At 42.0% G+C, this 288,358-nt stretch overlaps 6 protein-coding genes across 8 annotated transcripts; all 6 read right to left on the reverse strand.

Moving 5' to 3' along the window:
• Positions 1–6,368: 6,368 nt before the first annotated feature.
• uacab (uveal autoantigen with coiled-coil domains and ankyrin repeats b) lies at positions 6,369–55,142 on the reverse strand. 2 transcript variants are annotated; one of them, XM_083759907.1, is made up of 18 exons: positions 54,970–55,142; positions 27,744–27,874; positions 23,658–23,746; positions 23,173–23,237; positions 21,737–21,794; positions 20,990–21,060; positions 20,596–20,702; positions 17,705–17,886; positions 16,723–16,760; positions 15,855–15,962; positions 15,252–15,284; positions 14,896–14,988; positions 13,676–13,706; positions 13,506–13,555; positions 10,148–12,823; positions 9,785–9,937; positions 9,380–9,445; positions 6,369–8,416 (listed from the first exon to the last, which is right to left on the reverse strand). In XM_083759907.1, the coding sequence occupies exons 1-18, from the start codon at positions 55,015–55,017 to the stop codon at positions 8,345–8,347; spliced, it is 4,071 nt and encodes a 1,356-aa protein (XP_083616033.1). In that variant the 5' UTR covers positions 55,018–55,142; the 3' UTR covers positions 6,369–8,344. The 2 variants fall into 2 exon arrangements, with proteins under 2 accessions (XP_083616033.1, XP_083616034.1); XM_083759908.1 differs by lacking the exon at positions 54,970–55,142 and adding an exon at positions 28,689–29,445.
• Positions 55,143–57,095: 1,953 nt separating this feature from the next.
• Positions 57,096–65,728, reverse strand: LOC310853181 (mortality factor 4-like protein 1). Its single transcript, XM_083757419.1, has 12 exons — positions 65,568–65,728; positions 64,441–64,487; positions 63,845–63,912; positions 63,569–63,655; positions 62,997–63,077; positions 62,888–62,913; positions 62,466–62,557; positions 61,026–61,127; positions 59,993–60,081; positions 59,088–59,260; positions 58,297–58,381; positions 57,096–57,671 (listed from the first exon to the last, which is right to left on the reverse strand). Exons 1-12 carry the CDS (start codon positions 65,605–65,607, stop codon positions 57,587–57,589), a joined length of 975 nt encoding a protein of 324 aa, XP_083613545.1. The 5' UTR covers positions 65,608–65,728; the 3' UTR covers positions 57,096–57,586.
• A 5,232-nt stretch (positions 65,729–70,960) lies between these two features.
• Positions 70,961–116,191, reverse strand: LOC310855065 (E3 SUMO-protein ligase PIAS1-like). 2 transcript variants are annotated; one of them, XM_083759925.1, is made up of 14 exons: positions 116,171–116,176; positions 102,114–102,209; positions 95,089–95,602; positions 85,002–85,086; positions 84,738–84,876; positions 83,381–83,515; positions 83,139–83,244; positions 82,466–82,539; positions 81,350–81,510; positions 79,764–79,900; positions 77,658–77,889; positions 74,978–75,117; positions 74,303–74,343; positions 70,961–72,556 (listed from the first exon to the last, which is right to left on the reverse strand). In XM_083759925.1, the coding sequence occupies exons 3-14, from the start codon at positions 95,597–95,599 to the stop codon at positions 72,188–72,190; spliced, it is 2,130 nt and encodes a 709-aa protein (XP_083616051.1). In that variant the 5' UTR covers positions 95,600–95,602; positions 102,114–102,209; positions 116,171–116,176; the 3' UTR covers positions 70,961–72,187. The 2 variants fall into 2 exon arrangements, with proteins under 2 accessions (XP_083616051.1, XP_083616052.1); XM_083759926.1 differs by lacking the exon at positions 102,114–102,209 and having other exon boundaries at positions 116,171–116,191.
• A 10,536-nt stretch (positions 116,192–126,727) lies between these two features.
• Positions 126,728–133,250, reverse strand: LOC310854600 (SKI family transcriptional corepressor 1 homolog-B-like). The gene is made up of 9 exons (XM_083759275.1): positions 133,135–133,250; positions 130,367–132,101; positions 129,908–129,986; positions 129,732–129,818; positions 129,373–129,435; positions 128,537–128,611; positions 127,907–127,981; positions 127,123–127,188; positions 126,728–126,847 (listed from the first exon to the last, which is right to left on the reverse strand). The coding sequence occupies exons 2-9, from the start codon at positions 132,089–132,091 to the stop codon at positions 126,753–126,755; spliced, it is 2,265 nt and encodes a 754-aa protein (XP_083615401.1). The 5' UTR covers positions 132,092–132,101; positions 133,135–133,250; the 3' UTR covers positions 126,728–126,752.
• Positions 133,251–147,194: 13,944 nt separating this feature from the next.
• map2k5 (mitogen-activated protein kinase kinase 5) lies at positions 147,195–211,028 on the reverse strand. Its single transcript, XM_083760148.1, has 22 exons — positions 210,580–211,028; positions 210,210–210,258; positions 209,858–209,925; positions 198,970–199,039; positions 197,582–197,622; positions 196,075–196,142; positions 195,937–195,985; positions 192,854–192,918; positions 185,056–185,092; positions 180,407–180,475; positions 178,614–178,695; positions 177,756–177,817; positions 175,572–175,620; positions 175,373–175,446; positions 173,215–173,265; positions 173,056–173,127; positions 170,432–170,461; positions 162,395–162,421; positions 161,808–161,840; positions 158,094–158,155; positions 156,330–156,375; positions 147,195–147,553 (listed from the first exon to the last, which is right to left on the reverse strand). Exons 1-22 carry the CDS (start codon positions 210,709–210,711, stop codon positions 147,446–147,448), a joined length of 1,344 nt encoding a protein of 447 aa, XP_083616274.1. The 5' UTR covers positions 210,712–211,028; the 3' UTR covers positions 147,195–147,445.
• Positions 211,029–255,239: 44,211 nt separating this feature from the next.
• On the reverse strand, positions 255,240–287,488 carry smad3a (SMAD family member 3a). Its single transcript, XM_083760076.1, has 8 exons — positions 286,717–287,488; positions 263,868–264,061; positions 263,343–263,477; positions 262,713–262,838; positions 261,046–261,258; positions 260,409–260,546; positions 260,003–260,147; positions 255,240–258,207 (listed from the first exon to the last, which is right to left on the reverse strand). The coding sequence occupies exons 1-8, from the start codon at positions 286,917–286,919 to the stop codon at positions 258,084–258,086; spliced, it is 1,278 nt and encodes a 425-aa protein (XP_083616202.1). The 5' UTR covers positions 286,920–287,488; the 3' UTR covers positions 255,240–258,083.
• Positions 287,489–288,358: the final 870 nt, after the last annotated feature.

Here is a 288,358-nt window from a genome sequence, read left to right on the forward strand (position 1 = left end):
TTCTGATATTTTGTTGAGCTTTACGTTGGGTCCCTGCTCACTACTGTATTTTTGTATGGAAATTCCTATTTGCGGATGTGGAGATTCTCTCTAAAATAGGACCCGCGGCATGTGACGCCATTATTTTCCTTGAGTTATTCTGAATTCGGTAACTTTAAGTAGCTATACATCCAGCTGCGAATATCTCCTGTGGCGCGGAAGCCGTTACGTATTTTTAATCTTTGTTTGACCGATTTGGTCGCTTTATTTCTTCTTGTTTGTTTACCGTTTATTGTACCGCCTCCCGGTGTGCGGTTGGCTTGTGAGGCTACGTCCCTGCCTCTGATCTGCTCTGTCATAGCTATAGCGCCACTAGCTAGCCAGATAGGCGGTACAATGAGGTGTCAATAAACAAGGAAGGAAAAGAAGAATCCAAGCTTCCAAATCGGGCAAACATATATTAAAAATACTTAACGGCTTCCGCGCCACAGGAGATATTCGCAAAGGTATGTATGTGTACTTATACTTTACATATTCAGAAAGCCTCATACTGAAGAATATCGTCAAAGAGCGCGGGGAGGCGTTTTAACATGTAAACATGAGCCAGTAAATGTTTTAATCAGGTGGCATGGACGACGTGGAACAGGACCCAATGCACTGGGTCGAACAAATGTCAGAAACTTCAGTAGCATTTGGGTTCTGCTTGGAGGGCTAGAGTATATTATGAATAGAGAAGGCACCCAGAGGAAACCCTGAGGCGAAATGGACATAGTGGCCGAATGAAGGTATTGCAGCCTGGCCCCAAACACATGAACGCGCTGGTCCGTTGACTATCATTGTGCACGTTCACGACGGCAGCACGCTAGCTAGCTAACGAACTAGCGTGCATCCCAGAATGCTTTGTTCCTACTGTGTTGTGTTCATATATGTTACTACTACTACTTTATAAAACCATGATCCAGTAGCCGAATGGTTAAGCCGATGGTATGTGAACATCCGGGCCCGGGTTCACTTCCCAGTCGATGACAGAGTTTATTTTCTTCTTAACAAACACAACACTGTTTGTTTGCATCAAGTCGAGGTCCTTTATTCATTCCGTATCTGAGCCACGGGACCACCATTTTTAGGCTCAAATACTGAATGAATAATGGACCTCGACGAGAAAAGCTAAAACAATTGTGCTAGTTTGGTAAGAATGAAGCTAACTCTCAGTCCTCGATGGGGACTCGAACCCGGGCCCTGTTGTCTACTAGGCGCCGAGAGTAACCACTCGGCTACTGGAACACGGTTTTACAGAGTGGCACGAACATAATATATAAACATCACAACAAGTTAACATATAAAGTGATCACAGATGTTTGAACAACAACAACGTTAAGTATTAAATAACATTGAACGTACCTGCTTGCTGCGGACACGACGACGACCGACATGGTGACGTGGCAAAACAACACTGAGCAAAACCCCCTCCACGCGTCTCTTCCGTATTTGAGGGGGGGCGGCACTTCCTTCCGGGTATGACGTGAGGCCACGCCCGCGAGGACGTGGAGCTTTCTTGATTTGAGGGGGGGCGGCACTTCCTTCCGGGTATGACGTGAGGCCACGCCCGCGAGGACGTGGAGCTTTCTTGATTTGAGGGGGGGCGGCACTTTCTTCCGGGTATGACGTGAGGCCACGCCCGCGAGGACGTGGAGCTTTCTTGAGTAAGACCCGGAAGCGGGTTACGTCACGGCTTATAAATAGTCAATACAGACATGAGTCCCCTTCCTGGCAGCGTCCTCAGTGGTCTAGCGGTTTAGACACCCGACTTTTGAATTAAACTTTATATAACTTCACGGGTTCAAACCCCTCTGATGTTTTTCTCAATCATTGATTCACAATACCAGAATGCACGTTTAATCATAGTACATAAAGCAGACAGCCCTGTGATTAAACCTTCAGCATTACATTACACTGCAACCCCACTGTGGCTATACCTTTTTATTCACAATGCAAAGTTATTGTACTCCTAATAATATATCATGGTGTAGTCTAGCTCTGGTTTGATTGATTGATTTAAATATTTTATTAATAGTTTGTAGAATTACAGTACATTTCAAGCACAAACTCAATACAAAGACTGTTAACTGTGAGTGGACGACCCAATTAAGCATTACACTTGTTTTAGAGGGTCCACATTGTTCAATTCATCAAAAGTCCACATTGTTCAATTCATCAAAAAACAACATTATTACAAACCTACATTATGTGGGATCCTTTAGCTTACAAACGGAGTGACATTTCTGGCCACAACGTGGGTGTCGCTGGGCTGTGGCGCTGCCAACTGACTTTTGTGTTTCCCTCTGCTTCATGATCACCTTTTAGTTCCTTTATTACAGCGAATCAAAGGTGTGTGAAATACTTCTGTAATTAATGACTTGCTGACTATCTCGCGATTTTAGCCTGGATTTAGTGTTCACGCCACATAGGCTATACATTGAAGACCACATAGGCTATAGCCTACATGAAGACCCGACTCCAGCAGCAGAACTGACAGGTAGGCTACAGTACCAAAAAAAAGCCCTATCTTGACCACAGAAACGCCCCTAAAAGACACGGTATCCTACCGTCGGTATACGTGTAACATAGTGTGTATAAATTGGCAGATTTTATTTTTTATTTTGCACGTCACTTTCTGACTTTCCAAAGGAAACGTTTTAATGCCTTATTGCTGTGTTGTTGGTGATTTGTGGATTCGTTTTAGATCAATCAGGGATCTGTTAATAACGTAATACTGTACTGCAGTCTGCAGTTGTTCCCAAATCCACATTTGTTGAGCCCCCATTAGACCCCCATTAGACACTACTTGATATGTATCAGACAAATTTGGCTAATAATAAATTAATTAACATAATTTCAAACATTAAACCATTTAAACTTCTTCACCTGAACTGACCAGCTCGGTGAAATAACTCAGTACTCAAAACATGTTAATTTATATCAATTTTATTTATAACTGCCAATGTCATGTAAATGTACAACGCACAAAATGTATGTCACCATAACCAAACATGTATTTCTACTTGATAAACCTTATTTATTGGAAGACGGAGCACTTGCAGCATGTATAGATTTTGAGTCTATAATTTTGTTCTAAATACCTGCAAATTGACAAATTGTACATAACTCCTGTACTGGACGCTTTATCGTATAAAGTAAAGAAAATAAAGAACCAGACCACGTGATTAGACAAAAAGTCTCTGCAAAAAAAAAAACAGTTTCTTACCCAAACTTACAAGTGAAACTTCAGTAGTATTTAACCCATTCTGACCTGAGATCAGATTCATACGAGGTTTCCACATGGACACACACTGGTCTGATTAACCCATTCTGACCTGAGATCAGATTCATACGAGGTTTCCACATGGACACACACTGGTCTGATTAACACGGTTCTGAATGTGAAAATCTGACATAACATTTCTATGTTCCGCATCTAGAGCCATACTGTAAAATAGATTCCAGCCTCACAAGAACTATGCATACATTTCACCTGGGCTGGTGGTGATTCACATTAAATGCCAGCAAAGCCATCCATCCTTTAATCACTTGAAACATGTGAAATTATCCTTTACAAATGTTCAAAAACAGCCTCACAATGCTGTGTTGTGAGTTTGTAGATCAGCCATTTTTACAATTGAACATTGTTGTGCGACTAAGTGTATATATTATGTAGGACTTAAGAGGTTAATTACAAAATGATGTAACAATAACTGAACGACTTCTACAAACATCTGTCAAAGGCATCACAAATTTAAAAAAATTGCAGAGTGTGGTTGCCGCAGTGGCTTACATATGCCCCTCCCACTAGTATTGCCAGCCAATTACAATTTCAAGTCACGCCTTAGATCATGCGTAAGTAATTCGGAGGGGATTTAACCCCCGAAATTCATGTTTTTGCGACAAACGGTTACATTTCTCGCATTTGCGGCGCCCCCTATGGATGAAAATGGAATTGCTTTGACATGTGATTGAAATGTGGGATGGATTGGACATTCCGTTCGTGATTTATGGCATTTTTTGTGATATAGGCCCCTCCTACTAACTTCGGAAGACGATTACGGCCGAACGATACGCACTTTCAAAATTCTGCAGTTCAGTTTTAATTGGATGGGTCCAGAGATCACGTGTGCCGATTTCTGTGAGATTTGGACAAAATCTGTAGGAGGAAAAGCAAAAAGTGTGTTTTGGACAAAATTCAAAATGGCGGAAAATCTATCATGGCGGAAATGGGCGTGGCCTATATGGGGAGATGCGTCATGACCCAAGGAATCCAGGGAAAAAATATTTTTTATTTTACGACCTATGGTTCAAGAGTTATAAGCCAAAAGGTAAAGTGGGCTGTTATAGCGCCACCATGAGGCCGACCGATAAAAATTTAAGGTTAAATAATTTTAGGGATAATGTGGAATTATCCCTAAAAGTTTTGTAACTATAGTGATTACAGTCTCCGAGGAACAAATACTTGAATGTGAATTTTTGCCTTTTCCCATTCATGTCAATGGGGAAATTTAATTCACTAATAAATTCATATCAATTAAACTATACAACATTTCTCTTAACAAAATACAAGCACACGATTCCCGATTTTTCCGGTCAATTTGACATATGGCTCAAGTGCGTACAGCGTACAGTGTGGGAGGTATAAAGCGTCAAAATAAAGACTACTCCAGTGAAATAAAGTGTCACAGTTACAAGAGTCTGGTTGCCCATTCGGGCAACCACACTAATAACGCTGGAGACCACTGACTGGTAAAACATCTGCAGGAGCTTCCTGCAGATGTTAAAATACATCCTACTCTGACCCTTCTCATAGAGACTCTTTGTGTTGACTGACCAGTCCAGCTTATGGTGAAGCTCCACACCCAGGAATTTGTATGACTTGACCGCTTCGACCTCCACCCCCCCGATGGAAACAGGCTGAGCTGAAACAGGCATTGAGCTGGAGCCTGTTCATGTGACTCCAGTCCACAAAGTCCTCAATCACTTTCCTGTACTCCCCCTCCTCCCCCCCTCTTGATGAACCCAACGATGGCGGTGTTGTCTGAGAATTTCTGCAGATGGCACATCTCCTAAACTCTGCCGTGTAGAGGGTGAAGAGAAGGGGGGCGAGCACAGTCCCCTGGGGGACTCCTGTGCTGCAGGTCACGGTGTCAGATGTACAGTCCCTCAACCTGACGTATTGTGGTCGGTCAGTGAGATAATCCATGATCCAGGCCACAAGGTTTGGATACTGGTCAGTTTGTCTTTCAGAAGGGGGGTATTGTGTTAAAGGCGTTTGAGAAATCAAAGAAAAGTATCCTCCCTCACAGCGCCACTTTCCTTGTCCAGTTACAGTATGTGGAGGCCCGGTGGACAAGGTAGAGGATAGCATCCTCCACCCCTACCCTCTCCCGGTATGCGAATTGCAGAGGATCCTGGGCATGTTTTCACCTGAGGTCTGATGAAGTGTAGAATCAGCCTCTCCAGTGTCTTCATGAGGTGAGAGGTCAGCGCTACAGGTCTGAAGTCATTTAGTTCACCGTGTCGCCCCTCCTTAGGTATCGGGACGATACATGAGGTTTTCCACAGTGTGGGAACCTTCATGGGTTCGGAAGACATAGGCTACCATAGTATGTCGTTTCTCATGATTTTGGAGGATTTAAAAAATAAATAAATAAGGCAAACTCCAACTGAAACTCCAACTCACAGGCAAAGGAAGACTGTTGTGACAGGTAGCAAGTAAGTCACCTGAGTTATGGTGCTGTCACTATTACCTGGAGACTGTGTGTACAAACTTTAGAGTACCGGTATATATATAGGAACCTATATATCATATATACTCTAAGGTACAAACCCCACTCAACTCTTTACTGTGAAGTTTTCCTTTCCACACTGACATCAAGTAGCCCGGAAATTCCAGTTGAACTGTGTGCCGCTAAGTGGCCCAGCAGATAAATCTGATGAAATCTGTAGAATTCCTAGTAGAATTGTGCTGGTTAAAACCCAACACACTCTGTAGGAGGGTGCTGGTTCAAATCATCATTTTTTGACGTGCCAAAATCTGCCATTGACCCCCATTCATAATTTCTCAAATTTGAAAGCACTATATTTCTAAAACTATGAAACATTTCAAAGATTCATTGTCAGGCAAACATGTCCATCGTAAGATGAACCTATTAAAGTTTGAATGGGGTTTCTAGGTCTAAGTACACTGTACTTAGACCTAGAAACCATTGAGAATGCATTGGGCGTTGAAGTTAAATAACTCTACTAGAAACTACAAATTATTTCAAAGTAAAAAGTTACAGCTAGATAGATTCATAGATAGATTCATTACTGAACAGAAAAGCCAACAAAAACAGTTTCTATGTTAGGCACTTTTATTAATTTTGCTCCACTAATTCACAAACACAAATACCATCGCTAGAGAAAACAACCAATTTAAAATAGATTTCTATCATTAGATTTTATACTGGAATTTGTTAAATGGGAGCGACAGGGAGATATTAATGTTATTCCAAAACGTCTACATTATAGAAAATGCAGGTGTACTTTTTCAATGTTATCTGAGGTTTATTGTGGCCAACAGTGTATTTGGCTAGCATTTCAAAGCATTTAGTAATACATTTCACATGGTAAGGTAAAGACATTTTGGGAGTGCTTCAAATAGGTAAACCTTAAGAGTGGCCTATCCACATAGATAAAGGGATGTCGTCAATTATTATTAAATGGCATCCTAAATGTTAACCTGAACAAGTGTTTTGTGCCCTCCTACTCCAGACCTGCTGAATATAATAGTCATCATCACATAGTGTATATTTATTTAAAGTAGTACAAAGCTATGAAAAAATATATCAGTGTAAAGGCACAAGAGACTTGCTCAACAATCACAACACCACTAGAATAAACCATGAATAGTCACGACGTGCTGGCTCAGGGGTATGTAACTCTTGCTCTAAGAGTGAGCGGTAACGTCACATTACCTCTCGTATTAAAAAGAGGAAAACAATTGCAGATAGTAGAGGATTCCCTGTAAGTTCACACCAAACAATGTACAACTAGTCAACTACTATATATAATCGGCCTTAACTGCATTCCTGATGCCTTCTAACCAATCCGGGTATAGCAACACTTTAATGTACATTGTGTTCCAAGAGAAACTTATGTTCAACACCAAGTTAGTTTTGGGGCAAAAACAGAGACATACACATTGGGCTTCCCAGAGCAAGAGTTGCTCACCCCTGAGCAAGACATGTCAACATCCACATTATGAACTTGGCCTGCCAAGTCTCACCACAAGAGGACACTGGTTTGGACAAAAAGGACAAATGCGCCACTGCAAACTGTAGGACACAGCAAAGGGTTTCTATTTGTCCCTCAAGAAAATAAAATAAACATACCACGTGACTCAAATCCAACATAACCCCCTCTACAGTCTCTATTTCACCATACTATGTGAGTAGTTAAGTATAAAGGATACCTGTATGTCTAAATCAAGTAGTCATTTGCTTGAGCTCCCAAAATGACTATCAGATGACTTCCACTTGCATTACAGAAAAAGCGACCGGAAGTTAGTTTTTGACAAAAAGAGGATAACTGTGCCCACAACGGGTTGAGACAATCGCTGAAATGAAATAAGTTGGTACAGAGTTGGATCATTTAGCTGGGTTTGATCAATTAAGTATAACAAACGTGTAGAGTGACCATTGGGTGGGGACTTTGCTTATACAGTATTTCTATCCATTTCACCTCTTTGAGCTCAGTTCAACAAAAGTAAGGAAAGGGGGGAGGGGGGTACATGTACAAAATGTCAGATAAATCCCGTTCAGTTTATTAATACAGTCAAATGACGATGTGAATTAATAGTTTTGGTGAGAATTGAGGGCAAAGATATTAAATGGTAATTAATAGAACTTTGCACATATTTAACACTGAAGAAAGATCTTGCATGTAGGTAGTTGAACAAATCAAAATTATTTTGAAATGAGCAATCATACATTCCTCTGGTCAATTAAATAAAACGTAACATGTTATAGATGCAATGATCATTTCCCCACAAACTGACTTTTCCTTTATAGTATAAAATAGTTTGACATCTAGCAACAACACACACTCCGTTCCCTATTAAGATGGACCCATGTCTGGATGCGACACACACACACACACACACACACACACACACACACACGCACGCACACACGCATGCACGCACGCACGCACGCATGCACGCACGCACACTGTACGTGTGGCACCCACAGGGGCCACAGCGAGGATGCTCTGTAGTAAGGGGATGTGTGGTGGATTTGAGTCAGCAGGCAGCACTGTGTTTTTTCTGGGATAAACTTTAGCACACAAACTCCTGTCTCATGCGGATGATCTGTAGTAAGGCTGCTTGGACATCCTCATCCATGTGGCCCTAGAGGAGATACACAACAATAGACACTGGTTAATGCATTTATACAGTATTCCACAGGAGAAGAGCACTTGCAAACTGTCCATTGTGAGAAAGGCTTTTCTCTCTACGACAAATGCTTATGGCCTCAAATGAGAATGTGGTGGTATCAGTTATATCACCATACCACTGAGTTCAGCTTCATTGTAGTATGTGCATTGTGCAATGGATTGGAAAGCTTCCCATTCTCGCCAATTTAGTCATTATGCCAATTAATTCCTCTCCACACACATTTGTGTGTGTTGTCACTGCTGTTGTATCCTACTGGCTCACCTGCAATTAGGGAGGACAGAGACTTGGTCCTACTCCTCCCAACCAACACTCACTGCTGTTTTAATGCAGCAAGCAGCTTATAAAGCCTTCCGTATGAAAAGCTTTATATTTATGTCGGCTCCTTGTGCCAGATTCAAAATGGCAGTAGGCTACTTAACTAATGTCCTTTTATTCTACAATCAGTCATTTTGTGAGCAATGTTTAGGGGACTTAAAAATAAAAAGTGCACATTCAAGTCAAAAGAAAACATAAGAGCAACATTGACTGATTCTTTTGAATAATGTTTAGTTTTCACTGTTGCTACACTTAAAATAGAAAATAGTGTGAACCCATAGTCACACAGGCTACTGTATCGTTCTTGGGATATATGGCATAAATACAAAAGTAAGACATCATTTCCATGAATATCGTACACTCTTCTCCGGTAGTTACCATTTAGAGTCTAGATGCTTAGTCTAGATTCTAGACTAAGCATTTTCTGGAGGAAACCCTGAACAGTCTGGTTAAAAGCATTGTCATATAGTGACACAAGCCACATTTCAAAATATATGTTCAATAGAGAGAGACAGACCAGAAAGTGATTACTTATAATAATAATAATTCAGTATTTCACACAAGCCAAAACCTTAATTGTCATGACTCAGGGTAACATACCTGTGCTGCACTGAGAAGATGAGTTCGATAAATTGAAACCACGTCCCTGTGTTGCCTCTCAGCATCCTTACAGCAGAGAACAGAAGAAAGGAAATGGAGAAATACATTTATTCTTCTGGAACTTTGGTCATTGTGCTGATATGACAGAAGCTTCAGATACAGTCATATCGTTGCCGTCAGGTGGAAACCTTGTATGTCCAAAACTGTTAATTTCCAGGAAATGGTTGTGAGCTTGTAGACAAGTTTTGTACCTTTTGTGTGACACTGTAGTATGGACAAAGTAGGGCATTAATATATGAAGAATTGTTTTTTAGATGCAAGGTTTCTGCCAGACAACAACGAAATAATATCTTCCACCAGAGTTCTTCCAGACATTATATCAATGTGTATTATGTGCCTACTTACAGCCAGCTGTTGCTGGAGGGTTTTGATTTGGGCTTGGAGTGTATCCACATGCAGCGTCTGTCTCTTGTTGGGGGCATTGCCTGCATATGCCAGCTGGGACAAACCGTTCAGAGCCTGCTTTAAACGCTCGATGTCTGTCAGCAACTCTGTGATCTGAGAAAAACACACAACCGTTAACACTGCTATTAATACACTACTACTGCTTAAAATGTTCAGTTATTGCCAAAACTGGATATAAATAGCAAAGAAGGATTTGGACGCGCCATCCCAGAATGAAACCCTTCCCATTTCTGGCCAAAATCAACTGGTTTTAATGTTGGCGAGTGGTACCACACACCCTTGGATGTTGAGTTTACTACCCACCTTCTTGTCCTTGACTTCAGTCTGCTCAGCTGACATCTGGATCCTCTGTTGCAGATTTCCGATGGTGCTCAGTGAATGGTCACACCTCTCCTTCAGATCCCTGGTTTCTCTCTCGATGGCCTGGCCTTTCTGCTGCACAGTGTCCCTTTCTGCTCTGGCCCTGGACTCCGCCTCCCTCGCCTGGTCACACTGTCCAGACAGCCCCAACAGTTTGTTGCCGAGGTCAGCGACTTCCTCTTCTAGTCGCTGCTTCTCTGACTTCAGCTGGTTCATTTGGTCTTCCTTGCCACGGAGCTCTTCAAGAGCCTGTGTAGCTCGGAGCAGCTCCGACTGCAGGGCTGTGATGTCGTCGGCCCTCTGAGCGTTGGTCTCCTCCTCTTCGCGGAGGGCCAGGTGGAGTTTGGCCACTTCAGCCTCTAGGGCTCCCTTGGTCTGGGCGTGCTGCTGGAGGAGGGTAGCCTGACCTCCCAAACGCTCCTGGAGCTCCTTTTGCAAGGTGGAAGCCCTTTGGGTCTCTTCCTTTGATTTTTTACATTCAGTCTGAGTTTGGTGCACAGTGTCTCTGAGGGTTCTGAGCTCACTCTCATAGTTTTCTAGCTGGGCAACCTTTGATTCAAGGCGTTGTTGGAGGTTTTGCCTCTCTGCAATGTAGCTGGCATTCTGCTCTACAAGCTCATTTCTGTGGACAGTCACCTGCTTGTGCTGTTGCTCTAGGTCACTCAACTTAATGGTCAGGTCCTCCATTTTGCCCTTGTAGTTCACTTCCACTTCCTTGTGTTGTTCACTAGTAACAGATGCAGCTTCTAATCTCATTCGAAGAGACTCCATCTCAATCTCGAGTTTTTCCTTGTCCTGTTTGTGGTGCTCTCCAACAGACTTCTCCCTGTTGCATTTCTCTTCCATGTCTAACACCTTTCCTGTCAAGTCCTTTAATTTGGCATTGTAAGAACGTTCTCTCTCCTCGATGGCTGCCAGTGGGATGAACTTGGCCTGGATGGCCTCGTGTATAGTGTCCAGTTCTCCTTTCTGAGCCTCCAGCTCATGGTTCAGCTTCACCATTTCCTCTTGAGCTGACAGATACATCGCGGACACCTCCTTCACACGGCCTTCTGCATCCGCCGCGGCAGCACTCAGCTCCTCCCTGAGAGCCTCGTGGACTTTTAAGCTCACGTAGTCCTTTTCCACCTCCGACATAACTTTCTTCAACTTTTCCTTCAACTTGTCACTTCCGTCTTTCACATTTCTCATCTCTTCCCCGCCTTCTTTCTCCTTGGTTTCCAACTTCAACATCTCGGCCTCTGCCTTCTCCAAAGCAGCGCTCAGCTCCATCTTCATGTGTTCGTGCAGGTTTCTGGGTACGTAGTCTCCCTCAAGGCTCTGTTTCATAGACTCACTCTGCACCGAGACACATACCAATTCATTTTCTCTTTCTTCACATTTCTTCTGCAGCACTTCCAGTTCCTGTAGCAGCTCAGCGTTTTGAGACATCAGATCATCCATTTCAGACTTCTGCGTCATGTTGGCACTCTGGAGACCGGTCATTTTCTCACTCAGTGAGCTGTTCTCAGTGTGAAGCTGCTGGATCTCTGCTTCTGCTTTGCCATACCGTTCACTGGCTTCTACGAGTTTGTCCTCCAGTTCCTCCATGGCTTTCACCATAGTCCTCCCAGCGTCCTCATGGTCCCTGATGGGTATAAACTCTGCCTCGATCCTACTGTTGAGTTCATCCAGCTGCTCCCGGAGAATTTCCCTCTCTTCCTCGCTCTCCTCGACCTCCTGGATCAGCGCCTGACTCTTGGCGGTCACGTCAGCGAGTCTCCTTTTCAGCGAGGCGTTGTGCTCCTCCAGAGTGGCCCTGATCTTCTGGTGCTCCTCGGCAGATACGGACCCTTGGGATGACGGGTTGTCGACCTCACGGTGAAGCTCGGCTATCTCCTCTAGCACACGATCATAGTCTTCCCTCAGCTCGGCTAGCTGGCGCTCCTTCTCGTCCACTGCGTTGGACAGCAGGTTCTTCATGTTGTCAAACTTCTCAGCTGGCACTGTGGCGACCTGTTTAGTAGTCCCCGTCTCCTTCAGCTGGGCTTCCATCTCTAACAAGGCCTCTGCCAGCTCATCCCTTTCGGCTGTTACAGCGCTCATATCCTGGCTGAGCCTTTCGACATCAGCCGCCAGCTGACCTTCACTGCTCTTGTACTCCTCCAAGGCTTTCTCGCTCTGTTTGAGGCGGTTGCGTACACGACCCACTTCAGCTGAAGCTCCTTCATATTTACCCTTCACATCTCGCAGCTGGCTACGGAGTTCTTCAGCTGCTATGCCTCCCAAGTGCTCCTTGACTGTCACCACATGTGCCTGCAGCTGCTTGACTTTACACTCAGAATCCAGCATTCTCTTCTGGACATCGCCCAAGGCATCCTCTAGTTCTTGCACCTGCTGATCAGCCTGCTTCTGGATGGTGTCTCGGCTCTGGAACAACTCTTGGCACTCCTTATTCTTGCAGGAGAGAAGTGCTTGAAGCCGTGCAGTCTCATCCTCAGCTGCCTGCTGCCTTCTCCTCACTGCGTCAAGCTCTCGTCGGAGGGCATCCATCTCAGGCAGGTCCCAGCCCACACTGTGTGCTTGGCCCAACTCTAAGGGTCTAGACATGGAACGTGATGTGCTGGGATTCTGGAGCAGCTACAAGAAGTAAAAACACTTCATTAAATATTCATCTTACAATAAATCTACAAAATCTCGAGGCGGGTACAACGGGTATTGCATAACTGGGTGGGGAATGCATTTACAACTTATATCGTTCCGTGGCCATAGCAGTCGGATCAGTGGTTCTGTATGGGTGTATTGGCCAGATAGGTGGTTCTGGACACCCGCCTATCCGACCGACTTGACACAGAACTCCCTGGGTAGATGGCAACGCCCGTGCCGAGTTCGAAGTCGGTTGGTTCTCAAGATACTTGAATTTTGTTTAATGTTTGTCTTTAGTTCAATGTTTGTTTTGTAAACGCCATTGACAATGAAGGGAAAATGTATGTCATAATGTGTCATTTACGTCATATTGTCTCTTTATTGTTAATGGCCTTTAATGTTTGTGTTTGCACCGTTTGTTTTACATCACCATTACATCACCTAATCAACATGAGTTAGACTGTAATATATTAGCGCCCCTCACTTCACACGGGTGTGATTTTTATTTTGCTGAAGGGCTGAGATTAACCTTTTGTTTCAGATAGTGATTTCATCAGAATTATTATAAAAGCTCTTGCTATAAGCACACTGAAGCTGACAGAATCACTAACACACATTTACAGTGTATTTTTTTTAATTTGTAAACCACATGAAACTGAGCCACCAAGATGCTTACTTTATCAGAATCCAAGCTGTGAGACTGCTTGACCAGAATGTTCTCTTTGCCTGCAAAAGAGACAAGTGCAAAGCATCATTATTGTCAAATTAACTTTTTCTAATGGTGTTGCCGTTGAGACATGATAATCTGTAATCTTGCAACTGAATTCGTAATTAAACAAAGCTCACCTTTGATTACAGATTGTCCAGCATAATCCCCCTGTGAACACAAAAATATATTGAGTTGACTAAACTACTGTAAGTAACATGCATATTATTCAACTAGTTTTCTTGTATGTTTGGCCCATTTACTATGATGTCTGACTGCATTCTTGACATAACTTTGCAAAGCATACCATACTTTGTTTGATTTTCAAGGAAACCATTGGATTCCATTTATTTCAGTAGGTTATGAAAATCTACTTTCAGACTCAAACATTGTTTGATAAAGGTAAGCCAGTCTGCTAAATATGATTGTGTGATTATTTTTTGTCAAAGCTATATACATTTTAAAGAGTACATTGATTTGAAGTAGCTGAGAGTAGATCAATTTACGAACAAAATTCAAAAGTCAATGACTTCTTAAGTGCACAATGTTGTTTCAGTAATGTTTCAGTTATTCTGGTACGTTTCGTCGTTTAGTGATGTTTTATTGACTTGAAAATTTAGAAAACACCAAACCAAAAGAAAATAGCCATTGATGGGAAAATGGTGTTTATTTACGATATAAAGTATTGCCAAAGCTGCAAATAGACAGTGACATACATATAGACATAACAAGCAGTGACATTTGTAGCAATTGTGGTGTCCTATATGGGTGGAAGTGAAATAGCTTTTGGCTCTATGCTGATTAAATTCTCCTCAATGAGTGATTCAAATATGGGGAAGATCGATTATTTTATTTGTTGTGGTATTTTTACAAAATGTGAATGGGAATGGAATTCCCATTCCCATTTTTTACTGCTACATCTTGATACACATAATGTGAGTCCATAGAAGTAGTAGCAAAAAGTGTGTTTTGATGAAAACAAGATCATGATTCAAGGACACTAGGGGAACAAAATATTGATTGTACAAACTACGGTCCAAGATGTATAGGCCAAAACATTAAGTGGCCTGTTTGATACAGTACATTTGGGGTAGATGTTCTTCCTTGGCCTATTGGGAGTGTGTGTAAGTTTCACGTCGATAGGCATCTTATCATCATACATCACATTCCGTGCTCAGCCAATCAAATCATCGCTATGGGGTATATATATATTGCTCAGCCAATAAAATCATCGATATGGGGCACACACAGACACACAAAGCTGGGCATAGGAGGGGCTAGCGCCCCTCAAATAAACATATGAGGTCTGAACACCAAATCCCCACAGACCTCATCTCAGAATGTTAATGTTTATACTGACCAAGGTGCTCCGGAGCTGGACCTTGACCGTTTCCAGGCCTCGCGTCCCCTCCTCTCTCTCTTTGGCACCAAGTAAGACTTTGAGCTGTTCCCTCTGATTCGGTAAAACAAAACACACAAAGTAGTATTGTTTTTTTGTAGTTTTATAGTTGTAAACAGTAGAAACACTAGGTTTCCATGCTACATTAAGGGGTTGAAATGACTATATTCAACTTGGTATACTGTAAAGTTATTGTATATGTTTTGACCATGGTTTGTGGAATCATATTCCTTTCCGCAAACAAGTAACAGAAACGGAATAATGTCCTGACATGTAATCTATTAATGTAAGGGCTTCATGCTTTGCTAGTACTGTACCTCCTTGTGAATGTCTTCCACTGTTATTTTTTCCTGCAGGGGAACAAGAACATCAGAGCCGTGTTATCAGATGTTATTCACATATATCTACTGTATTCTGTTGCCAAAAGTACATCTTCCTGTTTTCAATGACCTTAGACAGTGCTCCATAGGGATGCCAATGTAATACCATTTTGGGAATGCCTACTTGGCTAAAAGGTTGCTTTTCAAATCAAATAACCCCATGCCTGCCGCCTCCCAAATTGTTCCTCTATTATTTACCAATCGTTGATACGTTTATTTGATTATATGGGACTATGTTTATGACAATTGTATTTCATTTTTCACATTTTGAAAATGTGTAAGGCATGGTAAACTGGCTGAGGTCTCCATACAAGGTAAGTCCGACTGGTTGAGTGAAAGGTAGGTGTTGTGTGTTCTGTACTGTATTTCTTTGATTGATTAGTTTATTGAAAATGAATTAAAAGGGATAAGAACACAAGAAAGCCTGCAGGCTTGTTTCCATTGTGGTCCTTTTGTGGAAGGGGGGGCAGGGGGCAACAATACATTACAAAAACAAAACAAAGAAACATTAATAAATCCCATTGTATTTTGTGTATATACCTGTGAGAGCTGGTGCTGCAGTATGGTGACCTTGTCCAGCAGAAGCCTCTGCTCCTGGTGGAATTTCCTCAGACTCTCCTGCTGACTCTCATTCTGCCTCTCTAGGTCCTGAATCACACACACAACACATACATCATCATTACATGTACTTTGATTGATTGAAATATTTATTAACAGTTTGCAGAATTACAGTACATTTCAAGCACAAACTCAATACAAAGACTGTTAACTGTGAGTGGACGACCCAATTAAGCATTACACTTGTTTACAACAGGGTCCACTTTGTTCAATTCATCAAAACATTTAGAGACGTACAAATAGACACTTCTATATAGTTATATATAGTCACATATACAGTGAGGGGAAAAGGGGGGGAAACAAACACATAACGTTCATCAATGTCTAATGATGATTTATCACAGAATCAAGGGATGTTTGATGGATCAGGTCAGCTTTAGAGTTTGTCACATAATATTATTGGTGGCTATGCATTTGGACTTGCATATCAAACACAGAGCTTTCTTAATTCTGGTTTGAGGCTTACTGGAAGAAATCCTACATGGTAATGGAACTCACATTAATGATCTGATCCTTTAGCCTTCACTGCCTCCAACAGCTCACTTGAGTGCTGTGATCAATCCATTATTGCCAACCATTTAGAAACACATCCAATTGCTATACAAGGCTCTCAACAGTTACTGACTATAATCACTAGAGGGCAGTAATGCACAATAGACTGACAGTCAAAGATTTTCTTGAGGTGTGTCCAACCATGATAAGCAAACTGCATGGGGTCCATGCTCCTTACTCACTAGTACACGCACTATGGAATATAGAAGGATTAGACATGTGGAAGCTGTTGGGTTACCTGACGCCTTCTCTGTTCCAGCTTTGCAGAATCTTTCTCTGTAAAGATAAAAAAAGAATGAAAGCTTAGATTCAACATTCGTGAGAACAACAATGGTTAGAAACACTCGCAGGACACGATAAAACACACTGTACACAGTGAATGCATCAACGCTGGAGATGAAGACACCGTTTTAACCACAAGAACACAAACATCCGTATTCTGAGCATGTCATAATAGCTGTGAACGTCATCCTAAAATCTATTACTTAGCCGATTGTGTCCTTGCAAATCAACTATTTTCAGCAAAGACATTTCGTGTAGTGGGATTTTTTTTTTAGGGGCAATGTATAGACGCTTGGGGGACCTCGTTCAACATAATATAAAGGGTTTAAGGCCTCTTTTAGACGGCAACCATCTCCAGATAAAACGGCAAAGTCCCGTTGCATTCTCAGTTTTTATGAAAACGCTATAATGTCGCTAGGTGGCGGTAACAGGCTGCCAAATAGCACTGCCTTCACGCAACCCTATCAGGGTTTTGAATGACGCTTCCAGAACACAACAGGGTTGTGGCCATCGCATCGCTTTCTATAACGCATCGAGGTGACACACAGGCCCCAGAGCATGCAGGCAGAGCGTGCCATGGGATGGTTATATATTTTATAACACATTAGGCTACATAAATGCTGCTTATTTACATCATGGTTTTACATTCACCATCGCTGATGAGCGGCGCTTTGTAGGCGAGGAGGGAGCTGGCTTGTTCATTGTAGGAACTCCATTATATCATATATGGCTCTACATCAATGTAATAAACATATGCGTTGTGAGCCAACGTGAGCCATGATGTCACAGGTTTTGCGGATTCGCCGTTTTGCCTGTTTACACGGCAAAACTGGTAAAAACGGGAGGTGGTTTCACTTTGTTGCGTTTTCTATGAACACCGTTCTCGTGTAAAGACAACCTAAGTGGTTAACAAAAGTTAGTGAGTGTTGACATCTGACCTTTGGTGGCATTGTCGAGGTGGGTTTTTATCATGGCTACCAAATCCTGGTTCTTGTTGAGGCGAGCATAGTGGTAAGAGTCGTGTCCCAAGCTATCCACCGCAGACACATCAGCACCGTTCTTCAACAGCACTTCAACTGCATCTTTACAGCCATACTCGCAGCCCAGGATCAGAGCTGTTCTGAGGGCGACACACAGACGGATATATTAGACAACTCTTCCTTAACCCATTTAGACCTGAGGCTGATTTTTAAAAGGCCTTTTAAAACCTACGGCAGTTTTATGAAAGACACCCTCAAATCTGAGGTCTTTCTGAGAAACTTCACAGAATAATGTGAATGCAGGATCTGTAGTTGGGTGCTCAAACATAATATACACAAATGGGCAATACGAAAATTCAGACAAAAGTATGAGTGATTTTACTCGAGTAAGGAGCCAAAATTTACATGACCTGTCAATGCAATGGAAATCCAGTATGGCTCATTGAACAACATAGATTTTAATTTTTATACCTGCCCACAGCTACAACTAGGAAACAGATGTTGCACGTCACATGGAGGTCTGTTGATTGATTAGGTCAGATAAGAGCCGAGAACAGTACTAGGCATAGCTAAGCAAACAAACAAAGGAAGTAAAATAGATTACATATTACACGACAATCATGTGAATCCTCACTAAAGATGAGCAGTCCCAAAGTCCTTTAGGCAGAATCATAGAATGGAGAAGGGACATTATTAAATGTTGACTTCTCAGAAATCCTCGACAATAGAATTGAAAAAGACTACAAAACTAGAAAAAGTGCCCTTCTGGGCACAGGTCTCCACCAGGATTCTTCCTCAGCCTAGTGGGAATATGCGTGCACAGTTTCATCGCAATGGGACGCTGCGTTGAGGAGTTGTGGCGATTTGTACAAAGCGGGCTACTCCTGAAAACTGTAGGAGCCAATCGTGGCCAATCAGGATGGAATATGAGAAATCAAACAAACCTGTCTTGATCACATGACTATGGAGATCATGTGTACCGATTTGCGTAAGATTTGGATAAAATCTGAAGGAGTAATAATAGAAAATGTGTTTTACATATGTCGGCCTCCTGGTGGCGCTATAAAGAGCAGATGTGAAAAATTCCAGACAAAGGTTTTTCCTTGGCCTCTAGGGAGTTGGCATACAAAGTTATCCACAGATCCGTGCAGTTAGAGGTAAAAACACTTTTCGGCCAGTTATAGCGCCACCTTGAGGCTGAGTTGAAATTGTTCATGTGGCATTTCGTCCTCGGCCTAGTGGGAATGTGGGTGCACAATTTTAGGGAAATCACGCGATGTGTTCATGATTTGCAGCATTTTGTTTGAAACTGAGCACTCCTGTGAACTTTGGAAGCCAATGTTAACCAATGAGGATGGAGTGTGAGAAATCTGAAAGACCCGTTTCGTTGAATGGCTCTAGAGAGACTGTGTACCAATTTGCGTGATGTTTGGACAAAATCTGTAGGTGTACTGTGCAAAAACGTGTTTTGCACAAAGCGGCCTCCTGGTGGCGCTATAACAGGCCGTTCTGGAAAGTTTGGGGCAGAGGTTCATCGTTGGCATCCAGAGAGTGTGTGTGCAAAATGTGGCATCGACCGGGTTAACAGTGGCCGAGATTAGCTGCTCACGGACACACGGACGGACGGACACACGGACGGACACACGGACGGACGGAGTGCAAAACATACTCTCCCCCCATGCCTTCGGCCTGGTGGAGACAACTACAAGGAGACGTGCATGCATTCCCGGCTTCAGAGATAAAGTAATGCTGCCATTGGCAGCCGGTTTTAAGGGGAAAGTAACATGGCAGCTGGTCTAAAATGAACGGTAAAATTAACTATAGCATCCTTTTCTGGGCATAAGCAAACATTTGGTGAAAATAGCAGATCTGTGAGTGTTGTGAACTTTGTGTGTGGCACATCGGTGGAAACGTCTTGGACAGTGGTGCACACATAACACTTTCTTTCTCACTCTGTGTTCAATTTACCGATTGCGAGGACGTGATATTCCCTGCTGCACCATATTCCCTGCTGTTCGCGTAAGTTCGTTGCCGTTCACTTCCCTGTATACGGCTCAGAAAGAATGCCTCGTATCCTAATCTAGGAAGCTCTCTGGTTTTGACCAAATGGATATACTAAGCTCTTTATTTCTCACTTCAACATGTCTCTCGTTCAAAATATGAACGCGAGGGAGGGATTATTCAGCTACTTTATCGTACGGCTTTCAGAGTAAAAGCTGCCATATCTGAGTGGCACCCCGGGCTGCTATTTTGAAAGAAATCCTGGGGCTGATTGTGTTTAAACCCTCTGACCCTGTGCAGGCAGTTTTGACATTAAGCTCTAAAATTACTTGGAATGTTACACATTATGTAATAGTTAGTAATATTATGGTTGATATTTTTATAACTCAAGAAGACAAGAACACATCACAACACTATTTTCAGCATGTGACAGTAAGTAAGTAGCCTTGCCGAGCCATGAGGCCCATAGGGCAGGAGCCTATCTCCTGTTTCTGTAGCGTGAGGCAGCTTGATGTACAAGTACACCCCCTGGACATGACGCTAGTATGTCGCAGGGTCTTACCCCCAATCCAACCCTTGATGCTGAGTGTCAAGCAGGGAGGCATTGGGTCCCATTTTTACAGTCTTTGGTATGACCCGGCTGGGGATTGAACCCCAACCTCCCAGTCTCAGGGCGGACACTCTAACCACAAGGCCACTGAGCTGGTGAGCATGTGACACCATAGTATACATTTTGTGCTTACAAACATTTGGTCTCATCGCCAAAACTTTGATCTGAACACACAAGGCATAATCACTTTCACCGAGTTCACTGAAACATCTAGGTGCCATAATGTGATTTTCTTTACTTGTTTTGTTTGTCACAGGAGGTGATGTCTGCCCCTCGCTCCAGCAGCAGCTGGCAGATGCGTGGATGGCACATCTGGGTGGCCAGCACCAGAGGGGTCCTCCCATCCTGGAAAACAAGTACACATAAACACCATCAGCAGCCTCACAATCTTCACCACTCAAAATACCAAAAACAGTAAAGCAGTCATGCATTTAGCCTCCACAGTCAATATTTACTTTGAATTAATCAATCTCTTTTCACAACGTGTGAAGAAAAACACTTGTGTCAACAGTGTCAACCGTAACTACAACTACAACAGTTACAATAACTACAACTGCTATTACAATAAAAGTAACACGGAATACACAATAATTTGCAAATTCACACAAACGCGAGACAATGACAGTACTCACAAAATCAGTGGCGTTCACAGAAGCTCCACTGTCGCAGAGCAGCTTCACACTGGAGGAGCATCCGGCCATGACTGTAGAAAACAAGAGCACAACAACTTTGATCATTTCACCCCATTTAGCAACATCACATCCATGACATGAGAATGTGCACGGCCTCAATATCTGCAACAAATTATAGGGCAAGCATCGACTTTGTTGGGAGATTACATTTAATTCCAAGAGTTAAAGGAGAATTCCATGCTAGAAGGCTTTCTTACCTTTATTTGTAGTTGTTACGTCCCCACCAAAGAGGTCCAGGTGTTATTTTGTGCAAAAGTGCATTATTGGCTATATCCCCCAATATAAGCCCTCAATGGGGGTTGGGTTTTTGTGCTAATTCACTTATTTGCATCGAAATAAGTAGTAAAGTGTGCTGCTTGGGATACCATTTACATTATGAATTATTGGTGGGGGACTACAAAAAAGGTAAGAAAGCCTTGGTCAATGTATGCTTTGTGCGTGTGAACCGGTGTGTCGCAAGACAAACGTGGCGTAAATGTGACTTCAAAACAAACGGTTTCCCTTTGCGTACCTTGCAGAAATCAATGGTCGAATTGGTTTGGAAGATGAAGTAAGACCCTTTACCACGGAGATGCACAAGAACATTCACTTCCTTGTTTACCTTTTCTGGCAATGTGCTGTTGGCACCCTCTTAAATTGGCGGGTATTAAGAGGGTAATTGTGGAGAAGAGACATGAGTTTTCTTACCAGCATCATGCAGAGCTGTCCTCCCCTGTAGATCAACATTTCCAACGGGACAATTGTGCTGTGGAAAGACATGAGAAAGAGAGTTTCTGAAAAAGCTTGCAAAGTTTGCAAAGTTGTTCATGCATACCAAATAACGACTAAAATAAACAATCATGAACAAGGCTTGTAACTTAGATTTGACTCAAGCACTGAACAGAATAACATTTCTGGTTGACATCTTTCACAGCTGTGGAGAAAACTGTTAAAGTGGTACAACTGCGGTGGCGGCTGTGAATGTGAGGCCCAACAACAGACAGGTCAAGTCAGGCTAGAGGGTCCATTATAACGCCACGATATCTCCCCATACACCTGTCACTCACCAAATGACACTTTACTACCACGGCGATGAGGGCTCGCAATGAACGCTTTGAGGACTCAATGCCTTATGTATATGTAGCCTGAGCTAGCTTCTGGGCAAGCTACTGTAGCTCGGGGCCCCCACTATAAAAAACCTTTCTCTCTCCAGCAACAAGGTCCAAAAGCGAGCAGCACGGTCAAATGACAAGGGGGGTAGGGGGCAGTAGCGTAAAGGGAAGAAATCCTATACCTCAAGGGTTCAGGTTGTCAGAAGGAGTTGGGGGTTGTTTTGGGAGGGGGGGGGGGGGGTTAGGTGGCCGGCTGCTATCTGCAGCGTGATGACGGCACCTAGAATGGACGACAGGTTTGCAGGAGGGCGAGCTTGTCAACACCACCAACAGCCCCCCCAACCTCACCCCCACCTCTATTAGGTGGTTGCCATACCAGGGTTGGGGGGAGGGGAAGGGGGAAGCCACGCTGTGAGGGCACAATGTTGTCGAGATAGCCTATCACTGTAAACACATAAATCCGCTCTGTGACTCAACAGGACCTGGTGTTGAATGATCATATGTTGGCTCGGCTGTCTGAGCCGTGAGGCAAGGAACTGCCCCAGCAACAGCTAATTCCCCTAGCAGACTACAGTAGCTGTCGTTTTGGCTGCGAGGCAGAACTTTCAAGCATGCAATCTGTACAGTACATGTTCTGTACATGGAATTCTGCGAGTAGTCACATAAATCTATCTCCATTACGATCGATCCCCCCAATAGTTGATGAACACAGAGGTTTTCTCTGTGCTTCAGTGAGAGAAAAATAAAGTCAGTTCCCTAGTTAGGGTCAGTTCAAAATAGCATGCTGGCCAAAAATGGGAGAGGAACGACATGGAAGTGGATGGTGGCAGTTTTTTTAGATCGTGAGTTACTGCTAGACTGTTTCACCGAGAGTCAAACGGTGACTCATAGGTTGGCAAAGAGCGCCATCTAGTGTAAACACTGAAAACACTGTTTTGACAGGTTACAAGTCATTGGCGGTGTTGGCCAAGACATGTATGTAATTTGCAGTGAAGGACTTTTAACTGTTCCACAGGGAGTGAGTCACTTTACCTGCAAGAGTTTCTGCACGCAAAGAGAATGACCATTTCTTGAAGCCAGGTGAAGAGCATTTTTACCTAGACAATGGGAAATGTAGATGCACAGAACATTATATTAGCACACACTATGTAGGCCTACTACTAGCAAAATGACAATACATTTGTCGTAGCACCTTTAGGCTAATAATAACCTATGTTCAAATGAAAGAAGAGTCAACACTTCAGTATTTTTTCTCATACCACACAGTCATGTACCAAAGTATAATATATGTATTTGGTTAAGTGTTGTTACACCCATGAGTATCCATGGTTACACCCATGAGTATTCATGGTGATTACGACTTAGGCAAAGCAAATCACAGGGTAGAATCAGGTATCCCTGAAGTCAGTGCGCCATAGCATTCACTCAACCATGATCGGACTGTGATTACGGTCTCATCGTTCATTACCATTTACACAACTGTCACAGCTATGATGCGATCATGTTTAATGTCTCACCGGTGGCATCAGTGGCTGTGATGTCCACATTGTGTCCCAGGAAGAGGTTCAGACAGTCTATGTGTCCTCTAGTTGAAGCCAAATGGAAGCTGTCAAATAGAACAAGAAAATGTTAAGACGTTTTGGAGGAGAAAGCGGAAAGAATGGGCACAGCCATAAGTCATGACTCAGTACTGTACATAAGTGCACCTCAGAAGATGTGAGAGATGGAAATATAAGAGAGTGAAATATAAAGACTAAGAGTAAGATTGTAAATGGATGCCTGGATCCTTGCTGTCAGAAGTTCACAATTCCGAAGTTCGTCTTCTTCTAACATGTCTTCAGAAGCTTCTTTGCTATGCCTGATTTATACCGAGTTGCCTGCTGGTGCTGCACACAGACAATAGAAGATCTACAAGCTTACAACACATTGCACTGTGCCATGTTGTGAGCTTGTAGATTGCCTATTTTCAGCGTGTGACATAATGCGCAAACACGGATAACCCAGACTCTACTGTGAAGCATGTTGGCTTGGGCGACATCATGCTAATTCCCCTTAATCATCATTCCGTTAATTGCCGGCGGCTGTTTTTCACTTGCTCTGTTGACCCATATCCAAAGCTGCCGCCTCTCTCCCCTATGGTCTGCAAAACACTTGTCTGTAAACCAATCTTAGTGTGTCGACTGCCAAGCCACAGTGCCCTGTTTACTCTCTAACCCCTAAGTATCTGCCGGGGAGACAGGGAGGCTGACACCTCAACACTGGCGCCGGTATTTAAAACCATGTGATGGTATTAAAAAACACTGCTGATGGCCGGGAGATGCTGCTACTCAAAGGGCCTTGACCTCCAAGGGCAGACACGGGGTAGGAAGCACACTATATATGACCGATAAGTGATATGACTCGCATAACACAATTTCTAATGGGGAAGAAAAGGGAATTTCCAGCTGAGGGCGGGGGTTGTATATACTGGAGGAATGCTTCAAAACAATGTCCAATGATAAGTAGAAAGATTAATGAGGGCGGCCAATTTCCTGGTGACTTTACTTGACAAATATGGACCAAATCCAAAGAAAATGAGTTGACTGACACCACAAAGAAACCAACTAGCTACTGTACAAACTAAGCTTTTGGTCTGGAAAGCAGAGTAAAACCTGTACCCTATTTTAATATCCCAAATAGAAAGGGACTACACACTTTAACAACCTCTAAACCTTCTATAATATAGTAGTGTATACATAGTACAGTAAACTAATACGTAGTTGACTCTGTACTTGGTCTGCTTTTTCACCTCTACAAAAAATGTCTTTGCAGAAAATAGCCAATCTACAAGCTCACTATGAAATGTGTTCCTGGGTTCAAGTGGTTAATAGCAGCTGAGCTGTGGCCAGCATCATCAGAGCACAGTGAATTGTGTCGTAGTGAAGCAACATACACAAGCATGGCGTTTAGTAAACTTACTTCTCCGTTTGCACCATTGCTAAGACATTCTAGGATTCAGATAATGTGACCATCCTCAATGTGACCAAAATTAAATATTTTGCTACTGAAATCCTTGATGACTAAGGTCTCGTAACAACTCTCAGTTGATTTGCAAAGCAACTTCAACAGTACACGTGAAGTATGTCGTAAAATGTGTAGAATATGACGTGTGGCATAAAAGCCTTCAAACTTATATATCTTAAACATTACTTTTTCACCCACTTCTGTCATTGTTGTGAGAGAGCAAAAGAATGCAACCCTACAACTACAAATGTAGAATGCACAAATTGGCAGAAGGTGTTCCGAAGCACAGATACGTTACGTTAAAATAGATTTACAAATGGCACTCCAGCACTGCCTCTCCTTCTCTCTCTCTCTCTCTCTCTCTCTCTCTCTCTCTTAGAGTGGGATGAGTCCACGTAGATATGTCATTTCATCTGACCACCTGCTCCTTCAGGGCGCTTTCAGGTTGACACTTCACAGGATATGGGCGCTATTATTAGACTGGATAGAGAGAGTAATGGATGGCAGTGGAGCCATGTACTGTACCATTATGGTCTGCATCATCTGCTGTCATGTGTGTGTACAATCAATAGTGTACTGTCAAAGCATTTCAATGGTTATATATATATATGCTTCAGATGAGTGTCAAAATCAATTTGTCACAATTGACCCCCCTGACCCTGTCAATATCAGCTTTGCAAACTGATATTAATCCTGAACATCAAGCTCAACCACATATAGACTAAAGAGCCAGCTCACAGTTTTGTTATTCTAATAAAAGTATCAACAATTACCGCTAATCCTACAAAACAATGGTCGAGCAGTGTTATCTTTAGACAGTATTGTAGCTTTGTGATGGAGGGGCACATGTTGGCTTTCTTGTACTGCTAAACGTACCCCTGTCAGAGATCACAACTGCAAGGTGTGGTGGATGGGATTAACTCCCACAAACCATCTAGCTAACGATGTGCTCTGGAGAACCAAACTGTATACCTTAATAGAGATAAGAGTGATTCACGCTTAACCCAAGGCATTCCAAGTTATATGCCAGGGATTACAGTTTGTGATTAGTTTTCCCACAGATGTAGATGACTAGACTAAAAAAGATTGGATCCTTTGTTCTGTGTGTGGCCCCAGATCTAAGGACTTGCTTAGTCAACAAAGTAGCCGATTTTGTTTTTACTACTAGGCTTTTCAAAAATCTCCTTCCTCGATATGATGAGGAGAGTTTATGTGTTGATAAACAACATATATGGTTCTGGGTGGGCTGTCCCGAGTCAGGAGCCGTGAACGTGACAAGTGAATACTGAATGCCAAGGATGATCAAGACTGTATACAGTGGGTTCTACTGTATGCCTGGTGCCAAGATGCTGAATTTAGCCACGGCAAATTCTAGCACCTTATTATAATGCAAGCCACATCTCTGGGGAATGTACGTAGTATGTGTAATTGTTTATTTGTTTTCAACATGCATGTGCACAAACGTTGTCTATTCAATGGTCATTGCCGTGAAAGCATCTCACACACTGCTGGAAATACTGTTGACTTATGGAATTTGGTGCTTTATAGCTGGAGGCTGCAACAAAGCCAGAGTGAAAATACACCTGAAACAGAGATCACAGCACAGTGACTTCTTCAAATATCTGGGATCAAGGTCAGGAGGACTGGATACCCTAAAATGCTGGTGTTGGAATCTGGTTAAATTTACCTCCTGGGAAGGAAATATGTCTGGCTTAGCAACGTCTTTCATAGGGCTTGAGCCTCGAGGTAATTAAATAGTTTTAGACAGAAGACATTTCATCCAAGGATGTGCCTATAATTTTCAATGGTAGAATTGAAAAAAGACAGTGTCCATCATAAATGTAAACAGAATTGGCCTTGGATTGTCCAACAGCCACTGCTTCTTCTGCTAGCAACCGTGTACAATAAATGCATCTAATAATATCCAACTGTTTTTCTTTTCTAAAGCTCACTAAATACTCCCAGAACAGTGGGCCAGACCAAATGCCTCACATATCTGTATTTGCAGCTAGTCATTTCCTGTGTGGTCACAATATAAACAGCTTCGGGCCGAAGCAGTCTCAGGCCAAGGCGAGCGAGTGACCACAAATGTTCCTCATACCATCTGTGAACTCCTCCGCTGACCTTGAGAGACAGAGGGAGGCTAAAACAGGAATTCCTGAAAATAAACGTGGCTGCATATTATGATATTTAATTCCAAGGGAATCCATGTGCAGGGCAGGTGGAGGAGGGAGAACGTGCCCTCAGAGTATATGGGTCTCCAAAATTATGTTCATCAGACATCAGACATCAGACACAGACGGGTTTTGCTGGCAGGAGGACTTCATAAAATGAGGCGAGAGGCTAATCCGTGTTGCAATGACCTCACTCTGGATGAACGCCTCATGTGTAGAGGTAGAATGAAGGAGGAGACCATTTCAGTGCTCGGAATTAGACCCACTAAGCACTTTTGGAGGTGCTGCTATTCAACACGACAGAATGGAGGGAGGAAGGGTGGGAGGCAGCCGGCAGGGAGTGAGGGGCAGATAAATAGACAGAGAGAGAGATAGTGTGTGTGTGTGTGTGTGTGTGTGTGTGTGTGTGTGTGTGTGTGCACTCACGCAGAGCGTCCCTCTACGTCCAGCTTGGTTGAGATGACGCCCTTTTTGCTGAGCACAGCGGCCACCTTGTCCACTTCCCCGCGCTCCACCGCCTTCATCAGCCGGTCGTCATACTTGTTCCAATCAGTGTTCTGCAGAGGGGCGAGGAGGCAGTGTCAAAAACATAATCAGTGTTCTGCAGAGGAGGCAGTGTCAGAAACATGTGCATGCAGCGAGAGAAGGCACCGGGCGTGCTCTTTCAAATGTTTCACAATGTCTGAGCAAAATCTTGAGAAAAGGAGAAAAGGGTTGCTGTGATACACAGTTTAACAAATACATCACTGCTGAGAGAAGGGGTGTTTTCAGGAGACTGATACTCTTAACCCTCCTTTCAGAACTTCATCTCCTTTTACTGGATCAATAATGACCCCCCCCCCCCTCCCACCATATAATGTTCTCAATGACCTTGAGAACCTCAACCTGTCCTACAGTGCATAATATACCAACAGATTCTCTCTCAAATGTATCTCTAGCAGTCATGAAAGAAATAACAGCGGTACTACTAAGTTTCCTTGACTTCCGTCCCGAGTCAGTTCGCCTAATGAAGATATCCTTGAGAGCTTGTACAAAAAGCGTGGGAACACGGAGCTCTTAGTGCAAGAATGCACGTCTGTGTAGCGCACCGACTCTTGAGTGGGGTCCACTTTGGCCCAAAATGAAAGGAGTGGAATGAAATGTGTGTGGGATAGTCTACCTCAGTGTTGTCAACATGCTTTCTGAGTCTGAGCAGTGGAACCCAACACAATTTAATTCCATAAAACTACAACAAGTACTGGCTTACAGTTAGACAGTGTTTACATTTTTCAGTTTTAAAAGAAAAAAGAAAGCATCCAAATACAATAACTGTTTTTAGAGATGTCTCGTTAGTTTCAACAAAAATGTCCTATGTCAACAGAGGATACCTACAAAGTGCATGGAGGTGCATTTCAGCCAGCGACTCATCTTGGGTGAATGAAGCTGGTCCTTGCACAGCGTTACTGCAAAGCCTGCCAGGGCTCCGGTTCTCAAAAAACTAAAGTTTATAAAGAAAAAACAACCCCAAAAAGGGTGTATATAAATATGTGTGTACAAAAGGAGCCACACAATTCACTCAGCCAGTGAGTGCAAAAACAACTGCCAGGAAGGGAGGACAAACTGGTGACAGTTTAGACTGCAGTGGGGGTCCTCTGCTGGAAGAGCTCAACCCGGGTCAATTCCTCACAGGAGGACAAGAGGTTGATTTGCCAAGGATTTTCTGTGCATTCCCCAGTTGCTCGCGGGCTCTGCCTGTGAGTTCATTACCGCACAGCGGTGTGGTCTTTCAGTTAACCAGAGGGGAAGGAGGTCTTTAGAGGAGGTGGAGAAGCAGTATAGGACCAGCCCTGCCAGCCCCGGGTCCAGCCCTGGACGGCGACTGCAGCTCCTCCTCTGGAGGAAGAAAACAATCAGCTCAGCCTGGCTCTCCTCTCTGCGCTCAAGTATTCCTTCCCTGTATCCTCCCCTATTAGTCAGCCGTCTATAAGCCTGCTCACTCTTCTGCTGTGCTTTCCTCGCTGCAATGTAGTTTTGATTTGTCTTCTACCCCGCCTCCTCCTCTCGTCTTGAATCGCAGGTAAGTTATGTGTCCCTCCTCTCTCCACAAGCTGCCAGCTACGTGCTCAGCAGAGCTAAACTGAAGAGCTCCTGTCTATCAGTAGTCTTTCAGGCGTCTTTGCCCAACCAAATGGCAAGGTCAGTCAAGCTCTCTGGGGTAAATATGTGAGCTCTCCCCGGTTTAAAATATCCCCCCCTCCCCGGTAAACATCAGCGGTGCAGACAGCCCTGCAGACTGGTTACCTCTTTATTTTTTGACCCTCCAACCTTTCTCCAGTGTCTGATAGGAAGACAGGGGCTAAGAATACATTCTGTGCATGCCTTAACCATGAGTAATTGCGTTGGTGTCTATCACCACCGCAAGCACGAAACAAGGCCTGCCAAAAGACCTCGCTTACGCTCGGCACCCCCACAACACACTACGGCGCGTTCGCCTCCATCTGAAAATATTAACGTCGGTGGGGGGGGGGGGATTATGGTTTGCACATTTGAAGTGGTCCTGGCACTGACCCCTGCTGGATGCTGCCGGGCCAGAGGCTGCCGTTAACCCGTCCGTCTAAACTGGGTGGTGTGGCAGCAGAGCTCCCTGATCCCAGCCGCACGGTAGCAGGATTAGGTGTCAGCCTTTTACAATCAGCTGTCTGAGACGTCAGCCCCCCATACATACACCCCCCGCAATTTATACTTTTCCGTACGATTGCATCGCTCGCCAAAAATAACACGATTCGCCGTTACGCTCTCACCTACGTAATAAACGTAGCAAAAGCCTCATTCTATTTCCAGCGGAAAGACATCACCACACGTCACTTTTTTATTAGGTTATAATATCACAGGATAAGCGACCGAGAGGCCGAGAGTTGGAGGGAAAGGAGGAGGTGTAAGGTGGACACGTTTAATTTACACACCCTGCGTCAGCTCCTTGTGGTGCTCGGATTACTGTCCGCTGCCAGGCTGGCGTTAACAGAGCAGTGGTGATATTCACAAACATGCAAAAAGGCCTCATCCACATGACATGTCATATGAAGAACTGGGTGTCACATTACTAAAACTGCTCACCCTTGCATGGAGACAAAGGCACCAAAATGGGACCTGGCCACAGGACAGGGCGCGCACATTTACGTGACTGTACCGTGATCAGTCACGTAAATATCCCATACGGGCGTGTTTGTTTGGATTCATTCGGCTCATGCACCAGTTTAGAATTGGACTTGCATGGGAGTCTTGCCAAAAAGTAAGTAACTAAGTATTTTCTAGTAGTAGTGTCCACCATATCCAGTCGGAACAAAGTTGCTCACTTTGAAAGTGTTTTAAATATTTCATTTTCAAATAACTGAATTGCAACATTTTGAAATGGTCACCAACACATGGTGACAAATTACAACATGCTACACAATTCTACAATTAATTTTAAGAAAATGAGAACAGAATTCTGCCTCACATGTTTTAGAAACCATAGAAGTCCATTCTGAGCACAGCTGAACAAAAGTCCAAGGCTTAAGTTCCAAGGCTTCTAAGTCCTTGTTTTTACATGGCTCATCAGCTTGATGTTTTTGATCAGCCAACATCAAGCTACATGGCTCATCAAATCATCATTATATAGGCTACTGCATCTAAATGAGTCATTTAAATTAGAGACCGACTGCTATTATCATCATGTAACTGGCAATCACTTTCTACAGACTAGCTACTTGTGACGCATCTCAGCCTGTCTAGCCAGGCGAATGGTTCTCTAATGTCACCAACAGGACACGGCAGCTTGCCATCCGAGAGCAGGAGATAGGAGGCAATAACATAAAGATGTTCGCTGAATGTGAAATGATGAAACCACATCTACAGTATTTGGTTTGCTGATCTGGCCAATAAGATGACAGTGATCGTATAGCTGACATCTGTAAAGTCACTTGGATGATGTCATGAGACCTTGGCCGTTGCTATTTTTATGTTAATATAACTACTTAAAAAGCACAGACATGTCTACGTGCTTATATTAAATAAAATATAAAGTCGGCAAGAGAATAAAAATACATGACTTCTAAAGTGCAGTGCAAAAATAAAACATTAAGAGAGAATCAAACAATATCATTTAAAACGTTTAAGTATGTTTCAGTGATTAAAATCACACATGTGTGAAGTGAGTGGACTGTATGTGTGGGTGTCCCAGGAACGCGCCCAGAGGGCCAGCCCGGTTCCGGCGAGTCGCCAAGCGTCCAAAACAGTTGAGAAATGACAGTTACCCTGTGGGGGTCCCCACAACTTCCAGACCCCCAGGAATGCGCCCAGGGGGGCAGCCCGGTTCCCAGGGAAGCCCTCCCGCATCCGAAATGGCCGAGAAGTGCAGCTTTCCGTGCTCGGACACGTACGTACACATAGACGTACGCATACGGACACACATAGCTGTGTAATGGAGTGGAGGCACCGCTCAACAAGAAGACACTTGATTTAGCAAGCCTGAGCTCCCTAGGTAGGTCATTCCAGAGACAAGGAGCCCTAACAACAAAGGCACGGTCAGCCTTTGTCTTCAGCCTTGACACATGAACAACCAGCTGGTTCATGGTCGACTCCAGGACCTCAGTGTTTGCTCAGACTTGTAAGGCGTGTCTGTGGTTAGATAGTTGGAACTCTAAAGGACAGACCCTGATGAAATATGAATAGTAATGTTGTCTCAAGACAAACCTTGACAAAAGGGGGTTTCATGTGTGTGTGTGTGTGATTAAGTGCGTATATGTGTGAGTGCGTGTGATATGAGAGCACCTTGTGTTACAGCATGTACTAATTCTGCAAGAGGTGAGGCTGCTCCCAGGTGAACCCTGGAGTGGTTCATTTAAGAACACAATGGGTTCAAAAGCAACCACAACAGAAATAAATCACACCCGTGTGACTGTGAACAGAGTGGTGCAACTCCGTGTGGGGGTCCCCGGAACTTCCAGACCCACAGGAACGCACCCAGGGTGGCGGCCCGGTTCCGGTGAGCCGCACCGCTCCGAAACGGGGTCCCTCTGCACTGTACTTTACTGTCACTGTACTGTCTGTCACACCCGAAATCATCATATATACAGTTAATATGTGTGTGTGTGTGTGTGTGTGTGTGTGTGTGTGTGTGTGTGTGTGTGTGTGTGTGTGTGTGTGTGTGTGTGTGTGTGTGTGTGTGTGTGTGTGTGTGCGCGTGTGTGTGTTAGGCTGCGCAACAGTGACACTTGGTGGTGAAAACCAACCAAAAGCTATTTTCGTGCTCGGACAGACCCAGGGACACACATAGCTCCGCAATGGAGTGGTTGCACCACTTAAAAACAGACCAAAACAACAACAGACAGAAAATGGAAGTACCGGTAACTGATTTCTGATGAATTATCCTTATACTACCAAAGAAATTATATAACCTCCATGAGTGACTGTCAATGTTGACATGGACTACCAAAGAAATTATAATATAGACTTAAGAGTCTTATTTTGTAGCCTCTATAATTTATTTGGGTGCCCATTGACAGCCATGCACTTATGAAGGACATTAGTGACTGTAAATATGCAAATGTTGACTTTAAATGTTGACATGGACTACATATTTATATAATGCAATGTTTTTTCACTCCTGCATATGGAAATCAAAATGTTCATAAATGTTTGTCATGTTTTATTCTAAAATAATATTTTGTAAACAGCCCACATAATACATAAATAAAAAACATTTCACCAATTGAGGTCTTTTACTCTTTGACTGGAAACAGACCTGTAAGTAATTCTAGCCTATGAAAAGGCCCAAGCAGTGATGGCGATGCCAAAGAATATTTGTAATCACAGACTTATCTGCAAAGGCTCTGGAGTGATGCCAATAGTGCCACATGTCTGTCTGAATGATTTATCGGAGCAATCCCATCAGAAAACAGTAAAACACCAACGACCACCATTATGGTATGAGCTGAAATAGCAGCAACAGAGCCATGGAGAGTTATAGACTCTGCCTAGTAACAGTAACAGTTTATCTTCTGGGCCATTAAGTAAAAACAATTGAACTCCAAGCAAGCAGGGGGGGGGGTATCCTGTCAATGATTGTCCAGCAAAAGAACATTTCATTTTGGCCACATTGACGAAAGAGCTCAAACTCCCTTAGGTCAGTGGTATCAAAAAGTATATATTATATAAAAAGTATTCCATAAATGACATTAGAGGGAGTAGAAGAGGAACCCTCAAGAAGAAATGTAAAGCAAGAACTGGAGATGTGAGAACGTAGGTCGATGTGAGGGCAAGTCTACCGAGTTAGCAGTAATCTCTGACAGGAGCACAAAGTGTCTGTTGCTATGGGACAGACGGACTGGACTGATGCTTTCATTGGCAGTACCGCCAGTACCCCTCCCTCCCCTTAGTTTTAGAGCATGCCTAGTTGATGGTTTAGGCCAAGTGTTCAGGGCAAGGAGGAGACGTGCTGGTGTTGGTATGCAGTGCAGACTAGACAGTAGAGTCTACTGTGTGGTCTATTGAGTAGACCACACATGGGCAACATACGGCCCAAGGGCCTGTGGACCATCTCAGTCCTGCATGGCTGCGACATCTTCAAAAAGTTAAACAAAACGACCAGCCAAATAAATAAAATAAATCCAATTGATAAAAGGCAGCATATATGTTCCAATCTATGGTAATTGAATGTCAACACTTTGAGTAGATAAATAAAAACTTCAATCAATCCACAAACAAAAAATACAACAGCTGTTAAAAAGTAATCATTTTGTAACAAAACAATATTGTTGTGCTAGCAGATTCATCATCAGCACTTTGGGTTTCAAGTTTCAATTCAATTGTCTAATATCCCTTTGCTCACTTTATTTCAGATAGTATGGCTCTCTGGGAAACAATCACTGCTGCCCACCCCTAGCAGAAACTAGCAGACGCCTCATATCTCCATATTTGACATCATGAATTTTCGTAAATGTATGCCCTACTAATCTACTTCTTACAAGAGTATAGTGTCACACAAAAATAGTGAAAATTGCAGATCTACAAGCCCACACAACAATTTAAATCTTCTTAAAATAATAAGAAGGGAACTGTTTTGGACATTCAAGGTTTACAGCCAACAGCAATGATGTCTGGATGGCTGCTACACTACAGGAAGGAACATTCCCAAACAATCCCCCTCAGATGTGCAGCCATGCCCCCTGGTGGAGAGAGACTGAAAAGTACCAAGCCATCCAACCTAGTTGTATCCTGGGAGATGGGGTCAAAGCAGGAAGAATGGGTCTCTACACAGTAACATTCCGAAGATAGGGCTGGGTAATATACTATACAGTCAAATATTATATTCATATATTGATATAACATTCCGAAGATAGGGCTGGGTAATATACTATACAGTAAAAAAAAAAAATCATACATTGATAAGAGACTAAGTCCAAGTGTTTTCCTGTTTGTAAAGGTTACAGTAATGTGAACTTTATAAACTTAACCAACTGCTCCAACTATTATGACCCGCTTAGTTATTATATAATTACTACTGATGAATATTTACCAAAAATGTCATTGTGTATACATTTTGTTTAAGTACCAGTAGTCATCCCCACAATATTGTCACAATATCAATAGAGGTATTGGGTTATAGATAGTGATATGTAATGTTGTCCTTAATCTCCTTATGGCTCTGCCCTGCTGTAAGGGTTTGCAATAACAGACCGATGGAAAATCTATGGGGAAAATGCAAGTCACACTGGGGTGACTCAAATGTATGCGTCTAGTCAAATACCCCAACAGATGTCTGATTATCATTGATCTGATTTTTGATACATGAGAAGAGTCTGGGCTCAGCCTTTGGAGTAGAGTCTTACCAATGAGGCCAGTGAAGACAAATGGACATCGGGTTGGTCCCTGATGGTCACTCCCAAGATATCCTCACTCTTGGAGCCTAAAGATCCGAAATGGAGACTTGTCTAGCCAGCTGCTGACTGAGCCCCACTCTTTTAGGTGACCTATGACCCAGAGGGCAAAACTTTTCCTTGCTATTTCCTTCTACTTCCGACAGTCACCATTAGGGCAGGGGATCAGCTTTCTAAATTGGCCCCATGCAGCTGACCTTTGGCCCTTCCAAGTTCCAACCACCCTATGGCAAATAAGTGGCATTATTGAGTGGCATTTTCTAGTCTTTTCTGGTGGAGGGTGCTTTCCTAAAACAAGACAAGTGAGTCCCATCTCTGGTGATTCATGTGGCCAATCTGTGTATATATGTGTGTGTGTGTGTGTGTGTGTGTGTGTGTGTGTGTGTGTGTGTGTGTGTGTGTGTGTGTGTGTGTATTAGGGCTGTCCCCGACTAAGGATTTGTATAGTCGACTGATAGATGAATAAATTAGCCGTTAGTCGACTAATAGCCCCAAAAGAATTCTATATAAAAATACAATATTTACAAAAATATACAAAAATATTGTATTATTCCACTAGGTCTGTGGGGGACATAAACACATTTGAACATTCTGACTGTTCAAATCTTTCTTTTTAACAACTGAGAGGCTTGTCATTAGCCAGATTGAGCACAGCAGGTGAGATTGAGATTCTGGAGTCTATCAGGCCAGCACACTGTGCGATTCAAGTCACAGGCAGTGGCACATTGCCACACAGGCAGACACACTCCAGATGCACATTGGAGATTTGAACAGTCAGAATGTTCAAATGTGTTTATGTCCCCCACAGACCTAGTGGAATAATACAATATTTTTGTATATTTTTGTAAATATTGTATTATTTTTTTTTAGTCGACTATGAGGTGGTCAGTCGACTGAGACCCGTTCCGATCGATTAGTCGACTATTCGACTAATCGAGGTCAGCCCTAGTGTGTATACGATCCGCAAACGTAATACCTACAGCAAATTTGGGCAAGGCCATCCATTATAAAATTACACATTTAAAAAAAAGTATAAAACGTATGTGAAAACATACTGGCAGCATGCATACAAAGTTTGGCACTAATCAGTCCAGAGCTTTGCGAGATTACCCACCGACAGACTGACATACAGTACACACTGACAGAACCTATTATACACACAGACCCTAGACGGCTAGACTCTCGCATGGCATAAAAATGTCTCGAAAGGGGATAAGATGGATAAGAGAGAAACTATTGTTAAATGCAATGTTTGTACAATGACAATCTGTCTTATATAGCCAGTGTAGGGACAGTGTAGAGTAGTAAACGATAAGGTTCAGTTATGTTGGCCACACAACCACTTTTCCGAACACAAATATGAAGAGGATTATGGTACATGCAGTCACATTTAGATCAAATTAAAAACTAAGAAAATGTCACTGTACCCAGAAATCTGTATGAGTGAGCAATCATTCCTTTTAATCCAGCACTCCCTAAAACAGACTTGCATCCAGGTCAAAGACTGCAGTGCCCACTGCCCAGACAGAGAAAAAAACAATTATTGAGCTAAAGGTTCTGGGATATTTGTGAAGGCATAGTGATGACCTAAATCCACTCTCTGACCCATTAATGAGGTTAGACAAATACCCTTCGCCCGCAATGACAGCAGCCTCACTCACACATTTTAATAGCTTTGATTGAAATAACACCGTTCCTTGACTGGAGTATTAAAAACAAGCCAAGGTTATTGACTTTGGCTGTAGATGGCCACCGGTATGACTGGTATTATTTCAGCTGGCTGATAATAAAGTGATAGAGGGTCATAGAAACGAGGGCAGAGAGAGAGAGAACAGTGGCCCCCCACAGGCTGTTTTCCAACCAGCCAGTGGGGGGCCTGAGAAAGTCACCATGCAGGAAAGCTAAAGTAACATCTAGATACCGCCTTTCTAAATATATGGATTTAAAATGCTAATATTTGGGGGTTTCATTTCATTCCATTGACTCATGAAAATATACCAACAGTATGTGGTTGGTATGTATACCAACATAGTTGTGTCCCATATCAGTTAGAAAAGAGAAAACCTATAAGAAAAAGACCAGGCAGACATTTGGAGATTCAGTGCCTCTGCTTGATCCTTATGACAACCCTATGTTACCTACCTTTGAGGGCAAGAGTGCACAAACAGCATTAAGAAGCTTAAACAGATGACACAGACTGATATTTAAATCCCAAACCACATAATGAAGTTATTATAGAAAACAAAGTAACGCCCAGGCCTCCCATTTTCCATGCCCATATTTAGTGAAACAAGAAACTGTCAGGGCATGCTGGCACTTGGACACTAAATGCAGGGGATGATGCATGTTTTGGCCAATGTCAGCAAAGTCATCATGTAAAAACACATACTGCAAAAGGGCAAGGAATGTGAGCAGAGGTGTGGCTTGAGACAATTTAAAACCTGTGTACTTACTGTCCACTCCACACTACCTTTGATGTAAAATATGATGATTTATGATTATGAACCGAAGCCTAGGTTTTCTTAACGGTGCGATATCTCAGTCAATGATTACACCAAGGTTATGCAATAGCCATTAGCTACATTGTAATCTATGAGAAACATCCAGTGGCGATAAGACATTCATATATGTAGCTACAGTAGATATATTATAAACCTAGATATGTACAGTATATCTAGGTTTTGTCAGACAGTGTACCATAATAATTCCCTGCACAGTCAACATGCACACGTATAGGCTATACGCTCGCGCGTGGTCAATAGATTAAATGAAATAAACGGTATACCATTTTCTTTTTCTTTCAAACATTCCGTCACGGCATACTACGTATATAGCGTATAAACTAAGGTAGAACACACTATTCTCACAATTAGACTGCACTTGTTAAATTTACATTTACAATTTGTAATTGCAAAAGATTGCTGCACAGGTTCGTGTATGTTTTTATTTGGATTATATCCCCATAGGGGATCTTAGATGGACTAATATAAGAACTGCGTTTGAAAATGAAACAAATCATCATATCCTCATACGGATATGAAGAATCAACTGACTGTGAGAAAACGCTAATGTTATACTGCTGCCGAAGTCGTCACATTTTCGCAGACTATCAAAAATGACTGACTGACTGTAAACAATGAGACACCTCCCAGACAATATTGCAGACACGTTTTTTTTGTTTTTGGACCACAATTATTATATGAGACGATTTTAAGATAACCTCATGTTATTCTCCATAGAGAAAGAATTCTGCAAACCCCTTGGAACCAGGGGATGAGCGAGTGACGTCAGGACTACGGCGCTCAATGTGACATTATGCAATGCTGTACCCACTCCAACTATTATACTTTCCCCATTTTCTTAAACTGTTTTTACCAGACGCGTGCACTGGCCAGTGGCCATATATGGAGCGTGTCTTGAGTGTACAGGGTTTGATGAGGTCAGAATATACAGCTATATACTGTATATGGAGATGATGGAGATCTAAGGGTGGCAGCGGTGGCAGTGAATGTACAGGGTTTGATGAGGGCACAGGTAGGGCCGGGCCTTAATTTTCAGGCCTGTTGAGAACTCTAGTTTTCGCCAGCTGCCAGGCGCGGCTGCACAAATAACTTTGGGGCAGGCCCGTCTAGAGTTTAAATGGACAGGTATCAGTCAAAAGGGAGACATCAAAGAGGAAGGATGGATGCGGAAGGATCAACATATGGAATGTCACAACAGGTACTGACATATATGATCCATACTAATATTGATGACATCAGGGATCTCCATATATGGGCTTAATTGCGACAGCAAGTCGCATTTACTATGATATGATCCCTGATTTACTATCATCCCTGATGATGTCATAGTGATGTCACGGGACTTGGGAACAATATATGACGTGACAAATTGAGTGAAAAATGTTAGTTTGACATGACGTGACAAAAACGCAAGGTTTCATAGTTAACTGCGACCTTCGGTCGCAATTAGTTTTTGATACTTTAGCAATGTAAATGTATGTTTTCTCATGCCAATAAAGCTCCTTTGAATTTAATTTAAATAAATAAGCTACTTCAGTAATATCATGGAAGCCAACAGATTCCAGGAATCGACGCTACAACATTCCAATGAAGCCAGATTAAATACAAGTAGTAACTTGTCCTCTGAACTAGACAAACTAAACACTCTGGACTAAGGCAGCACAATATACGTTGGTCCTATCAGCCTGCAGTTTACATGGAAAATGTAAGATGCTTTCTTAGCTTACATTTACACCTGTATGAGCCAAAAGCATCCATGAGTTGTTGCAAATGGTACAGTTTAATGTTTCTTTCACAAATTTCACAAGCTTAATGAAAGCTCGGTCAATAAATGACTCCACGACACGTCTCTCTATTTTTCTCCTCCCATCAGAGGGCAACATGAACATATAGCACTCTCCCATCAAATGATGCCGTTAAAACGGATTAAACACTATAAAAAGGTCATTCAGACACCCCCACTCATTCCGTTATGGCGATATCGCGATAACGACAGAATTGTTGCATTCCTACAAATAATCACCACATACCAATCCCTCCCTGCTAGTCTTCCATAGAGCTCTCACAGGCTCACATCTCTGCATGGGAGGATGACCTGCTGTATCGCTGCCCAGCATGGGGCCCTGATGGCCACCTCATTGTTGTGTTCTGGTCGTGAACGGCTGAACAGTGTTCATTTTTTCAGCAGATTGTGGTTTAGTCTAGTCTTTTTTAAATAACACACCATATCTTAAGTCCTATTTAGTCTTCAGAAATGGTCTTAGTCATAATGCAATGTTAATTTTGCCAGAAAAGATTTATAGTCTGGTTGAATAACACACCATTTAGTCGTAGTCCAAATTATTAGTCTTCTGAAATTGTTTAGTCTTAGACTAAATATGAAAAACCTTAGTCTTGTAGTCTGAGTCGAAGTTAACACTGCAGCTGAACGCATACGCGGAATTAGTAGAACTTTTTCTGACTACAGACACATGGAATTAGTAGACTGATGCCGAAAATTGTTTTTTTTTTGGTATCCCCTTTCCCCTGCTCTTCTGTTTTCTTTTTCCCCATCTCTTTTCCTATCTCCCACTCCGCTCTCTTCCCCGACAACCCTGCTATTCCAATCCGTCACTCACCCCCCCCCCCCCCCCCCCCCACCCACCACACACACACACAGTGACGCAATGACACTCGTATAGTGTAATGTGGGATGGTGAAAGCGGCCACTATGTGTATACATACACTACATGCATGTCCGAGATAATTTTGTGCCGTTGGATTTATTATCAAATTTAACCAGTATGTATTTTGAATGAGGAACCCATCTCCAAATGAAATTCTGAAATAAATAAATAAAAACTGGCGAACCAATGCTAAGGGATGATAACATGCTGTCCAATGGAGCCAGACTTTAATCCTAAAAACACAGTCCGTCACGCTAGCGCCAGCTACCACTGCCAGCACTGCCTCTGGGCTAAAACAAACCTCTATGTCATAGTTGATACAAGTAATGCTGCTATAGTAGAAATGCATTTAGGCACATCTAGAAGTACACGAAGAGGCAGACATGAGGGGGAAAAGAGGAAATGACTCGTATCTGATAATCTCAAACATTCTGCTGTTCAATGCTACAGTGTTTATTTCTATGTTGTGTTGATTTCTATGTACCGTTCTGTTTGTATCCATTTCTATGTACTGTATTTGTTGCTCCGTTTCTCATTTTATTGATGCTTTATTTTTTAATGTGATGTTCTTGTTTTATTCAATTGTTGTATTGTACAGCACCTGGCTTGTAACACATGTTTTGAAAGGTGCTTTATAAATACCTTACCTTGCTTACAAAAGTACTTAAAGTACCATATACACACTTAGATAAACTGCCTGGATCCTTTAAATAAGACATACAGAGGGACACACATAGCTGCGTATAGTGGCTATCACCACTCAAAAGTTAGACAAAAGTTTAACAAAAGTTAAACAGGACTTTGCCGTTTTGTCTACAGAGACAGACCGTTGCCGTGTAAAGGTGGCCTCTATAGAGTGTGCCCCCCCCCTTTCAGAACGACGAGGGCACCGGAGGAGAATTTCCCATTCATTTTTCCATAGACATTTCAGAAAGTATTTATTTAAAGACCTTTAAGCCTCGGACAAAGCCAACTCGACTCCTGACAAATCATGGCATAAACACATTTTTGGGACCAAACAAATAATTAGAAAGAAGAAAAAAAGTGTACACAGGGTGATACCACAGTTGTTGTTAGCCTGTGTCATAATTAGCGTATAAACTTCTGAAATTTAAATGAAATTTCATCTAGTCAGACATTCCACTCATAAGATATAGTAAAGCACGACAGGTCACAGTGACCTTGAGCTTCTTTTTAACCAAATCTCATCGATTCGTGCAAGATTAAGAAATTCTTGAGATATCGCACTCATCAGAATGGAATGGATGTCTGTACATTACAACTCGAAATAAGGAATCTAATCAGATATCATGTCTTCATGTGTTAAATTACCTTGTCAGATAGTTCAAAAATAAATAAATCACCAAAAGCTGACCTTTCAGTCTCCAACTCTCCAAAATCTCACTCCAAACTAAATAGAAAACTTGGCAGCCCTGTAATAGGCCCATCTATGCAAGGCCCAGAATCTTTTTACGGCAAACTCGTGGTATTAATTACAGATCTGTGAAAATGTCATTAAACAATCATTCCATTCTTTACCTCTCGTGGAACATGACCATGTGCTGTAACATTTACAAATAAGATAGCATAAAATGGCTAGGGACATCATGAGGCTTTCTATCTCACTCTCCATAACCCCATCCCCCAAAAGTATTGTGAAATCAGTTTTCATCTGTTGGCAGCTGAAATAAATTAACTGTGCCTTTACACAACTTGTAGTGTACTCTTTAATTGCCAACAGCAAAACATTTTGGGGTATTTGAACAATAGTTTCAGCTGTGCCTGCTTACTTTGTTGAAATCTTCATAATAACATTCCCTGAAATCACCAGTTTATACTGAAGCCAAAGCCTTGTTTCTTTGCTCAGGAACATTCAACTCCCATTAAGCATCTGAGAGACATTAATTTACAATCAATGAGGGAAGTTTTGCCAGTCCATTAAAAGGGATATTTCACTGCTGGAAGAAACTGCAGTTACTCAATGTTAATAGTATAGTAGATAACAGTAGCACAATTTGAAATTTGCACCCTATGGCCAGAAAAATTATGAAGTCTGTGTGTTTGTTTGACTAGGGTTTGACTGCATTGCATCCGACATTGACCATAATGCTTTGGTGCACTCTGCACAGCCCCTCCTTGTGGAGATGGGGAGGCTGCGTGACACATTTTGGTCATGAACATGGCGCCATGACAAAACTATCAAAACAAAAACCCCACATACCTCACACATAAAAACCCCAGGAAAGTGTTTCTTGTGTCCCAATTCCTAAACATCATTAAAATAAGATCTGGTTTCAAAAGGGATGAAGTGGTCCTTTAAGGAGTCAGAACAGGTGGGATGTTGCCAATGGGACAGAGACAATTCTTCAGTTACCTTAATACAGTATAGTTCTGTTGTCATTGCATGTGGTTGTAGGGAGTAGGAGTAGGGCTTTCTCCTGAGTGGTCACAGGGGCAGAGAGCCAGGGGCACGGTGGCTTCTGATGAATAGAAACAAGAGTGCTTCGTCTTGCCTCAAGGGTAAAGCCCTTCTGTGTGAAATGAAGCACACGGTATACTGCACACTCGTGACTATTAATTTAAACACTGCACATAGCATAGAAATAAATGTATGCAATACTTGGTGCAGCCATCAGTACACTGCATGGCACAGTCCTACAGTAAGTACAGTTTGATGTTGATGCTTTGATTTCCCCCATGATTTCTTTGTGGTTTTAAAAAGCTTTCTCCTTCCTTGTACCCTATTTTGTATTTTATCTCTCATATAAGTGGAAACAGAGTTATATGCAGGCCTGTTATTACTCCCCTTTCAGACTGTAACAGAATGCCCTTACAGGTGCCGTTAGTCCTCATCCTCAATTTATATAATATCCATAGACGGTCAATTTGGCCTTTTTCGTTACATACCTGTGCAAAGGTGTAAAATAACACTACTTCAAGAGGTGTGATCAGAAATGAATAAAAGCCAGAAAGAGGACACACAAGCAAACTGTTAATATCATGGCTCTGAAAGAGTAAAGGCAGCTCTGATGTCACTACAAGCAACGTACGTCCGCTATGTCGGCACCTCAACAAACAAGGCATCCCATAGAATGAAACGCTTGTAGAACTAATTAATGTTAAACCTTTTTTTAAGTGTCATGATCGGCTGTCTTCTACTTACAAAACGGTCTGGGTTGGGTCTGCTCTGTAGAGCAGATCTACAAGCTAACAACCCATGCAATGCATGGCTCCATATATTTGGAGCACAAAGTCTGGTACTTTCTGTAGAGACTAAAGTTTACAACTTGACCGTCACCTAACCTGGGAGGGGTTTATTACTTGTCCATGTTCATTTACCAGCGCCTGCATTCTTCTCTTTATAAAATAATAACAGGCTAGAGAGTATACACTTAGTACATTTAATAGCTTTATTCGTATAGTTGAATGAACTATGTTGATTGTATGTTTCTTAAGACGGCAGTAAGCGGTCATTCTCAGAAGTTTACGGAATGCATTGGAGTCTATAGGCTTTACAGTGACAAACGAGTTACATGAACCACGTGACTGACCAGTCCGTTTTCTGCCCCCTCAATGTCATAACTCTGTCTTACTCCATGGCTCTGTGGTAGGTTAGAGACTCCGCCTCCCCCAACCCCCGGGGTGCGCAACAAGCTACATCTCCAGGTGCTCCTTTGAGAATCAGCCCCAAAGAGTTATGTGTGTTTATAGATAACAGAGTAGACATGAACAAGACTCTTTGGGGATAGTATACTAAATATTAGGCTGGTTTCAAAACTTGGCCATAACATACCGGCGCCTGGAGGAAGACATTCGATAGGGAACAGCGTGGGTGTCTGAGGGTAGGGAGGTGCCAACATCACAATGTGTGAAACAATATCCTCTAATGGGATTGCTGTTACATAAACAACTAATTGGGCCATACAACACAGAGTACCTCATTCCTGGATGAACTCCGTAGAAGGTTTGTGCCAGTGGAGCACATAGGGGCAGGGGGACTGTATGGGACGATGTGGCATGTCACCACTACACTGCCCCGTCACAGAAGCTCATCCATGGATTGTGTCACTTTTCCTCTTACTTTATGATTCCTCAACCGTATAGATAGAGGAACTATCTTTCTCATGGGAGGTGCCGGTGGACAGTTTATGACCTCAATGATCACAATCAGATGTTGTTCCTGGATGCTTACTGACTCGGGAATGTATCCATCATGAAAAGATATTTCCCTGATGCATTACAAGAGAGAACAATAACTGTTACATGTATGAGACCATGATGTACTCAAATGTAGGAGATACAGTAGCAGCATGTAGCATAATTACAAATTGCAGCCAAAACAAATTCTAAATAAATTAAACTCAATTTCCTGCAACAATTCTATAGGATTTGTCCTGTGCATTAAATGAAGAGGTGCCATTCTATTAGTTGGTTTTAAGAAATAAACATTTTTAATTAGAGACATTAATGAACTGTTGTAACAAGCTGCTTGCTGCTATAGTGAGCTGTGTTAGGACTGAGGACTCTGGAGTATATTATACTATACACAAACATGCTTGTACACCAGTTGGCTAAATTGTATTTACACTGTAACGTATAAAATTGCTAAACATGACAGTCAATTATTCATTATATTTAATTTATTTGCCCTGAGCAAGTTCTGTGTACAAAGCCTAAAAGGCAAACATAAATGTAATTATCATTATTAATCATTTGTATGATGATTAATCTTCCAAGTACAATTTCATGATTGTGACAGCCCTAAATTCTATGTGTGTATCAATGTGATTAAGTCACTATACCGTTTTTTTGTAGTTATTGTAGATAATTGTGAATTGTGAAGTCAAGCCAGCTTTCACACCTACATACAGTGGGCTGTATTTTGCGTGTCTTAAGTACCAGGTCTTATTCCCTAACTTGAGTAAACTAAAGACCTGGAGGCGTGATCAATGCCATTTGGCTATTCTGAGTGGCCAAAGAGCATTGACCACGCCTCCAGGTCTTTAGTTTACTCAAGTTAGGGAATAAGACCTGGTACTTAAGACACGCAAAATACAGCCCAGTATGTCAGCAATTTAGATCGGTCACCAATATCGATGTATTGATTTATTGCCCAGCCCTTCCCCAAGCTAGACTCGGTCCCAGGATGGTATAAGTCCATGATACAGATCATAATCCCCTCTGCTACAGATGCTGTGGAATGTCAGAGTGCTTCCGTTATCTTACAAAAACAAATCTGACACATTCAAATGCTAATTCTGACTACTGTTTGAGTGTGTTGCTCTGCTAATGCTATGGAAAGCCAAATAGGGGTGACATATATTTTACATCACGGTTACACTTGACTTGGTTTAACACTCTCTAACTTAAATGAACACTTAAAAGGTTTTTACTGTGTACTCAGAGGTTTGTGAAGTGCCCTTAAAAAATAAATGTATGTGTATACAGTCAGAAAAGTTATCAAATTGAAATGCACTCGTGCAGAAGGAATTATGTTTTGTTTTTGAGGAGGACAGAACATATTAACAAGGTTATGGTATGGCCCTACCATATCAAACGTTTAACCACTTGTATTATTTGTACCCCAGTATTTATTTGTATTCTGAGGAAAACCGTTGCAGAAAATAGCAGATCTACAAGCTCACTACTTGAATGTAGAAAAAAACAGAAAGGACACTAGTATAGAGGCCTGAGGGATACCGGTCAACCAACTTAGGGGTTTAAGTGGTTAAAATATGGTATTGCAGTAAAGGCCTACAGAGAGCAGAAACAAAGACTCAGGACCAGCCTTCATCCTTTGTTCACATCGGATGAGAAATTACCCCTAGAGTCTAGACTCAACCACAGACCAGCTGATAGTCACCATTTCCTTGTGAGCTCACATGAGAAAGCCCATTTCAGTCAGTGAATGAAAACAAAAAACTAAACAAAAACCTAAATCTCAAACAGAGATGGACAAAGTATAGATTCTTCTGGTCAATTATTCCTGTACAAGTTAAAGTTTTACATGAGTTGACTGCTTTTAAAATAAATAATACATATTGAGAAGTACAGTTTATTTTTAATATCAACGTATTGTTTTAATTTGACAGTGCATTTACAGAGCCTTCTAACTCTCTGAAATGAATACAGTGACTTGCTTTTATATTACAATTGCTATACAGAGTTACATTTGTTTCTCAAATGGTACAATGCAAAGAAATTAACAAGCATATATATTGTATTACCAGTAAGACGCCTGAGGGCGAGAAGCGACCTTGCCCTTGAGGTCGCGTGCACGCATCCACCTCGTTGACGGCAGACTGCTGGGCGAGCACTGGCGCTTTGGCATGGGGGGTCAGATCAACATGGAATGAATTCTGTACTTCCCATATGTTTGATGAGGTCAGATCAACATTTGGAATGTCAGAACAGACCAGCTCCATACAGTATATGGAAATCTAAGGGTGGTAGCGGGGACATTCTCTTGAGTGTACAGGGTTTGATGAGGTCTGTTGAGAACTCTAGTTTTCGCCGGCTGCACTAATAACTTTGGGGGAGGGCTGTCTAGAGTTGGAATAGACAGGTATTAGTCAAAAGGGAGACATCGAAGAGGAATGATGGATGGGGAAGGATCAACATAATTATGGAATGTCAGAACAGGTTCATATATCCATATATGGAGATCTAAGGCTTTGAGGTCAGATGAGTTGCTGGCCAATATTGATGACATCTGGCCATATATGGTATTAAATGCGACAGCAGGTCGCATTTACTAGATATCCATCTCTGTTGTCACGTGATGTCACAATGACCTGGACACCATATATGGGGGCTGATGTCACGATGACCTGGGGGCTTGGGTGAGTGAGGGATTTGAGCTAGGTGTCGTGACAGAGTGACGGGAATGTGGGTTAGGTGTCAAAAGCGCAAGGTTTCATACCGGTAGTTAATAAGCAGGGGGCACTGGTCACTTCACACAACACCACCGTGTGGTGTAATTATGTTTTTCACGTGCAGGTACGGTACGGATTGGGCGTGCACACTAGAACGCGCGCCCCTCCATTCATGAGCAACAGCCAAGTACCCAAATGGCTACTTTGCATAACAGGTTCACAAGTGAGAGTACAAATGCATCCTCACTCACTCCCTTTGGCTTCAGGAACCGCTGCTGGCAGTATCTGCAAGCATGCAACAATGCCTCAGCCACCCCGTTGAAGAAGAGAAAGATACTCGTTTAAAGCACACTTTTAGTTTCAGCTCATATAATTCAAGGCATTCCGCAAATTATTTTTACTAGTCCATACCTGTCCGGGAATATGCACACTGAAAAGTATTTGCAGACTTTGGGTGATGCCCTGTCCCTGTGTATGCATTGCATTTGTATTACTTGTTTTTGACCCACTCAGTTATTACACACACAGTTACACATGTACAGTTGTACACAGTGACACACACACACACACACACAGCGTCAGCTGAGCAGACCCGTCACACACACATCGTGAACCCACAGCAAATTAGTGTGTCGATCATGAACAACCGGATCAAATAAACTAGTAGTTATTTTTGGAGAACGAAATGCACCCGTTCATCCGAGACCGCTCAGTTGCAAATGCAAGGCACCACTATTATGGTGATATTGTAACACTTAGATATCAATGGAAATAAGCATAGGCAAAAAAAACATAGGCAAAAAAATATATATATATATAATATATTTAGAAAATATAATTTTATTAGGCTACTACTAGTCATTTCATTTTGTGATATATGTGTAGGATTTAGGAGTACGAAATGAACAGATCTTTTTACTGAACGACTATGATCCGGTTCACTGAAATGAATGAAAGTTCCCATCACTACAAACACACAAACACATGGACCCGTCGCTGCCAGAATCATGGGAAGTGGTGTGCTGTGCTATTAACACAACCTGAATCTCCGTGCTTGTGCCATGGAGTGTAAATGAAATCCTTTTATAAGTTTGCAGCTTTGTTGTCTGTCTGCCTGTGCGCAGGGAGTCTCTGTAACAGTTGGCCCTGCACAGTTTGGTTAATTTGTTGCATAGCTTGGGGGGCTAGCCTGTAACCATGGGGTTACAAAACGGATATTAAAGCGCTAGTAAACAGCTTACATTTTGGGAAAGTGAAAAACGGGACTCATTATTGGTGCATATGCTAATGCACGTGTGCAAATTCAGATCAATTGCTTCAGCCACTGAGGAGAAGAGGGCAGTATCCTGCCCTCTTTTAACAGGTTTTGAACTAGGTACAAAAACAAATTTCGCCCACTTTTTTGAGTGGTGCAACCACTCCCTTACGGAGCTATGTGTGTGTGGGTGGCTGCCTGGGTCTGAGCACGAAAACAGCATGGTTGTTTTTCACCACCTCTGTCATTTCTCAACCGCTTCGGACGTGGGGAGGCTCGCCGGAAGCGGCCCGGCCCCCTGGGCGCATTCCTGGGGGTCTGGATGTTCCAGGGATCCCCCGGGGATCCCCACATGGTAACTCAACTCCCTCATTTGTCTACCATTTCGGACGTGGGGTGGCTCGCGAGAACCTGCCCGGCACCCTCGCCGTGGTCCTGTGGGTCTGGAATTTCCAGGGATCCCCACACGGAGTTGCGCCACTCACTTCATACGGGTGTGATTTTTACTCGTAAAATAAAGATGGGGTTTTGTACCATTGAACATAAGCTGGAAGACGAAAGAGAGATTAACTAGGTGCTCAAAGAAGATAAAAGTGTAGTTAAAAAAAGGTAAGGCTGGTGCTTATAGGATCTACACAGTAATCAATCTTGAAAAGAGAGGAGCAATCCGAGCACTCTAAAAATTATGGACGGGGTGTAAAATCAAGGTACTAATCAAGGTATGAAGACTACAAATAAACACATGTCTATATATAGTTATATACGTGAGAGATGCGGAAGCAGCCGCCATTAAGACATCAGCATTAGTGTAGCAAACACACCCAGAACTACACACGTGTGTACGCCACTTAAGCACCACACTGATGGGCACATGAGTAATAGCACAGGAACAACCAGCAGGATCAATCAATTAACATATTAAGGAGGCTATATTAGAGAAAGAAGAAAAATAAGATGGCCAGGCAGTGATAACTTACACAATGATTAGTATGTTTATAGTAAGCCTACATTTCATATCACCCAACATATGCACTCCTGAAACTTTCACCAGCCAAAGAAATTGCTGTAATGAGCTCAAACCTGCAGCATGCATCAAACAACCTTAGTATTGTTGTAATGGGGCTATATATATATCACAGTCCTAGAGAGTAGTCCTAGATAAAAATGTCCACATCGTAGTGAGATTGCTCAATCTGACAGGCCATATACTGTACAATGTGTACATGCCAAGGCAGTGGCACCCCATACACTAGGATAGCCAGTAGCCACGCCATAATAGTGTGTTCTGGCAGTGTCAGAATGTGCGTGCACGTAGCTGTTGCCAAGACGATTGTCAACCTGACACTGTTATATAACAACAACTACAAATAAAAGTAAAGAGACGGTCACATGTTAAATCACAGGGAACAAATCACTCTCTGTTAGTCTATGTATACTGTAGACAGAGAGATATCAGCACCCTTTGGAGAATTGCCAAACCATGTTGTCCTCTTCTGAGTCAAGACCATTCCCACATTTCCCACCATTCCATTATTATTATTTGAACTAGAATTTCGCGGGCCTGTGGCCCGCTCATCCTAGCGCATCCTCGATGCATGGCAAATGGGAAGAAGGCAATAGCGGGAGGGCGATGCGAGTGCTGTACTGTACCCCTTTGTACTGCACTGCACTCCTTAGTATTGTACTGTACTGCACTCCTTAGTATTGCACTGTACTGTAATGTTGTCCTCTGTACTGTACTGTACTGTACTGTACTGTACTGTACTGTACTGTACTGTTATTAGTGTTGTTGTTATTATTATTGTTATTATTACATGGATTATTGTTCTGATCATCTGATGTGAGCTTGTTTGTAAATGAGTGAGTTTACAAAGAAGCGTATTGTTATTGTCTCCACCAGGCCGAAGGCATGGGGGGAGAGTATGTTTTGCACTCCGTCCGTCCGTGTGTCCGTGAGCAGCTAATCTCGGCCACCATTAACCCGGTCGATGCCAAGTTTTGCACACACACTCCCTGGATGCCAACGATGAACCTCTGCCCCAACCTTTCCAGAACGGCCTGTTATAGCGCCACCAGGAGGCCGCTTTGTGCAAAACAAGTTTTTGCACAGTAAACCTACAGATTTTGTCCAAACATCGCGCAAATTGGTACACAGTCTCTCTAGAGCCATTCAACGAAACCGGTCTTTCAGATTTCTCAGACTCCATCCTGATTGGTTAAGATTGGCTTCCAAAGTTCACAGGAGTGCTCAGTTTCAAACAAAATGCTGCAAATCACACATCGCGTGATTTCCGTGAAATTGTGCACGCACATTCCCACTAGGCCGAGGACGAAATGCCACATGAACAATTTCAACTCAGCCTCAAGGTGGCGCTATAACTGGCCGAAAAGTGTTTTTACCTCTAACTGCACGGATCTGTGGATAATTTACTTTTGTTGCCCTTTTATCCAACCACCAGATGAAGGCAAGCTGCAATGTCCTACATTCCTATCCTGGTGGAGACCTGTGCCCAGAAGGGCACTTTTTCTAGTTATTATTATGATTATGATTATTAGTATTGTTATTGTGATTATTACATGGATTATTGTTGTGATGTGAGCTTGTTTGTAAATTAGTGAGTTTACAGGTGACCATGTATGATACGACATGGGTACACCTTTTAGCTTACATGTTGTACTGTACCCCTTTGTACTGTACTGCACTCCTTAGTATTGCACGGTACTGTAATGTTGTCCTCTGCACTGTACTGTACTGTTATTAGTGTTGTTATTGTTGTTCTTCTTATTATTGTTATTATTATTATTATTATTACGCATAGCCAGGGGGTACCCGAAATAATTCCCAGATTAGTGTTTTTTATTTCTCATAAATGCGCAAACATGGTGAAACAACTACAGTCACAGAGAGCAGTGCCAAGCTAGCTGCTGCCTGCTAACGATGCAAACAACAGCCTTGCCTGTCATGTATGTGTGTGTGTGTGTGTGTGTGTGTGTGTGTGTGTGTGTGTGTGTGTGTGTGTGTGTGTGTGTGTGTGTGTGTGTGGAATAGCACTAATTTTCAACATTTTACTGTGTCATAAATATATTTACATCTGTAGCCTATATTGTGATTACATTTGACTGTACATTTGACTCTTGTGTTATATTCTTGTGAAATATTCAGTAAAGTATTCTGGTGAAATATTCACCCCAAGTTGATAAGATATGCAGACAATATAATACCAATAACCCCCAGTTTGAAATGCATTAGGCTACAGACCCCCATTTGATACCATTTGCTCTCTGGGAGTACACTATCATCAGTGTTAATTTAACTCTGAAAATCAGGGTCCATTTGGTTCCATTTGTATGCTGTTGGAGTATGATGACTGTGCTAACAGTATTATCATAAAATATATCTGAGTTTGAAGATTCAAATTATGGATAATAAATAACAATACAACAATATATTTCATATGTGTGAGCTTGTAAAGTAGAACGTTCAACCTAGAGACAGTGTTGCCAAGTCTGATCATTATAAGCTACTTTGGACTTGTTTATCTGTAAAGTCGCTTTAAAATATTGGTAGTCCTTGACATGGAAATGTTTGAGTTCCACTGCTCTAAAACAACATTAGACAACGAAGTTTGACAGTCAGCACTATAATTGATTATTTTAAGACTAATTTTCGGACCATTTCTGATTCACCTACTTTCAACTGGCCTATTAACATTTTTATAGACCTGGTTGCTTGTTTAACTCTCACATCCACGATATGTGGCAACCCTGTTTTGTTTTTTTTTGCGCATGGATGTTTTTTTGTTTGTTGCTTTAGCATCTTTAGCACAGTAGCTATCAGAGGCTGCAGCAGCTGCTGCTGTGATGAATAACAGTATTTAGTGCAAGTTTCTGTCCCAAAAGGATATGCGTGGCTGCTCCTCTTCCTCACACACACACATGAACCCACGTGGCGCAGCATTAGAAGGGCGCAGCGAATTTACGACATTGAGGGGTAGAAACCATCCCGGTCGCGTGGTTCATGTAACGTGTGTGTCACTGTGAAGGACTGGCCCCATTAAGTGAACGTAGTTGGCGTAGTAGATGCCAACATGACGATTTTGACGTAGGCTGTTGAGCTTGCGCAACAACAGCGTGGGATCGTGTGGTGATGTAAAAACAATATTTGTACAGTAAATATGACAGTTCCTTCGGGAAAAAAGTAGCCTAGCCGGATTGTGGGAGTGAGCAGATTTTTTCTGGCATGGAGAGATGTGTGCTAATAGTGTGGCTCGGTCGGAGATAGACCACAGACGGATAAACGGACAGCAACGGCTGTGCTGTCTATTAGGGTAGCAGGATGGGGTCAAACATTGCCTGGTCAAACGATGGGCATAGTTTCGGTGGACAGTGAGTGTGGCAGGTAGACCATATTCTAAATTAATAATTATTCTGATTTATCTTTCATGTTATATCTTCTTGACCCTCCTTTAAGCTTTCCCCCAACCCTCACAATTTAAAATAACTAGACACAAATGTTCCTGTATAGTGTAGTGTAGTAGGAGGAAAAGGAATGTGAAGGAAAATATATTGCACAGTGAAAGAAGATAGCCTCAAGTGACTGGCTTTGGATAAAACTCAGCTATTGTTCACATTCCAAAAGGAAGTTTCACTTATTTCTCTGCCTCCTCCCTATCTCTTTATTAGTCATTGGCCTGGAGGCTACAGCAACGGGCGGTTGTTTCATGAGACAAGGCTAATGCATGTTTTTACCTTATTTCTAAAGTAAGTACAGTCATTAATATTTGCTTGCACCTTCAACAAGATTGAACAACATTGTGGGGTCATTGTGATTGAGAGTGCTGTAGCAAAACAGTGAGCATTGTTCCGAAGGAGAGTCCTCATGATGCGAGTATGGCTCTCATAAACAACATGCAAATATATCGAGCTCTGATGTAAAGTTCTACAGACCAAATTGAAATGACATTGGTGTGAGTTTCATATTGAAGGGGTGATGTTTTAGTCAACAATAAAATGTTCTTTATAACCAGGCTTTCACAAAATTAAAAACCAACGTCATCCACCCTCATCACAACGCGTTGACCTTTTGAGGAAAGTTTAAAGTGTCTCTGCTGATGATAACACACACAGTTATTTTCTAAATAGTTTGCCTCTGGCATTTACATAAGTGAGTTCATTTAATTGTTGGCCGGTTTTCATAACCAGCTGCAAAATAAATATTATTGTTATTGCGCAAGAAGCCAACCCTCAAATATGTGTTCATCATTTGTATGCCATAATTATTTATTTGGTAACCCAGTGGGCACTTTCTTTTATATATATATATATAATTGCCAACTATCTACAAAATAAATAGTTATTGTCCAACTAGCCTAGAAATGTGATGTTCTGATTTAATGGGCGAGAGTTGGTTATGCCACCTGCTGCCTGGAGCATTAATAGTGTTCTGAAAGTGAAAGGCTTCTCTCTCCACACACACAACAGCTCATTTGACTTAATTTCTAGATATTTAACTGAATTGTAATGCAAGCCGCCTAGAAATACCACAAAGAACAGACCAGAACAATTGTACAATATGTTAACAGTTATAAGTTCATATGGCACAGCTGGTTCAGTGGTTTGTAATGCTTGCCGTGTAGTATGTTCAAGCAGGTTCAACGCAAGCAAGGGAACAACAGTCTAGATATGCTACAATTTAAGGAATAGGTTAACACACATAACATGCGGTTAAAAATACGAGTCTGTCCTATAAAAGTCTGCCTTTTTTCTCTTTTTTAAATTATTCACACCTCGACAAGTCAAAACATGACGCCAGGCGTGTCTAGGGTGTTTCTACTCTTAAACCCTCTTTCAAAAGAAGATCACGAGAATGCATGGCTGTTTACTGCGTCCAATGGGGTCATGGCTACCTCACTAACATGCCGCATTTATACGGTGTCGCATGCCGAACAGAACCATACTGCTTTTTGTCGGCAAGCTACACAGAAAGACACTACGGAGTAGAGATTAAGTTGAAGAATGTAGTTGCAACTTGCACTGATTTATCAAGCACGTTTTTTTCCGAGGCGCTGGCTGTTGAGTACTTAATTTATTGTCGTTACATTGTTTTTCCAGATTTTATACATTCAAAAAAGTAATAACAATAAGAGGGTGTTTCTTCTTCCTCTGCAAAACATAGCTCACTGGTCAAGTGCAGGTGCTTCAGTTCAGATTGAAGATAATTTAAAATAAACTCCAGCGGAGGAGGGAGACGTGTCGGATAACGTGGTCGTTAACAATGGGTTGAACACTAGTGTCAGTATACACAACTCCAGTGTAAAGTTACCAGATCAATGTGTTTGGATCGGTACAAACATTCATGATGTTCAATAAACCCACCGCACAACTTATCACTGATCAGTGGCATAACAATTCCACCATACAAAACCATAATTCAACTTACTGTGATGTTGATTTCATGTTTTTTCAGTCGGTTTTTCAGGCTCTTCATTGTGAGTTATTCCGTGACCTTAAATAAGCCGTAAAGCTAAAGCACAACCATGAACAGAAATCACTCATTTATAAACTTAAAGACGGAATAACTTTTATTTCTCCCACCGTACTGGGCGAGTTTCACCTGATGCCCCAACATAAACTACTAGGCTTACTTTTAGATGGACATCCTTCTAAACCAATTAAACGGCGATCATCGCGATCGTCTCTGGAATTGGACCAATGGGCTGTGACAGAGGGAGGGACTTCCTAGTCAGAGTTTCTACAGACAGACATCCTGGGACAACACCATGGGGACAACACAGGAGGACAACCTGAATGCTATGACGTCAGGGTTACCTGAAGGGGGAAGAAGCTATGGCAAGGTATACATTTGAATAAACCACTGTCCTGCGATCTGAATCAAATACAGTTTTGTAGAATGCTGCGCAGTAGCCTACTACACCATACAACATAATTAGAATAGAATTCCACAACACAATAGAATATAACAGGACTATTCATTGCACGAAGGATCCTTTTACACCCCTTTATCATGCTTATGTGATTAGTGGTTCTCAGCTTCCACCAACCGCCCAAACACGCGCGCGCGCACGCACGCACACACACACACACACTGCTTGTAAATTGTGTGGCCATGCAGAAACATGAACTGTGACAGTAAATGACTATTATAGTATTATTTAATCCCCAGGCTAGTTCACTTTGTCAATTATTTGAATCAAAGGCTCATTGTGTTTTTTACTCTTCATTTGACAGAGAATGGGGAGATAGGTACACCTGTTAGAACTGAATGTCACAATTAAAACTAGCCTGTTGTTACATTGTACACTACACTGTCACTCACTGCCAGTTACTGTAAACTTTACAGTGTAAAGTGTAAATGAACACTACTGTGATATTTTGTCATACAACTAAAATAAAACCTGCTCTATTGATAATAATGCATAGAATGCCATACTCCTTTCATATGTAAAAGTAGACAAAACTATTACAAAAAAAGTTGTAGTCCTCATGTACACAAAAGGATGGGCTAGCATGAGAACAAAACCAATAAGTTAAGAGCAAAACCTTGCCTAGTATCGACTGGTTTCTTGTACAGTTCTAGGATTTAACTGTATGTACTGTAAGTAAAATGCCACGAACCGCCAGGACTGGATTGTTCTGGGGTGTATTGTTCTAAGAATCCCATAGTGTTTCAATCAACATCATTCAAAGAATACTTCACCACATGTTGTCTGCCCTCACATACACCCGTCTACAACACCATAGCAACAGTTGCCATGGATTCGGCACAGCCAGTGAAACCAAGCATCTCTTTGAATGGAGACACATGGAATAAGGGAACTAGGCTATTCAAAGTCTTAGTTCATACTATATCAGATTGAACCAAATCTCTATTATCTTCTTAACATATAGCGGTGGATTATACTTGATATATTCCAGTTGAGCTCATAGCCCCCGTCCACTCTGAGTGGAATGAAGCTAGTATACTGTACCGGCGTAGTTAACAAATATAGAATCAATCTTTCAAACCTTGGAACATCATGGACAATTTTCTGACAAAGATCGAAAGCATCTTCTCCAGGAGAAGGGCGAGCAGCGTTTTGCAATGAAGCGTTGAATGGAATCTTTAAATCTTTTGTTCTTATGTACCTGTTATTTATCCACTGCACAGGTGTACAGGTGTATGAGACAGGTGTAGGCCTATATAATAAAATAAAGATGTTATCTGCAAAAAAAAAATAATTTTGCAGTGGCACTGTTTTGAGAGCATGGACCTGAGTTTTAAGAAATGTGTCAAATTAAGTGAGGAAAAACAAATATGTAACCATTTGCAATTGAGTGTTTAGTACAGAGCAGAGCTGGCGTATCACCTTGACCAACGGAAACAAACCAGGAGACCTACCTGGGGAAAACTAAGCCACTCAAATGGCATTTAGAAGTCAGCCTTTGCATCAGTTATGTTGTGGAAGCTATTCAATACAAACCTTTAAGAAGGACTATGCTGAAACAGTAGAAATGTCTTTATTAAAAAAGAAAAAATAGCTACCAGTAACTAACAAATACATATCACATGGGTCCATTGAGTTTTGATTAGTAAAAACACATTATGATTTGGCAAGAAAATTGCACCTTATGTTCCAGGAAGGAACACTCATACTGTAAATACACACATGCAACATTGCCAGTAATCAATTCGGTGGAATGCACAAAAAGCCACCAAAGAACTACTGTACTTTGTTAAAACAGTAACTAGTTAGGAGAGAAAAATATTTTTCTTTTCGCTTTTCAATGGCAGGAAGAGTGTGTGTGTGTGTGTGTGTGTGTGTGTGTGTGTGTGCACGTGTGTGTGTGCACGTGCATTGACAAAACTAATTTGACTTCCTTAAGTGTAAGGAACGGCTTTTAGACTGTGACAAACTCCTGAGTGAATGGAAAAGGCGACAGATGAGTTCAGAAGAAACAATTTGCCTGGCTTGCCATTCAGACCAGTACCGTAGTTGTGATTATTGTACATGTGATATGGGAGTGGGGGCGCCGTGTGTCAGGGTTTTCACGTGCTCTCACACAGCCTTGCGGTGGTACTCTGGGGGAGCAACCTCATAGTCAGTGGCATTGAAGAGGGTGGACAGATTCTTCACCAGATACCTGAGAAGGTTTAAAGAACAACTGTCACTGCAGAGTAGGTCAAAAAACGGCAAACAAAGCCCAAGAATTCTGAAGGCTGCTGCCACTGCCACTTGCTTGTGGGAGCTGTTAACAGGTTGCCAACGCAGGTTAAAGATCAAGGCTTTACAGCTGAAATCTTCATAGTGCAATTAACCTCTTCAAATGCATCCAAATGTGACTCAAAACTCAGCATTAGCAATGCTAAATGACTTAACACAATATATTTAACCCATTTAGACCTGATGCCGATTAAAAAAAGGCTTCTAAATCCTAAATGGTTTCTGAAAAAAACAATGTTTCTATGTCAGTGGTGCTCAACCATTTTCATGTCAAGGACCCCCAGAATAGTCTGTATTTGGCTGCGGACCCCCATCTGAAAATATGCTGTTCCAAGGACCCCAGAAGCAAAGATTTTAGTTAAAAAATAGCAGATGTACAAGCTCGTAGATCTGCCATTTTTCAATAGCTAAAGTATAACATAATGCTTAAAACACCAAAAGGGATTCCCATTCTGAATGGTTTAATAATAATACGTTTAATATGTTATGTTATGTGGCACATGAGTCATGTCTGGCTCAATCTCCTGTATCGTGTGGAGTCTTACTTGAGGAAGTCGTGGAGGTAATTTAGCAGCAGAGTCAGGCTCTTCTCATCAAGAGGAGTGTAGGCCAGCATCGCTCCTATGCGAACTGTGAGGGGCACACCAAATGTAAAGAACATGGCATTTGAACCATGTATGCCACTGAGATCAATCAAATACAAAATGACACTGTTTGGCTTTTGTCAGGTGATAGAGCAATTATCTAAAAACGTACCAATTGTACAATTTTGAACCTACAGTATATGCATTTCTTGACCATGGAGTTTTTCAGACATTGTGGCTTTTTCCCATGGAAATTATTTGATATCAGCAAAATGCGATTTCCGCAACTGAGGTCGTTCACCAGGCTATATTCTTGGAGTTGATTGTCCTAAACGGAGCACTACAATGACTACATCCTTCATGGTGCAGTAACTTTCACTATTTATTACCCAGGTCATTGGCTCAGTCTGTGTGTGTGTATTAATATTGATACTATCAACAGATTCTCACACTCACATCCAGGTCATCATAATATGGTGTGACAGGCTCTCCTGTTGCGTCGCATGTTGACAAGGATGACATAATTTATGAAGCCTATCAACTCAAACAGCGCAGTCGGGAGATGTAGACATTGCACCACTCGGCACAGGCCCTTGGGGGTGCATACGTTAGTCCGACGTATCAATAGTCTGACATATGTGGCCAGTTAAGACTCACCTGTGGATTCCGGTTAGCTTAAGAGCTGAGTTGTAACAGTGATACAATGCTAATAATAGTGGACTGTGTGTGCGCATGCGTGTTAATTAGCCTACCAAAAAGGCGCAGTAAGTGTGGTGCCCCATAGACCTGGGACATTGGTGTGTCTGGGTGGTCTGCCAGGATCTCAGCATACTGGGGCCTCTCAAACTTGTAGAGCAGCTGAGTGCCAAGCATGACATTGAAATACTCTCTGATCCCTGCCACCACTTCATTCACAGCATACTCCCTTAATTGAGGGCAGACATAAAACCACACTATTCAGTCGGGCGAGATTGCAGCATTCAAGGATATAGCACATTGAAAAGATAACTTTGAAAATTCAAAGGTCTATACAATTTGTTAAGGTATTAAAGGACCATTCTGGCACATTCAGCTCTTTGACAACTAGTCATGGTACACTTGACATTACTGCTGAATATTTTCATTCTGAGGAATTCATTGGATTCTGTTCATCTCAGTACGGTATGAAAATCATTTTGCGGAGACTTTAAATTTTCTCGATTTTATCTACAAAATGCTAATGTCGTAGCGTGGTTATTTAGGTTAGTTGTGTTTGTCGTTTGAATAGAAAAGTCTAACCCAAAATAGTCCATGGAGAAAAGTATTTAAAAACTAAATTTAAACATCCATGACTGATGTTTAGCCAAAATGAACTCCATTTTAACTTTTGAGAACATTGTAGTATGAAATCTAAAAATAAAGTAATTAACAGAAATGTTTTATTTTTATGTACGATGTATGGACAAAGATGTGAATACACACAATGTCACATAATGATGCCAATATGGTCCTTTAATGTGCATGGTCCATTTTATAAGGTTTTGTCTTCCACTGGAATGACAAGATAGCTAGCCATAATCAACATGGCTATACTTTAGTTTGGCAGCATATGTAAGGGTTTCTTACATTTACTTTACTTACTTCCTTTGAAGGCAGATAGGGTGCTATTTTTGCTTACTTGTTGTCTGAGTTTCCTTTCGATTTCTTATAATTTGCATAGTCCTCCAAGACTGTCTCAACATTCTTCTTAGCCGGCAGGTGAAATAGCTGCAAACAGCATATGTTGCTCTTTATAACTAAAACACTAACACCATCATTCAGACAATATACAATATGAAGCCAGATCAAAATGCTGTAAGTCATTGTCTAGAACAGGTGGTGATGTGAACTAAAATGTAACTTTATTACCTCTAATATGTGAACTCAACTTGGCCTTTATTATAAAAATTATAAGTAAATGCAATTGGCACAGAAACATCATTAAAACAGTTTTACTGCTAAACACGCGTTACACACTATTTAATCAAATATTCTACGCTGCCTAGATTGTTTTATTACCGTTGCAGCATACGCCGAAGTATTTGCGCTTTTGATCCGTGAAAAACCGCTAGTAAACACTCCCAGCATTTGTTATTGAGCCAAGAAAAAAGCCACTTCCTTGATCCGGGTCACAGACAAAGAGCAAAGCGAGCCAAGATTGTCTCTATCCCCTCGTTCACTTGCATTGGGCTCAATTTCCCAGAAGCCCTAGCAGCCCAGAGCATGGGTTGATTTCCGGTTTCGTCATCATAACGTGAGTGACGGCCTCGTCACCAGGTCCGTGACAAAGCTGCAGTTTATTTTTAATTATTAAAATACGGCAAATTAAACACATAAAACAAATAGCGGGTTTAGCGTATTAAGCAGAGTCGATCGTTTGATTAAACAATTTAAAGCCCCCAAAATGTTAAAAATGGGGAAAGCATCATTATAGATTTTTAGCGTTGGCCATTTAAAAATAGCAGATATACTGTACAGGGTACATCTCACAGTGCTTCACTAAACATTTGTGGAAATTCTTTAAAGTGTGAGAACTACTGAACTGGGTACTGGGTTAAACCCACCTAAACATGTAAACAAAAACAAAACATAGCCCATGCCATGACCCAAAACCATCGTGCATTGTGAGCAGACCTTTTTTATGTGTGTGTGTGTGTGTGTGTAGTAGTCACCTGTTTCTGTCGGGTGATGAGATCCCAGTCGTCTACTAACCACGGTTTTAGCTCCTCAGGGATCTTCACCTTCACCTCCACACGGTTAGTGAACATATCCTCCTGGGCACGCAGACACAAACATTTACAGTTTAGTTTGGCTGATGCTTTCATCAGGAAAGAAAAAGCCAGTTATAGTGTGTGAAGACCGTTGGCCTCTCTAACTACCAGGAAAACCTGCCTACTGACTGAGTCAGACACAGAACAAGAGCAAAACCAAGAACACACAAGAACAAAACCAAATATTGATTAGTGTCTGTCTTCTTACAATACACAATGGAAAGAAAGATGCCTTATCGGCTGGTTTTGCTATGATATAAATAAAAATCAGTTCAGCTTGTTGACCTTGCCAGACAGGACAAATAGGTTTTGATGCTGTGCACAGGGCTAACGCCAAATTCACATCAGCAACGTTGTTTCACTGCCTCGTTCTGAGAATGTGTTGAGTTTCAATGTGAAGTCATTCACGAACGAACACCGTTTTTCCCACTGCGTCAGGACGCAGAGACAACAAAGAAATCGCTTTACCACAGAGCGGCAAGCTAATCAGGGTGCACTGTGCTCTGAAAATAGGCGTGGAGTAGGCATATACACTTATACAAAAATGGTCTACTGTACAGAAGTAGTGAATATTAATAACGTTTTAAACTAGCCGTTGTAGATGTGAAAATAATCAAAATTGAGCAACATGGCCTATTTAAAATGTATAAATAAGAATAGCAATTCTGTCGGAGACGAGCATCGAACGCCTGTCCTTCTCTCCCCTGTCTGTGAGGTCGCCACCTGTGTGCACATGCTGGCTTTGATTCCTCGGACAACCAGGGCTCTGGCCGGGCATGGCCTTGGCACAAACTTGAGATGGACATAAGCAGACTGCTGCATACTAGAAGCATGATTGAATATTAATAACATTTTAAACTAGATACATAGATAGACAACTAAACATTCAACATACAGTAAACAATTTATCCCCAGTATTGTTGGTAGAGAGCAGGGACAGCTCCGGTGCTGCAGGTGCTCCGAGCAGCTCAGGCCAGCTGCTGTGCTCAGCCAGGAGAGCTGTTGGCACAGAGAAGTAGAGACAATCGTTGCTCGTCTCTGGCAGCTTATTTGTAAACAACCTCATCATTTTTGGATATAAATAGGTCATGTAGTTGCTCAATCTTGATTAATTTCACATCTACAGCTGATAGTTTCAAACTGTGTTTTCAATATTCACTACTTTCATGCACTCCGTTTCTTCACCTCTGGAGCAGACACTGTACACACGATGACACACTGTCAGGCTGTCACTTATAACCTCGGACACACCCAATTTATTGCATTTTTTGGAATGTTCGCACTGTAAACATTCACTCAACGCTGCAGCTATAAAAATGGCTGCTAAGAGATAATACGTACGCTTTCCACGGTGGGATCAACCCGAGCCCGCTTCTTCCTTGGTGCCTGTGGCATCTCTCCTCCTGTGCTGGTGCCTTCACCAGCAGATGGGGCTACGCAAGATCACAAATACACTAACAGTTAATGCAAACAGTAAGTCTCTACTGCATGCTTTATCTGAAGCATGAAATATAGGATCACCATCCAAATACATCAAAAAAAACTAAGACGAATAGAGATGTCGTCTATAGATATTTACTTTAGCATGATATAAGGTGGTATCATGGAAACACCCTCATGCATTGATTGATAATGAATAATTACTCAGAAATCATGTAAACAGCATGTGGTACAGTCAGACATTAAGGCTAAAAGGATAACACAAAAATGTCCTGGGGACATTTAAATCTTACATCTCATTAGTTCATAAAGATTCCACTTACTCTTCTGTTTATTCTTTTTAGTTTTCCTGCAATGCAACAATAAAATGAGTTACTCCAATATTATGCCAACTGAGCAAAAGAGAGAGGTAACAAAGGGAGTTGTACTTACAGATCAACATTTTTCTGCTGCACAGCAGCAATCTTCTTACTTGGTGCTATACCTCTCATCTTTCCCTCAACATAATGATCCCTGTAGAAACAATGACATGCCACAGCACCAAATAGTCAATGTTGTAGTACATTTTAAGTTAAATATGAACGATAAACACTTACACAGCTATGGAATATTTATAATATAATAATAATGTACTATACCGTACTGTACTATACAAACAACTCAACAATGCAGATGACAGCGATGTGAAGATGCATACTGTATGTCCAACAGGGTGTTTATTATAGTTTTGTTTATGTTCTTCTAGTCATATTTGCTTTCAATGCTATTTTTACAAAAAAGAAAAATAAACTATTGTTGAGTGACATGTTTCTGTGATTTGAACAGCAATATGAACGTGAATTCAATATAGGAAATAATAAAATCATATGTACTATCTACATTGTAGATAATGTGTTTTATTATGTTTTAACCTCATTCCTTTTAGCCTGGATGTATATTGTTGCTTAGTTGATAGGCAATATTAGGCATGCAGTACGTCCTATCCCTCAAACATGCAGACTTACTGATTGGCCTTTTGAAGCTCTTTTTGTTTTGCAAGGTTGCTGTCCACATATTTGAGAACTCTGCTTTCAGGAACCCATTCATCCCAGCTAAAAAGAAAATGATAAAGTATGTTAAATCTGGACACCCAGTCCCATTGAAAATTACATACCTTTACCGATTTACCAATATTTTACCAATTATATATATATACTGTCATTAGTCGGTATGTATTATCTTTTTTTAAGAAAAGAAAAACAGACAAGCCCCCAGAAATTACTGTATCAAAGCCAGCTTACTTTTTGTTCCATCCGCTGTAATGAATGAAGTACTTTATCAGCTTGTCCTTTATACTGATCTTTACACACTGAAAAATAGGAAATCACTCATCATTCATAACCTAAAATTTGTGTTTAATGTATTACCGTATGAGACTCCCCACTCCACACACACACAAAACTCTGAGATGCCCCTAGCCACCCACCCTCCAAAGCTTCAGTGGCCTCAAAATACACCTCTTCAATATTGCTTTCCCCAGCTAACTCATTCCACTGTTTTTATTGATTGTATTCTTAGTGTTTCTCCCCCTTATTATAGTTGTTTTTATGTGTTGTTTTCTCATGCCCCCAATGTAAAGCATCTTAGTGTACTCATAAATTTGATATATTATTTAATTGGTGTGTTGCCCACATAATGCCACATTGCACCTAAACTATGCCTGCCTAACCCTAACCCTCACAGAAACTATGCCAAAACTCTGTCCACCTGGGCGAAACGCCGGGAAAAGAATCTCTCCCAGCAGAGACACACACACACACACACAGAGAGTAATACACGTTCTGTAACACTTAGTAATAGGCCTACACATGCTGTTCATGCACATGCTGTAACAAACCTTCGCTTCATAGAGCAATGGCCCATGAAAACACAGGACTCTTTCACCTGAAACGAGAGACAGACAAGGCTGGAATCAAACCTGACCAATACAGAGTTGTTACCCTACAAACTCAACTTGTGATTTAATAACCAACTAAGGTATCCCGCTCTCGTTAGTTATTAAACCACAGCGACTTTCGGTTGATACCGAAAGTCTCTAGACTTAGATAGCATTTGATACAGACTTATAGCATGTTATGTAGACAGCACTATAATTGCATTGTAAGTAGTCATAGCACGTCATAGTACATACATATGTATAGCATAGTATATATGTATAGTTTCATTATATAGATATTCCACTGTTACGTTCTTAGCTTACGCATGTTTCATGATAAATGCTTTTTATGTGATGTATTCCCATGCTTTTTGTTCTTGCTTAATGTAAGTCGCTCTTAAATACCTAAATGCCTAAATTGTAAATTGATACCAAAACCAAAGACTGATCTATTGGTACCCAAACCAACGTTAAAATGTAAAAGAAATACAATAAAATAATAAATTAAGCTTTGGGAAATAATGTAAAGTTAAGTATACCGGATTTGAAACATGTATGGTATGTTAATGTCAGCCAAAATGTACCCTTCAACTTCTGGTTTATTAAATTACTACTGGACATCAGGTTTTGAACAAAAAATGTGGAGGATGTTGTAGAAATATTGGGCCTTAATTGCAATCACATTTGTTTTAGCCAATATGTATTTGGCCCTCGTTTGTAAAATAAATAATTCTTAAATGGTGCCCCCCAGTGTTCTACAGGAGTCCAGGCAGGGCCCAAGTCGTAGAGGCTAGCTAACGGTGTCGAATGTTTATCTTCTTCACTATGACTGCATTCTATATAACTAATGTGCACGTTGAAAAATCGCCTCTACACTTATTTGATGGCCAACAACAATAACACCACGTGCAGCTGAGTGGAGCTCAAATAATGGTAAGTAAATAGCAGCAGTTGTTGTGAACAGTGTGAGCAACACAACGAGCCTAGGCTGCAGAAACAATAACAACCCTGAGCCCGCCCCCTCCCGTCCAGACAACACGGAGCTGTGTGTGAGGCGACCGCCTTCTTCAAGTAGAACGATACTGCACCTTCTTGAAATTTAGGTTTAGGGTCCTGTTTCGGCGCCATTCACAGACTCAACTGAACGGATCTCTGAATGATCAGATTCATGCATCGCCAGATTTCATTTCTTCCAGACAGACTGAACAGTGAGGGCGCAGCACCAGTCCACCTTCCTTCCTTCCTTCGTCATCAGAGCGACGATCTGTTCTGCGTCAAGTCTGTTGCGTGCGTGCGTGCGTGCGTGGTGCATTCAGGGAGTCCTCGAAAAGCTCGTTGATTGGTACATCTTCCATTCCCTCTGAGTCTGAGACAATACAAGATTTGAAATTAGATCCACGTGTATGTAAAATAAAATACAATTATCCGAGTCCTGGCTGGTATCAGCAGTCAGCACCACACTAATGAAAAAAATAAAGACTTTGATTTTGAGACAGTAAGTACAGATTCAGAACAGACAATAAAAACAGTATAAATAAAATAAAAAGCACATGAATATGCAATATGGAATGGTTTAATTGTGATAAATATAGCTGCCTTAAAGGACCACTTCACCACTATCTTCATAGGTCCTCACTAATAGTGATAAAATGGCATACTTTATTTTCTACTGTCTGTGTCTGTGTCTCATAGGAGGGCTGTGGGCAGTTCAGAAACCCGTACACCAGTGACATCATTGTTAGGCAGATTTTTTTTTTAAATTATCGTGAGACCGATGGCTTCCATTTTCGGATTGCAACTTTTCAGTACTAGAAAGCCTGCAGTTTTGACATCATCATCAAACCCGGAAGTTATGCAGGAATGCCTACTGAGTGGCAAACAACTACTTTCTGGCCCTGACAGCCCATCCATCCACACAGAAAGGTTGAATTAAACAACATTAAACAATGTTAAACTCACTTTGCCTGTTGCTTTGCCACTCGATGTACCATCCACTTTAAGCATGCGCAAACCCAGCTTGGATTCCCCATCGATGATGTCACTGGTGGACGGGTTTCTGAACTGCCCACAGCCCTCCTATGAGACCCAGACATAGTAAAATGGTGCCATTTTATCATGATTATTAGTGAGGACCTAGTATATGAAGATAGGTTGAAAAGTGATGAAGTGGTCCTTTAAAAGTGAAAGATAAAAATCAAAAATAACTTTTAATAACACTAATAACACACACATATATATATATATGTGTGTGTATATATTATATATATATATAGGCTATAGAGAGAGAGAGAGACATAGCGGTCGGATTGGCGGTTCTGCATAGTAAATGTGTGATTGTACCTTGATTAATGATCAAGTTTCAATGCATGATCTGCTAAAAGGAGCAGGAAAAGCAAGACAATGACAGAAATAACAGAATGCATTTTATTACATCTAAACTTTTCTACATAAACAGGTAACATTTAATAAGTAAACAATTTCTTTCAATGCAGGTAATAAATATTTTTTTTTACTTAGTATATTTATACAAACCGACAATGGTCTACTGTACACCGTCTTATCTTTGCCCTCTTTGAAGCCTTTTGAATTTGTTCAGTTGGAGCTATGAAAACAGAACCTGTGACTTTAAGGCAGTGAGTGCAGATGTAGACTAGAGTCTGACGTTGAGATTATTTACCTAAAATGGGACTCTATAATGGCCAAGTATATATTTTTTTACAGTACAGTTTTCATTTTCTAAAAATATATAAGTTAATTTCTTCTCTTGTTCTGAATGAACACATACAAACATACAGACAGACATCAAACTCCCACGTTTGGACAATTTCAGTTTCCCACAGATACAATATACACATTAACAGTTCCCTTTATCCAAGGTGAGACATCATGACATTGGCATCTAATTGAGCTGCATTGTGTTCATTAACTTTGCTTGTGTGGATTTAGAACAAATTATCATGGTAAGCATAGAATAAGTGTGTAATTGAATTAACTTTGTATTGTACAGACTTGACCAATCAGGCACCTCCAATGTGAAATACATTGCACATTACTCAGAATACACCTGTGGTTATGTCTGTGTGGAGTAAGGTTGGATAGTGGTTAAGATGACAACGGACAGTCCTGTGGTCCTCTACTCATCTATTATCTGACAACAGTTATCACTGACAAAAAACACGCTTGAACGCAAATACTTAAGACAATTCTCCTGGCTCCAACCTGAAATGTTCTCACAAAAAAACAGTATTAAAGGTTTGAAGTGAAAGAGAGGGGAGATTTTTTCTTCTTCTGGTAAGCACTAAGCAGACAATAATAAACCAAGGGGTGTGGTGGCCGGGTGCTACCATGAACATCCAGGTTGGGATAGATAGAAACAAACAATAAGGCCATTCCATGTAGACCCTAATATATATGTAGAGTTCAAAGGAATCACATTCAACATGGTCTGCACTCTCACTTCATCTGTGACCAAGACGACCACATGCAGGTACACAACTATACCTGTTGCACTGTATCAAGGCGTGCACAAGATAAAACAAATTCAAATAAATAGTTGTGATCAAATGCATTCATAAACCAGGGTTATCTAGTCACATACCCAAATATTGGTCATACATTTTTGAATTGTGGCTTTTAGGGTTAGGACTGTTATCATACAGTAGCACATCTCCCAAGACAATACATATAAATATTCCTGTGACAAATATGAATGACAAAACACTACTTTGTGAAAACAGTGGGCAAAAAACAATAGAGAACATTAAATAAAATCATAAAAAATTATGACATTGTTTTAACATATCCTAAGTGACGTTGTCTAGCGCTCTAGTGCGCCGTGCACACATACATACACACACACACACACACACACACACACACACACACACACACACACACACACACACGCACGCACACAGCCAGTCAGCCACACACACACACACACACACACACAGATATCAAACGTGTAAAAAGAAATTATATACTGTATGAGAATAAATAAAATACTGCACTACAGGAAGAGGAAATATACAACCATAATGACCTGTTTTAAAGGTTTAAAACCAATTAGACACTTGGATTGGTGCCCATAAAAAGCAGATCAGATGATAAATTATGAACGAGGAGGAAGAGAGAAAAAGAGGGGGTGAGGGAAAGATACATGAGCATTTTGTTTAAACAAGGGAGGCTACAAAGCTCCCAACTTATTAATTGAGCCGCAAAGTGATAGTGGTTCTACATACATTACATCTCTAACTCAACATCTACTGTAACATATGGTGCAATTTGTGTCAAGGTCAAGAAGGTCAATTATCGATTTACACATTATCGTACATAACCTCTCAACAATTCACAATGATTGCAAGTTTGTCTCAAGCCATATACCTTCCTGCATTACGTTTTAGATAATGTAAGACATTGATGTAAATTGACATTGAAGTTTGACATTTTGAGGCTCAACTATGCAAACCTTTGTCACTTTGCATTGGGCTGACAGATAAGAGTGGCAAGGAGGATGAACAGGTTTTATAGACTATTTCATTGAAGTGCTCTAAGGATGCTAGGTAAGAAGCCAAGACCCTTTCCTTGGACACATCCATTCAGTTTTTGGTTGGCCAATGAGTGCTACAGTTTGCAGTCCTAAAACCCAGAAGCGTGGTTCACAAGAGGATCTCTCACCAGGTTTCCAATGTTTTTAGGTAATTATCACAAATATGTACTAACTACAGTAAAGATGGCAGTGCGTATAGTGTTCAATCTGGTGCGCTGTCTGCTTAATAAATAACTTAATTGATTATCAATCAGTAGGTATCCTACAAGAAACCAGAGCAGCGGTCCAGGCACCTAGGCCGGTAATCCAGCCTGATGGCGTGTCGCGGGTTCGAGTCTAGAGCCCGTCGGCCTTTCTTACTGTACCCTATCAATAAAGGCGAAAACGCCAAAAAAATATTTACAAAAAAAGTAGGGAGTCTGGGACCAGACTGGCCACAAGAGGCTAGGGAGACCACCTCTAACCACTGCAGATAATGTTCCAATTATATAGTATTAACATACTTAACCATACAGATCGGTTAAAATAATGGGTTATTCGTTAATGAGTACCAGATTGTAGCTACAGAGCTTTCTTAATTTATCCAAAAACCCAATGCAAAAACCTCCATTGGAGATGTGCAGGTAGATCTCATGGCCGAGGTAAATTCTGGGTTAGCCTACAAAATAAATAACATCCCTGTAACACACATTACAATCTTTTCTATAGCATATGTTTACTACATTTTCTATCATCAACCAGTTTAGTGAAATTTAGCGATTTAAGGGAGAGAGAAGAATTAAGGGGGAGAGAAGCCAAGGGCAAAAGGTTATCCTGTCAACATCAACAGCACAATTAGTCAGTACTGAATCTATTTGGGTTAGACTTAATATTTGAGATGACTTTCTACACCACAGTCATTAGTCTTGATCCCTGTATACACATTCAGTTCAAGCAAACCCTGTATTTTCCAACCTGTAGGTGATTAAAACAATAAGTTACCGAAAATATCAATCTCACTTTAGCAGTTTCAAGTCGTTGAGCTACACTCCAGACAAAAGTCTTGTATTTTTAACCAGCTGGCTTTTTGTTCAGGACAAGACCTCCCACATCACCTTTCATGTTGATCAAATGAGAGATGGTGGTATTACTTCTTCTCATTGTTCAAAAGAGAATGTATCGGCCCAGGCCGTAGCGTAACGGTCTGGGCACCGGACTGGTGATCCAGTCGCGGTGTGCCGCGGGTTCGACTCCCGGACCCGACACGGCCTTTACCGCATGTCATCCCCCCATCTCTCTCCCGTTTCCTGTCAGCCTACTTTCTATCCCTTAAAAAAATCAATAAAGGCGTAAGCCGCAAAAAATATCTTAAAAAAAAAAAAAAAAAAAAAAAGAGAATGTATCCCAAAAGGTAAAAGCAATTTAAGTCAATCGAAGTCTTCTGTATATCAAAGCCTACTCTGATGATGTAACCTGCAACAGATGTACCGGAGTGTGAAGGTGGTTGTGCACTGAATGTTATTTTAGACTTAAAAAATATTTACTGCCTATCTGTTTAAAAGCATGCTGTTCAGCATGCATACTGGCACTAGTTGAATTTGGTCATCAGTCCCGGGATAGCTGGAACAAATCTCCCTTAAAGTCTACCCATGCCTGAACAGATCGACTGCCTGAAGATTTCTTTCCAGCTCCAGGCAAAAAATTAATGTACCGGTACAGACACCGAAATGGAAACAGTGTGGCATTCCGACGCACCGCCATTCCGACTACCGGTACATGGCTTCCGCGTGCGGTTAGGTTTAGAGACAGGTTTAGTAATGAGCACATTGGAATGCCGGTGTGTCGGAACAGCGGGCTTCGGAGTGCCAGTGTGTAACCCACGGAAATTACCAACTGTGAAACAACAGAAGTGGGCTGAAAACAGTCGCACACAGACTCAACTGCACTCAGAAAATAGTTATGGTTTTTGTATGTACCATGTGTCATTTTTGGCATTGTGCAAAAAAGATAAATATTATTCATCCAACTAAAAGCTCTGAATTGGCATGTACAATTGAACATTGAACCTTAAAAAGAATAAAAACAACAAAAATGTGATCTGCAAAACCAGTGACAGCAAAAGAGATGTTGTAAGGGTTTGGGAGTCAAAAGAGTGAAAAAATTAAAAATTAAAATCCAAACCAGAAATGGCTGATATTGAACTACACACTCCACATACCATCAACCTGAAGGTGTAAAGGGAATGCATATAATAACAGTTTAAATATCATACATAACTTAAAAGCATGAATAGAATTAGTAGTACATGAATAAACAGTACAGTCGAGCTTTGAAAAGGTTTTCTCATTGGAAAACACAAACAGAAATACTACACCTTAAATATGAAACAGAACAAAGAAAGAGTGGAAGAGAGCAAGCGAGTGAGCAAGCAACAGAGAGGTGAAGAATTAAAATACATGTCATATTGAGAGGTAATGCAATGTTAAACTGGAATAAGATATAGCCAAAGGAGAACTAAAGTTGTTGTACGTGGCATTGTAGGCATATGTAGGCTATAAGCTGGGGGGGGGGACCTTATTCTCCACTCTAAAATAGCAATAGAAGCATATCACTTGACTGAAAATGTCTCAAATTAATATAAAAAAGTAAAAGAGGAAAATATATTTTGTTCTCTGTACACGGCGTCACTCCTCATTTTCATTTAAAAAACAAAGAAAAAAGTGCGTTCCTCCTCCATATTTTAGCATCCTTGCAGTTTGTGCAAGGTGCCAGCATAGCGCTGATCTAGGTACAGCCTTTAGAGAAGCAACTTCATAGATACTGTAAAGCCTTGTACTTTGGACAGGTTGCTGATGTTTAAGTCAGCATATATAAACAATGTCCAAAACGCTACCCTTTTAAACCCAAGTCAGTGTAGTTGAGGGTGCATCCACAGCAACCATTTAGACTACAATGCTCCTCTTGAGGCAGTCTCGGCACACAGTTTCAAGAACTCGCCCTACATTTCAGTTTGATAACTTGGACCGGTCTAGTCTCTGGAACACAACTTTACCGTGCGCCCTGTCACTGGTCAGGGTCAGTCGAGTTTGCCCACGACCGCGTCCTGTTCCAATTGTTCGACAGGAACTGTCTATAGTTTCACAGCTCGATCCAGTGGAGCGTCTGTGACCTCTCTGCGGGTCAGTCCAACGATATGACATCAGGTATCCCGCCATAAATAGCCGCCGCTGCTGCTTCAGTGCTGCCGCGGCTCGCTACGACACCGGGGTGTGCGTGTGACGTGACAGAGTGAGAGGTGACGGAGTGAGAGGATGAATGTGTGGAGTGAGTGTCCCGGAGGCTGCTGGACGACACCAGACTGCTGCTGCTGCCCGAGCTGCTGCTGCCGCCGCCGCCGTTTGTCGGCGCGGCCGAGGAGGCTCCCGACTGGTCCAGGAACAGCTGGGAGGCGGACGAAGATGTGCCGTAGGGCAGAAAGCGGTTGAGAAGCAGCTCATGGTCCTCGGAGGCCGAGGCAGCCGCTGCGGCTGCCATCACCATGTTGTAATGCTGGAAAGAGTAGTAAACACCAGTGAGCTGAGAGCTCAACGCTGGTCAGTGGCGTGGCTTCGGAAAAGATTCAAAGAGTAATGTATCGATATTCGACAAAACATTAATGATGAATGATAGACTATAATTAGTCGCACGCACGCACGCACGCACGCACGCACGCACGCACGCACGCACGCACGCACGCGCGCGCGTGCGCACGCACGCACGCACGCATGAGAGAGAGAGAGAGAGAGAGAGAGAGAAAGAGGGGAAGAGATGTTCTCTGTCCCTTCCTTGTTAATATTGATGACATCAGGGATCTCCATACCTGATGATGTCACGAGTCATGCCTGGGGGTGACGGACGGACTAACTGACGGGAAATGCACCTGCGGTTACAAATCTGCCTTCTATATCAAGCATTAATGAAACATAGCCTGACAATTTACATCCCATAGCCTGGAGGGACGAGAGCTCTGTGATTGGCTAGTCTGTTGCTAGTCAAACCAGTTGACTGACCAATCATGTAACAATATTGTCTCAACCGAAAATCCTGTAAATACAGCCGTCTGTAGGGGGCTACATGCCCATGCTTATTAGTGGGCAACACATTATAGTGTTTGTTCACCTATATTTATTTATATTTACAACCCCAAAACTTTGGCATGCTTAGATCATGACGCAACTCGCCAATACAGTCCACAACCATTTGTGTCTAACGTGATTTTGAATTTAGTTTAAAATCCACTTTTTGCTACTCCTCCTACAGATGTTGTCCAAATCTCACAAAAATGGTACACATGAGCTTTTTGACAGACATTTGATTGCCCATACCATTCGGCCGTAATTGGCTTTCAAAGTTGTTATTATCAAAGTCAAATAATAATTATCAAAGTCAAATAATAATGTGAGAGGACAGCTATGTTTTTAGGTCAGTTTTAAATGTGGATGCGGAATCGAGAAGTCCTTGTACAGTAAATAAAGATCCATTAAGGAGGCGCACCAGTAGATAGAGTGTCAACCACAATCACCAGTAGGAGTCCAACTGGAGACCTGTTGTCTGTCATTTCCCATCTTTGCCTTCAGTTTCCTATCTCTACTGTCCTATCTACAGAAAGCCATCAAAACCAAAAAAGGCACCAAAGGAAAATAAACCTTTGTATAAGTGTTAGCTAGTGGGAAAATGCACTAGCTCATTTGAATCCAGCATTTACTGATGCAAATATTTTAGCTTTCATTCTAAGGAACTCTCAGTGTATTCTTAATGTACCGGTACTGTAACAGTAAGCCGGAACTTGCTGCAGACACGAATGTTGCTAGGCATTAAGGTCTATGTAATGACACTGAATAAGCCATGGCCACTGGGATAAGAGTAGTGAAACAAATAAAAAATGAAAATTCTAATTAGCATCTAAATCGAATCACTTCTTCCTTATGACCTGTAGCTTAACTCTTGTCTAGTAAAGTTGGGTGAGAATGCTCACATTACATCTGGAGATGTTTCATTCACAACCGATTAAGGGAAATTGAGTCCCAATGCATTACAATGGCGGCGGTGGTGCGGTGCAGGTGGGTTCTTCCTCCGCTCTGTTGTTGTGATCAGCACTTTGGAATCATTTTTAACACTATGACAAGCGATTACACCGTTTTAAAGTGAATTTTCATGACAAGCAACTATCAAGTCGGCGCTGTGGCTCTTCAAAGGTTAGTGAGTTCTGGAACACGATTGTTTAATCACGGCATTGTGTTAAAGAGACAGACATACCTGCTGGTTGTCACCTTGAAGAAAAGAGAAGAAGTTCAAATCTGTGAATCAAAAAGGCAAAGTTTGCATTGAGGATCAACATAAATCATTGAGTATAAATATTCGTACATCTTATGCTTTTGGACTGGTGTGCTGGTGGTCAGTGGCCATGGGACCAGGAGTGACAGGGTGTCCATCATCAGCTCCAGTGGTGACTGGTGACAAATGATATGCTGGCCTTTTGTTTTTCTCTCCAGCTGAGGTTGATGTTGTGTGTGGAGTGAGTTGAGGGTGAAAACATGGATGCATGTTAAACATTCACGGTCACCAGCACATGGCTGTGAAAGTAAATGACAAGAACTCTAGCGTCCCTATTCTGTGGTGAACATTCGGCAAAGATACAGGATTGATCAAGTGAAATGGATGGAAACGAAAAAATTAGCAGACAAACGCTGTATTGGAACAATATAATATAAGATTGAAGTCGATGAATGTGTTCTCTTTGGCAACCTATCTGAAAATGTATTTTCTCGTTACTAAAGAGAAAAAAGATATGCGTTTAAGGAAGTGAAGTGTGGAACATAGAGTGGACTGGATCGGACCAACTTTTTATTTATTCATATTACACTGGCCATGTGATCACTACTGGTTCTGTGTGCGTGCGTGTGTGTGTGTGTGTGTGTGTGTGTGCATTACCTGACAGATCATTGGGGGTATGGTAGTAGGATCTGTAGTCCTGGATAAGAGAGGGGACAGGGGGGATGTAGTTTGTGTCTACAGACGGCATGCTGGGAGTCCGGCTGACGGGGGACGCCTGGTGATGCAGGTTTAACACTCTGAAGACGTGTGGAGAAAGAAACAATTAGAGAAAGGGTCGCCATGCAACTCCTTGCAACATGCAACTACTTGCAACAACTTGCAACCAATATTCCCAATGGCAGTTGCAAGGAGTTGCATTGGTGTGGTTTGTTTTGTTGCAAGGAGTTGCGAGTAGTTGCGAGTAGTTGCGGCCTTGAGTTATAAAAAACACGAGAAGGAGCCTATGAGAAATAGAGTGCAGACTTGGCTACAGTGAACTACGGTTGTTGTTAAAGACCAACTGTAATGAGAAATTGTGCCAACGTCTGCAGGAATAGATACCATAGCCTAAGGGGACAGTTGACTGAACGTGTTCCGCTGACTGACCCAGACTAAGCAATGCAGGTAGAGCTCCAGCCAAGCACTGTACGAACTGAACGAATCGTTTGACCCGAAACGTAACTACTACTACGTTAACTACTGAATGATTCAGTACACTGAAAACCATATTAATCTCATAACTAGTTCAAATGCACACTGTGTGGAGGATTGAAAACTCTTGTTGGTTCAATCCTGCCCATCGCTGTGATTGGCTCGGAAACACCACCATACAGAGCGAAGAGTTTCCCAGTGTAAACCCACCATGGGCAAGACCTAAGCTGAACAGACTATCAGCGGAAGTTGCGGGATTTTAGCGGAATTATTGCCCAAGGAAATGACGTTGATGCTTTACAAATCAGTTTACATTCTCCGCGAATGAAAGTGTTGTTATTGGTCGGGAAAATATCGTATCCGGGGGAAATACATTTGACGGATGTTCCAGAGGATACATCCGCCGATAGCTTCTCTGCCTTACGTTGTGACCAGGCTTTTCTTTTCGCAGATAAGTAAGCCTGGGACCGAGGCTAGTGTAAACCATATATATCTATATTAACAAGAGAGAAGTTGTCACGTGGCAAAGCGAACTAGCCAATGAAAAGATGTGCGCATGAAAACTGTTCGCAACTCCCCACCCCCCCCTCCTCTTTGGCTGCTGTAATATGATCTCCCCTATGGATCTCCCTCCGTCTCCGCAGAGAAACCTTACCTATAGTCGCCTCACCATTTCGCTTATTCCTTCTAAATCTCTGCATTTAAAATAGAGGTCGCTCAGCGAATGTCTTAGTTACATTAACATTGTGCTTATAAACTACTTGGTTTGTTCCTAACTACTACGATTAGACAGATCGCGTTTGTTATTTCGCTACTGCCAGTACTTCTGATTGCACGCACACACACACACACACACACACACTACCCCGTGTCCCACATACACACAACACTGCCGCGTGGATTTAAGCTGTCAAACCATACAGCATTGTCATATTTAAAAGGCGCTTTATAGCTTCTCTCAGCTCAAAGCGTGTATGAGTAAGGAGATAAATGAACAGCTGACGTCGGTGGGAGAAGACGTCAGCTGTGTGTGTGTGTGGGCGCGCGCGCGTGTGAGAGGGACGATAAACAGTCAGCAACACGTTAAATTTCTACTTCTACTAAAGAAAGAGGCAGCGATGGAGCCATAAGTCCATATCCATAAATTCGGGGACATAGATTGCGCAAAATACTGTTAAACATGACGGCATCAGCCTGCTGCATCCTCCTAGCTGTTGTGTGCTAAGCTAAATCACATCATACAGGACCACAACAGTCAACACGGCTCTGACCAGGGTTGCCACATTGACTGAGAGGGAAACAAGCAACCAGGTCTATGAAAATGTTAACAGGCCAGATCAAGTCAGAAACTGTCAAACATCATTGTCCAATGTTGTTTTAGAGCAGTGGTTCTCAAACATTTTCATGTCATGGACCACTAATATTCTATATATATATATATATTTATATATATATATATATATATATATATATATATATATATATATATATATATATATATATATATATAATATATAATATATATATGTACTATATATATTTACTATATACACACACTGGTATATATACAGTGTACACAAACCGTATATCTAGGTGTGCCCCCAGATTTTTAGGCTATGAAAAGTGTGCCCTGGGACAAAAAAGGTTGAGTTAAGCGGTGCCCAAAAGGTAGATCACGATCTCGGCCAGCGCCAAAAATGCTCCCAGACAGCATAATCGGAGCAAATACCGGGCAGTGTGTATGAGCCATAACGTGTTGACTACACTACACTACACTAATAAGGACACATAATAATAACTAATAACCCATCCGTTACTACATGTGGAGTCAACTCCTGCAATTTCCTTCTTCCCATAGTGCGTGGCAAAGTAACTCTGGGATGAGCGGCCGCGGAGCGGCCGCGAAGTTCTAATATATATATATATATATATATATATATATATAATTAGATAGAACAGTGTATAGATAGAACAGTGTATAAAGACAAGAAGCTGAAGGCAGAGAGGGTGAAAGACCTGCAATACATGTCTCTGTCCGTGTGTCGGCAACAATATGGTCAGTGCACTGTCACTTGTTGGTACAAGAACCTCGTGTTAATTCAACTCTGAGATTTGACCAGGTATACAGTGTCGGGGCACGGCTCACCCTTTGTTCATTACGGGCGAAGGCGCGGGTGACAAGGAGGGGCAGCTCCTTTTGGGCGGAGGAGGCAGCGCTGCATGCCCGGGTGGCGGTGGAGACGACGAGTCCTGGCCTTCGTCCTCTGAGGAGCTGTCTAACGTCAGGTCAATCACCTGCACCTTCTGTCTGCTGCCGCCGTTGTGACTGGATGAAGACGAGTTACGCTGCTCCAGGTCTGACGATGTCCGACATGAACCTGGAGCGTGGGAACGGGGGAGGGGGAGGGCACGTTGAGGTAATGACAGTGGTGGAAAGTAGCTAAGTACATGTCCTCAAGTACTGTACATCATCATACTATTTATGTTTAAATTCAAAAAATGCATACAAGACATTCCGTCTTCTTTTCACAATTTCTTCCGTGTTACTTCTGACATTCACTCCTACCCCACAAGGCAAAGAGATCATTTTGAATTACCCTATTCTATTGTCGCACTTCCAAACATCAATCTTTCATCAAATGTAGAGGCCCTCATCTATGGAACTCCCTAGATGCTTCACTTAAATCCTCATTATCCTTGCCAATATTAAAAAAACATCTAAAAAAATATCTTATTTCTTCCTCTCTGTAGATTACATGTTTTTACTTTGATGCGTTATATTTTGTTGTTGTATTGTTTATTTCTTATTATTTTTTGTGCAGTCTGTTTTTATTTCTTTATTGCACAGCTGCCCCCCTTTGCCAACTTGTAGACTTTTGTACTGTTCTTTATGAACTTTTAATCTGTTTAAACCAAAGACCTCTTCCTACAGGAAAGGATTCCAAATAAGCCAGCTAGCTTCTTCCCTTCCTTGCATTGTATTATTGTTCTTTGTTCTTCTTATTCTAAACTATAATTCAGTCAATGTCTGAATGTCTGAATGTGTGTCTGTGTGTCAGAAACACCGCCGTAGCTCCTCACTGCCTGCACCAATCACTCCTTCACACAGACATTGACCATAATAATATGGAGGTCTTAACCAAGCCCTTTTTTTCAATTTAACAAATGATAGATTAATAATGAATTTATTAGTGAATAAAAAATGCGAAAACGCATGCACGGCCACAAGGGGTAGGGGGCTAGTAAGTACAATTTTGAGGTATTTGTACTTTAGACTATTTGTAATTTTTGTATAGTACTTAGTATCTTCAATTTCCAATATTTTTACATCTCAGATCATAATATTGTACTCCACTACATTTATTTGAACACTTTAGTTTCTAGTTACTTTATAGATTTTGATTACATACATTAACCTTTTGGCATTTTGAAAATGGCCGAAAAAAATAAATGTAAATGCTATTGTAATGTTGACTATAGATTATACAGCACACGCGCGGACGCATGTAGACGTTGTGGCGACTGTCAGAGATATGATTGTTACTATGGAGACAGACAGTGCAGCACGCCGTACAGTTGTCATGCATTAATCCATTTTGGGCGGGAACCCCTTTTGGTGTTAGCACTATGTTATGCTTTAGCTATTGAAAAATAGCAGATCTACAAGCTCATAGCTACGAGCTAGTAGGTCTGCTATTTTTCTTTTATCGAAGAGCGACTAACATAGAAGACATTTTTTGAATCTGAACTCAGGTCAGGATGGAAAACTGTCAGGATGTAGAAGACATTTTTAGAATCTGATCTCAGGTCAGAATGGGTTAATAGAGAGAAAGGGGGAGGGGGATGAACATTTCTTTCCCTTTTGCTTGTGTCCTCATTCTGCCCTGCTGAGATTGAATAATCAATTCCATATACATGTGATCCTAGCAACTTGACGCTATATTATACCCATGATACAATTTATCTGTCTTTATTTAGCAAGTCTTTATCTGCGTTTTTTTCATAGATCCATCCATTTACAGTATACACCCATTTACACACTGCCTAAATTGATACTGTTTTTAATAAATAGGATGATATAATTAACGCAGTTGGATGACAGATGGATAATGAACATGTAGACACGGATTTGGGTGTCGAAAAAGTCCCATCCGTGCCATCTCTAAAACATTAATAACACACGGTAAGATACCAAAAAAGCAATTTATAATTGTTGTCTACTAAAAGAAATCTACCCAGCTGGTTGTCTCACCATCCAGTCCGTTACTGTAGGAGGCAGAGGACACCTCCTGCACTTCCCTCTTGGACCTCATGGGGGCCCAGTTGCCATCCTCCTTGAACTGGATCTCGTCACAGTCCATGCAGCTGTTCAGGATCTCCATGAAAAGCCTGTGGACGGAAATACAGTAGTCACACAGTGGTACTGTACATGCACCGCAGATCCACCCACACAAGCATACAGGGTACAGACAAAAAAGCTACGTTTCTATGTCAGTCGTTCTTCGATTTAAAAAAAATAGCAGACCTACAAGCTCGTAGCGCGCCACTCGGTGGCGCACTATGAGCTTGTAGATCTGCTATTTTTCAATAGCTAAAGCATAACATAGTGCTAACACCAAAAGGGGTTCCCGCCCAAAATGGGTTAAGTACAATCTTTAGGAAAATACTGGAGTTATTTGCCATTTTCAATACTTTTACTTCTACTCCACTACATCTCAGAGACAAATGTTGCACTTTTACTACACTACAATTATTTGAAAACGTTGATTTTGATTATTATTATTACAAACAATACTAACCACTTCTGTCCTTCCGGTATATATATTTCAGCCATGTTAAAAACATTTCAAAGGATGTTTTTAAATAGATTTTGAACTTGCGAACTCTGCACAATACTACTTTCACTTTTGGTACTTTTGATGCTGACACTACTTTTACTAAAGTACATTTTTAAAGTGCATGTAACAACATTATTATACAATATACACATTCCAGTATTAATACTTTTAGTAAAGTAAAACATGTGAGTACTTCTTCCATCACAGGCGATGACCACTGCCAGGCTCCTAACTGTGCTGTGCCATTTTGGTGATAATGCCCAGCACATAAAAACTAAAACAAACAAAAAATATAGGCCGTCTTTAAGCACAAGCACGTTCAATCAATATTGAATTGAACGTACACCTGCTTAACCCATTTTGGGCGGGAACCCCTTTTGGTGTTAGCATTATGTTATGCTTTAGCTATTGAAAAATAGCAGATCTACAAGCTCATAGCGCGCCACCGAGTGGCGCGCTACGAGCTTGTAGGTCTGCTATTTTTTTAAACATCGATCTCAGGTCAAAATGGGTTAAAGGGATTGGGACATTAAAAAAAAGGTTTTGGAATTGTTCTTGTTTTTTTTAGGTTTTCTAATCTCAATAGCACCCAAAAAACATGAACGTTTAACATTCAGCAGATTTTCTGTGATCTGGGGTTTTCTGGCTCAAACAGGTGCTCTGATTTGCCGGCAGTAAGTGACATCACTTACTGCAAATCCCATATATGTCAATGGGATTTGCAAGCAGATGTCACTGTTTCACTGTGTTGCCTGTTTTCATTGTAGCTCAAAAGGCCCAAAAAACCCCAAAGAAAACTTCAGACCACAGAAAATCCACTGAATGTTCAAAGTTCAGGTGTTTTGGGTGTAATTGAGGTCATAAAACCTAAAATAAAAATAAAAATAAATGAAAATGAATGTCATAAAACTTTTAAGGACTCGAGTGGCTGAAGATAAAAATCTTCAAAAACTGAATTATCTATGCCTAGCTACTGTAAATGTTGGTAGAGCCGACGTACCCGTCGATGATGAGGTGCTCATAGGGAGCCTTCTTGTCGCAGACGGGACACACCCAGGTGGGCTTCTTCTCATTCATCTGGATGTACAGTGTGGCGTCAAAGCACTGGAGGTGGGAGCATGTCAGAGCCCTGCACGGGATCATCAGACGCATCTTCCCAAGCTACGCGCATGCACGCACGCGCGCACGCGCACACGCACACGCACACGCACACACACACACACACACACACACACACACACACACACACACACACACACACACACACACACAGGGAATGGAAGATAAGGGTATAGAGCACAGTACAGGCAGAAGAACACAGCATGAGTAAGTACAGGCTGGAGGAACACAGTCAAATGAAAGAAAGACAGATATTTGCTAAAAGGACAAATAGGGCTTCATTCTTGACTTTTACACAACATTCCTTCAAACCTTTGAACCCTATGCTATTTTTCCCCACTGTCTTCACTGGCTTTGTAGGCTGATCACATAGTCACTATACCACTGTCAGCCAGAAATGCCACATATTATTTTTGACTTTTCAGGACAAGCCAGGCTACTCCACAATGTCATCATTTGGTGGGTGAAATGCTACTAGAAATTAGCTAGGGCCCATTTTATGAACCTAAACGGTTTCATGCTATCTTTAGCATTTTGTTATCTTGTAGCATATCCAAAAGGTCCAAACACTCTGATATGATTAGAATAATGGACAGAGGAGAAGGCCTTTGGGATAATAGAACCATGTTGGTCGGACATTGGATACCTTAATACGGTAAAAGAGTATATGTTAATGTGTACTGTGTAGTGTAAAACAGAAAATCGTAAAATTTGTAAATGTTCACCACCAGTAGGCTAAGGCATGCTATATTTCATATTGTTCAAGGGCAGAGAGAAGTTCTAATGTTTTCTCCTTTACATTTGATTAATTCTGTGATGTGACTCTCGGAAAGCATTTCCATTGTCAGTCGAGAGGCTGTCGAGTCAGTCGAGAGGCGAACTCAGCCTGCGCTGTTTCAGACTGTTTTCACTGAGACCACATTATGTACATAACATATCATATCTGATATTTTCGGGGCGTGTCAGAACACCTTTAAGTAGCAGAGTGCTTCTTTACCGGACAAAGGAGTGACACTCGCAGGCTGGTGGTGGCTATTTCACTGTCTGGATCTGCTGTTAACTTCTCTTTGACTGTAATAGACAGAAGACACCCACACACGTGCGCACGCGCACACACCCACACCCACACCCCCCCACACACACACACACACACACACACACACACACACACACGTTAGTGAACAGAATCGAATAGCCAGACCACCTCCTGTGAATCTGTTCTGCTTACTTTTACTCAGACTTCACTCTCAAAACAAAAACAAAAACTCCTCTTTGAAAGCAACAATGGTCATTAGGAGAGAATTTGGAATTCTGCAAATGCTTTCAAGATATCCACTTTCTGAGACACAATGAGCAAATGTGTTCTATCTTCTATTATGAAGAAAAAGAAAAACCTGCACACTCATCTGCTCCAATGTAAATTATGTAATTTAACGTTTCTCTTCATCAAGTGTGCATGTTATTATTTTTCTTCATATTATTTTCAATCCCGCAACCTCAACCAAATGATGTGCATATTCTATTAGCTTTTGTTCTATCTTCTATTCAGTGTTTTGAGAGAGACATGGATACATAGCAATGTTCCATACAGTGAAACCTTGCATGCTGTGATACCCAACTAACAAGCCGTACATTTCATACATTTTGAGAGGATTTATTACGGTGCGTACTGAGTGCTCTGGAGTGGTCTGGGTTCCTGATGCCTTTGGACCGTAGCCTCTGTAACAGCACTGTGGACGCCAGCTGTTTCACCAAGTACACCGCCATGGAGTAGCTCTGTGGACACATATATTACGTATGTACACACACAATTTGATCCTCCATTAGCAAGACAGGTCGCTGTGAATACGATGTATTGATGAATAGAGATGAATAAAGTGTGAAAGTGTCAAATAAATGTGGGTTCTCTTACTCTTCCGATCTCAGCCGTCCATGACACCACGATGGTGTTGGGGACCGTGGTCGACAATCTGACCAATGAGGTAATGTTGATGGGCCGGCTGGGCCGTTTGGGCTCGACGCCATTTTTGGTTGGAGGAAGATAACCCTAGATACGATAGAGACACAGTAGATTTAAGCAGAAGTCAGAACTGCATAAGAGCATCATCATCACACATTTGTGTATTTTAACCCATTCTGACCTGAGATCAGATACTAAAAATGTCTTCTACATCCTGACAGTTTTCTGAAAAAGCTATGTTTCTATGTCAGTCGTTCTTTGATTTTTCAAAAATAGCAGACCTACAAGCTCGTAGCGCGCCACTCGGTGGCGCGCTATGAGCTTGTAGATCTGCTATTTTTCAATAGCTAAAGCATAACATAATGCTAACACCAAAATGGGTTCCCGCCCCAAAATGGATTAAGCAGAAGTCAGAACTGCATAAGAGCATCGTCATCACACATTTGTGTATTTTAATGTCTGTGTGAAGAATTTATCAACCAGAAAAATTTATCTTCTGTAAATGAATGATTGAGCTTTGCACAGCCAGCCTAAATTTCTCAAGCTCGGTTTTCACTACACTTAAATAGAATAGGTTGAGCCCAGCAATCGGACCAATTGACCAAGGAGTGGTTTACGCTGGCAAAAAACGGCTCCATATTTTGGCAATTTGCGACAGCAATGGCTGCAGTTGAAGAAGTAAATATTGTGCCATTATTGAATTACTTTTTTATCAGAACTGGACTTCGTTACTCTCTCCACTGGGATTGATTTAGAAATGGTTCGTCTGGTTGTACATCATGATGGTATGACTAGTTAAATGTTGATCCAATTGCCTTAAGTCATTTTGTTCTTGCCCATTGACAACACCCACAAAGCAAGGAAATACCTACAGAGTGCTATAATTGGTAGTTCTAAAACCCAGAACTGAGTTTGCAATGCATTCACCAGCCAGGGTTTACGATGTATGCAGAAAACATGGTCGTGCTGTGGTTAACAAAAGTCTAAGATAGTTTCATGTTGAGTTCTATGATATAAATTAGATCCCTTCATTTGGAAGCCATTACATGTATGTGCCATTTAAAACTTGTATGACGTGTGTGGTTATAATCAAATCATAAACGTGTGTTTTGATTCATGGATATTATCTTGCTGGCAAAAAAAACACAAACGCAATTCAAAAATGTAATTGGAAAGCTGCGGTTGGAGTCCATGGCAGAGGTAACTTCCTGGTTTGACCTACAGAAAGACGTCATCCAAGTAGCACTCAATTAAGCCTTGCCAGACCACAATGAGAAAAGCAACATCTGTGGGCCTGGCTTTCTCTTACCGGAAGGTTGCATGGCTTCCCATTGACTTTCACACACAGGTTGGGTGGAAAATGGTCTTCCTGAGGACAACTCGTCTCCGACAGGCAAAACCGCAACTGAACTTGAACTGAGAAGTCACATTTGGTCCCCGAGATGTCCCTATGATGACAGAAATAGATGCATATTAATGAAGCAATTCAAAAACAATTAATATATATGCTATGAATAATTAATTGATCAGTCAGTCAATCAATCATTGAATCATTGTGTTTGGTTGGACTCACATTGAGCTGCTGATCTGCTGGACTTGCTGTGGTGTTAATGCAAAGGCAAAACATGTCTCCTGAAAGCGTTGGCTATTATCTACCGCTGTCAGGAGACAAAGACGAAGACAAAGACAGACAGACATTAATTACCTTGACTCAACAGTGATCACACAGCCACGAATAAGGATCACTGTCACATTTAGCTAAACATCCATCTTTTACCCCACTCCAGTGAAAACATGAAAATGTCCAAATGTACACCAGAAAAGCCAACAACACACCAGGAACATTTCATCTTCTCTATTTAACACAACTCAAAGTGTCATCTTATCAAAGTAACACGCACGCACGCACGCACGCACGCACGCACGCACGCACGCGCACACACACACACACACACACACACACGCACACTAAGCATACCGTACATCTCCCCTCGCTAATTATCACACTGACTACAGCAACCACTAACTTGTTCTATCATATGAAACTGTAAGACCTATCTTACCTACTATGAGCTAAGTCTACAATTTGTGCGTGTGTGTGTGTGTGTGTGTGTGTGTGTGTGTGTGTGTGTGTGTGTGTGTGTGTGTGTGTGTGTGTGTGTGTGTGTGTGACTGTGTTGCAGAACAAAATTGTGCAAACCTGGAGCATGCTTCAGTCTTCCTCCTCACAGGCCACATGGTCTAAAAATAGAAAGAGCCTCTCTCTCTCTCCATGCCTGCCCCCCCCGTCCCGTCCCCGTCCCGCCCCCCCCCCCATTCTGCTTCCTATCCCTCCTCCTCGATAATGCTTCGTTTATACTCCGGCTTGCGGCGGTGTTGTCGCTCTCTGAAAATAGCAAATCTACAAGCTCACACAACATGTCCCGTAGCATTGTTTTATGTGAGTGACAGCGTCGTGACGAGTTATAAATCAGGCCTAACTCCATGTCTCCAATCTGGCAACTGATTTTCACATGAGGGATGCTGACAGAGCCCTGCTGTTTCACTCACTGTCTTCTCACTCCATCTCACAATTAACATTAACCCATTTTGTCCCGAGATCAGATTCTAAAAATGTCTTCTACATCCTGACAGTTTTCTGAAAAAGCTATGTTTCTATGTCAGTCGTTCTTGGATTTGTCAAAAATAGCAGACCTACAAGCTCATAGCGCGCCACTCGGTGGCGCGCTATGAGCTTGTAGATCTGCTATTTTTCAATAGCTAAAGCATAATATAATGCTAACACCAAAAGGGGTTAACAAATTACATCGCTACCATATTGAGGCTGAAAATGACAAAACAATAACCAATCATTCACATTTATGACATAAAGTTCAGCCACTCGAGTCCTTAACCCACTAATGGCCAAGTTGCCAACCTAAAATAACATCTTATTGTGCCTTAGGCCAGCTTTGGCTGACTTTTTGAATGACAATAGAATAATGTGCGATATGACCACAATGTCACGAAATATCTCATTTTAAAGCTGCACATCTCTAGTTTACACCGAAAAACTAAATATGTTCCTAGCATGTTCCTTCGTTTACTTATAAGCACTTTAGTACACCTTGGTTTGACTTATCACTGAAACCAAGGTCTACTAAAAAGCTTATAAGTAAACGATGGAACAAGCTATAATCATAATTATTTTTTCATTGTAAAGTAGTGACTTGGAGCTATAAAATGAGACATTTCGTGACATTGTGGTCATATCTCACATTTTTCGATTGCCATTCAAAAAGTCGCCAAATCTGGCCAATGCTGGCCAATGCCCCATTTCTTAATTCGTCATTTTAATGCAATAAGAGGGATCAGCGATCTAAATACAATACATTAAGTTTTACTTTCGATTTCAAAGTAATACCCAAAAGTTCCACTTGATGGCAGGAACGTTCCATTATTCTGATTTTGACAAAAGTGTTAAATCTGGCTAAATCACTTCCTGTCAAACGAGGTAAACAAAGGAAGCTAATTTGACCCCTAGCTTATAGCTTGTCCGTCCGGATTGCTAAACTAACATTAGCTTTGTCATAACTTAGTCAGATTAAGCTTAAAAACGGCCAGGAACATCCCAAAATATCACATTTTTTGCCGCGGATCACATAGAGACGGCGCGCGTGCACGATAGTGCACGATCGCGCGGGTTTCGGCCGGTTTTTGGTAGATTACATAAAAATAATTACAAAAATGTCAAACAATTGCAATATTTTGTTATAAAAAGACGTACTGACAGGGCAGTACGTCTACTACGCAGATAACGTCATTGGCTTGGAGGGATTTGTTGATTTACTACGTCAATTAACATGGCAGTCTATGGGCTTGACGTAGCCTTGGCCATCAAGGAGTTAAGCAGGTGTAGGTTCAATTCAATATTGATTGAACGTACTTGTGCTTAAAGACGGCCTAACTATTTCGTTAGTACATACTGGGGGTGTGGTGATAATTAATAACAATGTGGCAACTGGCAACAATTGTATTACATTTCAAAACAGTATTGTATTACATTTCTTGAACAGATTATACTGTCCCAAGGTATTCATCCCTTTGAGGGCAAGAACATTCCCACGCTATGTCCTTCAGCAACCCTAAAAACAATTTGTCAGTATTGTTAGTATTCCTTAGAGAAGCCAGCGGAGTACGTGGGTGCATATCTTTGGTCGGACGTCCTACCCCAAACCCTAACCTAACCCTAACCGTAACCGCACGCAGAAGCCACGGGTGAGTCTACTCTTAACCGGCCACGCATGTGTCGTAACCGGCCACGCATGTGTCTTAACCGGCCACGCATGTGTCTTAACCGGCCACGCATGTGTCTTAACCGGCCACGCATGTGTCGTAACTGGCCATGCATGTGTCTTAACCGGCTACGCATGTGTCGTGACTCGTAACCGGCCGCGCATGTGTCTTAACCGGCCGCGCATGTGTCTTAACCGGCCACGCATGTGTCTTAACCGGCCACGCATGTGTGTCGTAACCGGCCACGCATGTCGGAGCCACAGGTGAGTCTTAACCGGCCACGTGCAGTATGTCAGACTGTCTGACTAACGTCTCCCCCCCGGACTAAGTTAGGTGCAACCTTAGTTTGTGTGGCTAGCAATGCTGATTTGAATGATGAATGCTAACAATGTAAAGTCACAATATCAACACAACAGCATGTGTAGGACACAGGTACCAATCCATATAGGCATATACCATAGAACGTGGACGGGACATTGATGTCTGGAATCAGTTATAGTTCCAGAAGGAAATATATGAGCTAAGCTAGAGAGAATGAGCTCAGCTCCAGTATTTAGTGGAGCAAGACACAGCTGGAGTGTATTAGCTTGTTAGTGGCTTGCTACTATTGCTACGTTTGGTACACCGCAGGCAGGCACTCTCTCTCTCTCTCTCTCTCTCCATCCATAAAACACTAACACACATAACTGAGAGACAGAATGACAAACACTATCAGTAGTACACAAAAAAGTATTTCCCCGACAGAACCCACTCACAAATAGGTAAACACAATGCCATGTTTCCTCCACTTGAGCCACATATAGCCTTTATTTATTATGTGCATAAAGATGCTGTACGGCTCTGTTTTACTAATGGGGCTCATTAAAACATTCCTGTGCTTGCTAAAGTTGGCATTGCTATTTCCCAGTCTCACACTAGTCTGTTATCTTCAACAATGTACAGTATGTACTGCAGCAGCAGAGTGCCTTAGTAGTGGAGTGAGTAGTCTGTTATCTCCAACAACGTACTGTCTGTACTGCAGCAGCAGAGTGCCTTAGTAGTGGAGTGAGTAGTCTGTTATCTCCAACAACGTACTGTCTGTACTGCAGCAGCAGAGTGCCTTAGTAGTGGAGTGAGTAGTCTGTTATCTCCAACAACGTACTGTCTGTACTGCAGCAGCAGAGTGCCTTAGTAGTGGAGTGAGTAGTCTCAGTAGTCAGTTCACTCTTACAACAAGCTTTAAAGGTTCATAAGTCTTGGCAAGCAAATATGCACAAGTGTGGGAGAATATTTACATAATAGTATGTTGGTGCGAATTGTGGGGAATAATGGCTAGGAGTGGCTTCTATTTTATTAAATACCAGCCACACAAGTGAGTGGCTTAGCGCCGGTGGTATTAATTAATAATTTAGTCCCCACTCCTTTGGGGTATTTTTTCCTCGCATACACTTGGACATTAATGGGTGAGGTGGGGGTGAGCTGCAGTTGTTTTTTTCAGCCTAGTGAGGCATTGTGATGTTTTATGTTTAATCTGAAGGTATTGCATTTAGTAATCTGCATTCTGCAGTCTGTTTTTACTGTTTCCGGTTTAAACTCTTTCAGAATGTAGTTTGTTGGACATGGGTTCTGAATGGGGAAGTGGTATTTGATGTCTCTTATATGCTGATCTATATTTATAGACACCAGTTCTGTTGGGAGCATCATGTGCATGGGTCATCTTGACACTGATCGTTGATCTGACATACTGTATCTTTGACTAATTGTTTATGCTGAAGTGAGCCCTGCCCACTTTGTTCTATAGACGAACCCATGGAAGGGTGCCCTGGGCAATGAGATATAAATCAATCACAAAACAGGAGGCATCACTTTGATGCAGACATTGTTATAACTCATTAAACAGTGAAGCCTGATGAGGGTAGTGAGTGAGTAGTCATTTCTTCTCTCTGCACCACATCACAGCATTGTCTAAAAGCCATGTAGGGACAGAGAAACAGGCTAAAGTATTGTGAAAGCTTTTTCTAAACATTTAAAATGTAAAGGTATCAAATAAAATGCACTCAAAAACATGAATAAAAGAAAGAATAGCAAGACATGGCTTCAGTTTATCTTTTTAAAACACACTTATTATCAGATTTGTTTAAAAAATAAAATAAAAAAAGAAGCAGTCAGAGCACCATAACATCTTGCTTTCAATTGTAAAATGTAAGCTCCATCATTCCCAGGTGTGTACTAGGGAGGTACGTCTTTATAAGGCACAATAATGTCCAAAGGGCACATTCACTCAACAATGTTAATACAGCATCACCATAATGCATTCAAACTCAAGATAGATTTGACAATGCATAATGAAAACACACCTTAAAATGAAAACTCCTGTTTTGACATAGGCCGCAAACCCTGAGATTATCAGGCCATCAGCTTGTCTGAAAAGCTCTTCATAAATCTCATGGAAAACCTTCACCCATTATGCACAAAATATGAAGCAGCTCTCTCCTGAAGACATGTTGATTAACTCATTTATAACTCATTGAAATGTATAATGAATACAGGCACATCGTTCTGGAAGGCTAGATAATGATGGAGTCACGAGTGGTATATGTGACAAGTATGACTGTCGCCATGGTAATGGAGCTTCTGTAACAGCAGTTTAATCAGAGGTTGTTGTTTTCTCGGGGGGGGGGGGGGGGGGGGGTAGCCACAGGTTAACTTACTTTCCTCTAACAGTCTGACACAGGGGGGAGAGAGAGAGAGAGAGAGAGAGAGAGAGAGAGGGGTGGAGATGGGGTGAGAGGTGGAGAGATGGGGTGAGAGAGTGGAGACAGAGTAGGGGGGAGATGAAATACTTATAGAGAGGGAGATTTGATTGATTTGACTACAATTGTTTTTTTAAATTATTATAAACCAAAACTCCTCTCTCACACGCTTATGCCAGTGTGCCAGTGATCACCCTCCTTTGTGCCAATGTTTGCACTGGTGCCAAAGGTTGCCTATCCCTGGCATAGAGTATGATAGTGAGTGAGTGAGTGAGTGAGTGAGAGATGTAACTGTAATGAGGTAGAGATGGAGAGAAAGAGAGTGGGGAATACCAAGCTGCTAATCAAGCTGCTAATCAGAACAAAGACGAGCATGTTGATTATTGACTCTGTGTGTGTGTGTGTGTGTGTGTGTGTGTGTGTGTGTGTGTGTGTGTGTGTGTGTGTGTGTGTGTGTGTGTGTGTGTGTGTGTGTGTGTGTGTGTGTGTGTGTGTGTGTGTGTGTGCCCGTGCGTGCGTGCGCTGTGTGGCTGCGCACGCATGCATGTTTGAGTCTGACGGCCGGGCTATAGACTCGTCTGTTTACACCACAGATATGTCGTCTCCGCCTACAGGAAATGCGTTCACTGCGACCAGGGGACGCGTCTCTGCACGACGTGCACGTGTCTATACCAGGCTTTTCAAAGCGTGCGTGTGCGAATACGCACACACACACTTTTAGATCCAGTCCTATTTTAAAGTCTGCATATGCAGGGCTCGCGTATCCGTGTATTACACGCACACGCGCTCCGTGTAGCTCAGCCGTGAGTAGGGATGGAGCTCGTTAATTGTTATTGATAACGATCACCTTATCGAGCAGGCTTATCGAGCCGGGTCCTTATCGAGCCCACTATCGAGCATTTGCTATTCTTTTGTGGAAAGCTGGGAGACAATACATTCTGAACAGAACCTTATTTTTATTGGCCAGTTGTGAGTTTGTGTGCCATGACACGTGTGCGCACACACGCACGCACGCGATAAGACCTTTTGGCTCGATAAGCCAAAAGTGTATTGATACTCGGGTCTCAATAAATGCCGAACCGGGTTTGTAATGGACCCGATGTTTGGGCTCCATCCCTAGCCGTGAGGGAGTGGGGGTGAGCGAACCTGTGAACAAATATATTATTACATCGTAATGTAATGAATACAGTAATCAGAAGGTGGGAGAAGAAAATTCACACAGTGGATCCACACAGCAAGAAGAGGTGAAGAGACGAGAGAAGAGAAGAGGTGAGCGAAAATAGATGAAAGAATGTGATCAGACAGGAGGTCGCTGATGAAGCCTCTGATTAACCCTGCTGTATACTTTGTTGGCTGCCGTCTATACTTATTACTTACAGTCAGACAGACAGACAGACAGACAGACAGACAGACAGACAGACAGACAGACAGACAGACAGACAGACAGACAGACAGACAGACAGACAGACAGACAGACAGACATTTCCTTGCAGTCTGCCTGTGAGGGTGAATTAAAATTAATCAAACCACTTCATTACACCCCCCTTCTCATTATTATTAGTATAAAGAGGGTAATCTCAAAGCTACGCCTGAGCATTATTCATTTTCAGTCCAATTTAAATTCCCCAGCCTACTGAAATGAGCCTCTCTTCCATTCTCTCCTGTCTAACACACTCGCTCATGTCCCTTCCAGTATTTTCTGAGAATAATAATGCTGATTATCAATGTCATGCATTGTTTATTTATTTCAAAAGTACATGTTTGTGTATCTTGTTTGTGTCTGGGTTTTGTTGAGCATGCGCAGGCATGATTGTTTGTGCGTGTGTGCAACAAAAATGACAGATTAGTGTGTGATTTACATTCAAATTACGTTGTGTGTGTGTGTGTGTGTGTGTGTGTGTGTGTGTGTGTGTGTGTGTGTGTGTGTGTGTGTGTGTGTGTGTGTGTTTGCAAGGCACAGGTGTGTATGCATGCACGCCTGCATCACTTTGCATGCAAATGCCTATTGAGGACGACAGGAGAGCGCAAGCGAGCCAGAGAGGACAGACAGGAGGAAGCGACTGACTGGGAGGATGTGCAGAAGGACTGAAGGGGGGGTTTGGGGCTCTGGGTGACAGAGCTGCAGGCAACGTGTTTGTACATGTGTCTGGAGGCAAATTAATCACACGATGGTCTCGACTAACTCCATTAAAATGCTAATAGGGGAGGAAAAATGCAGATATTTCCATATATTTTCAATGACGTTCCCATGCAGCCGTAGGATTTTTAATGTACAACGTGCAAATGGGCAATCCGACGAATCCCCCTAATACAGACTAACTACATATCTGATCGATTTAAGGACGGAGATGAAATGAGCTATAGGCCAAAACGTGAATTGTTATAGCACCACCAGGAAGCCAAATTGGAGCAGAGGTTCCTTGGCTTATTGGGAGTATGCGTGCATACTCATGCTGATCAATGACTCACTGAGAATAGCTGTTCACAGACGGATGGACAAACCAACGGACAGACTGACAGACGCAAATACATAACCTCTGGCCTTCTACCATCCAGCCTGGCGAAGATGAAAAATAGAAACACTCACTAATACTATACCCACAACCTTAACTTTGCTGTTTCCTCACGTGTTTTGGGAATGCCCAGTTCTATATTCATATTGGAAGGAAATTCATGAACATTTAGAAGCAGTGTTTGGGATCACGTCAGGTCCGTTGTGTTGTATTAACAAACACATTTAAAGTATATCAAGAAGCCTAAAAACGATCACGTCCATGCAGAGTGGGAAGAAGATTATTTTTTTCACAATGCCGCATTCCAACTGCGTTTGCCTTATATTTAATGTCAGCGCCTTTGCAAAGAAAGTAAACGTGGCGAGACATTTTACTTTCGCTTCATAAAAAGTACAACAGTAAACAGTGAAACCATTCCGGGTCAGCTCATTTGAGATAAGAAATCCTTCCAAGATGGACAGATGGTAAAAGACGCCTTCCTTGAGGCAGAGGACTCGTTATTTCATGATTTAAAAAACCTACCTGAAATAGTATCAGCTGTCAAATCCCAAATCCCCCAGAAACACTGTTATGAAGTGATGGCTGGTGATTTTTTTTTTTATTATATTTTTTATCCCACGATTTTGTAACCCATTTTTCACCCCTGTGTCAAGCATCTAATGTGATCCTGGGCTCTACACACCCTCCACCAACCTAGTCCCCATATATGGGGGACAAGGGGAGAGCAACGGACTTGAACTCATGCTTCCTTCTTGCCTGAGTGTCCAAGTTGCTCCTTTACACCTGACAGGGGGGAGTTTCCCTGGTTGGACATAGCGCGTGGAAGGAACACGTTATTCCAACCAGTTCCTTTCCCCTCCATCAGGCGCCCCGGCTGGCCAGGGGGAGGCAGTTTAGTGACCAGGATTACTGCATGTTTTTTGTGAGGGTACCTGGCTGGTGATTTGATGCAGCAACTGCACACAGTCTAATGATTAGTGTGCAGTGCAGGTTGTGTGCAGTAGAGTTCTGTAGCACTGCTCTACCATAGCCTGCATGGAATGAAACGACTCACTACTACTACTGCAATTGAGGTCTGAAGAAGCGTCAAAAGAGCTTCAAATCAAATGGCCATGCCTTTTCGGCCTGGCGGAGACGGAGATATCCCTATAGCAGGGGTCCTCAACTAGAAATTATGAAGGTCCACAAATATTTTTGAATAAGACCGAGGTCCGGTCCCATGCGCGGCGTCCATCGGAGAGCGGGGCTCTATGCCCGTTTAGTATGGTCAAGCCAAGCTTATACAAATCAGATCCCCTTCCACCCAACCAATAATGGGGTGCAGAGTGCAGGCCCGGAGTGGAACTCCAAATCCAAATCACACTGCGCGCGCACATAGCGCGCACCAGAATTTTGGGGGCCCTTGGGGGACATTTTGGGGGCCTTTGCAGCAATTTCACATGAGAAATGTACCATCTGATGTTATTTATATTATTAACTTCTTCCCTCCATTAACATAAGACACACAATGTAGTTGTGCTGCAGCAACACTGCCTGAATTGAATTGAAATTGACTGTGGCTGGCCTGGCCTGGCCTGTTTTTTTTTTTTTTTTTTTTTTTGCCTAGGGTCCGCAGAGAGGTGGTCCGCGGCCCGGTCATGGACCGCGATCCGCCAGTTGAGTACCCCTGCCCTATAGCCTCTCTCTGTCCTTTTCTCATTCCCCTCACAAAGGCTGGCTTTGTGATTAATCCATTTTGGGCGTTAGCATTATGTTATGCCTTAGCTATTGAAAAATAGCAGATCTACAAGCTCATAGCGCGCCACCGACTCACCGAGTGGCGCGCTACGAGCTTGTAGGTCTGCTATTTTTGAAAAATCGACTATCAACGACTGACACAGAAACATAGCTTTTTCAGAAAACTGTCGGGATGTAGAAGACATTTTTAGAATCTGATCTCAGGTCAGAATGGAAAACTGTCAGGATGTAGAAGACATTTTTAGAATCTGATCTCAGGTCAGAATGGAAAAATGTCAGGATGTAGAAGACATTTTTAGAATCTGATCTCAGGTCAGAATGGAAAACTGTCAGGATGTATAAGACATTTTTAGAATCTGATCTCAGGTCAGAATGGGCTAATCACACACACAGCATTGCTCACCTAGACTGGTGGGCTTGATGAGCTCGTCCAGCATGTCGTAGAAGGGCAGCCGTTGGAGCTTGACGTCCGGGTGGACGGGGTGCAGCGCCGCCGAGGCGGCGGTCATGTGATGCGTCAGACCGCTCAGCTCGTGTTTCCCGGGTCCGAGCAGCGACAGGGGCAGCAGCGCGGCTGGTGACGGCGCCCCCCCGCCGTGTCCCGCGTGACTCTCGTACACCAGCTGGGTCAGGCCGGCGGTGGTCAGTGCAGCGGACCCCCCGCCCCCGGCCCCGCCCCCTCCCGAGGCCGGGTGATGGGGCCCGCCGGCCAGCGTCAGTTCCGAGGGAGAGACCATCTTGGCGGGGAAGCGTCGTCGGTACAGCTCTTTGATCTTCATGTGCACGGCGGGGCTGCAGCCTCCCTTCAGGAGGTGCAGAGCCTTGGTGAGGAGTTCGTGCTTGCGTCCGTGCTTGTTGCGTCCGGCGTATCCCAGCAACACCTGCAGCTCCGACACCCGCAGGCTCATCACCATTTGCTGTTTGAGTTGATAGGAGGAAGAATTTTAAATTTTTTTAAAGGAGAGAAAGAAAGAGAGAGATCATTAGTTGTCGAGCTCAACAGGGAAAGCAGTGGACAGCAGGATCACAGTAGTATAGGAGTAATGTTATTAAATGCCACAGATTCAAATCCCCAGACATGCTGAGACTGGGAGAGTTAGTCGAGTGACTAGCTTAATAGTTTCCCATTCTTTGACAACTGGTGTCGAGGGTCTATGCTATAAATCTACCGTGGCCTTTGAGCAGCCAAACACATCCATTAGACCATTGATGACAAAGCACAAATAGAGGGCTGGACAATATAGAATCCCATTAGGGTAATCCTGTTATCCATCACTAGCGTGTGTCTGTCTGTGTGTGTGTGTGTGTGTGTGTGTGTGTGTGTGTGTGTGTGTGTGTGTGTGTGTGTGTGTGTGTGTGTGTGTGTGTGTGTGTGTGTGTGTGGCTGTGTGTGTGTGTGTGTGTGTGTGTGTGTGTGTGTGTGTGTGTGTGTGTGTGTGTGTGTGTGTGTGTGTGTGTGTGTGTGTGTGTGTGTGTGTGTGTGTGTGTGTGTGTGTGTGTGTGTGTGTGTGTGTGTGTGTGTGTGTGTGTGTGTGTGTCTGGCGTGTGCGTGCGTGCGTGCGTTAATGATGATGATATTAATGAACTTTATTATGTGTTTGGAATCCGTCCAGTATTTCACCACCAAAACGACATCTTACATTCCAAATAATAGAGCACTTATGTTCTTTCTGCATTATTTCTTGCCACCCTTGTCTTAGACTATTTTACACTAAACTATTTATTAATTCAAGAATAAAATAATGTTTTTACAGCATGTCCGTGGTCAACACACAAAACACAGACTTGAAGGTGATGCCATGGAATTAAACTGTTGCCATAGTTTAACTATGATGTAATGAAGGCATGGATGAGAATGTCAGACCTACATTTACAACAGTATACTGTAGGCTACATGTTACATTTACCATTACTAGTATGCTTTTTGTTCATTGAATTGTACATAGATGATGATAATGCCGTTTTCAAATTTGGCAAACTTTCCATTTTATTTTTTGATTTTCAGATCAGTTCAGTTAAACATACATGAATGAAACAATAAATATAACTGTAATGATAAACCTTAATTTCGTCTCATCTTTCTAAATACACTATTTGGGGATTTAGCAGTGGGGAAGGGTTGTTCCCCCACTAAAGTTGGTATTTTGGTTACCTGTCTAAATCCCTAAAACACCTCCGTTACCCGTTATATTATGCATAGGTGTGGTTTGGGCGTTACAATAATTGACCAATCACCAGCCCAACATGCCATTGCCTTTAAGAGATCCCATAACCGTTGACCGTTATGCCCAGTTCTATATTGATTCATAGCCTTACGGTCTATACAGCCCATGGAAGAGCGATGTGTCGCTGCCTTGAAGTCTTGATGCACCATTTGCTGCTATGGGTGAACGAGCAAATGGAATCGTGCACGCTGCACAAATTTGCCTGGCACAAATAACGTCTTTGACTATACAATTATATAAACACAATGGACACAAGGAACGTGGCAGGCTATGTTTGGCTATGTGCATAACTAACTGCAAGTCAATGAACCAATCAGTAGTACATGGTCAGTATTTGACTAACATTTCTAATTCATTCATTTATTTAGTTGCTAATAATTTAACTGTAATCAATTGTTTTTAGACCTATTGTTTTTTTATTGCTATAACATTAATGCTAAAAACAAAACTATAAACTACTAAAAAGGAGAAAAACAAAACAAAAAAATAGCTTCTGACAAATCCCAGTGGTTATAATGGTGGGGCCAGTGATCTTGAAAATCCACTGTCCCTTAATGTCTACCCCTGTTAAGGTTATAAGGTTTCCATTAAGGTTATAATTTAGTTAAAACCCATTTTGGGCGGGAACCCGTTTTGGTGTTAGCATTTACGTTATGCTTTAGCTATTGAAAAATATCAGATCTACAAGCTCATAGCGCGCCACCGAGTGGCGCGCTATGAGCTTGTAGGTCTGCTATTTTTGAAAAATCGAAGAACGACTGACATAGAAACATAGCTTTTTCAGAAAACTGTCAGGATGTAGAAGACGTTTTTAGAATCTGATCTCAGGTCAAAATGGGTTTAAGGTTATAATTTAGTTAACTAAATGTTTTCTCACCCTTTACTTTTAGTCTTAGTTTAATTATAATAACCCTGGCAGGCTGCTGCTGACCAACAGAGCTCCAGTATATATTATGCACAATGACAACAGTATCAGTGGAAGCAGCCTGCAGGCCAACTACTGTTTACAGACCAAACACAGAGCACCTTGTTTATGCTGCTTCATATTCATACACAAACCTGTGTGCACTGCATGCATACATACACACACAGTGACACATGCACACGCACACATACACAGTGACACACGCACACGCACACACACACAGTGACACACGCACACGCACGCACACGCACGCACACACACACACTAGGGATGCCAGGGATTTCAACGTCTTCAACATTTTTCAGGCGAAGGACCTCTTAGCTGAGAGAAATGAAGCACCCGCCAACACTACATTTCATAGATGGCCTCATGCTATAGACCTGTTTGACAGCACTATCATGTGTGTGGGGTTGGGTTCATGTTAATATGTATTGTATTCTTAGACATTTAACCACTTAACCCATTCTGACCTGAGATCAGATTCATACGAAGTTTCCGCCGGACACGCACTGGTCCTGATGAACCCATTCTGACCTGAGATCAGATTCTAAAAATGTCAGTCGCTCTTCGATTTTTCAAAAATAGCAGACCTACAAGCTCGTATCGCGCCACTCGGTGGCGCGATATGAGCTTGTAGATCTGCTATTTTTCAATAGCTAAAGCATAACATGATGCTGACACCAAAATGGGTGCCCGGTCAGAATGGGTTAAACCATCAATATTGTGTAAACATGACTCTGTATGTTGGCTCTGTACTACTTGGTCTGCTCTTTTTTTTCACTCTACACTACATATACAATACCTCTTCCCCAAAAATAGGCGATAAACAAGTTCACAACGCATTCAGTGTGCACTCTTTACCTCAAACCACGGGTGCCATTCAAGATCTTTCTTGATCACAATTCCATTTTAACCCATTTAGGACCCATTTAGGACGCCGCATTTTCACGATTTTTCAAAAACAGCAGACCTACGAGCTTGTAGATCTGCTCTCTTTCAATAGCTAAAGTATAACAGTTAAAACACCAAAATGGGTTCCCGCCCCAAAATGGATTAAGGTCACACATTTGATCCGATTACATTTTAATTTTGATAAAGGTTGGACACTAGTACTAATGTAATGTACATTGTACACAGCTATTTATGCTGCCTGCTACGGTAGCACTCAAACACATCTTGACCAAAAAAAAACATTATAAATACAATAATTAATTGAACAAATCCACTACAGAACAGTGCAGAAATGGGCAATGTAACAGTGGTAATTGTAACACCTATACACAGTCACAAGTTAACAAAGAGAGAAATGCCTGTCGGTCTCAACTAGGCACATAGACAATGCGCCCAGAATTTTGGCAAAACAATACTTCATGCATTTCTGATCCATTTGGCTAGACACTTGAATCCAGTGCCAGTACCCAGCCTATCTCACTACCTCTCCATCTGGTCGAAAATTTACATAATTTTGATTTCTCCAAAATGGGTGTGGAACAATTATTGACCAAAAATGTAATTCATAATTTTAATTATTACACTATATCAACATGCACTGCAGCACTGATTAGCTACACCTGGCCTACGGAGCACCTGCTCCATGGATTACACCTCAGTAATGGCCGCGCCCAGGGAACCCCTCTGTGAATCGGTCCATAGGTGGTGCTGCACATTGTAAAATAAAAATATACCACTCAAACAGGCCTTGAAGCATATGATCAAGTTACTCAAAAAACAAACAAGAAGAAAGGCCATCTATATTAGTCTCTATAGAGCAATGTTTCCCAAATTGGGGTCCAGGGACCCCCAGGGGTCCTTGAGGAAGTTCCAGGGGGTCCCCAGCTAAATAATAGTTTGGAACCAAATGGACCCTTATGGGTATGTAACTCTGAGAGTGTACATTTGTACACTCTCAGAGTTAAATTAACAATGATTTTACAATATAAATTGGGGCTCCTAGCGATAGAAATGCCATTAAATGGGGACCTAATGCAGGTCAAACTGGGGGTCCTTGAAATTAAACGGGTTGAGAATCTCTGCTAGAGCCGTAAAAAGCTTCTCTTATGGGGGTCCCTGGCATATCTCATCAAATGGGGGTCTGTGGGCTAATTTGGGGGTCCTTGACATGAAAAAGTTTGGGAACCACTGCTATAGAGGCTTATCTGTGCCAGTAGAGATTACCTGATGGTTTATTTAGTAGCTCAAATAGAGATGATCATAGTCCTACAGCCTACAGAGAGGTACTACGTAGCCGAGCACAAATGTAAAAGGATAACACAAAAATCACCAGGTGCTTGTTCCATTGTACTCAAATCATCAGTAATTAACCTACAATTGTAGAGATTCTGTCCTGAAAATGTGGTGTATTTTTCTCCTGCAGCAATTTGTCTGAACTTTTCGCACAGACAAAATGAAAGCCTGGGTATCGAGGCTAGCTTGTGTGTTACTTTGGCTGTCCTTAACCCCCAACGGGTATGGACTAGTACATATAATACAAACAATACAAATACTATAAAACATATTTCCTATATGATTTGTTGTTCCTGCTGGTGAAATATTATGAAATATTCAAGGAGGTGGCCACTGGCCAGTGACAAAACAGAGTATGACAGAGCCTGCATGTGAACCCATACTCCCCTCCCTTCAACTTCCACTAAGCAAATACACACAGAGACCCGAGACAAATATAAATACACAAGTGCAAGTTCTGCTTTACATTAAACACACACACACACACACACACACACACACACACACACACACACACACACACACACACACACACACACACACACACACACACACACACACACACACACACACACACACACACACACACACACACACACACACACACACACACACACACCCTTTCACCATACTGTGGATGACTGGACAGAATGTTTAACATTCCTCTAGCCTGCCCTGAGAGAGAAAAAATTGAAAACATAGATAAAACAAACAGGATGAAGAGAAAACAGTGGCGCTTGACCCAAAAACGTGAGATAGACAGAGAGCAATGCATTTACTTTTATATTGACCATTGCCTGCCCTTGCTCGTTCTTCTACCATACAAGACAGGAGGTGTGGAGGCACTGGAGGCTAGTATACATTGTTCTTTCCACTCAGGATTCATGAGGTTCTGTCATTGTAATTACACGCATTGCAGTGACAACTAAACTACACTAAAGATTTTAGTCTAAAATAGTGCATATAGCATGACAAAAAAAATGAGGCATCTTTGGGAATTTGCTTGATTCTATTCTTTTGCATAATAACTTTGGCGTATGAACGGGAAGTACCAACAAAGGAGGTTGAAGGTAAACAAAAGAGGAACGGTCCAATGTAAAGAGAACAATAGCTGATCTTCGTTCTACTTTCACATTGTGCAGACTGAACAGCTTCTTGCATTCTGTTTAATCCTTGGCCTGCATTGAGCAGTCAAAGCGGGTGGCATGAGGCAGTGTTATAACGGCTGCAGGTACACAGCACAAGGAACTGAAATCATAATAAACCCAAACAAAGACCACCAAAAACCACATAAAGAGGTGAGGAGCTCTGGCCATATTCACACTCACTCCAGTACGTCTGCTGTCTTGCGTGCGCGTGCGCGTGCGAGTGTGTGCGTACGTGAGTCAGTGCGCGCATTTTCAGTAGTATGACAGGAAAATAACAACAAGGCAAAGGCACATGCAAGATAGAAAAACAACCAAGACCGAAACTGTGTGGCAGAGAAGGAAGGCCTGGCCTGCCTGGGTTGGGAGCATTAATTCACTATCCTACAGAGGGAGGGGGAGGGTGATGGATGGAGTGAAGGGGGATGGGTGGAGCAAGAGAGAGAGAGAGTGAGAGTGAGTGAGTGAGATATATATATATATATATATAGAGAGAGAGAGAGAGAGAGAGAGAGAGAGAGAGAGAGAGAGAGCCTCCAAAACAAATGAAATTTTCTACAGCTCCATAGAGAAAACACAGGGGGAGGTGTGTGTGTGTGTGTGTGTGTGTGTGTGTGTGTGTGTGTGTGTGTGTGTGTGTGTGTGTGTGTGTGTGTGTGTGTGCGTGCGTGCGTGCATGCGTGCGTGCGAGCAGGCACACGCGCAGACACGCTCATGAAAGCAGCAGGGGAAGGAAGGAAGTGGCAGCTTGGATGGACTTGGACACATTTTCTGAGCGAAGTGAAAGCTTTGAGTTATCTCTCTCTCTCTCCTCGCTACACAGTCACACGTGTGTGTGTGTGTGTGTGTGTGTGTGTGTTGTCACTGCTGTTGTATTCTATTGACTCACCTGCCAGTGAGGAGCCACCACCGGGAGGACGTAGAGCCTTCGTCCTACTCCTCCCGCCCAACACTCCCTGCTGACACTGACAGGTGCCACCCCGGCCTGTAGGAATAAATGCAGTGATATCACACTCCCTGCCCGACATCCCTCCCCCGAACACGGGCCGATTGGGGATGATCGACAACGCCAGATGCACAAAAGTCATAGTATGTTGCAGGTAGTCTATATCGTCTACTCTACTAACCCTAACCCTAAACCATGGCCGACTTCCAACTCAACTAGGGAATGTTGGAACTTGGAAACGTTCCCTGATGAAGACTCGTTTGAGTCGTTTGGAACTCTTGAGTGCTCGGTTAGCCGCTCTTTCTTTTGCATTATTATAGTCCCAAAAACAAAAAGCACCATCCGTACTTTTGTCCACTGACCTTTTTCGGGTCATGTGTTTTACCGTTACTGAAGATGAAAAGAAAATAGGCTATTTGTATTTATTAGACCCACTTATTATTTTAAATGGAGATGCTACTTGGTGATGGCTTGCTATTTGAATATGCTATGCTCTATTACCTCTATACCAGTGTAACACGTCAGATGAGAGTCATAGAGAGAGATATAGAGGAGAGGTATTCAGATAGATTGAATTTGAAGGCATGGTTAGTTGCTACTAAAACATCCCCACAAAGGCAAGCAGCACACATGCAAACCAGCTCTGGCACTCTCTCACAAACACAGACACAAACTAATACTACCTCACCCACAGTGAATACAAACAAACACCTGCTGTCCAGCTTTAGCTTTATAGTCAAAAGCAAACAACCAGGAAACAGGTGGTAAAATGGAACAAATAAATGGAGCAACAAAAAAAAAGCCAAATCAAATGGGTTCAGATCTGAGCCAAGTCTCCTGCAGGGGGTGTGTATGAAGTCTGTTCTGGACGAGTCTCCAGTTCAGACAGCATAGAGCTCCACACAAATCAACACTGTAGAGCTACAACTATCCTATAGATCACTTTATCAATTCATCAAACAAAAAAAAGTGCCCTTGTTTTCTGTCTCTCTTTCCATCTCCAACAGGCAAACATGCACCAGCAGCTGCTCAATCCATTCCTGACATACAGCGATGCAAGTGATAAAACATTTGTATTCGGCATCCTAACCTTAAAATAGTTCATATTTGTCTCAAGGAGAGGTGTATTTTCGAGGTAGAGAGGCATCAGTTTATTAAGACTGAAGGAAATTCAACGTTCAGATGGCATAGTGGGCGGACAGCTTCTCAATTGCTGCCAGAGCCCTGCACGAGTCCAATTTTGGAAACCTGCACAGCCGCCCCGCTCGTCAACCATCAGTTCCGTGGATCGCCCTGGCTGTTACCCGTGATTACTGTATATAAAAATCAAAACCAGATCCGCCCCGGCATCAGAAAATGGGCCCGTTGCCCGCCCCGTTACCTGTTCGTATCACCAGGACCGCTCGCTGTCTTTGACTGTATGTCATTCAACACTACATGTGGTGTGGTGTGGTGGGCGGGCAGCGGTGGGGCGTCTTGTCGCTCACGGAAGACTACTACTGCTATATTATTATCATTAGGCCTAAAAAAAAAACGTTGGTTTCCGATTGGCTGTCATTTTTGGGCTGAGTAGGTAGGGATTTTTTTTTTTTTTTTTTTTTTCGTGGGAAGGATGGGTAGCAAGGAATATATTTTTTTTTTTTTCGTGGGAAGGATGGGTAGCAAGGATTTCTTTTTCTTTTTTTTCCTACGGCAATGATGGATAGGCTTCTTTTTTAATAACTTAAATATTTGCCTGAAATACCATCTTTTAAATAATGAATGGTTCAAGTACACATAACACTGTATGCCTAGAGCTAAACATTTGAAAACTTTGAATAGAATGTCCACACACTGGTTGAATACTTTAGAGTTTTAATTCAACTCCAAACCAAAGTAAAGTGCTGCATCACTCACATACCAAAAATAAATACAAATGTAAAAAAAAAAGCATCAAAGCATATAACTTAAGTTAACTTGCCATATGCTTAAATGTTCTATACGCCCATCGATTAATCCGCAATAGCTCGTTTTGGAAGCGTCGGGGCTTAACGAGACACTGCTGTCTCGTTGAACCCAGCTGGGTGAATAACCTAAATCAACGTCACCACGGTAAATGCTCCATATAACTATGAAAGCGCTAAATGTTATCATGATTTCCACCTAAATGGCATTATATATCAACAAGGATAGGATGATTAAAAAAAAAGATTAGCCTTATCCAAGGCTATGTCTGTATCAGAGAATTACGTTAGAACTTTAGTTAAACTTTCAGTGCGACGCATTACTTTACCTGGGTTAGCTTACATCTTGCACTTGACTGTATTTATAATCCCTTGGTGTTTCGTTAGCGCGAGGTGACGGAAATAGGCTACAGACAGCTCGTAGTGATAAACACTAACACGTGAAATGCTACGATAAGGAAGAAAGGATTCGGCCGTGATGTCACTGCTATGCAACACGGAAGTAGCACAGCAGCAGAAAGAACGCTATTGTGAAGGTCAGTGATGTGACATCAGTGATGGCGGACTGAACTCGTCTCCGCTGTTGAGAAGCACCCAGTTGCCATTTATAATATCCTGCAGTGCGCTCTGATTAAAATGTTACCCACCCGCGCTTCGTTGTGTTCCGCACCCGCTAACTTATGAAAGTAGAATTTTTCACCCGTTTTGACCCGTCAATCTACCCTACTATCCGTGGATAACCGACCCGTTGCAGGACTCTGATTTCTGCATCAGTTATTTTTGCTAATGCACTTCATCTGCAAAATTGTGTTTGTATTTGTATGTACGGGGCGGCGGGGGGGCGGCGGTGGCTCAGGGGTAGAGTGCCTGGATGGTAACCGTAAGGTTGCCAGTTCGAACCCGGGCTCCCCCAGAGTTACTGTCGAAGTGTCCTTGAGCAAGACACTGAACCCCTAATTGCTCCCGATGTGCTAGTTGGTGCCTTGCATGGTTTCCGCTGCCATCGGTGTATGAATGTGTGTGTGAATGGGTGAATGTAATGCACAATCTCTGTAAAGCGCCTTGGATAAAGGCGCTATATAAATGCACCATTTACCATTTACCATTTACATGCACAATATTACCTGACCATAGAAATCCTATTCTGCGCTAGGGTAGAGTGCCTAATTCTGTGTGCAGCTCTCCCCATCCTTCTTCCCTCTACGTCCTCCCTTCCCCCCACCTCTTAGCTTTCCAGCTCCTGTGACTCAGGCTTACTGTAGCTCTAAAATACCTCCTCTCATTCTTCTCTGTGTGTGTGTGTGTGTGTGTGTGTGTGTGTGTGTGTGTGTGTGTGTGTGTGTGTGTGTGTGTGTGTGTGTGTGTGTGTGTGTGTGTGTGTGTGTGTGTGTGTGTGTGTGTGTGTGGCTCTCTCTGTGGTGTCAATATCATAAGAGCACAAAAGAGTTCCAACACAGGACAACGTTTCTTTGTAGGAGAAAATAAATTATTGGCCACATTCTTCCCCTAGGAAGCCAGCCAGACTAAGTCGAACCAGTGCCACCTCGACTTAAGGTAGGAGTCTAGTCCCAGCTTGTCAGAGAATGATACTGCATGTAAAACACAAACCTCAGATATTTAAGTGAACAAGAATTGATGACAGCCAGCAGGGGTTTGTGATTTGATGCCAAAACAGAGGATGCAAGTGCTGCTGGTAGAACATGAATGTGGAGGGAGCAGACCAGGAACTGGGATAGGATGGTTCCACTACAATCAAGTGGAGCCAGACAGGAAGCCACCTGCTGGATTATTACATACTCCTGCCCCCACCACCATGGCCTTGCTTAAGAAGAGGAAGGATAAATAACAGAAATACGAAATAAAAGGAACACAAAGGCAATGAGAAGAAAGGACTGGGTACCAATCTGCAATCTGGTGCAGAATCCAATGTAAAACAAGAACTGGTAAACATGCTTAGAGCTGCACCCTTCCCTTCTGTCTGGTGGCGGTTTAGAGAGGTTGGTGGAGGGCCAGATCAAAGAAATGCAGTAGAATGAGAACGTAGGCTGCACAAAGCAAGCTGGAGGAGAGCTGGTCCTCTGTATCATTAGAGGAGCCCACTGATGTTAGGCTACATCTTATGACCGCCTAGGGGCTGCAATTGCATTACTTTGGCCCAGCCTGGCCCTTCAATCAAAAAGAGAGAACAGTCTGCACCATCACAGGTCTGGTCTGTGCTGCAAGCATGCAGTCTTCAAATCTACTCTCAGATCTGCTCTGATCCACTGTGTGTGAGCTGAAGAAATTTCATTACAGTATTTGGCTTGCATAATATTGGAGCATGGTATGATTTGTGATACCCAGTGGCAGTGCATTAGCGCTGGAAGACAAATATAATTTGGAAAAACACTAATAAACTAATAATAAACCTTTTATAAATGTGTGATCAACAATAAAGTTTGAGTACCCACTGCCTGCACTACACACTTAGTCAAGTCACAATGATTATCTCATCTGCAAAACGTAATTTGATTAAAGTTTATATTTGAGAACCTTTAACTTATTTTATTTAAACATTATTCAAACATTTTCAAGCAGACGAACTGCAACTCTCACAATAAGAGTGCCCCATTTTTGAGTGGTGCAAGTGCAACCACTCCTATAGACAGCTATGTTTGTCCCTGGCTGTGTTCTCAAACTCTGCCCGAACACGACCTGGCCCGATCGGTACCGACCCGACCCAACGTGATCGGGCCGAGCCGGGCCCCAAATTATGCTAATTAGTCGGGCCGGGCCGAGCCTCGGGCTCGTGATTTTCCGTGATTTTGTTATTTTTTCTCTCTTTTTTTATTATGTGTTATTATAATAAAAATAGCATTTCTGTTATTTGTGTAATGTGATTGTGTTTACATGTATGTATGTATTATGAAGAGGGCTGCGCTAGGCGATTCACTTGTGACAGGAGGAGGACTGGAGGCGGGGGGGCGCATCGCACTGGCATTTTAGACTCGGAGGCCTCATACACACATGTGTACATGTGCCGAACCAAAGTGTTTAGTCAAACCACGTGACTTCCATTGGAAAAGCATTGAGCCATGAAACACAGACAGAACAGATCATGTCCGTCCGGCATGTGTGTACGAGGCCAGAGCAGCATGCAGCCCGTAGTCCCGCACTGCGCACAGGCAGTACAGTAGAGAGAACAGTGAACGGTGTCGGTGTGAGACTTGCTTGCTACCGCTAGTTTGCCTCTAACCAGTTAACTTGCCAAGTTATATGCTTAATTGTTTTATAAAAATCAATCGGATTATCACACGATAGCTGAAGCGTCAGGTTTTCGTCATGTTGCTATCTGAGCTATCTCATTAACCCAGCTGGCAGCGATGAATAAAACCAAACGATCCATGGTGATATAACTTAAACGCTACACGTAACAAGCAACTTCACTTCAGAGGAAACTAAAGGGAGGGACTCCGAGGGAGCTGTAGCTGCTATTCGTGTTTACTCAGCTGCAGTCACCACCACCACTTTATGGAATCCATTAGAATGATTAGAAATGGAACATTAATATCCTATTCTAACGAGAGTTACATCCATTCCTTTATTTCGATAAGTCCGTTGATCTCCGTTCTCACTTTCACACTGAACCATGAATGAATTGCCGTGCCGCCATATGGTGTATTTTTATGTTGTTTTTTTTGTCGGGCTTCAGGCTTAACATTATGGTTATTTTCAGGGTCGGGTCGGGCCTCGGGCCGACCCAGTTAGGGTAGGGCCGGGCCTTCATTTTTGGGCCCGTTGAGAACTTTATTCCCTGGGTCAGTCTGAGCACGAAATAGCGTTTGGTTGGTTCTCCTAACACACACACACACACTTTAACTGTATATACTGTATGATGATTTTGGGTGTACAGTACACATTCATCCAAGACCGGTAAATGCATCTGCTTCTGCTAAAACTCTGATGATTGTGTGTAAAAAAAACAAAAGATCCGTTATCCGTTTAGTTAATTTTAAATGCACGCACGCTGAGGAGACGGGAAGAGACGAGACTTTTTTTTTCTCTCTCACCCTCTACTGCAGCGCACAGCCTGCAGGGAACCTCTCAGAGAGAGGCTCTTTCTCTGTCTGTATGTGTCTCTCTCTCTTTCTCTCTCTCGCGCTTTAACCATAAAATGGTAATTGGTCAATACGTTATATTATTTCTATATAGTCCACATGTATGTCTGCCTGGCTGGGTCGGGTCTCTCGGAATGTCGGAAATAATCAGATCTTTGTCGGACTCGGGGCCGCAATTTGCTACCCATCCTTCCGGCGAAAAATAAAAATAAAAAAATAAATTCCCTACCGACTCAGCCCAAAAATGACAGCCTACCGGAGACCAAACTATTATTTTGTTAGGCCTTAGTAGATTCTGTGTTTGGTGGTTGTCCTGCAGTTTCAAAGTATGTCCCTATTAATAAGCTAACTAATAATACACTAGATAGAGGCAGGTGCATACAGTAGTCTACCTACAGTACCTAGACATGGTTTGGTTAAAGCAATGTTTTTCAGCTGAATCATTTTTACTTTTACATTCATTTTAAATGAGGGGCATAGTGACAGTGTAGCAGGCCTAGTTAAAGCTCTGCACACAAGTTGTACGCCGGTGGTAAGCCGAGTCCCTCTGGGACACACATTTATGCATTCTTGTTGATGTGTCTGACGTTAACACAAGATTTCTAAAGTCTGCAGTAAATCGATGCAAGCGTTGTTTGTTTGATGAAGGGGTTTTCAAAGAACAGCTTCATTTAGTGATCTGTCTTGATTTGGGCTACAATTTCAATTCTTTCAGTACTTCAAATTTGACTAAAACCCGAAGAGCGAGGAGTGAATTTGATAAAAGAATAATAACAACGAAGAAAACCTGCATCTTTCAGTTACAAATACAATAGAGCTCCAAACTGAGATATCTGAACTTAGGCGTGTTTCAACTACATTACATGAATGAAGGGAAGCTCCAACTTAGGGCCGATTCATACTCCTATTTCATCGCTGTTTCGGCGCTGTAGTGCCGAAATGATTTCGAAATGATTTCGGCCCCCCCCCCCGAACCTCAAATGACGTCACATTGTAGCCGAACCGACTTTTATTCGGCTCTAAAATAGGAGTATGAATCGGCCCTAAGTGATGCTTAACAGGAACGCATGGTCCGGAGACCCCCAGGGATACTTGAGGGGGGTTCTAGGCCCTAGGGGGTCCCCAGCAAAACGAGGAAATATAGTATCAACGTCAGTTTAACTACTTTAACCCTATATACTACAGAACATCAGCTATTTTAAAATAGCTGATCTACAAGCTTGTTTTTGTTGCTTTTCTACCCATGTTTCTCCTCAGATGCACCACAGGGACTTTCCTCCGAGGTGGTGGAAAGCCTGGTGAGGCGAGGTTACATGCTGGATAGTCTGCCGCGAGGTTATCTTTTTGCAGATAAGTAAGCATGGGATGGGACCGAGGCTACGAGGTTACTCTGTGGTTGGAAATAAATAAATATATATTTTAGTATTAGTTTACTATAATTAGATTAATACACGATAATCAACACTAAGACTTTAATTTAGAACACATCCAAATCAATTTATAGTTGTTCAATCAATTATTCAATCAAAGCAAACGGCACAAACAATATTAGTTTGCCTCTTCTACAAAAAATAAAGTTACAAGTTACTGCTGCGTGTTGCCATTCTCTTGTACTTATTATTTACCACCACGGAGTACCCTTGCATCTCGGAGGACAGGCAAGACAGGCAGTGTCGGTAGGCCAATCAGAGGCAGGCGGGGTGTTACCATGTCTATGCTCGGACGTAGAAAGAAATCACGCGCTTCAGGATGAAGCTGCTTTGTGCTCTATGCTCAACACAACATAGTTGAGTTTGTGCTGGTTTGTGCTCTATGCTCAACACAACATAGTTGAGTTTGTGCTGGTTTGTGCTCTATGCTCAACACAACATAGTTGAGTTTGTGCTGGTTTGTGCTCTATGCTCAACACAACATAGTTGAGTAGTTAGTACTGTATGTTTTGGGCTATGACTACAACAGATAGGTCATGCAGTATCAATGTCATGTTTTGCATTGTTTCTGCAAAGATTCTGTTGTGTGAAGCGAATGTGATTGATCACACACTTGTCCATCAAACAACAGCACAAGTTTTACGTGTCCTGGCATTTGGTTTCTGAGATGATGCACTGAAGTTCCCCAATCCAAACTAAAGTACTGTATAATAACCAGCTTGAGTTTGTGACACACACCAGACAAACACTCATACATACACATCTTCTCAACATATCCAAAGATAAAAACAATCATCAAGTACTTTAGGGATTTCTGAACAGACATCTCATGCTCTAGACTTAAAATAATACTGCACTGATAATGACAATGACCATGACAGAAATAGGCAGGTGCTTAAAGGAGGGAGCCGTGTAAAATGAAAGGGCCTCTGTATCATTAGGGATTAACCTAGCCACTGGCTGTACAAATAGCCTGTCTCCACCTGGAAGCCGCCAGTGAGTGCACAGACAGTCGTGTATTGACAGGTTAGTGCAGCAGCTGCAGAGTGAAGAGAAGAGGGTTAAGACAAACTATTGGAGTTCTAACCCTAACTCCTAGCACAACATGGGCTGCTAAAGGTTTTGATTTTAAATAAAAAGCAAATCAGGTCCAGTCCATGGAACTTCAACGTCTTCTAATGAAATTGTGTTAATAAAAAATAGTAATAATGTCTGGAATTAATATAGCTCTAGTACTCAAAGACGCTTTACAGATGCTTTTTTTAGGTAAAAACATAATAATTAAAAGCACTAATAACGAGTTAAAATCAAAGTCAACTTGGAAAGGTGATTTTTCTGAGCAATTTTGAAGGTAGGGAGCGAGGGGACACGTCTCTGATATGTTTGGGGAGTGCATTCCAGAGGAAGGGGGCAGCCACCGAGAAGGCCCGAGTACAGAGCCTGGTCTTGGGGACCTCCAGGAGGCCGGCATCACTGGACCTGAAGAAACAGGACCAGGCATGTGGCTTGTTCTCAATATCAACATATCCCACTTTCTGGGAGCTACACAAAGTTTGACTGAGGCCAAACCACATAAATAAAGTGCCTAATTCACTGCGTTACTGCAGTGCGAGAAGAAAACGTTTGACAGAACAAACTGGCAAGATGAGCAGCTTCAACTCTAGTCAACAGGAATGACTATGAGTTCAAATCAATCGCACAACAAGACATGCCATGGACCTTGAGGCTTACCTCACAACTCTCACTGTTACGTCTCCATTTCTTTTCCCCTTATCCACTGCAATAGTCTGTCTGATTCTTTACTTCCTATCCAACTGTAAATTTCACTTTTTCATCTTATCTTTGTTATGATGAACTTAGCATACTTGTCCCTTGTGCATTTCTCTCCACACACACACACACACACACACACACACACACACACACACACACACACACACACACACACACACACACACACACACACACACACACACACACACACACACACACACACACACACACACACACACACACACACTCTTTATCCACACAGACAAGTAATTTGTTACTAATACTTATGTAGATTTTCTTTTCTTACACAGTTAAGTAGAAAAACATGAAGTCGAGGAAGCAAGAATGCCAGAATAGAGCACTGAGAATATGAGAAAGAGAAAGAGCCTTCAGAGAATTCCTTAAAGGTATACTTAACCCCCAAAATGACTTTTCATCTAGCAGTTACTCACCCCATGAAGCATTGAATTCATTTTTTGTGTCACATTCCTTTATAGTGAAAGAAGAATAAAAAAAACTGAGAATATTAATGATTAAAATAGCAGTCCAATTAGGGTTCTAAAAAAAAAAATATATATATATATATATTTTTTTTTTTTTTTTTTTTTATGTTTTATCCCACAATTTTGTAACCCATTTTTTCCACCCAGTGTCAATTATCTAATGTAATCCTGGGCACTATACGTCAACCTGGGGGGGGGCAGCGGACTGACAACATACTTCCTTCTATGCATGAGGAGTCCAAGCTGCTTCTTTTCACCTGACAGGGGAGAGTTTCCCCGGCTGGAGGTAGCACATGGAGGGACTAGTTCCCCTCCATCAGGCGCCCCGGCTGGCCAGGGGCAGGTAGTTTAGAGACCAGGATTACTGCATGTTTTTGTGAGGGTAAGGGTACCTACCCTAGGGGACACGGGGAGAACATGCAAACTCCACAGACAAAGACCCTTTCGCCAAACCTGCCTCGGGTATGGCAACTGATGACGCGGAGGAGGGAACACACCCCCAGTGCCGACAGCGTCCCCAGCGGGAATCGAACCCAGGACCTTCTAGCTGTGAGGCGACAGCACTACCGACTGTGCCACCGTGACCCCCAAAAATCTATTTATAAACTCCAAAATCTATTTATAAACTTCAACACATCTCTTACTCACAGAACCAGTAAGACGCCCTGAGGGAGAGAAGCGACCTCGCCCTAAAGGGGTGTCTTGAGTCTACAGGGTTTGATGAGGTCAGATCAACATAATGGAATGTCAGAACAGGTCAGCTCCATATATGGAAGCAGGGGCAGTGTCTTGAGTCTACAGGGTTTGTTGAGGGCCCAGGTAGGGCCGGCCTTAATCTTCGGGTTTGACGATGTCAGAATGACATATGGAGCAATGGAGCATGTAATGTCACGACTCGAGGCGTGATGGACTGACAACCATATATGGAGATCTAAGGGTCTCCATGATGTCACATGGTGTCACAAGGCGTGACCATATATGGAGGCGTGATGTTACGAGGCGTGATATGGCCATATATTGACATTCCCATATATGGGGATGGGCCCCTGGCGATGTCGTCTACGTCGCGACTACTACATACATGCATAGTAAATGCGACCTGCTGGAGTCGCAATAATCTGTGCTTGTATCAGGTCTGTGTCCTCATTACTTCCAAAACATTGCATTTTAAAGACTCAATCATAGTCTGGATTTTCGGTGGTGAGGTGACCACCGCTCCGGTGGTGAGCTGACCACCGGAGCTGAAATAACATTGAGCGGTGGTGAGTAAAAACAGAGAGAAGGGCTGGAGCGGTGGCGGTGGTTTGCTCTTCACCGCGGCTTGTGACGTCACGTTGTAGTTCGGTGGTCACCTCACCACCGAAAATCCAGACTATGAATAGGCCTTCACACTTCCGGTATAAAGTCTCATGTACTACTACTTAGTTATGACGCACACACCTCGACGAACACATGCCATGCAGGTGAACTCGGCTGTGCTGAATCCCATGTGCTCGCCTTTGTTAGTGCATGATTATAACAGAAGTGTTTTAAATACTGAAGTTTCAGCAAAAAGGCATGGATTTTGGATGTAATGAATAAGGACACTGAGTCCTGACTGGATACTAAGAGAGATGAGTTGATGAGTTGATGAGTTGAAAAAACTAAAAACAAGGCACATCTTCCAAAAATGTAAAATAGGCTTTAAGCTAATTATTGTATCCACCAGCCGAAGGCATGGGGAGAGTATGTTTTGCACTCCGTCTGTCTGTCCGTCCATCCATGCTCGCGTGTGCGTGTGTGTCTGTCCGTCCGTCTGCGTACAGCTAGTCTCCGGCACCGTTAACCCAGTCGATGCCAAACTTTGCGCACACACTCCTTGGATGCCAACGATGAACCTCTGCCCCAAGTTTTCCGGCCTGTTATAGTGCCACCATGGGGCAGCTTTTCATTTTTACCTATAAATTACCTGTAACTTACCTATTTACCTATAACTGCGTGAAACGTTACACTCCCTTTTGACCTGCATTTTTCACATCTGCCTTTTATAGCGCCACCCGTAGGCCGACTTTTGTAAAAACAAGAAACTCCAGATTCTGTCCAAAAATCCCACAAATGGTTACACAGTATCTCTATAGTCATGTGCTGAATACGGATCTGTCCGATATTTCATATTCCATTCTAATTGGCTAACATTGTCTTTCAAAGTTTGCAGGATTGGCCCCATTTTGAACAAAAAGCCTCAAATCATGAATGCAGAGTGCAATTTACGTGAAATCTTTCACGCGCTTTCCTACTAGGCTGAGGAATATATCCCACCCTTTTCACATTGGCCTGTTATAGCACCACCAACAGGTGGGTTTTTTCCATCAAAAGGCGTAACAAGAAATGGCACCCTTTTCACATTGGCCTATTATAGCGCCACCAGGAAGCCACAACCTGACCTGGCCTGGTACTACTGGCACTTTTTCTAGTTGGCCTTAACCCATTCTGACCTGAGATCAGATTCTAAAAATGTTTTCATTCTGACCTGAGATCAGATTAAAAAAATGTCTTCTATGTCAGTCGCTCTTCGATAAAAAAAAAAATCACACCTGTGTGAACCGAGTGGTTCAACTCCCCTCTCCCTCCTCCTCTCTCTCTCCCCCCCTCCTCTCTCTCTCTCTGCTTTATTATGGATATCAATGAACCTAGACAGTCAGCAGTTGGATTTGCGTCCAGCAGGTGGCAGCCATGTCACATACTTCTGTCGTTCCAATTTCACGCATGCGCACACCACTCGTGCTCTTGGCGGATACATGATACGGACATTCCTGGTTGTAGGAGTGGTTGCACCACTCAAAAAATAGCAGACCTACAAGCTCGTAGCTATGAGCTTGTAGATCTGCTATTTGGCAGAGTTCTGGTCAACACCAGACCAGAACTATCACCATCACGGGACAAGGACTCAAGCAATCAATTAATACCTTTGCCACCACTATATTGATGGCAAGTATTTCCTACAGCTATAAGTCCAAAAATCTGAACTAACCCTTTAATTTTAAAGGCTAGTTCATCTATTCAAGGATTCACAGGTTGAGGAAAAAGTTGGGGCAGAGCAACAAAATGCAGTCTGAGATGGTCAATGGACAACGAAAGACCTTTAGTTAAGCTCACTAGTATCTCCCCAAGAGGGTATAAATGCCAACAGATATAGGGATAGGGGGCCCATCAAGTAAAGGAACTATCATTTTACTCTCTTTCAGACATTTTAATACCGGCATAAATGCCTATATATAATATAGAACAAACAGGTGGTTTGCAAATTACTGCACATCATCAACCACACCAACAAGTTAACAACTCTGCTCTGAATTCCACGTGTGACAGAAACAGAATATGAAATAGATCCTAAACCACCAAACATAAATTAGCTCCTCAGACTGTCTAGTAGTAGTGACTAGTCTAGTATTCACCATTTCACCAACCTGTGACCTGCACAGTTGGAAACCGAGACACGTCGCTGGATACCGTGCGTGTCTGTCGGCTCGAGTCGTGACTCGTATTAAGTAGGCTAATTAAAAACTGAACGTTTAATTTGCGTAACATTACTTGATGTTTATTAACGTGCAGTCAGTCAGGTTAATTGGATGCCAATGTAAACCCACGTGCTTGTGTTTATACAGACGTCAACAGGTAGAGTGAAGAGCAGATGCATCACTGTGCAAAAGGCATAAACGTTATCTTTACGCTTTTGCTTTATCAGAAATTAACATGCTTTAGTGGCTACTGGCTACCGCCAGTAATTGAAATGTGTATTTATACGCTACATGCACAACGTAGATATATTTCAGAACTGGAAGGAAGGTAACCAGCATGTTGCAAAAAAAAAGAAAAAAACACTTTGACAGCCACAATGTATGCGCAAAAACGCTCACTTTTCTTTCTTATTTCAAACTAATACGTTGCCTATCTGAGCGTGTTCGTGTGTGGTTATCGTGTCATTAGAGAACAAGTGGACTCCTCCGAATCCTCATCGCATGTAACGTTATAACTGATGTCTAAACACAACACAACGGACACTTAACGGAGAGCAAGCGGCTCTCAATGTCAACAAAAACATGCTCTCCCACGCTAGGGAATTCAACAAAGTTCCACTTTTGCTAATGCATTAGAAACACCTCCGACAAGACGTTACTTCTCTAAAGATGGAATTACAGAGGAGAATTGCAAGTTGGCACATTACAGACGCCTGGCAACTGTGTAAATTTATAATGATTTCAAGCTGCGATTTACCTTCAGTTCCGCACTCTCCGCCATCTTGTATTTCTATGCGCAAGCGTGATGAGGCGGCATCACGTGACTGGGTCGCGCACAACATCGCGTGAGCGCGCGCATAATGAGCGGGGTGCATTCAGGATGATACAGAATGTTGCAACTTGCAGTAGGCATAGGGTGACCAGTACCACGTCCAAATTTAGAGTATTTATATACTCTAACTAGCATCCAAACTGTTCATTTGAGGGACAGAAGTATCTCTTGTGTGGGACAAGTGGGACGGGTGTTAGCACTGCAGCTTATTGATTGATTGATTAACAGTTTGCAGAAATACAGTAGGCTACAACTCAATACAACAACTGTTAACTGTGAGTGGAAGACAATAGGTTTACAATAGGGCCCAGAGACGAAATGTTTTTATAATCGTCATGGGGGCGCCCCTCCTCCACCTGCTTTTTTAAAATTATTATTATAACTATTAGGGCCCACCATTTACCACTTAAGTTGATATTAATGTCGATGTTAATGTTGATGTCATATTTGCCCATTTTCTTATTAAACTGCTCTGGAACTCTGGAAATTTTGGTCATGGGTGGTCTGGCCTATAGGGGTTAATTCTCATGAATGAAAAAAGGAAAGACAACAACAGAAAGACAACTATTAGTGGACTAACTATTAGGGCATTTGAACACTGCTGCCTGTCAGTAGTGCTGCACGATTCTTGCTCAAATGTGAATCTCGGTTTTTCCTCCACAATAATAATATTGAGATGATCACGATTCACGATTTTCTATGAAAATATGTATTGTCTTTAGTCTATAGTCAGTTGCTGAACATTATACTACATTCAAAATGTGGCACCTGGAGCCATGTTGGCTTTAAACAGACAACGTCAAAGTGCTCGACTAAGACTCTCTCTGTTTTAGGCAGTGTGATAAAGACAGACTGCTTTCTCACTTTTCCTCTTGAGCCACACATGTTTAATTGTTTTTCATTTTCATTTTCATAACCTCATTTCATACTCAACATTCCCTCCGTATTCAGTCATTATCCAACAGTTTGCTGTTTAACTAAGTTAACAATCAGTTGATCTTGACTTGTTTTACAGTTATATTCATTCATTTCATTTCATCATTTGGACAGAGACAATTGGTTGGTCAAACATAATTTTATTCCTTTCAAAGTCAAACAGTTTTAAGTTATCATTACTATGTTGTCAACCACCCACTACTCACACCATCCTCATTTCCTGGTCAAAAGTACACAAAAGAGTTGATCACGACTGAATCCACTGCTCCTTTTATAGGTGGAGGATTCAAATTGGGTTGCACCATGTTGCAGGGGTGCATGTGTCTGGCAATAGCACCATGTTGCAGGGGTGCATGTGTCTGGCAATACCATAAAATACATACTATTTCATATGATTGCAACGAGACGGGTTGTTTAAGACCTGGTTTATTGATTACTTTGGTATTGACAAATATACTGTAAATGTTGGGAAATGTTTTCTGTGTTAAATGTTCACTAGATTTGTAAGTGAATGCTTTGGGGAAACCTAGCCCTGAAACATGACTGCCATGATGATTATCATGACAGTCATGCAGAAACTTAGCCCTGTTTTTGGCGCTCGCTGCATTTACAAGATTTCCGTATATATAAACATTCAGATTTCAAATATAAAGTCACAATTTGTCCCACGGGTGTTAGTTAGTAGCAGCGCCAGCGATTAGAATTGCTGCATCCCGCGTTCTTTAATAAAAAGCATTTTTATCCGAGCTCCCCGGCTACTTTTTTCAAACGGGGTTCGTTTGGGAAATCCACAGTTGCACACCGGGAGCGCACTCGCCTATTAGTCTGTATTGGCAGGGCGGTCAGCGTATATACCTATATCGAACACACCGAGTGCCACCCTACTCCCGACCGATAGGGGCGCGTAGTTGAAAGCCAATGGCAAAATAACAGCTCGGATAAAAATGCTTTTTATTAAACAACGCGGGATGCAGAAATTCTAATCGCTGGTGCTGTAACTAACTAACACCCGTGGGACAAATTGTGAGTACTTTATATTTGAAATGCGAATGTTTATATATTTTAATTCTTTGTAAATGTAGCGTTCGCCAAAAACAGGGTGAAGTTTCTTCATGACTCTCATATGAATACGAGTCATGAACCATGGCTAGGGGAAACCTGTCTCTAGACAGATGGTATGGGCCAATAGTCAGAGGCCTGGGTTTGAGTTGATGTAGTCAGTCCATATGGAGGGCTAAAACTGCCATAACTAAAAATAAATACATAAATAAATAAATGCAAAAATAAATAAATATATGCAAAGAAATGTGTAGAGGCATTCGACATCCAAACCTCTAACTCCACATGGTGAGGGCCCTGGGGTGTTTCGACTCGTACTCCATATATTACTCCAACAGAAAAGAGGTGCAGAGAGGTATTGTGGCTCAACTGGAGAATATTTATTCCCTCCAAAAATCTCCAAACAAAACATGAAATAATAAGTATGCAATATTGAGTAAGTGCGGCTAAGTGTATGCCTTCCCCTGGCTCACCAAACATTTTCCATTGTCTAAAAAATGCATGTCAAGTGGCCTTAAACAAGCAACCATGCTTCCTGGCTCCCAGTGAACCTTTCAAAATAAAAGTTACAAATAACTGTTCCAAAATCACTGCAGGGGAGCTTTTACTTTGAAGGGGAGAAATTATACAGGAAGTGCAAAAGGGCTCACTAAATTGACATGACATACTAGGGATTCTAATTAGAGGTGAACAAATAAAGAAAACATAAAACTGGCTCCAACATTCCGGCCCCTAATTGTTGGCTTTAGATTAAACAATTACAACATTGTAAAATTAAGATGGAGCCCAGTACCATAGTACATGATTTGGTTAGTCATGTCCCCAGGTGCAAGTTTGCCTAGTAACTCAGTGTCTTCCGTTTCCAAAGCAGCTTGTCTAACATTGAAGTCCAACTGTTTTGTTGAAGCCTCATTTCAGCACTTTTCTGAGTTTTTTTTTAGAGCCTGCTAGCTTGTTGCAGAAGAAGCACGCCCTGTCCTTAGTACAGACATGGCTGTCAGTGTCAGTAGACCGAGTGTGAACTTTGGGTACTACAGACTGTTTCACCTCTTCTGACGACTTCCGCCGTCGCTGAAGTTTGGTTTGATTGTATCTTACTCAACGGGACTTGTGCCACTGTGCCCTGTTGGTCATCAATGTGGCTTCTATGCCATTCCCTTCATCCAGCCTAGCCCTTCTGATTGGGGCTGGGTGAAAGAAGAATTGGGATGGCAGCCACTGTGGACCACCCTTCCAGAAGCCTCACAGAGCTGCTATGAACTGATACATTGTGGTTGCAAGAAAGGGTGCACGAAGCGATGCAAGTGCAAAAAGTCTGCCCTTTGTTCATTCTCAGGAGACTGTTAGGCCTCTCTAATAATGTCATTGCATGGTAGACACTCTTTACTGCAAATAGGATATGTTAAGAAGAGATGTCCAATGCTCAATCCAATTGAACACAAATGGTTGGGAAAATCCGATTTTTGTGTCTGTGTTTATGTGAGGTGTTTGTGTGACCTAATGACCCATGAAACCCAATTGACATATCTTCTACTGTTAATTTAACCTATTAAAGCAATTTGATGATGACTAGTGGGTTCCAGAACCCTTCTAATTGATATAGCCTACTGTCTTTGTGCCTGCAAAAAAGGGAAAATGCATGTTTTTGACAACCCGATGTGTACAGCCTCTAACCGAACGAGTTACAGACATCAACTCAGAAGTGGTTCCACGTCTGAAAACAAACTTCATAGTATATAGAAACACTGTAGAAAGTTTCATGCTTTAGTCATAAAATGCACAATAGGTTTGGTTAACTGCCGTACTACAACAACACTATGGGGATTAAGCCACGATTTGTACTGCATTCACAAAGCTGCATGGTTCTTGCCCAAAACTGCATGAAATTGGCATATATTTGGCATGTCTGTATAGGGGAGGCTTGTAGCTACCCCTGCAGCCCATTTCCATTCACATATATTGAAGTGACAGGTCAAGGGGTCATTCGGAAAATGGTTCATGGCCTTTTTTCCCCTCACGAAATGTTATTTTAACTTGAATCATTACGTATTGACCGCCCTTCCCGACATGGGAGCATGACATGGTTGGTCTCATTGGAAACCTGAGGTTGTCTAGAATAAAATGGTATGTTTACTTTTGGGCTATCTGGGCTATTGAGCGTGCCACAGTCTCTAAAAGGCGGGCTCGTAGGCGTTCCTGCCAGTAATCCCGCAGCACTTGTATGACTCATAAAACAGTGAAGAAAACACCAAAGGGACCATTTTTGTTCTTGGGATCATCAAAAGTATTATTTTAGAGGTCCTAAGGATGAATAAAAACCAGACTAGAAAAAAAAATAAGGGGGGTGCGCGTGGACCCCTCCTAGGGCTTCTACTATTCTCCAGTAGCCTGTCTGTCTCTCTGCACCTCCACTCTGGACTGACAGAGTCAATCTCTCCAGGTGGCCCAAACATTGTGATTGCCCATCACTCCATCAGCCAGGTGAGCTGTGGGCGGGGCTTCTCAATCACTGCCTGCTGTTGCTATGGCAACACATGCATCTCACTGGCTTCTTGTAGCATATAGTCCAGCAGATAATTAGGAAAAATTCGTAGAGCAGCAGATTGGTAGAAAATAATAAAATACATGAAAATGGAGCATAGCAAACAAAAATGCATAGAAACAATGTGACTCTGGGCACAGTTGTTACAGTGAGATGTGTGCAAACGGTGTGGTTTGGTAGGAGAAGGCAGACGGGGTGTTGCGCTGGCTATTAGTGTGGCAGGATGTGGCCCCCAAGGCCCCAACTTAAATAATACACATTGATTCTGGTTGAGTAGGTATGGTATTGATTATTAGAAATAGAATTTCCATGCCTTTTTCCATCACTATATGACACCCAATCTGAAAATTCCGGTTTTGACAGTAAAACTCTCCAACCAAAATGTATTTCAACCATGGGCCTTTCTGACAGTCCCACTGACTTGTTTCTTACCGACCCTTTAGCAACCATTCCGTGGTGGAAAAAGTACTCAAATGTTTTACTTAAAAGTAGTAGTAAAAGTATCAATACTGCAATATAAAAATACTCCGTTTTGTAAATGTCTGGAATTAAATAAATTGTTTCACTCAAGTAGGCCTTGAGTGAATGTACAAAAGTATTGACATCAAAATGTACTTAAGTTCTCATTGTGCAGAAGTTCCCATTTCAAGTTTTCAAATGTATAAAAATCTTTTATGTTTTGTTATAATAATCAAAATCTACAAAATACTAAAGTAAAGTATACCTGGAAATTGTACTTTATGTATTTAGTTACTTTCCACCACTGCTCACAGTTTTTCACGATTGTTAACACACGTTTTTCACAACCTATAACGGCATTCTCAAAACTGCACACACAAATCTGAAAACAATACACACAAAATGCTAAACCCTGACTCTCCTTTTCCATGATGACTCTTTGCTATCAAATCTCTTAACTCAGGAGTGCCCACACTTTTTAGACTTATAGTAGGCCATAGAGCTACTTTCAAAATCACCAGCTCAACCAGATCTACCCACCAAAAAAAGAATGATCCCATTGCTGAAAATAGTTACATATTAGACAAATGCACTAGGAATACTGATGATGGTGCAAAACACTCTTGAAAACAACGTATTGCATTGTGAGTTTGAACTTCCCTTTTTGATGTCAATCAATGAAGTCACTGTCGTATAAAATCACCGATGTGTGAGGAGTTTAGAAGAAAGGCAGGACAAAGGTTTCTCCAGATCTCAGCGTTTATTTGGTAAAACACAAGAGATTCAATCGCTACAAAGCAAACATGTCTCAAAAAGGTACATGCCGATCGTCTGTTCCAACCAGCCTAGTGGAGCCAAATGAAGACTCGTTCGAACAGCCAGCCTCGTTCACAAGAAATACACGGTGTTATATACTTAAGGTCTGATCCCTCCTCTCCAGTAGATGAACTAGGCATTTCCTGACTCTTTTGACCAATGAAATCTGGGCTACTAGCTTATTCAGGTTTACAGGGTTACAGAGGCGGGCCTCTCTGGCAGAGACAATGGGATAGTTCTAACTTTGCACTAAAGCAACAGATGACTACTTTAAAGATATAATGACAAATTGTAGTTAAAACATAACCGGTCTTTAGATGAAAAACTGAACACTCTAATGAACATAGTTAAATATAACAGAACTGAAATGGAACAGAACAGGAAGAAGTGAATTAAAACAGTTTGACCCAGTAAATCAGTAAGAGTAAAAACTCCACTCCTCTCTGATCGCAGGACTATGCAAAACACATGTTCTTGTGGCAAACAATAGGATCTGGTTTCATTCACACCTCCGAGCAGCTTCAAAGGTTTTTAGAACAATATATGTGAAATGTAATCAGGAGCCTCTGAGTGAAAGACCTTTTGGTGCATGAGATCACTTTAAAACATTTTACTTGACTTAGTGAAAATAGTACCTTAGTTAGTTAATTTATCGAAATTATACGACATCACCTTAATTCAAGTGGCAGATGCCAAACATATATATATTATTATATAAGTTTAGGGCCATGTATGTGATCTACCTGCACAGCCTGTGTGATCTACTGGAAGATCACGATCTACCTTTTGGGCACACCTGAGACTTAACTGTTCCCAAAATGGAACTCGTGTTTTCATTTGGTACACACAGCCATATTTTCAAATGACACACACATACCATTCATTGAGTACACACAACTATCATTTGGTTACACACTACCAAGCATTTACAGCACAATGAAGTGAAAATTTGAAAACACAATCATAGAAATGGAACACACATGAATGACAATGGCCTCAGGCCTCAGGTCTACCATTCTGAAATGTAATTTAATAATATTTGGACTGCTGGACAGCTGACAGTATAGGCTCTCTTTACTCTTAAAAACAAGAAGAAAAAATATATTATTATATATATTATATATATTTATTTATGGCCAGCCTCGCTCACATGGTCAAACCATGGTCACATGGTCAAACCACAGCTGCCCGAATCTCATTAGATATGACCGTTCTCCTTCCTCTTTCTCCTCTTCCTCTCCCTCCTCCTCCTCCTCCTCCACCTTGTTCTCCTCCTCCACCTTGTTCTCCTCCTCCACCATGTCCTCCTCCACCATATGTCCTCATCCTCCACCATGTCCTCCTCCTCCTAGTTCTTCTCCTTGTCTTCCTCTTCCTCTCCCCCCTCCTCCTCCTCCTTCTCTCTATCCATCTACTCCTCATACTGTACCTCCTCCTCTCACTCTTATCCCTCTCCTTCTCTGGTTGTCGATCTCTTCAAGGTTCTCCATTGTTCACCAAACAAAACAGAGGCTCTCAAGCCTGCTGCAGTCCTGATAGAAAATTAAAAATGGCTCACCAGACCTGAATGTTTAGAGATTTGACTATTTGTGTGTTGTAGGTTGAATCTTTGAGATTTTATGTGTGTGCAACAACTGAACATAGTGTTTGGACAACAAGGTGATGTGTAATTGAGTGTAAAGAAGGAAAGTCAGAGTCTGATGCAGATAAGGGAGTGTGATGTAATGCAAATTGTGTCGAGTGATTAGGTATACATGAAGTGAAGGTTGTGAAAATTGTGCCAAGTTTTCGATTTTTGTGTGTTAACAATCGTAAAAAACTGTAATATCCTACAACCAGAATGTATAAAAAAAACAACATAAAGTAGTACCGGTACACACGGGCCACTAGGTGTCACCCTAAATACGTGGAACAAATATGAGTCCTATTAAAGTGATCCTTTAGCTCAGGGTTCTTAAACTTGTCATTGTCAAGGACCCCGAAGTTGATATATTTGGCCGTGGACTCAGTCTCCGACGGTCCATCCAGAAGAGAAGATGTATGTAAAAAATAATGATAATAATAATAAAAAGTTATAAAATAGCAGATAGCCTGGCACAAAGTGACACGCTGAACTGAGCGTGATACGCAGAGCATGGAAATTCATGGATGAACAAAGCCTGTCCCCATAGGCACACATGATCCATTATCAAGGATCAAACAGAATCAATTCTTAACACAACTAAACCAAACAATAAAGTTATAAACGCAGAGATTGTGGTATAGTTCCCACTGGCCAGTGGCCACTGCATATTGGGCTACGGTGATCTCTGCTCTGTGATTATGAGTGATAAGACTTTGTAGATGGAACATGATAGGCCTATGTGTCAGAAAGCAGATTATCTGAAGACAACCGCCCTTGTTAGTTAGGCTAAGTGCAGTGCAGTATAAGCGAAGCCGCACAGCGGCACATTGCAATGCAAACGGCAGTATTGTGACCTTTGGGCAAAGGCAGTCAGAATCGATAAATATCTACGAGTCCAAGTCTAACTTCCCTGCATGGACCTGTCGTTTGTCGACATGTGTGGTGGTGACATGTTATACGTATTCTTTAGCAATATTTAAATTCTTCATCTATAGGCTATACAGTGGCCACATATATAACTATGATCTGTTGTGTCATTTTACTTTATAAATAAAGTTCTAAAGTTAAATTATTATCATTATTTTATTATTATTAGTGGTTCTATACTTTTTATAGAAATATTATACTAACATAATGCCATACCATTAAGTGGTATCATTGCAACAAATAAATGAACAGATTTGCACCCATCAGGCAGTTGAACTTTGAAGTTATATAGCAAAATGGGGGGGAAAAGGAAAAGGAAAGCTTTTGCTGTCAGACCATAGTAGGCTATAGCCATAGCCGATAACACGGAAAAATGAGTAGGCTATAATATCACCTTATCACTGTATAGTGGTGTAGCCTATTCGACAACGGGACACACAGCCTATAGGCTTACTTATTAAGTTATCAATTTCAGTATAGCCTATAACCTAAGCCCATACAACATGCACTTATTGTTTTTATCCATGTGACAATGGCTTGTTACTAGTATTCCGTTAGAATGCACTTTGGTAGCCTACTGGGGTCTGGAGGGCAATTACAGTCTCAGAGAATTAACATTCATTCTGCGCCGCAGCCATTATTTGAATATCCATCTCAGTCTGAAGTGCCTTGGGACTAAAGAGCCATCGAAGAGCCATGTAATCAATATCTATTAGTCTTCCCATCAGAAGAATTAGATTTCACCATTAGATCAGCATGCTCCCTTGACTGTGTCAAACATTATAAATTGGTTGGACATGTCATGTGCTGTCTGACACAATTGCCTAATGAAAGAGATCAAGTTGTTCAAATACAATACAATCATTTTATAGGTGATATGCTGCGTAATCACCAGTAGATGTCAGTCTCACACACAAAAAATAGAGATTATGAAACTGGAAATGGCCTTCACATTTTAATAATATTGACATGGATACACGTATAAGACATGAATGGGAATAACTCGAGGAGTGGGGGATAGTTTGTGGAACATGTCGTAGGCCTAGTCAGCTTGCTTGCGTGACATTAGAAACAAAACCATGGTCAACAAAGAAAATATGTAGTCATATAAATGGCTGTTTAATAATTGAAACAATTATAGGCTACTCAGTGTCCTTCTTCAACGACTTTGCCATACAATGATAGTAATGGCAAAGGTGTTCAGGGTTTGAGCATGAATGTATAGCCTTGCTAGAAATATTTTAATTTACATAGAAAAAACCTGAAACAGAGAGCATTGTTTTGTATAACAAATAATCTGCTGAGAACACAAAGAGATGCCAGATAGTACATGAATGGCTCAATGTTGACTGAACATGTATGTAACATACATGTACAGTGACAACATACAGTATGTTGTCACTGTACACAATACTGTATCAGTGTGTTTTATGAATTATTCCACTTCAAACCTGAATGGTTGTAGTTTGTGTTTAGTAAGTGCTTATTATAATGTGCTATAATAAAAATAAAAATAAAACCCAAAATAAAACATGTTTTGATCATATAATTTGGTATAGGATTACAGCATGGTCAAATTCCAAAATGTTGCCCATTTAAAGTGCTTAGCATCAACAATATACAATGTTACAAATGATCTAAACAATAAATTAAGCAAAGAACACAAAGTAAATAATAAAGAGAGTATGGTAAAAACAACCACACAAAATAAATGGGATACATTTTTAACTTAGAATGTCACATTTATACAAGTCATTGCACATTGTCACATAATAAATATTATAGATTTTTTTTAATTATTATTCATAATATCTAAAGAGCAGATGATTATGATTTAAAGAGATTCCTTATGGGTTGTGGAATATCTTAAAAGAGCTTTGCAACTTGATATCAGCAATCAGCCGATTCATAACATGAAATTAAATCCATCCTGATGTTAAAATTCATATGGTTCCGTTTCATCGGAGGGTCATCATCATCATTGCCCCTCTGATATCAAAGTATATTCGCTTGAGTGCTAAAATCAATCATCTGTGTGTAGGTTGGTGATCCTTGGGTTACAGGTGAACTCTGGAGGTGGACCTCTATTTGGCTGGCTTAAAAAGTGAGCTGTTCCGGGGCCAGTTGATGGTTGGGGCCATCCATTATGGAGGCAGTAGAGGGGGTTTGAAGGTGCAGGCTCCAGTACAATGGCGAGGGGTCAGCATCTTACAGGAGAAATGATGAAGGGCGTCATGAGCTTCTAGGGAGAAGGCAGGTCCATCAGTTAGAGAAACGAAGGCAAACAAATCATGTCTAAGCAGCTATACTGAACATGCATTCATTATACATATCATACAACATTTTCTTAATTTCACTGACACTATAAATTCCCTTAATATACAATTAAACTACATGTTGACCATTGAAGATTCTAAAAAAAAAAGTAGCACTTGCATATTTATGGTTATGGCAATGATGACATTTTTTTTTTTTTGCATGTTATTTTTTTTTTTTTTGGACCAGGCAAATTACCTTTGAGCTTCTGTTGTATTGCATAGCGAGCCTTTCTCTCTTGATCCAACTCGCTGCACAATGTGTCTAGCAAAAAATAAAATAAAATAAATGAATAAAATAAAATAATATTATTATTTTCAAAAGGGGGCAAATGGAAAAAGAAAGCTATTGTGTGTGTGTGTGTGTGTGTGTGTGTGTGTGTGTGTGCGTGCGTGCGTGCGTGCGTGCGTGTGCGCGCGCGTGCGTGTGTGTGTGTGCGCGTGTGTGTGTGTGTGCATGCATGACTGTAATGTATGCTGTTTGCCCCCTGGTATTTAGAGTGACCCTTCTGTGTACTTGAACCCTGTATTTAAACTACTGTGTTGCTGTAACATTAAACCAATCCTTTAAAGGGTGGCATTAGTTGATGTCTACTGCATGTAAGCGATACAGTGCTACATAATGGCCTGTCTATTCAATTTTCCAGAGCATGATTTAGGCGAAAATAACCTTTGCAAACAAAACACTGGGGTTTCAAATGTCTCCCTTTGATATCGTAATTTACTCATCTGGAGTAGAAAAAATATATATATTTAGAATTTACAGGAAAGAGGTAGGACAGAAATTGCCAAGAATTCAATATGCAAGTGTCACTTTTCCCTTTTCAGTTTATAGTAAGAAAATACCATTTCAATTAACTGATATGCAGGACAGTGTTTATTTATCCATTTGTAAGTCTAGAGTGTACAACTGTAACTAATTTTTTGTTGCAAGTAAAAATGGACAGTACGTTCAGTCTATATCATTATCAACAGACACCTACCTCTAACAATTTGCAGCTGTTGGACCATCTCTTCTCTATAGGACAGCTCACGTTTCATTTGATCCTGAAAATTATCTGGCAAGTAAGAAGACCATGTCACATGGATGTTCTCTAAAACATGCAGTCTTTAACGGTACTAGTAGTCTATACTATTCCTTAACCCAGTGATTCTCAACCTGCTGGGGTCCACTGGCTATGAGCATATTGCAAGTGGGCCCCTAACTTATTGGAAAAACACTAATATTTGAATAATTATATATTAATATTTAACTGATAGAAGCCAGAACACAAATAAACATGCTCTTAAAATTGCACGCTGTGATGTTGGTCAGATGGATGGAACTGCGTAGGCCATGGCACTTTCGAGATTTTCAAGTTGGCCCTGATCCAGTAAAGGTTGAGAATAACTGCCTTCCCTTAAACCAAGAATAAAACCCCTCACTCCTGAACACGCACGCATGCACACACACACACACACACACACACACACACACACACACACACACACACACACACACACACACACACACTTAAACTTGTTAAAGTGCATCATTTATAGCCTAAATCACGTTTGATATTGGCATCCACATAATGGATGCACAGTTTTGCACTCCAAATAGCCTATATTACCTTTTAAATTTTGAAATTCACGCTCCAACTTCTTCCTGAGCTCAACTTGTTCCACGAGCTGCTTCTGAAGTTCCTCTGAAAACAAACAGACCATAAGTAATTTTCAAAGGCCATTACAAAAAGAGTCGTATTTGTATCTGCTTAGCCAAAAACATGCACTTTTACGAATTCTGAGTAACAACCAATTCATTGGTTTTCTTTTGCTCGCTGCCAGAGTAATTGCCACGAATTGCCTGAAGGCTGAAACGCTAATAGTGGAGTCCCACGGTTTTCCCAAGCATTGTAAAATAATTAGCTCCGCGTTGCCTGGGGGTCGGAGGCACGCGCACTGCTTTATGGCTGTGTATGTTAAAATGTTAATAGACTAAACGATTCCGTGTTAAAATAATAAGTCAAACTCAGTGTCTCGTGATTAAGTGGCTATAACAGCAGAAAACACTGTAGGCCAAAAACATTTAAATTCACAAATTAAATGTAGCCAATGGGGTTTAAGCCTATACCTTGCCTAAACCACTGCATTTAGCCTACATTGAGGTATAATTGAGCTACATTGCCATCAGATATCACTGGCAAGGTTAAATTGTCAATTTGTTCATTTTTTTTAAATGTGACAGATTTTGCCTGGTGTTTATTTTTTTTACATAAAGAAATAACCTGATATTGATAAATGGATAGTCGTTTCAATCAATTATGCTGTCCTTTGCTATTTATCATGGCGTCTGCCCTATAGATTCCTATGATAAATCTGCCATTGAGTCTGCCATTAAATAAACAAATAATTAAATAAATGTATCTGGGATTTCAATCATTCTCTTTGATTCTAACGAAATCCTTACCTTTAGCCATGTTTTCTATTTCCTTCTCGTGGACACTGACATCAATGCGTAAAGCTCCGTCGGCTACACAATACAGTTAAATCAAATATTTAAACTGATAATTTATTTACCAAATTATTTACCAGTTAGATTATTATGTTCAAATAATATGAAATGCAAAATCTACAGCCTATATACTATTAGAATGTATAGGACTTTTTAAAATAACCACACAAATACGCGCGCGCGCGCGCACACACACACACACACACACACACACACACACACACACACACACACACACACACACACACACACACACACACACACACACACACACACACACACACACACACACACACACCCACACACACACACACCTTGTTGTCGGTCCTTCTGGTCCTGTTGGGTGGTTCTCATCCCATCTTCGCGAGTGAGTGGTGCATCAGAGACCCGGTGAACAACACCTACAGATAATATCGTAAACAATCATTTGCATTTAGAACACGATAGGCTGCTATTAGCCTATGTTACATTCTAGGAGTAATTAGCCTACCATTAGATTCGCGTGGGCTGCTCGGACCTTTAGAGCCAAACGACGGTGGCACGTGTCCATCCTTTTCATGGGAGTACACCTGCAACATTAACAAAGTGTAATTTGCGGTTAATACGAACCCAATTAAATGCAATTTCCTCGATTTCTATACCTATTCTTTTGACAGGATGGGTCTACTTCAGAAAATTGAGGCCTAACTTCAAAAACATGAGCCGACCCATTTAGTGTGAGGATGTGGGGAGACGCTATAAAGACACATGTGAATTAATTACAGGAGGGTTCGTTGTATTTAGTGACATAATTACATTAGAATGGATTAGAATAAAGGTGGCTGAGCTGCACGAATAATTGCCATTCGTATTTATATACTATATAGGCCTATATGACCATGAAATAAATAAGAACATGACACCTGCGTAAAAAAACGACTACTATTCTGTAACTAACTGCAGTCCTTACTTCATGAAGCGTCTCTGCCACCTGCGCGCTCTGTCTCTCCTCGTCAGAGGACGTTGGAAGATGGCTCTCCTCCGGGGATTGGGGCCTCGGACTGGAGGCGGCCTCCTGGCTCTCTTCGGGGCTAGAATGAAGCTGCTCCGGCACGGGGGGGCTCGGGTGGCCTCCTCCCGGAGAGATGTGGATGGAGTCATCGTCCTCCTCTCCCTGATTGGACTCCACGTCCACATCGGGGTCAGCCACACTCTCCCCACCCGGTGATATTGACCTATAACTGGAACTCTCGCTGACGAAATCTGGTGATATGTAGCCGGAGCGCACGCCGCTGTATGTGTCCCGGTTGCCATATAGCTTGGCTATAGTTTCGGCGTCCTTGACCACGGGTCTGAAGGCCGAGATGTAGCTGATCTTCCGCTGGCTGAGGTGAGCGCCGTCCACGGAGCGAGTCTCGTCCCCGGACTTGTCTTCGTCGTTTCTGGTGGACTGAGAGCTGGAGCATCGCTCGCTCTCGTGGTAGCTGTCTTTGGGTGTGTTTGCGCACCTGCTGTCACTTTGGTCCGATAACTCGAGCTCACTCTGCCGAGCGCCAATGAGATCTGTGGGGGGTTTGGGTGGCGACTGTTGGTATGGCGGCATGGGTAGGCCACCTGCCGTGTGCCAAAACATGGGGAAAGTAGGATAAATACTGTCCTTTGCGCCGGGCCAAAATACACCCGAGACGCTGGATTTGCTCGGGTCTGGCACGCCATCATCCTTCTTTTGACACAATCCAAACCCGGGGAACCCGTACGGATGGGGGAAAATGGGCGGAGGGATTTTCTGCAGCATCCCAAAACCCTTACTGGGGACCGGGATGACTGGATAGTTCCGTGAGCCATTTACCAAACCGAGGTTACTGCCTCTGTCGTCATCACATCGCAAAGTTTTGTGGGGGACCTCGGGGGAACTTCTTTGGGACAGGTTAATTGAGGCCTGCGATTTCATTGGAGAGGACATTTCTGAACGAGTCATGGGCAGCGTCCTCTTTCTGCTCCCACCGTTGAACATGGCCTTAACATCCTCCCACGCGTGGCTAATGTCGTCGGATGAATTTTTGTCTGTCAGTTTCAGGTGGCGTCTCCACGAATTGAAGTTTGCCGCGTCTGGCTGCGTGTACTTGGATTCAGGGGTGCGATGAGAATGGAAGATGAATTTATTTGGTGAGAAATACATGTTGCAATAGCTGCATTTGATACACTTGGCTCTCGAGCTGTTATACCTAGCGGGGATGAAATTGCCCCGGCTGCCCCAGGCGCATTCGTGGGAGACATCGAATGCAAAATTCTCCGGAAGCTTTGGGGGGTTGTGTGCCCCTAGGAATGACTTGCAAAGCCTCTCGGCCTCGCGTTTGGTGATCATGCCGCAGCGCCTCGAAGAAATTGGCATTGCACCCGCGCGTCTCAGAATCTCGAGCTGGACAGGTGTGCACTGGACGCAGGTGATTCCAAGGGCAACGCGGCGGTTGTGGATCTCATTGTAGCTGTAGTTCTTCAGCAGTGTGTTCGAAATCTGAGCCAAGCAAAGTCTCTCCTGGCCGTCTATCACCAAACACACGATAGGCACCCCGTACAGAGACGTCTCGCTGACTGTGTTTGGTTTGAGGTTGGAGAAGCTTTGCACGTCCTGCTTCAGAGGTGGGGAAGAGCTGGAGTCTCGTCCCTTCGCTAGCTGGCTGGGTAGAGACTCCATTCCGAGAAGTCTAGAAGGCATAAACTACATTTAGCCTCGTCCCATTCCAAGATACAAAAACAAATACAATCATATTTATATTTTATATTAAGGCTTCACCAGAAAGCAATATAATTACAGCTCAGATAGGCTTCATATGCATTTAAAACATAAAAACATTACACCTATTACTATACTACTACTAATAATGTTAAAGCAAGTAGGCCTATAAATCACTTTGTTTATATATAGCTATAGATAAATGCAAATATTCAAAAACAATTAGGGCTAATTTAAAACTTTTTTATTAGATGTATGCAGTACATTTCATTTTCTGAAATCTATGATATTTGTGCAGCATAGTTTTCTGGAAGTATAAGGCCCTGTTAACTTATTGGTGATAGATAGTCTCTTTAACTAAGCTGGGCAAACCGTGCCTGCAGGTGTAGGTATACGTTCCTACTGTTTTTAAATAGTGAGGATAACTTAAGAGGCAATAAGATCTTTACGCTCATAAGAACAGACGGGAAACATCCCCTGAGCTGCATGCGCCAATGCGCTTATAAAGACGAAAAGAACAACTAAGCCGCTTTCAAGGAAATTACACAAGTTAAACTGTGTATTTGTTTTCTTAACTAAAGACTAGCCTTAAATACAATGAAAGCTTCGCATGCAATTTGTGCAGATTATCCTAGTGGAAATTAGGCCTGTGAAGTTCAATCTGTATGTGTGTGTGTGCGTGTGTGTGTGTGTGTGTGTGTGTGTGTGTGTGTGTGTGTGTGTGTGTGTGTGTGTGTGTGTGTGTGTGTGTGTGTGTATATATATATATATATATATATATATATATATATATATATGTGTGTGTGTGTGTGTGTGTGTGCCTTTATGAAGCAAATTAATTTCCAAATAAATGTATACAAATCGGCATTATATGAATAGAAAATAATATTAAAGTGATGTTTTAAAGTGATAAAACAAGTCTAAAGTCGGACTAAAATTATGATCGGCATCAATAAAAGTAGTAGCCTATATAGACAAAAGGAAGAAAGAATCACAAAGCCTACCTTTTCCTCCCGAAAAGAACACAGTACTTCCAGGGTTTAGATAAAACAATCTTTCATGAAAAAAGGAACAGCACGCGAAAAATGTAGCCAGTTTGTTGAAAAAACATATAGCCTATATAGATGTCGCCCAAAATGATTGGCCTAAAAAGGAAATAAAAGTCTTCGGGTTTCTTTTAGAGCGCACGGATAAGCTCCATCCTCCAAGACTCCAGCGAGCTGAATGGTGAACGACAGTGACCACATGGCAGCTTCTCTCCTCCTCTCCTCACTGTACAAATGACCGCTAAACTAATAGCAAGGCACACCCACTTAACGTGCACTCTGTTTAACCGCGTAGTGTCCGGCTCCAAGAGCAACAGTCACACTTTGTCCATTATAGGTAAGGACCTATAACGGTTACACTTACAGTAGGCTATAGCTACTAATAGACTAAGTCAACACAAAAATCCTGAAATTTGACCCGGTATGGATAGATCGTTTAGTCACGCATGAGCTAACACAAAATTACAATATTTTAGTTATAAAATCAGTGTCCGTTGTGGTTGCGCATGCATGCTTTAATAATGCAATGTGCATATCAACTTCGGCAAACGGAGGGAAAACATATCAAAGCTAAAATATCGCAGAAGGCACAGAAGACAAAATTACACCGAGGGTGCATCATTTATCAAGTTACACGACCATCTGTTAGGCCTCTTGTCACTGCACGCAAATCAATTTGAGGCTTCCACACGCACACACGCCTTACGTTTTGAGGCTGCCCGCGCGCTTTTGTTCGCGTGTCAAATAATTCGACATGTTTTAAATCACACATGCACTGACTGTGCGTTTTTCTTTTCAGACCGTGCAATGAAACTGGACGGAATATAAGATGAGCTGATAAAATGCCCCAGGCGAGTCAAATGCCACCCACAACCCCAACACGCGCTCAGCGCGACACATTTCTTCCTCTGTCCAAACGTATATGAGCCCAATAATCTAATCTGTGATATGAGAGAGATAATGTTCAGCAGGCCTTTAGGCTACACAACGAGGCCAGATTACACAAACAGTGGTGTGTATAAAGCAATAGTGAGATAAGTGAACCCATATGATACTTTTACGACCGTATTAACTATTAATAACCAGATCAATGCCTCATCGGTTAACCTCACTAATGTCTCGTCCGGTACCTAGAAGCTATTAATACCTGGAACAGGTTGTTCCAGGCTGTGCGTCGTCAGATTAGCGGACACTTAATTTGTCTCTGTCATTTATTATGGCTGAAAAAACACTATAGCCTATCATGTGTGATTCAACCAAAACGATTTAGAAAAAGCACAATAGGTCTATATGAATGCACATGTGCAATAATGATAGGTCACAACACACGATATAGATATTCTAATCGTAATTCCAGACGAAAATACAATGACTTCTCTCATCAGGTCCTGCATGCAATGTAATGCGCGGTCTGGCCTACAGGTGCAGAGTGCAGTGCATGGACCCATCAGTAATGCACACCAACAGGACAACTGATGCCTCACTGAACTGGACATTAGCCTACTAATAACGGCTCTCATGTAGACGTCTCCTAACTTTGCAAAAAAAAAGAAAATAGAAGAAAGGAAAGAAAGAAAAGAAAAGACAATGATTATAAAATCTGACCGTGTAATTTGTTTCAGAAATCCAAGAACTGAGCAAAACACGTTTCCATAACTTTATGTCAAGTCTATTTAGTTAATTGGTAGAGTAGAGTATAGTAGACGATCGAAAGTGACAAGCCAATGTAAGGTATAGGTGTAGATGTGGATGATCACGTCTGGGACGCATCACGCATGTCACATTATGAAAGCCTCAGTCGTTGCTGTCGTGCAGAAACCTTGTGACACTCATTCAAGAGTGTCACACAAAAAGTCAAATCTAAGACCTATATATACAAGCTCACAAAGCGTCTGCAGTGCTGTTGTGCAGAGCTTATAATAGGGCTATATGGTCATCTCTTGTCACTATATATTTTTTTTTAAAGGAACAATTTTGGACATACAAGGTTTCCACCATGCCGACGCGATGTCCAGGTTGAAAGTTGCACTGCGTTTGCCCCGCGACACACATGCACTGGTCGGGTCTCAGGTAGCGCACTGTTCTGTTCCGTCAGCTTATCCCCCTGCAATATTCATGGAGAAAAGGGAGCCTCGCTGAACCCGATATAAGCGCAACCTCTCCCCTTTCACAATCAAGAGGCTTTCCTCCAGCCCCAACAATAATTACAATTTTATACTGTAATTATTCCTCTCTTTTTAATTATTTAGGACCACCGACTGAATGGGCCATTGTCGCTGCTTATTCCAGAGAAACGTGAGCTCACGTGGCTCACAACACTCTCATTAGGGCGGGAGTTGTGCTGCACGGGAACAGCGCAGCACGAGCTTTTAATTAGACGTTTCAGCGGTAATTTTAGGCGTGCTCTCTCTCTCTCTCTATTAGGCTACTGTTGGATACACATGAATGAGGGCTTTTTAAAAGAGCAAATTACCTGCGCCTCATTTATATGCATCCAATTGTTTAAACAAACCTTCCCTAAAATATTAATGTGCTTTAGGGTTTAAGTCATTAGAATTCCAAACTCACGAGAGGTGCACCCTGGCCTGCAGACCTAATAGAATATTCAAGACGTGGGTGCACTGGCACAGGCCTTTTGACAGGCAGATAGAGAGAGAGATTAGGCCAGCTACTAAACGTTTCATTTCAGTTTCATTGTAGGCCTATTTGTTTCTTTCTATAAAAAACATACAGTATAGGCGCAGTCTCTGTCACGGAATTTGATAAATTCAGGGATATTTAGGCTATTAGACAATTAATTAATTGTCTGTCAATGTCATTCCAGGGGCTGCATTGACTTTAGGCTATAGGCTATCTCGGCGTATGAAGCTATATTTATAGGTTTTCCATGCGGGCCATGCATTGCATATGTTATTTCGAGGTCAAAATGAGATGCTTATTATTGTGAGTCAATAAAATGAGCTTCAGAACAGCCTCTGTGGCAATTAACGCCAAAATAATGTCTCCTCCTGAGTTAGATTGAATATGCCTTATATATACATGCGCTACAGGCAGATCGTTGTAATTTCCCGTGCTTATATGCAAAGTTATCTATCTATATTAGACACAGAACAGCCAAAATACCGGACCTGCAAAAGCATCCTATTTGCGCAATAAAGGCACGCATAACTGCGTCCATGTGGCCAGTTACATTCTGTCATATTATATGGGAAGATAAATCAAGTCCGCCTAAATCAGGACAGGTTTAATAACAGCAGCAATTGAGACCAAATGTTTTATAATTAACAGTTGTATCAGCACCCTATAAAACCATGACCCCAATAAATTCAATTTTAGAGACCAATCAATCCTCTTCTTAGGCGATAGACGATATTGATCCATCCTTGCTCAGCGCTCTTAAACGGTTTTCCCGTATCCTTTTTGTTTCCAGTGAAAAGAACATTTCGATTACACTTTTTATTGGGCAAGGATTGCTCTGAGAGGGAGGCATTGGCTCGAAAATTAAACGGTGACATTTTAATTACAGGACATTGATAAAGGGATCTGGGTAATGGCTGTGTACAGGGAGAGCACTCATTGTCCCCGCCTGATGTGCTAATCAACTTGGACTGCTCTGTAAAAAGGTCATCGGCCGATACAATGCGGAGGCGTACCTCTGTGGCAAATGGGAATATGAGGGGCCCGGATTGCATGAAATGAAGACGCATCCCCAAACAATATGCGGTCAATATCCCCACGGAGAAGCCCACAAGATGAGATTGAAAATCCACATTTCGTTCGCGACATATATTGGTATAGGTCAAATTTAACATAGCAATAGATCATTTGATCGCCGTGATTTTATTTCAGCAACAATTTACGTGATAAAAACAGGTATTTTTTATATATAAAATTGTTCACTTTCTCTGTCCTAATGGTCCTAATATAGGCTAGAACAGCCAATCACGCAGTGCACTAAAAGCCAAAATACCTATTATAACAATCGAGAGAGCACGATACGCCAATATTAACACGATTTGTGTATTGCATATAATGACACAAAACACAAAAAAAGACACATACTCAAAATGTGTGTTAGCCAATACGTGGATGTGTTACATAACATCCTTGTTTAGACCAGTGTTTCCCCAAACCTTTACATGTCAAGGACCCCCAAATTGACACAAAAAACTTAAATCTGCATTGTGGGATAGGCCTACATTAACATGGCCTGAAAATGACGAACTACATTCTTGTTGTTTTTTCTCCACCTCCTGTCTAAAGCATGTTGAAAGAAGATGCTAAACTCCTATAAAACAAGCTAAGCTCCCCTCCATAAGCTGCTCTCAGATCTGTTGAAACACAGGCTTGGCCCCCTCTGCTGATCAAAATGGGATTGGGCAATTCAGTCATTTATTTAAAAAAATTAAAAAAGCTATTTGAGATAAGCACATAGCATTACAATGTAAAAAACAGACAGACCATAGATCTTGGTGATATATCAGGGAAGAGGAAAATGTAAAGACCAGTTAGACAAACATATATAAGTTTCATGCAAAGCATTTCTGCCATATTCGTTCTTATAGCCCTGGTCATCTTGAAGTGAAGAATATGTTATACTTTTTCTATACTTAATACTCCGCAAGTGGTTATTATTCTGACCGTCTGTGTGCATCTACTCTGGAGCTAATCCTACAAATGCAGTTGGACCGAACAGCAACAAACTTTGTATATGCCTGCTGGCAGTAGAAATATACCCTGCTTAAATTTAATTTTTCATGTGTTTTATACATTTTGAAGCTTCAAAGCGTCTCTGTTCTTGCTGAAACCTTGTCCATTTAGATATGACAGAGTCAACTGACGTCGGATGACTGATGTCACAGGCTGGCAACATGCAATCTGAGATCAACATTGGAGCCATGTTATTTCCATGTGATACATGATGTTTTCTTTTACAGATTGCCTTGGTAAATGGTGCATTTATATAGCGCCTTTATCCAAGGCGCTTTACAGAGATTGTGCATTACATTCACCCATTCACACACACATTCATACACTGATGGCAGCGGAAACCATGCAAGGCACCAACTAGCACATCGGGAGCAATTAGGGGTTCAGTGTCTTGCTCAAGGACACTTCGACAGTAACTCTGGGGGAGCCCGGGTTCGAACTGGCAACCTTACGGTTACCATCCAGGCACTCTACCCCTGAGCCACCGCCTTCACAGTATATGACTTGACTCTGCTCCAAAAACCTTGGTCTTATTTGATCCCATGAAAACTAAACTTAGTTGTTGTTGATTGAGAGCCACATTAACAAACTAGCTCAGACTTGTTTTATTCGTATCATCTCAGAAATATGTGCAGGATGAAAGGATCAGATCAATTTGACATTTTAAAAACACCAAAATCACCATACATTATTGTAACTCTTTAATTGAAGACACTCAATAGTCAATAGGCTCCAAATTGTATACAGAATTCTGCTGCTAGACTTTTAATTAAAACAAGGAGGAGGAGAACACACACTACTCATATTTTAACTTCCCTATAATGGGTGGCCTGTCTGTTTTAGAATTCATTTTAAGATTTTACTGATTACATTTAAGGCACTTCATGGCGTGGCCCCATTTTTGAGTTATTAACCTCTTATGAGAATGGTGTGCAGCCTGGGTCCTCAGGCAGGAACCTGGCAACCTGCTGGTTGCTCCTGAGTGGAGGCTGAAGACAAAGGGTGAGCGTGGCGTTCCTGTCATGGTCCGTCATCTCTGGAACCACCTGCCCGAGGATCCCAGGTGTCTATACTTTTACATGCCTTGTTAAGATTTACTTTAAACAAAAGGCCTTTCAATAACAAAACATTTTGAAATGTTTGGTTCAGTGTCGTTCTTATTTACAACTTCACAAATGTTGCAACACACTTTGCAACGTTGTTTTGAGTGTTTTATAAATATTTAAACATTATGTTACATTAGTATCTTAAAAAGTACTGCATACCTCAGGAAATTGATGCCAAAACAGAACAGATAAGTTCTGATTCCTGTTCCCGCTGAAATGAAACTCCAAACAGACTTGACAGTCAAGGGTCAGAGTCAAAGAATATTAATGATGGAAATTAATATATCTCATAGTATATACTGTAGGAGGCGGTGGATTCAAGAGGTGGGTTTGTAACTGGAAGGTCAATGGGTTCAAATCCTTGGCACGCCAGAGGAAGACTGCAGTTGAAGACAGTGAATGAATTTCTGAAGCTTCTATTGAGTAACCATAGGTAACATATGGGGCCCTATCTTGCACCTCCAAATTTGGCACAATTCTATTAGTATTAGTAGCCTATATGCAGACACACATAATCCTTAAAATGCATAATCAGCCAATAATTTGAAATGGTACTATGATTTCAGTTGCGTCCTTGCATATATCAACAACAAAAAAATCTCACTTGTGTGAAGTGAGAGGCGCAGCGAGGGCAGTATTTATATTAGCTGCCGATGACGTCTTACGTTGTCATTTACTGCCCTAAACAAACATGAAAGTTCATAGACTTGGCAGGCAGGAATTACATCATAATTTACCCTAAACAAACATTAAAGTTCATAGACTTGGCGGGCACGAATTACATCATAACCCTAAACAAACATCAAAGTCCATAGACTTGGCTGGGATGGGACATTTATAGACTTTATTACAAGTCCATAGACTTGTGATGATGTAATTTCAGAAAGCCATGCATTAGAGGGGCTGGCGCCACTCAAAAATGAGAATGAGGGGGAATGAGAATAGAGCAAGAATTCCTCACTTAAATATTTTCTTACAACTGATCTATAGGAAAATTAATAAAAACTAGAACTGCACTCTGTCGAGTGCCTACTTGCTTGTTGCACACGAGTAGGCCATAAATGGCCTACTAGTGCACAAGCAGAGCACGCAAGTACTATATGTCGATCAGTGTCGGGTGGATTAAAGGAAATGCCTCTATGTATATGTAATTTGTAAGTTGATTAGCGGTATACTGTGGTTACTTTGCGCCCCGTTTAATGCGTATGTATCGTAGCAGCATATGACGTCAGGGTATAACTGGCATAACTAGCTCTCAATGATGACGTAATAAAGATGAGGATTAAAGGACCCAATGCCAGGGTGTAATTGGTTTTCGATGGTGACGTAATGATATGTTTTAGTGTCGGGAGGATTAAAGGTAATGCCCCTATGTATACATGTATGTAATCTGACACCACTGCCATATCAAGCGCAAGTATTACATCATACGCTGGCACGGCGCATACACATCAAACGGCGACACACATCGAAGCACTGGACGAAAACTATTACTTGCGCGCTCTGCTTGTGCAAGTAATAAATCCAGGAGTATTGATGTTAGCCACAACAAATTAAAGGAGGCATTCCTGCCCATATTAATAATGAAGAGAAAAATCCTACCAGAGGAGTCCATATAAGACTCAATACTTTGCCATCACCTTTAGTTGTTAGGAATGTTCCTCTTTGAGCTCAAGTCAGAACAGCACAAAGGAAAGTGGTGCTCAGTGGAGCATAAATCTCCATCAGGAGGCACGACCCAATAATAATACTTACAATTTCTGATCTCTCATCATCTGTCGGCTGGTGTCTGGTGTTTGCACACATCATATGTGCATGGTGCTGTGTGGAAGAGACAGACAGGGATCTTTATAAATTATTTTTCGGAAAGCCATGCATTAGAGGGGCTAGCGCCACTCAAAAATGAGAATTAGAGGGAATGAGAAAAAAAAGAAAATTATATATTACAATTACAGGATCAACTACGATGCATTAGAATTTCATGGCAGATAATTGTAGTGTACTGTAGATCCCATACACTGGACAAGGTATTGCCTGCAGGCCATCATCATAGCCCAAAGTCTGGAGGAGGGAATGTGGGTCTAAGATTATGAATTCACAAAAAAATGTTTGGGTGAAAAGAAATCTCATGCAAATACAGGTTTCACAATACCGGCTGAAATTGGAGAGCAGCAGCGAAATGGATTTGATATCAGAGTTCTTCCAACTCAGTCACTCACAGGATTGGCCTGTGATGCTATTTCTTCTTTCTGCTGCAGAAATCCTAGGGTTAGATATTCATCTAAGTTAAAACATTAGAGGCATCAGGCATTAGCATCAGACAGAAACTTCACCAGATGGAAACTTCATGCATGAAATTAAAACATCCCAGGTAGCTGACAATACAATCTCATTGAAGATGGATATTCATTAATTACAATGTTAGTGAGCTTGTCACATTTTGAGATTAACTTAAATAAAAATTAAGCAACCTTTGGTTGTCATCAATTTCAACTCAAATTTGGGTGACCCGGGTAAATCTTGTATATGTATAGGTTTAGCAGTTCCACCAAAATGTTGCATACAGAATACACAATTTTATTTGCAATTCACACCAATACTTTGCTGAACATCTGAAAAGTAATTTGTCGCCGCTGATCATGGTTTTTGTGTTTACCAAACACAATACATTATTTTACAACTCAACCTTCATTGACTTTCCCACTACTTTCTTCATTCTAGACACCATCTCTTTGCAGAATATACAGTAGCTGATCTATAAGTTCGACAAATATTTTCGCCAAATGTTTGTCATATATCATATGCGCTTGATAGGAATGATATAGGATTCAAGTGGTTACAGTCAGTGGCTACAGGTATAAGGCCAGCTTTATGTAGGTTATGGTTATATTATTCCACATTTGGAATAATCATATATAATAGAACAATTACACAAATGAGCATAATAGAAATACATTGGTATGATATAAAAATAGATTATATTGGTTGTACAGAACTTTCTTTTGGAATTCCACCTTTATAGATTACAAATATTAAATAATTGAACTGCATTTTCTATAGTGGATTAGTGGTCTTTCTCAAATATAAGATTACAGTATAAATGCTGTAAATAAAAGTGCAAAAAGAGAGAGAAAACAATGGTGCTTCGCATGGCACATAAACTATTGGTCTGGACCAAACAAAGGTTGTAGGATAAATATTATCTATTGAGTCATGGAATTGTGTTTACAACATTAGAATGGCAATGCAATTTTGAGCTAAGTAATGTAAGTTAAATGTAAGCACCATTGAGCAATTTCTCAGTTTTTAACTGATATGTTTATACTGGTACAGTATGTGTTACTGTCTGTTATACTGTGAATCTATCTATGAATTGTAAAAGCCTGCTTAGCTTTGGTGTGCCTTGAGCCCTTTCTTTAGCTTTTAATAATTTAATACCTGGCTATTTGTCAATAGTCAAAACAGTTAATTGTCAATTAATGATCATGATTAAATACTACATTGGCTTGAGTCATGACAAGCATGGATCAATATATTCCTGAAAATGTTTCAAAGATTGGCAAGTCATATAGAAATGTGGATTATATATAAAACCACATACTTGTGTGCAGATAATGCTGAATGAACAGAGATGTTGACTGTGAAGTTATACACAGCTGTCACAATATGAGGCTATCAGACGAATAAAGATACATGGCACTGAATCATAATCCTATTTGGATGACTATCGTTAACTTTGTTTACATACATTTGCATCAATGCTAACGTTTTTTGTAGAGGAATCGAAAAACAACCTTTGATATCTTAAAGGACCACTTTTCAACCTATTTTCATATAATAGGTCCTCACTAATAATCATGATAAAATGGCACAATTTTTTGTAGTCAGTCTGTGTCTCATAGGAGGGCTGTGGGCAGTTCACAAACCCAGTGACATCATTGATGGGGAATCCAAGCTGCAGGCTTTCTAGTCCTGAAAAGTTGCAATGCGAAAAAGGAAGCCATCGTTCTCACGATAATAAAAATCTAAACATTTTTGAAAAACAAATCTTGTGTTACTTTGCAATCTGACACAGGAAAATTTAGACATTTTCCTTTAGTCCTCACTCCACCGTTACTCCATCTGAAAGCCACCACTTATCTATGCAGAACCATGGCCAGAGATTATAGATATAAACATTCAAATTTGTCTTGTAGGGAAGGAAAGTGACATCAAAAGCTGATCACCCTTAACAAGGCCTCTGTTGGCCCAGGCCGTAGCGTAACGGTCTGGGCACCGGACTGGTGATCCAGTCGCGGTGTGCCGCGGGTTCGACTCCCGGACCCGACACGGCCTTTACCGCATGTCATCCCCCATCTCTCTCCCATTTCCTGTCAGCCTACTGTCTGTCCCTTAAAAAATCAATAAAAAGGCGTAAGCCGCAAAAAAAAAAATCTAAAAAAAAAACAAAAAAAAAACAAGGCCTCTGTTGGTTGTGTTAACTCCTGAGAAAACAGCATAGATAATTATTTCTCCATTATTTAATAAAATAAATAAAGTGCACTCCTGTGAGGGAAGATCTCCGCCATTCGGAATGGAATATGAAAGATCTCACATGATGACTCCAGAGATAATGTGTACCGATTTTCTTTGGACAAAATCTGTCCAATGTGTACAATGTCAGCAACAATATGTTGTATGTTAAGTATGTTAAAGAAAACGCTTGAAGAAAATCTTGTTTGGCGTACATATACCGCTACCTAGTTTCATCATGATCCAAGGAATCCAGTGAATTTTAAAATAAGAGTTTTATGACCAGAGTTATAGACCAAAAGGTGAAACGACCTGTTACAGCACCACTATGAGGCCAATTTGAAAGATTTGGGGCTGCGGCTCTTCCAGCCTACTGGGGGCGTGCTTGCAAAGTTTCGCACTGATCAGTCCAGCGATGCAGGAGATTAGCTGTTCAGAGATTGACAAACACACACAGACAGACACAGGACAAAAACACAATCTACGGGCTTAAAAAATAAATAAAAATAACATTTGTAGGAATAGCAGGAATCACAGAATGTCTCAGATGTGAGATCCATCCAATGTCTCCATAAAACTATTTTTTATTGCTCAATACTAGCCCAATTTGTTAAAATTAATAAAGTAATACAAATGTGATTTCTCTCATCAAAAACAATCAATCTGCTGCAGTTGCTCAAGGATGTTGGCATTCAACTTGCAAACATCAGAGTATTGCATTATATATCTACCTCAATGTTAAATAAGTTTGTGCTTGTTACAAATGCAATTTCTGCTTTACTGCAGTGAAGGTAGATGCCAGAGCTAATCGTGCAAACCCCTGGACCAATCAGTGCCAAATGTTGCCAATAGGCCACAGATGTATTTTTACTATTATACACATATTATACACGACGTTATTGTCCCTGTTGTCCCGATTATTGTCCCTGTCAAGCTCTAATAGGAGCTGTCTTTTAGACATACATGTCTAGGCTATGCCAACATGCATCACTCAGTTGAAGTCAGATGCTCAATCGTGGTCCACTGCCTGTTTCCACGTTTTTGGTGAACAGCTATAGCTTTCACATGAGCAGATCCATTTCCTCAGCAGAACACCATTTGCTTCGCCAGCCAAATATGCCTTTAAAATAGTAATGTGCCATTGCGCCAGGTACGGGTAGATCTTATGGCAATGGAGATGACACTGACTGACTTTGATTGGTTTAATTCATGTTAAAATGGCATGACTTCACACAAGTCACGTGATCTACTTCGTCACTCAGAGAAAACTATCATCCGATTAACCCAATGTGTACATGAAAGTATAGCTTCATGATTCATGTTGAACACTGCATGTCTCTCTCTCTCTGAATCTGATCAGTATTCATATGTACTGAATTAGGGTCAATAGGGTCAATGTGTGGAAGGGGCAGGCATGTACTGTAACAAGCATGACAAATTGTAAAACAGTCGTTGACCATAAATCCTGTAATCCTGCCGATTGGACGTGGAGCCAATAACATACCCATGACTACTTCATTGCCACAAAAGAAAAAAGCCAGATGGTAGTGGGTTTTTTGTTTTGTCCAGTGGAAAGGTAGCCTGACACTCAGTCTGAATTTTCATTTCATTTCAATCGCCAGGACATTTATTTAATGGTAGCGATTCAGGGCTGGAGCCATGGGCTAGTGGAAAGGTGCTTAATTAAGACAGTAAACGGTAGAGAGATAGAAAGAGACATGACGGCATTTGGAGTCAAACTCAGGGGTTCGTAACTCGCAATGAGCATGCAGTCAGTGCCCTGGCTGTGCCACCAGGCACCACAGAAAAAGCTTTTAACTGAAAGGATTGTTGATCATTAAGTTAAAGATTACGTTTAGGTATGAGGTGTACATCAAGCTGCCACACTACAGAAACATAGGCTCCTGCCATATGGGCCACATGGCTCCGCAAAGCGTACTTCTAAGGTTAAAATGTTTTGTTGGATTCAGTCATTCAGTTAGACCCCAACCCACCACCTCAAAAAAAGGGAAAAAAAGGAAAATGTGCTACCTAAGTGAATGATGGCAGTTACTGAAATGAAGCCAGCTTTACCAATACAGTAAAATTCTATTTCCATTGCATTTAACATCAAGCATGGCTGCACAAACACATTAATGATGTGCAATAGAGAGGGAAGAAAAAGTCTTCCATTGAGACAAAAACCCCACCTCCATAGCGTTGCCAGTCTATTAAGATGTTTGTCAATATCTCCCCATTCCACTTCTGTAACAGGCATGACTTCAGTTTTTCTTTCACAGAAAGAACACTGCAGTGTTCAAATACCACGACCACCATTATTTCTAAGCTTCCTTGCATCAATAAAGAAGAACAGTCTGCAATAACTTAATAACGCCTGCAGTCGTGACGACTTGCAAGACAGAGGGAAGAAAATACTAGGAGACCATGTTTATATTCTAGGTGAAAATTGGTCTAATATGAAAGGGAATATTAATCGTTAACAGTTAACTGTGGCAACCTTTACTTTGATGAGTTACAAAAAGTAAATTTCAATGGAAGAGGCACACACATGTGGTTACACATAGGCACAAACTGTAACATTCACAAGAGATTCTGACTTTAAAGCACAAGTGGGTTATTTGGGATAAGATCCAAAGTGGAAGCACGCACATCTCATAAAAAGTTGACGGGTGCTGAACAAAAAATATACATACAGAAAGAAGGTAGGATGTCCACACGCCGTTCTTAACCCATTCTGACCGGGCACCCATTTTGGTGTCAGCATCATGTTATGCTCTAGCTATTGAAAAATAGCAGATCTACAAGCTCATATCGCGCCACCGAGTGGCGCGATACGAGCTTGTAGGTCTGCTATTTTTTGAAAAATCGAACTGACTGACATTTTTAGAATCTGATCTCAGGTCAGAATGGGTTCATCAGACCAGTGTGTGTCCAGTGGAAAACCTCGTATGAAATCTGATCTCAGGTCAGAATGGGTTAAGCTCCCAGTAGTTTTATTAAGGATAGGATTCATCAGTTTCAGGAATCTGATTCCTGATGAAGACCAGGTCGAAACGTCGAATCCTATCCTAAATAAAACTACTGGGAGCTTAAGAACGATGTGCGGACATCCTACCTTCTTTCTTATTTGGGATACCTCTAGAAAAGAAAACTGTCAAGGTAATCTGAGTCAGGAATAAACAGGAATGAACACTGCACACCTTTCCATTCCCAAATACGATGGACACATTGAATAGGATGCGCAAAGTTCAGTCCGAGTGCCAATTCACTGCACCTTAAGCACATATTTCAGTAAAAGGGCCCATCAAATCCCAGTTCAAAGCATACAGTTTATACTCCCCACCATGGTGGATTGCTGTCGTGGGGAGCTTTGACGTAGAAAAAAGGTCTCACATACTCCAAAATGTATCTGAACGAGCAATGGCCCGGTTTCTCAAAGGACACATGGTGTAAGAGGTATGGTGTTGCACATGCTCAGATGCCCTCTAGGCCGCACACAGAAGCCTGTGAACATAGACATTTTGATTTTGTGCATAGTCAATTACCACGCAATGCCTGAGGCCTGTATGGTAGGCCTCAGGTCTACCATTCTGAAATTAAATTTAATAATATTTGGACTGCTGGACAGCTGACAGATATATATATAATTTATGTATATATATATATATATATATAGTAAAGAGAGCCTACTGTCAGCTGTCCAGCAGTCCAAATATTATTCAAACCATTGCATGGCACATCTATGCACGAAATGTTTATGTTCACAGGCTTCTGTGTGCGGCCTAGAGGGCATCTGAGCATGCGCAACATCATACCTCTTACACCATGTGTCCTTTGGGAAACCGAGCCAATGTCTTTTCTTTAGTCCAGGTGCATAAAGTCTGTTTACAGTGCATATGGGCATACTTGACCCATGAACTCGGTGGCGTGTCCCAAAGACATCAGCGTCCCTGGGCATGCTGTGCTCGCCTCTCCTCCAGACACTGACAAACCCACTGTGACACGACCTCGGCATTGCCGTCGTTATATTGTATGATGAAGGAATGCTCCTAAAAGCGAGACAGAGAGAAAGACCACGATGAAGTGTGATATCAACAAAACAATTCCTCCTCTGACTTTGAATAGCCTATTATATGCACAGTGTTCTATTGAAATTCTGGCAACCTTGCAAAATATTGGAAAAATTGACCAGATAATAAACAGCAGAAGTAATGAGCTTTCCCAGACAAAACAGAAAAAGGGAAACAAAAGTTTAAATATTGTTCAATATATCACAGTTATTGTCAGATGGTTAACATGTTGACAAATGTTTTTCCATCTAATTGGCACATTGCACCCAAAATTCTCAACAAAATAGAGCTCTATTTCTAGAATGCTGATTGGCAAATATTTGGGAGGTATTAGGTAGGTTAGAGAATCTTCTCCTCTAACCTTAATGCAATGATGTGTTTACCCTTTGCTGATTGGAAGTTTATATTCGCTTTACCAATTTTTGGCAGTGTTTAATTATTACAATATTAGTCTGAGGATCATAACATTATGGACTGAAACAAATATCTCAATGACAAGATTCTAAACAAAAACTCATCTAGGGGCTTGAGCCCTGCACCAGAGGTCACAGTCAGAGGTGAAAGTGGAGGCTGCTTGTAAATGACACATGTCATCTGAGACTAAACCTTGAGTTCCGTTTACTGTGTCTAGCAGACAGTACAATTAAATAAATAACACCACAGTCAGTTTGCGTGAATTTACTTGTCAGCACTAATTTGATTGATATCTGTTCTTCACAAAGTGTGGTACACCCTTAAATGTGTGTGTAAAAGTTGTGTGCACGAGTAAATACAATGTTTGCAAGGTATACTGTAGACAAACTGCTGCGGACTATAAGGGTCTCAGGCAGACCTATCAATGATAGGACTGTGCTAGTAGTCAAGCAAATGATGTGCTCACAAAAATGTAAATGTGGGTTAGCGATTTCTCGTATTGATTGAACTTCACTCGCTAAGACAAATTACATTGTTGAGGATGACATCGTCACTTAGGTTATGGTATATTTGATCTGATATGTGGTGATGGGAGTTTATGTTATCTTAAGCGATAACATAAAAGCTCCTGTGGCAGTGTCCAAATTGGCACACGGTTCTGTAAAGACTAGGAACAAAGTAGGACAGACTGCCAGTTAAGGTCCACTATTTTCTCCCTGAGCCGTCCTTGTCTATTTGCTGCTGGACAGGCAGATATGTTAAATTGAGTCTATGTATAGCCAATGTTGTATAATGTGGCAGAGATAAACAATTAAACATTGTGCAATTTTGGGCTCTTGACCTTCTGTACCAAAATAATTTGCCCTTTCCTGTATTTATTTATTTATTTATCTTTTTTTTTTTTACAAATCACAACCTTGGTGTGAACAGGAAGGTTACTATACAGTAGCACTTGAATCTTAACATTAAATATAATTTATTGGAATTTATTTACTGAAATGTATTTTAGAAAATCACACTTGTATGAAGTGAGGGGGAATATATTTCTCTTTCAAATTGTGACATTCACAATTCAACAATGTACAACCCAGCAATCAACACACCGCACAAATACATCGGCAACCCACATACAATCCCACAGATACACACAATACATATGCACGCATAATTCCATATTTTACATTAACATTTTAATGCATTTTGGGCGGGAATCCCTTTTGGTGTTAGCATTATGCTATGCTTTAGCTATTGAAAAATAGAAGAACGACTGACATAGAAACATAGCTTTTTCAGAAAACTATCAGGATGTAGAAGACATTTTTTGAATCTGATCTCAGGTCAAAATGGGTTAAAATCCCTCGGTTTACCAGTCTATGAAATTACAAGCCAGCCCTATAATGGTAAAAGTATTTTGTTGTGCACGAGGATGCTAACGCACACCAAAGTCCTTTTTGGCGGTGCCAGCCCACGGGAGAGGGAATCTTGAAACAACAAGAAAGTGGCTGCACACGCCAATAGCCAGAGTGCCAATACTTTATTAGGACAGCAGGTTAACCCATTTAGTCTTTTTTTAACTGTCTTTCTTTTAGAAAAACCTCATGTTTCTATATCAGTGGTTCTCAATATTTCATGTCAAGGACCCCCAAAAATATATGAAATTGGCCGCTGACCCCCAATCTGAAAATGTGTTGTTTCAGGGACCACCTCACGGAAACAAAGATTTGAGTTAAAAACGTTCGCTCTGAAAGAGTATATATTCAAAGCTTTGCACCACATGTTCATGATTTTTCAAAAATAGCAGACCTACAAGCTTGTAGATCTGCTATTTTTCAATAGCTAAATTATAACATAATGTTTAAAACACCAAAAGGGGTTCCCGCCCAAAATGGGTTAAGACAGAATTCTTGTTGTTTTAAGATTCCCTCTTCAAAAGTATTTTGTTGACCAAAATTTGTCAGGTCTATTCTTAATAGTATTGACTTTTAAGAATAGCCTATCCTTAAAAGTACTGACTATCAAAAATCTAAATACATTTACGTAAAAATGTAAGTTTAAGTTTAATACTCTTATTTGAGAACATTGAAACGTCTATGTGATTAAAAACAGAAGTACTTTAAATCCCAACAGAAGGATGTTAATACATTCCACTACATCCTAATCCTGTCCACGACGTTGAGATTGTTAAAGACCGGCGTAGCCCCATCAATCCTGGTGTCCTTCTAATGTGGCTGGGGTTAAAACAGTCTGAGGTTAATTACTCTCATATCAGCGAGTGAGAGTATGTGTGTGTGTGTATGTGTGTGTGTGTGTCCGTATGACAGGGGTGAGGTGGATGCTTCTGGGTACCCCTATGTTCTGAATACGCATCTCATCAATCATCCCCGTTGCCTCAGTAGAGAAGGGGATTGCAGGAAGGGGGGTAGAGAGAAAGAGAGACAAGCCCAGAGTGATGTCTTTAATATCCAGCTCTCCACCTCTGCTCCAGAACCTAACCTGAACAGACCAACAACGTCTGATGGTATTTGACCCGAGTGAGGCCACATGACTACGGACTGCCATGCGCTCTAGTCTAGAGACAGACGCAACACACCTGCATGATCCAGGATGAGGTGCAAACACTGCATTAACATGGGCCAGGTTCCCTGGTTAACGCAAGCTGCACCTGTTGGTGTCCTGTTCAAAATGCAGACACACAATCTGACACTGACTGTAAGTGTAACCACTTAAGATTCAAACCCGGGTCTCTCGCACACAGGAAACCAAACATTTTACCACTCAACCAACGGAGAGCCCAAGGGAGATATTAGGATTCTGTGTTACAGGCAGGTCTACTCTACAACATTCACCTCACTTTGACCTGCACCCCATAGGGACACCCATTGCGGTGGATTTTAACCACGCTATGCTGCTACACATGTGGGCACAACCACAACGTTCCTCGCAGGAAGGGGCAGGTCCACAACCCTCCAATAATTGAAACACCTCCATAGCTGAATTATACATGTAAAGTGTAATAAGAGCTACAATGAATAAATACTCTTTACTTGGGTCAATTAAGGTATACTTGGCTTATATTTCTTACAGTGCATGTAATGGGAGAGAGGTTAGATGGGGGAGGGACTCAGAGTATGGCTACATTAATCACCGTCTGGCCACATCAAACTGGGATAATCACCTGAATGCTCCACTCAAATAAAACTGGCCTTATCCCAGGGGAAATTCTACCTAACTCTTTAATTGTTTGGAGCCTTTGATAGGCCTTTTTAATCTAAGATTAATTTATGCGATTTTAAATAACTCTACTTATGATTAATCAGCTCTGGAAAAATTAAACAAGAGTTTGAGGCAATTACTAAAAGAGACTGATCGTCACCTCATTAGACTTGTTGGAAGGAACAAAAATGTACGGATATATGTGTGTGTGTGTGTGTGTGTGTGTGTGTGTGTGTGTGTGTGTGTGTGTGCCTGTGTGTGTGTGTGTGTGTGTGTGTGTGTGTGTGTGACAGAAAGAGGGAAAAAGAACGGTTAGGTGAAGACAGAGAGAGTACGACAGAGAGAGAGAGAGAGAAAGGTGAAGAGGTAGGTAGAATAACTAGGTCTTTACAGATTTGCATGTTAATCACTAGATCCCACTGGAATCTAACTGGCATTGGTTTGTGTGCATAGATGTACACGTATGCATGTGTGTTCTAATCTCAGTGGCTAGGTGAAGGGGTAAATCCCTGGTTATGAATGTAACAAACTAGTTTTCCCTAGAAACAGCACTGCCCTACACACACCGTCAAAACAGCCGCCTACGTTATTTTCAATGAACCTATCCCACACCGGCGGCGTCCGACGCGCGTTCACGCCTCGCCTGACGCTCCGATACGCCACTGTTCTATTTGCCAGGCGTTGCCGCGTCGCTGCACACCCGGTGTGTGTCGGGCTTAAGCATCCAGTTCTCCTGTTTGTTTTCTTTTTCTTTTAAACTTTTACTAGAACGGTGCCCGGCTGTAGAGCACCAAGTCGTCAACGATGGAAGTTGGAGATCCATGCCCCACCCGGCTATGCAATACCCGTTGTACCTGTTGTCAGAGTACCCGTTCCACCCATCTGTATTTGTCCCTTTTATGCCCATATATGGAGATTTCTGTATCTGTCTCTCTGTGTCCTTTTATTCTTATATATATGGAGTTCTGTGTACGTACACACGTACACTTGAACATAATGGAGTTCTGTGTCAGGCATGCCCAAATATGGAGTGTTGTAATGTCCATATATGGAGCCCGGGAAGAGGCCTTTTTTTTTTTTTTTTTTTTTTTTCTTTTTTTGCGGCTTACGCCTTTTATTGATTTTTGAAGGGACAGACAGTAGGCTGACAGGAAACGGGAGAGAGATGGGGGGATGACATGCAGTAAAGGCCGTGTCGGGTCCGGGAGTCGAACCCGCGGCACACTGCGACTGGATTACCAGTCCGGTGCCCAGACCGTTACGCTACGGCCTGGGCCTGGAAGAGGCCTTTTGTGGCGGTTCTGGTCAACTGTGGGTCCGACCGCCTCGACACCGGGTACTGCACTCCCTGTGGGGGTGTGGAGTGCGTGTGTCGAATTTGAAGTCGGCGGGGCGAACGGCATGGAGTTGCGTGGATTACAGACATACTGTATGTACAGTGTACACACAGAGACTTGGACCATTTATAGATATAGATACATTACATACATTAATGAAGTGGTCAGTCTGGCTCCAGACAACCTAGCACGTTGAGTTCTCAAAGTAGGGTCCAGGGACACCCAGGGGTCCTTGGGGGGTGGGGTTCCAAGAAGTCCCCAGCAAAATGAGGAATAGATTCGAAATAATAAAATATTATTTCACCCACTATTATTATTAAATGGATATTTCACTTTCTTTTTTTCTTCTTTTTTTTTTATATATTTTTTTATCCCACGATTTTGTAACCCATTTCACTTTCAAACATGTTTGGGGTCATTTTAACGTCTACTCTATGACATTTTTGCTTTTCAATGATCAGATTTAATCATTGCCCATTGAATCCATGCGTCGATGTAGATTGATGGATTATCATTACTTATGTCAGATGTGTTGGGGATAAGGAATCCACTTATTTATTTGTTTTACAGTGGGCAGGTTAATACTTCAACCGGTTTATTGAAAACTAATAGCCTCCGTTGGCTGCGCAGTTATTCAGCTTCCATCTGTGTGTAGGCTGCTAGATTTGGGTTATGTCAGAGTGAGAGGAGGGGTTCTTTTGTGACAGACAGAGGGGCTCATCTGGTACCTCTGGGGTTGGAAGGGGCTAAGGAGTGCCTGTGTACGGTTGTATGTGTGCATACTGCATATGAATAGAAAAGGGGGGAGGGGGCTCCATTGACAAAGGTGCTAAAGGCTACGTGAAGGCCGTTGGACAGGGAATAGGGAATGAGGAGGGGAGGGGCTGGGTAAGTTGAAATGTCCGTCAAATCACAAAGAAGCTATGGAGTGCTGTGGGATCTCACTCAGTCACAAATAAATCACAAGAAAAGGCACAATTTGCAAAGAAAACGGATTAGTTTCTCCCCCCAAGGCTTCAGAAATACACAGATCAATGCAATCAAGTGTGTGTCTCTCAGCTAAGGTCCTGGGTGCAGGCCAACGGAAAGTCTCCTGAACTGACCAACGTCATGAGATTATGATGACAGGATAGGGTGTCCACAATGAAAGATACATTAGGAGGAGGAGAAGAAGACACTTAGTCACTTTCTTATGTGATGGATCGCTGTAATTCTTTCCAGCTGAAGAGGGGACTCATGAGGATGGGAAAGGAAGAGGGAGAGAGGTGACACTGATACCAAGTTTGATACAGCTGAAATAATGTCCTAATGGGCTCTCTGATATGAGTCACGCATCTTTTTGGCCTGAAACTCCTTTACTACTTTCCGTATCACCTCGCTTAACTCGCGTCATCTTTTCTTTTCCCCAATTTATTTGTTCGTCAATTAAACATAACAGCGCTACCAAGGCACTCACCATAAAGTGCTCGTAATGCTCCTCATGTCAAGCTTCAGAGACAGAGCCCATCAGCTGCAGACATGCAATCAAACGGGCATGCGGGATCTCAGCGCCACTAAAGGAGCGTCTAATAGGATCAAACTCCAGTGACAGTAATGACGTCAATAAAAAGCTGTGATAGCGATCAGTGAAGGTACGCAAAAAAACCCCGATGAGCTGGTGGGAGGGGGGGAGGGAAACGGCCATAAAAATAACAGTATTTGCTTATTGCCAATGTGAGCGCCTGTTTTCCAACATTACACTCTCAGAGGAATGAGAGGCAAAGATAAAAACTATTAGCAAGTGGAGGAAACTGAGAGAGAGACAAGAGAGGAGAAATAGGGGGTGGGGGGGACTTCCAGCTGTGGCTAGGTGCATTAACATACAGATAGAAAAGGTACAGAGTTTTTAATATGTACGCGGGAGGCCGGGGGAATGGTAGAGGGGTGGGGGGATGCAGAAAGGGAGGGAGGTACAGGCAAAGGAGGAGAGAGAGAGAGAGAGAGAGAGAAAGAGAGAGAGAGAGAGAGAGACAGAGAGAGACAGAGAGAGAGAGAGAAAGACAATCATGAGGACGGTGCCACAATGGCGGGTACCCATGACCTCATCTCCCAGCTCATCATGGGCAGAGAAGGAAATGATTGGGCCTGAAGGAGAGAGAATGCAAAAAAGAGAGAGAATAAAAAGCAGAGATAGAAATATGGCAGAATAGAGGGAAGAAGTGTGTGTTTGGGGGGGTGAAGAGGTGAAAAAACAAAAAACAAAAAGGAGGATAGTCGGAGGGAGTGGAGAAGCCTAATCAAGGTCCTTACACATTGGGAGTGTGACAATTAAACAATCTAAGACTCAGCTGTGTGTTGGCAAATGTGTAATTTGGTGATGCCCCATTCATACGGGTTGATGTTTTTAACTGCAGTGGAAAATCGACCTCATTATGGTGTCGCTTTATCACTTTTATAACGTACTATTCACTCCTGGTGTGTAAGGACCATGAGGATGAAGTATTTGAGAGTGACAATGAACAGGACAGTAGCTAGGAGGTGCTGTGTGAGCTCAGACGACCCAACGACACAGCAGACAGGAGAGTGGAGGGCGACAGAGAGAGATGGATCCTACAGTATGTCCCAAATAGAGCATTGTCAAATAAAATAAGAAATATGAAATAGCCACTTGATAAATCATGATAAATAAACGGATTAGTTTAGTAAAGGAAAGCAAACAACCTTTATAATTCTTGACAACACAATAAAATCGTACAATTTACAGAGCACACATTTCATTTCTGCTCAGAATTAAAGGTGCTTTTTCTGTGTTCAGTCAGTGTAACGTTTCCACCTTTTGAGGAGTGAGACCAAGAACACAGATAGACATAACAGAGACAGCCAGCCAGACACACACACACGCGCGCGCACTTGCACACACGCTTGCACAATGCACAGCACAGCTCCTCTCTCCGGAGTCTCCGTGGACCTGACTGTCACTGTCCCTGGTCCTGAAACATTAGTCGGGCTTGTAGCAGCTCTTAAAAAGGTGCCTGTTGCAAATGACTGTGGCCCTGTGAGCTAATACCAGATCAGAGAAAACGATCAAGTCCAAATGGGGACGAACTAGGGGCATATGATGTGGCCAGTACATCCATCAAAATGCTCGGAGGACGTTGTGAACAATTTGTGAATATACAAACACAATTATTATTCATGCAGTAGAGTGTAAAAATTAGATTTCTACATGTCACACACACACACACACACACACACACACACACACACACACACACACACACACACACACACACACACACACACTGTCCTTGGTCCTGAAACATTAGCCAGAGCTACTACAGTAGTATGTAGATTAGTATGTAAAAATCATAAGTCTACATGGTATCTTTGTGTGTGTGTGTGTGTGTGTGTGTCTCTGGAACTTCATTTGTGTGAACCAGAATTCTTTGTTCTACAGCAGCTTGTTCATTCAGATTGGCTTCAATACATTATTAAATGGAATGAAATGTGGAATTAAGGTCTCATAGTCTGACAGTATCTCAAGGTCTTTGTCCTTAACTTTCCCTGACATCCCCCATTGGCAGCATAAAGTTCATTGCTTTGGTTATGGCATCGCCATGTTGGATTTGAGGGTCCCTGACCCGGCAGGACGTACTCAACCATTTTGAAAAGAAGAAAAAAACCAGGCATAAATAAAATTATGTTTAATTGAAATTTTGATTTGAATTGTATGAAAGTGATCGCTGTACACAGTAATTCACAATTCTTATTCTGTGGTCAACCTTTTTAACGGCAGGCCTAGGGTAACTTACCATTAGGTTGTTGGGGGCAGGCCTCTCTTTAGGGTGCCGTCTCATACTGAAAGGAAAAATCCACACAAGAAGTCTTTATGGCTGCTGGCTTGAAAATACTCGTAGCACAGAAAAGGAAAGAGAAGCCTTGACTCAAGGATATAAACTAGAATATACTGTACAGGAAAGTCAACACATTGCAAAAGCTTCACGTACTGTAGCACTATTTAATTATTGTCTCTCAAGAAAATCTGTAGCCTAAAGAGCCCACCAGTTGGATTTATGTGTGTGTGTGTGTGTGTGTGTGTGTGTGTGTGTATGTGTGTGTGTGTATCCTCCGTGTATATGTGCATTATCTGTTAGGGCGACCTACATAGGGGGGACTTTGAGGGATTAATGCTGGGCCCCGTCTGGAGCTGGTCGTGTTACTGGGTGATGTATCACAGTGGGCGGGGCCACGACCCTCTAAGAATAGACTTAGAGAAGCTACTTAGTGCCAGGCGTGTGCCAGGGTAGGGCTGGGCACTCCTACCTCACTACGCCCTGAGAGAGAAAGGTGCCCTGTGTGTGCCAGGGTGGGACTGGGCACTCCTACCTCACTACACCTTGACAGAGAAAGGCCAGGGTGGGGCTTGGGCACTCCTACCTCACTACGCCCTGAGAGAGAAAGGTGCCCTGCTTGAGTAAATAAGGCAGGGATGTGGGTAAACAACAGCTGGCAGGCTCCGATAGTGAGGACTCGCTGCCTTCATACACAAATACATAACGTGATCTGATCTGGGCGCAGCGCAGCGCACAGCAACACTCATTCATATATGCAGCAGAGAACACACTCATGTTTCAGTCGTGTGCATGGGCACATTATTTGTGTAACTACGCAGAGGTTACAGGAGGCAAACCAGTCGAGGGTAAACATTGCCTACTGTATGCCCCATTGTCACTGCTGGTAAAAGAAGAATGGCCTTTTTATTTAGTGGGAGCAGAGGCTGAGCATCACAATCACTAAAAGCATTACAACCACAGTCACATTAACAAACACACATAGACACATCCATGCATGTATGTACAATTCAGTCCCCTCACCAGCATACAACTAATTGATCTAGGTAATTTGGGATACAAAACAAAAAATAATAAAAAGCAGGATCGATTATTTGTCCCCTTCAATAATACCATTTGGTATTGACACCTTTACAATGAGGTAGAACTTGTAAGGATAGTGCAATCGTACAATACCAATTGGTATTATTGAAGAGGAGAAATAATCGTTGAAGTTAAGTTTGGAGATTGTACCAGAGCTGACACCAAATGATGGGTTAGGGTTAGGGTTAACCCTAACCCTGCCACCCTGCTTTATGGAACACTAACTTCCACTAACCACTAACCTATTGCACGGGCCTTATCCTGAAGGAACACATGTGGCCTCTTTCCATGGGGTCAATGATTGGAGCATACACAAACTCAACAAAGTTGCAGGACCCATGCTCAGGTGACACTGAGTCACACACCTGTGACGCAGGTCGCTCAAAACGAGAGTGATTACCGGCAGAAGCATGTTGGGGGATTAAATCGATAATGATATAAAATACAATACAAATTGGAATTATTGAAGAGGAGAAATAATAAGTTAAGTTTCCAAAGATCTTTTTGAAATTGTTCATTCAACTTAAAGTCAAACTACACCCAACTATTATTTATCTAGTTGAGTGGATTTCATAGATTTCATCCACCAGTGCACATATTTAAATTGTTGTGGCGACAGAGTGTTGAAGGGGAGAGACTCACCATTGTGTGATGAAGTGAACAAACTTCTCACTGAACTGGCTGACGGGAAGAACAGGTGGATCCTGTAAAACAGGAAGAAATTAGACAGAAGGCCCAGGCGGTGGCGTACCCGACTGGTGATCCAGTCGCAGTGTGCCGCGGGTTCGACTCCCGAGCCCGACACGGCCTTTACTGCATGTCATCCCCCCATCTCTCTCCCGTTTCCTGTCAGCCTACTGTCTGTCCCTTCAAAAACCAATAAAAGGCGTAAGCCGCAAATAAATATCTATTAGACAGAAGATCTCAAATGTAACCATCTTACAGCATCTTGCAAAATAAAGATTATGTTAGGAAATGGAGAGAGAGAAATGGGAAGTGACACGCAGCAAAGGATTGCTCTCAATGTGCAGGTTGGTGGTGCGCGCGGTTTTCTATCCGTGGCACCCCAAAATGGCCACTGCTATGCCCTATATTGACTGCCTGCACAAAAGGTTTGACGCCGATCGAACCAGCGAGATTAACTCCGGACTCACACCGTCAGTAAACTCACAGCGGCAAAAACATCATCTCTGCCTCCCAGCTTTCCAGCCTGGTGGGGATAACAATAACTTCATGTCCTAAATGTTATAGTCAGTCATACACACATCCACAGCGTATACGCACACACACATACTGCCTCCACAATCATCAGTTCAGTCAAATGCAGGGGCTCACACCGCTTCGCATTAGCAGGCCCGCTGTGCTGTTAAAACACCTCTGGGCAGTGTTCCCCCGTTCCTTAATGCTCTGATCGGCAGGCCCCTGCAAAGCATGATGCATGCACCTATTTAAATTAACAAAGGAATTGGCTGCTTCTAATCTAGCTGTGCTTCAGAGTGCTACCGCCGCTTGGATGAGCAATATATCATAGAGCGCGAGCACACACACACACACACACACTGAAAACACCCTGAAGGACTGCAAGCCGTATGCCTCAGTGTACATGCCATTTAGAGCAAGAGCACCAAACAATTTCCACCTGCTGGGTTGTGGCACGTTCTCAACCTCACACTCTCTCTCTCTCTCACTCTCTCACTCTCTCTCGCATGCACGCACGCACGCACACACTCACTCCTCAATCTATTTCTGCGTTTGTTAGTTCTGATACAGATCACTCACTTACACACTTTCCTCCCATATTTGCATTTACACGTGTGCTTTGAACACATTGAAGACACACACGCACGCCACACACACGCACACGCAGACACAGACACACACACACACACACACACAGACACACACACACACACACACACACAGTCACACACACACACACACACACACACACACACACACACACACACACACACACACACACACACACACACACACACACACACACACACACACACACTCTTCCAGTGGAGGGGAACACTGACAACAAAGCTTTGAAGTGGCGGCAAGCAATGGCGAAAATGACGACGAGCAGCCTGATGAAAGTGGCAAGTCTGGGGCCTTTGTCAATGCCCTCCATTCTGAGACAGGGTATGAGCAGTAAATATACATGTCATTGGCACCGGGTAATTATTAGTCAAAATTAGATCAGTAATTACAGAGATGAAAACGAAGCAGAAGTCCATTAATAGTCGAGCCACTTGATATTCAACAAGTACCGGAGAGACACATTAAAGAGGACGGGCAGAGGCAGGTGGACAGAGGAGACAGACAGATGACAGATGGAGGACAGACAAAGGAAAAGGGAATTTCTGCTAAATGTTCTCTCCCGTACCCAAATATTAATTAACATTTTAAAATAAAAGTATTCACTGTGGGATGGAGAGTGAGAAAATGAGAGGGGTGAGGGTACGCACATGTTAATAGCAAACAAAACCTGTGCTTATGTACACTAATTTTCTATGTAGACATTTTTATTTTCCCTGTTTATATACTCTCTCACCTGAGCCTCATGTGGCCCTGATTGTTATTTATCTCCACCACAACCCCAGAGAGTATCCCCCCCCCCCGGTAGAATACACCTCTAGCTATGTCAATATTAATGATCCACTTACTGGAGCATACAGTACTCAAACAAACATCAGAGCAACGTGTAAAGAATATCCCACCTATCCTACCAAGTACCAACAATAAGTGAATCGGTTAATAATAATAATAATAATGGATTGCATTTTTATAGTGCTTTTCTATGCACTACGTGCTTACTCAAAGCGCTTTACAACGGTCCATTCATTCATACATTGGGAGGTGAAGCGGCGAACAGTCGACGCCAACGTCCTCACTTCCCACATTCACACACCAATGGTGGCGACCACTGGAGGCAACGTAGGGTTCAGTGTCTCTCCCAAGGACACTTCGACATGTAGACAGGAGGAGCCGGGATTCGAACCACCGACCCACATATCATTGGATGACCTGCTCTACCACCTGAGCCACAGCCGGTTGGCATAGTTTTGATAAATTCCTGAATAAAAACAGGTCTAGACTACTTACAAATAGCTTACCTTTTGAAAATACTTTGCCCATCTTATAATAAATTATGTCCAAGTAAAGCAATGTTCAAACAGAGCGACAGACACCCAACTTTAAAGCAGAGAACCTTCCAGTTTTTAAGAGAGAGAGAGTAAGAGCAATAGATGACAATACTGTCAAGAGTACAGTATAGGGCCACTGTATTCTTTAGCATTTCTGTGGCTCTCCTAAGTGTCTTTGGTAGGTACATTCTCAATGCCATCCTTCCTTTGCATTTCTCTTTGAGTGTTCTCATTTTATCCAAAGAGTTGTCTATCCTCTGCTTGCCTCCCTCTCTCCATAGCCCTGGGTCAGCTGGGACAGCTCGCCTGTGCCGACACAGAGTTCTCTCACCTCAAGGGGAGACGGCAAAGGGCGCAGGAAAAATAGTTTGAGTGATGCCTCCGTCTGGCTGACTAATGAACAGTTCAGCTGGGGTCAACCCATTACAACCGAAAGCGTTTAATTATTAATTACACCCAATCTATAGGCACTTAAGGACAAGCAGTGCGCTATGTTTAATGTTGGACAGGGCTGGGGTTGGGGGGCTTGGAGAACTGGGTTGGGTTAGTGAGAGTGTCATGGCAGTTTTGCTATTAGTGCATGTCAGCAAAGAACTGAGGTGGAAAGGAGAGCAGGGAGAAGGGAAAGGTCCCTGGTTGGGGACTGGTGCTTATGTTGGAAATACAGACACAGTATGTGTGCGTGTACACAAACAGATAAGCACACAAGCAGAGTGCACACTGCACTATAGGGAAAAAGGAACCAACCACAACTTGACAAACTTATACACACTGGTCAAATATACTCAATAATCTGAGATGCAGCAACACATCATACCATTAGCTGTCTGTTTATAAGTGTCAACTGGGATATGAGGGTTCTGAACAGGAATTTAAGACTAGTACTGTTAGCAAGAAAATCCCTGGATTACTCTTAGTCTGGTTTTGGGCCAAACCTGCTATTTGGTATACAGAGCAGCAATGCACAAGGCAGCTGCTGCTGCTGCACGTGTGTATGTGTGCTCGTGTGTGCTACGGGTGTGTTACTCTCTCTCTACAGTAATGTGCATATGTGAATAGCTGGAGGCAGTTGCACAGGGCGGAGGGTTCAGTGTGCGGGGAGAAAAGCTGCCTGAGTGGCTTGCTTCATTAGGAAACAAAATATAAGCTTTCCGGGCCATTAGGACTGACTTTAGATGCAAAAGCACATAAGACGGCGACTCACCTCATCAACGATGCATTGCAGTAACTGGAGAGGCTAGAAGAGGGGAGGACAGACCGACAAAAAGAGGGGGGGGGGGAATATAAACGTATTAGCCTACAATGTCTTGGCAATAGGGAAAATCAATAGCATAATAAAAATTGTATCTACTTAGATTAATCAAATGCAGCGAGCTCTGGCGGAGCCATCATCCACCTCCTGAATGTCTTTATCCCATTCTGGGCGGGAACCCCTTTTGGTGTTAGCATTATGTTATGCTTTAGCTATTGAAAATAGCAGATCTACAAGCTTGTAGGTCTGCTATTTTTTTTAAATCGAACCACTGACATAGAAACATAGCTTTTTCAGAAAACTGTCAGGATGTAGAAGACATTTTTTGAATCTGATCTCAGGTCAGAATGGGTTATTATCCCATAATGGCACCCAATGTAATTCCAGCAGTTAAAGTCTGCTCTAACAACATACTGAAGAGATGCAGTTTGTGAGAATTTCCAAATGAGAGAGCCAATCAAGAGTGAAACACTGCCGGGTATGGAGGGAGAGCCGTTTTTCTCTCTAAACCTCTTTTATGCTAACTCCATAAAACTTACCATTAAGGATCCTTGGTTTTTCTGAATCTGTAAAGCAAGACAGAGACAGAGAGCGAGAAAAGGAGGAGAGGCGATATGTAATTAGTGTGTCATAATCAAAATGATGCACTTGGACACATTATGATCACTGGGAGAGAAAGAAATAATAATTCCTGGTGGCAAATTGTGGGCATGCGTTAACAGCATTTACATAATGAAAACATACAAATGTTAATAGCTTTGCTCTTATTTGTTGGAGAGGGGGGGTCATTATGGCAAATTTTCAGAGATCTTCTTTATTCCTTCCCTCCAGGTTATATCTATAAATGCTGCTAGGGTGTAAAATTGTTCCAAACCGCATTAACAGGCTTTTCAAGGACTGAGTTCATTTCTTTTTAAAAGATTGAATTGATGCAACACAAATGATTGTACGCTTCTGTAAGGCAAATTCATTCGGTAATGTACTGTTTTAGTTAGGTAAAGTTAGCTTAAGTTGTGGCAAATCTGCAAAAAAATGCTTACCACTAGCTTTCTTCACAGATGTGTTCATAAAGGTGTCTAGTATCACAAAAGAAAATGTTCCAACCCAACTCTTGGGAAACTTTGTGACAGCTGCTGAAAGTTGGGGTACCATTATCAACCAATATAAGGCAAATAATTCCAAATTTCATTATACTTTAAGTAGCATGTGAGATGTCAAACTAGAGGGTTTTCATGATGCTGAATCCATTCCAAGCTATAGTTTTGCACGAAAACACTCCTTGGGCTAAATTCGGCCATAGCCACTTGCCCAAATGTACCCAAATCTGCTGACCCTCATCACATTTGTGATGACGGCTATGGGCATTTTTTGAGTGTTTTTTGTGCAAAACAAATGCTTGCAATGGATTCAGAATCTTGAAACCAGCCTAGTTTGACATCTCACATGCTACTTAAAGTTTGATGAAATTTTGAATTGTTTGCCTTATATTGGTTGATAATGGTACCCCAACTTTCAGCAGCTGTTATAAAGTTTCCCAAGGGAGTTGGGTTGGAACACATTTTTCTGTGATAGTAGACACCTTTATGAACACATCTGTGAAGAAAGCTAGTGGTAAGCATTTTCTTTCCAGATTTCCCTTATTATTTGGCCCGACAATGACCAGAATGTGAGGCTCATATAGCAAAGCTACAACTGAGCCCCTTCAATATTAAAATGCAAGTTGCTGAAGAATAATTCCAACAAAAAATATTCATAGTCTTTCTGGCTTAGGCAAATACCAGATTATGTTCAGTGAATGAATTGCTCATTCGTTTCTGGGTCTTTTGATAGTGAATTAGACTCGCACTTATCGATTCACTCAATAAAATACAGGGTTTCTAAATAAATATCAAGAGACTCCTCAACTGCCTTTATATCCAGTTTTGCACGATTCAGACACATGATTAAAGGCTACTATGGAAAAATAATTAGTTCAGAAATAATTACAAGGACAGAATTTCATGCTGCTCAGGAGCCTGAAATTCGAGAGTGGGAGACAAACATATTGAAGCATAATTGAGCATGTATTCTTTTCATATGCAGCAATTTTGACCAGGCGTCAACAAACTGAGGCTTAATAACTATGTCCTCTCCCTCTTAACGTAGTCTCTGATCGTTGTCAGATGATTATCTGATTAACATATCACTATGTGCATGTTCATCCTGAGGGTAAACAATGTTTAATAAGTTGATCGAGCCTTAAACAAGCCTTCATTCATCCCGATTGCTATGCAGCTTGAAAATATATATATTTTAAGGACAATTATTTTTAAATGGAAAATCATCAAGTTCTGATTGTCGAATAAGTCCTGTCTGCATAAAAAAACATCAAATCTAACAAAGACAGCAAAGAAAGATTTAGTTGTAAGAAACCAGATATTGTTGCTGTCAACCGGATACCTCGTAACTCATATAAACTTGCCATAATGCAAAGCTGAAAACAAACTTATTTGAGACAAAGGTACTCCACATCCACAAAATGACTGATGATTTTTAATAATAATAAACTTTATTTATATAGGTATATATATTTTAAGGTGAAAGCTTTTTATACTGTTGCAAACACACTGATCCAAGGATATTCAATACAGTTAAAGGCATAAAGATTTCCCTCTGACATTTCAGTTAATATATATTTTACTAATTGAGTATCACAAAACAACTTTTTACTGTCAAATAAACCATGGCTTATCTCAAATTTGTGTGCATTTGCATGTCTGGGCAATTACTGTTATGCATCAGAAATTAAATAACGTATAATAATCACATTATTGTATTTTTTTTTTAATACATTTTTATTCAAAGAGTATGACATAGGCAAGTTTCACAGAAAGAAAATACAACGCTTTGTTTTTTACATTTTCTCCCACAACTCCTTTTCCAATCCTCCCCACCCACACACCATGCACTGGTTGTTTGCCTATTTCTCATGCACAATAAACATGGTACAAAGACAGCATTTCATATACAACTTACTGACAGACATCATGGATCATAGTAGTGTAAAAAGGTATGACAGCTTACAAGTTCGTAGAGAACAGACTACATATCAATATATACGACAATATAAACGATTAACCACTTAAACCTTATATTATATACTTTAATTAACCGGAATACCCAGGGTCCATGATAAGCTCCCTGCTTTGTTCCCCCTCTACACCACATCTTTGTGGAAAATAGCTAATCTACAATCTCCCCAAATATTGTGTTGCGATGGGCAATTTTCTCTGAATGTTCACTGCAGAACAGGGGCATATCATGTGGTTAATTAACAATCATTACAGAAGCTTTAATTTGTTTATCAGTTAACACGTTTAACTGTTGACAGTCATTAACATTTCATATACATTCAAAATTCTATATTCTGTAGCTATGTGTTTCAGTACCATGACAGTCAGGTTGTCCCTTTATAGTGGAGAGCAGTCGTACAGCTCAGTTTATCAATGTTATTTATAATAAAAAGAACAAGATTGATTAAATAATTAGGTGCACTGGACAAGGTACATTCCTGAGACTAACACATGACACAGTGGGCAGTTTAGATCATGCAAGGCTATGCAAGGATCATATGGGTAGCAGTTATACATGGCGATGCATGACGATAAATAGCAGTAGTCATTAGTTTCCAAGTCGGCTCTATTGGATGGTGATATCATGAGTCCAGAGAGTGTGAGAGTTTGCAGAGGTTGTCTTTTAGCGATGGCTCCAGTAGGGATGTCGCTCTCGGGAAGAAACTTTTTCAGGTTGACAAGTGATCTTGGTTTTCTTGGATGGGCGCTGGTACCAGGAACAGATGGCTTTCTGGTTGGGCAATGCTGGTAGCAGTTTGTGTCACCCTAGTGTCATGTGGTTCTTTGATGGAGGGCAGCTGACAGCCAACGCCCTGCTCAGCAGTGTGGAGAACACACTGGATATTGTCCTTGGAACAGGTGGAGGTGGAGCTACGGCAGACTGTGATGGAAGGCGTAGAGATAGTTTTGATTACCCATGTATGAAATTGGACCGGGACCGTCAGTGAAATGTTCAGCTTTTTTAGTTACTGTAGGAAGAACAATCTGTGTTCTTGATTAAACAGTAGATCTTCTTGTCTCATACGAGGTGTCAGTGATGGAACTGTATTCCCAAGGAACAGAATAATTTTGCCCACTGGTGTCGTAATGGTTAAGACACTTACCTTTCCACAAACATGTACGCATGTTAAGGGTGTTAATATTTGCAATGTTTAGTTCAAAGATTGTCCACCATTTATGTTGAGATAAACTAGCTAAAAAAAAAAGAAAGAAGATCACAAGATTATAGACAGGATGTCAGAGACGAGTGCACAAGTGCAACATTTACCAATGATGATGTTCCTACTAATATCAAATAGACAATTTAACTTGGAGAAGCTAAAGACAAAAGATCACTCAGCATATCTTGATGTGTAATGGTAGATTCAAGCAGTTTACGCTCAAACCACTGGTGTGGTTTTTCATCCAGAACTAAGAGAAACAGGTAAAAAACAGAAACAGTAAAACAGGACCAATGTCCTGGACCAAAGACCAAAGACCTCAACAGCAAGCCGTTAAAAAAACCTCCACTTATGACAAATAATGCAAATTAATGTGCATTAAGTGGTCAAGTGGAATTAAAAAGACCACTTCTATAATCAATGATAAATATGTCTCTCTACAGTACATATGGCAAACTAGTACACCCCCATGAAAGCAAATGACACGCGCAGAGTAGACAACCCTTTAAGGGACAAAAGAATTGGACAATAGCCCTCTCCAAAAGCACAAAACACCCTGAAACCCTAAAAGCTAAATCATCCTCAACATATCCCTTATCTTACCTATACCTTGCATCTCCCATGACAAGGACTGTGTCAACAGTGTGCAGTCAATACACCCAGGTACAATCAATACACCCCTATTCGGTTTTCCTTTATTTGTCCCTCCCCTACTCCCTCGGCCCACACTGAAATGTTCAGTGTGAAGTGTAGCAGGGGGTTTGACGCAGACAGCTGTGCGGGCGTCTGCAAAAATGACAGCTTAGGCCTGAGGACTTTGGCTGGCTGCGCCTGGCGAGCTGGAGCCAAGCACCATCGCCACACCACTCTGCTACAGCCTGCAGGTGAACTGTCTGCAACACCATATGGAGGTGGGGGAAAATTAACAGTGAGATGGAGAGAGCTGTGGCAGCGGGAAGTCTAAACCTAAAACTATTCCTTCTTTCATTCTCTCACGCTCCATCTTACATACATATTGAGTCATATGAAATATACTGTAAGTTAAATTAAAAAAAATTATAAGGAAGAGGAATAAGTAAAAACATATATGGCGAAAATAAGAAATTAAAGTTAAATCATTAGGAGAATAATGACTGGTGTGTGAAAACACGAAATTGTACCAACCCTGTACTTCTAGCTCTATGAGCAAAAATGAAGAATTCTCCAAAGCAAAAGCAAAATATTGTTACAACATGAACGCCATTGTTCTGCAAAGTTCTGCGAATTATACACATGCATCCTACAATGAATTAGACAGAACTTGTACAGGGGAAAAAATTGTCTTTCTTCATATATTCAATTTGTACTGAATATAACCACATGGAACCTTGTGCAACGCAGAAATGTGTCAAGTGAGGACGATAAAGTAACCATACAAAATAAATAGAGAAAAAGAGAAACGGAAAGATCTCAAATTCCCAATAGGTCAAACTGGGAGTTGGATGTCTTATTATTAATACTTAAACAAGAGCATCTTTGCGAGAAATGGGAAAGTGTGGTGGTGGGAAGGCACCCAGTACCACATTCTGTGTAGAATTCATTAGTATATGTAATACAACACTAATGATTAACATGATAATGGCCATGTTAATAGATGCTGCCGGAGGGAAGAGTGACTGCACTATAAAATGAGACATGCCCCAGCTGTAGCCACGCACGCACGCACGCACGGTCGCACGCACGCACGCACGATGTGTCATTTATATTACCAAACAATAGATTTAAGATGTGAACAACCATAAATGATTTCTGATTTGCACACATGTTTGGTTAGCACTAGCTGCTGTATGAAGCAAGGGCATTGTCCAAAAGGAGCAGAAATTACTATAGGGATTCATCATAATTGTTATCTGCCTATCTATTGCGAAATCCCCTGAAGCATGTCAGAGTTGCATTATCCGTGAATTAAAAATGTGTTCGTTGCACTGCGTAAAGAACCTTTTCAAATCAGAAACACATTACAGTCGTACCTGTTGTACAAAAGTACAACATAACAGTATGATATATAATAGTATAATAATGAAGGTGTAATTGGAAACACTTGAGAATTAAAAGCCCTTTATGAGGGACATGCAGCTCACAGACGATAGCCTTGACTAATGTTCATTAAATTGGTTTCCTCTTTCCCAGGAGGGGTAATTGGAATGCTGAAACAATGCAGTCACTTAGGCAGTCCCTGGGAAGATAATGTTAGGGTTCCAGCACACGGCTTCTTTAATCAATTACAATGACGTTTTATTTAATTGAGGAAGCAGCGCACGTGTTACCTGTCGGATAAAGGGCTGTTAAACGTACACTGAAAGATAGCAGATAAGCCAAACAACATGCAAGGAAATATGCAACATGCCATATCAAGAACAACCTTGCCATGTCTTTGTCCATATTGTATAGCTCTTTGTATGCCGGTGTCATTGCACCATTTTATCCATAACCAGTGGTGTCATGGTGTTTTTTTTTACTGGTACCACAGTGGGTTTTTTTTTTAATCCCACGATTTTGTAACCCATTTTCACCCCTGTGTCAATTATCTAATGTGATCCTGGGCTCTACACACACTCCACCAACCTAGTCCCCATATATGGGGGACATGGGGAGAGCAACGGACTTGAACTCATGCTTGGTATCACGGTGTTTTAATGTCACGTGCACGCGCGTGCATGTGCGCATCACGGCATGCACACAGAACAGCGGATATAGCCTAAGCCTATTGTTAAATAGACACAAACACAAAAGTAGACTTAAAATAGTCAGACAAACATCTTTACTGCACACTAGCAAAACTAAAAAGTTTGCTTTGGACGAATTATTCTGTTCTTTGATGGAGGAGGCATTCTTCTTGTGTGCAGAACACCTCACAGCCGCAGTAGCTGCTGTAAGTGTGCATGCTATGCACACTTGCACACTTGTGCATGCTATGCACAGCTACAGCTACTACTTTGCATGTTATGCAAAGTAGTAGCCATTTGATTCGGTGCGGTACTTGACAGACATGGCGTGAAAATAGGGGGTGGGGGGGGCACCAGTAAACCTAGACCACTGAGTACGTGGTGCGTCTTGGAAAGTCTGGTGACGCGAGGTTGATTAGGGGCGTCTTCTCTTGAATCTAAGGGGACGCGTTCTAGTGCGCACGCACATGCACCGTTCCGTCCCTGCACGTCAAAAAATGACTGGTACCACAGCGTGGTACTGCGTAGTACGAGCATGACACCACTGCCCATAACTAATCAGAATGAGCCAAATAAAAAATGTGCTCCACACACGTATACACTCAGGAAATCCTAATTTTAAAGTAAATGTGTTTAGAAATTGTGGCTGAAAAATACGCAATAGCCGAAGGAAGTTTGCCACGAGGTAAAGTAAGGTAACAGAGTTCAGATTGCTCAGTTAGGGATTACTAGCAACATACTCGCTGTAAAGGCTCAAGAGTAGGCTTAATAGGCCCAGGCCGTAGCGTAACGGTCTGGGCACCGGACTGGTGATCCAGTCGCGGTGTGCCGCGGGTTCGACTCCCGGACCCGACACGGCCTTTACCGCATGTCATCCCCCCATCTCTCTCCCGTTTCCTGTCAGCCTACTGTCTGTCCCTTAAAAAATCAATAAAAGGCGTAAGCCGCAAAAAAAAAAAAAAAAAAAAAAAAAAAAAAAAAAGAGTAGGCTTAATATGTCACATTTGCAGTTAGCAATTGCATTTGAGCAGGATTTAATAATAAACAAGGGAATAAAACAGTATCCATGCATTTTACATGAAAATTCTGGCCTCCAGCTTAGTCTCGTCTAAGGCTTTAAATCACGACATTCCACTTGTCACCCTTCAATTAGACCTTATATCACGTGATGCCCTGCAAATATATTTTTAAAGTTTTCTATCTGACTAAAATGCCGGAGGAACAGATGGCATTTTCTTTCCTTATAAACAAGAAAATGGCAAAACTGAAGTAATCCATATTTATGAAATCAAAATACACTCTACCAGCACTATGTTGACCCCCAATGTCATGCTAAATCTGTTTTCATGAATAATCAACTACCGTATACAACTCAAGTGAGATGCAAATACAATACATTGATCCATAATTTAGTAAAATCTCTATGCAACATTACCGAATAAACAACTTGGGTTATTATATGGGGTGTACTGGAAATGTTTGAGAAAACACGTTTTAATACTTTCTAATGTACATTTTCTTAAAAGACCTGAACAGGTCCATTGCTGACTGCTGAATGAATTGCACATAATATACTACACAGAAGTGTACTCACTCACCTGTGGATAGGGGAATGTGCCCAGTGCCAACTGTATAAAGAGAAAAGCATGAGTGTCAACAGAGTATTGAGTCCAAGCCATTTACATTTTAGCAGCAAATCCTGAATGTTCAAAAGCCACATTTAGTGTTCTACAAAGCAAGCTACTGGCGCCTTAGGTGTACAGTGCAGAGTGGATCACAATAACAGGAAAGTCATTGGAGATCCATACGCCAGTGCTACAGTAGGCCTGATGTGTGTGAAGGAAATGTTTGTATAGTGTGTGTAGACTGTAGACTACCGTATATCTTGCGCCACCCCTTATCCCTAAACTTATTTGACATGTTTTACCATTTTTAAAATAGTTCAAATAGCCAATCTACAAGCTCACAACGTGTCAATGTAGATTGACTACTAGTAAAAAAAAAGGCAAATAATTTTAGGGATAAGGGGTAAGGGGTGGCACAAGATCGGGCCCTTAGGGTGCATTCACACCTGTACTTCTGTAGACTCAGTGCGATTGGGGGGTGAAGTTGCATTTTTAATTTGGTGCGTTTAGAGTTCACGCTGCTCTTTTTCAACCGCAGCAGGGACTTTATCAATGTGTTCAATTCATAAACTACACAGTAATATCTATAGTGTTAAAATTATACTTCAAATCTAGTTAGCACGTAAAGTGAGGGTAATGTGGATGCAGGGGGTGTGTTGTGTGTGTGTGTGTGTGCACACGCGCACACAATAGCAAATCGCTACAACTTTACTAACTTGTTTTGTAAAATAGCGGCTAACCTACTGCGAGCGCAAACTCTTTGCTTTAATGCAACATTATGCAAATGCGCGATGGAACCCATAATCACCTCCATTATCTGGCTATTACGCTATATATCCTGTACACTGCAGTGTGTTTGTGTGTAACCTTCAGCATTTGATATATGATTGTCTGTCCATATTCTATCTCTTCACGTCTGTCCACGGGACATCTTTATGCTGCGTAATAATGCCTTCGCCTTCCTCATCATGTGCCAAATACAAATTTCTTCATCCCACAATGACACATTCTTTGGTTCACCCCCTATATATTTAATGCAATTGCAGTCAAACCTGCGGTAATCCGCCCTCTGGTGTCTTTGAAGCGAAGCGAAACCCCTGTTTTTTTGTGAATTAAAATGCGTTTGTTTGATCCGCACCAGAATTCGAATGAGCCTTCACACCTGCCCAAACGAAGGACACTTTCCAACAATACGCAGCAGGATTCATTCTAATGGCAGTAAAACATCCTGGTGTGAATGCACCCTTAGACTACATACAGTGTATCGTGTATGTGAATTGGGAATATAAAAGCCTTTCCATTGCAAGCTTCTTGATATCTTCGAGTATTCGTGTATTTGCATGGATAGTTAAGTGCTGCAAGATTTAACGAAACGAGCAGAATATGAGGCTTATAGGCTTTGAAAGAAGCTCAGTGCCCACTTCTAAAAACCCACCATCAGCTATTAGTTAATAACCCCCTACAACTACCCCCTGCCGAGAACAAAACTGTGGGATAAACAAAAGGACTGTGGGGCAGATGGATGCGGTGTGAGTAATAGGGTGGTCTCTTTCTTTTCCCTTTTTTCTTGATAACTATCCCCTGACATTTGACAACTCACTTGGGGAGTCCATCTTTCATCTTGGTCAAAGGCAGCTTACCGGAAGATGCTCAAAGTGACATGTTTGCATTGAACATAAATAGACTAAGCAGGCTGAGGATTATTCCACATTAAACAGGACTTGAAGCCATTTCATTTAGACTAATGTATACTGTTCTGGTTAGAGTAAAGAGGAAAAGGGGTCTTTTGCTAGCATGGGGAGAAAATTCATTCTATACCAAAATAAAGATTATGCTGATAATTGTCACGTGGCTGGCTGTCTTCCTTTGCATTCATTACTATAAGGATTGTAATAATATTCAACAGTATTGACTTAATGCAGCCGAGATGGAAGTCTAAATAATTTGTCAAACTGGGAAGGGGGAGAGCTGTGCACAAAAACAGATGGAGAATCAATAGTGTCAATGGGGAGGGCAAGAGACCTGGCATCAGTGTAATAGTGAAATTAAAATGTTATTTTGAAAGCGTAGGCCTGTCAGCAGCACACTGTATCAAGGCCTTGGGGAGAGGCGGGCAGAGACACTAATGCACAGCCACGCACAGAGGCGCATATACAAGCACCAACAATATCCATTATCCAGCCTATATAGTCCTTCGCAATACCCTCCAGGGTTCCCCCTTCTTAACATATCCCTCAAATTGACGGGAACAATTAAAACATTGCTTTAAATGTACTTATTATTACATACATTAGTTCTAGTTCTATTTATCCCTCAGTATACTGTAGGCCTGGACCATATCTACACAAGATTTAAATCAACACTGAGGTACTGTGCACCTTTTATTAAAGTAGAGAATGGATCCATTAATTTGTACAAACTGCTGAGTAAGTAGTAATGCTCAAAGCTCATCACACAATATCTTCCCAGGACAAGTAGCCATTGGACTCGGGTTTGAATCCCAGGTTAGAACATAAAAGTTACGGATTGCCGCATTTTTTTCCCCTTAAATGTTCCGCAGCTCAATTCTCTCTAAAAACAATCCAGTGGTGGTTTACCTCCATGAATGAGATCCCCACACTCCACACATCTGCATGGATACCGTACTGCTCTCCTGATATCCTTTCAGGCTGTGCAGGAAAGGCAAACAAACAGTTCAGCTACAGTACTCATTATAGAAAGTTAATGTGTATTCGATAAAAGTAGAATTCACTCACCGCCATGTACACATTAGTTCCCACGTATGTTTTGGCAATAGAATTCACCAACTGCAAAAAGAAAAACATAAAAAAAGATAATCAGTCATATAGATTTAAGTGTACATGAAAGTAGAGGGTTTAAACTGATAGAGAGACATTGTCAGACAACCTCTAAGAGTCACTACCTCGTTGTCCTATTTTAAGTATAGCAACTCCTATCTTTCATCCTTCTGCAACTTACATTCCACAAAACGACTGAAATGTCAGGATGTTATTTTTGGGCTGTTCTCGGTGCTTACACAAGGGAACAAGAGGGGGACGAGGGGACATTTAGGCGTGTGTGTGCACGCGCGATGGCACACGCCATCAATGATATAGGACTGGGATAATGACTGTCTGTCCCCTTATGACATTTTTAACCCATTCTGGGCGGGAACCCCTTTTGATGTTTTTAAGCATTATGTTGTACTTTAGCTATTGAAAAATAGCAGATCTACAAGCTGAGAAGCTCACCAAGTGCCGCGCTACAAGCTTGTAGATCTGCAAAAAAAAAAAAAATCATGAGAATGTGGCGCAAATCTTTGAATATATATTCTTTCAGATCTAATGTTTTTAACTCAAATCTTTGCTCCCTTGAACAATATATTTTCAGATGGGGGTCGGAGGCCAAATTATACATATAAGTCTGGGGGTCCTTGACATGAAATAGTTTGAGCACCACTGACATAGTGGGTTAAAATGCAGTCCTGCAGAGAATGGGCTAGAGATAGAGCGCGCTATGACAGTGACTCAGTGTTGTTATTGGTAAGTGTTAATTTTGACAGCTAATTTGTATCTAGTTTTGAGTCTTTTGAAGACATTTTCATTTAGTTATAGTCGTATTTTAGTCATCTGAAATGTTTTAGTTGACTTTTATTTTGGCGGTGCCTTGATGCCCGAGTGTACACTTGGTTGTATGCGGAAAATAGACAATCTACAAGCCGAGCTTGTAGATCTGCTATTTTCAGAGCACAACTCCGGAGCGCAACCAAACATAAAATGACTGGTCTTTTAGTTTTAGTAGTTATTTGTCGACAAAATTGTCGATATATGTAGTCTTAGTTTCAGTCAGTGAAAAAAGGTGGTCGACAAACTTTTCATCATAGTTTCAGTCGACAAAATTAACATTGATTGGTAGGTACCACCAAGTCGAGTTTCTACGGAGGCTGAAAACGAATGAATTGCACAATTCATTCAATCAAAAAAGGGTGTTAAGTAGAAGTGCTCTCAGCGTTGACCATTTGAGGAAAGTGTCTCTGCTGATGATCACACACACACACACACACACTCTATTGTCCGTCGGCAATTCATACATATCAATGAGGCTGTGGCGTCATAATGTTAGCCAGTCAAATTTGGGGACTCTGCAGAACAATGGCGTCCGAGCGGCTACGTTAATGCGAGGGGCCGTCCCGAGGGATCACTCTGTTATCTTGAGTGGAAAATGAATGCGCAGACTGACAGGTTAGCAATACACAAACAGAAGTAGCTATAGTGCACGACACGCCACGGTCGTGCACACACACAAAATGGCACAGAGCAGATAGCGGCGGTCACAGAGAAATTCTTCTTAAGCCCGATTTGTGCACAGCGGGTGTCATGTGTCGAAAATAGCAGTTCTACAAGCTCACAAGGCATTGTGACGTCACGCAACCCATTTTGAGTTTGTAGATATATTATTTTGACACATGTGCTTTGAGCTTGCAGATCTATCATTTTCAGTGCACGACTGTAAAGGCAGTCTGTGGGACACATGCTCAAAAAGGACAATTCATAATAATGATAATGAGGCAACACAAGAATTCAGAGTTATGAAGTATAAGGATTTTACTTGAGTAGGAGACAAACTTACATGACCCGTCATGTATTGGAAACCCCAGTCTGACTCCCAGAGTCACAAAAAGGCGACAGCCTTTATAGCTTACTCCCATAATAACCAAACCCCCAACATAGCCTCAAGACGTTCAGCAAATGGGACAGTGACATCGTAAAACAAACAGGACCAAACAGCACCACAGGGGTGTGACAGATAGAGATAATATCAGACTGTAACTTAAAGTATTATTAAATGTTTATATCTTAATTTCCACGACACGGTCATACTCTTTTCAATACACACACATGCGCAGCAGTTTACCTGTGTGCTGACACCAAAGTCACAGAGCTTGACTTGTCCTCGAGTGTTAACCAGCATGTTGGAGGGCTTGACGTCTACGGAGACAAAATGGTTGAGAGGAGCGCTGTGTCAGCACTCTGCAGCTGGGCTTTATCAACTCTCTCTGGCTGTTGTTTAATAACTTGGAGCCTTCATAGTCCCCCCTTCCCCCTCCTCTCACCTCTGTGAAGTATCTTCAGGCTCCACAGATAAGTCAAGCCGTTGACCACCTTGTGGCACAGGGGGAGGAACAATATTATTTATTTCAACATATCAGAAGAACTTCACCGCAAGTGCTGAGATCCAAAGCAACATGCAACTATTTAATCACACTGCAAAGGTTTAATAGCGTTTCATTTAAGCAGCATCTATTGTTTTTATTAAACTGTAAAAAACAAGAATTAAAGGAGCATTCAGTGATTTGGACCCCCCCCCCCCGGTCTGCCCCAGTAACAAGATGTGCACACACATGCACTACAGTGGGGACACACGTGACAGGCCAACAGCACACACACCAAGGCCCGCCCCCACTCGATCATGATTGGCGGAAGGCCCCTCTCTATCCTGATTGGATGAAGGCTGGGCCACCTAGCCAAAAACAAAACCTACGGTTTTTTGACCCCAGGGATTAACTGGGGAAAGGGAGGAACTCCTTATATGGTTAGCACACTCTACAGTAAGGAGGATTATCACAAAACAAAAAAATAAGTGATAAGTGAAATCACTGAATATACCTTCAAAGTAGCTACAGTATAATCAGTAATATGTCAAAATTAATAATGAATTACCTTTTTTGGTATTCAGACAGCTAGCAATGTAACTGTAACTGTACAGTTTCACATAATGGATGGATGTTATATATTATTAGTAGTAGACCATTCATAAAAGGGAAGCAATAAATGGTGTAATCATTATTATTTATTTTTTTTCCCTTTTTTTATTTATTTTTTATTGATTTTTGAAGGGACAGACAGTAGGCTGACAGGAAACGGGAGAGAGATGGGGGGATGACATGCAGTAAAGGCCGTGTCGGGTCCGGGAGTCGAACCCGCGGCACACTGCGACTGGATTACCAGTCCGGTGCCCAGACCGTTACGCTACGGCCTGGGCCGGTGTAATCATTATTACCGGTAAAATACATTGCATCTTGGTCAATACAATATGAAGGCATGCAGAGCTCTACTAAGCGACAAAATATTTGACTGTTAACAAACAAGTGTACAATTTTACCACTATTCCCAATTCTGGGACTAACATTTGGTGAAAATAGCCTAAAAGCTCAGCGCCTCAAACCTGTAGCACATTGTGAACTTGTATCGTGATCGTCTACTTCCGGCAAATAATATATTTAAAACAGGGATTCAACCCCTGACCTCCCAATCTCAGAGCGGACACCCTAACCACAAGGTGACTGAGCTGGTATTAAACTAAAAGGGTATAATTAAATTGTGGCAAGGTGAAAAAAAAGAAAAAAGTTAAACACAAACCCCACAAAAGAGTCAAAGGTAAGTAATGTGCGTTCGATTCCCGGCCAGCTAGGCCATTTGCTGCAAGTCACTCGACCGTCTCTTTTTCAGTATTTTTCCTGTCTCTCTCCACTGTACTTCAAATAAAAGGTCAGAAAAGCCCCAATATATAAATATAACTGCTGTCAGTGTGTGCTATGTTCCACACCCCCAGTCTACACAATTCTGTCCCCACGAAACAGGAAAGAAGAGCGTCTTCTTGACTGCAATTCTCACTCAAACCCCGTCTCCCTGAACTCGTACTGCCTGTGGAAGCCCGTCTCCCTGAACTCGTACTGCCTGTGGAAGCCCGTCTCCCTGAACTCGTACTGCCTGTGGAAGCACGACGACAGATGAGAGAGCAGCATCACACAAGCTCTCTTGGGTTCTTTGCCTTCTGTGATAATTAACAACTGTGACAGTAGATAAGAAGGGAAAGCTGTGAATTAGAATTAAGGCTGACTAAATAGCTGTCAATTTTTGATGATTACGGACAAAGTTGAAGGAGAGGGGAGACAAAGGGGAGGTGTGGGGGCTTGGCGTAATGAGGGTTGAGAAGAGGGACGCATTTATCCAAATCCAAGGGCTTTGACATTAAAATGCTGTTTTTAAAATAGTCGTGTGTGCGTCGTCCATCTCCTTCCTATGGGCGGCTAATTGAAAACCTCACACCTACAGTTCAGCAAACTATTGTAGAAGAGCCAGATGGACATGAAAGACATGATTACTTAATTGCTGGTCATGCTGAGTTACTACCGATTCATAAAACTGATTAAGTGCTACATTACAACTCTGTGCCTTTCCCTTCTACATGAACCAGCCATATCGAGGACAAAGGGAAGTATTTTATATAAACTTACCGCTTCTGCGATCCTACCGAGCACATGCTCTGGGATTCTCCTGAAGACATCCAGAGAACCACCTGCACAAAGAAACCGGTAAGCCGTGCCCATTAAACAAACATTACTTTTTTTTTTCACTCACACAACTCTCACTCATGTTCTAGCCGTTTTGACCAAATGATTTGCAAACCACATTCTTGTATTAGATAATTAGACAATACCTAGGTTTATGCATATCAGGGTACCCAGAATCATGTTGATGCCATATAAAATGTATATTTGTCATGAAAACTAGTATACCATTTTGGTACTGTACATGTGCACATAGTCTGAAATAAAATAAAATAAATAAAAGTACACACAAACAAATTAAAGTCAAGCTTTATCATGCACTAGTTAGTAGCTCTTAGCACACAGACATGCTAACCAGCCGACAGCAATAAGGCATTCTACTCGCTCTGTAGAAGTGGAAAAGGATACCTGGTGGAGAGACGCAGGCGCGTTCCCTGAGGCCCTTTCTACTAAGCTTAGGCTATAGTAAATGGTAAATGGTAAATGGTGCATTTATATAGCGCCTTTATCCAAGGCGCTTTACAGAGATTGTGCATTACATTCACCCATTCACACACACATTCATACACCGATGGCAGCGGAAACCATGCAAGGCACCAACTAGCACATCGGGAGCAATTAGGGGTTCAGTGTCTTGCTCAAGGACACTTCGACAGTAACTCTGGGGGAGCCCGGGTTCGAACTGGCAACCTTACGGTTACCATCCAGGCACTCTACCCCTGAGCCACCGCCGCCCTATAGCTACAGTATGAGTACAGTAAATACCCTGTGAAAGCCACAGGCCTTATCCAAAGCCAGACTCACCGTCCATAAACTCTGTGCATATGTTTATCCTGTTCTCCACAAAAAAGGCACTGTAGAAAGTGATGATGTAGGGAGAATCACACTGGAGGAGGAAACAGGGAAGACAGCATGTTATTGTTTACAATGTAAAATGTCAAGTCCGAGTAGACATTTCCTGGGTTTTACTTAATAATTTATTACCAAGGCCTTAAACATCTCTATGGAGAAAACACAGTGGACCGCACTCTCAATGCCACACTGATAGGTTACTTGCAGAGGACAGGTGTCTGCAATATAAGCGATCCCTCCACCCAAGAACATGACGTCAAGACGGAGTGTTTCATCTTACTCACTGTACTTGCCGTTTTGCACATGCACGCTGCCGTTCACTCCCTTGTTTACGGCTCAGAAAGAATGTCTCGTATCTCCTAATCTAGGGAACTCTCCATTTGGGTAATGTTCCGTCTTCATTTCTGACTTCAGCATGCCTCTCGTTTGGAATATTAACCCATTCTGACCTGAGATCAGTTTCTAAGAATGTCTTCTATGTAAGTCGCTCTTCGATTCTTCAAAAATAGCAGACCTACAAGCTCATAGCGCGCCACTCGGTGGCGCGCTATGAGCTTGTAGATCTGATATTTTTCAATAGCTGAAGCATAACATAATGCTAACGCCAAAAGGGGTTCCCGCCCAAAATGGATTAAAGCTTCTAGAGAGACTTTAGCGTGACAAGCGCCGAGGTAAGAATGGAAGATTATGTCTCCCGGTTTTGGGGGGGAACGGAAGGCGGGGCTTTTCAGAGTAAAATCTGACATATCTGCTGGCACTCCAGCGCTTATATTTTGAAAGATGCTGGCAGCATCCAAATTGTTAATTAAAGTTAAAAAAAAATGATTAATGTATTATTCATCTCATCTGGGAACTACTCATTCTGGTATTAAAATTGTGACTTTGCACAGTTTAAGTGGAATATATATAGTTTCCATACTTATTTCTATACTTTGAATGTTTCTATACTTAAAGGTTCGAAACAAAATATGAATCTATATATGCAAGATGTATGTCACAAATGAAATGGGAATAAACTCAGTCAAAGTCAAAGTTGTACGATTTGATTTGTAACACACGTTACCGCAGTGCAATTTGTTCTCCACATTTGACCCATCTCTTGGAGCGGTGAGCTGCAGCCGTGCCGCACTCAGGAATCATTTGATTAGTTGATTTGACCGACCCATTGATGCGGAGTGCCAAGCAGGGAGGCATTGGGTCCCATTTTTACAGTCTTTGGTACCGTATGACCCGGCCGGGGATCGAACCCCCGACCTCCCAGTTTCAGGGCGGACACTCTAACCACAAGGCCAACTATTTAAGAATGCATCTAGGTGGCCTGTGGGTAAACCCTCAAGTTCGTGTCCAACAGACTTGGGTACAATTTAAAGGTCTAGAAGACTATTATTCAAGAATGTTCGATATGTTTGAATGGTCTTTGTTTAACCTATTTTGGGCGGGAACCCCGTTTGGTGTTAGCATTATGTTATGCTTTAGCTATTGAAAAATAGCAGATCTACAAGCTCATAGCACGCCACCGAGTGGCGCGCTACGAGCTTGTAGGTCTGCTATTTTTGACATACAAACATAGCTTTTTCAAACAGACATTTTTAGAATCTGATCTCAGGTCAGAATGGGTTAAGGTATCTAATGGCTCTGTCTCCACCAGCCGAAGGCACTCCGTCCGTGTGTGAAAAATTTACCTCTAATAATGAAACTTCACCAAAGCAATAGTTAAAAAACAGGTTAGATCAGTCCACACTAACCTTGTAGAGAATCTCTAACTCGGACATGATCTGTTTCTGCAACTCCACTGTGATGTCCAAAGGAATAACCTGAAATTACATTTTCAGGGAAATCAATAAAGCGTATGTCCTGGTTTAAAACCAAGGCCACAACGTTTAATTTGACTAATTAGTGAAACATTTGTGGATTTCCCATATTAAAAAAACACACCTGTGTGAACCGAGTGTGTGCTCTCTCTCTCTCTCTCTCTCTCTCTATACCCCTCTTTCTCTCTGGTGCCCCCTACTGGTATAAATAAGTCACATACTCGTGCTCACACAGGTACACAAACAAACAGGTACACGTAACACGGACATTGCTGGTTGTAGGAGTCAAAAAGGTAAAAAAAAAAAGAAAAGAAAAGTGAAACTGTCAGTTTCTTTGTATCCGAGCATGTGTATATGTCTCACAATATACCAAATGAAAGTAGTCATAGAGGGGCCTCCAAGCACTCCAACAATGGGCTAACTAATTTCATAATCATAGTAATAAATGGCCGATGTCACAGACTGACCTCCAATGTCCTCCATGAAACCTGATAACATAACAGGTACTGCACCAGTTAGAACCCAACCACGTCTCATTCCAGAAATCATAATAGTAACTTATATTTTTTCATTCACTGTATTCATCAATGCTTATGAGATGAATACATTATATTGCGTTTCATTCACTCAAACATAATCCACAGATGTCCACAGTATGAGAACTAAAACTGACAACTTTGCTCCACACAAAAGTAGAAAGCAGTCAATTAATACTTGTATGCTTCCTTTTGAACAGAGACAGTGTTGGCCGAAAACAGTTCAATGAAACAGTTTGTTCCTGCTTGGAGTCGTGTCAAAAACAAGATGAAATAAGGCTCAATTGTATCGGGGCAACAGTAGACATTTCTATGGCAAACATCTCCAAATCACACCACAACTATCTGGGTGGAGAAATAGCACTACAGGTAAGAGGAGAAATGTTCTTTTTGTACTGCCGCTGCCCCTTTAACTTTGGACAAAGCCGTTTTACAAAAAATGCTTTCTTTAATTATCTTGAACAGTTTAGGGCAAAAAGAGAATACTTCAGCATGGTTGATACTAGGCTTGGGCAATATATCGATATTATCGTTTATCGCGATATTTAAAATCAATATCGGTAATATCGTGGACTATATAAATAATATCGAAATCGAATATCGAATAATATCGAAAATAATACCCAATATCATAATTTTACCGTCATGTAAATATGGATTTTCTTTTAAATAAACATCTACATAACTGTATGTGTGTGTCTGTGTGATGAATTTACAAGTATTTCATTTTAAACGACTATAATTTGCCTAATAACTTAGTGTCCATGCATTGACTGGCACTGACGCTGAATTACGGCAACGAGGCGACAGCAGCGTTGTCGGACCGCCTCCGCCCAGGAAAGTAAACAAAACATGGCGCCGGTGAGAGTAACAAGTCCTAGCAAGTTGGTTCATAAAAAAACATCTGGAAATACTGCTGTTTGGCAGCATTTCGGGTTCCAGCCAAATTAAAAAGGCTGATAATCGATAATACCGATAATCGCGATATTATTCACGGTATCAATACCGATATCCAAAAATCAATATCGCCCAAGCCTAGTTGATACAGAATATCATTTCCTAATAAATGTATTATTATTGCGACCATAGGTCGCAGTTTACTATGAAAACCTGCATTTCATGTTAGTCAGTCCGTCACGCCTCATGACACACTCCATATATGGTCGTCTCCATATATGAATATCATGACACTGACCTCATCAAACCCTGGATATCCATACATGGAGAAGACTGGATCATCACCTAGATCTGCATATATGGAGCCGGTCAGCATCTCTACATCCGAGTTGTTACAGTGTTGTTACGTGTCAGGAAAAGCCCTTGGAATACCAGACCCCAGGCATCCCAACCATGGACTGAAACAACTATTCTTAGGGGTGGGCGATACGGAAAAATACAATATAAACATATCAATTAACATATGGAATGTCAGAACAGGTCAGCTCCATATATGGAGATCTAAGGGTCTGAGGTCAGAGGTAGACGTAGGTGATGATCCAGTCTTCTCCATGTATGGTTATCCGGGGTTAGATGAGGTCAGTGTCGTGATCTTCATATATGGAGATGGCCATATATGGTGGCGAGGAGTGATGTCATGAGGCGTGATGTCATGAGGCGTGACCATATATGGAGGGCGTGAACTCACGAGGTGTGACCATATATGGAGGGCGTGAACTCACGAGGTGTGACCATATATGGAGGCGTGATGTCACGAGGTGTGACCATATATGGAGGCGTGATGTCACGAGGTGTGAACAGATATGGAGGCGTGATGTCACGAGGTGTGAACAGATATGGAGGTGTGTGATGTCGCGAGGCGTGACCAGATGGAGGCGTGGGGTGACTAATAACTAACTGACGGACGGGAGATGCAGGTTTTCATAGTAAATGCGATCTACTGTTAAAGGTTTGTTAATAGCTGGTTAATGATTTACAGCTATGCCTTATAAATAGTAATAGATTGTGAACAAGGCATTAGTAATCTACTTACTAATGACTTGGTACAGTAAGTATGCTAATAGTTGATTTCATAGTTACTTTCATTACAAGTAAACCCTTTCTGCTGCAAACTCCTCCTGAGATATTCTAACACAGAGTGGTCCCCAAACTCCTCCTGAGATATTCTAACACAGAGTGGTCCGCAAACTCCTCCTGAGATATTCTAACACAGAGTGGTCCGCAAACTCCTCCTGAGATATTCTAACACAGAGTGGTCCGCAAACTCCTCCTGAGATATTCTAACACAGAGTGGTCCGCAAACTCCTCCTGAGATATTCTAACACAGAGTGGTCCCCAAACCTTTCAGCCTGTGACCAAAAGAGATTTCTCTTGTGGGTCTCCCTGGGACCCGAAAATAGCAACGCGTCGTGAGTCTCTATTTGAGCGAGGTTTCCCGGCCGCAAACACTTTTATTGGTTGAGATCTAGACACTACTATTTATTGGTTATTTGATTAGTTGAGGCAACGTCGTAACGCAATGGCCGACACTCCATATCAGGACAGTTTTTTCGCACAATATCGCCGTCGGAACGCTCGCTACTTGTCTGTGTAGATGAGGTGTTATCCGGCATGCACTTTCAGGTGAATGGTTAAAACAAACAGATCACAAGCACTCGCAACACAAGGCCCATAAAAACGTAGGCGTTTCACTTCTCTGTGTGAATGTGTGCAAGTGCGTGCGTCAATGAGACACATTCAGGGGGTTTTTCACAATAAAAACGATTCAGCCACCTCTGGCACACAGACCACCAGTTAGTCTCCCCTTGAGTAAGGGGTTCATTCGATATCGATCAGTGTAGCATGCCTATCGGTCTGTCATTCAAAGTCTGATTCAATGAATCGGTTCTCCAGTGTGGCAAGCCCATCAGTCTTGTAGTAAGTAAGTCTGTCTGATTCAATTGGTCCTCTTTCATAGGTTGTCCCACTTGTGTGTGAGTGCATGCACCCATCATGGTAGCAGGCAGCATGAGCGACAACACATGCAATGTGTTTCAGAGTATTTCTGACATGTTTTGGTGAATAGAGACAGCTACAATGACATGTGTACTGTACATGTGTACTTCCAATTCTGTTCTAACAGTTTGCTGAAGGCCACTTCTCGTCACAGAATGAGCGTTGAATGAGGAAGACCTTTACTGACTTGCACAGAGCTCAAACTTTACCATATCAAACAGCTATGGAATGAATTGGAACTAATCACTAAGGCTAATCACCCAATAGCTGGTGTAGTCTCAAAGTTCAAGGAAAATTAGAAAATGTGTTTCCATTCATGGAGTTCTTGTCAGACAGTGCAAGAAGGAATAAAAGACAGCAAACCAAAAAAACAGATAAAATATAAAACAGTAACGTAAATTTGCTCATGAGGTGTCACCAAAGAATGGAATTCATATTGCAGGACAAGATGTCATGAAAAAGTTGAGGGTTTAGTTCAGTGGTATTCAAACGGCGGCTACGGGCCAAATGTGGCCTGTGGAGCACCCCCTTGTGGCCCCAGGAAGATTTTTGTATTTTTTATTTATTATGGGAATAATAAAAGGGCTAATGAAAGTTACAGGTATGGTGTGTGCGATATGAAGTGTGAGATTACCATAACGACAGTAATACTTTAAGGGGACTTCAGTCACTTTAGACTGAGCCTCGGAAACCCAAACGTTTTTATTTAGACTAGAGCACTGCAAAGGGCAGGTGTGTGTGTGTGTGTGTGTGTGTGTGTGTGTGGTGCTCGTTGACGGTCGTTATGGTCAAGGCAATTATGTTTATGCACTGTCAAATAGATCTACATCTATTCTAAGGTAGCATATACCTGTATAAACATATTATCCTGCTCATTACTGTGCAGAAATATATACATAAATCTTCGTGTATTAGCACAAAATGCATTTGAGATGAGAACCCACACATTTTTGCGCGCACGCTGTGCGGCCCCCCCACACACAATCATTCTACAGTTGTGGCCCCCGGCCTAATCTCATTGAATACCCCTGGTTTAGTTAGTACAACTTAGTAGTGTACAAGAAAAAAAGACAGATACAATGGCCTTCTTCTTACCTTGACTGCTAAAACTCGCTTACCAAGATGGTATGCTCTGCAAGGAGAAAAAAAAAAGAATACACAAATTATAGAAGAAGGACCTTCAATGATTGTATTCAAATAAATAAAAAATGTCCATGGGAGAAAGAAAATGTATTCAACAGATGGGTAATGAATGAACAAAAACTACGCAAGTTGACTGGGGTGGCAAGTTTGAGGTGCATTAGTAAGTATTTCTGTGAATATAACCATGTGATCCCTTTCTTTGTATCTTCTCTTACTCAACCTATTGGTTTTTATACCTGTATATATGTTGTGTGTATCTTAGTTATGTACTCAATCTTTTGGTTTTACACCCGTGTATGTATGTTGTTTGTATGTCTGGCCTCGTGGGGTAAGATGGTGGGTGGGTGGGGAGGATTGGGAAAGGAGTTGTGGAAGAAAATGTAAAGAAAAACAAAGAGCCATATTCTCTTTCTGTGAAACTTGTATGTGATGTCATACTCTTTGAATAAAATTTATAAAAAAAAAAAAGCTTGAGGTGCAGTCGAGTTCCAAGTAACGAGCATGACAAAATGCCGCTATAATTTCTGCCAAAGGTCAAAGGGTCAAAACACCGTCTCTCTCAGTCAACCTGATGGCCAGTTCGCTCCCTCTCCCAGACAGGGTTTAGGGTTGCAGGTAAAGCAGCAGCCACAGCCCGCCGCCCGGGCGGCCCCATGATGATTTAATTATGAAACTCCTTAATGCCAAACGGCGGCTTTAGTTACAGACCGCACAGGTTCGTTTACGGCACCGATGACAATACGACGTCAGGAGGTCTCAACATTCAATCCTCAAGGACGACGAAAGACTGTGGACGAACAGCTGTCGCTTGATAGCGACGACGGGGGGACGAGCATGTTACGCAAGATGGTTTTGCGTCTCGCAAGTGGGTCGGGGTAAATGGGATACCTGGCTGGCATCTCACCTGTCAGTGGGTCCTCCGCGAGAGCGAATGTTCATGGTGCAGGGTGTGATTAACCCATTCTGGGCGGGAACCCGTTTTGGTGTTAGCATTACGTTGTGCTTTAGCTATTGAAAAATAGCAGATCTACAAGCTCATAGCGAGCTTGTAGGTCTGTTGTTTGTTTTTTTATCGTGAAAATGTGCCTCAAATCTTTGAATATTCTTTCAGAGTTTCAGTTTTTAACTCAAATCTTTGCTTCTGGAACAACATATTTTCAGATGGAGGTCGGCGGCAATTTTTGGGGTCCTTGACATGAAATATTGAGAACCACTGATATAGAAACATGAGGTTTTTCAGGAAAAAAAGGCATTTTAAAAAATTCGACGTCAGGCCTAAATGGGTTAATCATGTGTCTTAGATTGGAGTATCACGTTGCTCCTCGTCCAGACACCTCTAAACTGGCCTGGGCCTTTAATTAATGCCACCTCTTAGTGTCATGTCTGGTAACGACTCACAGAACACACACTTGCTCCTGATTGCGGCTGCTATGTAATGATGCACCAGCGAGCGCATTCAAATACACTAGATTATTTCTTTCTGGCCAATGATTGCAATGTGCAGTATTTGGGCATTTCAAGCTATGGGAAACATTATTTTGTGCATTAGATATGTCGAGGATACATATTTATCTGTAAGCTTGCTATTCTAATATATTATGTAAAAAGTATGAAACCACATCCGTATTTTTTAAGGCACACACACAGTCTCACACACACACAGTCTCTCTCACACACACACACACACACACACACACACACACACACACACACACACACACACACACACACACACACACACACACACACACACACACACACACACACACACACACACACACACACACACACACACACACACACACACACACACACACACTTCTGTTTTGATGTCTCACACTCCCTTTAAGCCATAATCAATGTCAGTTAAGCATGGCTGCTGCCTGTTAATTAAGACGAGACAAAGATGTTAATTGAGACAAGAGTGCAGAGGTATACAGAAATATACTACTGTCTACTGACTAGTTAAATACTGATTGAGCAGGTTGTGTGGGAGGCAGGCAGGCTGGCCCAAGAAATACGACTGCCAAACTGAGAAAACTCTAGTTCACAAAACACTACAGGGAAATTCTGCTAAATCGTATGGGGAAACAGATCCACATTATATTATATTTCCATTCTTCTAAAAATACATATACCTTAGTGTTCAGTGAAGCTCAACATAACAGAACATGATTTCACAAATGAATGTGTGGGCAGTTAATAGAAACATAAAGGGCCTAAATACTGGTTAGTTTCCCTCAACAGGGCTTTGAGATATGGGGTGACTGTTGCTTTGTCCAAGCTTTACCTCGAGACTGTCCTTGACCACCTCAGGGCTGAGCCTTCCTGTATGAGTTACAGTGACAGGCTTGTGACGGCGGCGGAGAGAGGGACAAGGTTACATGGCTGTTCCCCCCCCCCCCCCCCACTTCCCCCTTATCTGACCCCAGTAAACGTGCCCCATTGCCTGGATCTTATTTACACTCTAGCCTGTGCTGTAATAAAAGCTCCATCGTGCAGTATTCATAGGGCCTCTCTCCTCTCTATGACTCTGAAGTTGGGACTGAGCGTTGCAGAGCCTGGCCTCCTTGATTCGGGCTGGAGGGGTGTAGGTTTACAGGGCCACAGAGGCGCCGGGGTGGCTTTCGCTCTCTCCCTCACACTCTCACCTGAGACCGCCGTCCCAGGTCTCCAAACTACCAGACGCAGATCTATATGCATGCATTGCATGCAGATGCATGTGTTTACATTACAACACAGCCCAGTTGTTTACAAGGATATACATTTGAGTTATATACTGCAAAATCATAACAACTCATCTCTCAGGACAATTTACAATATACTGCGCAACTGTACACCGAGTTGAAATAAAGTTTATGATGATGATCAGAAAAAGAGAAAAGAACCCGCACACTAATCTGCTCTGAAAGTTCAACTTTATTGACGACGTATCGAGCCAAGGCTCTTCATCTGGTCAAACTCAAGAGCCTTGGCTCGATACGTCGCCAATAAAGTATAACCTTTGGAGCAGATGAGTGTGCGGGTTCTTTTCCCTTTTTCTGATGTCACTTTTGAACCCAGCACCTCTACTAAGTGATGTGCGTATTCCATATTCTATTAGTTTTTGTATGATGAAGAGCAGGTCGAGACCATTCCCCCCATGAGCAGGAAAAACTACCCATAACGAGAAGCAGAACCTGGATCTTGGTGGGCGGCCAGACTGCATGGATGGGAACAGGCTGGTAAACCCAAATAATCCATGGGAGGTTAGTCTAACAAATTTAACAAAATTAGCAGGCTTGCTTGTTTTGGCCATTTTAAATTAACTCTCTTTCGTGATAAAAGTCTCTACTGTCCCCATAGTACACAATAGCAAGGTAACTTAATAACAAATGAGAATGTATAATAAAACAATAATTGCTTCAAGTTTTACCTTACAGCACATCAGTTTGAGATAAGAGACAAAGGTGGAATGGAGGGTAAAGGGCACAGATTGAGAGGCACAGGCAAGCAAGGGGATGTACGTGTAACAGACTTTATATACACAATGTTGAGCGATTGGCGTCTAAATAACTTAAACTTAAATAAATGTTAAGTATTCCACAAACACACAGAGCTCATTAACCAATTATACAAGCAAAGTGTTTAGGCTTTGCAGTGTACGGCATAATCAATGAGGTGGGGTGAAAAGAAATCAATGGAGAAAACGGCCCGAGATATGGAAGGAAAAAGCCATGGGTGTTTAAGTGGATGTCACTGTATAGCCACTGCCATGTAAATGGGCCTGTTCTAATTGCACTGCTGCATCCATCAGGCACCAAATGGCCTCCATGTCCTTGTTACTACATTTATAAGCCATGGAGTCAGTCAGAATGGCGGACAGGATGGACCGCAGAGAGTGTGTAATAAAAAAAACAAAGGCCGACATTGATAGATGGCCAGGTCAGCATATGGCTATGGAGAGCTGAGGTGTTGGTAACATCCAATTGAGTATAAATGGCTCTAGGTCATAAATGGACTAAGAGGTTAAAAGGTGTGGAGCCTTCAATGGCGCTATTCGCACTGGTTAAGCCTCATATAAGCTGGACCAAAGGGGAGAAGCCGGAGACGACAGAGAAACGGTTTTGATAGAGGTGGGGTTACATTCACTTCACATTAGGCAACAGTGAAGGATTTCACTGCCGGCTGTAAATGAGAGTGGATAGAAAACCATTGTGTCCTTGCAATTGCAGTATTTGTATTTAAGTGAGAAAGGGAGACACGTGTGTGGCATGCGCGAGCGTGCGTGTGTGTGTTCACACAAGTTCCAAAAGCTAAGCATTTGTGTGCATACTGTATGTGTGTCATTGGGTTATCAACTCTTCATACTCTGACACATAACGCTGGAACAGGACAGAAAGCTCAACAGAGGAGCTGACTGAATTACTTTTTTTTAAAGAAAGCAATTTAAGAGTAATACCCAAGGTGCCTTGCTGAGTGGGAACGAAGTGTGTAAAAACCCATGTGCATGTTTGATGGTCAAAGTGCCTTGTGTTTTACATTAACCAAAAACTATTTAGACTAGAGGTGATGTAGGACACAGGGAAAATATTGCCGGGAGGCTAGCAATCGACATGTCCCCATTTCCGACATTTCTGTTTTCATACATATGCAGTATAGCTGTACAAACACATGGCCTATAAGCCATACCCCCTGCAGGGAATAACTTACAAGAACAAGTTTCACACAATGTTTACCACATACAGTATAGATGAGGAGCAGCTCCTCTGTAACTTAAACATGTATCACAAGTATATACTTTAATTTGAGTGAAAGTAAGGCTATGTTGCACCAAGCAGACCATGCACTTGTGCAAGCTTAACTCTAAATCCTGCCGGTTCAAATGTTAAAATCTAGACCAGCTTCTTCTGCAATAAGTACAACTCCAATATAGTCTTCATCTATTGTCACCTTCTCAGGCCTCAATTTGACACGTTTACTGTCATTATCTGCACCAGGGCCAGAGGCTGGGACGAAGATTTTTTATTTTTCCTGTCTGTGTTTCTAATCTCGGAAACCCCTAGTCCGATCAGCAGTAAACTTTTCGTCCATGCAGCCAGTAGGCCAGGAAAGTACCTCCTCCTCAAATCTTTCAAATTGCTCTGCTATACCAGTCCACTTTATGTTTTGCAGGGACGAAAAGGTTAACATATTTTCTTTTTGCCACAAAACAAAGAAAATGACCAATGCACTGCGCCCATGCCTCTTCCCATGATGCATGTTACTGTACATACTGGATAGGGGTGTAAAAAGGTGAGAAACATGCGTGAACAGGGAAAAGACAGACCCACTAGAGGGGTCTGGAGGTCTGTCCTCTCTGGGTATTATTTAGTAGGCATTGTATTCACAAGTGTATACAATGTCCAGCTGGATGGAAATAGTAGCCAGCCAGGGACTGGGGCCCTGGGGGTGCTCTCCAGGGTGGGTGGATGGACCAGGGGTCTTAAATGGTTTATTACACAATTTATGGCTCTATTATAGAGAATTTTAGCCAACCCATAAACATTTAAATGTATCTGCTGATCATTAAACTCACGAGATTCAAAACGTTGTTTAAAACTAGGGTATTTAATAATAATATAATTAGGCCTAAGTAGCCTACCCGCTGCGATACTATCGTTGACCTAAATGGCGTTATATTAACACGGATAGTATGATTTAAAAAAAGGGTGTCTTTTGTCTTTTTCATTCAGAAATGACTTTGGATTGTGGAAAACTTTAGTTAAACATGCAGATTGACGCATTACTTTACCTGGATTACATCATCTTTAATATGTTTTGACATGAAATAATTATCCCGTCCTGTGTAGTGTTTTGTTTCATTAGCGCGAGCGTTGACAAAATGGGCTGCAGCTGTTGTTGTTGTTCCGCAGCTCTGAGCACACGGTAACGGTAAAGATACCAATGATTCCAAGTTGAATTACTTGTTACTTCCACTGTCCAATTACTTGTTACTTCCACTGTCCAATTACTTGTTACTTCCGTGTTTCGTAAACACGGACTCGAAGCAGTTTATACACCACAGTCAGTGACACGTCCCTGACGAATCCTTGGTATTTGCATTCAACCTTTCACCGCTGTTTGGAAAGTCCTGGTGACGGTTGTGAAAATGTAATAATAATTACATTGGAGGCAAGGTTTTCAACCGACAGCAACAATATACTGTTTAGATACAGCAACAATATTTATCACACACACACACACACACACACACACACACACATATACACACACACACACACACACACACACACACACACACACACACACACACACACAGATGACAAAAGAAAGAAAAACACATTTCAGCAAGTTTTCTTACCCTCTTCTCCCAACCATAAAAGATTCAAAGCCATTTCAGCAAGTTTTCTTACCCTCTTCTCCCAACCATAAAAAATTCAAAGCCAAAGCGTATGGATTTTCTGCTGAGCTCAATTGACTGAGAAGTTGTTGGTCTTGCAATATTGGCCTTCCCCAGTGCAGTGGAACAATTTCTAGTGCCTATCTTATCGGCAATCACTTTCTCCAACTAGTATGAGAGGTGGGGCTGTTAATGAAACCACCTCGTCCTGATGAAACAGTAAAAAGCTGTAAATGAAAAAGAAATAAGAGGGGGGGAAACAGAAAAAGAGTGCCCTTTCACAAGAATAAAAGTGGATTTGCTGGAGAGGGAATTTACTGGGGCTCCTGCAAAAGCAGACAGACCGACATACCACTCCGTCAAGTCAAGGTTAGGACTGAGCAGTGATCAATACTTCAATCTCAATAAAACCGTTCAATAGTAGTGAATTGATGGAGGGGGGACAACATTGGGTGGGGAATAGGGGGATAAAAAAGCAGCAACCCAAATGCCACCCTTGTCATAACATTAGCAGGGTAGCAATACATCAGTCTAGCTAGAGACGAGGGAATCCGTCTTCTATCTATTGCAACAGGTAATGTGTGGTACTGTACACTGATTAAGCCAATTGTTCTCATACCTTACGGCCCTAAATCGATATCACATATGTTGGCAACCTTCAGATCAGAATAAATAAATAAGTAAAGGCCTGGAGACAAACTGGCCTGATGGATTGTCAACAACAAACCACAGGAGATATATGGACCATGGGGGGGAAAGAGAACACTCTACCATGCCTGCACAGTGGAGCCATGCAAAAAGTGAAAGGTCACCACTTCAACATCAAACTTTATCAGATCTACTCTTCTATTGTTATTGTTATTATGTTAATAAAATCACTGCACATGCCTGGCAAACGTCCTGATCAGAGCCACTCTAAAAAGGTATGGATGGGTAACAAGAACCAATGCCAATTTGGTACCAGACAGTTCCTAATTGGTCAGAACTGAAATATCAATGAGCATTCTAACAAAGTGTTTAACAAACATAGACTTTACTGGTGTGGATCGCTCTGAGATGCCAAAGTATATTTGAAGACCCATTTTAGCAAGTTTAAAATTTCCGTCCAAACAAACAATCGCAACTGCGGACTGACCTCATGCTTCCTTCTATGCATGAGGAGTCCAAGCTGCTTCTTTTCACCTGACAGGGGAGAGTTTCCCCGGCCGGACGTAGTGCATGGAAGGAACACGTTATTCCAACCAGTTCCTTTCCCCTCCATCAGGCGCCCCGGCTAGCCAGGTATTGATGAGCATTATTTGTTGTAGTGTTGTGTAAAAAAAAGAATCCTAACAATGTCCATCCCTAGTAAGAGCACTCCACACTTACTTGTACACAGTTCCTCCGTTTCCATGACCAAGTTGCTCTTCGTAGTGGATGTCTTGGGCATTTATCTGAAGAACAACAAAGACAGGAATGTAACAATGTGAGTATGTGACACATGCCATTGCCTTTGGCTTGGTAGAAAAGACACGTCAAAGGTTGGGAGGCAATCAATGGAGGTTATGTTGAACTACGCAGGTGTGTGCATAGTGAGTGTGTGAGAGTCGAGAGGATGGGGGGGTTAGAGAGAGACATGGGGGGGGGGGGGGGGGGAGATGGTGAGAGAGGTGGGGGGAAGAGAGAGAGAGGAGGGAGAGAGAGCAACAGAGCAAGCCACATAGAGAGAGAAGAGAGCACAAAATGTTACTGGAGGCCATAAACAAGACAAGCGTTCAGGTCATTCCAAGTTCAGACACAGAGGGAGAGAAAGAGAAGCAGCGAGAGGGGAGATCAATACAACATTTGCTGTCCAATTTATAAAAGGACATTGTGCTTGGGATGAGGGGAGGTGAGTGATGTAGAGTTTAATGACGATTTGTTTGCTGTCGTTGTTCAATTCCACTTTGATAAAAGGTGTCAGAAGGGGGTAATATAACGTGGCCCCAGCTGACATGAAGCCCCCTCATCTCTACACCCATTTCTCCACAGTAGTCTATCTATGCACTTAGAGAATGATCCATTAATCAATCAGATTTATTAAAACAAAACAGCAACATTAAAACAATATTCCCAGTGCATACACAAAAAAGTCTGGCCACTTTATGGGGGAAATGCTTCAAATACCAGTGAGTTCATTATGTCAGGACAGTAGATGGCATTAGACTAGTCAAGGTCTTAAGAGGTTCATCTGTTAATTGCAGCATTGGTTGTACAAAGTACTGTATTAGAAAGGCATTGTAGAAAACCCTATAGCAATCCATGTCAAACATTCAATCACACCCATCCTAGTGCAATTCTAAGCCTGGTGACATCAATTCAGAAGAATCCCTGCTTTGCAGCGTTATCCTTTTTTCTCTTTAAGAGACCAGCCCTTTTCACGGCTGGTCTCTTGAAGTGCTCGGTCTTAGTGTTGCAAGGATAAGGGCATTAATGCATGAAGGCTGAAAGAGCCAAGTCATGTCCTTATTCCAAGAAAGATTATATTTTCGGTGTTGCAGAGGTAAAGTACCTGGCCATCACCACAGAGTTCGAATCTACCAAATTTTGATTTGTCGAGGGTCTTTCTACACAGACACCATTGCTACGGGCTTGGTCGCCACCTGTCAGCAGAGAGTGTTGGGTAGTAGTAGTACTAATGTATGTCCTATATGGCATAACAGCTAAATTGGGGCGAAAAAGAAGAAGAGTCCAGATAAAACAGGATGATGACAGCTAGTTCAGTTGAACAGTGTTGATTATTACTGAATTACTACATACATTCAGTGAGGACAGAACTAACTCAGACCAACACTGTGGGTCGGTGTCTCACTTTAAAGTTGAATAATCTGCTCAATACTGTAAAAAGGTAGAAGAAATGTTTACATTATGTCAAGATAATGGGAACCCCTTTTGGTGTACCCCCTCAGGCCGGGAACCCATTTTTGGGTTCTGTACAGTATGTACAGTATTCAAAAATTACAAAACATTGATGCTGCTATATACATATTTGAAGTTTTTCAGAAAACTTAGGTCAGGCTTTAGAACGCGTTTTTAGAATCGGCCTTAGGCCTAAATGGGTTAAGGACTTCCATAAGTCTAAAGGTCATTACACACTGGCGAATTAGCGACGCGATATATTCGTGCGAATAATTCGCATTTAAAAAAAAACAATTGAAGTCCATGCAAGCTTCCACATCAGTGGCGAATGTGCGAATGTGCGAAAATGCGACCGTTTTCGCTTTTATTTGTTCGCTCTGGTGTCGTATTTTGCAGAGATTCGCAGGCGAACTGCAACATGCAATATTTCGCATTTTCAGATCGCTTATTAGCATCGCGTCGCTAATTCGCCAGTGTGTAATGACCTTAAGAGTGTACAATTTGAAGCAAACTTTTGGTTGCATTTGTACTGTACACTCTCAGAGTTAGACCTGTAATGTAAATTTAGGGCTAGCTCTTTAAGCCTCTTTATGTTTAGTCATTCTATAAAAATAAATGTTATCAAAAAGGTCCACCACAAGCCAGCATGGCGAGGACCATTGAGCCAGAGCCATGGGTCTGTGCACGGCCTAAATTGGGCAGACGCAAGCCAATGTTGTTTCTTTACCGTCATTATGGTTTTGGCATTTCAGTATTCGGCAAAGTGTTATTCTTCATTTCGGTGCATTGCTACGGCCAAGTCTCTCAAACCATCATGCCAGTGCCACCACAGCAGAATAATGGTGTAATGTTATTACTCCATGGAGGTAGAGCAGAAATTAGCTCAACTTGCCATAAAAAAGGCAGCCAATCTGTGCCCTACAGGTTATATTAGGTGAGAGGCATTTTGATGAAGTCTTGCTCTAATAAAGAGACAGTGTTGTCAATTCATCACTATAGCCCAGGCTCCTCGCAACCTTTCCCCTGCCTGTACCTGTTGCGTGCATGTGCGCTTGCGTTTGTCAATAGGCCAACAGATGGACAGATGCTTGTTTGTACCCGGGTCTAAAATGATGTTAATGTGACATGATAAAAGATAAAAACATATAGACACCAAACGGAAGAGGCAGGCAGCAGTAGAGATTAAAACGTCTCCCCCCCCCCCCTCCCCTCCAAAATTCCAATTGATTTGTTAACATGGCTGGGGGAGGGGGAATAGAGGGAATGAGAGGAGACAGGTGTAGGAAGGGAGGAGGGAGACAACAACTCTATTAGTCCAGCGTGTTATAGGAGAAACAAGAGGGGCTGCTGGTTTAATTGTCTCCTTGACACACTCACCACTCTGCTGGTGTGTGTGTGTGTGTGTGTGTGTGTGTGTGTGTGCGGCATTGGATGACCAAGACATAAGGACCCATGGACGTCCTGCTACCAGCGCGGGCCTCTACTGCGACCCGCACAAGAACACAATAAACAGCAGCAACCTGGCTGGTTGTTGAGTATGAAGTAAGTACTTGACCACCGTGAGAATAGCTCACCTGCCCGTTCGTCAAGATCTTCTTCAGTTCTGCGGATGACTTCTTGAGGCTGGAAAACAATTCAATTGCATTGTGTTACAAGTGAAATGTACATGATGTGTAATCCCAGACAGTGCGACATCATCTCCTTGCACTCACCTGCTGTTGGCCATGGGGTCTGGGCTGGGATGAACGCAATCGTTGCCTGGGTTTGGCCTGGTGTTCACCTGAGGGCGCACACGCACACACGCACGCACACACACATACACACACACACACACACACACACACACTCACTTAGTGGCCAAGGCCAAAAGACAGACAGACATACAGCCAAGACCCTACTAATGAACATGAACACAACAACCTCTCGGCTCAGCCTGGAGGTTAATTGGCTTTTTAGAGAGCAGGGGAAGGAGAGAAAGAGAAAATGGGAGAAAGATAGAGTCAGAGGGAGAGGGAGAAGGCAGAGAAAGGGAGAGGAGGTACACTGAAAAAAAAAAGAGTATAAGAATGGAACCTGAAGAGTGTAAACCAAATATGTGGGCGAGAGAGAGAGGGAGAGACAGAGAGATTGCCAAGTAAATGAGTGAATGTCAGAGATAAGGATAGTCAACACACAAAAACAATCCCTCCTTGAGAGCCATGTATATAGTCAACCCAGATATTGAACAAAAGAGACGCATGGTGGCCACTGTAAGGAGGGCTTTCCAAAAATAACTTATTTAATTGAGTTCAAAGGGCCAGGGTGATGTGTCTACTAAGGCACGGGGATCCTGTCTTTAATTAGTGCCCAGAAAGACCTCATTTAAAAAAATGGATCGCGAGAAACTCCCTTCAGCCAATCACTTTTATATTAAAACAGAAGAAGAGTATAGGGGAAGATTGCCAAAGGTCTTCGGGAAAAAAAACCTTCATCCTCACAAAACAGTCCTATGACCTTAAAAAAAAGAAAAGAAAAGCAGGAGAGAGCCGTTGCCAAAGCCCCTCGGAGGACACATTAAATAAAGTGGTTTCAGTATTTGGGGTGGGTGGTGGAGGGGGGACATTTTATTATTGAAACGGAGACGTAATATGGATCATCTGGAGAGACAGCAAGGTGTCAAGCCACTTAACCCGTTGTAATTAGCAGTGGGTTTCAACAGTAACACATGCCCAACATAAAGTGGGAGGGTCTGGGGACAAGCCACTCCTGAATAAGGGGCCCTGGCTCGTAATGATGATTTCACGGCTGAGTGACAATGCTTCATCTGCTGCTGCTTGACTTAGTTTGGTCCAAAACCAACCCAGATTCTCTTTCTCGCTAACAGACGTGTGGACGACGGATGACAATACTTTGGGGGGTAGGAGTTAAGAGCATAACACCGTGCTCTTAAATGACTACCTAGCATAACCAAATGAACTGAGAGAGAGAGAGAGAGAGAGAGAGAGAGAGAGAGAATTGCTATAACCATGGTCAGCCATCTACATACATAAATATAGACGAGGGGACCGGGGAAAAAAAGGGTGTGAAATAAAGAGACAGCCTTGACTTCAATTGACATTTCAATAAGTGGAACACAGCATTACCAATCCATTTGCCACAACTTTTTCCCTCTCTCTCTTGCTCCCTCTCTCTCTCTCTCTGCGTGTGTAAGGCTGCTGAAACAATTATTGAGATACGTACCTTCAGGCCATGTATGTTCCGGATCCCTGGAGTCTTGCCGGCTGAAACAGTAATTGACTAGATTGTAGAACACATCACTGGGTCATTTACAAATGTGCAGAAAAGGAATCAGTTCTTTTAAAAAAAGAAAAAATATAAAAAAAATGAAATGAAATGAGGGTGACTCTGAAATTAGCTGTAGAGGAGAGAGTGATTGAGATGTAGGGCTCTTGAGACCCAAAGAGGGAGGTGGGTGGGTGGGTAGGTGGAGATGGCTGAGGCAGATTGAGAGAAAGAGCAAGGGAGAGATAAATAATGGGTAGCCGCTTTGCTTTACGGGTGTGTTAGCCATTTTGATGTGTGCCGTTAAATGCAAAGAAAAAAAAATTAAGAAACGCCTCAGATAAGCATGATCCGACCCCAAAGCAGGACCATGGGAAATGGGGCAGAGCTGATAACTTCCAAATGTGCAACTCCTTTGAAACTTGAATGTATAGATTTCAGCAGTATTTTCCATCGATACCGTTGATGGAACATTAACCACATTAACCGTATTTTGGGCAAAAGTGCATTCCTCCGACCACAAATTTGTCAGTCAGTGTCAGTCATGGTGTACAGCTGTCAGAACACGAGAAGGAAACAGTTTGTACGACAGACAGACATGGCAGAAGTTAAACCGCTTTTCTATAGTGTTGCAGTCCCACCCCCTTTCATGACGACGCCAGGCCCAGGAAATTCATCCCAATGCATTTTTCCCATAGACATTTCAAAAAGTATTTATTTAAAGACCTTTTAAGCGTCGTACGAAGCCAACTCTTGTCGTGACAAATCATGACGACACACACAATATTTTGGACCAAACAAATAATTACAAAGAAGAAAAACAACAAAAAAAGTGTTGTAACCTGCCGTTTTTTTCTACTTTCTAATTCTTTGTTTGGCCTTGTCATGATTTGTCACGACAAGAGTTGGCTTTGTCCGCAGCGTAAACGTCTTTAAATAAATACTTTCTGAAAAGTCTATGAGGAAAATGAACGGGGATTTATTTTCCGGGTCTCTCGAGGGGGCGGGACTGTGACGCTCTATAGAGACATATGCGATTCCCATTTGTGGATGATTGGACATGATATGTTGTTTTTTGGTAAGAATTAGGCCCAGTCCACACATTTACTGTATGAAGGCAATTACAGGTAAATGGTAGGGCTGCACAATAATATGAAAAATTTCATATCTCGGTATTTATGCCAAATATTACGATATTACCGTTAAAATGTCATATTATACATTTTAAGTGTTCCAACATTGAAAACTAAACATTATTCAAAAGACGGCATCATAACAAGACACGCGCACACACACACACACGCGCGCGCGCGCGCACACGCACGCACGCACACACTTTTCCATACCTCGCGGAAATATGGTGAGAGGCTCTGGCAACAGTCCATTCATGCGTTGTTCATTCACCGTATTGCAGTACTAAAGGTAAAAAAAGAAAATGAGAAAAATAAACAGTTGAAGTGGTTCTAATGCAAAATTTGAAATCAAAGCAGTGTTTTTAATCATTGAAGAACGAAAAAAATTAACCCTTTGGAAATTGACCTTGTAAAGCACATCATTCACATCACTAAAATGGATTGGTTTCTTTAAATATTAATGTCAGACACTGTTCCCCACCCAAAAAAGACACATGCTGTGTTGAAATCTGTTGCCTGTGAGGACTAGAGCCCCGAAGGCCTGTTCTGGACCACTGTAGCATTAACCCTTTGCTGTTCCAGGTCAACAGCTCGCCAAACACTCACACCCTATAGGAATAACACACACACAAGCTGGGCAACATACCAACTGATGTTACATTAAACTAAAACCTCTGTTAAATGGTGTGTGTGTGTGTGTGTGTGTGTGCGTGTGTGTGTGTGTCCTTTTTAGTAAATTAACAGAGGCCTTAACCCTGACAATGACTCCCACAACTACAGCCATAGATGGCCATTGCATTGGGAGGGAAAACGTGTGCCAGCTTAATTATGAGCGCAGCATTAGATGAAGATACAGATCATTTTTTGTGACATTTAACATGAACATATTATATGTAAATATAGCATTGCTCTCTCATTGTGAAGGGGTGGGGGGGGGGGAAGGGGGGGGGGGGGGGGGTGATGGCCGGGGCCAGCTTGGATGGGAATGGATCAGAATGGCTACCCAAGTGGCACAGCTGTTATTAAAAGGCCTATTTATCACTGTCAGGTCCCTCCTCGCTCCTAGCCCTCTGCTTTTACCCTCCAGCATTCTCACTAGGCCACATATGAACAATAGGTCTCACACCAAAGAAGTGCGTGCGTGTGTGTAACTGTGTATAGGCTTGAGGGGTGGGGGGGAATTCACATACCTTTAATTTTCCGCTCAGCTAGCTTATTGATTAAGGCTACAATTACCACCTAATCTGTAGTTGTTGTATTAAAAGACATTCTCCTTTGTTGGCCAATAACTAAACAGCGTCCCGATCCCAAATACCATCGCTCAGCCGTAAGGGACAAGTGTAAGAGGGGAGGAAAAGAGAAAAGGCGAGTTGGTCTCATCATCATTAGCAGACTATGGGCAAATGGGAGTAAAGGTAGCTCTCCAGCGAACAGAACAGACTACCACGTGGCTAGCAGACGGCAGTGGGATGAAGTCCAGAGATCAGTCGGATGGAAGTGGGCTTTCGACTCTACGCTACAACATGCGACCCAGCGTGCCAGTGTAGCCACCGCCCATTCAAGAGACGCTTTCCAACACCGACGTGCCATGGAGAGCTACCTTAAAAGCTGCGGAATTAGGGGTGCTACCTCCAGGGGGAGCCAAGTGGCTAGTAAATGAGGTCATGTAGTTCAGGGGTTCCCAAATGTACAAAAAAAAAAATCATCCACCCCCATCCTCCCTCACTCTCTCTCTCATTAGCAGGCAACAGTGCAGAATGTGCAGTACTAGCTCTCTCTCCGTTTCTGGCACAACAGCGCCCCTACTGGTACTAATAGTCATACTGGTGCTCATTAACGTCACATAGGCGGACACATAGGTGAACCAACACATACAGTGCCTTCGGAAAGTATTCACACCCCTTCACTTTTACCACATTTTGTTTTGTTACAGCCTCATTTCAAAATGGATTAAATTCGTTTTTTTCCTCATCAATCTACACACAATACCCCATAATGATGAAGTGAAAAAAGTTCTCAAATATTTTGTTAATTTATTAAAAATAAGAAGCTGGAAAAACACATGTACTTAAGTATTCACACTCTTTTTTTTTTTTTTAAGATATTTTTTTGCGGCTTACGCCTTTTATTGATTTTTGAAGGGATAGACAGTAGGCTGACAGGAAACGGGAGAGAGATGGGGGGATGACATGCAGTAAAGGCCGTGTCGGGTCCGGGAGTCGAACCCGCGGCACACTGCGACTGGATCACCAGTCCGGTGCCCAGACCGTTACGCCACGGCCTGGGCCAGTATTCACACTCTTGACTTACTGTAGTACTAAGTTGAGGCACCTTTGGAAGCAATTACAGCCTTAAGACTTTTTGGGAATGATCCTACAAGCTTGGCACACTTGAATTTGGGGTATTTTCCCCCTTTTTCTCTGCAGATCCTCTCAAGCTCTGTCAGGTTAGACGGGGAGCGTCGCTACACAGCTATTTTCAGGTCCTTCCAGAGATGCTCAATGGGGTTCAAGTCTGGGCTCTGGCTGGGCCACTCAAGGACTTTCACAGAGTTGTCCTAAAACCAATCCTTCGTTATCTTAGCTGTGTGCTTGGGGTCGTTGTCCTGTTGGAAGGTGAATCGTTGACCAAGTCGGAGGTCCTGAGCGCTCTGGAGCAGGTTTTCATCCAGGATGTCTCTGTACACTGCTCCATTCATCTTTCCCTCTATCCTGACAAGTCTCCCAGTTCCTGGGAGACTTGTTCTCCCCACAGCATGATGCTGCCACCACCATGCTTCACCGTAAGGATGGTATTTGCCAAGTGATGAGCGGTGCCTGGTTTCCTCCAGACGTAACGCTTGGCATTCAGGCCAAAAAGCTCTATTTTGGTTTCATCAGACAAGATAATCTTGTTAATAATGGTCTGAGAGTCGTTTAGGTGCCTTTTGGCAAACTCCAAGTGCGCTGTGACGCCCGACTGTCATGTGTCTTTTATTGAGGAGAGGCTTCGGTCTGGAGGAAACCAGGCAACGCTCATCACCTGGCAAATACCATCCCTACGGTGAAGCATGGTGGTGGCAGCATCATGCTGTGGGGATGTTTTTCAACGGCAGGAACTGGAAGACTTGTCAGGATAGAGGGAAAGATGAATGGAGCAGTGTACAGACATTCTGGATGAAAACCTGCTCCAGAGCGCTCAGGACCTCCGACTTGGTCAACGATTCACCTTTCAACAGGACAACGACCCCAAGCACACAGCTAAGATAACGAAGGATTGGTTTTAGGACAACTCTGTGAAAGTCCTTGAGTGGCTCAGCCAGAGCCCAGACTTGAACCCCATTGAGCAACTCTGGAAGGACCTGAAAATAGCTGTTCAGCGACGCTCCCCGTCTAACCTGACAGAGCTTGAGAGGATCTGCAGAGAAAAAGTGGGAGAATACCCCAAATTCAAGTGTGCCAAGTCAAGAGTGTGAATACTTATGTACATGTGTTTTTCCAGTTTCTTATTTTTTATAAATTAACAAAATATTTGAGAAAACTTTTTTCACATCATCATTATGGGGTATTGTGTGTAGATTGATGAGGAAAAAAACGAATTTAATCCATTTTGAAATGAGGCTGTAACAAAACAAAATGTGGTAAAAGTGAAGGGGTGTGAATACTTTCCGAAGGCACTGTAGGTGAACACGGACATTGCTGTTCCTTGGAGTGGTTGCACCACTCAAAAATCACACCCGTGTGCAAATATATTAAAGTCCAACTCATGTTTTCATGTTGATTAGGTGATGTAATGGTGATGTAAAACAAACGGTGCAAACACACACATTAAACGCCATTAACAATAAAGAGACAATATATGACGTAAATTTTCCATTCATTGTCAATGCATTTACAAAACAAACATTGAACTAAGACAAACATTAAACCTGTGTATAGGAGAGGCTGGCGCCCCTTAAAAATAAGTTATGAATTAACCACTAAAGCCAAAATATTGAAAAGTAGCCAGCCCATAGAGCCCCATTGTGAACCCGGACATGTTGAGTACACCAAGGTTTTATGTTAGAAATGTTGAGTATGGGTCCCCAGTATGTAGAAACTGCCGGATGCTAACTTGCATATGTTGGGCAATTTTCATAATTGGCATAATATGTGACCATACCAATTACAACAGGCAAAATATTCAAAATTTCATCATGCTTTATGTAGCATGTGATGTGTCAAACTAGGGAGTTTTCATGATGCTGAATCCATTCCAGGCATTAGTTTAGCAAAGAAACACTCATTGGGCTAAAAACGGCCAATGCAGTCACCACAAATTGATGATGTCAGCACATTTGGGGAAAGTGGGCATGGCAGTTTTAAGCCCAATGAGTGTTTTTTTCCAAATATGGACCTTTTATTTATTTACGTTTTCGGGCCGGGTAGGGCATAGAATGTGTGCCAATTAGTAAGGCCAGGCGGGGCCTCTGGCCAGCACAGTTTGGGCCCAGATAGGACCGGGCCTTTTTTGGGCCTGTTGAGAACTCTAGTTTTCGCCGGCTGCCGGACGCAGCTGCGCTAATAACTTTGGGGCAGGTATCAGTCAGGAGGATCAACATATGAAATGTCAGAACAGGTCAGCTCCATATATCGCGATCTAAGGGTTTGAGGTCAGATATAGAGTTGCTGGCCGGCTCCATATATGCAGATCTAGGTGATGATCCAGTCTTCTCCATGTATGGCTATCCAGGGTTTGATGAGGTCAGTGTCGTGATCTTCATATGTTGATGGCCATATATGGGACGTGTCACGAGCCGTGACTGATTGACGGCCATATATCGAGCGTGTCAGGAGGTGTGACGCAGTCTATGGGCCTGACAGACGGACGGACTGACAGGTTTTCATAACAATCTGCAATCTACGGTTGCAACAAAGAGGGAGAAGGTTAGTTACCACGAGAGAGCTTAATGGATTGCCCTGTTTTTCACCCAACATGCTAGTTGCTCTTAATTCCTATTAATTTCACATAATGGCTGTCCACTCACCTGGAATTAACAACACCAAGACAAAACCCTGCTGCGGTCTCAGCGGAGGCCAAAAGGCAACCACAGCAAACCCAGGTAAGTCCTTTGATACCAATGCAAATGACTGCTGCGATGCATTACCCTTGCATACCACACTTAATGCAGGCTGCTTGTGTACATTATATATTTCAGTGGACATTTTTTGTTGATCAGCTGATTTTAGTACACAAGATTGTCCCTTGAGGGGCAGAATAGCATTAAGGGACTCCTGGATTTGTTTGCCAAAAGATTCAGTGTACAAATGACATTCTAAATGTGTGGACGAAGCACTGCATTCTTGTGGATGTTTTGAGTGTGCATATTCTATATTTCTGCCTGCTAAACTAGTTTGCATTTCACATCAACATCATAATTGTACAGGATCTCAGCTTTGATGTTGTGCATTTTGTTGTGTTGCTCATGATGCTTACTCCCACCAATTTAAGAGTTTCACAAGAGCAGATTTGCCCGACATAACAAAGCTGCAAAGAGCTTGGTTTCAACTAGGGATGTTCCGATCATGTTTTTTGACTCCCGATCCGATTCCGATAATTTGGGAGATTGAGATTCAGAGTGTACAAATGTAAGCAAATTGATCCTTTTGTCAATATGTATTTGGAGCAAAGAGACCTGTCTGTCTTTGTTCAGACGAACAAGCACGTAATCAAGATAAGCTTGTGAGCAGCTCTCGGTTTGCACTTGGAAATTCTGGACGACAGACAAGAGTGGCTTATACTAATTGCATGGTTGTGGCTAGCTGTCCATTCTTTACAAGGGAATACACCGTTTTTTTAATCAACCCATCACTTGACTGGTGGGGTAGGGTATTGTTGTAATTATTACCACAGTATGTATCAGATCAGATATCACTCATGTCCACATTTTAAGGTTTTATAGGCTTCTACAGGGGGGAAATTCTCCAAATAACGATTCTGCTTTATTGCCAAAGGTCTCTAACCCATCCAATGTGATGACAGATTATGGAGATGAAATAATGACAACTGGCACTTGTATGCATGCACAAAAAAGAAAAATATGAAAAACAATCTTCAAACGTTTCCCCTGGATTGAAGAAACATTATGCCAGCACAGCAGAGGTCAACATTATTTTCACTACAGCTTGTCATCCCAACAGCTGCTAAGTCTCTCTCGGCTCGATGTAGCCGCCACCTTGCACTACTTAATGATTAAAAAGCATCCAGAAGAGACTGCATGATAAAGATGGACCAAAATAAAACAAAACAAGGGGAGCAAATTGAGCCTGTAGCCCTAGTGGCATCATTGTGAGCTGATGGGGGGTAAAAGACATCCACAGATGAAAGTAGATGTTGAACAATTCCACTGCCCAGGGGGGGCTTCTCTTTAATGAGGCAAAACTTTAAGTACTGAATAATAAATAATAAAAATTGACAGTTCATTTAGCTTTCACTGTACCTCGTAGAGAAACCCATTACAAGTCATTACTCTTAATGTCTGTGGCGTGAACAGTAAGTATAGAGGAATACGGAAAACAGAGCTCCCTGGGAGGGAGAGGTGGTCGGGTGGACAGTGTGCGGAGGGACTAAAAAGTGATCCAGAAGCAAAAAGGCATCAAGCTCAGCATGTCCTAATTCATCCATGCATTTCCAAAGGTTATGCCTACTGTAAAAGCCACAGAACCACATAAAATAATACACCAGAACACTTTCAGGAGTCATGAGCAGTGGTCATATAATTTAGCTCAGGCTCAAGATGTGACACCTAGCTCAGTGCATCCTGGAGTATGCTCGCTGATTTTTGCTACTGCCGTCATGCAAGCTGCTGTCTTGTCCTTCATTTTACAGTGGTCAATTGAAAGGCTAACAATAGATGCTAAAAATATTATATATATATATATATATATATATATATATATATATATATATTCTATTTATTCTGGATTAAATGACATAAAAAACCTGAGACTTCTCGTGTTGGCAAAGGAGGTTGCAAGCACGAATCCAGAGAAATCGATTGGCATAGATTTGGTTAAGTTAGATCACGCTTGTATGCAATGTATAAATGCATGGATTGATAAAACCGGAAATGAACCGGAAATTAAAAGTCTGCCTCCATCCGTCTCAATATAAATAGATTTTATTAAATGCATTCATCTCGGATTCTTTTCCCAGGTACTTTCAACTTATTTTATCTTATCTTATAGGAGGCAGCCGATTTATTCTTTTTTTTTTTTTTTAAGATATTTTTTTGCGGCTTACGCCTTTTATTGTTTTTTTGAAGGGACAGACAGTAGGCTGACAGGAAACGGGAAAGAGATGGGGGAAGACATGCAGTAAAGGCCGTGTCGGGCTCGGGAGTCGAACCCGCGGCACACTGCGACTGGATTACCAGTCGGGTGCCCAGACGGTTACGCCACCGCCTGGGCCAGCCGATTTATTCTTTGTTGCATTCCGGTGTCACGTGGCAAACATTAACATACTTGCAGTAACAACGCATTGTGGACTTTTAAATCGGCTCACATTTAAACGTGACACCGCCATACGATTAAGTAAAGAGGGGAGACTATGGGAAACTTCTCCTGCCTCTGACTGTGTTCTGTGATCTTCCGAGACCAGCCGCTGTATAACGTTAGATGGCCCAGAGACTCGTGAGAACTCACAGCATTTTATTTTTCAAACCTTCATTTTTTATAGTCGATTAATCTTTCATTTGTTATATTTGAATATGGAAAATTAGTTTGAAACACTAGAGATGCACCGTCAGAGGTGCACCGCTTGAAGCAAGCCATTCAAAGTGACTACTGGCCTATTATAGCGTGGACCAGGTCTAAGCTTTTGACACAGGAGCGTGGCATGGTTATATAGCACAAGTGGTAGAGGCTTCGGTAGTTCAGGATGACACGAACACGCACATCCCTACTTGCAATAAACACAAGTTAGCATTGCTAACAACACCATTTGTTATTATCACCAAAGTACATATTTCACTCTCATGATCCATTGGCAGCATCTGTCAAAGGGCCCATGTCATTGAACACTTTAAAAGCTCTGTTGGTGGCTCTCAGTGGGCAAGAGTACAACACCCTTATATCAATGCATCCTACTGCAGCCGGTTCCAAACTAAGACCCTGTTACAGCAGTCCCTGCACGATTTCACTGGTTTTCAGTGATTAAAGCAACCAAACTTGCTGGACTTGATTTTGTGGGGGTTTTCCTTTAATATATAACTGCCTCGCAAATTGCCAGGCAGGCAAAAAAAAGACCAATATAAAGGGCATTCAGAGGGACAACTAACTCTACGTGCTTGCTAATTTATCACTCCGACACATAGGCAAGGACAAATCAACTCTTCTCACTGGCACCTAGCAAGAAAGCTAGCTAGCAGGAAATGGATAAAAAGGCAAGCTGGGGGCAAATGTGTTCAAGAAATGTTTGGAGAGTACTTACCTACAGACGTACAGTGATTAATTTGTAAATTATTATTAGGTGCCGGAGCTCGCATGCGTGCACGCTAGGGCATTAACATAATAATCGAATAGTCGACTAGTCGACTAGCAAAACACTAGTCGACACTGTTAATTGACATCCGATTATTCGCTAATATTATTTTTAATTATTTTTAATATTTTTTATGATTTTTTTTTTTTTCTTTTGCTTTTCTACAGCAGACATGCAGGCATGCAGCTGTGAGCTCGGTTGTTTTGTTGGTAGTTCGCCAACTTCAGTACTAATCCATTCCTGGCTGATTGTTTTCATATCATACAAGCCTACTGTACGTGGGTTTTGCCGTCACCCTCACTCGTCTGATTCGTGTAGGTGTGGTGGGCGGCGTATCGGCGGTGGCACTAGCAGCAGTCAAGACAGTTTTTCTTTGGGAAAAGCATATGTGATATGCCTCATAGGCTCATAAGATCAATGGGGACAACTACAGTGTGTAAATACGTTTACTATTGGTGAGTTTATTACTGTAGTTTGTTCAACAAGTTAGATTGGAGACGTGTCTTCGTCCGGTACAGTAAAGTATAGCAGGAGTTCCTCCTCGCTCTGCCCAATAGTATCCAGTTTGGTGACAGTCAAACTACAGTAGCTCTTGCCGTGATTTCATGTTTCTTCATGCTTATCCAACAAAAGTCTGCGTGCCGCGTGTGGCATTATTAAAAACAAACAGCGATGCCGCACGATCATAGTTCTAATACGTAGCCGCAAAAGACTCGCGATGGAGTTAAGTAGTTGATCATCTGATTCATAGCCTGGCAGCCTGCTAGCTAGCAAACCTCCTCCTTGCTTGTAGCTCCTTCTAAAAACCAAAGGAACTGTGATTGTAACTTGTTGTTGAACATTTAGGGTTGTATGAAAAACATCGCATGGTTCATTGCTCCAGTCTCCACTCTCCAAACATTGTGAACGTAACATGCTATGCTGCTCCATAGAACGGTCTTGTGCATAAAAAATAGCAGATCTACAAGCTCACAACGCGTCCATCCGTGAGTCATTGTGGACTTGCAACTTTGACTTGAAACAGCTGAGCTAATTTCGGCCAATCAGAGCAGCATTCAGCGTAATCTAGTAAGAGTGGCAACACTCGCGTTGACTCCCACTGTAACAATGGAATGCGGAAGTGCTCATTCTATCTCAATGGGATAGTTCCAATGTTTGGAACTATAGCCCATAGGAAGTGTGTCGCCACTCTCTTAGTACTATTCCACTCGGCCTGCATTGATAGTGCATTCACCGCTCTGTTTTGCTTCGCTCGCTGGCTGTTTCATAACACGATGTTTTAATGCTTGATTGGATGGAATAAATATCATATTTTACCGCCGACTAATCGACTATAAATCGATTTTGATGGTAGTCGAGTCGACTATCAAAAATCACGTTTGGTTAATGCCCTACTGCACGCGCACGCACATGCACGCCTGAAATTCGTTTTTATTATTATTATTATTATTGTCTTTTTGACCTTTTTTTTTAACACAACCAACGGTCAGTGACCCACCCGCCTGTCAGAACACAATAGAGTAGGCATACAGACGTTTTTGTACGTACGTTATTAATATTCAGATTAATTGAAAATGGAGGACCCTGATGTAAATTTCAAAATGAGTGGGGGGGGGGGGGGGGTTTACTTGAAATGTGATAATTTAACCCATGTTTTATTTTTGAATCATACTGGAAGTAGCTATGACCAGAAGCCTAGTTGAAAATGAATATAGAATACCTGTATATGTATATTGTAATGTGCATTTGGGGGTACCAGAGCCCTTCTACAGGTACCGGAATGCAGGCGGGAGGATCCGAAGCTGAGCTCCACCAAGCTCCAGTAGAAATTAAGCACTGCTTACGCAACTACAGCCTGAGCTTCGGTCACATTCACAAATTTGAAGAGGAGCTATTCTACAATGTCTCACCAAAAAGATGGGTTTGGGACAGAGCTGAATGCAACATTTTCCAAATTCAACAGTCAGCCAATGGCAAACATTCTGTATACCATTACACTTTTTCAAGAGTGACCGGGGGGCATACGTTGGTTAGACATATTAACAGTCCGACAGGCATTAGTCCGACAACACCGTCTCTCCCAACATGCGTGGCCGGTTACAAGTTACAACTAACCCGTGGCTGGGTTAAAACTCCCCCATGGCTCCCGTGATGAGTGGCAGATTAAAACTACCCCATGGCAGGTTAAACCGAACCCGTGGCTCCTGACATATGTGGCAGGTTAAAACTAAGGGCCGATTCATACTCCTATTTTAGAGCTGAATAAAATTCGGTTCGGCTCTGTAGAGCCTACAATGTGACGTCATTTGAGGTTCGGGGTGGGGGGGGGGTGGGGGGGGGGGGGGGGGGGGGGGGGGGGCGGGTACCGTCGTAAAGTCGGCTTTTCGGTGCTACTGAAAGTATGAATCGGCCCTAACCTGTGGCAAGTTAAAACTAACCCGTGGCTCGTGACACAGGTTCGTGTCAGGAGAAACATCACGTATAATTTTCTGACTCAGTGCTGACCAGAATTATGGCATATGGAACAGAACTGAACTCCCAAGTGTTCTATAGTGGAGCTAAAATGTGTATCATTTTAGAGATGGATGGAATGTGCACTCACATACGACAACATGGCTTTAAGTTCTTCATCGCTTCTTACAGTGATCCTATCCCCCACCTCATCTTCATCTAAAACAAAATAGAGAGAGCGCATTATCAACTAATTAGTGTTGTATAGCAAATTGATAACACAGGGAACAACATGGTAATAATGTCCAGTATATGACAGCCAACACAGTAGAGCAACAAGCCTTTCTATCGTGAATAATCAAAGTTCTAAAAGTACTAAAGTCAAGTTACAAACCCACTCCTTGTAAACATATATGTTTATATGGTAAAACTTGCGCAAATCAGCAAAGACCTTTCACATTCTTTATCAGAGATTGACTGACTGCAAATTCTGCAATACTTACATTCAAAAGCAGTGATAGTGCCTTCGGGCATGACATCTCTGATTGCACCCTGAAAGTGTTTTGAAGGGTACATTATTTAGCTGTTTAAATCATATAACAGCAGTCAGCCGGTCATCATCATCTACACGTACGTAGCTAACATTTGCAAATTAAGTTATCATACTACAAAGATTGGCTTGGGCAAGAATATGATGTTAAATCAACCAAAAAAGTTACAGAGCAGTACAGGTGTGTCCGTGTGCTAACCATTTTACTATCGGACTAAAAACATACCTATAGTTACCAGGTTCAGCTATTAATGCTATATAAAGTTAGTGACAACCAGGAGAGACTGTCTGTTAGCCAATTCGTTAGCGTTTCTTAAACTTACCAGCAAGTCGTTGAAGCTTAACATGGATGGACAGTCGACAGATGAGTCCATATCCCCAGTCGGGGTCCTGATGCGGATCACTACTCCCTCGGTGTCCATGTCACATAGGTTATTTAAAATAAGTAAAAGCATAACAGACAGACAGACAGAGTCATACTCACACTGGGCTGAAGCTATCGAAGCTATAGCGATTTCCTGTGGAGGTTTTTTGCTAGTTAGCTAGCAGCTAGCATGCTGTGTGAGTGCTATAGTGATAAGAGATGATGAAGGGTGAACTATAACAGCTGCTACAGAAGTACAGCCGGACAAACCACTTCCAACGGCTCGTACCGAACGTGAGATTCAAATTTCTAATGAAATTTGTAATTGACACAATCTCTGAATCAAGATATGTGGAGATGACGAACATTTAGTCCAACTTCCTAGCTTCAAGGAAACCATTTATTACAGTGTTTCCGAAACAACATCCGGTCAGAAACTTTCAAAATAAAGGTTTTTGAAAGAGGAAATAAGAAGATGAAAAACTTCAGCCAAGCTCTGAAGTCTCTGGAAAAAACGGAATATCCGTTTGGGGCAATATTTTGTATTAAAAAAAAACATTTTAAGAATGTTAGAAATACAAACAATTCTAACAATCACTGTATCACTGTATCAGGCAGGCTTGTCGAATCATAGTGACATCATGCCAAATATTATATGGGCGTAGGCTATGTATCGGTCAGATTGGGGGTCCTGGACAATTGCATATCCAAACGGCTTTTTAGAAGATTAGACCTAACCAAAATGAATTATCACTCAAGAAAGATATAGGCCGCCTAGGCGCCTACATCACTTACTGGAATGAAATTACACTCATCAGCCATATGTCTTTGTCTTTTTATTTTCAAATATGTTTTTTATATGGAGCTGACCTGTTCTGACATTCCATATGTTGATCCCTCCCCACCCATCTTTCCTCTTCGATGTCTAACTTTTAAGTTTTGACTGATACCTGTCAGTACAAAATTGTACTGTAATGTTGATCTGACCCCCCATGCCAAAGCGCCAGCGCTCGCCCAGCAGTCTGCCATCACCCAGGCAGAAGCATGCACACGAGTCGCTTCTGGTTATTATTGTTATTATATATAGTTGTATTATGGTTAAAACATTGAGAGCTTCTGCTCTGCTGTCTGTACTGCAGACAGTGCCTGCTGTGGGGGGTAGCTGTGGAAAGCCTGATCCGGTCTAAAGCCCGCCTACTGTCTGTGTCCGGTATTTTACAGTTACACACACACACACACACACACACACACACACACACACACACACACACACACACACACACACACACACACACACACACACACACACACACACACACACACACACACACACACACACACACACACACACACACACACACACTTTATCGCTCATCTCTGTTACTGTGATTTTATTATCAGATCACATTGTTGAAAAGAAGGTATTTTGCTGTATAACACCAACTGTCTGCATTCATTCAGCACCATGGACAGCGACTAGTCTCTGTCTGTCTGTCTGTCTGCCCCAAAAGGGGGACCCAGATATTTTAGCCCGGAGGCCCTAACTACTGTAAATCCGGCACTGCTATTTTAGATTTTTTTTTACCTAACCACAGTAACTGATAAAAACCAGAGTGAAGGATCATTATTGGCAATATAGAACTATAGAGCCACACTGAACACACACACACACACACACACACACACACACACACACACACACACACACACACACACACACACACACGCGCGCGCGTTGTTGTGGTGTTCTGTAAGTAGTGTTTCCAGTCCTGTGTGTATTCTATGTTATCCTGAGTTTTGGGTGAATAAATACCTCTGCCTTTGACCTCCTGTCCCAGACAAGTGGCTTCCTGTTATATTTGGTTCCGCAAGCTATATAGAAAATGGGCCAATGGCAGAAACAGACACACACTGGTTGCCCAGAGTGGATAGGCTGTGCCTATGCTGCCATTGTGATGAGGGTCAACGAACTGTTGAGACATAATTACATTTTTACAAGCAATATAGTGCAAAATAAAACACTTTATATTTATTTATTTCATATTATTTGCCAATTTGCTGTAATGAATGACCATTGGAATTTCATTTCAAAATTATCATTAAGTTTAAATTTTGAAAAATCTGTATCCAGTGAATTGCCAATAAGATATTAGAATAGAATAGAATAGAATAGAATAGAATAGAATAGACTTTATTTGCCATTTGCACAAGTGCATAGGAAATCTTGGAGCGCAGCTCCCAGGGTCAGCATTAAAAAAGGGAGGGACAGGTGAGAAAAGAAACAGAACATACAATCCTAGAATAAATAAGTGCTTCATAGTCTACCTAAAAACAATGCATATTCAGTTCGTCTATCAATTAAAGTGCTTCATAATCTGCCTAAAAACAGTGCATAATTAAATTCATCTTTCTTGATTCAGTTCATCTATCATATTGATTTCCGCCCCTAGTGTCCTCGGCTACTAGTCGCACAGTAGCAGGGGAAAAACTGTTGGAGAAGCGTGTTGTGTGGGTGGAGATGCTCTCTGGCCGGTGGTGTCTCAGGTTGTTTCCTGAGTCCCTCCACGCGAACAGAGAGTGAGCAGGATGGTGTGGATCCTTAAGGATGCTCTGTGCTCTCCTCCTACAGCCTTGTGGTTAGAGTGTCCGCCCTGAGACTGGGAGGTCGGGTTTCGATCCCCGGCCGGGTCATACCAAGGACTCTAAATAATGGGACCCAGTGCCTCCCTGCTTGACACTCAGCATCAAGGGTTGGATTGGGGGTGGAAAGTGAGGACGCTGGCGTTCGCCGCTTCACCTCCCAATGTATGAATGAATGAACCATTGTAAGCGCTTTGAGTAGGCACGTAGTGCATAGAAAAGCGCCATAAAATTGCAATTCATTATTTGTGTAGATTGTGTCCATGGCAGGGAGATTTAATCCAATAATTCTCTCCGCACTTTTGACAACTCGTTGCAACGATTTCCCCCGATTTCCTTAATAGAATCCATTTAAGATTGTGGGCAATCACACTGTTCACCACAGACAGACACATCTTCGTGTTGGCTAGACCGCATTCTTGCACCGCATTGCACAATAGCCTTAGACAAAAATATCTGAAAGAAAACTGCAGATTTCTTCTTTATCAATGCAAGAGTTGAGATAGATTTAAAAAATAATAATGTACAGCTTTTATAACAAAGTGATTGCTACATCAAAAGAATAACTGCTGACTACTTTCCTTTTGATATGTTTAACCTTGCATGAATAGATGAGTGATAATGATGTGAGATCGAGTTCAATAGAGCGTGTTCAGGTTCAGTGGGTGCCCAATAGTTTTCTTAAGTTGAGTAAAACATGACTTTAGATTACTACAGTATTAAAAAAGTCTTAATCAATCCTTGACTATATCACCTTTGGTTTCTCAGAACCTTGAAACATCATGAAAATAGTGACATGGCACCAAGGCTTTCCAAGTTCCAATCCTTTAAGAGAGTAGGGGGGTGCATTAGGGGTGCATGTACAGTATACCTTCATGGCCATGGCTTTTGATGTATTCAAAGAGGTTTTTCCCCTCCCTCACCCTAGATTAACACAGCATTAGTATTTAAAGATTTTTACTCTGCATGAGTCATTAGTGTGTAATTGAACGTACAACAAACAGCACTTAAAACCATTGTTGATTACTGCCTTATCATTGTGGACCCAAATCAGTCTCTCTGCCTGCTCACCAAAACAGCCCTGATTGCAGTTCCAAGAACAAGACATTGATCTCTGGACAAAGTGAAGTCTCATTTTCTGTTAATTTACAGCCCTGTGTTCACAGAACCAATACCTTAGTCTGTTGACCAGGGTTATGTGTAATGATAAGCAGCTGTTAAAGCTGCTTCTGTCTCCCTGTGGCTCAGACATGGCTGGATGTGCAGCAGCACTGAAAACCAATAGTGATGAGACAGTGCCGTGCCAGCGCTATACCAGGTCGGGTTTCACTGGCTCTTATCCCTGGATAAAACAAAAAAGTCTCTATTCCTGAACGCCCTCGGGCTGAACTGTCTGTTTTCAGATGTAAGGACAGCATTCAATTGCTCAGTATGGGCAGATAAAATGTTTTCTGCCCGTCTTTCACAAACTCTCATGTCCCTTCTAAAAATCAACAAAGGGTGAAAGCTTAGATGAGGAATAGTGCAAATGATAAAAAACCACCATGTAGTAGCTTTCAATTACCTACAAAGGACCGTCCTTGTTTCTGTTTACGTATCCTGTTCATGGCTATTAAACAGAGATTATGGTGGTCAGGTGAAACCAGTTATCACCTTGGGTAAGCATAAGCATGGCATTGGGAGAATATTTGGGGAGTGGCGGTTTATGTAGTGATGGACACAAATGTTTGCACTCACTCTCTGATCTATCTGGCCGCAGATAGACAAATGTTGCACCCCCCCCCCCCCCCCTGCCCCGCCACACACACACACACACACACACACACACACACACACACACACACACACACACACACACACACACACACACACACACACACACACACACACACACACACACACACACACACACACACACACACACACACACACACAGACACAGGTTAGAAGTTCATTGCACTTTAATCATTTGCACGATCGTTCAACCCCATTGCTCCGACCCAGGCTGAACCCATCTCATCACTTATATATCAACAGCTGGCGGGTGAAAGGCCCATTGATTTCCATGTAATGCCTGAAATTATTACTGTGCCTAATTGTTACAGGAGGGGGAAAGTCGAAAACAAAGCGGGGCTATCAAGCACCCTGATTAATGCCTCGCCCAGCACTGCCCTCTGATGAAAAACAGGGGATCTATATGGCACTTTGTCAAACACACTCTCCCAGGACTTGATGCCTTGGTCTTCTGCTTTAAGGGCAAGTACGATGAAGCCAAGTCAGCAAATCCACATTATCAGAAATCAAACTCCTGACTTAGCTGGGAGGAGAAAGTGGAGAAGGAAGGCCAGCGCTCACTGTCTGGTAATTAAAAGCCATTTTATCAGTCCTCCTCTTTTGCCTGTTCTTCTTTTCCTGCTATTGACAGGCTGCTTAGTGCTGAGTGATCTCAGTTTGACTCTAAATGTATGAGGCACGCTTATTTAAAATTCTCCACAAAAAGGGGAAAAACAAGTAAATAACACTGCAAAGACACTGCTTGTAACTCAAAGTTCTAATGTAGGGAATATACACTGACATAGATGAATAACAAAATAGTATGGATGGAATATTACAAATGGGAATAATAGTGAAAATAATTATAATTGATCTCTTTGATCTTTGATCTCTAAAGTAGGATTGGTAAAATAAAGTCTTGCTTCACAAATTGAAAAAGTAAGCCAATGCCAGCATGGTCTTTTTTTCTTTGCTTTTTTTGATCAACTTTTTTCTTTTTCTCCTCCCATATTTAGTCGTTATGCCAATTCCCCTCATGTGTATAGTTTAGTCCTTATCACTGCCATCCCTTACTTGGTGGTAGGGTGTGGACAACTCCGATACACATGCAGTAGTCGGACGCTTCTTTTCACCTGGTAGTGAGGAGTTTCATTGGGAATGTATAACACACAGAGGAACATGCTAACATGCTCCGCTCCCCTGCTGAACAAGTGAACAGGCGCCCCCTCCTCTGCCGCCTTCTCACCTACAAACACAGCTACCCATGTGTTCGTTGGAGGCCCAGCCAGAGGCACTATGGAGGAATTACCGTAACCCCCAGTCTCCCACAGTGGTATTGTTCTATTAGGCATTGCATTGATATGCTGAATGTGCATTGGTTCTGCTTCTCGATTGCTTCCTTTTGAAAGACAGACGTTTGACAGACCTTCCAGTCACTGTATGTACATGATGCCTGCAGAAAGGAATGGCAGGGTATCATGTGTGCGTGTGCTTGTGCACACGCACGCACGCACGCACGCACGCACGCACGCACGCACGCACGCACGCACGCACGCACGCACGCCCGTCCGTCCGTCTATCTCTTTGGGTTTTTTTGCAAGATGACCGGGAATGGATTAGCATGTTTTTATGAAACTTGGAGAGGGAGAGAATAATCAGGCTGGGCCAAAGAGGATTAACTTTTGGGTAAAAAAGTTCAAAGGTCAAAGTCACATCGTTGGCACGGTAAGACAAAAGTAAGAAAGGGTGTGCAGATTTTCATGAAACATAGTGGGATTGATCAGAAGGCTTCCCCCGAAGAGATTATCTACTTTTGGGTCTAAAAGGTTAAAGGTCAAGGTCACAATATAGAGATATAAACAAGATATGTTGGTGCGGGCAGGTTTTGCTCGCCTAACAGCACTGGGTTCATTTGTTTAGTCAAGTTGCGAAACGTATGTACATCTTTACACTCATCTTATTGGCTTAAATGTACAAAAAACTACAATCAGGAACTATCATTAGCTTTTAGAAGAACTGGAATTCCTGTGACCTGACAAGGAAAGAGTGGTCTGAGCCCACCATCCTTCTAGAACCAGGTTCCAACTCAGGTGTCTAGATGAGAAACCTCCAGTTGAAATAGAGATGTGTCTCCTCAGCCTTGAAGCCTGAAGCCTATTGTTTATTGATGCTGCCAGAGTCCTGCCCAGATCGATACCATCTCTCTCAGTTGGACCTTCAACATACAGACTCCAAATTGAGGTCAGGATATGAGGAGGGTTACAACACTTCAGCAGACATGAATTGCCTGAGAAGATGCTATAATTTGTTACATCTCGCTTTAAAGTTAATTTCCAAGTTCACCTGTGATGAAGAATGGCAAGTTTGTAAGTCAGCGGTGTCAGTGTTATGAGTAAATGCACCAAGGTATGGATGAGAAGGTTCAAGAAATGGATCTTGTGACTACCTCTGAACTCTTATGACTGATTTATACTCAGTGTCGTGCACCCAGAATCGCAAATATACAAGCTCCCAGCACGTCTCACTGTGGCGTGTTGTGAGCTTGCATATAGGCTATTTTCGGTGCCCGCCCCACACGCAAATTAAGGATACATCACCCTTTAGACATGTATGTTCACCATGCTGTATACCCCATGTCTCACATTTACCCCAGAGATTCCCTTTATGACTCTGCTGTTTCTGTTGTTTCTAATAAAGACGAAATATTGGCACTTTCCTGACCCATTCATTGGGGCCATAGAAGAATTTATGGTGTGTGTCTTCTCCATAGAGATTACAGTTGTACTGAGTCTGACATAAATAACACATTACACATTCACTAGAGCTTCACGGTCCAATTTGATACTGTAGTTGGCGACATTAATGAATGGCGGATTTCAACCAACAATCAGCAATACCGGCATATCACATTGGTGTCATATTTATAGAGGTGAACATGCATTAGCCTTATTCTGATTTCAAATGGACAGTCCTGTCTCTAATATACACACACAACACTCCAAACAAAACAAAACATAATGATTATATACTGATGTCATATGCTTTTTGTATAAAGGCAGACTGCAATGTATTACTTTGTAATTGTTTGGAATATAGGTCACTGTTTAAAGTCAATTTCCTTGTTCTTAATTTAGGATCAGTCATTAAGTTTGAAGTAGGCATCAGGAGTCATGATACTGATTCGATGCTTTATTGTCTGGATAGGTTGTAGAACAAAGTGATACGATGGTAACTTGTTAGTACAGTAAATTGGTGAAGAAATTAAGAATGAAATCCCAATTACCTGCCCTTATGATTTCCCAAGATATAGCAACAACACAATGCTTTTAACCAATACCTTGTCAAACACATGTAAAATTATGTGTATTTCACAATTTTGAGAGAGAAAACAGTTTGGATGCCTGGCTAATAATCTTAAGGCTTAATAATCTAAAATGTAAAACACGCTCGCCGCAATTAAGTTGATAATGCCATTTGTCCATGTGTGGTTCAGCCCTGTGGAATGTATGGAATGCATGTGCTAATAAAAACATAATTTTAAATATGCTTTCATGCTCAAACTAACCGTAGGAAGTATTAAGTTGTTTTTTAGTTAGCACATGCATTCCATACATTCCATAGGGCTGGACCACACATGGACATGGGCTTTGCCCCCCTTGAGTAAAAGATGAACTATTACTGAAAGAAATACAATATTTAAGGTGTTTTTAGGCATATAAGGATAGCCAAGGATCCTTATAATTTGATTTGTATTTATTTTATATTATATTATTGGATTTTCTTTTGTATTTAGTTTTAATGTGGACTGGCTTACAATGTAACACTTAATATATGGCTAAATTAGGCTATATTAAGGCTATAATAGTGATAATATCATATAGGGGGTCATGACTCATGGATGTGTGTGTGTGTGTGTGTGTGTGTGTGTGTGTGTGTGTGTGTGTGTGTGTGTGTGTGTGTGCATGCGCACGTGTGTATGTGACCAGAAGCGTGACCTCCCTCTAACCACACATTGCTTTGGTGTATAGTGTCAGGTGGCCTGTTTGTCAGCTGAAATATTCATCAAATAGTTCAACGGAAAGTCTGGCTGCCTTTTCAACCGGCAACAGCAGTTCAATAATTGATGAAGACTGAGGTAAATGACTGAGGGAATGTTTTGAGGGTCTTCTCTGTCAGAAGCATGTTCATCATCGTGACAAGCTGAGCTGTCACATGTCATGTATTAAATGACTGTTGGAAGAAATTGACAATTAAAGACTAACGTAAACATATAAATGTAATGTACCTACAGATTCCCTTTATTTGATGAATTATTATATATATTATATTATTATAATAAATATTATACACACAAAGAAAGCCAACCACTTTCACATTTTCTGGGGGTGCCCCAATTAAGTTGAGGGTGTTTTGGAACAATATTTACAAATCACTGTGTTTAGTATTTAATACTCCAATACCTTTTAACTTCACAACCTTGTACCTGGGCCACATTGAATGTCTTAATCAGACGAGAGACACAAAGCTACTGCAGGTGCTCTTGGCAGCCAGCAAAAAAGTCAATAACAAGAAGATGGCTAACCCCAATCACACCCACAATGCACGATTGGCACGGAATAGTCCTGGATATTTTCAAAATGGAAAAATTAACATACATCCTTAGAACTAGACTAGACAATTTGTCAATTTCTACCAAATTTGGAACAACTAGATAGTACATACATATTGCCCCTCTGAGAGCAGACTTTGTGTGATCTCACTGGTCCTAATTGCCTGCTTTATGATCTTTGTAGAAAGTGTTTAAGACTGTCCAAAGCTGTTTTGTTTTTGTTCCCCTCAGCAATAATGTAAATACTTTCGTTTCTTGGTTGTTGTTTTTTTTGTCTCTTGTCTCTTTCTTCTTTTTCTCCTTCTGAAATGTACACTCTGAGGCGATGTTGCCCTGTTGCCCCTGTTAAGTGTTGACTTGATGCCATATGTAGTCCATCTGAAGAAAGCAAAGATTATACAGATACATTGGAGATGGAGCCACTTGGAGGGGGGATGAGGGGTGGAAAAAAATCCTGGGAATTGCACTTGTGTCCTTGTATATATCTAAGAGAAATGCTGTCTATACTGTACTGCTTTTTCCAAATAAGACAAAATATATTGTAAAAATATATATTATACACAAATCCTACAGCCTACAGCTAAAAACAGGGTTTATATGAAGTTATTCAAATCAGGATGCTGTTCTGTAAAAAAGCTGCAGTAGAACTTTTGTGTTTCTCTTGTCATAACTGCTCTTTTGCTTTTCATAATGGAGATTGTCTTAAAAGACAACAGAGCTTGTTAATATAGTATTTTCTTCATCTTTCTCACATATATAACAAAATAGACCAAGCCGTCCGTCGATCAACAACAGTGGTCATCACGGTGATGGAGGTCGACAATGATCCAATCTCCAGTCCAATTCGCCCACACTCCTCCACTTACTCCACAAATTGACCCCTCTATAGGCGACGGCGCCAATTAATTTCTTAATTAGACTTAGGCTTACGTTTAGCACCTCATTTTCACATGAAGGTATAGTGATCATAAACTGCAGAATGTTCATATATAAACTCTCCACTGATCCCCAGTTCTATTATAGTTAAATCTAATTTAATAATGACTCTATGGCGTTTCTGACCTGCTGAGTGAGCAGATCAGAACTTGCATTGTGTACCTTTATGACTGTTGGGACATATTGCTGTTTCTGAACTGCCAAGTGGGCCATTTCATGTCAACAGGGTTAGCTGTAACATTAGTGTGTTACTGAGGTTGAGGACTGAGCTTACTGACGTAGAAATTAGATACATGGCGTATACATACATATATATATATTTTTTTAAAGTTAAATGACAAAAGGGTATACATAATTATAGGCTTCAGTCTATACCTTTTTTTTCCCAGACTATGACAAAAAACTGTGATGAATTAAGAATGTTTTTGTATGGGAAAAAAACAACAAATAATAAACTAATAAAAGGTTAAGTGGATCTACCGGTAATTCAATAACATTTCTAAAATCAACCACCCATAAGAGATGCTGAATTTCAAGTTAGAAGGTCTAGGGCCATATTTCTCCATTGGCATATTTAAGAGCACAGAGATTTACAGTTGACATACAGGACTCCATAGTATTTAAGACAGACAATGATTCATACCAATTTTAGTGATACTGCCCAAGTAGTATAAACAATACTGAATGTATCTTTGTAAATTATTCTAATAATTCACACATCACATAACTGTCAAAAGTTCTGGCAGGCAATTTGACAAGGTGCCAGGGAGCTATGATTTTCATGAATATAAAACAATCATTCCATTCTGTTGGCAAAACTAACAATTATGTTTTGTTATCATATACTTGAAGATTATATGACATGCAACTTTTAAAATCAAGCCATATTTTTCTGTTTTACAGCCTTGCATCCTGGAAACATGGAAATCTGCAATTATTGTTTTGTCCACATTGTGTGTGTGTGTGTGTGTGTGTGTGTGTGTGTGTGTGTGTGTGTGTGTGTGTGTGTGTGTGTGTGTGTGTGTGTGTGTGTGTGTGCCCTGCTTCCTTGTGGGCTACAACAAAGCCTTCTGAAATACAAGCTCTAGGGCTCTACCTGGACACACCAGCCCCCACTTTTTCATTAAAAAAACGCAATCTTGCAGCTGAGGCTCCGTTATAACACAATGTGCTGGCAATATACAAGGGCAAACATATGCGACCTAGACACAACCTTTGAATATGCTCAAATAGATTTTTTCCCCTCTCTCTCTAACAGGTTTGAATGCAAATGGCTTCAGATATTTTGTAAAGAATATGCATTTGTCTGTGGCTTGCAGCTGAGGATCTGGTGCCACTCTACAGTGTTTTCTGGAAAAACAGGTGTCATTGGCCTCTGCTGTTATCTTATAGCGAGGGAAAGGAAAAGAAAAGCCCAGCTACACTCCAATCTACAGGTGGTGCATAACGGTTTAGTAAGATACTGAATGTTAATTTAACTGAGAAATTAATTTGAGACTGTACAAATGGAACCAAACAGATCTGTATCCTGTATTATAAACACAATTTGCCTATGTTTTCTTTAAATAAATAGAAAACCAGCATTATTAGTCCTGTTGGTTTTAAATTGTAAAATATTTTCTATTGGAAAACCCTTTCACGTATGAAGTTAAAATCCAATCAATCGGCTATGGATAGGCTATTGTTTTTCTGGGCACATGAGCACAGCAGAGGTGTTATGGGTATATGACTGAAAGCTTCCGAGATCAACATGCTCCTATGAACTGCCACTGTAATTACAGGTCATAAGTTGACCACCTCAGAACCACAGCATGTGAAGGGAAATCTGTGCTTGTCAAGCATTTTGAAACACGTGCATGCGCACATGTACCATAAAATAGAACCAGCAGTTGAGACTACATACACAATGAATTGTCAGAATTATACATTTGTATGTTTTCTCTCTAGTTTATGTCCCTATAGTTGCCTTTGCCAACTTAATATGCATTGATGAATATGTTTGCTTTTAAGTACATCTCTTTGTTATCAATGTCTGACCATGTAACACTACCCCCTAGTGGCATAAAATACTACTATAGGTTTAGAAAGCTACATCTAAACAGATCAGAAACGAGAGTGAATAGATTGATAAGAGACAAGTCCATTTCAGCTTTACAGAGTTATAAAATAGTTAAAAGATAAATGGAAAAAAATCGTTGATAAAAATTTTTTAAAGACAAAATCAGATCAATATTTATGTATTATGCGACAATATTTATGTATTAACATAATGTATTAACAAATCTATTAAATGTCCCGAAACTCACTCTCTGACTTGCAACAGAAACTGATCTGAGATGGGTTCATTCTACCGTGTCAACTGTTCCCCTCCTCCACCTCCACCCTATCATTTGTTATCACCTCATGACCCTCCAATGCTCTGTCCAATTGGCCGAGCCCCTCTAAGGTGAAAGGTCAAGCCTTTAAAAGGGAATTACTTCATTGACACAATAAGAGATGACAGTTTATTTGACATCTTAGCATCACTTCACTCGACCTCCTATATCAGCCCCACCCTGTGCATCCTAACTACTCCCTTGGGAACACTAGACATGCTGCGTGCACACGTGTGTGTGTGTGTGTGTGTGTGTGTGTGTGTGTGTGTGTGTGTGTGCGCGCGCGGCCACACATGAGCACATGCCTGCATGGGCATACATACAGTATGTGTTTGTAGTGTGACTGCTATCATTTTTGTGGCCAAGCATCTCTGTTCAATAATTCAAGCAAATCTGCAGAGAAGTAGTTTTCATTACCATCAGCAATACTCCCCAATAATGCATTCATCATGCAACCATATTACCGACTCTCAGGGTCACAAATAGACACACTCTGCGGAAAATGACTGGCATGTTAGCTGCGCGGCACATTATAAAAGGGATTGCTTGTGTAGCATTTGTGTTCATGTTGCGTGCGTTATGATTTGGTTCCCGTCAGGTCACATTTAGAATGAATAGACTGCAATATGTTACTTAAGATTCAAACACAGTCTTGGTTGGGGTCTCTGTTGGAGTGCTTGTGTGTGTGTGTGTGTGTGTGTGTGTGTGTGTGTGTGTGTGTGTGTGTGTGTGTGTGTGTGTGTGTGTGTGTGTGTGTGTGTGAGAGAGGTTGAGTTGAGTGACGGACACCAGACGTGTGTGTCAAACAAACCCAGAGGGACGAGGAGAGGCCAGGCAGTCAGTGTGGCAGGTCATTATCAGTGTGTCACACAGCCGCGTGACGGCCACTTCCTCTGAGACAAAACACACCACACAAACACGTTATACGTACAGGAACAGTAGGTACATGCAAATGCACATACACACACACTCATTGAGTCATTGACAAATGTCTTTGCAAGACAATCAATTGGGCAATCAATTGAGGGCCAACTGACAATCCCCTGCAATCAATACACCCCTTGTTGCCTGGCTCCAGAAGTGCCACAATGGCTGTGGCACTTAATTAAGTTGTTAATTGCTGTGTTAAGCTTTCTCAGGTACCCTCCCTAGACAGTAATTGAGAGTGGCTGGGCAATTCAGCGATCGGCAGCACTTTGCTGAATTTAATCACAAATCCAAGTAATGGCAAGGCTTGTAATATAATGAACGAAACAATCACTTCAATGTGGGAGTGTACTCAAGTTCCATCAGCCTTAGTATGTTCCCTCAGATGAATACGAGGTAATGCTTTGTCCATATTTGTTTGTTTGTTCATTCGTCGTCTGTCTGTCTGTTAGTATATGTACATATGTATGTAAGTACGTCTGGAAAGGTTTGTTGCCACCGTAGGTCGCAGTTTACTATGAAAACCTGCATCTCCCGTCAGTCGGAGGGTTGGTTGGTCGGTCACGGATCCATATATGGTCACGCCATCGTGACATCGCACCTCGTGACACGTCACGCCACCATGTATGGCCGTCTCCATATATGAAGATCACGACACTGACCCTGGATAGCCATACATGGAGAAGACTGGATCAGGTCTAGATCTGCATAATATGGAGCCGGCCAGCAACTCTACACCTCAAACCTCACACACTTACTGTAGATCTCCATATATGGAGTCAGCTGACCTGTTCTGATATTCAGTATGTTGATCTGATCCCCCATGCCAAAGTGCCAGCGCTCTCCCAGCAGTTTACCGTCACCCAGGCAGATGCGTGCACTTGCCCTTTAACTTACGATCACCATATAAAACTATACACAACTTTGACACAAGGTTTGTCATGGGGCCAATAGATGACTAACTTCCCACCCAGGAGGCGGCGGTGGCTCAGGGGTAGAGTGGCTGGATGAGTGGATGGTAACCGCAAGGATGCCAGTTTGAACCCGGGCTCCCCCAGAGTTAGTGTCGAAGTGTCCCTGAGCAAGACACTGAACCCCTAATTGCTCCTGATGTGCAGGTTGGTGCCTTGCATGGTTTCTGTCGCCATCGGCGTATGAATGTGCGTGTGAATGGGTGAATGTAATGCACAATCCATGTAAAGCACCTTGGATAAAGGCGCTATATAAATGCACCATTTACACAAAAATCAGTATTTTCACTGATGTCAAGTTATGTACTCAAGATTCATAGATCCATCCTACAAGTTATTGACTGTTAAAGAATTCTAGCTAATAATTCTGTTCTGTATGTTTGCTCAGTCAGTCAACAATTAGATACCAGCTGTCACAGGCTCAGACATGTGGATATGACAGCTTGTTCTTGTTGTTGATATAACCCAAAGCAAGTATATTAATAGCCTCTCTTCTTCATTGATAATTTTCATTTCAAATTGTGTACAACCACCGATAAACTGAGACAAATAGGTGTGGAGTCAGTATAAATAACTGACACACTACTAGTTCAACCATGGTTCCAAATTTCAATACAAACAGAGTTAGCACAGTCTCACTTAATAACACAAGTCACAATGTTTCACTAGTATTAACACATCCTCCGTATTAGATTTCATACTCAAATGGAATTGACATGGAATAGCATTTCTGCTGTAGTCCAATTTCAATAAGTTAATTTCATACAAAGTAGGTCAGGAGGTCATATCCCCTTTTTGTAGGTATAAATTAATTGTGGTGCCTGCCTAAAACGTACCCAAGTACCCACCATATATAAAATCACTGCAACAAATGTAACTTTAGCTCATGAGCCCTGCAAAGTAAGTCCAACCCTTGATGCTGAGTGTCAAGCAGGGAGGCATTGGGTCCCATTTTTACAGTCTTTGGTATGACCCGGCCGGGGAATGAACCCCAACCTCCCAGTCTCAGGGCGGACACTCTAACCACAAGGCCACTGAGCTGGTACGAGAGCCCTGCAGAGTGCTTAATATATTTAAGAAGATGGGGAGGTGCAAAGTGTTCGTTTTACTCTGAGAGGGCACCAGTCCTGTCCTGTGATGGTCTATTTGGGTAGGCCTATACGTGTAAAAAGAGATACAAGTGCGTTAGGGTTCATTTGGTTCTATTTGTACAATTCCAGAGTTAAACACTGAAGATTTTTACTGTAGCAGAGCAGGAAAAGTGGAAGTAGCGGTGTGACAGTGAGGAACAACCTGTGCTGCTTTAGGCTCTGTGAACAGGCTTGCCATTGATTAAAACAGCAAGGTGTGCAATAAAGCACAAGGCAAAGTGCTGTCTCCATATGGACCCCGGAGCCTTAGGCTCTGGACACTGATTGGGCCCCTCTCTTTCTGCCACTGTACCCCACCCTCCCCTTTTCTCCTTTCTACTTCCCTCTCTCCTTGGGTCCCCAGATGGTAAAAAAAGAAAAAGATCCAGCCCCCCCATCTTTCTCTCTGTGCTGCTGCTGCCCACTACCACAAAGGGCCCTGGCCGTGGTTCAACCGTTTACTCCAGTAATTAACAGCACCCATACCACAACAATTACAGTTACTAGGATACTAGCTCTTACTTGACTGAAGACGCACGTGCATGTACACACACACACACTGTGATGGCCTCACATGATGGCCACACAAAGTTGGTAAAACATGGTCTTTTTTGGTTTAATTTAGTTTATTTATTTTCAGCACTACTACATTCTACGTACATAAAGGACTACACACGACCAGTTAGATAACACACTGTTAATTTCAAGTTTGGTGATAAAGTTACAGACTGGAGTGCACATCCATATGTTATATTTTGTCATGAAAAAACTACGTCATGTTGTAGTATTGTTTTGTAGTCATCAGGCAGGAACAATCAATCGGAACTTCCCTCAAACCGGAAGAATAACAATAAAAGCTCTCGTAGCCTGTGGCTTTTATTGAGAAAAATCGGTATGAGAGAAATGGAAGTTCCGGAAGATTGATGACTACAAAACAACATGACATACTGTAGCTACTGTATATCATCCGCTCCAGACTGGATCATAAACCCGAAAAGGAATGCTGCCCAGGCTACAGTTCAAATGAGTACTGGAGTTTAAATGGCTGGTCACAGAAAGAAGGGCCAGCTGCTTTGGACTGCACAGTGCACCATGTCCCCTTTGCATTGGGGATGGGCAGGGATTTATGTTTGAATTTATTATGATTTTGAAGAAATGCATTTTGATATTTCAGTTTCATTGTATTTTATTTTGTTAATATGATTCAGTGATGTGTTGTAGTGGATTATGTTGTAGTAATTTGTAGTAGGCCTATATTTAAATGTTATTTGTCTTCCCCTTTGTGTCAATAGTGGTTTGATCACCCACAATATATATGTTCCCCTCATGTCTCATTTAGGTTAGCTCAGTCTTGATGCCAAGTTCAGTTTGTCTTTATTGTTTTAGGCCTAGAATTAATGTTTGATATTTATTTTATCATGTTTTCATGAGGAAAATAAAAGACAAAATACCTTTTTAAGAAAACCATGAAAGAATCCTGGTATCTCTCTTTGCCGACCAACTCTGGTCCCTGACACACACACACACACACACACACACACACACACACACACACACACACACACACACACACACACACACACACACACACACACACACACACACACACACACACACACACACACACACACACACACACACACACACACACACACACACACACACACAGGGATCAAGGAGTTGTTAAGATTAAAATAAACCAATATAATAATAAGTAAAGGAGGTAGGTGAAAACAACATACTGCAGCTATACAGCAATGATTACCTCATAATTAGACGACACAAAGCCCTCCACCTATCTAGTGGCAAAACACAGTAATTACTGCTGTGACAGAAAATCAAAGGCTACTTTGTAAGCAGCAGGACAAATTTACATTTCAGGCCCTGAAGCTGTATGGCCTGATTAGAAACATATTAAATCAATGCATCGCTAACTGCTAGGCATAAATATGACCGCTTCTGAAGGGGCTTGTAGCCTAATTGCGAGAAAAAAGGCAAAGGTGCTGAAAAATCGGTGTTCAATTTCACAAGGATGTAGCATTACGCATCATGGTCGTATTATGTGGCTAATGTACACGCCTATTGTCATATGATGATGCACTTAACGCAGGGTACGTTTTCATATGTGAAGAGCATGTTTTCCATTAATTGTTGGATGTATTCTCAGAATTCACGCGGAACCAACTTTGGGTCCCTTTCACTGGAACTAACCATGATGTTCAACCCCGGTTTAACTGTCGCATGCAGTTTAGCCTCGGTCCTGGCCTTACTCATCTGCGAAGAGAAAAACTGCTTGCAGTTGGTGTGACGTTAGGTGAAACCTGTCCTGCCAGCCTAATTAAAAACAGTGTTGGTGCCCTTTACAGCATTCATATGCGATTGTTTTTACAGCAGAACTCAGAACAAGGGGACATATATGTCCAAAATAACCAATAGCTTGTAAATTATTATAAAAAATGGTCCCATATGTAGATAATAAGAATGCTAGATGCCCCCCTCCCCCCCTGTCCGATGTGCTAGTTTATACACTGGACAGATGACTCATTAAAAAAAACACACAGGTGTGACCTTTCCTACTGTCTCTTCTTGTTTAAATTGATAAAAGCTGCTTGTGGGAACGCCCTCGCATCTTTAACATGCCCACAATGGTCTCCTTGGGAATACAACTAATTACTTCACATCTGTATTTATTTGATCCGTGTGGAATTCTCCCTTCTGTCACCAGCACCGAACTATGCCAGCTTGGACTAACAGTGATTCATCTAAGTGACACTTCTGGCGCAGATTCACATCAAAGCGGCTCCAAAATCAATAGGGGAAACATGGGGAGGAACAAACTTTGCTTTTTTTTACCCTCTCAGCAAAACTGCCATGCATAAAATCCAACGGCATAAATAAAGCACGCCTATGCTTGCAGCAGGTTTGCTGAATCGGATAAGAGTGGAAATCAGATACAAGCTGTTTTTTGTTTGTTTTTTTATCCCACGATTTTGCAACCCATTTTTTCACCCAGTTTCCCCGGCCAGACGTAGCGCGTGGAAGGAACACGTTATTCAAACCATTTCCTTTCCCCTCCATCAGGCGCTCCGGCTGGCCAGGGGGAGGTAGTATAGAAACCAGGATTAGTGCATGTTTTTTGTGAGGGTACCTACCCTAGGGGACACGGGGAGAACATGCAAACTCCCTTTTTGCACAAGCTGTTTGTTAATGGTGGCACTGGCTTGGAGAAAGACTTATCACTGGAACTTTGGTCCTCAGTGCCACAGAGTAGCAAGTGTGCCCTGCCACTGTCTGTCTGCACTGGTCTGCACTAATTCATGCAAGACCAGCCCTCTCTACTGAACCAAGACCAGCATTGTCTACTGACCTCTATCGTATTCTGAGTGAACTGCAGAGTGGTTACAAAAAAGTTATGCTGATATGCTAGTTCTAAAGAAGTCTTTGAAGCAAAGATGCACAAGGCAATGAGGCATTCAGATTTTCACTTCATCTGATTTTAAGATTAATTGTTTGTCCAAGCCTTTAACAGAATGATGAACAATTGATCATCTTGTCCACAGATTGTGATGTTAGAAATGTATGTGTTTTAGACTGTATACTGTACAGCCTGTACAGTACAGGTTAGGTGACAGGCAATGACAGACATGAACAAACACAACTAATTGCTTATTAATTACACATTCTGTCACCAGTGCAGAGCAAAAGACAATAGGCTACTGCTGTTTTTGATATTTTCTGCATTGTGCCTAACTGTTGTCTGATATGCAGGTTCATCTGCAACTGCAAGTTTACTTGACATGTCTGTAAAATAACGTAAACCCCAGTGAGGTTTACGTTATCCAAATATGAGATTAAATATGGTGGGGTTACCCACCATATTTAACTCATATTTGGATACACCTTATTTCTGTAAAGTTGCTCTATTAAGTCAGCTTTTGTTCATATACAAATTGGATTGGATTGGATCCACAAAAAACAAGTTCCTTCCTTTAAAATGCAGTAAGTAGTAGAGCAGCAGAATGACTCACTCAGATTCACTTGATGAGTTGCTATCATTCCCATGTGCACCCCAGGTGGCATGAAGATTTCAGCTTGTGGCAACAGAACCACTGCACAGTGTGCACACGGTTCCTCTCTAGAAAACAAACAAATTGAGGTCTTATAGTAAAGAAGAAAATCCACTTGATTTTATAAGCTGGAGGCTTGAAGGTGATAGCTGCTGCTTGTGAAGTATGCATTTAATTATATAGTTAATTTAAGACAAATTTACATGATAGCGCTGATTATTTAAACGCAACTTGGAAAAAAGCAAGACCCAACTTCTTAATTATTCTCGTTCACACTGCATTTCCCATGCTCATGAGTCGCCTTAAGTGCAAATAAAGACTCCCATCTGTTTGTAATTAGAACTAAATAATTTCAGTCAATGTAGCTAATCATTCTGACTGCACATTTGATTAAAACTACTGCAGCAGTTGAGCAAGTTGATTGATTTGGACTGATTTTCACTGCTAACCCTATCAAGTTTCATAGAAACGAGAGCTAAAAGTAAAACTGATTAAGCCTATAGCTGGGAACGAGAAATTGCAAATGTATAAATGCCTTCGCAGGCCAATTGGCCTAGAACCAAATCTTTATAGCTCATTTCCCATGGATGTTGGAAAATCCACCAATTCTAGCCAGCGTTTCGGAGCTAGCTTCCGTAATGTCCTTTGCTTGCTTAATCCCCAAATTAAATGGTGTTTGACTCGAGAGATTTTAAACCTCATGTTATCATCATGTTACCCTCATGATGCCTTTCTTTCCCTGTGGTGTCCAATTTGAATACGACAAGCAGGTTGCATGGCAGGCAGCCTCAGTAAATGGAGTTAAGACACGTCATGTAACAACATTTTACTGCATCTCCATGTAGGCTAACGACATTATGGACCTTGGGGCAATGGTGAAAGCTAATGATGGGGGGGATGATAGCAATGTGATGTTGCCATATAGAACCCAATTTCCAGTTGCTTGCCAGATGTTAGACAACTAAATGTGCATTGATCAGTGACAACATAGCCAATAGAGGTTTTCACAGAGACGCGCGCACACACACACACACACACACACACAAACACACACACACACACACACACACAGGGTGAGAGTGTCTTCAGCATAACGGAAATGAACAAAGCATAAATTATATTAATTAAATCAATTACAATTTGTAAAAAAAAAAAAAAAAGACATGTATCCTCAGTTAATTCAATTAGCCTGCAATATGATCCCACTGGCATGGGTAGATTAGATAGTGTAATTAACAAGGAATGCTTCACAACATTATGTGCACACACAAAAACAGACACTCTCAATGTCTCTCTCTCTCTCTCTCTCTCTCTCTCACACACACACACACACACACACGCACACACACACACGCACACAGAGCAGTGAGCACTAATTAAAAAGTGATCTCTGTTCCTGGATCCTAGAGTAGCTTCCTAAACAGACAACAGTTTTAACACGAGAACAACTCAAATAAGTAAATAACGATGACAAAACTGAACTAGTGTCAGGAGAATAACTCTGCTCAAGTGAAACTTCATTACTGCATGAGAATTTAATACGTGTAGATTCGTGGGCGTGTGTATGAAGTGTGTTTGTGTGTGTATGCGTAATGTGTGTATGAATAGTGATTTAGTGAAAAATCTGTAAAGTTAAAAATTTTAAGAAATGGGGAGACAACTTTAGACCTTTAATGCTGTTCCGACATCATGAAGTTCATGAGCATATATATCGAATAAACAGACGCGCACACACACACACACACACACACACACACACACACACACACACACACACACACACACACACACACACACACACACACACACACACACACACACACACACACACACACACACACACACACACACACACACACACACTCCAATAAAGTCTCAACCTCTCTTGCCATGTAAAACCCATCACACACAACTGACAGAAAGAGATCAGAATCTTGCGTGAATTATCTGGTTTAGTTAGGCAGTTGATTAATGTTGAGTGTTGGTCTGTTATGTAATAATGAATGAGTAAGCTACAATACATCTTTCCTCGCTTTGTTGTGGGTAATAGCCTATACGTACAATACTTGTCGATCAACACAGTCAACAGTAAACCATGATAATGTACTACTAGTAACCAGACTGACTCTGGACCCTTGAGATGGATAACAACACCTCTACTGTCAAATCGATTCCCTCAGCTACGTAAAAGATGACAATGACAAGGCCTCGCCCATGCAGTAAACATGAAACAAGCAATTAACCTAACCATCACCCTATAATCATCCATTGAATATGGAGCTATAGCTGGCCACCACCTCACAAGCTCTAGCATCACCGTTTGGCAGCAGCTAGACTTTTTGGAGTGAAAACATGGAACATCTGGTGGAAGCAGACAGGGGCTGGCGCTACATGATGGGAGAACAAGCGCCTGAAAGCTTCATTATGTGCCAGCTGTTGGGCTTGCTGTTGCCCTCAGCAAAAACAACCTCGACAGGATGATGTTCCCGGCAACACTGGACAGATTAGTTGAGGCGAGACCTTTTCCTTGGTGTCGTCGCTGTGAAGGCTCATGTATGAGGTTGCAGAGGCATCATTTGGGGCATTAGCCGGGGATTGCAATTGCCACCCCCTAGCGTTCACATTTAAGCTTAAATTGAGTTATTTTATGCATATGTGCCCAAGTCTAAATTGTTTTAGCACATTAATCAGACTTCATTGCAATCTATGCCGGCGTCCATCCACATGTGTTATAATTTAGATAAGCCTTTTATTGTATGCAGCCATACATCTATTAACCACTTCCAATGTGGCATCACTATTTTGGGAATGTCATCATGTGACGATTTTCTCTTTTCACCCCCAAACAAATAGTGAAAATAGTTGATCTACAAGCTCTGAATGCTTGTAGATCCACTATTTTTGTTATTTTAGAAATGGGGCTGTGGTAGGTTATTTATTTTTGCCACCCTCCATTTCTTTCTGAAATTACGCCTCTGTGAGGGTGTGACTGTTTCAGTGAATTCTTTGGAAATTGACATTCCAAAAATACACACACCAGGGTGAAAGTGGTTAGGTCTTGCGAGCGATATAACTGCACAATTACAATAACAATGCCACTAACCTGAGCAATACTTTGTATGTCGCTTGGTTGTATGACCAGAGTTTTACTATTTTCATTTCGTACAAAGTATAAATTATGCTTGTACTACAAACTCCCCAAGAGACCTGGCTAATGTCAAAGTTACAGATATCTTAGTTACAAGCACAAGATCTAAGTAGGAGTGTTTGTGATGATGCAAAACATTTAAGGAGCATGTATATGCCATTTCAACAGCATCTGTGGTAGGGCCATGTGAAAGAAGGGCAAAAGGTCATTTGAACCTGTGCACAATGTTTCCCCAGATAACTAAACTTTCCTGCAGCATGTGAAACTCTGTATACTTGAGTGCAGGTGTCAAGACACTGAAAAGATGAAATCTACAAGCTCACAACTCGTTTTGCTGCAATGTGTTGTCAGCTTGTAGATCAGCGATATCTAGTGCGTGACACCCCTGCACAACTAAGTATAAATCAGGCTTGATTTCCTCCTCTTTCCAGGCAGTCGCTGTACCAGCAACATCAGCGCTCACTCTCTCAGGTTGGACAGCTTGTTCAAGTCGAATGCTATTAGTTCTGGGTCAGTGCCTGGGCTTCCTCTACACCCCAACAACACCTTTTCACCAGGCAGGGATACCAACCACCATTAATCAGAGCGGTGACAGCCCATGGATGTCAGTAAATATGTTTCCCCTGCTGCCTCCATTTTCCTACCATTTTCTGTTATCACCCTCTGTTGTACTTTCACCTGTTCTTTAGAGTTTAGAGTTGGTTTGTCCAGGCATTGTTCTAGTTTTGATTTGTATTAAATTAAATAATTCATTTTATATACGGTATACGTTAATAGTGCGTTTGCCTGCTTGTATTAACTAAGCGATTGGAAAATTGAAAAATGGGGATGCATCAAAACGTATTGTAGAATCGAATCGAATCATTTACAGACGAATCGTAATTGAATTGTGAGGCCAACATGAGCACACCTCCAACATATATGTTTTATTTCTCTTTTTTTGCACGTGTCAGATGGTGTCAGACAGGTGTGTTAAGACACTCCTGTAGACAGACAAGTGACAAAAACGGGGCTCTTAAGCAGCTGTAAATTGCTTCAAGGGTCAAAATAAATAATAATAATTGTCTTAGTCCTGAGTAGACCAGCAACAGTCTGCGTGTTTACCAGATGTATGCTTTTGTAGTGAACATGCATGCTGCCCAGGTGTTATTGTTGTTGAAGAAAATCGTCCCTCAGGTGAGAGACGGTGTGACAGTCTCTTCCCTTGCATGGGTGGCATGGCTGACAATGGGGGACAAGAGTTGGCTAGCACAAGGACTGCTCTCTGTGTGTGTGTGTGTGTGTGTGTGTGTGTGTGTGTGTGTGTGTGTGTGTGTGTGTGTGTGTGTGTGTGTGTGTGTGTGTGTGTGTGTGTGTGTGTGTGAGAGTGTGTGGGGACATATGGGCACAGGTCCAACACGAACCAGTTGGGGAAGTGAATGCCCATCTTGGTGGGCATTCTGGGCCAGGTACCTGCTTCTGTCCGGAGACAGCTGGAACGTAGCCACCCGTGGCAGTGCATGCGATCATGTTGGTGAATGCTGATAATGCTACAATCTGTGCTTTTCAATTTCCACTGCCTGGCAGACGGTACTGTGACCAAATAGTGACAGGCGCTGCACTCGACAGCAAAGTCATAATGTAGCCATAGAATTGACAGAAGGGAAGGAAGGGGCAGAGAAATCATTGAGAAAAAAGGAGGGAAAGTCAGAGAGAGAGGATGGGTAAGAGTGCAGGGAAAGAGATGGAGAGAATAAACGGTGACCTTTTGTGATGATGGATTTGTCAACCAACCAACATTTTCTCTCATTAACACCCGCACAAAAATGACCTTTGTGCGGAGAACATTCATCAGTTCATCATTGTTGTTGCTCATCAACACCTTACTAATTCATTAGAGGACATTAAGAGCATTTTCATGGCATTCCATCTTCATGCAGCCATGGTGATTTCATCTCAGTTAGCTCTAATCCTGTACAGAATTTCTAATTGTGGATAGTCCCACACTGACAGGCAGGAATAAATCATTAATAATGGAAAGTATGAAATACACAGGTAAAGGGATCTAAAAGGCTGTATATAGTATATACTAAACGTTATGTTTCTTGGAAATATGTTAAGTATATTAAATTCTTATTGTGAATAAAACATTTCATTAGGTTGGGGTTTAAATCCTCTGCAGTCTGCAGTGCATCCAGTGGGCTTGGCTGGGCGGAAGCCGGGTAGGTAAACTCAGTGTTCTTGGTCAATGTACTAGGCCGCACTAGCGACTCCTACAGCTTGGTCAGGGTTGCACGGGTGTTAAAATTTGAGGATTGACAGAAATAGTCCATGAGCCAGGACCCCAAATCTGGGGTCATCTGTACCAATGGGCTGAATAATTCTCAGTGATTTTTGGGAAGGTATACATCCCTAGTGCTAAGAAAAATGTGATAGCATTGCATCTGTGGTAGCTTTCTGTGTGTTATCACACCATTTATAACCACATGCCAAAACACAATTTTCTAAATCCGAATGGAGCATTCTACTTCAATCAGATGGTTCTCTCCTATTGTTGATCATATATCTTTGAAGAATGGTTGGTATACAGCTCAGACTATATATTTCTCTGAAAAGTTGTTAAAATTAGCATATCTAGAAATGTTATCCATTACAGGAGGGGGCTTTTGGAGAGAAATGACTCAAATGAGAGTCACTTTAGACTAGAATACTGCAGAGGGTGTGTGTGTGTGTGTGTGTCGCTGTTCCTCATTGAAGGTTGTTAATGTCAAGAATAAAAATAAATATAACTAGAAAAAGTGCCCTTCTGGGCACAGGTCTCCACCAGGAGGATAGGAGTGTTTGTAAATAATTACTTGAGTAAGCATAAGAAAGTATGTAGTAGAGTTAATATTAATACAATCTGAATTATTATTTAAACTAGAGAGACTGTGTACCAATTTGCGCGATGTTTGGACAAAATCTGTAGGTGTACTGTGCAAAAACTTGTTTTGCACAAAGCGGCCTCCTGGTGGCGCTATAACAGGCCGTTCTGGAAACTTTGGGGCAGAGGTTCATCGTTGGCATCCAGGGAGTGTGTGTGCAAAATTTGGCATCGACCGGGTTAACGGTGCCGGAGATTAGCTGCTCACGGACACACACACGGACGGACACACGGACGGAGGGACGGACGGACGGAGTGCAAAACATACTCTCCCCCCATGCCTTCGGCCTGGTGGAGACAATAAATTCAAAAATTGAAATCCGAATAAAATTAATTAAATGAAATCTGATTAATCGGTCTGTCTTTACAGATAAACAAGCCCAAAGTAACAGCTTGAACAGATCTACAAGCTCACAACATTATAAATTTAAGTTAAATGTGACTTGCCTAAGCCACCCCGTTACTTGTATTTTTCAGAATAAGACAAAATTATAATTTTTCAATACAGAATGAGATCATATCTACATTGGTTGGTTATCGGCCATAACAGCAATTAATTATATCGGATATCGATTTCGGCCAAAATGTCTCATCGACACATCCCTATAATTAACTGATCATTAGTTATAGCCATGTTAAGCTCCTGGCAGCCATATTGGACGCCATTGAAAATGACGCCTTTCCTAGATTTTCAGGATATTCTTAAGCATGCCTAGAGGTACCAGAACCAATTGGAAAAACCTATATCATTTTTGGGGGAGTGTATTACTATGTTTTTTTTTTTCATATTGATCCATGCACTTTTCGCCTAGTGTTATAAAATAAAATGCATGTATACCTTCACAAAAATCACTATGAGCATTATTCAGCCAGATGGTATACAGACCAACGCCCAGCTGGTTCACGGTCTAAAATGTAAGCAGCACACGGTCATATTTGGGGCTAAAAGGATAACACAGAAAAAGTCCTATTATCTATTTCAAACAAGTTGTGTGTGTGAGTGTGTGTGTGTTCTTCAGCTGTAGATGATTTGAAAATGTCCTCAAATACAACTGACAATCTGCATTTGAACCTCATGGACATACTGCGTTTCATGTTATGAAAGGTAATAAGACCATGGATGGAGACAAAATATCAAATGGCAAGTCCAAGAAGCCCACTGAAAATCATATGAGGTACTGTATGTAGCCAGCAGATGGCAATGTTGCGCTAAAATTGAGCCACACTGTATCCCATCAATTAATGGTCAGCTGGTCTGGATGATTCTAGCACCAACAAGAGGCAAATAACAGCAGTGATGTTACACACACCAGATAGTGCCTTGTTGCATACAAACAAACATCCCAACAAATGCAGCCGCCTGCGAACATTGTTTTGTTTACGTGACATGTTAGTGTGCTTGCTTAGTAATAAAACCAGTCAAATGGTACAGTTTGTTCAGTCTGTCTTGAGAGACTATTTTATTTATGTATTTGACAGGGACAAAGCTCATTAATCAACATGTCAGTTTTCACCTCAATGTAAATGGGCCATAGTTAGCCAAAGCTAAATTTCATCTGTAGTCCCTGGGCAGGCTCTTAAAAAAATGAATGATAAAAGAAAGACAGAGTGTAGTGTGCCTGCACACAACACCATGCGTTGATGCCATGTGTGCATATGTGCAAGCACCCAACACTATGTCCATACAAAAACACAATACAATACAATACAATACAATACAATACAGGAACAGATCAACATGGTACAGGGGACAGAACTGCAAAGTGAAGTGAGAAATGACACCGGTGATGAATACTAAATAGAGCTGATAGTTACTCATGATTACAGATTGTAATTGTTTTAAATTTGAAGGTCAGATAGTTGGAAGTCTCTCTCACTTCTGTGGGGAGACTATTCCAGTGATGGGAGGCTCTAACAGAGAAGACTGTTTTACCAAACACACTACGTCTGTTTGGCACTTCACAGTCCCCTCTGGTAGTTGCACTTGTTGCTCTGTCACCACTGTCCCTTCGATCTATGAACTGGTTCAGTGGTGGAGGTGCAAGTCCATTTAAGATCTTAAAAATGAGACAAGCATCTGCAAAGTGTTTAAAGCTGTTAAAATTAAATAAGTTGTACTTTTGAATGTGGCAATGGTGGCAAATTGGCAATGGTGGTCAAGTGTTTTTAATGTCTGTTTGTACAGTGATTCTATGGGTTTTAAAGTTGTCTGATTTGTAAAAAAAAATGTATGAAGAGTTTAAGTTTGAGTCTAGTGTAATTCCAAGATATTTAAATTCTGATACTATCTGAATACTACTACCCTCAATGAGAATGTCAATGTCAGGGTCTGTGGAGTTACGTGAAAAAAACATACAGACAGTTATTTTTTTGTTCAGATGCAAACATGAGTTCCTCAGCCAATCTGATACGTGGCCCATGGCTGCAGTTCATTTATCTGCTGCTAGTTTGTTTTTAGCGTGTATATAAAGAACTGTGTCATCGGAGACAGTTGGACAGACTGTATTGATCCCTGAGGAACTCCAATGTTACAGTTAAGATATGTTGACTGAGTACCAGTACCAATACGAACACTTTGGTTCCGGTTTGTTAAATATGACTAGCTCTGCAATGGTCCAGGGCAGGCAAAACCACTCGGTTCCAACATATGGCCTTTTCAGTCACACATTGGCCTTTTTTGCCACTCCCATCAATCAGTATCAGCTACCTGTGGCTGTTCAGTGCTCATATAAAATGTAATATGCAAATTCTGTAGGCTGAATAAAGGCCAGTCAGTTCCAAAACTTCCAACTGACATTGTGTGATTTAAAACAGCAATATTTGTAAGATGGGGAAAGCCCTTGTGTAAAACACAAGCAAATTGTCGAACTATATATGGATGTGCGAGGATGTGTTATCAGAATTGGTGGTAAAAAATATAGTGGGTCAAAATGATTGATCGACTTTCCAACTTTAACTGAAAGGGGAGAACTGAGAGTCTCTCACCGCATTCCATTGCAAGCACCACTGGTGAAATGGGGGTTTGTGAGATCCTTATCAGTACAAGTCAGTGGTGTGAAACCATTTATGACCTAATCAGAGGAAAGGTCTCAACTTACCACAGGACATGTCTATAGGTTACTAGGAGCCATAATCTGGTTCTTTAATTCCTTTCATTGATAAATGTGTTCTAAGTAACCAATATTATACTGGGTTAGTAAAGCCTAGATAATATAAGAATGTAATGATCTTACAGTTAATCTAGAACGATAGCAGTTTGGTTAACCATTACTGTGCAGGCAGGAAGCTCCTGCACTGGGAAGACTAAAGTCTCAGTCCACAGGCGAAAGAGTCTGTGCACTTCTCATTGGTTGAAGCAAGGCAGTAAAAATACTGTCCTTGCTTCTGATTGGTTGCAAAGGCAACCCACTTCTTTAAGTGTACTGTTTGGTGCAGAGTTGAGTTAGATTCATCCAATACCATCACGATGAGAGAACAATTTACAATTTACAATTTAGGCATTTAGCAGACGCTCTTAATCCAGAGCGACTTACATTTGAGCAAAAACAAAAGCATGGGAATACATCACATAAAAGTATTTATCATGAAACATGCGTAAGCTAAGAAAGTAACAGTGGGATATCTATATAGTGAAACTATACATACACTTATACATATAAACTATACATCTTTACTACTATGCTATACATGTGTACTATGGCGTGCTATGACTACATACAATACAATTACAGTGCTGTCTACATAACATGCTATAAGTCTGTATCAAATGCTATATAATCCAACAGAAATGCTATCTAAGGGTTTAGGGTAAGTGCTATGGGCCATGATGGAGTCTGAAAAGGTGGGTCTTCAGGCTACGGCGGAAGATTGGGAGTGATGCTGCAGTTCTGACTGCAATGGGAAGTGCATTCCACAGTTTTGGAGCCAGAAGGGAGAAGAGTTTGGGACGTGTGGAGCGTTGTCCCAGCGTTTTTAGTGAGGGTACTTCCAGCTTCCCTGCGTTGGCTGATCTGAGTGCGCGGGAGGGTTTGTAGGGTTCAATCATACTTGTAAGATATGGGGGAGCCATACCTTTGGTTGCTTTGAATGCCAGCATCAGAGTTTTGTATTCTGTGCGGGCAGCGACCGGGAGCCAGTGGAGGGAGCGGAGCAGGGGGGAGACATGTGAGAATTTTGGCTGGTTGAAGACCAAGCGAGCTGCTGCGTACCAGCAGATGGCCAGCGGTAATTATAATGATATATGTGCATTATTTCATAACTATGTATTAATGTGTAATATGATAATTAGGTTGTAACCAAGTGTGTTATTGTGTTCTTTTCTTAAATAATCTTTGATATGCAGATTTAAAACCACACATACCACACATAGTATTTAGTGGGTGGAACACCACAAACGTGGAACCACACACTCATAACAAAGTGAGCATAGTGGAACCATAAACAAATGGAATACCATAATTATGCACACTTACTTAATAGAACCACACAAGGTGGAATACTATGATATGTTCAATATAACCACACTTCTCCAGATGAGAGCAGGGTTAGGCATTATACTTTAAGGGCGTGCTAAGTCACGAATCCAGGGTACTATTGTCAGTCTGCATGGGGAAGTTTGAACAAACGTGTGAATGTTGTTATATGTGTTTTATGTTTAAGAATGAACTAATAAAAACCCTATAAAAAGCATGTTTGATTCGTAAAATAAGGAAGTTATTGAAGCATTAAATAAATCAATTGTGCGTGTTAAACCTAGCTATAGGCCTATCTGCTGTATTCTTGGGAATTCGGATCCTGGCAAATCTCACCGAAAACCGGACAGTTTTAAATCGTAGTGCAGCTAAAGCGCACAGATTTAAATCGCTTCCGTGCACTAGTGCACCGTTGCGAATCGTTGCGCTGTTAAAGCGCACCGTTTATAGTTTAAACCGCAAAGCGAATAGTTTAATTCGTTGCGTAGCCGTGCACTGGGACCAGTGCACAGTTTTATACTTGGTGGGGCTAAAGGGCCCAATTAATACCAGGTTAAATCAGGCTGTACAGTTTGAATCAGGTCCGGTTAAAAGAACCGACCGTTTGTGCAGTTTGGATTCGCCGCCGTGCGAACAGTGTGGTGCCGTGCGCTGGGCTCAGCGCACAGTCGGGTCATGGCCCGGGCAATTTAAGACATAATATGGTCTAAACAACTGGACATATTACAGTTCAAATTGCTACTGTGTTGTAAAGAGCTTTAAATTAGTATTCACTAAAGTGAACACAATTTAAAGACAGTTGTGCCAGGCACAGTGTGATTCGTTGCGTCTGCAGCGAACAACTAGATTGTGGCCGAGGGCTGTTTAAACTATAAACAGCGTCACTAAAGTCACTAAAGTGACCACAATCTAAACAAATAAAAGCCGTGAGTTGAGACCACGGCACACATATAGTTTGAATCGAGCCTCACTAACAACCCCACAATTCAGATAGAAATCGCTGCCGCGACGACACTGATTGTGATTTGTTTGATGTGGTCATATTCAGATGAATGTGCTCCGTGCGTAAAACAGCGCATGGCGATCGATGCGCACGTTTAGTGTCTACATATCAAACGCGCGATGCGTCTGATTTGGGCTAACTAAATGCAACACCGTATAAAACCGTTCTCATATAGATATGGGTCTATGGGAAATGGTGTTAAACACAGCCACCAAGGAGTGACTGTGGTTTAAACAAAAGTTTGGCATTAGTCATTTGATCGATTAGAGCAAAAGACTCTGTATCGGCGGTCGGTGGGAAACTGATTATTAGACTATTTGAACCAAACAATAAAGTTTTAATTGTGCCGGATTAAGAACCGACCGTTTAAAATAATAATAGTGCTTTTATCTGTGAACGACACAATAAAGATAGGCTATTTCATGCTGGGTGCTGAGGCAGCACTGGGAAACAGCAGTTTGATGCATGTGGGGGGAGGAGGAAAAAACCCCATTTCTCACTACGCACCAGTTGAGTGCATGTGAGGAGGAGTAAGCCCTCTTCTCACTGCGCAAAGTGACTTTGTCATGCAAATGTGCAAATGTGCCCTGGACTTTGAAAGCAGTCCCGTCTGACACGAGAGTGACAGGAGACTGGTTTGATAAACCGTGTTAAACGTGATGTAATTAAATAGTTACAATCAAATAATGTTTTAACACTGCAAAAGCGTGCTTTAAAAGAAGGTAAATCGCATTTAAGGACGTGTCAAATATAAACTGGTGCCGGGAGCATCCTCTGTTAGGAACAGGGCTTTAGCAAAATCTGTGACAGATTTAAATAATGCTATAGAGTAGACCGTCCGCGGCTAATATACATCGGTAGTAGACTACTAAACAAAATATTTATTGGCTAAGGTATTGATTAGAGGATTCATGGGGTCCTTTTAATTGATACAAATAGTTAAATAATATTAAATAATCTTTGATATGCAGATTTAAAACCACACATACCACACATAGTATTTAGTGGGTGGAACACCACAAACGTGGAACCACACACTCATAACAAAGTGAGCATAGTGGAACCATAAACAAATGGAATACCATAATTATGCACACTTACTTAATAGAACCACACAAGGTGGAATACTATGATATGTTCAATATAACCACACTTCTCCAGATGAGAGCAGGGTTAGGCATTAGACTTTAAGGGCGTGCTAAGTCACGAATCCAGGGTACTATTGTCAGTCTGCATGGGGAAGTTTGAACAAACGTGTGAATGTTGTTATATGTGTTTTATGTTTAAGAATGAACTAATAAATACCCTATAAAAAGCATGTTTGATTCGTAAAATAAGGAAGTTATTGAAGCATTAAATAAATCAATTGTGCGTGTTAAACCTAGCTATATCTGCTGTATTCTTGGGAATTCGGATCCCGGCAAATCTCACCGAAAACCGGACACAAATGTTCAGGGTTTGGTGATGGTTCCATTCGAACTATACATTTATAATGTATGCTTCACCTTGTATTTAAGGTACCATATTTGGCAGTTCAGCCACTGAGACTGAATGGCTAAAGTTTGAATTATTATTTATTGTGTATGTTGCAGAGAATTATAATATTTTGGGATGTGTATGACGTATATGGGTTGATGCTTGATTGCTAATTGCTTGTCGTCTCCATAGTAGGGAGCGACTATCAGCTGTGGGGTGTGGCGAACATACCAACAGTATGAGGGTTTGTTTACTTTAGAGCACCCTGTTTTCTCATTGTTTTGATGATATGGTTCATTGATTGAATAATAAGTGACTGATTGGGTACACCTGTAACCCTGGGTATTTAGGGGAAGCAGCCAGAATGCCTCAATGTGCTACCAGTGAGTGAGTGAGACAACTAGCAGGCAGACACACACCCAAGAAGACCCATACAGCAGCAGCAAAACTGAGCAGCAGAAACCCAGAAAGCTGATTCCTTCGTCAAAATGGCTGTGAGTACTAGCAATACTAACTACATTTCAGTTTTCACTGAGTTAGCCAAAAGCTAATTTACATCTGTAGTCCCCTCTTAAAATGGTAGTAAACTAAACATACAAAGACACATACAGTGCAATACAGATCAAAGAAAGACAGAGTGTATAGTATGCCAGCTCGGGGCAGCAAGTGGACCATTTAGTGCGCTTAAAAAAATATATGTTAATTAGATACACTTAGTGCCAGTGACATGATTCCCCTCAAGGCTTTTTTCACTGGGGAAGGGGAATTGTTTGAAAATGTGGGTTAGGGTTGTGTGACACATATTGGTTGAGAAGGGTTGGATTCGATAGGAAATTGGGCAACCAATTCCATATCAAATTCCAATTTCTCGCCCAATATCTGAAACGGACCCTAACTAACCCTAACTGGGGGGACACTGGGGGTGGGGGGGCGGTACTTGGGGGGGCACTGTCTGGGGAGGCAGGGGCGCAATAACCTAGGGGACGCAGGGGACGAATCCCCTGCCAGCGTCACATTGGTCCCCCCCAAATGAGTTAGGGGGTCCCCCCTGGCTGGGGGTCCCCCCCTGTATCCCCCCTGGCTCCAAAGTTATCTTAGGAGTAATACTTTTGAAATCCTGCGTTCATAAAGGCGATATATTTTGAAGCATATATTTGATCCACCCCTGTGTAATTCCCAAAATGGTTTGGCCCGTTCTACTGTTTTCGGAAGTTTGGGAGTTGTTACACCGCCATCAGTGACCCAATGTGCTTTGCTAACCGCTTTTGTAAAGATTCTAATAATACAGGAACAGGATTCAATAGGTCACCACTTTTGGTGTCACGCACCACTTTTGGTAAGACGTGTATTGACTATATCAGTAGATGAATGGATTTACTTTATCCTTTTCATGTCAAGGACTCCCAAATGGACACGTATTAGCCCGCGGACCCCCCCATTTGAAGAGAAGAGAAGGACCCCCATAAGAGAAGATTTATACAGCTCGGACGGACCCTATTTTAATGCCATTTCTAGCTGTGGGACTCCAATTGATAATCAATGTTAATTTAAAAAACTGAGAGCGTCCACATGACATGCCACAAACTATGGGAGGCATACTATCATCGACAGAGCATTGCTCTGAAGGAGCAATGCTCCGAGGTGCGCTGCGGGTCGGGAGAGGGTTGCGGTTAGGTTTAGGTGTCTGCCCCGGGGGGGGGTTAGGGTTAGGGTGAGGGAGGAGGTAGGTTGTCGTTCGGACCAATGCTCCGTCGGATGAAAGTACTGCACTCCAAACTATCATGTAGTTGTACCCCCTGGAACTCGCTCAATGACCTCTGGGGGTCCCCGGACCCCACTTTGGGAATTACATTATTACACCATTTTGGGATTTATGGGGAAAGGAGGAGATCGACGCCGCTAATGAAAGCACAACTGTCAACACCAGGTAAGGCGCTGCAGGTTTTCTTTCCTCTCGAGTTGCATGGGTTTAACACTAACTACATGTTAAAACATCCTCTCCTGAAAACTTCCCAGGTGTTGTACATTTTATATAGGATAGGCTAACTTACAGATCAGATGGTCAGTGAGTTTTGACCTGTTCGAGGCGCTGCTGATAATGTGGTTAACTTTTTACGTTTTGAAATGGGAGGAGGAATCACAGCCAGGTAATTCATAATAATAACTGTGCCAAAACGCAGTTTTGTATGTACATCGAGTCACTGGAACAACCTCTCTGTAGTCCGACCCCAAACCCTAACCATAACCCCACGTTTTTGTGGTTAGACCAGTCTTGCGCCTCTGTGGGGAGGCACTGGGGGCCAGTGGGGGGCACTTGGGGGATCACAGTGGTGACGACCTCTGTTACAAAGTCCAAGAGGCACGCTCCCAAAGAGCGTGCATGAGCGCGCCCCGCAGGCAGGTAGCGGGAGTGCGCCCACCTTTCATTTAGTAATCAAACAAAGTGAAGCCAAGAGACTGAGTTTATCTGCTCACAAACTCACCATGGATATTCCTGTTCCTGTTCTTTATTTCCTTTAACTGTGTGCGTCTTTGAACAGTGGTGAGTTGTGTTACATGTTGCTGTGATTTATTCCTGAGTGTAACTTTCTTTCTGTCATTTATTTATATGACCCGGTCAGTGTGTTCATGCGCTGATCTGCAATACGGACATGACGCTATTTAGGCTGTCTTCTGTTATTTCCCTGACATTGTAGCCTAGTTTACCTGCCTGGATTATTCCATAGCATTTAACTGGGTTGTGTATTGTTTAGTTTGTTTGGAATGTATGTTTACCGTCTATATATTATTCCCCTCTTTACATTCGCGATTGCTCTGCATCCGTGATCTAATCATTGCCAACTAGAAAAAGTGCCCTTCTGGGCACAGGTCTCCAACCAGGATAGGAATGTAGGACATTGCAGCTTGCCTTCATCTGGTGGTTGGATAAAAGGGCAACAAAAGTAAATCAGGATGGAGTCTGAGAAATCTGAAAGACCGGTTTCGTTGAATGGCTCTAGAGAGACTGTGTACCAATTTGCGTGATGTTTGGACAAAATCTGTAGGTGTACTGTGCAAAAACATGTTTTGCACAAAGCGGCCTCCTGGTGGCGCTATAACAGGCCGTTCTGGAAAGTTTGGGGCAGAGGTTCATCGTTGGCATCCAGGGAGTGTGTGTGCAAAATTTGGCAGCGACCGGGTTAACGGTGGCCGAGATTAGCTGCTCACGGACACACACACACACACACACACACACACACACACACACACACGGACGGACGGACACACGGACGGAGTGCAAAACATACTCTCCCCCCATGCCTTCGGCCTGGTGGAGACAATAATTGCCAACTGCTGCTACAGCGCCCCTGATGGCCCCGCCAACCCCAACAGTGACGCCCAGCATAGCCCCTGCCGCCTCTGTTCGGCAAGCACGGCCGAGGTGAATAGATTAAATGTGGTCGTGGAAGTGCTCAAAGAGGAAATAAAATCTCAGAGGGATTTTAAACAGTGCAGCAACACACCCAAAAAGGGTGTCGTCGCCACCGCCACCTCCTCCCGGGCGGTGAAGCCCCCCACAGGCCCAGCAGGCGGTTTGTATTGTAAGTATCCTTCATTCTTGGCATTTGATAGTTACTTTTAGGATTTAGGATATTAGTTTCCTTTTGATAGGAGAAATCAGTTGAATCTTGTATCCAATCACATGTATTTTTTATCTTTACAGCACTGGTCCAGGCAGACTTCAAAGCGTTCCTCCTGGGAGCGAGGGACCTTACTAAGGAGGACCGAAAAGCGAAAGACAATGCAGTCCAACGGGCCAACCACGCCAGCGTACTGTGCAGTGCCATGGGGTGTGGGGGGGGGGGGGCGTCCCACCTGAGGGGCCTCCTTGAATTCAATAAGCTGAGAGAGTAGGTGGAGTCTACAGTACAGAGTTGCTGATAAAGACTGAGTCCTGATGCGTTCTTTTAACTCATATATCTTCTTTTCACAGGTGGCTAGAACTCCAGAAGGGGAAAATGGCCCCCAACACTATCAAGTCATACCTGCTGGACCTGTCAAAGTTCGTGGAACACCTGAGCCATTCGGAGCACAAGCGACAGTCGAAGCTTTCCGCGGAACACCTGGGGACAATCCGATACCGCATAGGGGCATTGCAGAAGGAGTTCACCAACAAAGTAAAGAGACACCGCTACGAGACGCTCAGAACCAAAACGAGTGAGTATACTTTCTGACCCTTAAGCAAGAATATATTGTCTTGGAAAACAAATATCAAAAACAATGCCGCAGCACACACTAAGACTTCTATCTCAATCTAATTGTATGTATATCTGGCTAAAGGTAAGGAACTGGACTCGGGCAGTGAGGTGAGGTTCGTGAAATTGGCCCACGAGGGGATCCCGAGTCTCTTGAGTAAGTGAACTTGTCAAGAAAAAAAACATGTGGAAAAAAAAAAAAGTTACGTACAAGAAGGGACATTAAACAGCCTTTCATACTTTTAAAAACAAAAGTTTAAACTTGTCTCTTGGGTTTTTAGCTAAGCTGGACGAAGGGTTCGACGTCAAGACGCTCAAGAGGCTCCAGGGCCTGCTGGTCGGCTACCTGTGTGTCCTGAGCGGGCACAGGTCAGGCGTCTTCCACATGTTGCGGAAGGAGCTGCAGGAGGCACAGGCGATAGAGGGGGAGCATGTCGTTTATGTAAGTCAATACTTTAATTCTCAATGCTATTGTCTAAGTCTCTTCCTATGGAATCTTGGTAGACATTTTGGGGTTCCTTTAGACACTCCTAAGAGGTTTCTGCTTTTTGGGTGAGAGTCTTCACACAATTTGTTCCATCTGTTGTAGGTTGCAAATCATAAGACCTTCAACGCCACCGGGCCAGCGGCCGTGGTGCTCTCAGACCAGGAGCTAGGGTGGCTCCATCCAGGCCCTGACGCGGTCACTGGAGAAGGCGGGGATCTCCAGTGACAACGTGTTCTGTTCCAAGAACAGGAACGAATGCAGGGACCTGCAGAAGAGCCTGAAGCGAGAGTGGAAGAGGGCCGGCCTCGCAGGTGAGATCACCTTTGTGCTGGTGCTCTCTTCGGCGGTCACCAAGGTAAATCTTTCAAACCAAACACTTTTAGTTTGCCCAATGTCATATCCGATCCATTCACTTTTTTTTTTTTTTTAAGATATTTTTTTTGCGGCTTACGCCTTTTATTGATTTTTTAAGGGATAGACAGTAGGCTGACAGGAAACGGGAGAGAGATGGGGGAATGACATGCGGTAAAGGCCGTGTCGGGTCCGGGAGTCGAACCCGCGGCACACCGCGACTGGATCACCAGTCCGGTGCCCAGACCGTTACGCCACGGCCTGGGCCGATCCATTCACTTTTACCCTGGATTTGATATGGAATTGGTTGCCCTAACCCTAACCCTTAAAGAAAATGAATGGACCTGATAGGACGTTGGGCAACCAATAACCCTAACCCTAAAATCAGAAAGTTAAAAAGTATTACATAGATATTCTTTCTTCCTTTCACAGGTAAGAAAAAACATGGACCCCAAAGAGCAGCAGACGGTGGCAGAGGCCATGCACCACCACCCGGAGACCGCGGAAAAATATTACGCCAGCCTCCCAAACCCTGCCCAGCTGCCCGTCGCCTGCTGGACCGGAGGTTTTTACCCGGGACCATGGCTGGTCCAGCAGGCGAAGGGCCGCCAGGCACCTCGAAGGCGGGCCCCTCCTCCAAATATATGGCCACAATGGAGCCACTCCATGGGGCCAGTGACATTGACAGTGACTCCCCACTGCAGCCAATGCCAGGCGACCGACAGTGCCAGCGAAGTGATAGTATATAATAATATGTGTTGTCCCTGGACATTATGAAGTACTGGTGTAATTGTGGAATCAATTCAGGGTGGTGTGTTCCAGTGAGAGGGGCTTAGCCTTTATATGTAGGCAGGCCTCCCACTGCCTGGCAGTCAAAGTAGGACTGTGGAGGTGTAAGGAGCTATGGCCACCTGTCCAGTAATCACTGTAAATACTTTTGTTTTGGTGAATAAAGACGAACAGCTCTGCATCAAGGACTGTCTGGAGGTTATTGTCTCCACCAGGCCGAAGGCATGTGGGGAGAGTATGTTTTGCACTCCGTCCGTCCGTTTGTGTGTCCGTCCGTCCGTCCGTCCGTGTGTCCGTGACCAGCTAATCTCGGCCACCGTTAACCCGGTCGATGCCAAATATTGCACACACACTCCCTGGATGCCAACCATGAACCTCTGCCCCAAACTTTCCAGAACGGCCTGTTATAGCGCCACCAGGAGGCCGCTTTGTGCAAAACAAGTTTTTGCACAGTACACCTACAGATTTTGTCCAAACATCACGCAAATTGGTACACAGTCTCTCTAGAGCCATTCAACGAAACGGGTCTTTCAGATTTATCAGACTCCATCCTGATTGGTTAAGATTGGCTTCCAAAGTTCACAGGAGTGCTCAGTTTCAAACAAAATGCTGCAAATCATGAACACATCGCGTGATTTCCGTGAAATTGTGCACCCACATTCCCACTAGGCCGAGGACGAAATGCCACATGAACAATTTTAACTCAGCCTCAAGGTGGCGCTATAACTGGCCGAAAAGTGTTTTTACCTCTAACTGCACGGATCTGTGGATAACCTGGTGGAGACCTGTGCCCGGAAGGGCACTTTTTCTAGTTGCTATATATTTTCCCATTTTCATACTACCCACACTAGGCAAATGTGACACCATAACCCAGTGGCAAAACTACCGTTTCAACTTAAGAGGTGGACATTGGACGATCAAAGGATCAAAAGGCTATACAAAGGTAGCCTAGTTACATTTACTCATTGCTTTATTTCTTGCCAAGCAATATATATATATATAATATAGCCAAGCAATATATATATAATATATTAATATAAAAATACAATATATTATAATATATATAATATATTACTATATATTAATATAATAATTATACTAAATATATAATATAATAAAATATGCTGATCTATACATCCAGACCACTACTGGCCCTATGAGAGTTGACCTCCAAAACACCTTCGATATGGACGATTCAACCAATCTCTCGAACTACCAGACCACTACTGGCCCTATGAGAGTTGACCCAGACCCACATAACACCTTCGATATGACAGGCTCAACCAATCTCTCGAACTACCAGACCACTACTGGCCCTATGAGAGTTGACCTCCAAAACACCTTCGATGTGGACGATTCAACCAATCTCTCGAACTACCAGACTACTACTGGCCCTATGAGAGTTGACCTCCAAAACACCTTCGATGTGGACGATTCAACCAATCTCTCAAACTACCAGACTACTACTGGCCCTATGAGAGTTGACCCACATAACACCTTCAATGAGTAACAAACAACACCTTCGACAGAGTGGAGAATAATGGGGGTACAATGGGGTACATGAGCTTATAACCCTACTTAATTTCTCTCCCTGTGATTTCAGATATTCTTATCGTCTTTCAAAGACAATAACTGCGCAAGAAAATGCCATTCCTGCAAGCAAATGCCATTCCTCCAACCACGCTCGAGTTTAATCCATTGCAAATCAAGAACTGATTAGGAATAATTTAACTCTCTATAATCATGTGGATGATACTTAAATATGTCTTAAATATTTTGTATTCAAATGCAATGAAAGGCTAGTGCTTAAGACTTGTTTTGTTTGTAACAAGTCTAACTTAGGTGAACCTTAGGCTACTCACTACTCAGCCAATTCTCAAGGAATTGTTATAATTTAAATTAAAAGATCTCTATAATATTGAATTTGTGTATCACACATAGCTCTCTACCAAAATTTATGACATGGAAAACATGTGTCCGGATCGGGACTTTTCATGGCGACCTTGCTGGACTTTGCAGTGTAAATGTCCCCTTTAATCTTTCAAAATAAAATGCATGCAGCTTGAATACTTCTCAGTTTCAGATTAAATACCTTGACATAAGCAGAGAACCTTTAAGTCCTTCATGCGGAAAACACTTAGTTTTCCTCTCCCTTTTGTTGTTTTTTTTTGTATTTTTTTGTATTGTCCTTTTCGCAACGTATTCAGTCCAAGATGTAGAGGATACCTGTCATAGGTACAGTAGCTCTTAATGTGTGGGTTACTGTGGTGATTACTTGAGATGATTGGTTGATGACTTGATTGAAGACAGGGTGGCTCAGATGGAATGTTTGGTGTCGACGTCGAGTTGTATCTGCGATGAGTTTTCACTGTAGCTGCAGCCCCTCGATTGATGAAATGATGACATAGTTGGATGGTCTCGACAGGTGTATTTATTTGTGTTCCAACACTGTGAAAAATATAAAAAATATAAAATACTGTTACAATTGCATAATCAAATAATTTATAGTTTTACTAATAAAGCTGTGTATTGAATTCATCCCTTCAGTTTATACAATCGACAATAAAATGGTTAATTTATGGTCAATTATAAAGCAGTGATAGGCCTACAACTATTCATTTCAATTATAAGACAAATAAATACCAAAGGAAAATGCACAATATCCAAATATACCAAAACAAACAAATACCAAACAAAACGCAATTAATTAAATCCCAAAATAAATCATGAATGAAGATCCAAACAAAAAGCAAGTAAGTACCTCACTCCGCCCATCGAGGGTGCTAACTGGTTAGATCTAAACCACTTGAACCTCAGGCCACATCAAACAGTCACAGGCAGACTACATCAATGGCCACAGTATAGTGCGACAGGCACTGTAGACAAAACACAAGTTCAGTCAATTGTTCAGTAAAACTGCGTCGTACAAGCAACCTTGCTAGTTAGTACAAATGTGCATGTTGCATTTAAGCAATCAAAACATTTCATTTCATACCTTGTTTTCCTTGCAGTGTGACAAAACGCACGCTGGAGTGCAAAACAAACACTGTTGTGTATCACTGAATCACTCCCCCCAGTCACTTTGTAACCGCTCCTATCCAGCAGAATAACAAACGCTCCAACTGATATCTCGAGGTTATTTATTTCCCCAAGACAACGTGAAAAACTGCAACACAAAACATAATAATATCCTTTTAAACACAATGAATTAAACATGAAATATGAATGTCCTTGTTGTCAGTCAATCATGATGATGTCCTTTTAAAGGTAGGCCTATATTCAGTGATTTCGCTCAAAAAACCATAGGTTTCGTTTTTGGCTTGGGACCCAGCCTTTCGTTTAATCAGGATAGAGAGTCAAAAACGAAACCAAAGGTTTTTTGACCCCCAGGGGTTAACTGGGGACAGGGAGGAACTCCATATGGTCAGTACACTCTACAGTAGGGAGGATTATCACAACAAAACAAAAAAATAAGTGATATTTGAATTATGTGAAATCACTGAATATCTACCTTTAAAGTGTCCATGAATCATGAAATGTCCGTAGGCTATTATATAAACAAACACAATGAAATGTACACAAGCAATTAAACGATCGACAGAATTACAACACTGTGTACAGACAGAGAAAACAATGTAACATACCGTGTGCGCCTTCTGCAGATTATTTTAGGAGAGCTACGTTATCTTCTCTTATATTCTTTATTTAAGGACACTAGTCTTTTTAGACGTGAGAAGAGCTCCTTGCACCACTGTTCTGACTGAGTTTAGCTCACACAGGTGCAATCAATGCTGCTTCACTCTAATCACAGGGCTCTGCACCTACATGCCCTCAACAGGTCATAATGAACTGAGCAATAGACACAATACAAATACTATGTTACCCAAATAAACATACATATAATGTTCACATAATACATTTTCAGAAAGGTAAGCAATAAAATAAAATATTACAAAGGAAGACAGAAAGTTTCAAAGTAAGGGTGGACTGAAATACAGGAAGTTTCAAATTAAGGTAATCCAAAACAAGCAGGGTAAATAAACAAATTAAATAAATAATTGAAGTAAAAACCCTAGTGTCACGGACACTTACAGTAATAATGTAACGGTTGCTGCAGACCCTACTGGCATTATTTATGGTTGCTCTGAATAAGACTTTGGATGCTGAACTTGATGCAGTGACAGATGCTGAAGCTGGCCGCGCTGAACTGGCAGTCTCTGAAGCAGAGCCTTGCGGCAATACCATTGAAACTGAATCTGCTTCTGCACTCGTCAGCACAAATTCTTTGTTTGAAATCCGTACGAGTGTTGACCTCCAAGACACCTTCGATGTGGATGATTCAACCAATCTCTCGAACTACCAGACCACTACTGGCCCTATGAGAGTTGACCTCCAAAACACCTTCGATGTGGACGATTCAACCAATCTCTCGAACTACCAGACCACTACTGGCCCTATGAGAGTTGACCTCCAAAACACCTTCGATGTGGACGATTCAACCAATCTCTCGAACTACCAGACCACTACTGGCCCTATGAGAGTTGACCTCCAAAACACTGACTGACTGAATGACATGAAAAACATGTGTCGGGATCGGGACTTTTCATGGCAACCTTGCTGGACGGTCCAGGCGGGATATCCAAACTTTTGGCAAGCCAGATTTGAGGCGAGCATACCTGCTGCCTGTTTATCAGGCATACTATGATCCGATGGAGCATTTTTCCGAAGGAGCAATGGTCCGAGGTGCGCTGGGGGTCGGGAGAGGGTTGGTTTATCAGAGGTTTCTGAGTGGCAAGCGGCTTTGTAGCCACAGAAGCAAGGCCGGGCGATAGATTGCTAAACAGCTACTTCCCCATACTTCTCCAGGGCACGAACAAGCAAGCCAGGAAAAATTAAAAAAAGCTTGCGATTCAATAAGGAATAGTCATTCAAACATACTCCCATACAGGTCAGGACAGTACACACACTAAGATCAATCAATGATTTATAGTTGGCCAGTCATTCTTACTCCCTTGGAAACCATAAGTTTAATTATTAAAGATTAGGCTGCATGTCATAGTCATACTGTAGCTCAGTACAGAATTGAGTGTGGGGTGATGCATTCTACAAATATATCAGCAGCTTATTTTCACATACGGTAACCCAAATGCTCACCACAAAACACCCTCGCTCTTATTTTCTTCCGCCGACCATTCAGTGGGGAGGTTCTTGTATTCTTGTATTTTATAGGTCAAGGTTAGAGCTATGGTTAGGTTTAGGTATTACTGAGGTTCAGCTGTGGAAAAAGTACTCACAGTGCTGTCGCCTCACAGCTAAAAGGTCCTGGGTTCGATTCCTGCTGGGGACACTGTGGGGCCGCTTGGGCGTGTTCTCTCCTCCACGTCCCAGGATTAAATTGATTAGATAATTGACACTGGGTGAAAGAAATGGGTTACAAAATCATGGGATCAAAATGATAAAGAGTAAAAGTATCAATCAAAATGTATAGGCCTACTTAAAGTACCAAAAGTACTCGTTATGCAGAATCCATCCATCCATCTTCAACCGCTTATCCGTAGTCGGGTCGCGGGGGCAACAGCTCCACCAGAAAGCTCCAGACTTCTCTCTCCAGAGCAACATTAGTGACTTCCTCCTGGGGGATCCCGAGAAGTTCCAAGGCCAGTGAGTCGATGTAATCCCACCATCTGCGCCTTGGTCTGCCCCAGGGTCTCCTCCCAGTGGGACGTGCATCGAGGACCTCCCTAGGGAGACGCCCAAGAGGCATCCTAACCAGATGCCCGAACCACCTAAGCTGGCTCCTTTCCAGGCGAAGGAGCAGCGGCTCTACTCTGAGTCTCTCCCACGTCGCAGAACTTCTCACCCTATCTCTAAGGGAGATGCCAGCCACCCGTCGGAGAAAACTCATTTCGGCCACTTGTATTCGCAACCTTATTCTTTCGGTCATGACCCACACTTCATGACCATAGGTGAGACTAGGAATGAAGATTGCTCGGTAGACAGAGAGTTTATTTTCGTCACAACAGTGCGGTACAGCGACTGCAATACCTAGGGCCTGGGCCATGCGGTAATGATAATCCACCCTGTCCCCTGCAGGTGAAAGTGATTGATTTCATTTCATTTAGATTTATATGCGTGGATGATAGACAAATGTGCTAGACAAGTAGTTTTCATGAGCTTCATTTTAACAGAAAAATAATTATCTTTTTTTGTTTTGCATTGATGGGCAGGTTTATCACAGCTCATTCTCAGTTTACATGGCTGTATGTATGTATGTATGTATGTATGTATAAGAAGATGTTCTTTGAAACTTGACAACTTTACTCCAGTATACCGCCACAAGATATAGGATTTTATTTATAGACCAACAATAACAAACAGAAAATGCAATGTATAACAATAACAATTTATGGGCATATAATTTTTATACAGAACACATCTAAAAGAGCAATTCATAACACAAAAGCACAAATCATAACGAATATGCACAAATTACAGTCAATTTAGTCAAAAGAGAAAAATATACAAGCACTTTTATTTGAAGAATATAATACAAGAAAAGAAAAGAAAAAGAACAATAAAACTGCCTGCTAAATATTCTGTACTGTATAAATGAAATGACAATTGAAAAAAAAGGCCAATGAAATGCGATTAGAAGTTTACTCGCATAGAATCTTGGGACATCTTCATAAATAACTCTTGTTTCAGATAGGTAGATACTACTTTTTCTGAAACTATCTGTACGTATGCGGCAGTAGACTTTGAGGGTTACTGTCATCATAGTCAAACAGTAATAAACCTAAGCAGAATGTCAAAGCTTAGCACCATTGGGCTAGCAATAACATCATAGTAACCATAATACCCACTCTGTGTCATGTTAAATACTTGGGGTGGGCACTGGAAGGAATCCCATTTGCAGTCAGACACGTTTTTAAACATGTCACTAAAGAACTAAGAAGTACGTGATACTTCACCTTACAATGTTGTACAGCAATAGGTCTTTAAATGTTTATCAAAGTCTTGCTTCCTCCCTTTTGTTCATTTGCTGCCAAAACCATTAACCATATAAAGGACATGGTAGCCTAAAAACATGTATATACTTACATGCAATGAAAAATGATGGGTAGAATATATAATACATATACCCATTTTAATCATTTCCCTTTGTAAAAAAGAACAACAACATAGATCAAAACGGCCTCACATATAGAAAAATACAAGATCAGACCCCAGATCTGCCTGCAGTAGCCTATGTGTTGTGTTGCTTAACACTGGGGGCAGATACCATCCAGTATGTTATCCCCCTTCAAGTCCTACAAAAATAACGGGTAGCAAAATAGACTCCACAATCTAAAAACTCATGGAAAATAAACACACCACTGTCCCTCGTAGTGAGCCATGTACACAATTGAGCTTGTTTTTCAGAACCTGAGAGTGCTTAAAAAGTCGATCATCAATGACAATGACAATGAAAATAATGGCGATATGTTACAGAATGCTGAAGGACATGCACATGGCTGACTGAATGTTATGTTAAATAAAATGTTTTCCAGAACTATGTGGGGCCTGCTGGTGTGCGGTAAATGTCTGCTGTAGGTGTATCGTTAAATACCATACTACTTAAAAACACAGCACAGATTGCAAATTGGCAAAGCACTCCTGTACTCACTACAGGATATCAGTATCACAAGAGGCGAGCAGCTAGTACAGCTATGTTCCATTATCACCTGATCATATTGATACATTATGTAATATCAGCGGATTGAACAGGCATATCCGCTTTGTGATGTTATACTGTATGATGGCATTGTGAATTGCTGTATAACCTGAAGTAAAAAACAATATCTCCTTCCTGAGCTTTACCCCTCACTCAGACATAGAGACATCTGGCCACAGTTCAAATCCACAGCATAATCAACTATGCCACTGGCAGGCAGATGATGTGACAATAATAATAGAAAACGTTTCATAATTTAGTCGCATAACACTTGGCTGCCAAAGCAGAAAAGGTACGGTCAGACACAAATTCAATATTATATTATTCGTCTCCCGTTCACTTCCATATTAGTGCGAGGGGGGGTGCAATGCTCCCCGTGGCGAAGCAAATTTGCATCTTCTGCTTCACGTGGATTTCAACTTTGGTGACTCATGTGTGACCAACAAACAAATCCACTACTCAAATGTGAAGTTGCTCACAAATTAATTTCCATGATGTGCATCACATTCTGCACTACCCACATTCAGCATGGCAAAATATGGATTTTTGCCTCGGCATGTGAAGGTCATTCGCACATGCGACCATGCTCTAAATCAGGCTTGAGTGGGAATTGGTGGGCAGGTACTGTACTTTACAAGTCCACAGCAGCTGGTCAAATGAAGTTCCTTTGGCACTTGGTTGCCATCTTTCATACACCTGTGTAATTGGCAATATCTTATCTCTAAGAAACAAATATAAATGAGCACCTTAAAGTGTCCTTCAATGCTTGCAGCTTCCCTCATTTCAAGCACCACTCATAAGTGATGACTGAAGAGTACGTTTTGTTTTCCAGTAATTCGTACATTTTCAATCCATCTTATTGGGTCAATTTGAAAACATCTTCAGAACAGCTATTAAATGCCCAAAAAGAGAAACAAATTCCACTAATGTGTTTAAAACAATCTTACACATGCTATACAAAATTACCCTATATACTTGAAAAAAAAATCAGAGTTGGGGGAAAACAACTACACATTTTTAGCATCTGTACAAAAAACAAGAAACATGAAAACAGCTTTGAGGAGAGAAAGAAAGTGAAAAATCTCTTGAATTTTTAAACCACACTGCTCCCATGCTACAGCGTATTTGGCACTTAAATGCCAAGTTTATATAAAACGTAATTGCCATTAAAAATATATTGGGAATACATATGTGGAGACCATACTAATGGCTCTGCTTTAATGCACTTGTCCCCTTTTGTTCACAAACAACATGTATATAAAAAGTGCTACCAACAGTCGGTGGGTAAGAGGGCGTTAAGTTGCACATTGGAGGTTGTTGGCAGAGTCGAAGGGCTCATCTTCTCTCCAGACCTTTGCGGAGCTGCTCGTGTCTGTATCCAGTTTGTGAGTTGAGTTCTTAGTCTGTTTACTCGATAGGGGGGATGTGGATGTGGAAGTGGGTGGCGGAAACCTTTCCCTAGGACACACTGGAGCAGCGGATGCTGGGGGAGCCCATCTGTGTGAGCACCTTGTCCAGCCACTGCAGGGGGCCGTTGAGGTGCAGCTCAATCCAGCAGGGGGTGCTGGTCACCGTCTGCCGCCTGGGACACATGAAGAGAGAGAACAGCATGGTTCAATAGTCACAACAAAGAAACACGCCCCCCCCTCTTTGTACTGAGAACCAGTTTCTCCCTCAAACTATTTCTCTTAATCTTACTTTCAATTTTGTCTACAGCACCGACCGAACAGGTTTCAAAACCACACGCCTCTTTAACAACCACGTCATCTCTTTTAAATGTTTCAAAGTATTGAAGATAGTGACAGATGCCAGCAGACTGACTAGGAGGTAGTGGTGTGAGAGAGCAGTAGCCCAAGTGGCATATTTTCTTCTTTTATGGATATTTCTGCTTTATTTCGATAAGTCAGTGTAGAAAGAGACAGGAGAGGTGGGAGAGTCACATGTAGCGAATAAAAAGGTACATGCATGCATCTAAAGTAAAAAAGTGAAATCATGTGGTCTAGAAAGAAAGGCACTAGATGATTAAATTATACTTTAAGTCAAAGAGATATGCTTGAAGGAGTCATATATAAAAGGAATATAAAACAAAATTATGCAACGGGTAGGCAAAGGGACAGAGTGAAAAAATGTGTCTAATATAGACGAGGACAGAAGCGCGCGCACATGCATGCACGCACGCACGCACACGCCATTTTCTCTCTCCTGTCCTCTTGTTTGCTACTATCAGGTGAGTCACGCTGGGTGGAAAAGAGGGAGGGAGAGCGGTGGGGGAAAGTCTGACATCTCTCTTTGACACAGCACATGTGTGTTTGTTTAAGAACTGGCCCTGTGCTGGGCCGGGCCAGGCTAGGGCTGTTCTGCTGATGGGGTCTTGGCAGCGTGACATTACTATGGCGTGTATGCAGATGCTCGGGAGAGAGAGTGGGTGGCTGGAGACTTTGCTATGAGATTCATGGTCTGTGTTGGTCTCTGTTGTCTGGTGAACTTCTGATCTCAAACAAAAGAGCTGCCACTGGACACATAAGGCTGTGCCCCCTGAACCCATTTTGACCTGAGAAAATAGCAGACCTACAAGCTCGTAGTGCGCCACTCGGTGGCGTGCTATGAGCTTGTAGATCTGCAATTTTTCAATAGCTAAAGCATATCATAATGCTAACACCAAAAGCGGTTCCCGCCCAGAATGGGTTAACCGGGGTGGATAGTGGTAGTTCATAACACACACCAACGTTCTCCACTCTATAATCATGATGACCCACTGCTCTTTTAATACTTCTTTAATACGTCTTAGTCTTTTGAATAACACCATTCAGTTTTAGTCCTATTTTCTGAAATTGTTTATTCTTAGTCTAGTCTTAGTCGACTAAATATTCAAAATCTCAGTCTTTTAGTCTTATAGGCAACTAAATTAACACTAGAGTATAAATTAGATGAATCTGCTATTTTAGAAAAATTATAATTTAGATATTTTTTTTTAACATATCGTTTTGGGGGTCCGGAAACTAACGATTTAACAATTGTATTGTAGCCTCAGGTCTAAACTAAAGAGTGTAGAATAATGAAAAAGATATCAAGTCATAGCACACTTGATGATCAAGTTTGATCAAGTGTGAATCTTAACCCATTTTGGGGCGGGAACCCCTTTTGGCGTTAGCATTATGTTATGCTTTAGCTATTGAAAAATAGCAGATCTACAAGCTCATAGCGCGCCACTCGGTGGCGCGCTACGAGCTTGTAGATCTGCTATTTTTGAAAAATCGAAGAATGACTGACATAGAAACATAGCTTTTTCAGAAAACTGTCAGGATGTAGAAGACATTTTTAGAATCTGATCTCCGGTCAGAATGGGTTAATGTCTGATTGATGGATGCGTTGCTCACCTGTACTCGGCTCCCCATCCCTTGACGAAGCTCATGCGGATGGTGCACATCCTGGTGAGCTGGTAGACAGCCTCAAAGCCCTGGTTGACCGACTGGGCCAGCAGTGCGGCAAACTCCTGGTTGTTGAAGATCTTCAGGTTACATCCTGAATGGATGGGCCCAGAGACAGACAATCGTTAAGCCTAACCAGTCCATATACCCGCCAATTCCACCCACCGTCCATCCGGGGCTATGGGACTGCAACCACGATTACAGATACGATAGCCTGCGAGGACCATTCACAAAAATAAATGCTAAATAAACAGCTTAAATTTGGGAACCACACTTTGAAAACCAATGTCTTAGACAGCAAGGATATAACCAAAGAGCACACGAGGCGTGAGAGAATCTCTCTCTCTCTACATACCTGGGGGGATCTTGCAGACCGTGGCAGGGTGCCAGCCGTAGCGCTGGTTGCAGTTGGGGCTTTGTACAAAGATGGCACTGTCACTGAGACACTCCGCAAACACCTCACCTCCGATATAATACAGCCGCACTCCCCGGCCTCCAGGGAACAGAGACACAACACAATGATCCGTCAGATCACCACCATAACACAGGATAACAGGAAGGATATTGTGAAAGAAAGGTTGTTTTTCGGTAGGTTAATGCTTTGTTACCGCCCTGTTGTGTGTCTCTCCATGAGGGGTTAGTTAGTTCACAGAATATAAGAATATGCAGTAAGGGAGTAAGTAAACGACCACACTGTGATTACAAACTAAAGAATTTATGCAGATTGAGTATGGCCTAATTCATACTTTGCCCTGCGACATTTTATATATCACTTTTAAATATTCAAGAGGGAAATAATACAGCCCCTTAATACATTAGTTCCATTTGAAGATGCATTGGTTATGGTGTCCATAACAATAAGCACCCTTGGTTATCCCAGCAAAGTAGGTGGGGTTTTGAACACTGAAGTAGGGCGCTTATGACCTACATGTATGTAGACATGTATCGTCTCTATTAAACGATAATTGTTTCATTGAGGTGACGAGACTCACCAATGTGTCTGCGTGTGAGCTCCACAGCTGCATTGCGGTTGACGTTGGACAGCAGACCCAGGCAGAAGCGCTCCGAGTTTGAGGGGTCCGTGAAGCCGTCCACCGTCAGTGAGGGCTGTGAAGCATGGAAGGTCTCTCCCACCCGCTGGTTCAGCTCATAGTACGAAATGGAGCACCAGAAGGCCGGTTCACAGTACGTCACAGGCTGCAGATCTGAAGGGAAGAGAAGCCTGCTTGGTTACCAGGTCACCTTGATGAAGTGTGGCCAACTCAACTATGGTCTTACACAACCAGACAACAAGACCCAAGTTACCCAAATCTAAATTCAATGTATGGGCTTTTAACAGCAGAGAAAACCTACTCCCACTGTTTTGAAAACCAATTCTGATACCATTGCTCTGAACCCAATTGCTCTAAACCCAAAATTGTAGATGTCACCTCACCAGGTAGGTGGAGATCTCTGATTGATTGATTGATTGATTGATTGATGTATTTAGTAACAGAAATCATGCAAGGAGGTAAAAACAGGGCTGTAGCTGACGTTTTGGTTGCCCTACTCTGCCCTATGTTTTTGTTCATTAACGGGAAAAATAAGAAGAATAAATTAGTTTAATCAGACCAGTGTGTGTCCAGTGGAAACCTTGTATGAATCTGATCTCAGGTCAGAATGGGTTAAAGAAACTCCATCTATCTCTGGCCTACTCAGTCTCTGAGAAACCCAAAGATCTGGCATTGTTTGGGCTTTTAAAAGCAAAGAGGGAAAAGAGCGTGAATATAGACAGCTGTGGAGAGGAAAGAAGGAAAAATGGGAAGCTAGGGGGAAAAAAGGGGGTGAAATGGAGAGCTGAAAAAAAAAACCTCAAAGAAAACAAGACATTTACGTCACAAAATGTCAAACCCATACACCCAGTTTCCCAGAAGCCTAAATGAGACAAAATGTGGAAACTCAACCCTCACTAGAGGGACACTAGAGCCAAAAATTGTCAAATTACATGCTTATCCATAATAGCTTTCAGTAAATTCAACACTGGTTCTGGTAAAAAAAAAAAAAAAAGGTTTAAACATTCTGTCCTTGGCTTTGAAGTCCAGTTCTGGGCTCCGTGGACAGCAGAGCCATGTGAAGCTGCTATTTATTATTTCACTCGGTTGCTTAGCGGTGAAGACCCCCGGTGATTTTCCGTTCTGATACAATAAGCGGAGGATATTATTATTGATGTTAATGTGGGCTGACTGGTGTCTTGTCCCCGTTCGGAAAGAGAGCAGGGAGGAGGGAAGACAATGGGTTCTTTCACCCACAGCTTCCCACCATTACAAAAATGGAGTATGTTCCTCAGAAAAGGAGAGAGGGAGGGTATGCATAGGTGGCAGTGGATCACTCGAGTCTTGAACCCCAACATCCCTATTCTGGGGGGAACATTCACCCAAAATAGCCGATCTATAAGCTCACAGCGCAGTATAGACAACTCATGGCCAGTTTACTAAGTAGGCTACAAGGCAGACTGCAGTGTAGAAGAAAGTAGGACTAGGAAGGTGGTTAACTTAATGTTCAATGTTACTTTTTTAACATTCTCAGAGAATGTACAACTGCGTACAAACATTTGCACATTCAGTTACAAATGTAAACTTTAACACTGAGGATTCTACAGTGCCCACGCACACCCCCTTACCCATGCTGTTATGTGTGGGGGAGACAGGGTTGGGTGACAAGCTAGGTGAGCCTGTATCCATGCTGTGGTTCATCTGGTGGTCGCTGGTCTCCCCGTCTTCACTGAGGTAGCCTGGGGGTGGTGTTTCTGGAACACATACAAAGCACTTATGGTCAAGTTTCCAAGAACCTATTATCACAAATTAGGTGGGGTATATTTTATTATTATTTGTCATTTACATGCTTACACATCGTACACAGGACCAGCAGTGTACCGTAAGTATAAGGGTTTGGTACAAGGCAAGCATAGCGACTGTGTCAGACCTTTGTGATACACTGAATATAGTAAAGGTTCATACTGATCCACTAAAGGAGGGCAGAGCATAAAAGAGGAGAGGAGAGGCAAGCACTCTCGTGAGCTGTGCGACTCATGATGTAGCCTAGAGGTTTATATCACTCAATGTCCCAGGTGTCTGAGTGCTTGAGCGTTCACCTTGTCACTGCAAATGTTTTATGTCGAACGTCTTCTCAGACCGACAGCTCTGACTCTTGAGAGCCTTGAGGTCTGAGTAAGCTGTCCTGAAAGGGAAGTACACTGTAATATCCCAAGTGCTAAATAGGACACTCTGGATTTTTCAGTTCATGCTGGTACCTGGTATGTAATTGCTCTGGGGCTCAATGCCAGCTGGGAAGTTGGTGTTCTCGGGGATCGAATGGCTGTAGTCATCCAGAGGTGGGAACTCGCTGGGGATCTCTGTGTGTCTGGGCACCAGCACCGGTGGCAAGACTGCAAATGCACGTACATACACAACAAGCGCATCAGAGCCTCACACAAACCAGAATATCACATGCGAGAATTTGCAAACTAAAACGGGCCTGGACTTCTCTAAACAGACTCAATTCTGGATCTCGCCTTTTAACCACTTAAACCCTACACTGGCGTCTCTCAGCGGTCTATACTCGTTTCTCTCGACTGCAAATCTCTTTGCCGAACAACATATCCCATCTACAAGTTCACAACACTACAAATGTCATTGGTCACCTATTATGACATTTCCAGAAAAGGGATGCTTATAGGGTTCATGTGGTTTAATGGCCTTACGAATGTGCATGGACTGGGAAACGACTAAATATAAAAGTGAGAGTGGGAAAGGTAGTGAAGTGGCTGTATATATACCTGGGGTCTCCACCCTCTGGTAGTGGTAGGGGTTGACGCACACCTCGTCCTTCTTGGTGTGGAAGGCATATTCGCACAGCTCCACCGCCCGCAGCTCGTGGTGCGACTGCAGGTCGGGCCAGCGCCACAGGCGGCAGTAGATGACATGAGGCAGGCCCTTCCTGTGGGACACCTGCAGCCGGCCGTCCAGAGACCTGGGAGACAGGGAACAACTTTGGTTATCCTCTGAGGACAATTCCGGAGGAATCAAGAATGTGGTTCATTAATCCATTTTGACCTGAGATCAGATTCTAAAAATGTCTTCTACATCCTGACCGTTTTCTGAAAAAGCTATGTTTCTATGTCACTTGCTCTTCGATTTTTCAAAAATAGCAGACCTACAAGCTCGCTATGAGATCTGCTATTTTTCAATAGCTAAAGCATAACATAATGCTAACACCAAAACGGGTTCCCGCCCCAAAATGGGTTAACACATATAACCCATCATATCTTGATATCGTCAAGTGCTATATACTCAGACAGTAGCCACCCATTTGACATGCCCTTTAAGACATGAGATTCTGAGCGTGGGTGAGTGTGTGTAATTGTGTTACTGCTAACAGTCAAGGGCTCGGTCACTGTGTGTTATTGGGGGGGTGAGGGGGTTCTAAAAATAGAGGCGTTGATGGGATTACCACTTTCAAAACAGGAAGTTTAAAAAAGAAGACGTTGCATACTGGAAATAACTGAGAACACGTACAGTAGTATCATTGTGGGATTAAGAAAAAGCATACGGACACATCCAATAAAACAATATAGCCTATTAATATAAAGACTGATTGGAGTACAGTTGTAGTAATGACTTGGAATACAGGATACTAATGAATAGTGGGTAGACACTGGAGATGGAGACCGATTGCTGTGTACAGCCTTTGAAATCATCACCAAACCATTCAAATAAAATCCCTCTTTTCATGCACGAGGGGCAGCGACCACAGACGTGTGTTTGCACACTGCACACGTGAGTACAGAGTAAGGGTCAACGGCTTAGGCTAAAGCCCTTTGGAAGGACAAATGTCAGTTCTCAGATGAAAGCAAGTTGGCTAGACATTCTACTGGCCAACTGGTGAGGGCTCACCGGTGCTATCTATGCCATCTGGGTCAACCATTGTGTGTCCTGCAGGAAAAGTATAGCATTTAAAATGTTCATAATATAATAATAATAATATTTGTAATATACTAGAAGCTTGCGCGCCACCATCTAAACGTCTGTGTTGCTGTTGTTTCTCCATGAATATTGTGTGTCCGAGTGAGACACACACACACAAACAACAGGAGCTGCAAAAGCTGCATTGAAAACGCAGAGGTAAAGTCAGTTACGTATCACAGGCACAAACCACAGGGATAAACAGCACTTCCACATACTCTGCAAGTCCGCATACTATGACTATACGTCTATGACTTGGCCAACCGAACCATGGACAAAGCTGTGCGTGCATAAAGTGTGCTTTTCTCAAAAGTGAGTGGGTTGTAAATGAATGATGCAAGCATGTAACGGACCACTCATTCAGGGCCAGGCTATGAAAAGAAACATTTTGCAGCCCATGATTGCATTTTTGCTGACTTTTACTTACAACCCAACTATGTCATACCGACGATCTGAATAATAAGAAATTGTATGATTTAAGCATAACTAGGCTCCATATAATCCGGACAAACCCTTGTGCATCTTGGGAATCCAGTAAGTAAACTAAGTACAGGCCCAGGTTTTAGTAGTTAATCAGTTCATTTTGACATTTAGATATTTAGAGCTCAGTTTATGATGTCAGGGATACAATTTTAAACCATATAGCCAAGCCACCTGATCTTGAAATGAATTGGTCGGATTGATAGCCGAGTAAAATAAGGCAAATTGGTCAAAGTAAGCCTACACTTACAAATCACTGTGTCCAGAGACGTGGTAGAGAAGGAGTAAAAAACGGTTGATCCACCAGCCAAAATAATTAATATTTCATATTTATTCCATTATTCTTGTCACAGCAACCCAAAAGTTTGCCATGCTACTCCTCCAACAGTTGTCAGCACTCACTGCTATATGTCAAATTGCTGTGCTTGCATTTTGCTAAGCAGTGTTATATAGTTTTATATTAATTGATTAGTGAATCAATTTTTCCCAGGTTCACAGTCTAGAGGCCTAAGCAGGAACAAATAATGACACCAGTCTGCCTCATGGTGGCGTTATAACAGGCCACTAAATCCATGTCCCTTTGCGTCTAACTAGATTTTACAGCATTTAGAATTTGATTCAAAACACACTTATTGATCCTCCTCCTACAGATCTTGTCCAAATCCTATCACATGGATCCAGAGATCAATGATGTGATAAAAATGCACCACACAGAATTTTGTAAATAATGAACAAAACATCCGATTAACCCCAAATTTGAATCACATGTCAAGGTTGGTGGAATCAACGCAGTCGCAAAGGCAATTTTGGGGTGATCAACCCCCTCCAAATGACGTACACATGATCTCAGGGGTGAGGTGGTGACAATGTAATTGGAGCCTGAGGGGCCTATTTCTTAAAAACAAAAACGCCATATATCATGAGGATCCGTTCAGCACAAAATTTGAATCGTATGTTGCTCACAACGCTGCCAGTGGATTCCTCGGGTCCCGACGGCGTCAGTGTGATCAAGGCAAGTAGGCAACAACACTTGCAATTTCCCTAAATTGCACCCTTCTGGTGTTTCTCTTTTTCAATGTTTGAGAGGGAAAGTTGCTAAAGAACATTTTGCACTCAGCCAAAGTGGTCCAGTCACTTAAAGACATATCCCTGCAACAGATCTCAACAATGAATCAATTCTCCACCAGAAATTGATGCATAGTTTTATATTGCTGTAATGAAAAGCAGCATGTCCATTCCTAGCAGAGCCAGCAAATTAACATACATGCATTAAATATTCACAGATTCACCTTTTTTCACCATTTGTTTGAGAAGCAACACATCACAACAGCAACACACAAAACAATAACATCAAAGAGACATGTCCAGACACTATGGCTAGTCTCTCTTCAAGTCAGAACGATCCATTTTATTACAGAGGTTTATGACATGACAGTGTTGAGGAGTGGAAGTTCTGGGAAACGCCACCATGGCAAGAAAAAAACATTCATATTCATTCCCATTCAATCCAGCCAAAGCAAAGCAAAGTTACTATGTTTACCCAGGGTAACTGGACTAAGCTCAATAACTTGTTTACAGCCAGGCCCTGCTCATAGAACATTTCATGGTAGGGGTTCAATGCCTTGCTCAAGGGCACTTCAGCGGTGGTAATTTTAACGTGCCGGTCCGGGGATACGAACTAGCGACCTTCCCGGTATCAAGACCGCTCCACAAACCGTTCGGCCACCGCTGCCCACTAAGCCCTAGTCTGTAGTGGCTAAACTTGGCTTGTGCATCGTCCCATTTAATATTGTTTAGGAGGGCCGGTAGCCCTGCTGCCCTACCCAAGCTGACAAACTCAAATATGCTTCAGGAGCATTTAGAGTGCTTCAACTATGTGCAGCATGGGGAAGCAAAAAGGGGGGGGGGGGGAATAACACTGACCCCAAATACCCTACAGAGCTGGCGTGTGTGTGTGTGTGTGTGTGTGTGTGTGTGTGTGTGTGTGTGCGCGTGCGTGCGTGCAAGTGCATGCATGCGTTTTGTTGACTGACAAGCCTCCAAGCTGGGAGGGCAGAGATGGCCAAATCGGTTGTTCAGGCCTGTTCCAGACCATGACCTCCAAGAATCCAAAGCCAACTATTTAATCTCCTCTACAGAGCAGCAGAGAAAGGAGTTCTAGAGGTAGAAACAAAATAAGCATAATGTATGCTCATTCAACAAAACAATAATGTATTTTCAACACCCATTGACCCCTTTTCAGTTGATAAGTTGTAATCTTCTGTCAAAATAAGCCAAACAGGAAGATACACCCTACTACAGTATGAACTGTAGTACAGTAAGATAAGACCCTACCACCAATAGATGGGTCATTTGGCAATAATTAAAGGGAGAATTGTTACAGAATGATCCAAAGAATCCAAAATGACTCCATCCGTTGTGTTACAGGGTAACAGTAGTGTAACTATTGATTTTTTCCCCCCAGTGCCTGAGTCTGGATTAAACTTTCTTAGCCGAATGCCTTCCTTAGTTACCTAACCACCGACCAGCTCTCTTCTGGCCCATTTCTTTCCAGTGTGGGAGAGGAGCTGAGGCCCTTCCAGTTCCCTCATCATACGATGGTCAGAGTGGAACTGATGTCCAAAATGGATGGGCCAAATTGGTATTGATTTTTGCTACGGGGTAAATTAAGTGAATGTCTGTCTATTGTGTTCCATGCTCCAAAGCAGAAGCTGACCTGACCTTAATCAACACCCCACCGAACATATCCAAACTCAAGTCTGTGTGGGCGAGCCCGCGAGCCCGCGTGCGTGCGTGCGTGTGTGTGTGAGAGAGAGAGAGAGAGAGACAGAGACACAGAAAAAAAGATTCAGTAGTACATGACATGCAATGCTTGAGGTGTTTATATCAACCAGCATTCTCTGGGAATCCTGTTTTAACGGAGTGTTGGGATAGGGAACAGGTTCTAACATTACTCAGGATGGTTGAGAACTGATGATTATGTGAGTGTGAGTGTGGAACAGAGACAGACTCCAATATCTGCAAATATGCCTATGTGTGTGTTAGGTTGACTCATAAAACAGACTCTGACAAGCCCAGACTGGGCTTCAGCAATCTCAGGGGGCTAAACAAACACTTGGAGGCATGCACTGTTGCACACACACAGCTACAAACACACACATGCTCTGTGTGGTGTGTGTGTGTGTGTGTGTGTGTGTGTGTGTGTGTGTGTGTGTGTGTGTGTGTGTGTGTGTGTGTGTGTGTGTGTGTGTGTGTGTGTGTGTGTGTGTGTGTGTGTGTGCAGGTGCGATTTAGAATGTCAGCCCACTGAAAAAACGAACACAACAAACTTAATGTATATATCATGATATACAGTAATACCCTTAAAGGCAAACAGGGTAAACAAGTTCCAAATGTCAGAATGTCTAGTCTAGTGCAGTTTTAAGTAGAACATTGTGTGTGTGTGTGTGTGAGTACAAATGTACAAATAAGATGTAAAGAGGCGGGTGGGGGATAGACAAAGCAGGGCGAGAGATAAAGGAAGGGACACAGAGCTGCAGGACAAAGGGGATGACAGACTGTCTCAATAGTTCAGAGCAGCTCAGAGTGTCTGTGGCTGCACCCCCCACCCCCAATCCTAAAAGGCACCCCCTCTCCGTCTGTCTCCCTATACGGACAGCCTCTTCCACAACCGAGTGAGACCGGGGGCTGGAATGGGTCCATGTGTGCCTCTCATAAAACTCGGTGGCCACTGGCCAGTCTGTGTCTATCTGCTGCACGCTGCCATTTGTGGCTGCAGTGCACAACTTTTGTTTTTTGGTGGCAGGATGCTGTCTTTCTAAAACACTAAAGCTGGTAATGACGTCTATTGACCTTTTGGCAGGGCCATCATAAAGCAGTGAAAAGAGATCATGCTTCACGTGGCCCCAGACTACATGGAAGTCCACAATATTAACGTCATGTCACATGTGGAAATTTCACCACTGGAAGAAACTGCAGTTACTCAAAGTTACAGTAACACTATGTGTAGGTGGGAAGTGCATTAATGTTTTAAATTGCTGCGCTGTGACCGGGAAACAACGTAATGCAGTCATTAACATTCAGTCATGGTCATCTGGAATGTGTTCGACTGCTTCAAATACCAGCAAACTTTGCGCACCGCCATTCCAAAAGCTCCACCTACAATATGCCTCCCGTGTGAGAAGTTCTTCCCTTTTCGTACAAATTAATAAACATCGCTACACGTGCAATTTGGTATGCCACTATATTTCAACTTTACTAATGAACTGATCAAGGTGTCGAACTGTGTTGTAATTTAAGGACTGGATTGCAAAGTATTCATGTCAAAACTTTGGAGGACCGAACGGAACATGTGAGGCCAGTGAGGGTGACACCAACTTCTTGTGTTGTTGCTATGTTGCTGAGAACGCTACTTGATGAAGTAGATGGACCCTTGCCAGCAACAGAGGAATCAACTGCTGTTCTGTTGATTCTGTACTTGTTATTTAATCCTTGCACACGATACTAAGTAGAGTTCATAGAGGTGCAACTCACACTCACTCACACCATTCCTTTTAGAGGTGCCGGCCAGCAGAACAACATGAAAGAGTTGCTGCACACTCTTAGCTGTCGATTCAAGACAGCAGAACACTAAAACCAACGTTTCGGACATATAGATTATTCGTTCTTCGGGGTAAAAATTGCAACGACAAGGCTACGAGCGTTTGCGGCCCCCGGCTACTCGTGTTTTTACCCTATACTAAGTAAACACAACAAGAATTGTGAAATATCTGACGTTAGGTTATTAGCGTGACCTTGTTTGATGCCTACACACCTAGTGAATGGGATAAGACACACAGATACTGATTAGATAGATGGATATCTCACCAACATACTCTTATTCTATTCAGTGTCATTCTTTATTTCTGAAGATGGATTTACCGGGGAGTCATTCAGAATCAGGATGCAAACGCTAGAGCTTTCCAAGTATGTCATTGTGATTTACTAACACCATACATTTAATAAGCAGGTGATTGTTACATGTTTCTGTCATTTTCCTTCAGTAATGTATTTAGACAAGTAACAATAATACTGGTATGAGTTTCAAAGTTACAAATATAAGCCACACTACTGTGTTTGGCCTAAACTCCCTCTAAAACACAGTAAACAATAAACATCATGAAAATGGCATTTTAATGCCGAAATACCATTTTCCCTTTGACCATGAAACCATGGTACAACTAAGACAGATGGCTTAATTTGTGTGTGAGGTTTTTTCTTTTTTTTCCCTTTTTTTTAGCTCTGAGGTCAATTCATTTCACCAATAAACTGAAGACGGCTGACTGATGCTATATATATTACTACAGGTCTATTAAGACTAATGTTTTGTTTCTGAAGATGCTCATTGAAAAGTTAGTCCTCCAGATAGCATAGCTAGGACTTTACAAAAAAAAACCTTTTTGGAATTGGCTATACTAAATTGGGACTTGAAGGGGAGAAAATGTTTTTTTTTTGTCTTGAAGGGGCATGTTTTGCACAATAACATTAGTCTTTTCATTATGTCTGCCCACGATCTCTGTGATTCATACAGTACGTTTGTTTACCTCAGTCACTGATACTAAAATCTGATATTTTTATTTTTTCTATGAACCTGTGACCTGACACCCATACTGTTACAAAAGGAAAATACAAAGATTTTGAAAAGAAAGCAAAAAAAACAGGCATTGCTCCAGTGCCTCATTCCTTTTGTCTAATGATGTGCTGCTCCAGAGATTCCACGCCCCGGACCTGTCGTTGGCTGTGCCGTGGTACTTATTAAGCTTCTTATTAAGCTTCTCTGTGTAGCTAGAAAATGCATTTTGTTTAATTGGATTCACGAAAAACCTCCATCAGTGACTCAGTGGTATAGAGACATCTACAGAGTACTTCCAATGGAAAGGCTCAGTGCCAAATTAAAAGAGAGAGAAAATAACTTTATGAATATATGGCAGCCGCTGATAGATTACTTGCCCAGGGATCTATCTACTGTGATTTATAAAGGAAATGATTCATTGGATTGGAGAGCCCCAGCTGTACTGCAATTTGCCTTCTGATGTAGATACCTTTATTGAAAGGATAAGCCCTTTGAGATGTCACATCTCATTTTAGAGGGGGTCCTCAACACAGATACATTGTACAATACAGTTCACAAAACAATACAACAGCACAAACACACACAGACAGGACAAAACAAAACAGAACAGAACAAAAGCTCTCCCAGAGATAGCTCCCACCCCACTGTTTCAACCCTAAATAGCAGAGTTCATATGGGGAAAAATATACCCATTGCACAATAAGACCATGTTACTAAGCAATAAAACAAACAAGCAATACCAGCATGCATAATGTGATAATAATGAACAGCAGCACAGAACCAGCAGGGAACACATATGAAGGTACATGTGCCCATGTGTGTTGTTATGCATGTATATGTACAGTATGTATATATAATATATGTGTATATATATTTGTCTCGGCTCCGTCGAGCGTCCTAGGATAAGCTACTTCCGGTAGACTTGAACTGTGGCCTTTCAAAATAAGAGCTCAAATTTAAAGAAAATGCTGGCGTGAATTAGAACCTAATTTTTCAATAAATGCTAGCGGAGTAAGAGTTAAGAGGCCTGGGGGTCGATTATGCAAGTGGAACAATATTACATATAATATTACAGTTTTAAGAGGTGGGGGCGTGTGGAATGTCATATAACAATTATGGGCATGGTAAGAAGCGCTTTCGACACCCCGTGGAGTGCGCAAAATGGCCGTGAATTAGTCATGGGAGTGTTTAAGGAGTGTTTGAGACGTACCCAATCAACATGTCCGTACTATTCTCTTTACCAGTCAGCTGATGTCACATACGGAATGCGCACTTTGGGGATCGTGGTATTACATTTCTTCAGGCTGGCACCATAGAAGACATGACATGCCTTTGTCACATTTGGGTTAATTATTCCTATTGCACTGCATGCTATCACCTTTATGCCTCAAAAGAACAGACCCACCTATACCTTTCAGATCGGAATGGAACTGCGAGTAGATAGCAGCATATTGGCAAATTGGCAATCCATGCGTAATGTTCCCAGAATCGTCTAACCCCCGAACATGCAAGTTCGTTTGATATTGTTTAATTCGATAACGATAGAACCATGTACCATACAGCGAATGAAAGCAAGATTCCTAAGGAATATGGAGATTTTTACATTTAATAAAACGGTTGAGAAATGAGAGAACCATGAGTGTTTATAGGCTAATATCAAAGTTTTTTTATGAAAGACAAACGGGCTGTGAACTTGAAGAGCTCAATCACCATCCCGACACGGAAGAAATATAGCCTAGTGAATGCATGTATATGCACTGTTGCACTTGCACTCAGTAGCCTACACACGCTCTTTATTTGTTTCTATTGAAAAACACCAGTAAAATAACGTTTATTATATTTTATTTCATTCAAGTCACGACGAAGGAATGAGTTGAATGCGTGCTGCGTAATGCTGTGGCCCCGATGGTATGGTCTTCGCTGAGTTCGCTCGTAGCATTTTATTGAAGAAGACTTGAATCGGGTGTGATACAGCGTATGAAAGCAAACTTCCCAAGGATTATGGAGATGTTTTTATTTTTTTTAAAGGTTGAGAAATGTAAGAATTATGGCCGTTTCTAATCTCAACATTTTACCAAAGAAAGCCTCTCTCTTTGCCGCAGCAGAGAGCTCTGTTGCCATGTCCCATAGAAACAACTAAATCGGTCTATAAAAATAATCCCAAAAGAAGCGCATATAACAGGGGTCTGTAACCTATTTTAAATGAAGTGCCATGTTTTTATTTTCTAGATAGTGAGTCTGCCATATCCAGATTAATTTTAATGACACCACATTAAATATATATATTATATATATATATATATATATATATATATTATATATTATATTTGTGATTGTCCACAAATATAAGTTCTTCCTTCTTTTTAAATATTTTCTTGCGCATTGTTATAATGATCATTATATATCCCCTGCAGTCAGAGTTCATAGTTTTAATGAATGAATGTGATGCATTGTGAGCTGGTATAGATCTGCTATTTTCAAAAGTAATCTTGGAAAAAAATAATTAAATTTTTGGATTAGCCGTCCTTAGTTGGGCAAATGCATTCATCTGGGGATCCTTGACATGGGAATGTGCTGTGTGAGGATCACTGGTTTAAACAACATTAGGAGAAAAGCCCAAATAACCACTTTAGAAACAAGAAAAGCAACCACAAATAGTACAACTACCAATATTTACAAGCAACTTTACAGAAAAAGAAGCCGCTTATAATAAACAGACATGGCAACACTCTAGCAGCCTCCCAGAGCCGCTCAAGTGTACAATCAAACAGTGCTTTTTGCGTTTATGAGGTGGTCAGACCCACGTCTAATCGTTATGCCTAAGTGTTTTTAGGTCAAGGGGCTTAATAGCAAATTGCGCAAAGCGAAAATAATTAACATATGGACACTCCCACAATGCTAAAATATTCAGGTACGCCGTATGCCATATGTGTGTGCGTTCAACACGGGCCGATATGCCTTTCATAATACGAATGTGCGCAGAGCGAGGGCAATTTATGTATTACCCCATTGTAAAACGCATCTTCAAAATCTGGGCCCTTGTTGCACGTCTTTTTTCGTGTCTTTTAATACCGCTAATCACCTTTTTCATGAAATTATCATTTACTAACAAAGTCTGATTTAAGACTTTGTTAGTAAGAAAGAATAAAGAATGTATTTATTTGGACAACACCACAAACATTTCAACCCTGCACAGCACCGTTTGAGTCTGGGCTCCTCTCCAAATCTGGGGTGTGAGTCACTGTGAGAGGTACAGTATCTATCCCATAATGGCTGATGATCATTCTTCAACATTGGGGTCTGGACAACAACGTTTTATTATGAAACATCATCTATAATCTATATGACAACTATCAGCACACTGGTTGCTCAACCAGTATCTGTGTCCAGCTTGATTCCCTGCTGAGAACCTGTGAATCCTCCTTACCACCCTCTCGCTCTCTCGCCAATGCTGCTGTCTGAATAGTGACTACAGCACTAACAGCAGTAATTGCCATAAAAAATAAAACATCTTAATAGTTAATTAATAGTAGTGTAGCGCGCCACAGAGTGGCGCGCTACGAGCTTGTAGGTCTGCTATTTTTGAAAAATCGAAGAATGACTGACGTAGAAGACATTTTTTTAATCTGATCTCAGGTCAGAATGGAAAACTGTCAGGATGTAGAAGACATTTTTAGAATCTGATCTCAGGTCAGAATGGGTTAAAATCGTATGAAATTGCACTCCAGCAGCACAGCAGCTTATTGTATATATCTAGAAATATAATCACACAGCATTTCTCACTCTCTCTCCCTCTTCTCTGGAAAAGCCATTAGACATCTCTCTTTCCTTCCTTACAAAAAAGATGTGGATGGAAGTAGGGGGGTGGGAGTAGAAAACTAGGTGATATCATAGGACTGGAGTGTGTGCTGCCTTGGACCAGAGAGAGGGGGTCTCTGAGGCGAAATAAGAGACCAGCAGACAGACAGCCAGAGAAGCCAGACGACCGTAGTCTGGATTGAAAAGGTGGGTAAAGGCTGGGGGTCAAAACCAGCTGCATTTTGAGTCAAACATATTAATAACAGCATTAAGTACGTTTCTTTCCAGGGTCCTGTTTGAGGGGTTTTTCTTCCAGTAAGTCAGTTATCTATCTAGTGGTGCCACATACAACTTTGGATGTGTGACTTTTTTATTTTTGATGGTAAAACCTAAGAAAATACAAAAAACTAATACACCATGACTTTTCCCATAACACAGATTAATTTCATTACCTACGTATATTAGCTAAGGCATTCTGATCACCAAATTTGATTTGCACCTTTATATATTATAGATTTATATCCTTTTTTTTTTTTTAACAAAAAATTATTACATTTCAAGTATGAGCCTGACATATTCAGGCCCACAAAAAAAACATTGTGTGCTATAAGAGGGCATGGGTAAACTAGCAACCAAGACTGTATGGTCCCTGGTTTATTTTGACAGTGACAGACAGAGAGTCAGCAATGGCGTAAAGTAAGCAGGCCACTCTGACACACAGCAAATAGCCAGGAGTCAAACCAGGGACACACAGTATAATGTGGTATATAGTGCATGCATTTGGGTCGTCCCCAGCTGTCTGCAAAAATAACCATAAAGATGAGAATGTTCTGAAATTACATTTGAAATGCAAATGCTTATATGATTAAAATCATCAGCATAATGAAAATTACATGCCATTCCACAGAACATCATCACAGTCACTTTCTCTATTATCAAGCTGCCCATCATGCCCTAGTTAATTGGCGTTGTGCAACTATATACAGCAACTCTGAGTCTGGACCACTGGGTCATCGGTAATCTCTGATCCGGCTTCCAGTTCCACAACTTTTGTTCAATGATTTCATCCCACCAGCTTTGATCTTTTCGCTCCGCGAATTAAGACCCCTCCCATTACTCTGACAGATTAATACTAATCTCTCATCCTCACTGCTTAAAGAAACCTTGTAGTTCCAGACCAGTCAAGCTGTTTTCCATACTCGCACACATCCATCTGTAGCAAAGCGCTTGTAGCAGAGGTGCTAGTGGCCGGTTGGAGCACAAAGGCAGGCTTGTTGTCTGGTGTGTGTGTGTGTGTGTGTGTGTGTGTGTGTGTGTGTGTGTGTGTGTGTGTGTGTGTGTGTGTGTGTGTGTGTGTGTGTGTGTGTGTGTGTGTGTGTGTGTGTGTGTGTGTGTGTGTGTGTGTGTGTGTGTGTGTGTGTGTGTGTGTGCTCCCCTGCAGATAGTGAGACAGCCAGGGCCAAGTTGAGGCAGAGCCGTCTCTGGCAGTCTAACCCCCTCCACCCCTGGAGCAGCCGCAAACCAAACAGCAGCCCACGCCCTCCCCAAGGCACTGCAAGAGCATTCCACTGGCCTGACTAACCACACACACACACACACACACACACACACACACACAGACAGACTGAGACATATACAGTAAACCCCAGATAAAGAAGGATGTTGGATGTAATAAAATGCAATATTGAGATTACTTCCTCTATGTTCCGCTCTGGGTGCACCAATAGTGTGATATTACAACAGTTTTAGTCAACAAATCGGATGCAATACAGTGCAAAGAGTTTTTGTAGTGAACTAACACACAAAATTAAGTAAGTGAAGTGAGTGTGTACCTGGATAGTACTTTTGTTATTGTTTGACTTGTGGATCACAGCACAATGTCAGTAATCCATGCCAAATCCTGATAATTAAGAAAACTTTGCTATTGACCACTTGTCCCTACATACCCTGACTGTACTTAGTTGACTAGTGGCTTCCCCAACAAACTCAGTTGCAACGCATTGTGAGTTTATAGATCTGCATCTGCTATTTTCACCAAATGTTCACCACCACCACCACCACCATCACCACCACAGAATAGGTAAACTAGCATTCATGTGGTGAAGTTATGTAATGAAATAAACCTGGTTTAGATACAATCAATTTCAATCAGGGTTTTTATCCGGCATCCTACTACAACTACACAGGGTACAAAGTAATGTTTTTTGTCAGGTGCTACGATGCGTAGCACCATGTCCCGTACAAGCATATGACGTGATGAAGATATGTACCAATGCCAGGGTATAGCAAGTAGGCACTCGACAGAGTGCAGTTCTAGTTTACTACTGTAATTACAGCTGCCACCCACAGACAGACAGACAGCACACATACTCTCTGTGACCTTGCTGCTATCGTGAGGCTGATCGAAGAACAATGCTGTCTCAGATGACTCAACGATGACCACCTCGACGTGAAACCTATATGTGCAACACCTACGCGAAAGTCTGTCTGCACTGTGTAGGCCTACTGTACGTGTTGGTGTACAGCTCCGTTTGTTGTTTCAACACGGGACATGAAATGAAAATACACAAGTCTATATACACACATGATCAACACAGGATGCACAGCTGCTTCTATTCATTATACTAAATAAGACAGGATGTATTGACAGAGAGAGAGAGACAGCATGTGTGTGTGAGAGAGTGTGTTCCTACAGGTGGAGGAGGAAGCAGAGCAGGTGCATGTTATACTTCCTGCATACGGTGTGTGTGTGTGTGTGTGTGTGTGTGTGTTTCATGTTGACTAGTACCATCTTTGACAATACCAGACACAGGTGGGTGGCTCTATTGACGTTGTCCCACTGTCTTCCCGTGGGCCTGTGTAGAGAGTCTGGAAAACACACTTATCTCGGTTATCAGCCAAAGAGGTTTCTCTGTTCCACACCGCAGTAACCGCAGCCTGCTGCCTGATAACCACCTCTTCTATATTAACACTTGATACTTGATAGTGTACGAATTAGGGCTGACCTTCGATAGTTTTTTTTAAGTCGAAGCTTCTAGCCCTAAAAACGAGCTGAATTCGAAGCCCCCCGCTTATCTTGCTGTTCTTCCTTATTCAGCCTGACATTTCTTCCATACGCTCCTCACATTTATTGGCCATCATGCTAGGCCCTCCATCCACCAGTGTCCTCTGAAGCCCATCGTAGAGTGAAGTTGTGATTTCAGTGTGTGTGTTTTTCTGTGAAGCTCATCATTAGTGTTGTCAGCAGTATTTAATGTGTCAAAACATGGTGGTTGATTGCACATCTTCAATAATTTAATAACACTTTTCTGCCTTGGCTTTTGGGTCCTCTGAGGCCCCTTTTACACCCAAATAACTTTGATTCTAGAACTGGTTTCATTCTAGATTCTTGGAACCTTGGTGCTTTCCATTTCTTGGTTCAAGTTCCGAACAAACTTTTAGGGTTCTGAACCAATTCATTTTCAGTGGAAACACTCTGAACTCGTTCCGGAACCGGTTCAACCCTGGTGGAAAAGGAGCCTGAGTCCACTCCATTGCACTTTTGGGCTTTCTCACCATCTGTCGTTGTGTAAATGGAGAAATAGAATTACTAGTTCTAGTACAAGTATACATTTTTAGTATAATAATGTATAAAAAATATAGTCTACCTATGTCTCTACAAACCAAAGTCTATCAATTCCTCTCTCTCTCTTAAGCCTCTTCCATTCCCTTGTCACTCTCTTGTTTTATTCCCTTGCCATGTGTTTCTTTCTCCTGCCCTTTCCTGTTCCAACATGCAGCAGTCTGAATCAGCGGGGTCAGACTGTAGACTGGATGCCAGGGGGATGTTTGTGGACAAGACAAGACTGTTCTTCTGACTGCCAGCTAACACCCAGAACCAAGACCTCCCCGGGCAGTCTGGGAGGGTAAAAAAAGAAACAGCTAGGTGTGAGGAATCCACCACTCCTGGGTCTATGAACGCACACACGCACGGCACGCACGCACACACAGGTTGATGAGTAAGAGTAATATCTCTGCTTGTTCCCCTGATTTAACCTATCTCTATAAATGTCTCTGTCTGTCTGTACGTGTGTAATCCACATAACTCGAGAACCATTTTCCCCACCGACTTCAAATTTGACACACGCGTTCCACACCCCCGCAGATGGTGCAGTGCCCGGTGTCGAGTCGGTCGGACCCACGGTTGTCCAGAACTGCCCCAAAAAGGCCTCTGACAAAGAACTCCATATATGGGCATAAAAGGACACATACTGTACATAATAACTGGGTGTGGCATGCATTTCCGGTTGTCCAGAACCAGCACAAAAGCCTCTGCCCGGGATCAGGAATGATCGCCCCTATATCTCCATATATGGATCTGGCATTTTCTGACATCACAACACGAGCACCTCTCTAGTTTATGCCTAATGACAGCAGCAGAACAGGTAGCACAGGTAGAAAGCCAGGCCTACGGCTGCTATTGAGGTTCATGTGACAAATTTGAGACTTATTGCTCTGCTTTGAAATGTCATTGTCATCATTACAGTACAGTGAACAGTCTAGCAATAATTACTGGTCTAGACAGAAATGTCTTTGACACAGTTTTAGCGAGTACATTTTATCTTGCTAGGCAACATTTCCTAGAAGGATGATGATATATAGTACCACGGCCTGGAGTGAGCTGTTTCTTAGCACATTATGTTATACTTAAGCACAGAGTGCCGCGCTACGAGCTTGTAGATCTGCTATTTTAGAAAAATCGTGAAAATGTGCCGCAAATCTTTGAATAAATTATATATTCTTTCACAGCGAACGTTTTTAACTCAAATCTTTGCTTCTGGGGGTCCCTGGAACAACATATTTGCAGATGAGGGCCGGTGGCCAATTACATATATTTTTGGGGGTCCGTGACATGAAAATGTTTGAGAACGACTGACATAGGTACATTTGTACATACTGACAGTACAGATGCTCCTATTCTGTGAGCTTATGTTGTTCTATAAACCTCATTGTAGCCTACTCCTACTGTAACAAATCCCCCCATCCCGGATCAATACAATTATAATCTAATGGTACTAATAATACTGAGTCAGACCATCATAAAAAAAGTTAAATAAAAATTATAAATAAAAAAAACAGACTGATGATAACAGTCATACATGAGTCACCTTCCCAGTTCCCACCTTTGGCCAGTGAAGGCTTGCGCCACTTCGAACCCTCCACCTGAACACTGGATAGTGTCACATTTTAACGACTTGAAGCACTTGACACACCAATGTTTGCATTGGACGGAAGTGAGCAAATCAGAGAGCTTTAAGGTTTATGTGAAGAAAAAAAGAAAAAAGAGACACCGAAAGTGAGAAAGGGCCAGGCCATATACCACAAAGCCACAACAGCTTGCTGTGGGGTGACTAAGACTCGAAATTACACATGGGAGCCTTGCAAAACCCCAGCGGCACATAGTAACACAATGGCCTTGCCCTAGAAATACACCAAATGTGACATAACATGTAATAATCAAAGTTAAAGTGGCTGTAGCTAGCTAGTGTTCTTTTGTGGGGATTCGGGTCTATAGTACTCACTAAGACTATAGATGTTTCACTTTTAAAACTACCTGAACCTGAATACTGTTGCCAGTATACTCAAATAAGATCCTCCACATACATCTTTTGTCGCTCCATTTGCAACCCCTGAGAAACAAACAATAGAGCTACACTTGTGCTGGTGCCATTCTATTGTGAAGCCACATTATAAACCAAAAATAATCACATCCGTGTGAAGTGAGGGGCGCTCTCATCATCATACAACATCTCATTCCGGCCAATCACAATTTGCGTCCTCACGTTTGTCTTCAATGTTTGTGTTTATACGCAATGTTTGTGTTTACACGAACTCAAAACTGGCCATTCATTGTCAAAGGCATTCAATGTTTGTGTTAGGACAATATTTGTGCTTACACAAACCCTCAAAGCTGGACATAGGAGGGGCTAGCGCCCAACAAAAATCACAAATGTCATTCCGGCCAATCTCTTTTGGCCATGATGTAAATAGGTTTTCAATGCAATGAGTCCTGGGATGGTCTTTTAGATGACGCCAATCTCTTTTGGCCATGATGTAAATAGGTTTTCAATGCAATGAGTCCTGGGATGGTCTTTTAGATAAAAATGGCGTCTTCACTTTTCTGCCCTCAATATGTACTTTGCTCAGCCAATCAAATTATCGCTATGGGGTGATCAGCCAATCATCAGCCAATGTTTGTGTTCACACAAACCCTAAAAGCTGGGTATAGGAGGGGCTGGCGCCCCTCAATAACAACACATATCTATATCTACCACAATTACACTGAGTAGAACTAGAAAAGTAGTATATAGTAGTAGTTGCGACCAAATGTTGCAGTTAACTATGGAATCGTGCATTTCCCGTCAGTGTGTTGGTCAGGCACGTGACATCATCGGGGATGGAACTCCCTGATGTCATCAATATTAAAATATTAAGCCCTTATATGGAGATCCCTGATGTCATCATTATTGGCCAGCAACTCTACATCTGACCTCAAACCCTTAGATCTCCATATATGGAGCTGACCTGTTCTGACATTCCATATGTTGATCCTTCCCCATCCATCCTTCCTCTTCGTCTCTTGTCTCCCTTCCTCTTGTCTCCCTTTTCACTGATACCTGTCCATTTAAACTCTAGACGGGGGCGAAAACTAGAGATCTCAACAGGCCCGAAAATGAAGATCTTACCCCCCATGGCAAAGCACCAGCGCTCGCCCAGCAGTCTGCTGTCACCCAGGCGGATGCATGCACGCGAGCCGCGACTTTAATTACTTCTCACTGGTAGTAGTTGTCGTAGTAGTAGTAGTAAACAATAAACATAGGGTGCCATGTCAGGTCGGAATGTTGGGTGGACACTAGAGCTGGGATACCCGACCGAAACCCGACGGGTCCCGTCGGTACCCGACGGGTCGGGCTAGGGTGAGGCTCATTATCATAATTGGTCGTCGGGCTTCGGTTCGGGCAACCATGCTGTTGATATATGGAAAATAAAGTGTAAATATGAATAAAAACGATCCGACTAGTCTGTCTCTCTGTGTGTTTCCTGGTTAACCAGGACGCATGGTGCACTTTAGAGTAGCCTTTATATTAAGGTGGTGCAGCGTGACAATGCTCTGTCTGCAAGCAGCAGCACCGCTTGCAAGTTGCAACAACGCAAGCTTGCAACGCACATGCTGCAAGCAGCAGCAGCGAACGTAGCCCCATGTGAAATTGTGAACCTCAGTTCACTACGCTAATTCTGTAGGTCTGAAGCTACAGAATGATCGTAGGGATCCGAGGCTACATTATATGGGGCGCAGCTGGAAGAACCACTGAAGAGAGGAGGACGTCGTTAGCCTAGGTTGAACTCACCCACGGCGGATGCAATCCTCCTCCTCCATGACAACATGTAAACCGCGATTTTTGGATTAATATAAATAGTTTGATTTATTAGATGTTGAACAGTGAAGAGTTGAGTAGTTACTTGATCCTGCCCATGGACCATGGCAAATTAGGCTACCAATTAAATATTGCCAATGCAGAGTTGCCGATGTCAAATCAATCATCAATGCTGGTATAAAACTGCAGGAGTGTGTGCGTGTGTGTGTGTGTGTGTGTGTGTGTGTGTGTGTGTGTGTGTGTGTGTGTGTGTGTGTGTGTGTGTGTGTGTAATAATGTGTGTATATGCAACTGACTGCGCACAGTGCTGTGCAGTGTGCTTTGTAGTGTGCACGGCGTGTTATACTATAGCTATTTATTAATCAACGTAGTAGGCTAGGCTATATAAAACGGACCCCTTTCATGGTAATTTACAAGACATATAGTGTGGCATAATATGTCTAAAGGTAACAGCCAGGCAAGCTGTATGCTGTCAGTGGAATTATTAAAGTGCCTTCCTCCAAAAAAAAAGTGCCGGGTATCGGGCACGGGCCAGGCGCATATATTAATAATTAAGGTCGGGCTCGTTTCGGTTTGGACACAAAGCTGTCGGTGACGGGTTCGGTTCGGGTAGTATAAAGTCGGCCCGATCCCACCTCTAGTGGACACCAAACATACTGCATATCTATAAGCAATGACATAGTTTTATAGTCAAGCTAATTAGCTAAATAGATAGCATTAGCAAGGTATACAAAATGTACCGGTAAGTATGAAATGACATTTTCATACTTACAGCACTTAATCTGTGTAATTGATCTGATCAGGATATCCATATTCCATGCAGTCTTGCATGGAACAAATCTTTCCTCAAAACAAAAGTACTAAATGGAATGGTAAATGGACTGTATTTATATAGTGCCTCTCTCCAAATAATTTTACAATGTATTTCACCTTCACTCACATATTCACACAGACAGCATAAAGTGCTCAAACCTTCTCATCAGGAGCAATTAGGAGCAGTGATGTAAATAGGTTTTTAATGTAATGAGTCCCGGGATGAAGGGATGGTCTTTTAGATGAGTCCCAAGGACATTTTATGAGTCCCACTTCAACGACGTTAGGAGTCATATTTTGCCATTTTTACAAATTGCAGCATATAACTCCCATTTCATTTTATATGGTTATAATGTTGTTATATTCATGTAGAAAACAGAAGAAGACAGTACAGTAGTACTGTAGTGCATCCCGTGGATGCAGAGGTCGTCCCATAACTATAAACTGTGTTTTGGGATGCAAAATGCACCTTATTTAAATCTCTGTTAAGTTCAGTGTTTTGCTCAACTGGACAAATAGCCATGAGGAGCCAGGGATTGAACCGGGGCTGCCATGTCATTATTCCGACCTCTGGGTATATGGGACCTATGGGAGGTCATAGTTATGGGCATTTTTTGGAATTATGGGAGGTCGGAATTTTGAGAGGTCGGAATAATGGGTGTACACCGAACCGGGAACTTTGTGATTCCAAGACAGCCGCTCTACCTCCTGAGCCACTGTCGACCCTCAAGCCATCATCTGGAAACACAGCCATGGGGCTGTATTACAATTCTAATACAACTCTGTGGTCAGAATTCAATGTGGTCACTGTGCAGGCCAAGCATTGAATAATCCCAAATGAATTAATGGAAATCCTGGCCGCAACTGTGACAAACTTGCAATGGGTCTGGTCCACAAGATTCGATACACCACCAAGATACCCATGTACCTGTCTAAATACTTCCTTAATGTAAACGAAGTCCACACCCACAACACCAGAGGGAGTGCAACAAACCATGTACAACCCAGATTCGGCACAAACAAGGGACTAAATTCTTTTCGCTCCTATGCCACCAAAATGTGGAACGCCCTACCAACAGTCATTAAGACATGTGAATCCCTTGACTCCTTCAAAACCGCTCTCAAAGGGCACCTACGGATGGCTGCAATTCGAAACTGGCCTCTGTAAAATCTGAATCCCCCCCACCCCCCCACCCCATTTCCCTCACTGTATATTGTATATTTTCCCAGTGCTTGTATATTTTCCCTTTTTTGCTTCCCATATGATGAATTCCTGTTCTGTTCTTTAGCTATATAGAAATGTCTATTTGTATGTCTCTAAAAGGTTGTATGTCTTTAAATGTTTTGATGAATTGAACAATGTGGACCCTGTTGTAAACAAGTGTAATGCTTAATTGGGTCGTCCACTCACAGTTGACAGTCTTTGTATTGCGTTTGTGCTTAAAATGTACTGTAAATTCTACAAACTGTTAATAAATATTTCAATCAATCAATCAATCAAAACCAAGCATGGCATTTGAACCAATTGCTGAATGGGGAATATGGACAACAAGATGAAAGGATAAAGTTACGGCGTTTTTTGCTCTGCATTGCTCCATATAGTACGTTACTTCATAACTGATTGAGCATACTATGGCCTTTATGGTCCTTTATCTGAAAAGTAAACAGGTAACTCAGAGACACACAAATGTTGTGTACAATGGCCAAGCTAGATGCCTATATTTGGCAAGAAATTGAATATGGCTTTATCTGCATTGTTCACGCCAACTGGAATTCTACTCCATTCCACTTTCTTCAAAACGGATATAATTGTCCTTCACACATACCTCCCTAGACAACAGTATTCAGCAGCATGCCTACTGTAAAAGTGCAGTAAATACTAGGACTCTTCAAACAACATTATTTTCTTGAAGAATGTGTCTTGTTAGAACTACAATAATTACAAAGCTACATACACAGGACCACCTAGATTTCTCTGCTACCGCAATTATGATCACCCTATAGATTCCACTACTACTCCTTGCTTTCCGCAGCGCACAGCTGTCCACAGTGGCTACTCACTATAGCTGACCATCTGATCAGCTGGCCGGTGATGGGCCTGCCACAGTTCATGTGTCAGGAAGATAAGGGAGCGAAACTCCCCATGGGACAGGCCCGAGCAGGCTTGCGGCAGCTGCTGTGAGCCGGCCGGCATGTTGGGAATGAACAGAACAGGGATGCAGGTACCACAAGGCCAGCTCTCCAGGGAAACATTGATCTGAGGTCATCTTAACGCACTCCACCGCTTCCCCTCTGCATTAGTGGGTAGGAATATGAAACTGGAAACAAACATTTAACTTTCCAGGCAAGCTTAAAACTTTGGATACAGGCCCGGGCGTATGCACACTATGATATGCAAAACACTTGTGGCAGTTAAGAATGTGGGAGTGCCCTGTGTCAGATTTGATTTCAGCTGGCATACTACAGTGGAGATATCTTCTGAGGGCTGAGGGTCCGAGGCCTTTTTTTTGCTTGCTGCTGACAAAACGTGTGAAGCAAATCACTGCCAGTGCCAACTCCTGCCAAGCATGGCAATGTAGAGTGCTGACTGTATTGCAGCATTTGCATTTTGCAGTCAGAGTAAAAAACAGCAGTAACTGACAGTGTAACATTCACAACATTGTCTGAACATGGGAAGGTGGAGGTCAGCTTACAATTCGAATGGCCACATTCCGAAAGCTTCAAAGCAAAAAGGAGTCAGCATGGTGTGTGTGTGTGTGTGTTTACCAACAGTTCCCCTACCTAGAGAGACTTTCACTTGTCTCCACAAGGCAGTGCAGCAACCATAGCATGAAGCCTTTCAGCCTCATAAAGCGCATTGAATGATTTCACCGACGGCGGGCAGTAATTTTGCCGAATGAATGCCAATGTTTGATTATGGGTTGTTGTGTGCTGCGACTGCGATTGCACTGTCTGCTTCACAACATGGCGTGGTAGAATATAAACCCAATTCCCACAGGCTCGCCTACGCGCAAAACACAAACAAACCCACCGTGCTAGAAAGCGTCCCAGATTAAGGCCAAGTTATATAACATGGCTCCATGTGTACAGTGTGTGTGCGCGCGCGCACTATATCATATTATATGGACAGATGAGTGAACAGATCATGGGTTCAAAGAAGGACACGTTTGCAGCTATATTGTATAATAATCTTAGACGGGTATGTGCCTATTATATTTACCAGTGATTTGGCAAAGTCTCAGTACACAAAGAAAGCAATCAAAGGTGTCATTCTTAATTTCTTATCACGCATGCGAGATTAGAAAGTAAATGCTCGATCAGTGGGTGACCATATCATCATCACCATGATCTCGATCCAACAGTGAACTAGAAGTGCTGCTTTGTGCACATTTCCATTTATTATGTAACACTGCGTTAGCGTTACACTGACTCGGGATGGACTGTCTGTAGCTGTGGTTTCAGACACCGTGTATAATAATAGGTGAGTGTGCGTAGAATAATCCAGCCACAGCCACTGTAGGCTCGTCAGTGCAGTGGATCTTTTACCTCGGTATGGTGATGCATTTGGTGTTGATGTTTTGCGTGGTGATGGCTTTCTCGAGCTCGTCCAACTGTCCCGTTTTCTTCAACTTCTTCACCAGGCTCTTCACCGCCTTCTCGCACCATTTCTCCTCCTGCCCGTTCTGCTCTCCCTTCTTCCAGCCCAGAAGTCTTTTCACAATGGGGGGAGTGAAAGGCAAAATTGACATATTTGAGTTCAGTCAAAGTCCTTCCAGTGCTGAGGTCCGCACGTTGGCGAAATGAAAATCCGCAAACAAATCTTATATTTGTTGAGACGGTGCCAGGTGTATGGAAAATGTGGTGTTTAAAAAAACAACCAATTGTTTAGTAAACTCCACGGCAACGCCGAAGCATCACATTGAAAAGGTTTCAGTCCTTGGTGTTCAGTTCAGTCCGCCTGTGTGTGTCTGGAGCTCTGCGATTAACGCAATGTGCAACCCAGCGGGAGATTTGGTACTACTCCGCGAAGAAACCTAGTTCTGTCTAGTCCTACACATCTACGTTTGGATTAGTTTTAAATAGGCTACTCCCAATATAAAGGTTATAACCAAACAACACACGCGACTTAAACTGCATTAGTCCTGGTGACAGTGTATTACGCCGGTGGTGGAGAGGTTGTCGTTGTATTATTCTTCGACCAACAAATAAGTTTGGTTAAGTTCAGAGTCATCCGCTGTCCCAGGTTCCTCGTCTGAAGTCTGCTAGGAGTCTGCCTCAAATGCAAATGCAGCAACCAGCCAGCAGCCCAGCAGCCTCTGTTTAGACTCCTCATTCAGAGCCGTGAAAGACCACTGATAGAGAGCAGCTGGCCAAATGTACCGCGTAGCCTTCATTGCACAATCCCTGCCTTTTTCCAGGCTGACTGACAAAACTGCATGCTGTTGTGGTTATAGCACTGCAGTAGTGCCTTTCTGACAATACAGTGACGTAGCCTATAGTATACCTGTCCTGCTACACACATACCGTTGCATTGGTTTGGTTATAGACTATATATAACACAGCAAGGAATTAACACATTAAAAAAAAATATATATATATATGTATATATATATTTTTTTTTTTAAACATATGTTTATTGATTTTTCATTACAACCAAGTAATTTCAAAACAATTCTTTACATATATTTTCCCCCTACATCCCCATGGCAGCACAAATACAAACACAATCTTTGAAGAATCATCAGGCAATGTTCATAAATACAGAACAAAAAATAATAATAACAACAAAAGAAAACAAACAATTACAAAAACACATACATTACATACAGTTAAATCAAACATGCACAATGTCCGTCCATTAAAACATAATTAACGGGAAACTCAACATCACGTTCAACTCGACTTTGACAGATAGTGGATGGATTTTTTTTACCAGCTGGCAGCTACCCACACATTTCAGTTACTTAGAAAGAAGGATGGAAGGAAGAAAAAAATCAAATAGCTGCAGCCTGCAGAGAGGTAGGTGCACATTTATAGAATACATAGTCTATGGCTATGATAGCCATCTTGCTCTGGTTTTAAGATGTCAATGTTGTATTGCAGCATTCCATCAATTGGGAAATATGCACACAGTGAATGATGCATGATGCATGCATGCACAGCACACACATGGACACCCTCAGACAAA

The sequence above is a fragment of the Protomyctophum parallelum genome (genome assembly GCF_964188405.1).
Source record: "Protomyctophum parallelum genome assembly, chromosome: 2".
Classification (NCBI taxonomy): Eukaryota; Metazoa; Chordata; class Actinopteri; order Myctophiformes; family Myctophidae; genus Protomyctophum; species Protomyctophum parallelum.

What these genes read in the sequence shown, in the direction of transcription:
- uacab (XM_083759907.1), bottom strand. Translation starts at nt 55,017, where the DNA reads ATGAAGAGCCTGAAAAACCGACTGAAAAAACATGAAATCAACATCACA. An exon ending in CTGTGAACGCCACTGATTTT is followed by an intron (nt 20,703 to 20,989) that starts GTGAGTACTGTC and finishes CTTGTTTTCCAG; the next exon opens with GATGGGAGGACCCCTCTGGT. An exon ending in TCCAGCTCCGGAGCACCTTG is followed by an intron (nt 13,707 to 14,895) that starts GTCAGTATAAAC and finishes TTGTGTTCACAG; the next exon opens with GGGGATTATGCTGGACAATC.
- LOC310853181 (XM_083757419.1), bottom strand. Translation starts at nt 65,607, where the DNA reads ATGGCGCCGAAACAGGACCCTAAACCTAAATTTCAAGAAG. An exon ending in CATTGCTCTATGAAGCGAAG is followed by an intron (nt 63,913 to 64,440) that starts GTTTGTTACAGC and finishes CCTATTTTTCAG; the next exon opens with TGTGTAAAGATCAGTATAAA. An exon ending in TCATCACCCGACAGAAACAG is followed by an intron (nt 60,082 to 61,025) that starts GTGACTACTACA and finishes TGCTGTTTGCAG; the next exon opens with CTATTTCACCTGCCGGCTAA.
- LOC310855065 (XM_083759926.1), bottom strand. Translation starts at nt 95,599, where the DNA reads ATGGTGATGAGCCTGCGGGTGTCGGAGCTGCAGGTGTTGCTGGGATAC. An exon ending in CAGCAGATCAGCAGCTCAAT is followed by an intron (nt 84,877 to 85,001) that starts GTGAGTCCAACC and finishes CTGTCATCATAG; the next exon opens with GGACATCTCGGGGACCAAAT. An exon ending in GGACGGCTGAGATCGGAAGA is followed by an intron (nt 83,245 to 83,380) that starts GTAAGAGAACCC and finishes ATGTGTCCACAG; the next exon opens with AGCTACTCCATGGCGGTGTA.
- LOC310854600 (XM_083759275.1), bottom strand. Translation starts at nt 132,091, where the DNA reads ATGGAGTCTCTACCCAGCCAGCTAGCGAAGGGACGAGACTCCAGCTCT. An exon ending in CCAGAAGGACCGACAACAAG is followed by an intron (nt 129,436 to 129,731) that starts GTGTGTGTGTGT and finishes TGTATTGTGTAG; the next exon opens with CCGACGGAGCTTTACGCATT. An exon ending in ACAGCTGCAAATTGTTAGAG is followed by an intron (nt 127,189 to 127,906) that starts GTAGGTGTCTGT and finishes ATTTTTTGCTAG; the next exon opens with ACACATTGTGCAGCGAGTTG.
- map2k5 (XM_083760148.1), bottom strand. Translation starts at nt 210,711, where the DNA reads ATGCTTTTACTTATTTTAAATAACCTATGTGACATGGACACCGAGGGA. An exon ending in TTAAAGCCATGTTGTCGTAT is followed by an intron (nt 199,040 to 209,857) that starts GTGAGTGCACAT and finishes TTTTACCTTTAG; the next exon opens with TACTGCAATACGGTGAATGA. An exon ending in CCTGAAGATACTTCACAGAG is followed by an intron (nt 175,447 to 175,571) that starts GTGAGAGGAGGG and finishes TTGTCTCCGTAG; the next exon opens with ACGTCAAGCCCTCCAACATG.
- smad3a (XM_083760076.1), bottom strand. Translation starts at nt 286,919, where the DNA reads ATGTCAATTTTGCCTTTCACTCCCCCCATTGTGAAAAGACTTCTGGGC. An exon ending in CCAGAGGGTGGAGACCCCAG is followed by an intron (nt 263,478 to 263,867) that starts GTATATATACAG and finishes GTGCATTTGCAG; the next exon opens with TCTTGCCACCGGTGCTGGTG. An exon ending in GGATGGGGAGCCGAGTACAG is followed by an intron (nt 258,208 to 260,002) that starts GTGAGCAACGCA and finishes CATGTGTCCCAG; the next exon opens with GCGGCAGACGGTGACCAGCA.